Raw genomic sequence first — 286317 nt, forward strand, 5'->3', positions numbered from 1 at the left:
TAAATTTTTTGTTAAATGCAGTTATTATAAAAGTTTAGAGATGATTGCAGCAGTTATTAGCAAAGAAAGTGTCATATGCTAATAATTGCTGAAATCATCTTTATAGTTTTGCCTTCTGATACTGCATGTCTGCCAATTAACTTTTGATGTAATATAGTTTATATTCTTTTGTGGTTAGGATTGAAGAACAAATGGCAAAAGACAATCTTGATGCTATAAATAATATAAAAGATGTCCAGGTTGACCTAAAAAAAAAGCAGAAACAAATTGCAAAAGATTTATGTGCTCAAATATCTGAGTTGGATAGGAAAAACAAGGAAGCAGAGTCTCTGCGAGCTGAAGAAATTAAATTACAAGAACATAATCTCCTTCTGCTAAATATGGTAAAAAGTGCTTTAAATCATAATTTTTATATTAAAATTTTTACATTTAATTTTAATATTTTACCAAAGCAATATTTTTAAATTTTTTAAAAATTCCATCATTAATTTAAAAAAAGTTCATCTAATTTTTTTTTTATTTACCATAATTAAAATTTAAAAAATTCAATTAATTTAAAATCAAATTAAAATTAAAAAAATTTCTCTGGTAAACTTTTTAACTTTCTTGCATGATGATAATGTTATGTTAATGTTGATATCATGATAATAATGTTATATTAATGTTAATATCATGATAATGTAAAGATAAGTTTTAAAATGTTTTTAAAGGGTTTAAGTGAGATGATCAAAAATTTAAAATGTTTTTTAAGGGTTTATGTGAGATGATCAAGAATTTTGTGTTTCACTATTTGTTACAGTTAAAAACACCTTAAAAGCTCAAAATAAAAAAATAAAAACTTTCACTGAAATATTTTTCAAACTCATAAAAATAAGAAAATCTTTCACTGAGATAGGATTTCTAATCGTTTTTCTTTCGATTGTCCTAAGTTTGTGTTTTTGAAATGCTAAAGTAAGTTTTAATATAGACAAATGATATACTTAAAATAATGTGTGGTCAGAAGGTTTTGGGGCAAAAGTGAAAAGTCTATTTCTACATTACTTTTTTCATCAAACATACTGATACACAATAAACAAAACTGTATATTCCTATAATAGAAAATGGCTGTATATCTTCAATTTTTCTTAATTTTAGACAAACAATTTTCATCATGGTTTGGATGATATTCAAATTAACTTTTTTCAATTATCTTTATTCTGTTGGTGATTGTTCTTGATTTTCAGCTATCCAACCTCCACTATACACCAGCAGAGTCAATATTCCTCCAAATTTTTATCAATTTATTGAGCTTTTGGAAAATTTTGTAGATTAATAAACTTTAACACATATGGTACTTTTTGTTCATTCAACCAATCTCTTGACTTTTTGGCACAATGTGAGTGAGCTGAGTTTGATCAAAAGATGTAATTATCATATTGTGCTATTGATAAATTTAATCGTGGTAAACATTTTTAAGTATAAATGTATTTGTGATATAAATGTTTTCATCAACTGCTAGTCCTTTTGTTGTTCCAATATATGGTACTGAAATGCCTTAATAGCACCAAAAAAACATTTTAAGTCTAATTTTTTTTTTATTACTTTTGATTTTTTACTTTTCATGATGGAGTAATTTTTTTTTTTTGTCAAAAGAATAAAATCTAGCATTTCCAAGCATCTATCAGAACCTAGCAATGGACTTTTCATCATCAATAATGATGAAAGTTTCAGAAGACATGATTTTTAAATTTACTGACATTTACTTGTAGTATTTTAAGTTCAGTTCCTTCAAATTTTCCTAAATACATGCTTTTTTTTTATATCTTTAACTTTAAAGGCAACCTTATTTGGCTCATAACACAATTTTTTAGCAGCTATTTCTTTTCTAATTTTGCTGAAAATTTTTTCTTGACTTGAAATTACAAGGAAGACCATTTTTTAAATGTTACAATTTGCAATAAATTGTTGATCATAAAATGCCTTCAAATTGAAAATGTTTTACAACATCAGTTTACTTTCCACACAGGACCTTATCATTGAAATATGCAATGTATATCTAAAATTTGATTTAAACTGGTTATAAATCTAAATAAAAAGGTATCTTTAAATCAAAGTTTAGGAGGGGGTTTTTTGGACTACATAGTTTATCCCAAAATGTTCCAACCATATAAAAAATGCTATTTGTTTTACATAAGGTTTATAAATATTATAAAGAAAATTTTTTTTACATAAGGTAATCTTTTTAAAGAAAAGAAGTATTTTTGAATGTGCGAGTTTAAAAGCACTGTTTTTACAAAAGTACTTTGAAATATGCATATTTTTTATAAGTTTATTTAAGAGAGCTTAATGCATATTTAATATGATTTATTGCATAGTTAAATATGCATGTTTGATAAATAAGGTTTTAAGATCACTCTTAAACTATTTTAATATGTAATAATTGGTAGCTAATCTAAAGTTTTCTTTTTAACAGGAAAAAAAAAGAGATCTGTGTAAGAAACAGAAAGAAAAACAAGACTTAGGGTAAAAAATTAAGTTTTTACACTTAATAAAAGGTACACTTAGTAAAGGTTCATTTTTATTTCCTTATATTCATTTCTCAGCATTTTTCTTTTATAAAATTAAACTAGCCCAGTTTTCATAAAGAATAAAATATGTTTTAGACATCATCTCATACGGCAGAATAAGCAACAGCTTAAACTTAAGAGTAGACAAATACAAGAATCTTTGGTAGCTTTTTTCATTTTTCTAATTTTTGTGAGAAAAAACTTTATATGACACTTTTAATTGTTAATGTTTTTATATTTGTAGGAGATGGATCTTCAAATGTTAGAGGAGGTTGCTAGAAAGGTAGAAAACTTATTTTTTAACAAGTTAGAGATATTTTAAAATATCTCTTCAAATATACACCACTTAGTAACAAGAGGCATAAGCAGGGTTGTAAATGAATAATGAAAGCCCTAGTCGATAAGATGCTTGATTTTTTACTCCAGATAATTTGTCCATAAATTTTATTCTAATCATTTTATCAGCTCCAGTTTTCTGCATTTCAAATTGAATAAAACTTTCTTTTTTAACTCATAATGAATATTATTGAAACAGACTTATTTCAACCTTCATTGGATAATTTAGTTCCTGTTTTTTTTTTTTTTGTTTTTTGTTTTTTTTTTTGTTTTTTTTTTTGTTTTTCTCCTTTGCACCAACTAAAAGAAATGTAGTAATGTAAATAGTTCTTCTTAAATAGTTCTAGAAATGTAGTAATTTAAAAGAGATTTTTGTATATTTTGTTTTTGTTTAAAACATTAAGGAAGCTGAAGAAAGAGCTGTCTGTATAGCAAATAAAGAAAGGTTGAAAGCTGATGCTCAAACTATGCGCCAGGTATTTGTTTGCTTTCTTAATAGTCCTTCATATATAATGCCCAAAGCAAGAGTTTTCACAGTTATCAATGCTAGTTTTTGAAACCAGTATTGAAACAAATTTGTTTGTTAGATAATATAATGTTATTGTTTAAAACTGTATTAATTAAAAGCTAGTAGTAACTTGCTCTGCCTTATGCCTCCATATTTTTTAAAACCATATAATTCAGTTTATAAAGCAAAATGTTTCAAGTGCAATTCTGTCATCAGTTTCAAGTAGATTTAGACTCATCAAACACACAAGAACCATCCATAATATTGTTCAAAAATCAAAAACTGCATGAAGTCTCTTCAGCAGAATTTTCAAAATAGCAACTGGAGTTATTTTTTTCATAAAATGAAAATGTTTAGAAGAATTTCTGGCAAAATGTGTCATAAAGGATGGTGTAACTATAAGAATGATAATGTTATACAAACCAATACAGAAGTGTTCAAAAATATGGTTTCATGCTGAAATGTCAAACTAAATCAGATAGTTGATCAGCTATGGTCAAAACTACTTTGAGCTTTCCCAAAGATTTCAGTTCGTAGAATTGAAAGTATATGTATTACCTGATTACAAAAACTAAAAAATTGAAATCAATCAAATTTTGTCTTTAGAAAAAAAAAAAGACTTTCAATTTACTTAGGTGTGCTGGAATGAAATTTCAAAATGCATATTTTAAATATTTATTTTCACTTTTTCTTATAAAAAATACAATAAAACAATTTTAAAAAACAAGTGTTGAAGATTCTTTAACAGTCAGGTAACAAATATTATTTTGCTTGTTTTTGTTATTACCAAGATATGTTGCATCTTAAATAATTATTCTTATGATAACCTTTTTTTCTTTAAGATTTAAAAAATATTTGATTGTAATAGAAATAAAATTTAAAAGAAAGTTCTAGTTCTTTTCTCTGATATTATTACTTAAAAAAAATTTTCTGTTACACATTCTTGAAAAGGTCATCTTACAAATGCTTGCTGTTTTAATCAAGAAGACACATTTCCAGCTGCCTTCTGTATTCTGAATTTGAACTAAACCGTTTGAATCTTTGCCAGTGATTGCTAAATCTGTGATGAAGTGAATTTGTTGCCTGTTTACTGAACATTCTGAGTACTCGATTCTTGATTTGGACCAAAATCTTTGATATAGTAAAAAAAACAGCATGAGCCTTTGGTGTGACACTTACTCTTGTAAGTGTGATATATGTTGGATCAAGCGTGTTGCTGAAGCAAGCTGTCACTACACCATCAAACCTTTTTTTGTGTCAATAATGCCAATAATAGCAAATGCACAGCTTTTCTCTGCCAATCTTTGAAGGATGTCACAATTTTTGAGAAGTTTAGCAATCATTACCAGCAAACTAACAGCTATGAAATGGTTGACATTTGATGTGTAGATATTTAGGCCAATCTTCAGCTTTGGAACATGTTCTCTTCAGTGCTTTTTAGAGATAGTTCACAACCACAAGAAGAAGCTGTAGCTCTATTGGAGGATTTATTTCAGAGACAAATGTGGTGTCTTTGACTGAAAGTAAAGGTTCATGAAGGATTTTGCTTGTTTGAGGTCTTCGCTTGCAACCTTGAACTTTTTAAAGCATCCATGAATTAATCCAAAAATTCAAAGTTGCTCTTTTCTTGAAAGAGTCTGGAAGTCAATCTCACATTATGTACAAGGATGGGAGCTTGCATGAGACTGGAGGCTACAAATAATTTTTGTCACCTTGAGGTCACAAGATATGATAAGAATTTTTAAGTCAACATCTTCAGGTCAAATGAGACTTAAGAAAGTTTTGATGATTCTCAGGGAGGTCTTATGCATGGGCACAAGAGGCTGGCACTTGACTCCACTGTCTTTTGCTAACTGAGTAGGTAAGATCATACTGGCAGGAGGTGTTTTTAAAAAAGGTTTTTCTTCAGTCTTCCTGTACCACAAGACTAACTTTCAAAAACCCACCACTAATATCAATTCCCAGCTCAATGTACATTTGCCTTAAGCAAAATCTCATCTTGAAGATTAGACAAGTTTTTGCAGTGAACCACAGTAATTTGTTAATAGAGCAAAAAAAATTTTTTTTATTTTTAAGTAGGTTAAGTAAAACAAGCAGTTATAGTAGTGTCACACTCTCTTAACAGCATTAACAACTTAACTTTTCCAATTTTAACTTAAAAAATATCTTTTATGAATAAGACAGGATAACCACCTTTTTCTTGTGCAACTCTAATTGTCCATGTGAAGATGCTTCTTTGGTGGAAAAGATAAAAGATGCAAGTTATTGACCAACTTGTTGGTTTTTTAAAGCAAAACCAACAAATTGTATTAAATTGTCATGGGAGAATAATTGGCTGCATTGATGTGGAAAGCCTCTTCCAATGGTTGTTAGACATTCTGAAAATATTTTCTCAGGTTTTGTTTGTGTTACAGGCAAATGAAATGTCCAATGGATATCTTTCATTTTTTTTCAGCTTCGGGATCTGGAAGGTGAGGCAGTTGCAACATCTTAAACTTTGATGATATGATTAAAAACTAAAAGAATTGAAAATAAAAATTTGGAATTAATCTCCAAAATGTAATTTCTCACTTAGCTGCAAAAATCATAAAAATGAAAACACATTTTCTTTTTTTTTTAAAAAAAGTCTTTGTAATCAGGGATACATATCAATTTATTATTGTTTAAAAAAAAATACTTTTTGGAACATTATAATGTTTAGTACTCTTAAGATATTCTTTATAAAATTGTATTTATGAAATGAAATAAAATTGACTTTATTTCATAAAAAGTTTGAGACTAAAATAAAAAATTGATTTTAATTGTTAAAAATGTTTTAATATTTATGTTATACTTATCTTTACATTTCAGTTGAGTTTTAAAAGCTAATTAATTTTTTGTTACAGTTCTTTTTTTAAGGGAGAAAAACTAGTAATTACTAACTTTTTTGTTTTTAAGTTATGTTAAATACTCATAAGAATCTAAGTCTTACTTTTAAGTAACTTTATTTTTTTAGATTTTTACTGATCAACTGCAATTAGAAAAAATTCGTGAAGCAGAACTTGAAGACTTTTATCAGTAAGCTGAATGTGTTTAAAAGTATTTTTTAGTGAAAATGTACTAAAAATCAGTCAAAAATTAGTATTCATTTGTATCAGTATTCATTTTTATAAGTCATCATTATTACTATAAACTATCAAAAAGTATATATATATATATATATATATATATATATATATATATATATATATATATATATATATATATATATATATATATATATACAGACACACTCACACATATTGTTATTACAACTTATCAACAATTAATTCTTCTAGTAGTTAATTTGTAACTTAATAAGAAGTAGTACTTTTATGAATTGTAAAACTATCAATTCACAATCTATCACATTCTAAATTATTAATTTATAATTTTTAAAAGGAAAGCTAAAAAAGCATAAAGAAAATCAAATATATATAAGTTTTTAAATAATTTTTGTCATGTGATTGAATATTTTTCTATATTCTAAATTAACTTAAAATGGTTATAAACTTTTATATTAATAATTCTGTGCATTTCTGCAATTTAACTGCATGTGACACTTTTTAAACTTTTTTTTTGTACTTCTTTTATGTTTCAAATAGTGCTCTCTAACTATTACTCTATTGTTCTATTTATTACTTTTTTCCTCTTCAATGTTATATAAATCTATTAATGATCTTTAATTCAAGGATAAAAGACAAAAATATAGTAAAACTTATCCAAACGTGCCACTCATTTGTTGTTAACTCTTGGTAATAACCTTCTCTAAACACTTTTTTCGAATATAAAATCTAATTTTTTTGTTTGTCGGGGTTTTTATAGAGAAAATGCAAATCTTCAGTGGAGAAAAAGGGAAAATGAATGGGAAAGAGAAGCACAAGCCAGAGAAAGACTCGTTAAAATGGTACCATTACATAATAATTTGCATTTAATAATTATTTCTAATGCAAGTGAATTTTCAAATGAAACTACAATTTGACAAAATTTTTTAATTTATTACTGCTGTTTTCTTATTACAAGAACAGGTTCTAGAAGAACGTCAAAAACAAATTCATGACAAAATAGCACAAGTCCATGAGCAACAAACAGCCTCTATTGCTGAAAGGGAGAAATTATTAGCACAGATTGAAGAACATAAACTATTAATGGAAAAAGAACAATTTAATGAATATACCAAGAAAAAGCTTAGACAACAAGAAATTTTAGACCAGGTAGACCTATAATGCTAATGATACTCGTGGTTTAAATACTTTGCTGCTGTATTTTTTGCGCTGTATTATTTGCCAAGCACTAATAGAATTTAAATTTTATGACATTTTCCAAATTTTATATCAACCTGCTAGAAAATGTAATCATTATATAAATTGATATTTAATCTTGAAATAATAAATATTTAACCTGGGAAAATCTCATTAAATTTAAAGTGAATTCTTTTAGCACTTAACAAGTAGTGTTCTGAATACTTTAGCACTGCCAAATACTTGGCAAAGGCAAAGAATTCAATACACAGGTATCATACAGTAAAACTTAATTTTTTAGGTTTTAATTTCATATAATACCAATGCACTGTATAATATTACTTTATGAAGTAAGGTTTTGTTGTTATTAGACTTAAAAAAAGTAACGAAGGTCTGTTGTTAAAAGAGTCTAAAAACATTTTCAATACTACCATGGTATTTTATTTGATGAATTTAGTTATGTCCATAGTGCTAGTTAGACTCAGGTTCTAGTAAGACCTCAAAACAGTTTTTTAAATAAAACTTACAAATTACTTAAAGTTAGTAAAGTTTATATTATAAGCAATTTTATTATTTCTTTATCTAGATAATTCTTAAATATTTTATTTGGTTCAAAGTTACACAGTTCTTCCAATTTATCTTTGGTCGTTAAATGATACATTTTTCTACAATTTAAGATTTTTAAAACTTTGTTGTTTTGAATAATTGTCTATGGCTTTCAACAGCTAAATTATTTGCCTGCTTCTTACTTTTGTAAAAAGCAGGCAAAAAATTACTTTTGTAATAAAAGACCCTAGAAAATCCTGGTTAAATTTAGTTCTCTTTTTCACACAATTATTTACCTCATGGAGATAGCACAAATTCTTTGTAATTCAGAAATCAAGGAAAAAGCATCAAATTTGAAAGATTTATTTTCCATTTTAATCCACTCTATTCTAAAACTTTTTACTTTCTCTGTTTCTGCAAACTGCTCTGTTTCTGCAAACTATTATGTACGATAGTAACCAATATTGTTCCTACTACAATTAAAGAGATTCCAAACATTGCCGAAATTGCTCTTCCGTTTTTTCCAGATGTTCTTAAAATAAGAAGAGGTATGAACTCATAATGCCCAAATTTCTTTCCAGAAATAACAAAATCTTCATCTATTTCCTCATTCAGTATGTTTCAATATGTTTTCGTTATATTTGTCTTTACATATTTATGTGTCTTTATGTATTTCATTACTATGTTTTCAAAATGTAATAAATATATGTATATATGTGTATATAACATATATATATATATATATATATATATATATATATATATATATATATATATATATATATATATATATATATATATATATATATATATATATATATATATATATACATACAGTATTGGACAAAACATTTGCAACCAAATAATGCTAATTTAGTTTCTTTATATAAAAGTGCTGCATTTTTTCAATTTAGTGAAATAACTATGTAACTGTTTAGAGACAAAGTTCTTCAAGTTTTATTCATCATAAAGTTCATTATTTGTACACGAAAATTAATAAATTAATCAAAAGTATTAAAAAAAGTTGATTTCCTTCTGGACAAAACAAGTGCAACTCGACAAAATGTTGACCAAGCTGTATTTCGCTATCAATATTTTGTGGCGAATATGTTGTCGATCACAGCCTTGCATCTTTGAGGCATAGATTCGATCAGGTGATCAATGAAAACTTTGTGGAATCGCTGCCCAGGCCTTTTGGATTTGTTCATACAGTTGATCCTTATTACGAACACCTTCACGATTAATTCTGCGGTTGAAGATCTCCCACAGGTTCTCGATAGGGTTGAGATCCGGAGATTGAGGCGGCCAATCCATCACCGATAGGTGGTTGTCTTGAAACCACTGCTTGACTACTTTTGCAGTGTGTTTCGGATCGTTGTCTTGCTGAAAAACCCATTTTATTGGCATATTCCATTCAGCATGAGGTAACATAACATCTTTCAGGATATTTTTATACATGAAACGGTCCATTATTCCATCGTTTCGATGTATTGGACCTAGACCGTTAGCAGAAAAACACCCCCAGACCATTACATTTCCTCCACCATGCTTCACGGTCTTATGGCAGTAACGTAAATTGAGGCGTTTTCCGGCCGGTCGACGTACACGGCAAATGCCATCGCTCCCAATGATGTTGAACTTCGATTCATCACTGAACAGGACAGTTCGCCATTTTAGCACATTCCTGTCAATACGAGATGTACCAAACAGGAGTCTTTTCTTCTGGTTTTTTAGTGAAATCAGCGGTTTCTTTGCAGGGCGTCGAGAAAACAATCCGGCTTCAACAGCACGTCGTCTGATTGTTCGGTCCGATACAGGCAGCTCTAATTGCTTTTTTATCTCGACTGATGATATCCAGGGATCCTTCTTGACGGATCTGACGATCATAGAATCCTCTCTAGAAATGGTGGAACGCGGTCTTCCACCTTGTTATCTGCTGCCAACTTCCCCGAAGAACGATATTTGGAACATAGTCTTGATACGGTCCATTTTTTCACGCGATATTTATCACAAATACTTTTTTGTGACATTCCACTTACGTAATCGCCAATAATTTTCTTTCTTAGTTCCAATCCAAGACTGTCGGGAGCCATTTTTGCACTTGAAGTCATAAAAATAATAAAAATAAATAATCACGCTTCTCAAGGCTTACCGTGCTACATTTACTTTGTGATGATACAATAGTGCTCTGTGGAACACAACGTTTTGGTTGGATGTGGACTGTATTGATGTAATGAAACACTTGTTGTATTTCACTTCTTGTATTGATGTTCTTCTATAAAACACTTTGATAAAACTCACTTCGATAAACTGTCTCGATAATACTGACTGATTGACTTCCATATACTGACTGAATTACATGTCGATTTACATGTCTCTTATATTGTAAAATGAACCTGTGTGAACCTGTTCTGGAAGATTCTAGATGCTTCTTTTCGATGCTTCTGGAAGCTTCTGGATGCGTCTGGATGCTTTTGAATGTTTCTGGATATTTCTGGATGCTACTGGATGCTTCCAGATGCTTCTTCTGGAAACTTCTGGAAGCTTCCGCATGCTTCTGGAAACTTCTGGAAACTTCTGAATACTTCCTTTAATTATTAAAAAACTTCCGTGACGTTGACACGGACCAGACTTAAGAAAATGAAACAAACCAAAAAAGTTGCACTTGTTTTGTCCGCTGCAAAATGGCACTTGTCAACGAAATTCTGCCTGTGTGCTGTCACCTGTCAGCTGATTGCTCATGTCATGGCATGCTATGGCTCCAGACTCCTGAACTGTTTGCTGTGGTAGTATAGTTCGTTTCGTTTTTAAGACATGTAAAATTAGGAACACTTTTTAGCATTGTTCGATGTTGGTTGCAAATGTTTTGTCCAATACTGTATATATATATATATATATATATATATATATATATATATATATATATATATATATATATATATATATATATATATATATATATATATATATATATATATATATATATATATATATATATATATATATATATATATATATAATTGTTTATGTATAAACATCTACATACATATATACATCTATACATATATATAGACAAGGTAAATTTATAAAACATTTATGTTAGACCAGTTATATCCAAAGCTATATATGATGATGATGTTTACATAATGTTCATTAAAACATTATATGCATTGAATTTCATTGTAGCTTTTTATTTATTACCGTTCAGATCAGTGCTCGTGAGAATGAAGAAAAGAAAGCTCAAACGGATAATGAAAAGAATCATTATTTGCTGAGGTTTGTTTTAACAACTACATTTTTTTAAAAATTTTTTATTATAAACCCAAGATTTTAAAATTATTAATCTTTAAAAATATTAATGAAGTTCTATTTAACTCTTATAGAATTCCAAAAATCTATAAAAATTTCTAAAGAACTTTTTGACCAGAGAAAAGCTATTTCTTTTCCTTTTTTTAAATTGAAATTGTAAATTATTCCGCAGTGCTCGCGAGTTGTCCAACGAAGCATTAATAAAAAGAGAAGCTGAAAGAATTAATACCAGATCAGTTGAACCTGTGAGTGTTTATAAATTTTTAATAATTTGTATTTTGTATAAAATTTTGTTAATACCATCAACAAATATTTGTTTCTGGTTATAAAGTTTCTTTTTATTGTTGCTAATGTTTGTCAGACTTTTGTAAATAATTTGTTCAATAGGTGAAGAAATTTATATCATCAAAATTTCTTTTTAAGTCTTTTCGACGTAGAAAAGTAATTTTTACGTAGAGTTTTGAAGGAAAGATTCAAAAGGAAAAATTCAAAGAGCATGGTTAGAAGTTCTTCTATTAGATTTGGTTTTTTGTTTAGTTTATTGTTATGAAAAATGATTTGTAAAAAGTTTGTCTTTAAATTTGATGCATTAAAGATACCACTTTTAAAGTTTAAAAATGGTTTTCATTTTCTTATGGGTCACTTTTGAGACTATTGTCACGTTTATACGTTTCTAACAACAACATTGCATAACCTAAAATAACTTGCGTACATATACAAAATCATAGCGTGATATAAATACTATATTTTTATTATAATCAGTGGATAAGGCCAGATACCTCATCTGTTTGTGTCATCCCCTGAAGACCTGTTTCCCCCGTTCTAATTTTTCATTTATTTTTTTAAAAGTATTCATAAATATTGCTAAAGTTATTCTTAAAATGACAAATAAGTGAAAACAAAAGCTGTACAGAAAAAAAAAGTATATTAATCTTACGAAATGCAATATAATATTTATAAAGTCTTATTATAACCAGAAAGTTTTATTGTAACCAAATACTACATGTGAAAAAAAGAGATGTGCTTTACAGAAAAAAAAAAGAGATGTGCTTAATTATAGAGGCAAGACGCCCCAGTCTGTTCTTGTATGACTTCACCTCATTGAAAATATAAAGAAAACCTATTCACGTTTACAGTAGCAGCTTTTGGCATCAACAAAAACAAATTAATACCAAAACATTTTATGAAAAAATGAAAAAATATATTTAGATTTACCATAATTGCTATTTGTGCGTTCGGTCTATAGATTAATATAACATATAAAATAATATAATCTGTAATATAATTAATATATCTAATAATATAATTAACATATTTATAGATTAATATAACGTATAAATAATATAATCAAATAATATTCATATATTTCAATTCGTTTTTTTTGTTCTGAAATCGTTATTTAAATTGTACTAATTCAGTGTGGTGATTCTTTATTTACAATAAAGTGTAAATAAATGGGCAAAAAAGCAGATAACTGATTTTGTTAAAGGACAAATTGTGGTATTGATTGAAAAGGATACTGTCAAGTACAAATTGCTAAATGTCTTAAGATGTGAAGACACGCTGTTCAGAATATTCTCCTGTGCTCTTAGCCAAATGGTCTGGAATGGTTGTAGTGAGTGTGGCCGATTTCGGAAAAAAACTTGTTAACAATATCGTGTCTTTAAATCTATTATTGTTCATAGCACGCATGCAAACACCACTCATGAACGCTAGAAATCATCGCATTGACTTGAGCTCCAGCTGTAAGACGACGTCTATCGAGCAACTTTAATCTTTTTCTGCGACGCCCGGTTAAATAACCCCTCATGACAGAAAAACAGAGATTACCCAGTAAACATCGAACAGTTGGTAAGTAGTTGGCCCGATCCTAATAACCAACTATTAGCTACAGTTGGGCCAACAGTCGGCTATTTAGTTGGTACCGTGAAAAAAACGTAACGCTTTTACCAACACTTAGCCAACTGTTTTTAAACAATTGTTTGCCATTAACGGCCCAACAGTAATAAAACAGTTGGCTAACAGTTGGTACCATTACCGGCCCAACTATATGATTTTTTTTCGCGATTTTTTAAATTCACTTTTGCGCTTAAATTGAAAGTGCAAAAGTTATAAATCATGTTTTGAATATTGCTTTATAATAAAGTATAACTTTGCTTTTTAATATTTAATTTTCTATCTAATAGTGATTGTTTGTATATCAGATTTTACCAAACAGTAATACTGTCCACACAAAATATTGTATTATTTATAGATAACTTAGTTGAATACAAAAAAAAGAGCAAATTTTTTATCATTACACTTTTATTTCCAGATCATTAAAGAAAAATATTTACAAATAAAGAACTAAAAATATTCTATTATTGTAGTTAATATTATCAAAGGTTTGAAACCAATATTGGCAGCTTTAATTAAAAACAATATTTTAAAACACAAGTATTTAAAAACGTGGCGATTTATTAGATAATTATTAATTATAATTAAGAAAAATTAGAATTATAAATAAAATCAAGATAAATAAGCTTTTATAAATTTGCAAAAGAAAATAATAACTAAATATTCTTTTCATTGATTAACTGCAACTGATTTTTTATAACCTTGGTTTTCGTCTATCTATTTATTGGCCCATCTCCTTGATCAATTGCGCCCTGAAACCATCTTGAAACGATCGGGTAAATATCTTTATCCTTCGAATTAAGATACTGAATTCTTATTGTTGCTAAAAGAATAAAATGAAAATAAATTTAAAAACTCAATTCATTTTTTGTTTAAATATAAATTATTTTTAAGTTATTTTTAAGCTCTTATACGTATACTTTGCAAATTAAGAATTACATTAACTGGTTAGCAGTTTTAAAAATATGTGCATATGATATCCGAGAGCAATTAGCTTATCGGTTCAAGACAAACTTCTATATGCTCTTTAAGAATCATATAGTTGAATACTAATAAATCATGGTTTACATTGGCAATTAATGTCTCTAGTTAACAATAAAGTATGGCATTAATAAGTTCAAGTCACCAAGGGAGAACATAATATCTTACAAATTCACAACTAATGACAACACTGGTAATTGTCATAAGTACTAACATATTGTATTCTTTCTTAGTGTTGTAAACATATTTTTGTATATATAAAAATATGGTTGACTTTAATAGACTAAAAATTTACATAACTAGTAATACTTACATAGTAAGCACTTTAACACAAAATTATAACATCACAACTTAATCTTGCCCACTCCAGTAGCTATCATCTTACTTGAAGATCCGTTTAGATTACATAAAACGCTAAAATTTTTGGAAAACATGGCTCCCAATACACATCGTATGTATTTTGGACGCTCAACTTTACTGCCAATAGAACACAGATATTCGACCTAAAAACAAATAATGCTACATATTACAACTTTTTTTATTTAAATTATTTTTTCAAAGGTAAATGAAAATGTAATGCGGTATAATATAACTAAGGTATTATTAAATTACCTTTGATAAATTACAATTATAAGACTTATAAAAAAACTTATCTTTGATCTTATAAAATAATAGTTACTAGTTTAAACGCAACCTGTAGACTGCTAGAAACATTATAATATAAAAAATAATTTCAAATTACATAGAGAGCCATCTCAGATTTCATCTGTAGCATAAGGTTAAGCCTCTCCAAATCTTCCTTACTTTCCATTGGAAGGCCAGGGGGAACAACAATGTCTTCATTATCCAAAAAACTTTGAACTTCTAAAAAATTATTTTTTTGCTCCAGTTCTGTTAATCTTAACTCCAAAGCTGCCAACTTCTCTATAAACATACATAAATAATTAAATAATATTTGATTGCATTTGAATCTTATTGGAAAGCTGGTTTCAAAAACACAATCTAGTTATTAAATTGAAGACATACACGGATGAAGGTGTTATGGAACTCAAATATTTGGAGTTAAAGTTTTAAACATTCATGTTATTTATCCCTGTAGGTGAATTGATTGCTGTAAAAATGGTATTCTAGCACATTTTTGTGCTGTGTTATTAAGGTCACAGAAAAGAGCATTATTTAAAACCTTCATCTGCATAAAAAAATAGAAATGTGTAATTTTGTAACATGAAATATGTATTTTTTTAAAGCCTTCATCCATTTATGACTTTAATTAAAACACAATTTATTTTTTTTACAAAAGATAAAAATAGTTTTCTTTTGTCAATATATGTCAGTATCATAATCAATGTATGTATGCGTAACACATATACAATGTATAACAAGTAGTAAAACAAAAAAAACCAACAAACAAATAGTTTATCCAAAACCTTTCTTTCCTGATCCCCAAAATTTTGAACAGTTTTCTCATAGTTTTTAGAAGTTGATGTTCCTTTTAATAAAATGCTATACACATATGCATTATATGAATATATATACACACACACACACACACACACACACACACACACACACACACACACACACACACACACACACACACACACACACACACACATATATACACACACACACACACATATATATACACATACACACACACACACACACACACACATATATATATATATATATATATATATATATATATATATATATATATATATATATATATATATATATACATACACACATACACACACACACACATATAATATAAATGTCATATATGCTTAATATGAAATGTATATGTCATATTGTATATGCAATTGCATATATCATTTATTTATATACTGCATATATTATGTCAATATTGTATATATGGCATATATTATATGCAATATATACAAAATACATACATATAAATTATTATATACAACATTTATATTAGAATATAACAACTTTTATGCATGCATGTTATGTAAAGGATGTCTGCCAATATTTTAAGGTGGATTTCTCTGACTTTTCCCTGATATTTTCCTGATCTTCTACCTGTTTTCCTTGATTTAATTTAAAGTTACCCAAATTCAACTTCACAAAAATTGACCTAGATTCATTTAGAAAAATGATCTTCAACTGCAAAAATGTAAACAATAATACAACCCACACTGAATGTATCAAGTATTGATACATTTAATATGGGTTGTATTATTGTTTATATTTTTGCAAGTGAAGATTCAAGATTCGCTTGATGCAAGAGAAGTTCATAAAACCTGCCAAATAAACTTTTATATTACATGTACTATATACAACTTATTTAAGTTATGTAAGTTTGATGAAGAGCCATTTTCCCTGATTTCTCCCTGATTTTTCTAAAATTCAACCTAATTTCCTTGATAATCCTAGATTTTTTCCAGATATCATATTTCCCTGACTTTTCCCTGATTTCCCCTGATCTGGCAGACACCCTGTACGTATGTGTGTAAAATAGAGCTAAAATGTCTAATACAAATACAAAAATGGTGCCATCATAAAAATAAATTAAAAACTCAACCAATGTCAAAAATTATATCTGAATGTGTAACTAATGGATAAATGTAAAATATTTGTACTTACCAGCGTAACGGTTTTATTAAGAGGTGTAGGAGAGTTTGAGTTTAAAACTTTAGTTGAAGGGTAAAAAAAGCGTTTGAAAGAAAAAAAATAATAAAAAGCTTCAAACTAAACTAACTCTATTGAATAATTTTAAATATTGAATGAATCTATTTGAGTAATTTTAATAATTAGTCGCATGGTCTAAGTGAATATGTTGACTTATCTAAGTGAATATGGTCTAAGTAAATATGTTCACTTAGACCATGCGACTAATTATTAAAATACGTTTATAAAACTTACGGGGAACTTTAACGATTCAAAAACACGCGGTACAAAGTCGGTTAATGGTTGGCAAGATATGCCAACAGTTAGCCAACTATAGCCAATACTGGCCCGTCAGTTGGACCAACTAAAGCGTGTTTACTGGGTAATGGTCAATAAAAGAAGATTCTTTTCATCAACCTTTTACGTCATTATTGGTTTATCTGTACACGTTAGATTCCTGAAAAATTGTGTAATACAATTTTTCTGGGTTTTCCATATTCAGAAATAAGGTAGTGAAAAAAAGAAAGTTTTTTGCGCTCTTAGCAGTTCATTTACCCTGTTCATCCTTAACTGCACCTAGATTATTTGGGAAAAAGTCAAGGAGGGTATGCAAGTAGTGAAAATGTGGAAATTGAGTAAGCTCTGAACACTATCAGCTAATGTAGGAGAATTAGGTCACTCAGGAGGTTTTCATAGATCAATTTAAAAGCCTTCTAATAGAATTTAGAGTAAAAGCTTTGTAATAGAACATAGAAGTTCTATGTGTAGAAAAAACTGAGGTTTCAGACTATAGTAGTAAATTTCAAGACAAAATGGAAGCTTTAACAGATAGTAGGTATTAAAAAAAAATAGGTAAAAAAATAAAAAAGATTTTAGTTAAATCCTCTTTATTTTCTCAGCTTCAATTGCAAGACTAATAAATCACTAAGTTTAGATTAGTTAGTTGTTTTTTTTTTCAACTTTGAACTGATTTTTGGAAACAAGGAAAAGCAGTGATTGAAAACCTTTCGAATTGATTTTAGATATTTTTTTTCACGTTTTCAAGTTTTTAATCCAGCTGTACAATTTAAAGCTATTTAATTGCCATTGTGTAACAGAACTGCCTTTAAACTTCTAGTTGAAGAGTCATTTAACAAACGTCACTCAGACTTTACATAAACCTGTGAAATGCTATTGAAAAGACCTTCAATAATTAAGTTTACAATAATTAGAATTCTTATGAATATTTAGATTATTTGAATAAACATAAAGATGAAGAATACAAAAAAAAAGTTAATCCTAAAAACAAACTTCTAATTATTTTCTATGTAAAGCAAAAAACAAGAAAATAAATAAAGAAGATAAAGTTTTTATAACTTTAAAAATGTAACATACGCAATTAAACTACTTTTTCTAAACAACCAAACTTTTTATTTTTCCTGTACTTCTAACTTTTCATGAAGTCAAGTTTTACATAAGCACACCTATCAATGATTTAACTATGTAACTAGTAATAGAAGATAATTGATAAGATGAAATATAATTACAATAAAAAGATGAAAAACGATGAAAAAAACAGAGAAGCAATCAGAATAAAAAAAACCTTTAAAACTCAATGAAAGATAGAAGAGATCAAAATGTAGAATAAATTACTGATCTCAAAATAATATTTAACATGATATTTATTACATTAAAAATTATAAGTAATAATTCTTAATCAAAATATTTAGACAAATGGATAAAAACACTGATGGAAAATTATTCTTAGCAGAATTTATAGAGGGCTCTAAGAGCGACCCATCTATTGTTAGATTATTACAATGCGATCCTGCTGGTAGTTGTCGTTAGTTTCACATTCAACATTTTGTAAAAAAACCCCATCTTGCAATCAGACGCGGTTCTTATTGTGATATACTTTTTCGTCTTTATTTCAGTATGAGCATCTCATTAATTATAATGATAAGCTTTTGAAAGAAATTCCACTTAATGTATTCTTATTTTAGCTTTTTCATAGATTTTTTTCTCCTTAATATCTATTTTTAGTTTTTCAATCTGCCATATTTTATTGTTTCTCTAAAAAAAGCTCGTAAAAAAAAACTTTTTGAACTTTTATTAGGATGATAAAGATCTCAAAATTGAATATCTTGACCCCAAAAATCTCTAGATAGCTTCCCTAGAAAATTTCTATAATTTAGAAATAACTAACCTGCCCGGTGGGAAATCGGCTAGCGAATGGCTAGCGATATTCGTAACGATTAAGACAGCGATTTGGCCACGAGGATCGCTAGCGACAAGTCGTTACGATAAAGACAGCGATTTGGCCACGAGGATCGCTAGCTTTTTAAGCTAGCGGATCGCTAGCGACAAGACTTTACGATAAAGACAGCGATTTGGCCACGAAGATCGCTAGCTTGATAAGCTAGCGAATCGCTAGCTAAATGAGCTAGCGACCCGCTAGCTAATTAACGTAGAGAATAGCTAGTGAAAACTCCTAACAATAACTACAATTTTAGGCTAGAAAATATCGGTTAGGCTAGAAGATATTCCTGAAAAAATCGCATGCTATATTTTTCAGGGGAATGAATTATAACCATTGAAATAAGATTGCATTTATAACAAATTAAATACAAAATGTTAAAACTGGTTTCAATAAAAAATTATAAATGTTAAAATCATTATAAAATGTTAAAAAAAAATGCATGAATTATTTTTAAAAAATAAAAAAAGCCATTAACAACTAAATAATTTTGCTGAAATTAAATTAATAATATTAAAAGTTATTTAAAAATATATATGAAGAATAAAATAACTAAAAAAAAAAGGTGAATAAATAATAAAACAAATTTAAAAAATAATTTAACTGGAATCACTACACGAGTCAGTGTTTAATTTTCGAATTTTTCTAACAGGACTGTTTAAATCATTTGTTAACGAAGAATTTCTCTTTCTTGTTGCAAAATATCGATCTTTAGATTTTTTCAAGTGTTTTGCAATTAAGGTAGTCATACTGAATTCAGTAGCAGTTGGAAATAAACAGTGAGCTGCATCAAAAATCAAACTTTCGACTGGTGCTATAAACCTACGCTTTTAATCTGCACCAGTTTGATTGATGCTGCAACATAGCTTGTCTGTTATGCAAGTTTTTAAAGCATTTTTTAAAAAGTCACTTACATTTTCCCCACCAATTTGCTTCATCTTTCTGCAAATGATATCTTTATCATTAGAGTTTTTCTTTTTTTTTTTTTTCTAGTGAGTCAAACTCTTCAACTGAATTTGCTGGTAAATAATCTATATTTATATTTTTGTTATTACCATGGTTAGTGTCTAAAAGTGAACGTATAGTACGCATTTCTGTTTCCAACCTAAAAACTTTTCTGTACATGGCATTCACTATAAATTGAATGCCTTCAATTTATAGGGTTCAACATTTGCTTTCAGAATAAAGGTATTTATTTGGTCTACCCCATTTATTTGAGATGGTAAAAAAAAAAAAAAGAAGATGAGTGCAACAGTGGTTGAATTTGTGAAACATACTGCAACTCTGATGGAAACACTGTCTGTGTAACTGGCGAGTCATCTACTTGATCCATTGAGGCAGAGACAGACAGAAAGTTCTAAAACAAGATTAACAATGATTATAAACACTCTTAAATGATATAAAAACTCTATCACTATATTCTAATTATTTTATACTGATTCTTTCATTTAAAAATGGTAACTAAAAAAACAACAAACAAACCATTCAAATGAAACCAAATAAAAATTCTTATTTTCACAAATGGGATAAAAAATTATTAAAAATGTATACTGAATTGGAATCGGGGAGCTTTGGTGGCTCCCACAATGGCCATGATTGTAAAGACAATTCTTCAGAAAGGCTTTTTCTTTTCTCTTTCCGTTTGTAGATTTATAGGAGTTTTCTTGTTTTTTTTATGTATTAAATTCAATTTCTACTTCTGATTCTGCAGTGAGAATATGCTACAAAACAAATAACTTTTTTAGTATTTGTACAATCATAGTTTTATATGTACAATAAACGTATACAAAAATCTATATTATTAAGAAAGCACACCAGAAATCAAAATAAATACAGATCATAAAAATTAAAGTACCTAAATCAAATACTCAACACATTTTCTGCAATACTTAGTGTATTGATTACAATATAAATAATTTATTAAGTTGGTTTAAAAACACTCACATTCAAAGGTGGAACGCTCTGCCTTTTGCTTTGACCCACACGAACAACAAGTCTAAGGAGCCCATTTTTAGGAGTAAAATTTTTTTTACTACAAACTTTTGAATTTTTTGAATAAGCGATTTCATATCAATTCCAACTGAAACGTATAAAATAAACAAAAAATACAATTTTGTAACATTAATTTACTTTTAAAAAATGTTACTACTGAAACCTTTTTTACCTTTTAATTGCAACAGGGTATAAAATACTTATCTGCAATATGCATGCCACATTTACATCATCCTTATGCATTGCTTTTATTTGAAGGTCATCTTCTGTTAAATCATCCATAGACCAATTTTTTAGTTTCTCTGACATTTTTCTGTCACAGTTTTTTTAATTCCAGAACTTCACTGTTACAATACAAATATAAAATATAATTCATTTGAAATAAAGCATTTGTAAATTGCATTTGTTATGAGCAGCACCACGGTACTTTCCAGTCAAATGGCAGTGGTCTAAGACTTTATCATCTCTAAGATCTTTATTGCAAATGTGATAAATTGTTGCATCTTCATAACTTTTCTCATCCTTATCAGTCATCACTTTCTTTTTTTCTCAGAGATGTTGTAGTAAATCGTTATCGTTCCAAATCTTTTTAAGGTCTGCTTCAAGCATGTTTATGAACTTTTTAGCCACGTTGTCATCATCACTTTCTGCTGTGTACATAACAGGTTTTCCTTTATAAATGGTTCCATCGAATTTTTTTTATCGAAATAAAAAATGATGTGATGATACGTTTCTTCAATGTTCTCTAATTCGCATCGTCGCATATTTCGTCGCATATTAGGTCGCATATATCATTTCATGAAATGTTTCTTTGTACTGATATGGTATAATGTATCAATTTTGTTAAATAATTCATACAAACTTTTCAAGTCGGCTTGTGCTTGAAGTTCATTTTTTTCATCTTTTTCATCTGAGAATATTTCTAATCTTTTCATTCATCTTTTCAATCATATTTTTAACAATTTTTTTAATAGTCTTATAAACCCTATATCTAATCTTTTCAAGAATCCTTATATTCTTCTTACTAGGAAATGAAAATGTTAAGTTTATCATGTTTATTATTTTTTCATCCGTTTTATTAATCAATGAAAATGCTGACTCTATAATTTCTCCCTGATTTTTCTTCAAAAAATCACTGATCGAAAATATTGTTGGTTCTTCTCTATATTCAATGATTAACTTGTCGCCCAATTCATCAAATATAATGGTTGCGTCAATGGTGTTCATCTTTTTTATTTTCGTTGGAATTTATTTAACTCGAATTCATTTTTTTTATTTTCAGCAACTTTTTTTCAATTCTTCAGCAACTTTTTTTCAATTCTTCAAAAAAGATTTAAAAAATCCATGATAAAAAATGTTTTAGCAGCAGGAGCGCAAAATCTTCCCATCCAACCAGATGAAGCTAATTTTTGAAGCTCTTCCTACTCTTCTGCGATGATATCATTTTCCGACTTTTCTTGCTGCCTTCTCGCTTCTTGCATCGAACTAATTCTATCCATTTCATTTTTAACCCCTTTCAATTCATCTTCTAATTCTTTATTTTCACCTACAAATGCGCTGAGAATAACATCAATTTTGTCTCCTATCTCTCTCATTAATTCACATATCTGTTCATCTCTTTCTATAAGCGCATCACGCGACGAATTTTCTAATTCTTTATACTGAGGACCTTCAAGTATCCTCAATACACTTAAAAGTTCATTTCCTAATTTATCCATTTCAATATTTAATCTATTAAGCTCAACATGATCTCTTTCCCTCTGGCGATTCTCGTTTAATTTATTTTCTAACAGACACTTTCTTTCATTAAGAAAATTAAGCCTTTCTTGCAGTGTAGTCATCTTTTTTATTTTCGTTGGAACTTATTTTTCTTCGATTATTTTTTTTTATTTTCAGCAAATTTTTTTAATTCTTCAAAAAGAATTAAAAAATTAAGGAGCAGGAGCGCAAAATCTCTTATCATTTCTTCCGGCAAACTATTCGTCTGACGAATCATCTTCAAAATCTCTTTCTATCCCTCTTATCGTTTCTTCCATCCCTATAATCACTTTTTCCGAACTTATTATCATTTCTTCATAATCTTTTATCTCTTTTTCATGCTGCCTTCTCGCTTCTTCATTCTCTCTTATCGTTTCTTCATTTTTCTTATCGCTTCTTCACCTTTCTTTTCGCTTCTTCATGCTTTCATTTCAATTTTTTAAAATCTATTATCGCTTTTTCAACCTTTTCAAAACTCTCTTCCCATCTCTCTTCTCGTTTCTGCATCGAATTCATTCTATCCATCTTTTTTACTTGAGCTGGGATTTACTTAACTCGAATTCAACTTTTTTTATTTTCAACATATTTTTGGAGCAGCGCGTCCATTTTCAGTTTTCCAGACATTTTTTCAAGAACGCGTCTGTTCGCTCGCTCTCAGCTTCTCTCCGTCCGATCGCTCTCAGCTTCTCTCGCCTTTTCAAATTGCTCCACTCTCTGTTGTGCTCTTTGATTTCTTTTTCCATTCGCGAAAAGTCATCCTCTTTTTCTTCCCACAACATCGCGTAAAGCTCGTCTCTTTTTTCATCGCTGTACATTTCAGGAATTTTGAACGAGTCGCTTTCAGCCTTAAACGCAAGAGCCTCAAGCTGTCTTTTTTTAACCGCATCAGTCTCTCTTTTGCTGCACTCCAGAAAAAACGGGTGAAACGACATTTTTATTTCAGAATTTCTACTTTAAATCCGTTTTCATCCACTTTGCCGTTTCGCTTCTCCAAATAATTGTTGCCGTGTCCCGTCTCTTTCATCGCTTTGTAAAGAGAGCCGTATTCGATCACTTTTCCTGTTTCAGCGTGAGTTATTTTTACAGCCACGGGATTGTTTCGGATCGAACGGAGCCTTTCGTATTTGGAATCTATCGGCTTGACGTCCTCCATCATCGCATTTTTGTCGATCAAATGGTTCTCCAGCGCAATCATTGCCAACCCCATTTTGCTTTTCGACGTTTTGGAAACGCCATTTTCGATAAGTAAATTTTTCAAATCCTTTTTCGTATAATTCATCCTTTTATTAAAGACCAATTTATTTTTCTAATACACAACGTTCATTCGGTTTCCGTCAGATTTGATTCTGAGCAGTTTGTCAGAGATCACCACGGCAAAGGCTTGAGTGTCTGCAGGAACGTTTGCGTTAAAGGTGGCCTTAATTTGCACATCCAACACGGTCGATTTTAGCCTTTCAGCCTGCTTGCTCACGTCAAAAACGAAAAGAGGGCAACTGTGTCTGCAATTCAGCGTTGTTAAATTCGGCTGGGCAATAGTTTCGCTGATTCCAAAAATCTTGTTGTCAAACTTGCACGCGTCTCTGTAAGCTCTCGAAAATTTGTTGTTTGTAAAGGACAAGTCGTAATCCACAGCAGGGTACCTTTCGCTGTTTAAAGTGACGTACATGTTTTTCAAATCGCAGTGGTTGAATACGAAAGGGTTCAAATCTTGACTTCCGTCTTTATTGGTCTGAAATCCAACAATGATGTACCTCGGTCGTTCACTGGCAGATCTAGCGCTCAACCTCCAACTGAATGTATTGGACACTGGCACGGCAATGGTGTCGCACTGTCTGGATTTAAACGATAACGGCACATCCACTTTGGACTCGATGAGTTTGTAAAGACTGTTGTTTGCCATAACAGAGGGAGTGACATGAGGCATGAACAAAGCAATTTGCTCAAGGTTACTTTTCCCGCAGCTGTTGCTTCGCTCTTAAAAATCGCATCAACGTCGCTCTTTCTCACAAGAGTGATCGTGTGCTTGAATCCGTAAAGAACTTTTTCGTAATCTTCGCAAAAACCAAAAATGTGTTTCAACGGAATGCAAAATGAAAATGTACCTTTTTCAACAGGCTGCTTAATGATGAAATCTTGCCTTTGACTAAACCCGCTGTTATTTGCAAGATCGGCAAGGGCAGTGCTGTCTCTTTGCTACAGCTGATTCAATCAACTAAAAAGCAATTAATTCAAGTTTTCTGGGAGTATTACTTACATTCTAACTCAATTTACTTTTCACTTAGCCAACTGTTTTTACATTATAACTCAATTTACTTTTCACTTAGCCAACTGTTTTTAAGCTATTGGTTGCCATTAACGGCCCAACAGTAATAAAACAGTTGGCTAACAGTTACCATTACCGGCCCAACAATATGATTTTTTTTCGCGATTTTTTAAATTCGCTTTTGCGTTTAAATTGAAAGTGCAAAAGTTATAAATCATGTTTTGAATATTGCTTAATAACAAAGTATAACTTTGCTTTTTAATATTTAATTTTCTATTTAATAGTGATTGTTTGTATATCAGATTTTACCAAACAGTACTACTGTCCACACAAAATATTGTATTATTTATAGATAACTTAGTTGAATACACAAAATGAACAAATTTTTTATCATTAAAGAAAAATATTTACAAATAAAAAACTAAAAATATTCTATTATTGTAGTTAATATTATTAAAGGTTTGAAATTAATATTGGCAGCTTTAATTAAAAACAATATTTTAAAACGCTAGTAATTTAAAAACGTGGCGATTTATTAGATAATTATTAATAATAATTAAGAAAAATTAGAATTATAAATAAAATCAAGATAAATAAGCTTTTATAAATTTGCAAAAGAAAATAATAACTAAATATTCTTTTCATTGATTAACTGCAACTGATTTTTTATAACCTTGCTTTCGTTTGTCTATTTATTCGTCCATCTCCTTGATCAATTATGCCCTGAAACCATCTTGAAACAATCGGGTAAATATCTTTATCCTTGGAATTAAGATACTAAATTCTTACTGTTGCTAAAAGAATAAATGAAAATAAATTTAAAAACTCAATTTATTTTTTGTTTAAATATAAATTATTTTTAAGTTATTTTTAAGTTCTTATACGTATACTTTGCAAATCAAGAATTACATTAACTGGTTAGCAGTTTTAAAAATATGTGCATATGATAACCGAGAGCAATTAGCTTATAGGTTCAAGACAAACTTTTATATGCTCTTTAAGAATCATATAGTTGAATACTAATAAATCATGGTTTACATTGGCAATTAACGTCTCTAGTTAACAATAAAATACAGCATTAATAAGTTCAAGTCACCAAGGGAGAATATAATATCTTACAAATTCACAACTAATGACAACACTGGTAATTGTCAGAAGTACTAACATATTATATTCTTTCTTAGTGTTGTAAACATATTTTTGTAAATATAAAAATACAGTTGACTTTAATAGACTAAAAATTTACATAACTAATAATACTTACATAGTGAGAACTTTAACACAAAATGATAACATCGCAACTTAACCTTGCCCACTCCAGTAGCTATCATCTTACTTGAAGATCCGTTCAGATTACATAGAACGTTAAAATTTTTGGAAAACATGGCTCCCAACACACATCATATGTATTTTGGACGTTCAACTTTACCGCCAATAGAACGCAGATATTCAACCTAAAAACAAATAATGCTACATATTACAACTTTTTTTATTTAAACTATTTTTTCAAAGGTAAATGAAAATGTAATGCGGTATAATATAACTAAGGTATTATTAAATTACCTTTGATAAATTACAATTATAAGACTTATAAAAAAACTTATCTTTGATAATAAAAAAATAACAGCTACTAGTTTAAACGCAACCTGAAGACTGCTAGAAACATAATACAAAAAATAATTTCAAACTTTATAGAGAGCCATCTCAGATTTCATCTGTAGCATAAGATTAAGCCTCTCCAAATCTTCCTTACTTTCCATTGGAAGGCCAGGGGGAACAACAATATCTTCATTATCCAAAAAACTTTGAACTTCTAAAAACTTAATTTTTTTGCTCCAGTTCTGTTAATCTTAACTCCAAAGCTGCTAACTTCTCTATAAACATACATAAATAATTAAATAATATTTGATTGCATTTGAATCTTATTGGAAAACTGGTTTCAAAAACACAATCTAGTTATTAAATTGAAGACATACACTGCAGGCCAAAAGTTTCCGGACACTTGGATTTTGTTTAATTTTTTAACTAAAATTCCCATAATTATTTGAATAAAATTCAAATATCATATTTATTTTATAAAAGATACATATAGTTACTATTTAAAAAAAAAAAAAAGACAAAAAATGAAATAAAAAAAATACTAACAACACTGTTACTATTAAACTGTCTTTTCGTCAAAAAATAACCCACGAGTTTTTATCACTTCTTTTGCGATCCGTGGCATCCTACTTATTAATCTATTTATTATTTCGGGTGTAATTGATAATAAGGATTCTTCTAATATCTGCCACAGGTGCTCTTTGGATGTTGGGCATTTTTGTCTGACCTTTCTGTCCAATTCTTCCCACAGTAACTCTATTGGGTTCAAATCTGGTGATTGGGCCGGCCAGGTCATGTTTTTGAGGACACCATTATCCTCTTGTTCCTTTATATAGTTCTTACATAACTTTAAGGTGTGTTTAGGATTATTGTCCTGCATAAAAACAAAACCGCGACCAATAGTTTTTAATCCAGAAGGTATAGCATTGTTTTCTAGAATTGTTTTATATTGTTTTTTTTTCATAAAACCCTCAATTTTAACTAGGTCACTTACACCAGCTGAAGAAAAACATTACCATACCATAACTGACCCACCACCGTGCTTGATTATCGGCACTAAACACTCTGGGATCATTTTTTCTTTTGTTGTTCTTCTAATGTAAATTCTACGTCTTTGCCCAAACAGTTCAAATTAGGACTCATCGGTCCATAGTACTTTCCCCCAATTCTTCTGTCCAATTCTGGTGGTCTATAGCCTGTTGTGACCTTTTCTATTTATTTCCAATCCGTAGCAACGGTTTCCTGACGGCTATACGGCCAGAAAGTCCTGCTTGTCTAAGACATCGCTTCGTAGTGGTTAATGAAATAGATTTTGAATGACTGCTATTAAAGCCTAAAGTTATTTCCGGGGCTGTAAGTCTTCGATTTCTTTTACTCATCGATATTATACTATTATCTTCTGCTTTTGTTGTCTTCCGTGGTCTACCAGATCTTTTTTTGTCTTCAAAAATGCATGTTTCTTTCCATGGTGTGATGGTATCTTGTACAGTACTTCTGGCAACTTGTAATTTTTTGCAAATTTTACGAACTGAATAACTTTCTTTATGTAATGTAAATATATCAGAACGTTTTGCAACCGATAAAGAAGGTTTTTTACCCATATTTTTAAATAGTCGAATTATAAAATTCCAAAATTTTTTTTGAAGATTTTTTAATGCAACTGTCATTAATACCAAATGAAAACTAAACAAAACTAAATATTCTTAATCATTTTAGTTGGCTATCATTATATTATAAATATTTACTTTATGTTTCAACAAATAAATAACTTTAACAAGACCAAACTCTTAAGAGTAATGTAACGCTATATATCAAGTTAAAATAAACAATTAAAAAAACAAATTTATTTATGTAAGTTTAAGTATTATAAATTGGTATTATTGATTAATTTAATGATACAGGATAGATTTTAGCTTTTTATATAAAAATGTCAAGTGTCCGGAAACTTTTGGCCTGTAGTGTACATGGATACGTGTTATGGAACTTAAATATTTGGAGTTAAAATTTTAAACATTCATGTTATTTATCCCTGTAGGTGAATTGATTGCTGTAAAAATGGTATTCTAGCACATTTTTGTGCTGTGTTATTAAGGTCATGGAAAAGAGCATTATTTAAAACCTTTATCTGCATAAAAAAGTAGAAATGTGTATTTTTGTAACATGAAATATGTATTTTTTTAAAGCCTTCATCCATTTATGACTTTAATTAAAACACAATTTTTTTTTTTTACAAAAGATAAAAATAGTTTTCTTTTGTCAATATATGTCAGCATCATAATCAATGTATGTATGCGTAACACATATACAATGTATAACAAGTAGTAAAACAGAAAAAAAACCAACAAACAAATAGTTTATCCAAAACCTTTCTTTCCTGATCCCCAAAATTTTGAACAGTTTTCTCATAGTTTTCAGAAGTCGATGTCCCTTTTAATAAAATGCTATAATTATATGCATTATATGAATATATATATATATATATATATATATATATATATATATATATATATATATATATATATATATATATATAATATATATAAATGTTATATATGCTTAATATGAAATGTATATGTCATATTGTATATGCAATTGCATATACCATTTATTCATATACTGCATATATTATGTCAATATTGTATATGGCATATATTATATGCAATATATACAAAATACATAGGGATGTCTGCCAATATTTTTAGGTAGATTTCTCTGACTTTTCCCTGATATTTTCCTGATCTTCTACCTGTTTTCCTTGATTTAATTTAAAGTTACCCAAATTCAACTTCACAAAATTTGACCTAGATTCGTTTAGAAAAATGCTCTTCAACTGCAAAAATGTAAACAATAATACAACCCACACTAAATGTATCAAGTATTGATACATTTAATAAGGGTTGTATAATTGTTTACATTTTTGCAAGTGAAGATTCAAGATTCGCTTGATGCAAGTGAAGTTCATAAAACTATCTGCCAAATAAACTTTTATATTACGAGTAGGTACAAACGGCGGGGCGGGGCGGATCAGCGGAGCGGATCATTCAAGTGACACGGCACTTTTAATAGTTAAATTTCTGCAAACGAATTCAACCTGAACAAACATATTGCTAAATTTTTTTATGACGACTTTTTAGTAAATGGCTGTGCCTGTTTTGATAGGTTGCATAAAGCACCTTAAAATAGAGGTTATTGCAAATCTTATCGCCAAGAGCAATAATGAAGATAGAACAACTACACTCAACAATCCTAAGGCAGGCGAAGTTTGTCATACAAGTGAATCATGAAAAAGGTTAGGCAGCAATATTTCAGTGCACTTGTATAGCATTTGTATTTTTTAAATATATTTGTATATTAAAATAGTATAATGTAGTAAATAGCATAGTTTTTGGATTATACTAGTAAAAATCAATTACGATGCCTAAAGTAAAGTTAGACTTTAAACACATTTAAAGAAGTTATACTTGTAATCTACAATGTAGACTGTAGCCTACATGTAGTCTACAAGACTGTATATAGCTTTGTTTCTTTTAATATGTTTAAAGTAAAATCTAACATTACTTAGGCATAGTTTATCCTTTACTTAAGGCTATGCTATAGTAAAGCAAGATATCTTACTAATAAATATGAAAAGACTTCTAAATGTCATTAAATATTAAATTGAATATTTTCAAGATGTCATTTAATATGCAGCATTTTTTTGAAGCTAAAAATTGTCTTTCCTATTATAATTTATTTGAAGATTTATTTATTATTGTAAAATGGCTCCATAACAAACTTACATGCTTGTGTCTATTTTATATTATGTCAGTGTAAGACATGCTATAGAAAATAATCTGCAGATTTTTAAATGATCTTTTTTATACATGCTGTTTAAAAGTATCTGTGTTATGATTTTAAAATGTGAGGACCAATGTGCTTTCATTGTACTTGCCTAAAAACAATCATAAATTATAACAATATAGTAACTGCTATATTATTAAAAATATTATTATAATTTAGTAGTAGTATATAAAATGTGTATTATTATTATAATTATAATTTATTAGTAGAATATACAATTTAGTAGTAGTATATAAAATATAATTTAGTAGTAGTAGTTTGACAACTCACTTTTGATAATATAGGTATATATTAATAAAAAGAATAAAAAATTTAAACAAAAACTATTTAGAAGACTTAAGACCAAAAGTAATTTTTGTTTAAATTTTTTATACTTTTTATTAGTATTAAAATTTTTTATTACTATTAAAACTCATTAAGTTAATTTTTTTAATGCTAAATAATTTTCTAATTTGTTCTTGAAACTGTTTACATTTGTTGACTTGTGGCAATGTTGGGGTGTTAGCCAGGAATATATTTTATGATAAACAGGAATATATCTATAATCCTGGTTCGAAGCCCTCATGTAACCCAAACTTCTAGCCCTAAAATGGGTGAGACATATTTTCAAAGTTATAACTTTTCAAAACTTTTTTATAAAATTAAACTTATAATTTTGCTATGAAAATAAAATTATAATATTTTTTCTTTTTTTGATAGAGAATTATCTCTAACTCAGATAAGACTAAATTTTTTTTGGGGAATCCTTATCGCAAAAATCTAGATCTTCCTATATTTATGAACAGTAATGTACTGAATGAGTCATCTACCCTTTGACTTCTAGGATCAAATCTTACTTCTGATCTTAACCATCTGCTAAGGTTGTATCTCTTTACCATGCTTGCTACTTTATTACTCCTGATTCTATTCTTTATCTCTGTAAATCTCTATTAGTTATAGTACCAAAAAAACAAAACTTACATCAATGAGGACCTCAAAGGTATTATTAATTAGTATGATTAATCAACAAAAAGTTCAATAACATTGTTGGTTTAACAATAAACACAGATTAATTACTACCTAGGTAGCAATAAATTTGTGTTTATTGCTGATAATAAAGTTAGATTAAGGTATTAGTTAACTTTATTATCAATCTTAATTAATTAATATATTGTCAATATCATTATTCAATTTATTTTAGATATTATTACATATATGTTCAACATAAATATTATTTATTAATATGTTATTGTTCTAACTATATTATAAATCTAAATTTATTACTATATCAATCTTAATCATTCCACTAATACATCAAACTTTGCCATGTTTAAATTGAGCAATTTGCTTGCTTAATCGTTTATCTTAAAATAAATAAGTTTTATGACAAATGCCCTGATGTTACTATGTAGCTTAATATGAGTGCAGTTTTTGCCCTCATGCTATGCACATTTTGTGACATAAGGGCAGATTTGTAAGATTAGAACATTCTGTGTAACTTAATATTGTTACGCAGGCAAAATATTGTAATATGAGGGCAAAATTTGTAGCGCCAGAGCTAGGCAAATCGTAAAATGAGGCCAACTAAGATTACTACTACTACTATACTACTACTACTACTACCACTACCACTACCACTACCACTACCACTACTACTACTAAAAAAAAAAAGAGGTATTGAATTTTGGAAACTTTAAACCCATTGGGAATTCTACAGTATACTCGGTTCCATTTGGCTAATGATTAGGCTAGCTAACACCCTGAATATGTTCCATAAATTTTCTGTTTTGTTTATAAGGAATTCGTACCTTGGTATAAACTTGGTTTGTTCTCAGCTGTATTTTTTATTATTACCTCTGCATGTTTTGAACTTTGTTTGTTTGCTTATATTTTTGCTCTTTTTACTCAACAATTTTGGTTGTCCTGATTACTGTCACTTAATTTATATGATGTGAAGTTGTTCTCCATGTATAAAGCAATTCCAATAATTCCAGCAATTTCCACCTTTTTGCCTGCCATATCTATTTTTATTTTATACTGTGGAGCCTACTAACTATACAATTGATGAGTTGTTAAATCATGCTCTTTTTAGTTCACACAAAAGTTTAAATTCTCCTTATTTGTTGCCAAGTGATGTTGCATGTAAATAATGTGGTTGTTTATTGTATATGCAATGTATATGTGTGTGTATATATAAATATATATTATTATTTTTATTATTATTATTTTTTTTTAGACGATTGGCAGGCAGATGGGTATAGGTGGAAGCAAAATGGGTCCAGTAAAATTCCTCGGGCTTTGCCACTTTACACAAAGATCCATTTTGCCACAGTTACACCAACAGGAATTTCAAATGATTTCCAGAAGTTTGTGTACTGTGATCTGAGTCGGACAGATCTTGTTGTTATCCATTACATCTGTAACCACAACCTTGCAGTTTTAGTTCCTCATGGTAAATATATCTTGCATTTTGATAATGGTTTTTGTTTTTCTTTTAAAAGTTTTATGTAAGTTTACTACTAAATAAAACCTACTTTAAATAAAATCTTTTAATAATATATTTAATTAAAATTCATGTTGTGTAGCCCCCTCTCTTTTTCATTCCAAACTTTGCTTTGAGTTTTTTTTACACTGTCAAGTAACATTTTGTTTTTAAGCAATAAACATTCACTCTGGCCGATGACAACAGTAGGCGGATCACCTGATATAAATCGGCGGATCACGTTTTTTTTTTGTAGAACAATCATTAAACTTTACAGAGTTTTATTTAAACAATAAAAATATTAGGCGAATCACTTAATATAAATTGGCGGATCACTTTGTTTTTTGGTAGAACTATCATTAAAACTTATAGAGTTAGACTTAAGCAATCAAAATTTTAGGCGTATCACTTCATAAAGTTTGGCGGATCTCTTGATATAATTTGGTGGATCACGTTGTTTTTTTGTAAAACAATCGTTAAAATTAAAGGAGTTTGATTCAAATAATCAAAATATTAGGCGGATCACTTGATATAAGTTGGCGGATCACCTTGTTTTTTTGTAAAACAATCGTTAAAATTGAAGGAGTTCGATTCAAACAATCATAATATTAGGCGGATCACTTGATATAAATTGGCGGATCACTTGATACAAATTGGCGGATCACGTTCTTTTTTGAGTTCATAAAATTTATAAAATATTATAAACTTATATACTTTTTTTTTGTCGTTTAATAAAATTGTAATATGCAAATTCCTTCTAAATATTATATCGTTAGTGAATTTAAACTACATGTGAATCGTTTTTTTTTTAATGAAATATAACTCGCTCTAGTAACGTTTAAATGATCCGCCCCGCCGTTTGTACCGTTTAAATGATCCGCTCCGCCCCGCCGTTTGTACCTACTCTTATATTACATGTACTATATACAACTTATTTAAGTTATGTAAGTTTGATGAAGAGCCATTTTCCCTGATTTCTCCCTGATTTTTTTAAAATTCAACCTAATTTCTTTGATAATCCTAGATTTTTTGCAGATATCTGATTTCCCTGACTTTTCCCTGAATTCCCCTGATCTGGCAGACACCCTGTGTATATATATATATATATATATATATATATATATATATATATATATATATATATATATATATGTATGTATGTATAAATGTCAAAAATTATATCTGAATGTGTAACTAATGGATAAATGTAAAATATTTGTACTTACCAGGGTAACGGTTATATTAAGAAGTGTAGGAAAGTTTGAGTTTAAAAGTTTAATTAAAGGGTAAAAAAAGCGTTTGAAAGAAAAAAAAAGATAAATAGCTTCAAATTAAACTAACTCTATTGAATAATTTTTATCATTGAATGAATCTATTTCAATAATTTTAATAATTAGTCACATGGTCTAAGTGGTATGGTCTAAGTGAATATATTTTAATATACATTTACAAACTTACGGGAAACTTTTACGATTCAAAAACACGCGGTACACAGTCGGTTAATGGTTGGCAGGAAATGCCAACAGTTAGCCAACTGTAGCCAATACTGGCCCGTCAGTTGGACCAACTAAAGCGTGTTTACTTAGATGGAAGTGAAACTTCAATTTTAATGTTTTCATGCACATGTTCATAAACATTCAGACTTTACTCTCTCTGATGTGTTAGTGGTATGGACGTGGAAAGCTTGTCGTTGATGGGAGACAATCAGCAACAAGTTTTCCACGTCTCTGTTTACTGGATATATTTCTCGAGTCTCAAATGCATTAACAACGTTAACTCTGGAAAGCGCTTCAATAATCAGGAAATGCCCACTTATCTACGTTGCTGTAATGGCTCTTGTCATAGTAAGTGCGTAGGTACTTTCGCCAGGCACTTTTCACACCCTTAAACACACCCATATCAAGTGGCTGCAGAATACTGCTCGTATGAGCTGGTAAACACAACAATTCTATGTTGTTTTTTATGGCGAGCTCGACCAATCTTGGAGATATGTGCGAACTGTGACCATCAAAAATTCACAGTTTAGTCCCTTCAGGCGACAAGTTCCAGCAACTTATTACTTTATTAACTAAATACTTTTATTAACCTCTCAACGAATAACTCCCTCTCCATCCACCCAGAATAAGAACAGGTATGGAGCACATTTTCAGGACCACTAGAACACCATGTGTTTTATTGACATTGTGAAGAGGGAGAACTAAATTGAAAACAACGATCGGAAAAGACGTACACAAGACGACTCGTCAACTCTTCTTACAAATGATAAAGCGAAAAGAATTAACTGAGAAAAGACGTACACACGGAGACTTATTCAACCTGCCATAAAAATAAACGATAAAGCGAAAAGATTAAAAGCTAAAAGCAACTGCGAAAAGATTTAAACACGAAGACTCATCAATCTACCATGAAAATAAATGATAAATAGGCATCACAACTGGAAAACAAGCAAAAACTATAAAAGCTCAAAAAAAAGAATCTCACGGTTAGGAGTAGAGTTTTACGGAGTAGGAAGATGGAGTTTTAAAGAGAAGCAAAATGAGAAAGTTTTTAAGAAAGATTTTAAGAAGAATTTTAATGAGAGAATTTTTGTTATTGAAAAATACTTTGATGAACAAGCAGTTTTATAAATGAATAGAAAAGAAAAAAAAGAAGAAATTTTTGATAATCAGAAGTAGTAATGAATTAAATAAAAATCAGAAGAAATATTGATTAAAGAAGAATAGCCAGAAGTTTCAAATAAAGAAGAAATATTCTAGAAAAAGAAGAACAAAAAGATAATAATTGATCAAAACAAAAGTATCGAACACTACGAGTAGAATAAGAGAATATTATTTGTATTTTATAAACGTATTGAATAAAAGAGTGCTAACCATTACACACTAAAAAACGTTCAATGTATAACAAAATATACTGAGGACGGCAAACACAACCTTAACCGTTTAACTAATCTTTGCCCAATCCTACCCAAACTATCCCCAAACCTCGTTCTTTCCTAACCAAGTAATACGTAGACCATCAACCTTGATCCCAATCTTCCACATACCCTTTCACATAAATTTAGAGCCCAAACCCCCAATCCCTTTCCTCATCACACTACAAGCTTACTAACAAACTTAAGTAGCTTATCATACCTGAAAAAGAAGTTTTGCTAAAGTTGGTATTGAGCAAGTTAAAAACACGATCCATTTACTGAAAATATTTCACGAAATACCACAGTAATTCAGCAAAATGGTACTCTTAATAAAAACCGCAAACTCTACTCGTTACCTATTTATTTAAAAATAGATTTTAAATAAATAAGAAACGAGATTTATGTGTTTTGTGAGTTATTTAATCAAAAACGTCAAAGTTACCCCAGTTTTACCTTTTTCTTTTTTTCCCGGAAAAAGATTCTTTTTTTGTTTTTTCAAAAAGTAACAAAACCGCGCAAACTCCGCTTCAAAAACGAGTTTAAATAGGTCGATTTTTCGTAAAAAGTCATAAAACTCTGTAGTGATGTCACCTTATAGACTTAAAACTTTGTAGTCCGCATAAATTTTTTACTACTTTAAGACAACATGTAGATGCTAAATATATATATTTTTTAAATCTGCATTAGGATCTATGCGTTTATTTTTGTAATAATCTTTAGCAGGTAAAACTAAAATTTATTATTTCAGGTACTTTCAGAAATTCTCTTAATTCACTACAGTTTAAGAAGTTTTAAGTTATAACACTGCTTATTATTGGCGTTCAGGAGTTTGAATAAAGAAAGCAAAAGAAATGTCTTCTTTAGTTGCTGATTATAAATCTTCAGAAAGTAGCGGCACTTCTGAAAATGATGAAGCAGAATACTCTTCCTTCAAACTACCACTTCCTTCTCTTTCTGATCTTTTAAAAACTGGTGAAAAATTTTCTTCTTCCAATGACTTTCAAAAGCGAAAGTATAATAAAAACTCTGTGTATATGAACCCATATTTAAAGGCAGAAGAAGAAAGTTTGTCTACATTCCTAAAACATGGGCCTTTAGTTGATGTAAAGGTGGAAGAGAAAAGAGATGAGCATATTTCAAAGAGGATAAAAAAATCCAAGTTGTGTGCTTACTTTTTTAAACATGGATCATGTAAGTTTACAGATAAATGTAAGTTTTTACACTCATTGCAAAATCCAAATGGCATAGACAATAATGAAGCAACCATTCTCAATATAGCTCCTTCTCTTTCAAAAGAAGCCACAGTTTCTAAAAAATCTTTAAATAAAGGAGCTAAAGTTAAAAATATTGCATTTTTGGAAAGCGCTGAGTTAACTAGCATTTCAAATGTATTAGACACTGATGATACTCTGTGGGAAAATAAAAAGATTCAAAAAAAGAGAAGAGTAGGACTGACAGATAGTATTGTTCCATCAAAAAGAGCTTTTAAGGCATATAAAAACTCTCAAAAGTAATTATCTGAATCTGTTTTTTTATTACCATTGTTAAATGTTAAATATCTGATTAAGAATAAATACAAAAAAACTTCTTATAATCATCATGATTAAGCATTATACATGCTTAGTTAAGTGAGGAATATAAAAGCTAAAAAATTATGAGTTATATAATAAATAATAAAATATATGCATTGCCAATAATGCACTGCATATGTAATATGAACATACATAAGACTATCTTTTATATTTAAACAAATATGTTTTGAATAATTTTGAGTAAATGTAAGTTATTTAATTGTTTTTTTTCTTTTTTTGTTAATTTATATGAGTTGTATGTAACTTTTTCTCAGGAAAAAAAAAATTATTTTTATAAAGTTTTATCAACAAAATACATACAAATAATATAAATATTATTTAATTTTGTACAATTTTCAAATTCCTTCTATGTTTTTAGCTTTAAAATAACATATAAAAAGAATGTATCAAATAGTAAATACTAAATAACTGAAAATGTGTAAAATTTGTGTACACATTGTGTTTCCTGAGAAATATTTCCTGAACATGTCTTGATGGTGGTTCCTATTTTCTCAATTTTTAAGGTTTGATATCCTAGATCCTTTTTTAATTTTAACTTTCTTTTTTTTTTAAATTTGATTTTGATTCTTTTTTTCATATGTCATGGATTGAAATATACTTTAATTTGATTTTTTTTGTGTGTGTAAATTTAAGGAACTAAATCTATTCACCATTTTTTAGCTTAAACATTTCTCTACCAGTGTATTATATATATATATATATATATATATATATATATATATATATATATATATATATATATATATATATATATATATATATATATATATATATATATATATAATACACTGGTATATATATATATATATATAGATGCATGCATGCATGCATGTATGTATGTATGTATGTATGTATGTATGTATGTATGTATGTATGTATGTATGTATGTATGTATGTATGTATGTATGTATGTATGAATGTATGTATATATGTATGTATGTATATTTGTAAAAAAAATATTAAAAAATCTTCTAAAGCAAAAAAAAAAAAAAAAATGGAGTATCACAAATGTGGCTGCACTGGTATACGTCATTGTCTACTTTGCTCCAAAGAAGATAAAAACTTTTTTTTGCAAAGTTTGGAATGTAATATACATTGGTTCTGTCCTGGATGTAACTTAGTATTTAAAGGAAGTATTTTAAGTGCAGTAGCACTCAATAACAGTAAATTCAATTGGTGTTCTTTGCATGAGAACCATATATGCAGTTCTCAAATAGACAAAGTTATTGTAATAAATAACTTCATTACTGAAGGAGAGGAATCTTACTTACTTCAGGAAATATATAAAGATACTTGGAAAATGTCACAGTCTGGTCGAAGGAAACAAGTATGTTAAATTGTAAAAAATATTTTTGTGGCATTTACATCATGAAATTTAATTACATTAATTAAAAAAGATTCTCTTTGTAGTTGTGATAATTAAAAAATCCTATGCATTATATCCTATGAAAATATCATCATAAATTTAATAATTATTATAAAATTATAATCTATAAAAAAAAAAAAAAACACTACCTTGAAAATTTCTGTTGAATGCTACTGAAATTTTGGTTTATTAAGTTATTACTATTTGGTTTTAAAAATATATTAGTATTTTTTTGTATTGTTTTACAGGATTTTGGACCAAAGGTAAATTTCAAGCAGAAAAAAGTAAAATTGGGAATGTTTACAGGTTTTCCTGGTTATTCAAAGTTTATTGTTGAAAAATTGAAAAACGTTGAAGTTCTGAAAGATTTTTTACCTGTTGAATTGTGTAATCTTGAATACAGTCCAGATCGAGGTTCTTCTATTGATCCACATATTGATGACACATGGGTTTGGGGAGAGCAGTTGGTGACATTAAATCTTAATTCAGCTGCAATTTTAACTTTAAGTAATAATTTAACATCAAGCCTAATTTCTCAAGAAATTCAAATCCCAATGATATCCCGATCATTAGTTATTATTGAAAAAGAAGCTAGATATAAATGGATGCATGGAATCAGAGCTAAAGATATTGTTGATTTAAGAGTTGCTATGACTTTTCGTAATCTAAGCTCATCATTCTTGAGTTATGAGATTGGTCAGCAAATTATAGACATAGCTAAATCTTTCCAAGGAAAAGTTGTCAACTAAAATTAAGGATTTAAATAAACAACTTTAAATTTACTTCTGATCCTCAAATATTCCTTCAAATGAGGTAAATAGATATATGTTAACTTGCCTTATTGTTTAAATATATATCCCTTATTTTTGTTATGTATTTCCTGTTTTGTTATTGTTTTTTTACTTGTGTAATGCATTGTGATAAAACTACATATGTTCTGTTTATCAGGACATAAGAGAACAAATCAATATAAACATATATGTGTGTGTCATAATCTCTAAAAAAAGTTTTTTTTGGAAAAGTCAATGATTATCTGATTTTACTTAAAAAAATTTTTAGAAAGTTAAAGAATATTTAAGGGTCCTTAAGCTTCCTAAAGTTTTATGAAAATCTTCAAATTTAAACAACATAATATTCATATTTGCCTAGTTTTTGTAAAATCAATTAAGGGTTATCTTTACAGTAATTATACTGTGTCATATGTCATATGACCATGCAGTCACTGAAAACCATGACTTTTTAGAGACATTTAAATTTTCTTAATCTTTAGAATAATTAATAATAGATTTTGGGCGACTGTTTTATAGCAGGAATAAAACTTGGTATGTGTTTGTTATAATTTATTTTCTATGTTTAAGATTACACATAAATCTACTAGATTTTTATTGCATATTTAGTAACTGAATGATGATTAATAGTATAACATAAATGATTAGGCATTATGAATAACAATCAAAAACTTATAAAATAATTTAATCCGCAAAGAGTTTTCAAAAATAATATTTTCCATTAAAAAGTTTTCCAATGCTAATTATTTTGAAAAATAATTTCAGAATCTGAACTTACTCAGAGAAAAGACCTTATCCAGTTGATTGGACATCCTTGTAAAACTATGACAGGAGCCTGCCACAGTCCATCTGGTTGCATGAAAACCTTTGTGTTTGTCATGAAAACCTTTGTGTTTTATCACTCTCTGAAAAAACTAACACTTTGCAACAGTACTGACCAAGTGTACAACCCAATTATAATAAAAGTGTCTTGCCAATTTTGAATAAAATTGAGTGTACTCATTACACAGAAACATTGTGTCATAAATATGATTAAAAATCATTATGGCAAACAAGTTAGACTAATGAGTAGAAGTAATGAAAAGGATTTACATAATCAAAAACTGTATACTGAAAAACTTAACAATGTATTGAATCAGTCACAACATCAGCCTATCAGATATCTAATGAAAAGGACAAAAAAAATTTAATTTTTGAAGTCACAAACTGGCAGCATCAGCTGTGAAACAGAAATACAGATTTGCTCAATAAATGAGAAACCATTAGAAAATCATGATTCAGCTAAATTGGTGAACGATACATTAGTTAGTGAACAGCCATCTCTTGATAAAAGTGATTTTATATTGACATCAGTATTGAAAGGTGATACAGAAAAATAAAATAAAATCTTATCCTATTGCCAAAAGTATCAGCTATCCTTGACCAAACAAATGCAAGCATACAAAAGTCCACTATAATATTTGCTTCTGTATTTAATGAAGTGGCTCAATATTCAACATCTTACTATCAAAAAGCACAGTTTATAATCACAGGAAGAAATGTCACACACCACAACAAAAAGAACTAGCACACTAAGTATAAAAAAAAATTTTAGCAGCAAAATTTAGTATTCAATCAACAGTACATTAAAAACTTATTTAAGACACCGAATATTTTTGAGGTAGTTGCAGGAGTAGCATTTCAAGCAGTTTTTCATGCAGTTATATCTGGACTTGATATACTACTTTTTGTCTGCTTCCTAGCTTATCGGCCTGAAATTGATGAGTCAGCATTTATTACAGCAAACCCCTCAATGTTCAGATTATAGATAAAAAACAAAATGATAACATGAATTTTTTCAAGGTTTGCTCCAAAGCAAGCAACCATACATACATACATACATACATACATACATACATACATACATACATACATACATACATACATACATACATACATACATACATACATACATACATACATACATACATACATACATACATACATACATACATACATACATACAAACAGCATGATTCTGCACACTTGATCTTTTATTTTATCTAATCTTCATATGTGATTGCATCAGTTTCAATGAATTTTGTTTTTTCGTGTTTTTAATGTTTTAAATTATTTTAAAATTATTTTTAGTGAATTTGCATTTTAAATAACTAAATACAACTATCAGGAGTAGAAATATTTCAGATGGCAGGTTACAACTCACAGGATGTAAAAAAAATGGAACTTTCATATAAACCTGCCTTGCAGTCCCACCATCATCAACCATCATATTACTCTTCACCTGCTCAAGTGGCACCTCCATCATCACAGCCCCAGGCACAAGGTGGGTTTATAACATCTATTCAACTGATTTGGTAAAAAAAAGGTTTTTGAGAGAAAATGTAAAAGTTAAAAAAAGAGTAAATAAAGACTTACCTTTTAGCTTCTCGTAGTGTTGTCAACAACTCTCCACAGTTTTCACATCAGAGTAAATATGGTGAGCTGTTAAATGTCATTGAAGATCTTGGAAGAGAAATTAAACCTACATATGCTGGAAGTAAAATGGCACAAGAAAGATTAAAAAAAGGTTCTAATATTCTAAAGCTGTTCAGTATTCTTTACGAAAGTTAATTTTTGTATTTTTTTTTACTAATTTTTAAATATTTATTTGTAGGCATAATGCATGCTAGGACACTTGTGCGGGAATGCTTGGCAGAAGTGGACAAAAGTGCTAGACAATAGTTGAGCAAACCGTTTTAATATTTAGGGTTGGATTTTCATTAAAATGATTAAATTCCTTGAAGATCAAAGATAGTCAAGCCACCACATATTGATTTGACTATTGCCATGACTTTTGGGATGAATTATAAAAAACAAACAATACTGTTATTTATTACAAATAGCTTAAAAAGAAACAAGCAAATTTTTTTATGATTTAACTTTTTTGTAATTTATTTAGTAATGAAAATACCTCTAAACTGCAAAGAAACTTTAATACCTCATTTGGTTTTGTTATAGATAAAAATAGACAAATTTTAGGTCAAAGGAATTGTTTTTAAAAGCTCTTTTAAATGTTCATATAAAATTTTATTAAGATATTACAATTTTACATAATTTTTTTGCATGATTTAGTTTAGTAAAGTTAAACTTTAATATTTGCTTGCTTTATAATGATGATCATTATACTTGAGTGATAATTTTATGTTTTTTTATTTTAGACTAAAAAGAAATTGAATTGTGTATAGTGTGTTTGCTTTTAATATCAATGTCTTAATTAGCTCAAAAAAACATGCTGTTCCACCAATGTGGAATTTTTCCTTGTGTTTGCAAAAATATTGTTGAGTTCACAGTGGCAAAACCTCCCATAGTTATTATGATGATTTTTGTTGCAGCTCTGACTTTGAGTTTGTTTTCTCTTTCCTATTATGTTACATCAAGCGAGATGATTGATACCAGCACAACCAAGGTAAATTTTTTTGCAGAAAGTTTTTCTAAGTTTTATTACAGCTTTCTTGGAAGTTTTTTAAAAAAAAGAAAAAATTCGGATTTTTATAGCTATTTGATGATATGTTAAGAAGTTTTACTGGTTTAACATTTTGCCTTGTCAATTCAACAAAGATATCTAATCCTGTGCATGAACAAGACACTATTGATATTGCATTGAGACTAAAAGCTATTCTAAGTGGAGTCTTTTTAAGCAATTTTTCAGAAATGGAAAGTGCTGTTCAAGCTTACTGGTTGTTTCCTTTAGGTAAAAAATACTTTTTAATATATTGTTTAAAATACTTTATTTGTGTTTTTATGTCTTTTCACTCAATTGTTTAAATTTACATAAAGGTTGTTTGTTACTCATTTTTTCTTAACAATTTATTTATCTACTTCTGTTTTCATTATCTATAGTTAAGTTGTTTATTTGTATTTTATATTTATTTCTTTTAATAAAAGATCACAATTTTCATAACATTGGTGTGAGGGCATTTTTTGGGCAGCAGTTGTTTGGTAATTTTTTTTTTTTTGTTGATAAATTACTGGTAGTTATCCTTTATTAGATGCTGATGCTTTTTTATTTAATGAATTAAGTGTATCTATTAATTCACATTCATTTCTTCTGTTTTTTTAGTTAAGTTTTTCCTTTTATCCAAAACTTCTTTTTCTTTTCTTTGCAAATCAATTTTGCAACTCCTTTGAAATTGTTTTTTCTTTAAAATTATTTATTGATACAATTTATGTAGAAATTATTTTTAAGTTAACAGAATTTAATTTACAAGTTTAGAGCTTTTGCTTTAAATGTCTCATTAAAAAAATCAAAACATGCTTCATAAAATAATTCTAACATATTTTGTAATTCTAACATATTTTGTAATTCTAACATATTTTGTAATTCTAACATATTTTGTAATTCTAACATATTTTGTAATATAATCATGGTAACATTTTTGAACAAAAAAAAAAAACAGAAAAACATGGAAACATTTACTATAAATGTTAACGTTTTGAATTTTAACATTCTTTTAAACAAATGCTATTGTTATTGTCACTAAATTTAATATTTTGATATGATAGGAAAACAGACTATAACTCATTGTCTTTGTTTTCCAATCATATTAAACTTGGAAATGCTTTTTTAACAAAAAAAAATTTTTTTTCTTATTTTAGGCCCACTACACAATAAGACCATTAATACCTGTGCTGTTTTATCTGTCAGTAAAGAATTATTAAGAGAAGAAATGTTGATGTATAAGTTTTTCAAAATTATTAAATTGTAACTCTATATATATATATATATATATATATATATATATATATATATATATATATATATATATATATATATATATATATATATATATATATATATTATTGGCCTGTATTTTAAATTATAAATAAGTATTTGTTAATTTATATTTATTTATTTTAAATTATATTTAATTAATCATGAGCATCTCTATTATAATCTCTTACAAAATATTCCAACAGTTTAGCTTTTTATTTTTTAAAACATTGTTCTAGGCCTCTTCATATTTGCAAACCAGCAAGTGGATTGAGAATTGAAAACAGAGAAGTCATTAAAATGCAGCCACAGTTTCACAAAAACCAGAAGCGCTACCAGTGTGCCTCTGGGTTGCAGCTCAATTTTCAATTGAACAAAGACGAAAGATATAATACTTATTTGAACTTAGTATGTTGTGTCTTAATGTTAACTAAAATATTCTCATTCTAAATTTCATTGTTCATGAAAAAAAATGAACGACAGTTCTTTAACTTGTTATTTTTCATCAAGGTTTTTTTTTAGTGGGAAAAATCAAAAGTGAGTATGCGACTACGGATGGGAAGTTTTATTTTCTTGGTTATCTTGTTATTTGTATTTTTGTTCACAATCATTAAAGGAAGAAATACAAAGGTTTGTTTAATAAGTTTTTAAAAGTATAATCATTTTTAAGTAATAAAAAAAAAAAAAAGAAAAACAGTTTTAATGCAGTATTAATTTTATTGCCATATGTAGAATAACAATTATCTTTTTTTAAAAAGTTTCATTCCTTTAAAGGGTTTTTTTTTTTTTTTTTTTTTTTTCCTGTTGCTTTTACAAATCAAATTTATAAAATATTCCTTATACAATTATAACAAAGTAGTACAATTTTGCTACAAAAGAATTTTGTAAGACGCATCACTTAATAAAATGTCTTCTTTCTTATGCTGAGTTTAATCAAACATTTTCACACGACCAATGCGGTCACACATCCAATATTATTGTTAAAGTTTGGCTTTAATAAACTTTTTAATTTGTTTCTTTATTTTATTTTTGCAGGTTGTGCAGAATTAAGCGAGGAGCTGTTTTAGATTAATAATTGTCATGAATATTGGAAAAAAGTTAAATATTAAATTTATAAAATTCATAAATATATTCAAAATAAGTAAAATCTTATATTTATTTAATATTTGTAATGTTTTATAACTAAAAGAAATTTTTTCCCACAAATTGATATGCTAGTTCTTCTTCTTGTTTTGATTAAGTTTTAGTTTTTAAGTTTGAGAGAGAAAAATTTCATTTTCAAAAAATATATTTTTTTAAATTTGTTTCTGTTTCAATTGTTTACAACATGTTTTACTCATTTGAATAAAACAGGTTTTGATTGGACATGTTAAATTGAATTTGAAATTCAATTGATTCATATTTCTGATTCTTTTTTTATAAAAATTTTAGATATTAATTAAAACTTATTGTGTTCTCATGAGCCATGTTTCACTGAATGGGTAAAAATTATTTGATTATTCAAATTTTTAAGATCTTTGTTGTGCAGACAGCACATATATGATATTTTGGTGCATATGATATATTTATGAATTTAAATTATTTACTATTGACTGACTGATAAATTGTTTAGATATAATTGAATGATGCAAATTTATGATCACCCACATTCTTTTTAAACTGATTTCTTGAAATGGTTTGGATTGAACTTTAAAGTTGTAATAATCATGTTTAGATTTTAGGCTTGTTTTTGTAAATCTTGAAAATGAGTTGTTGGTTTTGCTTTAAAAGTTAATGTCATGATTTTCTAAACTTTAGATTGAAGCCTCTGTCACTTTGTTTGGTACATATTAAGTTTGATTAAAATGGCTGAGATTCTTGTGGCTAGAGTTTCATTAAAATTAGCTTGGAGTCTTTTTGCCCCAGCCAGTGCATCAAGATTAGAGCATGGAGATGTAACAGAGGAGAAAATACGACAGATGTTACTGAATGAGTTTCAAAAGATCAACGAACACCTTAATGCTCTAAGGAGAAAAGAGCTGGTTGCTGCCATCGGATTATTAGAAACAGGTATTGCATTAGCTATTTTTAAAAATTTTGTTTCCATTTTCTTATTGATTGGGTAAGAAGTCAAATTGTAGTTTTTTGAAAATATCTTATAAAGGTGTGGAGTTGTTTTACAAAGATAACATCACTTCCATGCAAGAGTTTAACAAATGTAGAGAGCATGCCCAAATGGCATTTGGTGTAGTAGCTGACATTAGTGACAAAATTCTTGCTACAAAAATTCTAGTTGTTTCCACACTTCACGAGTTTCAGGAGAATATGTCGACTGCTAAAAGTTTGTGCATAAAATACTTAGAGCGAATGAATTCACTACCCGAAGTTGTCAGATCCTGCGAGCTTGTTTTCTCTCCAGAAAGTAATTTTACATCCAAAATGTTATCTTTTAGTGGAAAATCAAAAAGAGATAGTTTGTTAAATGAGGTTGCAGAGATTAACATGACTGTGTATAATCACTTTAAAGAATCCAACCAATATGTAATTCCTCCTGCTATTCGTTTTGGGAAATATCATATCAATCCTATAACTGATATGATTTTACATCGACCTCCAAAGAAAGTTACAGAACTTCCTGTGGAGCTAACAGAGTTTGTCTCGGTGTGTTATTCTAAACCATTTATTTTTGCTTCACTTACTCAGAGTCGTTCACTTAATAATGATGTTCTTGCAATAAATTGCGAAAATGGAAACATTAAACACCTATTTGGACATGAAAAAACTGTTATGTCAGTTTGTGCAAACGAAATGTTTCTTTTTTCAGGATCTTTTGATAGGAATATAGTCGTTTGGGATATCGCTTCATTGGATCCATTTAAAGTATTAAACGGACACGAAGGCTCCGTCCAAAGCGTTTGTTTATCCGCAGAATACTTGTTTTCTGGCTCAACTGACGGCACCGTCAGAATATGGAACTTAGGTAATCTTACATGTGCTCAAGTTTTAAAAATTGCCAAACCTGTTATTAAGCTTGTTTGCTCTAGAAAAAAGTTTTTGTTTTGCTTGTGTGGCCTAAACGAAATTCAAATTTGGGATTCTGTGCAACTAAAGTTGTTGCATTCATTCATTGCTCCTGGCATGCCTTACAATATAATTGCAAACGACAATTATTTATACCTTTTGACATCCTCTCTTACAGAAACAACCGTCCAAATTTGGAACCTTGGATCTTTAACACTCACTCAAACTTTACCTATTGACAGCACCAACTTTGTGAAATACTATAATACACCGTATTTTTTTTGCGCAGATAAAACTATTAAAATGAGTAGCAGTGTAAGTGGCAAGCTTATAGTAGAACAAGAAGTCGCGTTGGCTGGGAATGTTGCTGAAAAAATTAAAACTATGTGGATTGATTCACACGATTTATTTGTTTTATGTCAAATGCAAAATGGGCAGCAATTTATCATTAAGTATTGAGCAAGTAAAAAAAAAAATGATACAAAAAATTTTTAGTTAATAAATGAAACTTTTAAATTTGTTTTTTCTAAAGCTTTAGTTTCTTTTTTTTTTCTTTTTTGATTAAAAAAAAAAAGTATGTAATAGAAATAATCGTTTCAAAATTTTAGAATTAAAAGTTATGAAAAACTTGTTTACAAAAACTAAACAAAATTTTTTTTAAGTTTTTATATTTTAAGGCTAATTTTTTATTTATTTTATGCAAATAATTCATCACCCAAAAAAAACCCCCTGTCGCAAAGACATGAGTTTTTTTACTTTTTTATCTGACATAATATAATTTTACTTTTTTATCTGACATAATATAATTGCAATATTCTGAAAATTCTTTAGTGTAAATACATTAAAAATTGTTTTTGAATTAATTTGACGAAATGTTAAAGTATTTTCTTAAAGTATCGGTGTGCTCACCTTTCGTGTTAACCTATTTTCCATCCTATTGGCCTATTGTCCATCTCGTTTATCTTTTGTTTAGAAACGTGCACGAAATGTGTATCAGGTTGAGAACTTGTTAAGCAGGAGAAAATACACTAAAGAAACTGATCGACTAAAAATTGTTTTTACATTGAAATTACCTATTATGATACATATTAGAAAAAAGTGCCAAACTTGGGATTTTACAAAACGCCTATTAAAACCAGATTTTTCGTTCGCCGTTATAATTATGAATGTCCATTGATAAAACATGCGTTATAAACTTAGTTTTCGGCAAAATATACAACGTCAAAAGAAATTTTGTTGATATACAACAGATTTTTTCTTGAAATATTCGCCGAAAGAAATCGTCAACCATTTTGAGTTACAAAATCGTAATTTTATTTTCCATTTTTCAGAGTTCAAGCGTAAAATTCCGCTACTTTCTGTTTTTTCTTTTTAGAAGGCAACGGTTATCGGATACAACTTATTAATTCTCGTCTTTGAATGTGGCTATTTTTGCCATACTGTAACCCTCTTTTCCTTTGTAAGAGTTCCAAATGTAAATTACGTGATAACCTACACACAAAAGTGATGAAATGCTTTGAGTTTCTAGAAGCAAAAAACAACAACAAAAAAAAATTGTGATTTTTAAATGTTCAAACAGAAGATTACCTCCAGGTATAATACAGATTAATCCGAACAAGAAAAACACGACGCTGTTTGATCCTAAAGAAAATCATCAATTTTCAATAAAATTTTCTATTTTTAAGCAATGAATTTGACACTTTCCATTGAAGAAAAAAAAAAAACTTACCGTTGTTGAATTGAGGCAACGTGACAATCAGAATGGCGACCATTAGAAAAACTAGTAAAAATAAAAATTTATAACTAATTTATTTTTTATAAATTAGTAATCAGAAATTTATCTAAGTTTAAATGGCGCAAATAGAAGAAACTTCGTAGAATAAATATACAATAAAGTATAAGAGCGTAAATGTAAGAAATTTTGTCCATGCAAAAGCATTAAACTCATGAAAGAAGTATATTAAAGTAGTCACTTGGAGGCTCTTTACATATTAGAAAGCGTTTTAAAGAACATTTTTGTATGGTCTCATCACGCAGTTTTACTGAGGGGCGACAACAAAGAAAATTTTTTGCTTTTAAGTTTTAGGTTTTTTTTTTTTTTGTTTTTTAAATAAAAGTGGATTGAATTTATCAATTTTAATCAACGGCAATGGATATCGTGTTTATAAGAATGTCACAAAAAAAGGTGATTGCAATTTAGTTTACTAATAAAATTCAATGACTTAAATTCGATGAAGAAGTACACAAGTAATGTTAAAAGTAAACTAAAAATAACATTAAAAAATAAATTAAAAGCAATTCATAGTGAAAGTAACTACAAGCCATTTGCGAATAATAAAATGTTTTGTCTATCTAATCTTGAAACGCTCATTGTAAATTTTAGCACTTGATATTTGAAAGAGCAAAACTCGATGCAAAACGTTTGCCGTGAGTAATCAACGTGTGATACTGTTGCATATTGTGTGGTAGTTTTATGATGATGTCATGTTATCGATGTTTATTTATGAAAAAATGAATGCTGTTCAATGAAGACCATCTTTTGATTTTTTTTTTAGTTTAGTATTTCATGGCGGAACACCCTGTTCGACTGTTAGAGAATCGAAGAGCAAAAACAAAATTTGATTTAAAGAGTAATATTTGATTTACAGAGCAACATGAAGTACATGGCAGCAAACTGTCTTCCAATAGACAAATGCTATATGTTTTCTTCAACCATCACAAATATATGAAAAAGACAATACATGACAGCTGCAGAAAACAGAGAAGTCATTAAACATTTTTAATTCAAATTATGGTGTTTTGTCAAGAACAAAACGCCATAATAAAATTTGAAAAACTCGATGATACTTAAAAAAGTTTCAAGTAGTCTAATTCAGAAAGAAGGAAAAAGTTAAAAAATAAGATTTTTTTTTGAGGGCTGGAACTCTTTTAATTAGCAAGGAGATTGCTGAAACTTCGATTATCTTAACGGACTCTTCACCACTGAAGTAGGTAAAGACGACTCACAACTTACAAAATGCTAAAAGACACTAAAAAAGAAAATTGTTACACATGACGTTGTTTTTGCATTACACAGAACATATTTGAGTATGTATGTATGTATGTATGTATGTATGTATGTATGTATGTATGTATGTATGTATGTATGTATGTATGTATGTATGTATGTATGTATGTATGTATGTATGTATGTATGTATGTATGTATGTATGTATGTATGTATGTATGTATGTATGTATGTATGTATGTATGTATGTATGTATGTATGTATGTATGTATGTATGTATGTATGTATGTATGTATGTATGTATGTATGTATGTATGTATGTATGTATGTATGTATTTATGTATGTACAAATATATAAATATAAAAATAAAAAATGAACTTTAACGATTTAGATAGAAATGATGGTCGCCATTTCTTATTGCAACCAAGCAATTACTAATGATTATTCATATACAGAACTTCGCTTATAAAATAATAAAATAAAAATAAAATTGAAACTTTAAGCGCAGGAATTATGGGAAATGTGCTTGCCAACCGTGTGTTTAAGATGTGATCTAAGGCAAAACTTGGAGGGTTACTCCTGCAAAACAAAGTTAGTTCCAAGATCAGATAACTCTTAAAGTTAATTAGTATTAGCAATTTTAACAAACTTGAATCAATGAAACCCTTTCCTTCTGTTCTTATAAACATTGAATCTCTAATATCAGTTGATAAGCTATTTTTGAGTATCGGAAATTATAAAGACAAAACTATATTGTGAAATTATGAAAAATTATGAATTTATGAAACGATAAAAATTTATCAATTTATGGAGACAAAAAAAAAAATAATAAGACAATATATTGTAAAAATGAAAAAAGGTAACTTGATCTTCAAACGGATCTTTTGAAAGATATCCTAAAACTGACTTAAACAGTTTACTTTAAAACAGTTTTTGACTTCTTTGAAGTTCAAATTATTTGGTAGTTTTGAATTCTTTCAAGTTCAAATTATTTGGTTTTGTAAAGACTAAAAGATTTCATTCTCTTCGTTGCGATAAAAACTTATTTTCCCTTTTCTCGGTTCACGTAGAATTTTTTTGGTAAAAAGTATTTAGATTCATCACTGAATGTATTATACACATTCTATTCTCAACTGTAAATCATTTTATTCTTTAGCTGTTTGATTCAATAGAATATTCGTTGAGTTAAATTCAATCATGTTTTCGATGCAAAGAAAAAGTTTTACACTATGAAAAAAAAATTGTAATTTACTCCGCGTCGAACAAAAAAACGAAACGAGTTTTAAGAATTTTTGTATACCTATTCCTGCTAGAAAAAGCATTGTCGCCAGTAAAACTGTCTTCCAATATCTTTTAATAGTCTGAGGTAGACGTGGTAGAAACCACCTGCGCTTTTCGCTGAGAAAACAGAAAAGTGCTCGTTACACAACTAAACTAGAAGATCACGTGATAAAAATTTGAAGTTGAAAAAAAAGGATCAGAAACTTATGCATCATACTTAATTATTAGAAAAAAAACACTTGTCGAGTTCTGTGTCCAATTTTCCTAGAAAATCATCGTCAATTCTACCTGATTCGACTGAAAAACGATTCTTGAAAACCATTATTCGGCTGAAGAAGATAATTTTCTTCTTCCGTACTTTGAATTGCTATGGTCCTTGCATCAACCATTTTGATCTTACTTTCATTTTCAAGTCTATCATTTAAGGATTTTAGCTTTTTTAAACCATCTGTCTTTTCTGATATTTCTTTGATGTTATCAAACTCAAATTGTTACGAAAAACAAAAAAGAAAAAGTCTTTCAAATTGACAGAATGGCGCAATTAACACATGTTTTAAAGCATAAATTTTTAACTAAATTCTTTTGAGGGGGTCCAAATGAATAAACGATGAGAGTATTTTCTTGGACGTTGTCGAGATATCAGGAAAGATCGGGTTCTCTATTAATTTCGATAGTTGTGATAAATTAAAATTTCTAAAATCTTTAAAAGTAAAGTACCAATAAGTTAATAAAAAAAAAGGGACAAAAAAAAAAAAAAAAAAAAACTTAAGTAAAAAAGGGGATTTTACAGTATGTAAAAATAAATACTACTTAAGTTAAACACTACATAAATAAAAGTATAGCTACATAAATAAGTAAAATAGCTAAAAACATTTTAGGTTGACCTATTTTTTTAACTCAAGTTTTTATTGAATTTTGTATAGAACCACATGGTATGACAAAATATCACCAATGGGCTAGCTGACGTCATTATATTAGGTAGCGATGCTACATTAACAAAATGAACTACAAAAATAAAAGTAAATAACCAATAGATAAATGAAAATTTCGAGAAAATACGTTGATCTTACATTTCTATATATTTTAATTATAACTAAATTTTATAATTCTGTAAAATCATAAATATTGTAAATATATTCAATGTTTTATATACTCTTTAATAAAATTCTTTCTTTCTGGTAATTTAAAAAAAAACATAAAATACCAAGAATAAAGCAAATAATATTTGCACATCATAAAAATCTTCATATAAAAAGATATTTTTAACTTATCTAGTTTTCTAACGCTTTTTATGAAAAAGAATCTCTCAAAACTCTTTAAAAGCTTCTTTCGAAGCTGATTGGACTAAATAAAAAAAGTTAAGCATCAAAAATTATTCATATTAAATATTCATAATAAAACCAATTAAATGAGCAGCAAAAAAACTCCCCATTGTTGGACGTTATATATTAACAAAAACGGCACGGTAAGCCAGAATATCATCCAACTGAACTCGATTTCTGATGCTTTATCTGAACAAAAAGAATTCAGCAAAAAATTTATACGCCCTTTTAGGAATTTATATGTCACCTCTTAATGGTTGGTGTCAAAAATAAAGGAACAATTACCTTTCTGAGGTGGTTGCATGACAGGAGCTGAAGTTGATGCTAAAGGAACAGGAGTAGTATAAACGAGAGGACGAAGTAGTTCGCCAACATAGTCGCTGTACCGCCTCCCAGCAAACAAATTTACGTCATCCCAACTTGCATCATCGAGGAGAATGCCTCCAATTTTATTGTATTTTTTAATATAATCCTAAACGATGAATTTTGTTTAACAAAATTCATTAACAATTTGTTAAACTATATTCAAAAATGTTAAAAAGAAACAAGAACAGTGGAGAAACGCTCACGCTAAAAAGTATTTCTAATCTCTTTGGGCTGACATAATGCAGTCTGCTGTATGACGCTTGTGGCGAAGACGGTAATCCAATATATATAATGGGTTTTAAGGAAATCCATTTGTGAAGAGAATCTTTGAAGCCTTCTTCATTATCGAAGAAGCAATCATTATCAGTAAACTTTACAAACAAAGCATCAAACTTCTCACCAACATCTGCAAATGTTTTACCTAGCCTCCAACTTGGAAAAATGCATTCTGGTGAAGAAGTGATCATGTAGCTGCGAGTTTTATCACTATCCATGAGACGGCGTAGTTCAATTATAAATTCGTTAAACCAAGAACCTTCACCAAAACGAAAATCAACATTGATACCATCTAAAACTGAACTGAAAACAAATAAAGGCTCTTAGAAATTTAAAAGTTGATGAATTTTTGGCTGTTTATGAATTACTAGTTTAAAGAAAGTTTTCTCTGATGCTTTTCTGTTTTTATTTTAGTTAAGATGCTGAATCCTAATTTTATTTCAATCAAAGTGAAGATTCTCAAAATACCAAAGAAAATCAAACTCTTAATAAAACTTTATACAACTTTGAAAAAATCAATTTGATTGTTCATATGAAAAATGCATAAAACTTATGTTTAACATAAAATATTTTATAAGATTTTTTTTGTCACCACCTTCCAAAACTTCTAACACTGTAAGAACCACCTAGAAATAGATTCCACAGTGTGGTAGCAAACTTTGTGGCTTGATTTACATTATGAAAAACATTCCAGCGAACACCACCACCCAGAGATAACAAAACCTTTTTATTTTTTTCTTGACAAAACTTTATATCATCAGCAATCTGATCACACTTTAGGTATGTAGGATATTTTCCTGGAAATTTTCCATTGCAATGGAATCCTAGGTTCAGACCTGGCAGATCATCTAAGAAATTAATTAGCAGATTTACTAAAAAAAATTTCAGGAAAGTTTTGATTTATGCAGCTCCTTTCAAAACTCTTTAAAAAAAGATAAAGAACAAAAGAATAGAAAAATTTTACCATAAACTTTTAATGTGTAACAATAAACATGAAGTGCATCATTTCAATAAATAAAAAATGATAAAATCACCCAACTATCTAAATTATTTACTGCCATACTAACAAATTGTAATACTACTACAAGCAATTTTTTGTTTATATGATCAGATGCTATTTAATTTATGTGGCTGCTTAAAGGTGGATAATTATGACAAACCATGGGAGGAAACAAGTTTTGCAACTAATACATTATATAGTTTACATGAATTGTCTGCTTTTCAGTTTTTGTCCATTAATTTTTTAGCTCTTTTAAAAATGATGAACAAAAAAAAACTTACACTTTATTATAGTTGATACATCTTAATGTTTAATAATTTTTCATGTTTATTGAGAAAAAAGAGTTACCTTGATTCTGATAATCAAAAAAAACATCCAGGGTGTTGATAATAAAAATGTCATAAGCTTTTCTTTGACAATATGATTTTAATGAACCTTCTTGATGACTTGTAGCACGATTAGCAAGGTTCTGTCCCCAGTTTACTATTACTTTGTGCACTAAAAAATTAAATGCAAATATTTTTAAACATAAATCACAACAACAACAAAAAAATAATAATAAAATCTGAAAGGACCCCCTTGTAATGTAAAAATCTGAAAACTTTTAAGAGTAATCAATCAATACCTTCAATTTTTTTAACGGATTTTGTTGTCATTACCCCCTGATACATGTATGGTCGCAAAAGCTCACCAACATAGTCACTGTATTGTTTTTCAGCAATTAAATTTACATCATCCCAACTAGCATCATCAAGAAAAATACCAGCAATCTTCATGTTTTTCTCTACGTATTCCTGAATAAATTTCGATATATCCATTTAAATAATTTACAATAAATTTAAAAAATAAGATATTATGTGATTGTCTATAAATTTATGTAACTGATTACCAAATCCACATCAAATTATTATCACATGAATTACCGAAAAAAGTTTTTCTACTTCTTTTGGAGGAACATAATGCAACTTGTCATAGGAACTTTGAGGGGATGAAGGCAAACCAATATACACTAAAGGCTTCAGTTGTGACCATTTCTCTAGAAGAATTTTAAAACCATCTGTACCATAAAAACATCGGTTATCCATAAACTTAACAAATAAAGCATCAAATATATCCCCAACTTCCTCATATACTTTTCCGAGTCGATAATTTGGAAATGCACAACCTGGTGAAGATGTTATCATGTACTTATGTGAATTATCGGAGTTCATTAAACTTCTCATTTCTGACACAAACTCTGTAAACCAAGCTCCATTCCCAGTCCGAAAATTTAGATTAATTCCATCCAACACAGCACTTAAAATAAAAAGCTTTATAGATTTTTGTGATCAATGCAGAAAAATAGGTGTAAAACTAATGTTTTAAAATTTAGGAAAAATATATACCTTCCAAAGCTTCTTATTTTATAATCACCTCCTAGAAACAGATTCCAAATGTTATGAGCAAAAAGTCTTGCTTGCTCAACATCAGCAAACCCATTCCAATGAATTCCACCACCTAAGGAGAGTAATACCTTTTTTCCTGCTAATTGACATGCCTCAATATCTAAAGCTATTTCATCACATTTTAGATAAGTGGGATATATCCCAGGAAACCTTCCATTGCAATGTTGGGAAAAATCTAATCCAGGCAAATCCCCTGAAAAATTAAAATAATTCAATTTTTAAAATAAAGCCAACCACATTTCTGACAAGGAATTTCTGTGGAAAAAAAAAATTCACCTTGGTTTTTTTCATCAAAAAAAATGTCTAATTGGTTTATTATTATAATATCATATGCTCTTCGTTCACAGTATGTCTTCAATGAGTATTCATTATGATCAGTTGAGCGACTGGCAAGATTTTGACCCCAGTTTACAACCACTGTATACTCTAAGAAATAAATTCGAAAACTTTATTACTCATAATTTCATTACCTACAAATTATTTTAGATTATTATTTGATATATATATATATATATATATATATATATATATATATATATATATATATATATATATATATATATATATATATATATATATATATATATATACTTGTACAAAAAGCACAAATGCATATTTTGATAACAAAATTATACTAATTGGTAGTTTACTTCTTTCAGGATCCACTGATAATTTCAAAGATTTTATAACTTTAAGACTAGACACTTTAGTTGTTGAAGTTACTGTTGATGTTGTGGCTGTTGTAGTTATTGTAGTTATTGATGATGGTGCCTCTGTTGTTGCTAATTCAGTAAATTCTTCAGGTGGATGCTGTGTGAAAAACGATTGATCAGTGTCAGCTTCTTCTTTCAATATATAATTATCAATCCCTTTATCACTTTTTTCATGAACATTTTGTGCAGTAGTTTCCACTGTTGTTGTTATTGCTGTTGTTGCTGCTAATGTTGTTGTTATAGCTGTTGGTTTAGGGTTTGCTGACACAGCTTGTGTTATTTTTGGAATAGGTGTAACCACAGCATCATTTATTTCTTGTACCACTTGCACCACTCTTGCTGGATTTGACACCAGTGGTACATAGTCTGGTTGAAGAATCTTTTTTAAATGCTCACTATATTTAACCCCACCAAATACATTTTGCCCATCTAAGCCAGCATCAAACAGCATAAAGCCCCCAAAATTTGGAAGAAACTTTAAATGCTGCATAAAAATTGAACAATAAAATTGAGCAATCAAAACATTTGTAAATTTAATAAATATATAACAGAATTTAATTTTTAAACAGTTACAAGGACTTCCCAGTACTATTATCAATCTTAAGGTATTACCTCATAAACTGTTGCAACTTCTGCAGGCTCTCGATAATGCTGTTGTTTTCTGCTGGCAATAAGACCAACATACAATGCTGGTGATTGCCCAGGGTATCGGTCTTCTATATCTACAGCTAGATTAAACCATTTATAGGTATTCTTTTCAAAAAACGGACTACCAACATAACAGTATGTGTTATAATACTGAATATATACTTCATTAATTTTGTGACCTTGCAATAAGAAGGTATTGTGAAGCAAAATGTCTGGATATATGCATTGAGGACTTGTAGAAATGATGTACTTTCGATGAGGGTCAGAGTTCATCAAAGAATGCATTTTTTCTACAAACTCAGGATAACCAATATCAAGCCCACCTTTAATATCCAGGTTTACACCATCCAAAATAGCACTAAAATAAAATTAAAACCTGTGTTTTGAAAGAAATAAAACTGGACTTTAAAAGAGACTGATTATTTTAAATAATCCTACTACTCATATATTTATTCAACACAAAGTAAATACTATATTGTTAAAATCACTTGACATGTATATGTGTACCATATGCAATAATACTCAGAACATCAGCCAACAAAAAAAACTCATGAAATACTCAGAAAATTAGCCTACAAAAAAAAAACTCATGGTTTTTTTTTAAAAAAGATTAAAATTACAAAAGTTGCACTAACTCTCCAAATGGACGAGGTCCCCCATTTCCACCAAGAAACATTTCCCAAATTCTCAGAGCTAAAACTTTACCCTGTCTAGGGTCCATCATTGTTCTTCCACTAGAACCGAGAACAGATATTTGTACTTGCTTTTTCTTCTTTTGACAAAACTTTATAGCTTTTTCAACCATTGGACACTTAAACAGCTTTGGATAGTTAGGAAATGATGGTCCGTTACAATGTACTGTAAAATTTACTTCAGGATCATCTAAAAAAGTATTATATAGCTATATTGATATAATATATTAAAGCTTTCTTTTATAATTGTGATAAATGTATATAAAAAATTCATATGAATTCCAATGGGAAAAAATGAAGTAAAATGAATTAGTGAAATTTTAACAAAAGAGACATACATATTAAAAAATTATATGTGCATATTTACCTTGATTTATTGAAGAAAACGAGTCTGAAACATATCCTAAAATTATTGAATCAAATGCATGTGATTCACAATATCTTTCTAACTCTTGCTCTGTACCTCCACTATTCTGTCCCCAGAATACAACCAGTTTATACCAAGCAGCAGCTTTAAAAAAACCAGAATTCAAAGTTATTACTAAGTATTAGAAATTATAAACTTATGAGTAAATTCTATTGGGGACTTTTTTTTATCTAAAAGTACAGTTTATAAGGTTATAAAACATAATAGTGTTGAAAGAGCTCAGATGCCAACTCCTGTGAACAAGAGAGTTGACCAGAAGTTCACAGGACAACATAAGAATCATGTTGAGATTAATCCTAATGTGTCCATTACAAAGACTCCCAAAGCGTTTGAAATTGACAAAAAGACTGTCAGAAAGACTGTCAAGACTCTTTAAATGGTCAGTGTGCTCAGGCTTACCAGTCAACTTTTAACAGACTGACTCAAAGCTCTCAGATTAGAGCCTTCAAACAAGCTTTTCAATAGCTTAAAAACTACAGCCAAAATCTTTTGAGAAGATTTTGGCTGTAGAGTTGAATGTGTCAATAACAGAAAAATGGACCAATTTATTGTTCAGAAAGGTTACAGTGCTCACCTGTATGCCATGCAAAGCATCCTCAGTCAATAATGATGTTAGGTGCTGTTGTTTCATATGGTGAAAAAACCTCTTCTAGCCCAGATTTGAATTTATTTGATTATTCAATATGAAGCGTTGTGAAAAGTAAGGCATGAAAAAAACCCACTCAAGTCTCAGATCTCTCAAGTCATCCATCACAAGAACTTGGAAATCTGTGTCATAGAAAAACTCATAAGTACTTGCCAGGGCTTCTATCCATGCCTAGAGGCTGTCATTAAAAAAGGAGATCTGGTTGAATCATAAGATAGGTAAAGCATTTATTTCGAACTTTTATTTATAAGTATTACTCAGAAATTTTTAGGACTAAAATTTTAAACAGCTAACTGTTAAAAACCAGACAGAGATATTGGTCAAGTATTGTCATCTTTATCATCTACTAAGCTTTCTTCTAAAAAGAAAGTTGCTGCTTATTGTTCTTCAGTGCACAAACTTTGGAAAATAACCAAAAAAAAAAAAGATAAAGAAAAATTTTCTGCCAAACTGGGGTCAAAAGAGGGTCAGTGAAGAATCAGTTTAGATGATTTCTCTAAAATTGCACATGCCAAAGCATTAGAAATATTGAGATTCCACAAGAACTTCCTTCAAGCTCAAAATGAACCTGGAATTTTGTTAAAGTAGAGAATATTGACAAAGAGTTTGTGAGAAGTAAGTCAGAATCAAAAAGGCAGGAAGATGCTATGTTACAAAGAAAAGATTGTGAACAGGTTAACCATAATAGACATAAGTAATGTATTGAGGTTCTTTCTTTGCCCACTGGCAAGTTTCTAAAACAGACAGGTAACAAAAGAATTAATCTACAGGATTAAATGCAACTGGAGGTTCTATCCTGTACTTTGCTAGATCAATTATGAAAATCTTATATTCATGAAAGGGTGGATGTTTTTCAGTCAAACCAAACTAAAAAATTTCAAGGAGAAAGTCTCTGAAATATATACTTGTTCACAGTTTAGATAAGGGGCTCCTAGGTTTGACCTGCAGCTGCCTAAGAATCTTAATATTTATAAGACAGCAAGAGCACCCATCTCTGCAGTGGCATTAAAAGATAAATACAAAAATGTCCCATTCTTGGGACAATTGTGTTATGTCTCAGAGGTATTGATTGCACTTATGTTTGCAACTGAGTGCTGATCAAAAAAGACCAATATAATCCAATGCACTAGTTTTGGGAATATAAATCTTCCTAAGCAGAAAAAATTAAAAATTAAAGAAACCTTGTATTATGAACAATATAATTAGCAGAGTAATTAGTTCAAGTTTTATAACCATTTGTATTTTCTAGTCATTTATGGCTCCAGCATCTTGCTAAGTCCACAAACATCATACTATAAAAAAAGATTTAAAATAGTTTAATAGCTGATTACAGTAAATGCATACATTACATTACATTACATTACATACCTACCCACTTACATACGTACATACGTGTGTGTGTGTGTGTGTGTGTGTGTGTTAGTGTGTGTGTGTGTGTGTGTGTGTGTGTGTGTGTGTGTGTGTGTGTGCGTGTTAGTGTGTATGTGTGTGTGTGTGTGTTAGTGTGTATGTGTGTGTGTGTGTGTGTTTGTGTGTATAACAATTACCTAGTGAAAATATAAAAATTTTTGAATTATAAACACACAAGTTTCTAGAAAAGGGGATAATAATCTACTGATCAAATTATTAGAAGACTATTGCAAAATTTCTCAAGCGCCATTTTGTTTGTTTTGATGCACAATTTTAGTCCGTAAATTTCATCGCGTTTATTTGAACGAGTTACATGGTTTCTATCATACCATCCTAACCAAAGTTCTTATTTTCTTTTATTTTTAATTTCAATATTAAAAATAAAGAATTAAAATTACTAGCTATTATTTTTTGCTTTTATTTTTTCATTATCATTACCACTACTATAATACAACTACTAATTTTTATTATCTAGAGACTTACAAAACTTATTAATTCAAATGAACATTTCATTTAGTTTGCTTTAGTTTTTGGTATTGATATAAAAATGTTTTTATCAGTTAAGTCTTTAATAGGGAAATTATGATAAATTTTTTAAACGCATGACTAAAGAAAATCATTGTAAAGCTTTCCATAAAAGATAGGTAATACTTTAAAGTCTCAAGTATTTATAAGCCTGGAATTCTTTTAATGTGTCGATTAGGTAATGTAAAAAATATTTTCTGGCTAAAAATAGTAAATTATTAAATGAAATTTCCAAACTTAGTTTTGGGAATATAAATCTGTATTAAGCTGACAAAATTAAAAATTAAAGAAACCTTGTATTATGAACAATATAATTGGCAGAGTTAATATCGATGAAAGTGAAAATTTAAGCAGAAACTTTAAAAAATACGAATATTAATAGGCATTGATTCAGGGAGAGGGGGAGGGGGAAAGGAATAGATAAAATGAAGCCACTCTCCCTGCTCTCCAAAATAAATGAAGTAAATGTTGTTAAAAATTAATCTACCGTATATACTCGCGTATAAGTCGATCCGCGTATAAGTCGAAGTGGCAATTTGAATGAAACATTTTTTAATCAAAAAATAAGAAGTACGAAAAAAATTTCTAGGAATAAATTTGTTTTTTTTCTGACCCGCATATAAGTCGAATTGCTGTTTTAGAGTAAATATTTCGTCCAAAATTTCTCGACTTATACGCGAGTATATATGGTAGTTACTAATTTTTTATATAGAAATATGAGCTTTGCAAGCATTTTATCTCTAAAAAGCATTTGTTTTTAAAGTGAGTTTTATTTTAGAACTTCTCTTCATTTACGATTTAAAGACATACGTCCTTAACTTCTGTTGTTTGATGGTTATTGTATTCGCGTTCACTTTTGTTGTTTGATACAAGAAATTCAGCAAAAAACTTTAAAATTACTTAAAAAAAGGAGAATTTTTTTTAGTATTTGCAAAAAAAAAACGAGATTATCAATATCTAGAAAGAGTTGGTCGTATTCTCAATCGTTTTTTTGTTTTCAAAATTTGTCAGCATTAAAAGATAAATGTCAACTACAGGAATATAAAATTTGTAAATATTTATAAAAAACAAACCTTAAAAACCTTACAAATGAAAAAATTAAAAAAATTTGAAAAACGATTCCATTTTGATCTAACTTCTTCTAAATATTGAGGTCTTTACTAATAGAAAAATTAAGGGAAAAGTTTAAGCTCTCAGATTAAGGATTTTTCTATGCTTTTAAACTGAAAGCCAATTTTTTAGTGACATAATAACCATTATTCACTGCTTTTTTGCTCTTTACTATTTTTATTGGATAACAAAAACATTTCATCTGGAATCCAATTTGTTATAGTCTGAAAATTAATTAGTTCCTTTAATTACAACTCTGAATTTATTGATAATTTTATTGAAAAGTACAACTCTGAATTTATTAATAAATTACTATTTTTTGGCAAATAATCATCTAAAGTACAGTGTTGCAGAAATATTTCTATTTAACAAATTTTTTCATGTTTAAAGTATTACGTCTTGACAGGGTTCTTTACAAGAAACAAAATTTATTCCAAACTGTATACGTATTAGACATAAATTCGAAACCCATTCTGATTAGTTAATTTAATGTAATGGAAATAGGCCAAATAAGATCATATTTTGTCCACAAAATTAAAAAATAAGTATTTCAATAAATTTAGATTGATTTAAATTTTTTTTTTCAAAATGTTATACTATATGAAATGTATAGTACACTATTTTGATTACTGTATATTGTATTATAGAATAATTATGGTTAATTCGATTATTAGACTACAAGCAGACAGCTCTTAGAAACCGTTACACTGTTATATAAATAAAAAATGAGTTTTTTTAAAGATAAATGTTTATTTTTATAAACAAACATTAAAATTTTTTCAATAAACTATACTTTGAATCCGCCTTTAACTGAAATAAGTAAGTAAATACTCAAAGATGTGATATACAAATAAAACAAGCGTTTTATAACTATACTCCCACACAATTTTAAAGTAAAAAATAAGCGTAGATAAAAAAGAACATTGTTACTTAATTAAATTGCAAATACTATTCAAAAACACAATGTCAACAAAAAAATTTCTTTAAGATAAAGTTCTCTTTCATCCTTTTTAGCTAGTTGGTAAAAGATCTCTGTTTTACCAAAAACAAACTTCTTTCAATAAAATGTCGCTGGCGCAGAAGTTTGCCAACAAGTAAAATATAAATAAACAGTTCATGAGAACGGACGTGTGATGCGCATCCTGAGACAGTTTAAAAAAGTTGTTTTAAGTGCTTAATAGTTCACTAAAAATTTTAAAAGACAAATTTGACATAATAATTTACTAACGTGGTGAGTGGCGGGGAAATTTATTATCGCCTTGGGAGCATCCTTATATTGGAATACTTGCAGTATAAATATATATTCAAAATGGAATTCTCAAGGGAAGTAACTCTTGATAAACGAAGTGGCAGTAAGTTGTCGCTTTGCTTGGAAAAGCCGATTAAACGGATCACTAGTTTTTCAAAAATGAACCCTTTTCGACTTAGTAGAAGAAGAGATAAAAACAGCAGTGATACAAAATTAACAACACAGGCAAAGAAAGGGAAAAAAAAAAGTAAACAAAGGCACAGTATATCAAACGATGGTAAGTAAATTATTAAGTTTTAAATGCTAATAGATTATAATACGATAATTCAAAAGTGTTAATCAGCCTTTTTTTGCTTAAGCTTTTCCCTAAAAGGTCTTTGTCAAAGCTTTCTTTTGTGTAGAAATCGTTCAACCGTATAGCATAACATCTATTCACCCCTTCCACGACACAAGTGCAAATAAGGAAGAAACTGCTTTTTCAGTAAAGGACGATACAGATAACTCAAGCTTTAATAAACTGTTCGTTAATGGCGACAATTTTTTGAAAAATTTCGAAATCTCCGAAAATACATTTTCTAAGAACAATCTTGAGTTCCAGTCTCTAACTGCAATGATAAACGCAATGAAAGATTGGTAACAAGATTTTTTTGAAGTCGCTAAAGGATACCATTAAACTTTCTTGCCCTACGATATTACAAATGGAATATTTCTTTATAATCTGTTAAAAATAGTGGCACCTGGATAAGAGTACAACAACTTTTATATTTTAACAGAAATGAGCTTGAACAAACTTTTAAAAATCAGAGCTGTGGCTTATGTAACGTACTTAACTATGGAAATTTTATTGAAAGATTGATTCTCTGAAATTTTTTGCTCATACAAATTTTGGCCCAGGAGCTTCATATTGCTGTAAATATTGAAGAGACTAAAGCTTTGATCTTCAACGCATCTTCCTAATAGCAATTGGTGATTCAAACTTAGCAATAACAACTTGCCATTACCAGCTTAGAACAACTTTCTATCATTTTAGGCTAATAAAATCATTTATTTCCTTTGCTACGATTTAATATATAACTATGACAGTTTTAATGTGATCTTTTCATCTTTAAAATATTCTTTTTTTAAATAACAAATTTTTGAAATTTGCTTTTGATATTTTGGAATTAATGTGAAGAGAAATATATTTAAAATATATTTGAAAGTGAACTTGATATTAAATAGTGAATGAATGCTTAGTAGATTTACTTTTGGTATTTAAAAATATGTTTCCGTTGACTTTTTTTTAAAAATGATAAATATGACGTTCCGCTACCGTATAAAATTTATTAAAAATTACCTTACATTGTATGCCCAAAAGCTAACGCTCTGCATGATCATTGATGACGATGGTTTTCATGTTTGACCTCATGTTGTTTATCATTATAAAAGCTTTCATTTATGTATCAATGTATTTGAAGGTACAAGCATGTTTTACTTTATATTTATGTATCGATATATTTAAAGGAACACGCATGTTGTTAATCAAAGAAAGGAGGTTGTTTAAAGCATGTTTTACTTCAAATACAAAAGTTATCAAATCTCAACAAAAATTCAAATTTCAAACTTTTTTATTTTATGTTTGAACAATTAAAGCTATTAGGATGAAATAAAAGTGTTTTAAAACAAGTTCTATTTACGCCTATAAAATGAAAAGATCTTCCGGTATTCCAAATATGTACATAATTTTAATGTTTATGCCAGCATGCAGACGTTTGCATGTTTATACCCATGGCCGCCGAGAGGGGGGGTTGGACGGGGAAGATTCCCGGGGCCCCGTGTGTCTACAAATAATTTTTTAAAGTAATTTTTAAAAGATTTAAATAGTTTTGACTTTTAAAAGGTTTGATTAACTTTGATTTTTAAATTTCAATTAAAAAATGCTATGTTTATACCCACATGTAGACCTTTGCATGTTGGTCTTAAGTCAGAACACTTTATCAGGTGAACTGTAAGTAAAAAAAAAAAAAAAAAAAAAAAAAAAAAATAAAATCAATTTTAATAAGAAACTTCATCAATATTTCATGGCATTTTTCGACCAATTAGAATCTCAATCTGAAGACAAAGATTTTCAAACTCTAACTTTTTGCTTTGTTTTTTGTATTTAAGGTTAAGGTGGTAGGCCTATGAAAAAATTTTTTCAAGTATTAAAGATATATTTACAATAAAACTAATCAGTTGTTAACAATAATTATGAAATTAAACATAAAATCAATAAAATATATAAAAAAGTGCCTCGCTTGCCTCGAAATTATATTAAAAAGTGTGAAAAAAACGAAAACTTCAAAACACAATTTCTCAAAAACGACAATAAATCAAAACTTCAAATTTGGTATGGTAGTTCTACATATGTATAAAATTCATTTGTCATAGGATTTTTAAATTTGCCTTCCTAGTTCAGATTATATTGACTTTTAAACTTGAATATATATTTTTATAAAAAAACTCTGGCAGATAAAACCACATTGTAGCGCCCCAAAAAAAGAAATTTTAAAAATCTTATGACAAATGAATTCTACATGTATGAAGAACATATCCTGAAAATTTCAGCTTAATTGCTTACTTTAAACTGGAGATATCATGTTTTAAAATTTAAAAAAAACTAAAAATCTCAAAATGAGAAAAATCGAGTCAAAAATTTAAAATCAAAAAATTACGTCTAAAAACACTCCTTAAAAGCTACCAGTGCTATATGAATCAGTTTTTTCAGTATCTAAGTATCCTTTATGAAGAGATCTAAGTTTTTTTCTTTGCCTTTTGCATATTGAAGTTGATTTACGACGCTTGTTTACAATTCGCTTTTGGTCCTTTAAAATCAGTTTTGGAATAGTCAATGATCCTAACAATCCGAAGTGACTTAAAACAGATTTTACCCCATCTCCACCGTCATTATAATGAACTATTGCAGAGTTTATACAAAGTTCAAATGTTCTTCTACTTACAAAAATGTTTTTAGGACATCGAGTCCATAAAATTGAATGAAATGCTTCATTTGAATTTTGGGTTTGACCATGTAAACATTTACTTAGCAAATCGTCATCAGATAAATCTTTAAAAATAGGTTTTATTATATTATGAATAAAGATAGGCAAGTTAATTTTGTTTGTGTGAGTACTTGTACCTTTAAGCTTATCTAGTTGCCACTTGCACCATGAATATTCATCCCTAGGACACATAGAATGACGAATGCTATTATCACTAAAATTTGTACTGTGCCACAAAACTGCTCCTATTGCTTTTTTCATTGCATAAATGCTGTTAGTGTTATTTCTAATTGCAATACCATAATAATTCTGCATTGAGTTAATTGCACTATTAGTCAAATTTCCTTTTCCATGTAGGGGTTTATTTGTTCCTTTATACTTATGTACAATTTTTCGCAAGCGTGTACCAAGTCGCTTCTGCACATGCCCAATGCATTCTAATTTTATTGGTTGAATATTATAACTTTTATATGGGTTAGATTCTTCAACTTCTTTAAAAGAGGAAGTATCACCATCCCCGAGGTATTCATGATTTGTCATTATGACCATCAAATTTGGGTAAAATAAAGGTTTTAATCTTTCGTTGCTATGGCGTTGCTAAGGTAAATAAATGTAATTTCGGAAAGTTCTAGAACATTTGATGACGTTAGGGATTTAATAGCTTTAATAGATTTACCAATAAGAATTGTAAATATGTGTTTGTGGTGATTTATGACGGTTTGTGGAAGGATATTTTGGGAAAAGCATGGGGTATATATAAAGGAGAAAATTTGTAAAAAGGGAGAGTTTGTTAGAAGAGAAAATTATTGCTATTTAGTGACTTGTCGATTGCGAGAAAAAACTACAAGCTAGCCGGGCCATGGAACCAAGTATGAGATTGTTTGATATGTTTGAAACGTATGATGGCACTTCGGATGCTGCTGTTTGGATTCAACGAACAAAAGTGATTGCTGAAATTCAGAACTTAAAGCTTGAACTACTTTTTCCGATTCTTCTCAGAGAAGCTGCTTATGCAGTGTACGATGCTTTAACCGCGGAAGTCAAAAAAGATGTAGTGGAAGTCGAGCGTGTGTTATTAGCGGCGTTTTCTATAGATGCCTACACTGCATATGAACTATTCACAAAACGAAAATTATGTGACGAAGAAAAAGTTGACGTGTTTTTAGCTGATTTAAGACGATTAGCCTATCTAGCTAAATTACCAGAGGAGTCTGTGCGTTTGGCGTTTGTTGTGGGTTTGCCAGAAGTCTTATCATCAAGATTTCGAGCCGTAATGGACCCGATTGATAAAATGTTACCCAGAGTGAGAGCTGCTATGAACTGTGCAAATGTGATTGACAGTGATGCTGTTGGCGCTGTGTCTAGACGCCATGCTACAAAAACTGCGTTAGTGTGTTACAACTGTAAAGGTTTGAATCACATTGCAAAGAACTGTTCGCTTGCGAAGAGCTTGTCTCCGAAGACTGTTAGATGTTTTAAATATGGTGAGAAAGGACACATTGCATCGAAATGCTGGAAGCTGCAGGGAAACGATTGCAGGAGCGAGGCATCTGCGCTACCTCGCTCCTGAACATCGGTGGAATGAGCGCATTATCTGTTATTCGTTTGAAAGTTAACGGTATGGTTGCGACAGCGTTAGTAGACACAGGGTGTTCGAAGACAATTTTGAATAAAAAATTCCTGCCCAGAAGTCAATGTAGGTACTCAAACTCTCAAAAGGTAGTAACGTTTGAAGGAAAGGTTCATCAGTGCACTGGGTCAGCGGTCGTGATTCTTGAGGTTGATGGCATTAAAGCACGTGATCAGGTTATTTTAGTGGATTTCCAACCGTTTGGAGTCGATATGATGCTTGGAATGAGTTCCATTAAGTTACTAGGAGGAGTATCCATCTCTCCTTTGGGAAAAGCGAAGTTCGGATTAAGTTACTGTGGAGCAACGGCTTTGAACAAGAACAAAGTCAAGAAAATCGAAATAAAAAAGAAAGATCATGAAGCAGTTTTTAATGGTGCTGAATGGAGAGTCAAATGGAAATGGAGAGATGGAGAAGGCCCCAACCGATTGTATAATAAAGTGGCACAGTACGGAATTCCACAATACGCTAGAGCAGACTATGAAAACGAACTACAGGAATGGATTGATCGGAAATGGCTGTTAGAGTACAACGAAAATGAATTGGGGCCGCCCAAAGGGCAGATTCCGTTAATGGCTGTCATTCAGAGAAACAAAGACAACAAAATCCGACCTGTTCTAGACTGGAGAGAAGCTAACGATTTCATTGAGGCATACACGAGAGATGCAGATGTGTGTGTCGAAAAGCTTAGAGAATGGAGAAGGATGGGTAACAAACCAGCAATCATCGATTTACGCAAGGCTTATCTTCAACTAAAAAATGATAAATCTCTTTGGCCGTTCCAAACAGTGGTGTTTCGAAATAAAAGGTATTGCTTGACACGACTTGGTTTCGGATTGAATGTTGCGCCAATGATCATGAAATCCGTTGTGAGTGCCGTCATTGATCAAGACGAATTAGTGAAGAGGGGAACGTCCGCTTATGTAGACGACATTTTCGTAGACGAAAGTGTGGTGAGTCTTGATTATGTCAAGAGGCATTTTTTGAAATATGGTTTAGAGAGTAAAGATGGTGAGCAGATTGATGATAATGGAGTTCGTGTGTTAGGATTGGTAACAAACTGATGTGGTCCAGAGGGAATCGAGTTGATGCTATCTCGCAAAAGTTAACCAGGAGAGTTGTGTTTTCAATCTGTGGACAGTTGGTAGGACATTTACCCGTGTGTGGTTGGTTGCGAGTGATTTGTAGTCTCTTGAAGAGGAAAGCTGTCAGTCTGACGACGGGTTGGGACGATGATGTTTGTGATGAGAACGTTAAGTGGGTGCTTCAGGAAGTATTTGCTGAGGTGGAACGCTGCGAGCCTGCTTGTGGTGATTGGGCTGTGCGTGGTGATGAGGGAAAAGTGTGGGTTGATGCCAGTTCTTTAGCGATTGGTGCTCTTATTCAAGTTGGGGAGACTACTGTGGAGGATGCAACATGGCTGCGAAAAGAAACGTCTGATGTTCATATAAACATGGCAGAACTAGACGCTGTGATACGGGGAATGAATATGGCTCTGATGTGGAAGCTGAAGAAAGTGACTGTTTTTACCGATTCCGTGACTGTGTACCACTGGGTTTCTGACGCCCTTACGGGAAAATCAAGGTTGAGATCAAAAGCGACGGGGGAAATGCTGATTCGAAGAAGACTGAGCGTGTTGCAACAACTAATTGAAGAATACGATGTTAGCGTCGAGGTGAAACTCATTCCTTCTAAAGATAATTTGGCCGACGCATTAACTAGAGTTCGCAGCAGATGGTTCAACAAACTGACTGTGCCAGAGTGTCGGAATAGTTGCATGGGAGTCGCAGCTACGAAGGCTGAAGCTATTTCCAATATACACAAAAGAACTGGACATTTTGGAGTGAATCGAACGTTAAACTTTGTTCGTAAAACAATTCCGACTGCTACTGAAAACGATGTTCGAAGTGTGATAAAAAATTGCGAACCATGTCAGTCAATAGATCCAGCGCCAATACGGTGGGAAAAAGGAAAATTGGATGTTAAAGGAAACTGGGAGAGATTGGCCATGGATATCACGCATTATGGCACTGACAAGTTTTTGAGTCTAATTGATTGTGGACCTTCAAAATACGCGTTGTGGCGACAATTATCGAGCTCATACGGAAGTGTTGCCATAGTCCGAATACTCCGTCTTGTTTTTTGTGAACGTGGAGCACCGTCTGAGATATTAACTGACAATGAGCCAACATTTAAGACTAAAGAGATAAGGAGTTTCCTTGATAGTTGGGGAGTGCAAATTAGATATAGAGCCGCTTATTATCCTGAAGGAAATGGAATTGTGGAAAGAAACCACCGTACGATCAAGAGAATAGCAGAACGATCAAAAATGTCGATACCGGAAGCACTATATTGGTACAATGTCTCAGCCGACAAAAATGGTGCAAGCCCGATGGGCAAAATATACAGCTACCCCATTGGTGTGAAAGGATTGAAAAAAGAGAATCTTCCTGCACGAAATGTCCTGAACGAGAGATTTCGAATTGGCGATAAAGTCTGGCTGAAACCACCAAATGCGAGGTGCCATACAAAGTGGCAACCAGCTACGGTAACTCGGAATGCGTTAAACCAAACCGTAGAAGTGAACGGCATTCCGCGTCATGTGAAACATGTTAGACCTCGAACTGATACTCAGCCCTACATTATCCCTGATGAGGAAGTAGAGATGAATGTTGAAACTGATCAAGTGGACGCTGAAAACCAAGGAGATCCAATTAAAGATGTATTAGAGACGAACGAGGAAAATATCGACGCTGAAGATAGACCCCAAGAAATCGACATGCTTTTGCGACGGAGTGGTCGGGAACGGCGCATGCCTTCGAAATACCTTGATTACTATTTGGATGATCCGTAAGGATCAAGGAGGAGTGTAATTTCGGAAAGTTCTAGAACATTTGATGACGTTAGGGATTTAATAGCTTTAATAGATTTACCAATAAGAATTGTAAATATGTGTTTGTGGTGATTTATGACGGTTTGTGGAAGGATATTTTGGGAAAAGCATGGGGTATATATAAAGGAGAAAATTTGTAAAAAGGGAGAGTTAGTTAGAAGAGAAAATTATTGCTATTTAGTGACTTGTCGATTGCGAGAAAAAACTACAATAAACAAACTAGCTGATAATATAAGTTATTTTAAACCCTTTTAGTTTGATCAAACCTAAACAAGTTATATATCAGAAGATAGAGGATAAATTTTTACATAAATACAATATATTACCTATTTTTTCAATTTTTGATCAAAAATCTCTCTTTTTCATAGGCCTACCACCTTAACTAATTTCTCTTCGTCTGCAATGTTTTTGGTAGCTGTTAAGCAATTATTTAAAAAGTTTTAATTAAATCTATAAGATTTAAATATACATCTTGTGAACCACAAAGTTGGTAGAGGAATGTAGTTTCCCCTGAAGATGGGCATTTCACACTTCCATGAAATTAGATTTTCATCAATATCATTTTTTCAAGAAAAATAGCGAAAAAAATATCTAAAAAGCTTTCAATTATATTAAATTATCTTTTTTTTTATAACCGTTCTTAGTTTCATTACAGTCGTTTACAAGGTGTGATTTTGATTTGCGGATTTTTTCTTACTACTGGTTACTTTTTCTTATTACTGGACTTATTACTTACAAAATTTTAGTCCTAAAAGTACTAATTTCTAAGTAATATTTATAAATAAAAGTTCGAAATAAACTGATTCAACCAGATCTCCTTTTTTTTAATGACGGCCTCTGGGCATGGACAGAAGCCCTGGCAAGTACTTATGAGTTTTTCTATGACACAGATTTCCAAGTTCTTGTGATGGATGACTTGAGAGATCTGAGACTTGAGTGGGTTTTTTTCATGCCTTACTTTTCACAACGCTTCATATTGAATAATCAAATAAATTCAAATCTGGGCTAGAAGAGGTTTTTTCACCATATGAAACAACAGCACCTAACATCATTATTGACTGAGGATGCTTTGCATGGCATACAGGTGAGCACTGTAACCTTTCTGAACAATAAATTGGTCCATTTTTCTGTTATTGACACATTCAACTCTACAGCCAAAATCTTCTCAAAAGATTTTGGCTGTAGTTTTTAAGCTATTGAAAAGCTTGTTTGAAGGCTCTAATCTGAGAGCTTTGAGTCAGTCTGTTAAAAGTTGACTGGTAAGCCTGAGCACACTGACCATTTAAAGAGTCTTGACAGTCTTTCTGACAGTCTTTTTGTCAATTTCAAACGCTTTGGGAGTCTTTGTAATGGACACATTAGGATTAATCTCAACATGATTCTTATGTTGTCCTGTGAACTTCTGGTCAACTCTCTTGTTCACAGGAGTTGGCATCTGAGCTCTTTCAGCACTATTTGTTATTTATTATGTTTTATAACCTTATAAATAATATTATTTATTATGTTTTATAACCTTATAAATAATATTATTTATTATGTTTTTTAACCTTATAAATTGTACTTTTTGATACTCCAGACATTCTGATTTTTTTTCTTGTAGGTAAACCTGCGTGGATCAATTTTGACACATCAGTTCTTTTAAACCTTTCAAATAAAACCATTTTTGTTCACTTTGTTTTTAAAACTACATTGTTAGGCATCAACAAAACACAAAAATGTAAAAGTTCCGGTCTTTTTAAAAGTTCCGGTCTTTTTAAAGCACGCAGCGTTTTATGGTCTTCCATGGACGTATAAGAGATGGACATCTTGTTTAACATCAAAGAGGCCGCTGATTTCAGCGAACCATGCGAGTTTCCGAATAAATCTAAATTTTCCGCCGTCAACAAAAAATCTATTAAAATAGCTGCCGCGACAGATTTAAAACCTAAATTTTTATCACATGGTATTAACTTAAACTTTTATGGCTTTTAATAAGACTGTTAAGGCTAAAGTAACTATTTCACATGTTGACAAATTACTGAGCAAATAACATCAGGGTAAAGGAAATAAGTTGTTGGCATGAACAGGTTTTATCATTTTTTCAAGATGAACGTTTGTAAATTTGGGAACTTTTTTCATGTAGACAAAGCCAGTCAATGATAAAAAAGACCTGTAAGACTAATCATAAAATGACTAAAAAAGGTATAGCGAAATATAACAAAGCGTAAATAAAATTTTTTGTCAAGATCTGGTTTTATCCAATTCCTTCGTCCTTCATTCACCAGCCTTAATTTTGTGTACTTTTTCCGATATGTCGCCATTTTTTGCCTCGACTATTCTAGAAATTAAGTATATGCATTATTTTTTTTGTTGATGTATCTTCTAATGAGCTTTTTTATAATTCATTAGATAAAGCAAAACTCTTTAAAAAGTTGTTCAAATTTATAATTATCTTTCAAAATGCAGCTATATATTTCATGCTTTCGTTTCTCATATTTTATATACTTCATTTGTCATAAAAGGCACATAATAACTTATTTGTTTTTGCCAAATAAAATTTAGTTTATATATAGCTGGTAAATCATATTATATTAATATTAAATAGTTAGTTATTCTTGTGGTTTATCATAAATTGGCTTTGCTAAATTCTTTAAAACTTCTAACGATGATATTAAATATATTATATAAAGTAATGATGTATATATGATATGGTGATATTGGAATCCGTTGGACTTAAAGTAAAGGCAATAATGTCTGATGAAGTAAGCCCTAATAGAAAATTCTATAATATTCAATAAACTGGAAGACTGCAGCAATATAGTAGATGGAGTAGTTCAAACTTGTTGATATTTTGTATTATTTATTATATCTCAAGTTATACATGTACTAAAGTAGTCAAGTAAATGATCTCAATTTCTTTTTCATTATCCGCGTTATCTCTTAAAATGTTAAGAATGTCTATCTATGTAAAACTAAGCTTAAAACTTGGTTCTATTGTTGTTATCTTTAACAAGTAAAAGGAAGTTGATGTGACTGGCAAAAATTTCCGTCAGACTTAAATTTCTGGTGCTGCCACAGCCTGTATACGTAACACTTTAACTATATATTTATTCAGAATATTAATTGAAAAAAGAACTTAAATTTGAAAGTTTATTACATTCTACAACTGTTGCGATGGCGACGCATTAAATAGTTTAATAAGAACTTTTTTCTCTTTCTCCCCCCCCCTCCTCCCTTTTTTTTTTTCTTTTCCTTTTATTTCTCTGTTAGAACAAACTCTGAGTCAAAATATAAACACCAAGGTCGAAATTCAAACACAATTTTTTTTCTCCTAGCTACTCATATCCTTCTTAAGCCTCCTAAAAGTTAATGTAACAAGACAATTAGCATATACTTGAATTATGATTGTCTTGTTAATGTAACAAGAAAGTCATAAGTCAAGTATATGCTAACTATGTCAACACCATTCATAAGTTACAGATTTGAGCTTAAAATCCGGTGGGGGAGCTGAGGGGGTTAAACAAGTTTTTATGTAGAAAAAGAAACTTGTTTTAAAGAAGATGAGCAATAATTTAGGTCTGATAATTGATGAATCAAAAAAGCAGGAGTTCTACGTAATGAAGAAACACTCAACTTTAATTGACGGCTCCCTCACTTGATATTGTGTCTAAGCTTTATCATAATCACCAATTCACTTTAAAATTCTTTGAAATCATTTATTTAATTATTTATAGAGACCGCCGATTCGTTACTGTTTATCGGATTTATACGGATTCAGAATAAAAAATGCTTTTGAAATAAGATTCATTTTTATTTATTTATAATATTCAAATATACAATGAAACGAACTGATTTCCTAGTTATGAAACAAAAAAAGTCAAAATCACACTGAAAGTTAATCATTTTCCAAATTCATTTCCTGGCCACACAATGTCTTGAATTTTACTGAGTTCCTTAGTGTTTTCTTTCATATATACCAACATCTTAACCTTTGAGATTAAAAGATTGGTTCTTCTAGAGCTGTATATACTGCTGCTGTTGAGAAAACTCTTTCAGATGTTGATGATGCAGCAGGTATATAGAGGTTTTTTCTGGCCAGCCTTGACATTATTGGGTAAATATACTGGTTTTGTTTCCAGAATTCCAGTACATTTGCATTTGCTGGAACTGGTTTTGAATTCATATACCCCTCAATTTCAGCAGAAATGGCATTCTTGGTGCTTGTTTCTCTTCCAGGATTAATGTAACCTGCACCAAACACTTTCTTCCTCAGTTGTTCAGTGAAATCAAAGTCGTCATCAACTTCATCATCCAGCATTGAAGGGGAAGGAGTGCTTTGGCTAGCCAAAATTTTTTTTTGGACAGTTCTTCCATAGCTTTCTTTACTGCAGTTTTGACTACTTCAAATTTTTCTCCCTCATCCACAAAGCACATGGCCTTGCTGTTAGGATCTAAAAAATGAGCTATAGAGAATTCAATATTCATCAACTCCCCTTCGAATCTTTTATTTAGATCTTCATTGAAATAGTGAGCAAGCTCTGATGACACCTCGGTTTTTGGCTTGATCATCTCCCTTGCTAATCTTCTTCAGATGTTGTATAGGCAATTAATAACGGAATAGATGCTAACATTCTTTTCGCTGCTGCATTTCTCAGAGAATTCTGAGAAGCCTCTCAGAAGCTGGATGACAGATTGAATAGATTCCACTTCATCATCTGTTGGTAAAAGATCTTTCAACTTAAAACCTCCAGAAACAGTTGGGTTTGGATTCTTTAAAGAATGCATCGCCGGAAGAAGATCCACCACAGACTCCATTTGATGGAGGTCAGAGTTCCATTTTGTGGGGCATCTCTGTACTAACTTCGTTCTGGAGTTATTTAAGGCTTTGGCAGCATTAACTAAAGTCATAACTTTTTGAGAGGACTGGTTGAAGTGACCTACTAACTTTGTTATTTTGTGGTTGAGAACTGACCATTTTGGACATCTTTTATCATCGACAGCACCACTGACAACTAGATTAAGACGGTGGTCGACACACCAAATTGCACTTTGAACCCCAATTGATTTCCTAACACCTGCTTGGACATTAGCTGCACCGTCGACTGTTATCCAGGTTTTGATTCCAAAATCAAGTTCAAGTTTGTTGATAGATTCATTGAGCTTCTTGGCAATGTTGTTGCCAGTATATTGTTCGGGGAAGTAGGACATTTCCACCAAAAAGCGCTTTAATTGGAACTTTGAATATATATAGTGGAGTGTAAGGCTCATGAAAGACAAATTGGTGTGATCAGTAGTCCACACGTCGGATGTAAAGGCCACTCCATCAAGATTTGACTTGTCTGTATTGAAAATGATTTTTACTTGTTCCTTGATGAATTTAAAAAGGAGAGGAATGTATTTTGTAGATATATTCTTTGCTGTAATGGCTCTGAATTGACCGTTGGTTGCAGTTTTCATCATCCGGGTGAATGCGTCAGTTTCTACAATAGAAAATGGTTGAGTGTCCTCAATCACCCATTTAGTAATGTCAACAACAGTTCTTATTTGAATGATATCAGTAACTTCCCATTCAGGTTTGGTAGCCTGTTTTCTGCCTTGCCGTGTCTGTGTGTTGGAAGTGCCACAAGTTCCACTTGGTCCAGGCAGTGGCGATGTAGGTGTATCTTTTTTTGTCTGTGGACATCTCCTCTTTTATCCTCTTTCTTATGTTTGTTCAAAATCTGAGTCTTCAGAGGCAAGCTCATCAAAAATGTCTGGTATTGATGATTTTTGCTTGTCTTTCCTTTCTAATTGTTTATATAAATTCAAGTGGACTCTTTTCAAATGGTTCCTTAAAGGATTTGTGGTGCTTTTATTGATTAAGTATATTTTGCCACAGGCCTTGCATTTTGTCTTGTTTTCCTCCACATTGTTGAAGAATGACCAAATATTAGATAGCCCAGCTAGCCTATACAGACGGGTCCCGTACGGTATTGAACCGGGGATCTGGTATGGTTTTTATCCAGGTTATGGCATCGGGAGTCAGACGGGAACCGTACGGTTTTCCCGGGCGTTAACGCCACATGTTGACTGTTTTAGAATTTACCTCAGGGATGAAGTTTGAAATTGCCATTTTGTTGTGTGAAAGTTTTTGCGATACTTTGTTAATATTATATTTCTTTTACGCTTTAATGTTGTTTCTTTTTCAAATAGTGGTATATATTTTTTTTGGATATATTTTTAAAATATTTCGTTATCCGTTTTTAAATTACGATTGTCGGATAAGAACAATTTTTTTACTGTTTGATTATAGTAAAATATATTTGAGAATAATTTTTTTACTAACAGAATTTTAGGTATTGCAGTTTCATTATGTTTTCGTTATGTTTGCAATAACTATTTATAGATAATTCTATGTTGATTTTTGCCAATTGATTGAAACATTAAGTTGAAAACACTGGTTTTTAGTTGTTGAGATACTGTAATTATTACTATTATTATTATTATTATTATTATTATTATTATTATTATTATTATTATTATTATTATTATTATTATTATTATTATTATTATTATTATTATTATTATTATTATTATTATTATTATTATTATTATTATTATTATTATATTTATTATCATTATTATACCTATAATACCTGGGATAATTATGGGATATCTGGGTTATCCCAGCTGAATACCAGCTGGGTTCCGAATGGGTTCTGTTTGCTATCCCTTCTGAATACCATCTGGGTCCCGGCTGGGTCCCGTTTACGTATTCTGGCGGGAATCCCGGACGGGTCCCGTCTGGATCCCGCGGACAAAAACCGGCGGGATCCGTCTGGATTACCCGTATGGGTCCCGTCCTGCGGCCCGGCTGGGACCCACCCGGGTACCTTACGGGCTGGCTAGCTGGGAGGTTAGGCATCTGAAAAGAAAAAAAAAAGTGAAATAAATAAAAAAGAAACGAATCGGATTAAGTTTGCCATCTCGGATCGGACAAATATTTCGGATTATTTTTTGAATTTAAAATCCACAAAAATGGATCAGATTATTAGTAAGGATTACTTTTCGGATTAAAAATTCGAAAACACGGATCAAATCACATTTTCGGTTTACGGACTTTTTATTGAAATATTTACCTCAATATTTCCTTAATATTTGCCTTAATAAAACGTGATTGTTTTTTATGCATACAAACAGTTTCCGAAAAAGAACTAATTATTTATTAAGTTATTTGAAAATTTTCCTTAATATTCGTCTTAACAATAAATGATCTTTTAGAGGCATGCGTAAAGTTTTCAATAAAAGAACTAATTATTTGTCTTAATTATTGAAATGAACGTAACAATTTTTCAAACAAGTTTTTATCTCTATTTCTATTTTTATTTCTGTTAATATTTAAGTAGAAGAAATATAACAATGTAAATTTTATTGGACCAATCCACTAATTGAAGGAATCCGCAATGCGAAACGATTCGCAAAGGAACTCGATCCACAAAAAAACAAAAAAAAAACCCGCAAAAATTCAGTTTGAAATATTCCTAACTTTTAAATCAAAATAACATAACAATGGCTTACCGTAATAAATGTAGGTGAAGAATAGTAGACTTGATCTGTTGAATGAATTGTTGTAGGTTAAGATTTCCAAATAGGACTGATTGAAAATGAAAAAGAAATCCACTTTTTATAGGACGCACATATAATAAAAATGTAATTTCTTTGAACCAAACCATTTAATGGTGAAGCGAACGGAACGCGATTCGTATAATTCGCTAAGCGAATTAAAGTTAAATTGATTCGTAAAAATTTTTCGGATTAATAATCCGAACAGCAAAGAGAATCCGCAAAAAAAAAATTCGCTAGTGGTTCGTAAATTAGTTTTCGGATTATTAATCCGAAAAATTTTTACGAACTGACTGTTTTAATCCGCAAAATAAGTCGGATTGGCTTTTTGCGGATTTTATGAACCGAATCGGCGGTGCCTAATTATTTAATCATTTTGATCAATTAACATTTAAAAATCGCAACCTCATTTTTCCAACTCATTTTATCTAAAAACCAAACTCATTTCATATATCCATTTATGTCCAGAAAATTCAACCGCTTTCACATTATTGTGATCGTAAACTTAATTTAATAAACTGTTCGTTGAAAATGTAATAAAAAAATTTGCAAGAGAAAAGGGTTGGTAATGTAAACGTCGATCTAATCAACATAACTTTTTATTCATTTGATATATCCTTAATTTCAACACGGTTTTAAAACTTAGTTGTACAAAGTCAAAGTTGCAATCTATGGTTCATAAGAGGCTGTATTTACAGCTTATTTCAAAATAATTAAAATTTGTGTAAAACTTAAAATACGAATGTTGCAATTAGAAAGAAAATTTCCGCAATTGAAAAAATGAACATTAAAAATATGGATTATTACAACCGAGAATAGAAAGATGTCAGACAGAAAATCTTAGAATTGTCATATGTTAGAATTTGAAATAAGTCTGAACGGAGAAACGTCAAAAAGAAAAAAAAAAGCAAATTTAACATGAAAGTTACAAATAAAAATAACATGAAAGTTATTTTTTTTTTCTTTTTAATTTTTTAAAAAATTTGCTTCAATAACCAGCTCTAATGCTCCTAGAACAATGTTGTCGAAATGTGTCGTTATTAAAAGTCGGCGTTTGGTCTTTCCGTTATTAAACAGTAATTACAATAAAATATAAATTTCCTTATCTGTTTTTTAAATTGATTTTTGTGAAGTTTGCTAAAATAGAATTTCTTATGCTTTTAAACCATTAATATTCAAAAAAGATTTGTTATAAAAAGTAAGTTTAATAGATTTAATCAAATAGTGATTCTGCGCAATGTCTTGAAGGGTTCCGGCCGCCATTTGCCGTTAAACACCGCAAAAAATGGCGACATAAAAAGTACACAAAATTAAGGCTGGTGAATGAAGGACGAAGGAATTGCATAAAACCAGATCTTGACAAAAAATTTCATTTACGCTTTTTTATATACTTTTTTTAATGATTTTAAAATTAGCCTTACAGGTCTATTTTATCATTAACTGGCTTTGTTTAAATGTAAAAAATTCCCAAATTTACAAATGTTCATCTTGAAAAAATGATGAAAATCTGTTCGTGCCGACAGCTAAATTCCTTCAACTTGGTGTAATTTATTCAGTAGTTTGTCAACGCGTTAAGTAGTTACTTTAGCTTGAACAGTCTTATTAAACAAATGCTGTAAATGTTTAAACTAATACCACGTGATCAGAGTTTCTGTGTTAAAACTGTGGGCAGCCATTTTAATATATTTTTTTGTTGACGGGTGAAAATTTTGAGTTTGTCGGAAACTCGCATGGCTCGCTAATTTCTGTGGCCTCTTTGATGTAAAACAATGAGTTGCACGTACATCTCTAATACGTCCATGGTCGGATTGACTTTTTAGCGGATTTTACGAGCCAAATCACCGGTGCCTATAGTTAACAGTAATTGAATTTATAATACTATTGTCAATAGTTTAGTTAAATATTGACAGTTTACACCATTTGCAGCAATTTTCTTATTTAAAAAAACTAAGGAAAAGACTGAACATAAACAGACAGATGATGAACGTGTTGATAAGGTCTACTCAATCGTTAAGGTCAACTCAATTGTTAAGTGGCACGCACCAATCAACAGTGGTTGTGGTGTGGAGTGGTTGATAATCTTATATTGTAACTAATAGTACCTGATAAAATCTTACATAGATTAATATAGCTGACAACCTTCTATAGTGTGTTTTATTTCTTATAATAAGTCATTGCAAATTATATTGAGATCGTAAGTTGTATTTCTTACCTTTTTAAATTTTTTTGTGATTAATTTTTAACCATATTAAAGAATCATTCATCTTTTAGTATTTAATAAAAAATTTTACATCGTCGATTGCCGCAAATTTCTGGCTCAATTAGCAAATTGCAAATGTTATAAAAAAAACTCTAAAAGTTGTAATATTTGTACTGTAAACTTTAAGTTCTATAAACATTAAACTGTTTATAATAAATAATTAAATTTAAATTGTATCACTTGATCTGCACATGTGCAGAAACAAATTTAAATTTTGAATTCTCTTTTACTTTACTACTCAATTTTTTGTTTACGCGATGAAAGACTGATTCGCTCACTAAATACAAAAATTATTCAAATATAAGTTAAAGGTGGTGTTTTATAAACGCTGAATGAAAGTAAACACCGTAACATTGAATAACTCCCAAGTTTTTCCGGAAAAAGCAACCACTTTCAAGTTTTTTAAAACCTTTAGACAAGGAAAATTTAATGGGTACCTTTCACTATTTCAAACCTTTAACAAATAACAAGCAAACAAACATTCTAAGGCTATCCCAGTAAACATCGAACAGTTGGTAAGTAGTTGGCCCGATCCTAATAACCAACTATTAGCTACAGTTGGGCCAACAGTCGGCTATTTAGTTGGTACCGTGAAAAAAACGTAACGCTTTTACCAACACTTAGCCAACTGTTTTTAAACAATTGGTTGCCATTAACGGCCCAACAATAATAAAACAGTTGGCTAACAATTGGTACCATTACCGGCCCAACTATATGATTTTTTTTCGCGATTTTTTAAATTCGCTTTTGCGCTTAAATTGAAAGTGCAAAAGTTATAAATCATGTTTTGAAGATTGCTTAATAACCAAGTATAACTTAGCTTTTTAATATTTAATTTTCTATTTAATAGTGATTGTTTGTATATCAGATTTTACCAGTCAAACAGTACAACTGTCCACACAAAATATTGTATTATATTTATAGATAACTTAGTTGAATACACAAAATGAACAAATTTTTTATCATTACACTTTTATTTCCAGATCATTAAAAAAATATATTTACAAATAAAAAACTAAAAATATTCTATTATTGTAGTTAATATTATTAAAGGTTTGAAATTAATATTGGCAGCTTTAATTAAAAACAATATTTTAAAACGCTAGTATTTAAAAACGTGGCGATTTATTAGATAATTATCAATAATAATTAAGAAAAATTAGAATTATAAATAAAATTAAGATAAATAAACTTTTATAAATTTGCAAAAGAAAATAATAACTAAATATTCTTTTCATTGATTAACTGCAACTGATTTTTTATAACCTTGGTTTTCGTCTATCTATTTATTGGCCCATCTCCTTGATCAATTGCGCCCTGAAACAATCTTGAAACAATTGGGTAAATATCTTTATCCTTGGAATTAAGATACTGAATTCTTACTGCTGCTAAAAGAATAAAATGAAAATAAATTTAAAAACTCAATTTCCTTTTTGTTTAAATACAAATTATTTTTAAGTTATTTTTAAGTTCTTATACATATACTTTGCAAATCGAGAATAACATTAACTGGTTGGCAGTTTTAAAAATATGTGCATATGATAACCGAGAGCAATTAGCTTATAGGTTCAAGAAAAACTTCTATATGCTCTTTAAGAATCATATAGTTGAATACTAATAAATCATAGTTTACATTGGCAATTAACATCTCTAGTTAACAATAAAATACGACATTGATAAGTTCAAGTCACCAAGGGAGAATATAATATCTTACAAATTCACAACTAATGACAACACTGGTAATTGTCATAAGTACTAACATATTATATTCTTTCTTAGTGTTGTAAACATATTTTTTAAATATAATAATACAGTTGACTTTAATAGACTAAAAATTTACATAACTAGTAATACTTACATAGTAAGCACTTTAACACAAAATGATAACATCGCAACTTAACCTTGCCCATTCCAGTAGCTATCATCTTACTTGAAGATCCGTTTAGATTACATAAAATGCTAAAATTTTTAGAAAACATGGCACCCAACACACGTCATATGTATTCTGGACGTTCAACTTTACCGCCAATAGAACGCAGATATTCGACCTAAAAGCAAATAATGCTACATATTACAACTTTTTTTATTTAAATTATTTTTTCAAAGGTAAATGAAAATGTAATGCGGTATAATATAACTAAGGTATTATTAAATTATCTTATCTTTGGTCTTATAAAATAATAATTACTAGTTTAAACTCAACCTGTAGACTGCTACAAACATTATAATATAGAAAATAATTTCAAATTACATAGAGAGCCAGCTCAGATTTCATCTGTAGCATAAGGTTAATCCTCTCCAAATCTTCCTTACTTTCAATTGGAAGGCCAGGGGGAACAACAATGTCTTCATTATCCAAAAAACTTTCAACTTCTAAAAACTTATTTTTTTGCTCCAGTTCTGTTAATCTTAACTCCAAAGCTGCTTACTTCTCTATAAACATACTTAAATTATTAAATAATATTTAATTGCATTTGAATCTTATTGGAAAACTGGTTTCAAAAACACAATCTAGTTATTTAATTAAAGACATACATGGATGAAGGTGTTATGGAACTCAAATATTTGGAGTTAAAGTTTTAAATATTCATGTTATTTATCCCTTTAGGTAAATTGATTGCTGTAAAAATGGTATTCTAGCACATTTTTGTGTTGTGTTATTAAGGTCACGGGAAAGAGCTTTATTTAAAACCTTTATCTGCATAAAAAAGTAGAAATGTGTATTTTTGTAACATGAAATATGTATTTTTTTAAAGCCTTCATCCATTTATGACATTAATTAAAACACAATTTTTTTTTTACAAAAAATATAGTTTTCTTTTGTCAATACATGTCAGCATCATAATCAATGTATGATGCTTAACACATATACAATGTATAACAAGTAGTAAAACAAAAAAACAAAAAAAAAACAAACAGTTTATCCAAAACCTTTCTTTCCTGATCCCCAAAATTTTGAACAGTTTTCTCATAGTTTTTAGAAGTTGATGTCCCTTTTAATAAAATGCTATAATTATATGAATTATATGAATATGTATATATATACACACACATATACACACACACACACACATATAATATAAATGTCATATATGCTTAACATGAAATGTATATGCCATATTGTGTATGCAATTGCATATACCATTTATTCATATACTGCATATATTATGTCAATATTGTATATATGGCATATATTTATGCAATATATACAAAATACATACATATAAATTATTTTACTATAACATATATATTAGAATATAACAATTTTTAAGCATGCATGTTATATACAGGATGTCTGCCAATATTTTAGGGTGGATTTCCCTGACTTTTTCCTCATATTTTCCTGATCTTCTACCTGTTTTCCTTGATTTAATTTAAAGTTACCCAAATTCAACTTCACAAAGATTGATCAGAGTCGTTTAGAAAAATGCTCTTCAACTGCAAAAATGTAAACAATAATACAACCCACAATAAATGTATCAAGTATTGATACATTTAATGTAAACAATAATACAACCGATATTAAATGTATCAAGTATTGATACATTCAAAATGGGTTGTATTATTGTTTACATTTTTGCATGTGAAGATTCAAGATTCCCTTGATGCAAAAAAAGTTCATAAAACTATTTGCCAAATAAACTTTTATATTACATGTACTATATACAACTTATTTAAGTTATGTAAGTTTGATGAAGAGCCATTTTCCCTGATTTCTCCCTGATTTTTCTAAAGTTCAACCTAATTTCCTAGATTTTTTGCAGATATCTGATTTCCCTGATTTTTCCCTGATTTCCCCTGATCTGGCAGACACCCTGTATATATATATATATATATATATATATATATATATATATATATATATATATATATATATATATACATATATATATATATATATACATACATACATACATACATACATACATACATACATACATACATACATACATACATACATACATACATACATACATACATACATACATACATACATACATACATACATACATACAGAAATACATACATACAGAAATACATACAGAAATACATACATACAGAAATACACACATAAACACTACTATATACACGCACATATACATTTTAGCTGTATTTTAACTTTTAATAGTAGTTAAAATAGAGCTAAAATGTCTAGTACAAGTACAACAATGGTGTCATCATAAAAATAAATTCACTTAGACCATGCGACTAATTTTTAAAATACGTTTATAAAACTTACGGGAAACTTTTACGATTCAAAAACCCGCGGTACACAGTCGGTAAATGGTTGGCAAGAAATGCCAACAGTCAGCCAACTATAGCCAATACTGGCCCGTCAGTTGGACCAACTAAAGCATGTTTACTGGGATCTTATTTCTTTATTTTCATAGAAAAGCACAAATCAAATCTAATTGATGTTGGTTAGTAATAACAAATTATACTAACAAAAAGCCTAAACATTTAAGCATGATTTGAGGCTTCTTAGATGCAAAGTGTGCTTCTGTTTTTGTTTTTTTTTTTTCTATATTTCGAGCAAAGCATGGTAGGAAGGTCAGGGTTATGCGCTGAATAATCTTTCCAGATTACAGTTTTTATAAGACTTGAGTAGTCATTTTTCTTTTTATTTAGATTTAAGTAATTTGTTTTAGCATTATTTATTGGTCTTAAATCCTTGACTTTCCCCTGAAGCAGCAAATGCTAAACTTTTTAACAAAATTACCATGTTCTTTTTGCATGTTTAGGCTTTTTAAATGAATTCTTCAAATAAAAACTTCTGATATGGGTTGATAATATTGGCATGATATATTGGACATATCAATCAAATGTTAATATAATGGCTGTAAACATGCTTTCAGTTCGTATACCAACGCGTGTGAGGAATTAAAACTATTAACAATTAGCAACAGTTCAGTGTTAAACAAACTTTTTTAAATACTTTAAAAAAAAAATTGATAAACCTATCACAAACATTTCTGAAAATCTAAATACAGGGGCATGGGGATGATTTTGTGGGGTTCGAAATGATCCCCTAATCCCCCCTAGGGTATGGTTCCTAAAAGCCCTTTTCAATTTTTTTTATTATTGCATATTAAACTAGATCAAAATTCATTGACAGATTTCAAATTACATCAAAAAAAAATTTTTCGTTTAAAAATTAAGATCATTTAAAGTTATTTCAGGGGGTAATTGGAGGTAACCTTAAGCTTTGCATGGTTATAAATCTTAAACGAAAAAAGATTTTTTGATGAAACTTGAAATCTGTTGATGAATTTTGATCCAGTTTGTAATAGAGCCAAAAAAAAAATTTAATGATTAAAGTAGACGTAGTTCTAGGAAGGGAGCAGTAAGATGTCGTGGCGGGGTTGAGCTCCAACTACCCTATTTTTTTCCTAGTCATCCTCATTTGACACCAGTATTAACATACTAGAATTTTGAGTTGGCCCCATGCCTCTTAGTTACCTATCTTGAACAATAAAATTCCTGGTCACTCCCTTAAAAAATGTGATTTCTCCCCAGGCCCCTACTAAAAAAATTTGTCTTTTACGTTTTTTTTAATTAATTATCAAAAAAAAAAGTTAATAAAAAAAAAAGATTTCTGGGGATATGTTGCAAGGTCTTAGAGCATGTTCCTATACACCGTGAGCAGACGCAAGCTACGCAGATTTACGAAACTTACAACAGCTAAAGGTGACGAGGATGGGGAACCTAATCCTAAATAAAGTTGTTCTGAATTTATTTTTTATAATGACAATGTTTCTTCTTATCTTATTACAATTACTCAGCATACATCTTTATTATACCGCAAATTAACAATTTGATTGGTTGATTAAAAAAAGCACAACAGTGTGGAATATTAAGAATAATTACTGTCTTCAAAATGAAGCTGAAGATAAAGCTGAAGATGAAGATGAAGCTGAAGATGAACCTCGTATAAAAGCGATAGACTGAGGAAGGTGAGTCAGATGGGGCAAAGATAAGTAAATAGATAGCAAAAACATACGCACGTTATTGCAGTACAATATTTTTGGCTCGACTACAACCATCATTCTAGATAATTACCTGGCTCCCTAACTGCCTAATGAGGAGTGCATATTTGAATAATGTCATATAACAATATTTAAGCTTAAATACATGTAAAAAAACGATTGTGATGTGTGATATAAAACTAAAGCGCAAATTATTTTGATGCAAGCTCGTTCTAATCCATTCTGATCAGGTATTTTAATTTCTCGTTCAGACATTTTCTATAGAAAAAATTTTCTACAGAAAAAGTAAAAGGTTCTTCACAAGATCTAACACAAAAGTACTGCCGAGATTCAAAAGAGCGTGAATATTAACTTTGGGTTCGGGAGCCCGGATGGAAGCGTCTAAACTGAAGCGAAGTTTAGGGGAAGTAAGCGAATTCGGTGATTAGGCTATATCGCGAGATTAGAATTATTTTGTTCTATCTCCAATTTTGAAAGTTGGGAGAAAATGAGTTATTAATTTTAGTTAGTAATAATAACTTTTGAAATACGCATTATTTTATAAATTTTTTTCTAAATAGTTTCTTTAAATATAAATTTATTTAAATAATAAGTTATTATTTCTTTAAAAATAAAAGCTAAAGCTCTAAACAATTTTTACTTTTAGAAAAAATCAAAAACTTTCTCCCAACGTTTAAACTTGGAGATAGAACAAAATAATTCTAACCTCACGATATGGCAGAGAATAAATGTAATTAATTACATTTATACTAATATACTAAATCGTTTCTATCCGGGCGGCCCCTGTCTAAGGAAATACCGAACCCGCCGCCCACTGATCTCAAAATATAACTGGATAGCGTATTCAATTGTCTTTTTCAAAAAAATTTGAAGCCAAAATTGGCCTCCCAAGATGGCGGCGATCAGAGCTCTTAAGGCGGATTTCCACGGAGCGAATTATTTCGTGCGACGCGATTTTTTTCGCTGAATCAGAATTTTAATTTTCACCATCAAGTTGGCACGCTTTTTTTTTTTGCTAAAAAACATGTCATTAATAAGAAAAAGGTTGTTATCGATTAGTAGAAAAATAATTATTTTAAAGAAAAGTTAAAGAAACGATTTTGGGTAAGGAAAATTTATGAGTTTCATTTATTAGTAATTTTTTTAAGTAATTTCGTATGTCTCCAACAACTTACGAAGAGTTGCTTGCGTTTGTAGCGCCTATCATTGTGAAACAAAGAACTATAATGAGAGATCCTGTCAGTCCAAGTGAGAGGTTGGCCGTAACACATAGATTCCTTGTAACAGGAGATGCTCAGTGTACTTTTGCTGCAAGTTAAAGAATCAGTGCTTCCACTATCAGTAGAATTATTAGTGAAATGGGTGCAGCCATTTGGAATTCATTGAAAGAGAGAAATTTTCTACACGTTTCATCAGAAAAACATGAATGGAAGTCAATTGCAAAAGAAATTGAAAATATTTGGAATTTTCCTCATGCTGTAGGTGCAATAGATAGCAAGCACATTATTATGCAAGCTCCCCATAATGGAGGGTCAGAATATTCTAACTATAAAAAAACACATAGCGTTGTCCTTCTAGCAGTTTGTAATGCTAAATATGGTAGACATTGGTGACTCGGGAAGACAGAGTGATGGTGGTGTTTTTAATAACTGCAGTCTTGGTTATGCAATTGAAAATGATAAATCAAATTTTCCTGATCCCAAAAATATTGGTAATTCTGAAAAAATATTTCCATGTGTTTTAGCTGCTGATGATGCTTTTGGTTTAAAAAAATGTCTAACAACTTTAAAGCAAAATATTATGACACTTTAAAGCTAATATTATTTAAAGATAAATTTTATACAGTTGATTAATAAGTAACAATTGAAATGGTGGAATTTATTTGCAAGATTAACTTTTAACAGTTGGCACATGTACTTTTAATCATTTATTAACTACTGTATCACACTTCAACAATAGCTTTAAATTTTGAATTTAAAAATAATAATTTTCATGTCAATCTAAAAAGATCAGTTCATATAAAGAAGTATTTCATGGAGCATATAAACATAATAGTTTTAATATATATTCATATATACATTGGCGAGAAACTAAATAGCACAGGTTGATGTTCAATATGTTATGACATATTTTCCAGAGATCTCAGTTTTTGAGATCTAAACTTTTTCAGTCTAATTAAATATTAATTTTAGAAGATAATATTACGGAGTAAGAAAAGAAAGTAACTTAGTTAAAAAAAAAGTACAATCACATAAATGATTTAGAAGTACAGAATTAGGGGGCAATTTAAATAGCACACCCTGTACAAAATTATCATTTCGTCCTTTTGCTACCAAAATCATGGAGGTTCTTTGTAGAAATAGTTGAGAAAACGTTATTAAAGGTAAGTTAATATTTAGTAGGTATCCTTTTCTGTCAATAACTGCTTGACAACGACAGCCCATTAACGAGATCAATTTTTGGCATCGTTCAGGCGTAATGGCGTCCCAAAAAGCCTTTATTTCGATCCAAAGTCGGTCTAAATTTGTTGCAGTTAACCGGTTTATGTTTCTGTCAAGTTCCTCCCACAAATTTTCTATCGGATTTAGGTCTGGTGACTGTGCGGGCCACTCCAATACTCTGGTGACTGTGCGGGCCACTCAAATCTTCTTAGCATTATACCACATTTTAACACTTTTGGCGGTGTGCTTAGGGTCGTTGTCTTGTTGGAATTTCCAAACCAAAAGGAGATTCTCCTCGGCATATGGTAACATGACGTTTTTTAATGTTTCTTTGTACATGTGTTGATCAACTATCCCTTGAATTCTGTGCAACAGGCCCACACCACACCATGAAAAACTGCCCCAAACTATCACATTGCCACCACCATGCTTTACGGTCTTAAGAGTATACTGGGTTCTTGGTTTTGGGGACGACGAACATATTGTTTTCCGTCGGATCCAAAGCGATTAAACTTAGACTCGTCAGTCCAAGGCACATTTTGACAAAAACTTAAATCCTTGTGTACGTGCTGTTTTTCAAACTTCAAACGGCTGACGAGATTACGTTTTGAGACCAATGGTTTTTTTCGGGCAATCCTTCCGAATAGCTTGTTTTCACGTAAGCGACTTTTAACAGTACTGACAGACACATCAAGTTTTAAATTTTGAGCAATATGTTCTTTAATTTTTGGTGCGCCAACAAAAGGATTCAGCTTAGCGACACGGGCAATGGCTGCGTCTTCTCTGGGGGTTGTCTTTTATTCGCGAGACTTGCGTTTTTTGTTGCTTAATGAACCAGTATTGTTAAGTAACTTAATAGCATTGATAACCTTCTTACGAGAACAACCTAGCCTTTGAGCTATTTCAGAATTGTTCAATCCTAGATCTCGAAATGCCAGTACTTGTCCTCGAAAGACATCTGTTCCATGTTTACCTCGTCCCATAGTTGATAGATAATGAACTTTTAATTTTTTTTCCTAAATGAATCACAAGAATATCCTTTAAATGCTGAATAGAATGATTATCTTCTGATATAATAAAAGAATTTATCTTTTTTTAAATAAAAAGTAAACGTGTGCTATTTGAAATGACCGTCAAAAGGTAAACACGACCGCTTAAATGCTCAAAACAAGCAACTTTGACAGCTATAAATGTCAAATAAGTATTTCCGTTCAAAAAGATAAATATTGCTGATGCTATAAAAAATAACAGCAATTGCTATAAATACAAAAAAGTTGGCATCAAAAAGTAAAACCAACTGGTCCCGAAAGTGTGCTATTTATGTTGTCGCTAATGTATATTTGAATATGTTAACCTAAATTTCTTCTTGTTCACCGTATTTCATATTGAAAAGAAGTGTTTTTATCTTTATCATAGCCCGTCTGTTTTTTTTCAATGGGAGTTATTTTATAATCGGAATAAGGTTTCGACAAAATAGAGTAGTTTCATTCTTCACCATCTTCCATCGTCTTTTTTAACATCTTGTCACACCACAGTCACAATAACAGATAGTCTGGCCAGTTAAGCCGTTTTCGCAAGATTCTATTGTTTTCAAACAATAGAAGTTAAAATTTTGAATTTATGTTGAAAATAGTTCATTTATCGTGCCCATTCTACTAACTAGTGCACAAAAATCTAAAAAATGGCAAACTCTGGAGAGGAACAGTCGATTGATTCTCTTATATTAGATCTAGAATCAGACGTTTTTTTTGAAAAAAGTAAGTTCCTTAATGATGTCGATGCTTTTCTTACAGAAATTGAGAATGGAAGCGTTTCAAACAACTTTCACAGACTGCCAGCAGTCTGTGAAAAAATGCAAATCAGAGAAAGGACTCAAACACCACATACCAACACATCACTTTAAGATTGACTCTTTAACACTGCAAAGAAAAGCAGCAACTGATACTAAGCGTGCGTGTACTGCAAAAGAGTTCACAACTTTCATTAAAAAAAGCATTAAATTTGTGGAAAACGATCTTTGCTACCCTCTATATCAGAGATGAGCTTTCAAGGTACAGTTTCTCAGAAGATGATGCAAATCATTCATTCGATCTGATAAAGGAATTTATTGAAAATTTTAATGGTGATGCAGAAGTTTTTTATCCAAAATTTTACAAAGTTGCTGGTCAGAAAGGTTTTATGAAAAATCTCACAGATAAAACCTCAACTCTTATAGGATATGACCTTGCAAATCACATTTTGGCTCACTTGACTAAGTCTAAAAATACCACCTCAGTTTTAGTTATTGATGATGAAATTAAGTTTACATATAAAGAAAAAAATTTCATTGAATATTTGGGTGGGTATGTATTTAGTACTTTTTATTGAAGGATTTGTTATTCAAAAAGTTGACAAACCAGATTTGACAGGAAACACTCTCAATTTTGTTGGCTGGAAAAAATGTAGAAAATGATTCAAATTATTTTGACAAGTATATTCATGATACTAATAAAAAATTTACTATTTTAAAAAATTGAGGTGGTCTTTGGTTTATATCATCTGATGCTTTGTCACTATTTAAAATAGCAGGAATAGCAAATCAACAAAAATTTTAAGTAAAAATGTTGACTGCAGAGTTGCCTCAAGATGTTGGAGTTTTATCTCACTCACAAAAATTTGCAATGTTTGTTCTACCAAAGTATCTGAAGAATTGTCTCTCAATCTTCTAGACCATCTTTTAACTCTTTATATTTGTGTTTACTCATTTTCCTATTCAAAGGACCTTGTAAATTTGCATAAAACCAAATCTAAGAACAAAGGAACAAATTCGTTAAGAAAAGAAATCAAGAAAGGAACTTTGAACTCCACTGAACTCCACTGAATAATTTAAATAAAAAATAGACATTAGAAAAGGTTATTTTCATAGCCACAAATGTCATTAAAAACATATTCTTGCATAGGAACTATATTGCAGCATGATGGAGAGATGCAATGATTAATAAAGTTAAAACCAAATGAAGTTAAGTAAGTCCTTATTTTAAGTATCAAATGCTATATAATTAAAAGTAGTTTAATAGTTATTTATTTTTATTATTTTATTAAAATAAATTTATTAAAATAACTTTGAAATAAATAATTTTAAGAATTTTATTTTAGCCTCTCCTTTCTTTGTAACACAACTTCAACTTAAGAGATCACTTTTCAGTCTCCTAGAGAATTTTAAAGGTTAACAATGTACCTTTTGGTGCCCCTATTACCACTTACCTTTAGTTTCCACAAGCAAATTACTCTAATCGCCACATTATGCACAGTGTAAGACATGGTGGCAATAAAAAATTAAGTCAAAAAATCATTTCATCTCACTATTATATTTCTTAAGAAAAAATAGTATTCAAGACTTGGGAACCCTTTTTGCAAATACTAAGGACAAATGTGTGTGTATATATATGTATATACATATATATATATATATATATATATATATATATATATATATATATATATATATATATATATATATATATATATATATATATATATATGTATATATATATATATATACACACATATATATATACACACACACATACATATATATATTATATATACACATTTGTCCTCTCTCTCTCTCTCTCTCTCTCTCTCTCTCTCTCTCTATATATATATATATATATATATATATATATATATATATATATATATATATATATATATATATATATATATATATAAAACATATGTTTGAGAGACACACACACACACCCACACACACACAATTATTTTATTCAAACAATGCCTTTATAAGGTTTGCGGCTATGAATATGGCCGTTTTTGATTTCCTTCTTTTGATGAGTTCATTTTTTGTTACAATTTCGACGTGGCAATTTGGCTTTGGTAAAGGTCTTTGGTTCTGGATTATTATTAAGACTATTAGTTCCTATAATTGGTAACTTAATGTTTTCTAAGGAGAGATTTCGGCAAGTGTGATGGCCATAGTTTAGATCTTCATAAAATAGTTCAGATATGTGATTCCACAAAATGTGATAATCAGTATTCCACATATATCGCGTCTTTGTTTATAAACAGTGTGCACCAGTTAGTAAACTGGGTTTTAAAAAAACTCTAACAATAAGATAAACAAAAGCGCTCTTCAACTGGCCAGACTATGTATTTTATGACTATGGTCACACTCTACTAATGATTGAGACAATTGTGAGAATGACTCCTCGTTCTGATTTGTGACCCGTGCTTTCTTTTTTATGGTTTGTTTGGAATGGTTTAATCTTTTATGAGTTTCAGTTAGATTTAAGTCACTGCTTCAACAACTTGTACTTGTAATTAATGGTAAAAAACTACACTGTGAGTGAAATGATAATGGAGAAGTATAATCTGGAACAATATCTACATTAGATTCAGTTGGTTTGTTTGCACTTTTTTCATGCAAAAATGTCATCCGATCAAAAAACTTACATTTTGGTAAATTCGAGGCTGCTGCTCCTGATCTTGTCATACGATTACGTTTGTCTAAACATTTCTTTAATGTATCTTTCAAATTTAATTGTTTTTTAAGAAAGTCCTCTTCTTTATTAAATAACAATGCAAGTTTTTTCCAAGCATTTGTTTTCACCGTCCTGTCTTTGTATGTAACATGATTCACATCCCACAAGCTTGGTAACTTACGAGCAGCTTCAAGAAAAGTATCTTTACCAATTTCAGCTGGTTGACATACTTGTCAACCAGCGAATTATCGTTATCGAAAGTCTCTTCATTTTCGACTACTTCGTTAATAATTTCATCCGTGATTGCAACATGATTCTGAGTATAGTGCGAAGTATTTAATAAAACCATTAAATCTACATGATTTAGTGGTTGAGAAACAGAGATGTCTCTCCACCATTCCATTGACGGGTTGTTGCCGGCATTTTTAAATTTATTTTATTTTCAACAATTTCGATGTGTTTGTTTTTCAACACGATTGCTGAGTTTGCATGTTTTAAAGGATCTGATTGGTTCTTTATTTACACGAATAAATTCGTCACTTATAAAGTTGAAATATATCCAACGTTTTTGCGAAACGAAAAAAATCGCCAGGCGATAAAAAATATTTTTTGTGCGCATGCTCAAACATTCGCGGCGAAAAAAATTGCGTCGGAATTCACTCCGTGGAAATCCGCCTTTAGCGGTGATCGATGTACATTTTATAAGGCTTTTTTCAGAAATATGAAAGAAAATAGAGTTTTGAAAGAAAGACTAGACTATGAAATAAAGTTTTAAAAATTTTAAAGAAATGAAATGATTCCTAAAAAAACAGACAATTAAAGTAATTATTTAGATATTAAGGTACAAAATATTCGATATCCTTTTTAAGTACAATTTACGATTAAATAATATTTATGCATAATCGATATACCTTTTAGTTCTTAGTTACCCAATGGAGTGTGCTAGAAGGTTGATAACTGTATAGTAAGCGGCAGTGGTGTCTACTTACAGTTTTGACAAATTTTATATTTTCAATTTTTGCAGCAAGGTACCAGATATGTACATGCTGCATGAACTATTAGCTGAGTGCTGTGAGTACACACAACTCAGGGGTTCCTTCTAGGATTATTTAATACATATGTAATTAATGGATATAGTATTTAATAAAAATATTAAATACAAAATATTATTTTTTAATGTAGTTTCTTTTACTTATATATTATTCTTTGTAATATTCCAGCTCTCAGTGATGAAGTCAATTGTTTTTGACTTGTGTCAATATCAAGACGACTAAATTCTGTACCCGTTACATTTCATACTGTCGTATTCCGCTTTTACAATTTATATATCGTTTCTAAATTCCTTGTGCACAATGAATTACACAATGACGCAGCTACATGACTTGTTATTCAAAAGGAAATTTTTTGATAACATATGTTTTGTATGTTATCAAACAATATCAACATTATGTATCTTATCAAAAAATGTATGATACGTAAATTTACAATAAACCATCTCTATTAAATGTTGGAATGCATTAGTACTTTCTTATCATTTCGAACAAAACAGTTTTTTAAAACTCAAAGACAGGAGGTTTAATTAAACCAATCAAAAGTGTTGCTATCATATCCGAAGAAACTGAAAGATGTTTCTAAAGGTTGCTTGCCTCAATAAATGGCCACCTTCCAAATGAAATAGGAACTCAAATGTCATTTCTAGTGCTGTTTTAAGATCAGTTGATTTCTCGAAAATGTTTAATGAACAAACTTCTCATATGTTTGACTCAGCTATAACTGATAACCATTTATTTGCACTGATTAAACTTATTTCAGAAAAATATGCAAAAAAGCGTTTTTATCACCTGGGCAAAGATCAAACTGCCAAAATAACTGGAAAAAAGCTTAGGAAGCAATTAACAAAACTTATCATATTAAAAAACCAATCAAAAATATCTTTATGATACGATATGATATGATGTAATATATATATATACATATATATATATATATATATATATATATATATATATATATATATATATATATATATATATATGTAATAACTCTAGAAGGAACCTCTGAGTTGTGTGTAATCACAGCGCTCAGCTAATAGTTCATGTAGCATTTTTAATTTTGTACTGCCTATCTGACAAACTAATGCCTAAAAAGTATTTTATCTATTTATACTTGAAATTTATGTAAATTGTAATATTCAGTTATTTTTATTAAAGTTAAAGAACGCGTGTTGTTAAAGATGGCGGTCGTATTTTTATTTCAAAAATTTTTATTTTAAAAATTTAAAAAGTTTAATACTTATAACTTTATAAACTTAATATATTGATATGGCACTAAAAGTTGATTATGTTTTTAAAAAACAGCTTGATGAGTTAATTACAAGAGTGTCAGAATTGGAACGTAAAAAAATTAAAAACTTGTCGAAAATTGATAAACTAGTGAGTGAAAATGTTTTATTAACAGAACGAGTTAAATCATTAGAAGGAAAAAAAACAGACAGCATTTTAGATTGGAGTAAATTATTTAATACGAAGAAGTACGATAATTCTTCAGAAGAAATAAAGGTGACTCAGGGTATTATTGATTTAAGTAAAGATGTAAGTAAAAGAGATAAAAATATTATTGTTTTTGGTATAAAAAATTCAACTGATTCGGATGCTGGATATAGAAAAAGATTTGATAAAAATACTCTTAATCTTTTTTCTGAAATAAAAGTTAATCCTGACAAAATAAAAAGAATCCATCGCTTCAAAAGTAAAAATGAAAGTAACACAAAAATGGAAACAAGCACACCTTTGCTGGTCGAATTACCTGATAGTTCAGATAAATTCGTAATATTAAAAGCTGCCAAGCAACTAAAAGATTCTGAAAGTTTCAAAAAAGTATCTATTCATCCAGATCAAAATGAATTAGAAAGAAAATTTACAACAGGGTTCATGGCAGTTTTAGAAATCCATTTTCCCTGAGTTTTCCCTGAGTATTCCCTGATTTTTACCCGATTTCAAGTACTTTTTCCCTGAGTTCAGGTGGCGAAAAGTATATAATTTTCCTTGCTAATGTTGAAGGATATAATACTTTCGCAACTGAATCCATGTTCCCCTAATATTTTTATCAAAATTTTTTAAGGATATAAATACTTCTTAATTAATTGATAGCAATCTGTTAAAGGAAGGTTTTTAAGTAATAAAAAGTGGTTTAATAAGGAAACAAAACCATAAAAGTTCAATAAATATTTATCATATTATCTTTCCATAAAATTTATTGATAATTAAACCTTATTCCTTTTATTATTCTTTTATTTAAAAAATAAAATGAAGAAGTTTTTTTAAAAGATATTTCGAACAAAGTAATGTGTTTTAACAAAATATGAACTTTATATGAGAACCATTCTATATAAAGTTATTTTAGCAACTTTCTCTTTTGCTCTAAGATATCAAGTGCTAGCTCTAATTTCTTAATTTCTTCGTTTCTTAGCATTATCTTTAGAAATTAACCCTAGATCTTGCTTCTCTTCAGCTTCCTCAACAAATTTTACAAAATCAAACTGCAACATTTCACTGGTCTTCTTCAGTTAATCTCGTCTTGTTTCAACATCTTTTATTTCATCACTAACAACTTTCTTTGCCAATTGACTTGCTTTTTTTTTATTAGTGTCTGTTATTGAACTTAGGTAGCTTCTATATCTTTCATGGGATGATCTTACATTGATTATCATTTTGTTTATAATTTCAATATCATGTGGCTGAAAATTATTTGATAGAATATGATCTTTAACTAAACGCCTTGCAGTTATTGATTTTGCATTCAAATTTTGTTCGAGTGTTGCGGCATTTATACTAAAACCTCTCTCAACTGAAGCTTGTCCATGACTTATTGTCAAAAGTATTTTGACAGTTGATGCCAACTCGTTAAATTTACTTAGATTGCACTTTTTAAAATAGAAGTCATCTAAACTATCTCTATCTCTATTAAATTCATGAAAATTGTTTTGATAAACCCTTGATTCTCTAAAGAAATTTGTAAATTGATTTATAACTTTATCAGAAAAGACTGGTGAAGGATACTTTAAGCTAATCAAGTGTTTCAATAAAGATTTGTACTTCTTTTCAGCATTTTCTGGAGTCATTGTTATCAATGCATTAGGGTTAAAAACCTGAGAATTGCGTACAATGATAGACCCTAATGGAGTTCGCTCCATGAACTTTTCAAATAATCGTACATACATGTTAGTGCAATCTTTTTGGAAACTTTGAATATCAGTAATTGTTATCATATCTTTCTTTTGTTAAAAAGCTAATCTTGTTAAGCTGCAAATCCTAGTTTGATTTGATTTCCCTTAAGTAGATTATCTTTTTTATGAAAGTCAACTCTGGTATAGACCAATTTTTAATAACTTCGCATTTCACAAACAAGCTCAGTATGGATAGCAACAGCTTTTCTAAGTCACTATACATGAATGGAATCATTGGCTTGTCAGTTTGGTATGCCAATAAATATGGCTCTAATATGCTGGCAACAAACCTGAAAACTTCAAATTTTAAAAGAATAAATTTGTCTTTAACAGCTTTTTTGACAATTAAAAAGCTTTTTGATTCGGGTTGCTTTGAAGATGGTAACTTTTCCCAAAACTCAATTAACTTGCATATATTAGGCCAGATATCAATGCCACAATCTGCAACATATTTGCTTTCAACCCACCTTGTTTCACAAAAGAAAAGAGGGTATTTTTTTGCATCTGTGACTGTTTCATAATCTTGACGCCTAGCCGGGCTGTCATGAAGAATTTGCCAATACCCTTTCAGAATTTCTTTAATACTCCATGTGGTTGATTCAATAGCTGCTTTAAAGGTACCATGAATCACATGCAAGGAGCAACTTCCAATATTTATAAGCTGTGGCATCTCATTGTTCTTTCTGTGTTTATTTAGATCATTGAGAAATTTCTAATTTGTAGAGGGTCCATCCATGGAAACTTGAAACATTTTGCTTGAATCAAATTTCGATAAGTTTTCTTTGAAATGAGTAAGAAGGTCAGAAGCTGTAGAATGACCAAGAAAAACTGATGTCCAATATCGTATTTTGACTTTGTCATTGACATCCCAATATCGGACGAGTAGGTCCATCTGACATGTTTGGATTATGCCATTCAAACTCTCATCAAAAGATACAATGTAACAATCTGATTTTGTGATTTCTTCTTCTCAGAATCTTTTTTTTCACAGTCAGTTTAACTTGCAAAACTTGAAATAGTTATGTAAAAACAATAACAGCAACCACAAGGTTGATTACAATCTATTAATAACTGAGATTATAATAAAAAATCAAGAACTAATCAAACATTATTTCTTTTTAATTTTCACTCTGAGGTTAAAAAAGTTTATATAAATATCTGCAGCATGACTTTTAACAGCCTGAATACCCATATTAAACAATTCAAACAATTTTTTACATCTTTTGCAATGAGCTTTAGTTTTTGCATGATCATCAGGAATTAACCAATCTTTATAAATATGGTGTTGTAACCAATCTTCTTGAAAATAGGCCTTTTCTGAAGTCATATCTTATATTATTATATTTAATTAAATAGTTATCTTAAGATATGGTTACTATATATTATAAAAGTTATAAAACCACTGTAGTGAGCAACTTTCAATAAAAATAAAAACTCAAAATTTGTATATTGCAAAATAACTTCAAGTTATATACAAAACTAAAAAACATTCCCTGAGTTTTCCTCTGATTTTAAAGATTTTCAAAAAAAATTCTCTGAATTTTCCAGGTATTCCCTGATTTTTCATAATATAAAAACTTTTCCCTGGTTTTCCAGGTTTTCCCTGAGTGCCATGAACCCTGTACAAAGAGCTTGATTTTAAAAAGAAATAAACTAAATGAAGAGCTTAATTCAAAAGGTCAGTTAAACAATCCCTTGCGGTTTGGAATCAGAAATAATGAAGTTAAAAAGATCAGATCAAATTAGTCAAAAAATAAAACAAAAGAATAAGAAAAACATATATCAATGTATGAATTCCAATGACAATGTTTCTGTTTACAAATCATATGATTCACTGAACAGTAAAACAATGCTTGTTGATTCAAATATTAATAGTAAAGAAAAGCATCTGAGTAGTAATTTTCTAAACTGTTTTTATACAAACGCCACATCACTGAATAACAAATTTGAGGAGTTAATTTACGAAATAGCTTGTAATCAGATGCAAATTATTATGCTTTGTGAAACCTGGTGGGCTGATAAATCAGCAACAAATATTAAAGGTTTTAACTTGTATAGAAAAGATTGTGGACATATCAGAGGTGGAGGAGTTTGTATATACATAAAAAATACAATAAAATCTTATCCTGTGACTGAAAACTGTTTAGTTAATAATGCCATTGAACAAGTATGGTGTTTAGTTGAGATTGGTCTGGAAAATATCTTATGTGGATGTATATATAGAACAGGTGCTGGTGATATATCAAGTTGCCAGAAAATAACTAAATCTATTCGACATGCTTATAAAGCTTGGAAAAATGGTACATACACGGGAATTCTAATCTGTGGAGATTTCAATTTTTCAATTATAAATGGTTCAATGATGGTTCATGTAAACTTGAAAATGATTCAGATTTGATTGCCTTAGAATTTATAGAATTTTTAAGTGATTGCTTCATACATCAAAATGTCTCGTTGCCAACATTTCAAATTAACTTTGGGTTTGACACAAATTTATTAGACTTGGTCCTCACAGAAAATAGAAGTTGGGTTTTTTCTTTGAATCATTTACCTCCCCTAGGTGGAATTGAACATGGACACCATATATTAAACTTCAAATATTTTTATAAAAACAACAATATTGATCAAAAACCAAAAATTAAAACAAAATTATTATATATTAAAGGAAATTACGAAGAACTTTCAAAATATTTTACAAGTTTTGATTGAAAAAAAGAGTTTAAAGATTTAAATGCTCGTCAAGCTTATAAAAAATGGCTAAATATATATCATACTTGATGTGGTAAATTTATTCCAATGATTAGTTATGATACAAATAAAAAGTATGCGCCATGGATGATTAAAGAATTTCGAGAAATGATTAAGTTAAAGAAAAGGTTATGGTAAAAATGCAGGCATTCAAGATTTAAACAAACTGACATGGTAAATATCTATAAAACATTAAACAAAAATGTAAAAAAAAGAGTCAATAAAGATATAAGAGCTTTTGAATTAAATCTGGCTAAAAACTCAAAGAACAACCCTAAAAGTGTTTATGCATATTTAAATAGTAAGATAGTTACAAAAGATTCAATTAAAGCACTCAAAACTTTTTATGGTTCAATTATAACAAAGTAGATATTGCAAATTGTTTAAATGAGTATTTTGTTTCAGTATTTTTAAAAGATGAGGTGTTAGACCATGTAACTTTTCCTTCAAAATGTAATTTTTATTGTAGCGATCCAAGTTTTAATGACACTGATGTTGAACCTTAATGTTAATAAAACAATCGGTGTAGACAAAGTTCATCCTCGTGTTCTCAAAGAATGTTCAAAATCACTATCGCATCCTTTATCACTGATTTTTAAAATGTCATTTTATAGTGGTGTTATATCAAACGAATGGTTAAATCCAAACATAGCTCCACTATTCAAGAAAGGAGATAAGTTAGATCCTTCAAATTATCGACCAATATCAATAACATCAATAGTATGCAAGGTTATGGAGAAAATGCTATGGTGAACCATTTAACTTTAAATAAGTTAATAGCAAGTGAACAGCATGGATTTGTTAATGGTAAAAATTGTTGTTCCAATTTATTAGAGAGTTTTAATTTTATAACAAGCAAAATTGAAACTGGTAACAATATTGATATAATATTTTTGGACTTTGCAAAAGCCTTTGATTCAGTTTCTTTATCGAAATTATGCTGCAAGCTATATGGTTATGGTTTTCAATCCTATATCCTACAATAGTGTAAATCATTTCTTAGTAATAGAAAACAACGAGTAGTTCTGGGTGAGTTTGTTTCAAATTGGCAGGAAGTCACAAGTGGAGTTCCCCAAGGTTCTGTCCTCGGTCCACTTTTGTTTATCATATTCATAAATGACTTAAAAGTAAACATACTGAATAAATTAGAATTATTTGCCGATGATACAAAAATAATGTCAGTAGTTAATAATGATAGTAACGCCAACGCTCTTCAAGAAGACTTAAATAAGTTATTAGATTGGTCGAATAAGTGATCTATTAAATTCAACAGAGAAAAGTGTAAAACAATGCACATTGGCAATTTGAATCCTCGATTTAGTTACAAATTAGGAGATCACATTTTGCAAAAAACAGAAGTTAAAAGAGATTTAGGTGTGACAATATCAAATGACCTTAAATGGGAAAATCATGTTATCAGTGTAGCAAATAAGGCAAATAGAACATTGGGTTTTTTAAAACACGGATTCAAATAACTTGATGTTTCCATATTAAAATTGTTATACAAGTCAACTATTAGGCCGCAGCTTGAATATGCAGCATCTGTATGGAGCCCATGAAGAAAGGAGAAAAATATTGGGTTTACCAACCTTACAAGAAAGGAGAAGAAGAGGCGACTTAATAGAGATTTTTAAAATATTAAATTCAGCTGATTATATTAGATTTGAAGAGTCTTTGAGTTTTTATAACAGCATGTCCAGATATCGTCATAATAAAAGACTTCATCGATAATATACTAAGAAATTATGCAGGTATTATATAACAAACAGAGTGGTCAACGATTGGAATTTACTGTCACAGGATGCAATCGATTCTGCAAACAAAAACACGTTCAAAAAATAAAATAGAAAAAATTTTGAACTTTTGATACCAAACTCTATTTACGAACTTTTACTTTAATTACGAAATTTTACATTTAACGGCTGTTACAGTCAAAACTCTACGTAGTTTTGGCTCACCAAACTTAAATAGTTTGTACAGCAAATTTTATATTTATATTAGGGTATATGAAATTAAGTAGTCAACTGTTTTTTTTTGTCATCCAACTGCATTAAGGCCAGAGTAAGCTCTTGTTGGTTTGTTATTGGAGATTTCTTATTTTAGGTTTTTATGGCTAAGCATATTTCACTAAAAAAAGCAGAAGATATGATTTGTTCAGTGTATTTATGTTAAAGCATAATTCATCTAAATTCAAAATAAATACCTAGAACTTAAAATACCTTATTTTTAGTTGTCAAATTTTTTAATTAACTGTATGTCAGATTAGTTGCGTAAATTGTACCTCAAGGCATGTCCTAAATTGTACCGACGCAACCATTCTGACCGCTAAAAAACGCTTGTAAAGTTTAACAAATTCCTTTTGAGATTCCAATTAGAAAAATATCCATACTTACAATACGAACTTCACCACTTAAACAAAAAATAAAAATATTAGTATAACTCTTGTATTGACAAGCAGTCCTTAAAAAGATGCACTCTCTAGTTCAGTTTTACCAATATGTCAAGGCTGGTGTCATGTTGGCTGTGCAAGTGTTTATCAAAAACAGATACAATATATCTGAAACTTTTGCCAAAAATAATGTTTTTATGTACTTTATTTTACAATATTTAGTGTGGTTGCTTTTAAAACAGATATAGTATATATTTTTTATATTATTTAGTATAATTATCTTTAATACCTACCTTCCTCCTCTATTCTAATCTTAGCTAACCCATTGGTAAACATACAATTTAAATAAAAATTGTGCCATATGTGGTGATACCTGTTTTTGGCAATTTCCAGAAGAAAAAAAAGTTCAAGTTGCATAGAGTTAATTAAATAAAAAACTTCATTTCATTACATTACGGGCAGTTAGGTGTTATGTTATGTTATATCAGAATATTTCTAATTGCTGATTTTATAAAAACCATTCCTTTTAATCAGTTCTTTAAATCCCTTAAATCTAAAATCATAAAATATTTGCAAAGCTGTAAACTAATTGAAATCAAGAAAGTGGTACAATATCGGATTACAACGGTACAATTAAGGATCTAGTTTCCTTAATTGTACTCTTAGCGCTATTTTTTTAATTTGATTCTTCGAGACTTAACGCTTTTTAAATTTTGAGTTTTTTTAACGTCTTTACAACAAACAATCCCTAAATTATGAAATCCAATTGAAAATCCATGTTTCCACTCAGTAGATTGACTACATTTTTTAGTTTTGTCTTAGGGGGTACAATATTGGCAACCTTACCCTATATTATTATGAGAAAAATATTATGTTAAAAAAAACTTGATTTTTATTAGAAACTTGCATAATTATTAGTAATTGAGCTTAAGAAATAAAACTTGATTATCATCAATTTCTTAATGTTCATATAACCATTAGTTTAATTCCGCCGCCATCTTGGGAGGCCAAAACTGGTTTCAAAAAATTTCCTGCATACGCTATACAGCTATATTTTGAGATCAGTGCCCGCCGCCGCACAGTGGGACGAAATCCCGATTTCGTGACCAAAAGTCAAATTTTTGAGTTTTATATTTTCGTCCTTTTACGTTCAGATCTTGTTTACAGATAGTCCTAGAACAAAATTCAGAACAGGGCACGTAAATACCTGCTCTAGGCTGGCCTGGACATCAGTTGACATTTAGCCTCCGTTCGGTACGCACTAAACAAGTGGACTCGTCGAAAAGTTCTTGCCTGTTTTAAAGTGCTGTTAAACTGAAGAAACTATTTCAATTGGAATTCGGCAAAATGGAATCACTTTCTGGAGGCATGTAGAATATATCGTTATGCACTGTTATTGCTAATTGTAATTTTTTTAATGTTTAAATCGCGCGACAAGTAAACAAAAAAAACTGTAAATTTTTTTATCTGAAATCGATTTTCTAATGTCGTTTTAAAAATTTAACCGCGGTTATCCACCTTCTTTCGACAAGGAATTGATAGTGTGTAGTGTTAAATATAACATATAAAAAAACTGGCTGCCATTGAGTGCCATTTTAATAGTGAGACTAGTTTTTATGGAGGAATGCGTGGTGCGACATTAATCTATGTTAATAGATTAATGTCTGAAAATGGTCATGGAAATTAGTGAATTAACATTATTTAATGGCACTAATTGCATTTTAATACAATAATTTATTATTTTAAATATATGCTTTACAAGTTACTTCTCGTTCCGTTTTATGATAATCTCAAAATTTTATAAAATAGTCCTCAAAGAACTCTCAGCCGTTATAACTGTCTTCCAAATCTTCAAATATGGAATTGTCATGAAAAGATATATTCTTTAAGGTGAAAGACAGTTTAAAAAATGAATATTAATTCATCATTGATGTTTTGGCAGATGCAATTTTCAAAAAAACGGAACATGTGATACAAGTAGGCGAGGATGAAATGTCATTATCACGGTTATTTGCAAATTTTCGATCGAGATGGAGAGCAGCAGGAAGATGGGAAGATTTTTTTTTGTGAAAAAAAATGAAGAATGATTGAAGGGCACCGTACAATTTTCAAAATTATCCAATACTGAATGCACAACAAATTAGAAGATTGTGAAGAATGATAATAAAAAAGGAATATGTGGGCGACCTTCGCAATCCTTTGCTTCATCTAGTGATAGATCAAAGAGGCGAAAGACTCAAGAACTACGTTCTACTTTTTCTACAGAAGAATTGACATATGCTGCTCAAATGAGTTTAAGGACTTCTGGTCAAGTACATTTTGCTCAAGTTGTTAAAGATGTCACGTTAACAACCCCTCTCGAGCATCAGGAAATTGCCCCAGAGACCGGCAAAATCTCTACATCAAGAAACTTTACAATTGTAAAAACAACCTGAAGTCACTAGACAAGAGACAAGGAACGATTCCGATTTAGATACAAGTGGTTCAACATCAGATTCCGAATCGAATGATTCAAACATTGATGAATATGACGTGTTTTTGTTACTACACGTGTTTTTGTTACTAGGATAAAATAAACAATTTTTTTACATATATGTGACTTCATCTTTTACCAATTTAAAAAAAATAATAAAACTAAAATTACAAATTTCTGTTTTTTTTATCAATAGCGTAATTTTGGAAATAATTTTACAATGTTTTTGCTCTAATTTAACTCGTGAATCATAAGCAATGACCTCGAAAACCAAACTACATTAGATTTCATATTTTCAACGTATGAACAGTTTTGGCCGCCATATTGGAGCCTCCGTTTTGAATTTCTTAAATCTGACCTCAGATTCGTAATCAGCGACCTCGAAGACCCTCGTGTATGTAATTTGGGAATTTTGGCCACGAAATCGGGATTTTGTCCCACTGTGCGCCGGCCAAATGAGTCCAAAACATGCCCCGTGTAGACTGGAAAGAAATGGGTCCCGTAAATTGGGGTGTAATTGATATTCATACAGAAAATCTCCAACACATCATAAATATTCTCCTTAAAAATTTAAAATAAGAAAGAAAATAACGATTCTGTAATATAGTAAGAAATGAAATATATCGTAATATCTCCATTAAATGTATTCAAAAAATGAAAACAATTTTTATTGGACAATCAACATGATCTTAGATATAATAACGAAACGAAAATAATTAGTGCATTCCTCCCAAATAAACTGATGCCTACCCAATCATTAACATTTTTGTACCTTAGCAAATATTTTTAGTATCTTAGCAAATATTTTTAGTACCTTAGCAAATATTTTTAGTTAAGTAGGTAGCTGCTAGTTTAGTAGGTAGCTGCTAGTTCACTTACTTGTAAAAGTTTACTTATTAATAAAAGAGTGAGAAGTAATGATAAAGATATTATTTTTTTAATTTTAAATACTTTAAAAAATTTTGTTCAGACTCAATCACCAGTCAAATTCAGTAAACAAAAAGACTAAGAAGATTAGGAAAAATAAGTGTAGGTACTACATAATGATACTTGTACTTATATATCTTATAAAAAGTTATAGTTATTTTATAAAAAAGTGATATACAGTCAAATGTTTCATGAATTATTGTAATGTGAAGTTGTTTCAAGGCTCATGAGGAGAGTAAAGCTGAACAAATGATTCTAATGCCAAAAATTTTATTCTTAGGCATTTGTTTTTATGATCTAAAAAGTCTTTTCTGTGGAATCTAAGAAGATCATGCTATCTGTACTACTAATTAAAAAAGTTATTTTATAGAGGCATGGGTTGGGCAATTTATGAGAAATTTATTCTATATTATCTAATTTTATGAAACTATAATTAGTCTATAAGAACTATAATGGCTTATTCTGTGTAATCTAACGAGCCATGCTATATTTTTTCATAACACCTAAGAAGACATTTAAATAGTATCTACTAAACAGTTCTGCATATGCTTTAGAACCAAAATGAAGTCTACTTAAATGGCAACACTTATTCAAAGAATTGCTAGACAAGCAGCATTTACATTTCAAAATGGTCATTCTGGCTCTTATCATTGGGCTCAACATATTGAAAATTTAGAGAATCTTATTGCATTAGTATTATTTATTTATTTATTTATTTTTTTTTTGTTTTTTCTTATTGTTTAATATTATAAAATAAAGAACCAGCACAGCATTTAACTGGTATATTTGTTTGAAATTATGACACACTGACTGATAATGATAGTCAACATCATTGTGATAATGGTTATCATTGTGATGATGGTGTATAATCTTTTCAGGTTGAAAATCTTACAGCACCTGATCTTGGATTAAAAGCAGATGCCAAGGATGCACTTGCAATTTATCCACAAGCTCCTGTTACTCATGTTAATATTTATGAAGGCAAAAACTTCACAATGGGTGTTTTTATTTTGCATCCAGGTATGGCTATTCCATTGCATGATCATCCTGGGATGAATGGGATATGGTAAATTAAGTACATTTTTGTCTTTCAAATCAAATGCTTTTGAGAAGATTGTTCTTCTCTTTTTCTCAGATCTTTATCTTTAAATCTTTATTTTCAAATCATCTTTAAGTCTGTGTTATTAAATCTCCATTATAAAGAAAGTCTAATTTCTTTTTAGCAAAGTTCTCTATGGATCATTAAAACTAACTTCTTTTGAAGGTTTGCAGTCCAGGTTTCAAAATTATATTTCCATCACCTAAGTATTGTATTTATTTATTTTTCTAAAGTACTGTTTCATTTTATCTTTTAAATAAAAGTGTTTCTTAAGTTTATTTTAATTTTTCTGAAACTATTTGGCTTTTCTTTAAATAAAAAATATGTAAATTAACATTAAAAAAAAAAATTAGCTTAAGTAAAAACAAAATGAAAATCTCATAAAAAGAACTATAAATTACATTTTTTTTTATTTTATTTTTATTTTATAGAAAATCAGTTATGTCCACTCATAACTAAATGTTGGTCATGAAGTCCCAAACATCTTCAATTTTATTATCTTTTTTTTTCATGGCTTTATTTCTTAATGGGGTTTTATGAACATGTGAGGTTTATGCTTAACTTCTGTTTGGTTTTTCATATTATTTATGACGTGTTTTTTTTAAACATGTTTTAGTATCACCCTTCACTTTCAAGATAACTCCTTTTGCTAATCATTACACAAACATGAAAAAAAAAACTTTTTTTTTTTTTCAAAGAAAAAGACAGCAAATACTTTATAATACTAAGAGTAAGCTTAATTATAAATTTAAATGATTAGAAGCCTGAGACTAGTTTTGGGTAATGGCCAGTATTGACTGCTGGACAAGAAGAGTAGTTGTATAGAATACTATAAGTCATGGAAATTAGTATTTTTTGGACACAGAAGTTTACAATTTTGATGAAAGTTAGTTCACAATTTGCATTAAGTAAACAAAAAAATTGTAGTAGAGAAATGTTGGGGAAAAAAAGAAAAAAATTGAGAATGATGGAATATCAGCTAGTATGAAAAAAAAGGCAAGATCTGCAAGCTTTATATTGGCTGTGCCTGCATTTGTACCAATCACAAAAACAACTACTCCTAAGCATAAGTATGGTGTAACCATAGGTTGCATAACTAATGTTTGGATCAATTACTGTAGAACTTAAAGAACTGTTTAGAGAGCTTATACCAACAGTTGTCTCTTTTTGAATTTAATACAACAAATCAAAAAAAGACTATATTGGTCTACTGTTACTATGCAAGAATAAGTTGCTGGCATTTAAAAAGACGATATTAGACAAAATTTAGTAGAGTAACTTTAGCAATTACTAATTTTTGTGAGTTTTTTCTCTTTCACAGGTTAACTCAGTTTTCACTTAATTAGACTAAAATGTATTAATTCATCAAATTATTTTGTTATTATAATGATATTGAGTTACATATTAAATTACATATTATTGAAATACATATTAAAAAAGTTGTTGTCTGGTATTCCCAATTAAAAGGTATTGATAACACAAACCTTTTTTAAAGAGGTATTTTAAACAAGAAACACTTAATGCACCTTACACAAGGGACTTTTAATGTGTATATTGTGTGCAGTCTATATAGAGTGTCTTAAACCAAACATTTAAAAAAATATTTTTCCTAAAAAAAGTGCTGTATTTTCATAAATTTAGACTTTTTTGGTAAACCGAAGATGAATAAAAATAAAAGAACATGTTTTTAAATAGATTTTGTTTATTTTAATGTAAAATATAAATCACAAAGTTTTCAGTCTTAAAATAAAGGAACTTAGGTCCTTTTTTTATTGTCAAAAAAATATTCGACCAAATAAATTATTTGTTTTATAATTAATTATTATATAACAAAACAATTATTTTAATACTTTGTTGGGCCTCCCTTTGCTTTGATTACAGCTTCTAGATGTCTAGGTATTGATTCGACTAAAGATTTTGTTTCTTCTGGTTAAATCTTTTCCCAGGCTTCTTCAATTGCCACTTTGAGGTTATTTTTTTTGGAAAATGAACGATCTCCAATTTTTTGGTTTAAAATTTCCCACAAATGTTCAATAGGATTAAGGTCCGGTGATTATGCGGGTTATTCCAAGACCTCAACATTATTTTCAGCAAACCACTCCTTGGTTTTAATGGCACTATGCTTGGGATCGTTATCTTGCTAAAATGTAAAATCAGATCCTAGCCAAAGTTTTCAAGCAGATGACTTCAAATTTTGCTTTAATATGTTTCTCTATTGCACCTGATCCATTATAGTATCAATAAATTGGAGTTTTCTGACACCCTTCTAAGCCATTGAACCCCATACCATCATGTTACTGCCACCATACTTGACAGTTCCTCTCACGCAGCTTAATTTGTAGTCTTCTCCGGCTTTTCTCCGACTGTTTGGGCTCCATCAGATGACTTTAAGTTGAATTTCCATTCGTCGCTCCATGGGATCTTTTTCCAGAAACTTAATGGCATGTTTTTGAACTTCTTAGCAAACTCCAATCTTCTTTTCCTGTGTTTCTTACACAAATATGGTTTATTACGCACAAGTCGTCCTTGAAATCCCTGGTCTTGGATACGATTTCTGATTTTCTGATGGGATAATTTGATTCCATAATTTTCTTCAGCTTGCTCAGCCAGTTTTTGAGCAGAAATGAAGCGATTTTTCTTGACTTGTATAATTAAGTTTCTTTCAAAACAATTATAAGTCTTTTTTTTTGCAACCCTGCCCTTCTTTTGTGGCTGTTATTCCGATTAAATTATACTTCTTCATTATGTCGGATTCTGTATTATGAGGAATTCCAGTCTCTTGTTGCACCTGACGATAGGTTTTACCCTGATTGACAAGATCGACAGCTAAATTTCTCTGAGAAACAGTCCAGTGACATTTACCTCCAACCATTTTACTTAAAAAAACATGAAACCTTTTTTTTATACAAAAACTTTTTTTTTACTACAAAAAAACAGTTTTTTGTTATACAATTTTATTAATTGTATAAAAGTTTGCTAAAATATTTCAACAAATTTCACATAAAATTAATTAAACTTACCTAAATATCGCTTGGTCGGATAATTTTTTTACAAGCCTATTCAATACTAAGTCTCTTTTAGAACAAATAATAAACCAACTGAAGCATGAATCAAAAAATATGAACACTAAATAACATAATTGGGAATAGCCCAATAGAATTCAATTTGACAAACAAAGTAATTGATTGTTTTTAGTATAATTTAGAGTGTAAAAATTTTTTTTGGGAAAAACTTGTTTGGTCAGATTTTTTGAGACACTGTAGTTACATTTATTTACACAATAGGTAAATTAGTTGGTAAGTTACCAAAAGAAAATGAGAGCAATAAGTTTGATAATTTATATACTTTTTATATTTTGGTATCAAAAAGAGTTCTTTTGTTTTTAAATTTTTAAAAAAGTTATGTTTTTTAAATTAATGGTAGCAATTATAAAAAAATTTTAAAGTACAAGAATAAATATTGCTAATCATGTTATTCCCTAATTAACAATCTGTATAATGTGCTTGTAAGTTTTGTTTTGGGGGTGGTTGTCACCTGCAGCCATGTCCTTCAACATGTGGTGACAGCTTACCTTAGAATAAGAAAGAATAATGTTTAAAAATCATATAAATTATATTACATAAATCAGTACAAAAAGAGCAAAAAAAAAAAAAGGAAAAAAAAAGTTTTTTTTTTCTGCTAACCTTTAAATCATTAGTAATTTTTTTCCAGGTGTTAATTTAAATGTTAATTTGTTATCTTCCAGATGTTTTTTGGTTGTTTTTTTTAACAATTTTAATGATGTAGATTAAAAAATTTATAATTTATTTTTTAGAAATTTGATTTTTTTGAGATTTAATTTAGAAATTTCATGACAAGAGGGACTGCAAAGTGTGAGCGAAGATTACTATTTCTCTACTTTATGTTATTATAAATATTTAACTATTGTTATAATCAATGTTTATTATTTTTAATTATTAATTCTCTTTAACTTTAGTTTTAGTTAATTTTTTTACTCAAGTTTATGTTTATATTTCTTTCAGATGTTCAAGTTAAGCGAGTTCCAGAAAAAATACTGACTGCAGATACAAGTTGCCAATTTTTTTTACCAATGATAGAAACCTATCATTCTATGAAAGCTACAGAGTGAGCACCCAAAATAAACCATAAATTCCTAACCTTTTACGTATCATAATTCTAAAATTGATTATTGTTACTAATTATCATATAAATAATCATAATTTTTATTCTAAAAACAAATCAGAAATTAAATGATGATAAAAAAATGTTAAGAATCTATAGATGCGTTAGAATCTGTATATTATGTTTTATATTTCATAAAAATTCTCAAAAGTGTCTGCGAGAGCAAATGAATAAAACAATCAGCCTATAAGCTGTATTTTCATTTAAGCATTAATTGTTATATTTTAGCGGACCTGCTGCATTCTTTGATATTCTAGCACCGCCATACAGGACAAGGGTAGAAATTTTTGCATATATATTTGTATTTTTTAAAAAAAATTTTCCATTATTTGTTAATGTTGTTAAACATCAACTAAATCCATTTTTTGTGCTTGGTTCAAGGATTCATGTTTTTAAACATTTCCATATTTTAAATCTTTTTGTGTAAAAAAGAATATTTTTTTTAGCAAACTTTATAGCTGTTCTACAAATTTTACTCTTGTTTTCAAAGGAAGTAAACTAAGTTGGCAGTGTGTATAGTTTTCTCTTTTAACAAATTTTGATAACTAGTTAACTTTGTTTAGGAATACAAAACTGATTGCCATTATTTCAGAGAACTAACAACTTCAGAACATCCTGAGGTACCACTTTAAATTTTTGTTTTAATTATTTGAATCACTATGGTGTACTTCTAAACAAAACATGCTTTTACAATACCTTTTCACAATGACAAAACTATAATGTAACAATTATGAAAAGTAAATTAGTTTATCATTTGATTATCTAACTATAGTTGTGAAATTCTTAAAATTCAATTTTTTCTTAAGATCTAAAAATTAAAATTTCTTTTAATTAAGTGGTAACTATAGCATTTAAATATTCTTTATAAACTACGCTAAACCTAATTTTTTCTGAATCAATGCTGTATTTTAGAAATATTGAGGAACATGATTGTGTAAACAACTTTTCAATGTAAAGCTAACCATGGCAAAATCAACACATTCAAGTTACTGAAATCTTTCTCTCAGTGCAACCTCAGAAAATTCACTCTAGAGTATTATATATTTAAGGCAGCATATCAAGATATTTTTTAATATAATAATTTGTTAAACCTAGAGATCCAAATAAAGCAGTAAAATCATGCTTGCAATATGAATTATGTGCTGTTTTGTGATGAAAAGACAAGTCAATACATCTATGATGTTCTTCTGTAACCATGGATCTTGAGAGGAATTCTTTATATTGGCTGCAAAACTTCATCAGTTAACCAACTCTGAAACTGTTCTCTTGCAATTATTTCAGAAATTTTATAATTTTCCTAACTTAGAGTTACATTTATCAATTTTAGCAAATGTATGAAGCAGAATTTTAGAGCATATGTATGAATGTATGTGTATAAAATGTATAAATACAGAATGTATGAAAGCAGAATGTGAGAAAATTTAAAAAAAGTTAAACAACACAATATAATTGAAACACACAAAAAAAAAAGAATGAAAAAAGAATTTGTATCATCTAATAAAGAGATATTTAATAGGTCATCCAGATAATTAAGACATTTAATAAAAAGTGGTGCTAAAAAGTGATGTTTTATTCTATTTAAGTTCAAAAAAACAAATTAAAAATGTTCATTGAAATAAAAGACTAAAGCTGAAATATTTTCAACAGAAAGTTGTGCAGAAAAACTTGAGAAAAAAAGAACTTCAGTTCAAGGTATTTGTTAATAAAACATGAAATGAAATCTTTACCAATGATGCATAAGTGTCAATTTCTTTGGAATATGTTCAAAACGAGAATTGAAATGATGATTAAAATAATCATTTGAATGAAATCAAAAAATAAAAAAACTCAGAAAAAACTCAGAAAAAACATCAAAAGCAAAAAAAAATTTCTGTAAAAACAGTTAAAAATAAAAAAAAAACAGTTAAAAAAAAAACAGTTAAATAAAAAAGGCTCTTTAACATTTTGTAAACTGTTTTGAGTTTCTGTAAAAACAGTTAAATAAAAAAGGCTCTTTAACATTTTGTAAACTGTTTTGAGTTTCTGTAAAAACAGTTAAATAAAAAACAGTTAAATAAAAAAGGCTCTTTAACATTTTGTAAACTGTTTTGAGTTTCTGTAAAAACAGTTAAATAAAAAACAGTTAAATAAAAAAGCTCTTTAACATTTTGTAAACTGTTTTGAGTTTCTGTAAAAACAGTTAAATAAAAAAGGCTCTTTAACATTTTGTAAACTGTTTTGAGTTTCTGTAAAAACAGTTAAATAAAAAAGGCTCTTTAACATTTTGTAAACTGTTTTGAGTTTCTGTAAAAACAGTTAAATAAAAAAGGCTCTTTAACATTTTGTAAACTGTTTTGAGTTTCTGTAAAAACAGTTAAATAAAAAAGGCTCTTTAACCTTTTGTAAACTGTTTTGAGTTTCTGTAAAAAATACAAACAGGATTGTTAGCAGAGTTTTGAAAAATAGCTTTGGAAATATCAATCAAAAAAAAAATGAAACAAAAATTAGGTAAGTAGAAAAGTTAGGTAAAGTAGAAAAGATTTAGAAAAGATTGAAAGTAAAAGTAAAAGTTTACATATTTACACATTTACATATTTTGTATATATTTTTATTATTTTTCTAAACCAAGATGTTTTCTTGTCTTTAAGGAATGCAAATTTTTTTTAATGAAAATAACTGGTCAATATATCTATTAAATTAATAAGACTTTAAAGCAGAATATGATCTTCGAAAAATAAAACTGATTGTCAATGTCAATAAATGTGATAACTAAGATAACGTTATTGTATTGTTTTATTATATTATTTTATTTTGTTCTTATTCTTTAAATTTATGCATACTTCATATTATATTTCATATATTTGTGTGTGTGTGTGTGTGTGTGTGTGTGTGTATGTTTGGTATATATAATTTATAGTACATCTTTTTAGGTAGAAAACGAAAAGTTAAAAGAATTAAATGAAAAGCTAAACTTAGAAGAAAATTTCAAGTTTGTTTTTTTTATTTTCAGTTGTTCTTATCATTATATTAATTATTGTTCCCCTTCATCATTACTGCCATAACAATTTTAATATTCAGTTACTACTTGTAATTATTACCAGAATAATTTTAATAAAGCTTTTGATTTTTCAGTTTAACATGGCTAACAGAAGTTCCAACCCCATTGGACTACTACTGCAATACATTGGTGAGCAAAAAGATTCTTTTATGAGATATTGCTTTTTCCATTTAGATAAAATCTTTAAAAAAGTGTGTGTTGTAATATGTTTAGTAACATAGTGTGTGTTGTAATATGTTTAGTAACATTCAAACAACTTGCTCACTCAATGAGTTTATTAAAATATTTTCTAACAATAGTCATGACAAAACTAGTTAAGCAAATGTATCATGATCTCCATTGTATTTATGAAGCTTTTACCATGCATAAAATAATGTAACTTTAGTTAAAACATTTACAGCTTGATAGCCAGAAATATAAACAGACAAATTTTTGGGGTGTAGTTTGTTAAAGCCTAAAATTTACCTATTTTACAATAAAATTATTAAACTTTACTTAAAAAATCTTTTTTTATTTATGAGATGTTTTATCTTTATGGTTATGCTTTGATAGAAAATAAAACCATTGTTTAATCTTTATGCGTATGCTTAAGTAGAAAAAAAAAACAATCAGAGAAACACTGCATCCATTACTTTTTTTCCCCTGACTTTCGTCAGTTATATTTCATCCGTCCTATGCTTTAGCCCATTCACACCAAACATCTCTTAAGCATTCTATATTTACTTATTCTTACATTTTTAAAGTTTTTAATTGGATCCGTAAACTTTTGGTATTTTCATCCAAGTGAAGCTGGAATTCAAGTGTTTCACGTTGCTAACTTAAGCTGTGTTAATGTTAGTGTTTCATACAAATAATATAATAATTGACCCTTTATGATATTTTTAATTTTTACTTTTGGTAAACCTTTTAACATACGGCATCTTAATTTTTTATAAGGAATACACTGGACCGACGTTTAATGTGAAGTTTTAGATTACGGTCACTTCTGGCTCCGAATCAAACTTTCCAACCCTTTTATATGAAAAATATTACTTGTTATTTTTTATCTAAAAATTATTTTTAATTTGCTGCTACGAACACTGCAGAATAAATAAATTATTGTTAAGGAAATTAGCCCATTTTTTTCTGTTCTTTTTTTGTTTAGCAGAGTTTTCCAATCCTGCTACTATTTATATTTAGAAAATTTGAGTCCTGAAAATAAAAGTAACAGCTCCTGGCTCTCAGCTCAGCAGTAACAGCTCAGCTGGTAGAAGAAAACTTTTTTTGTTGACCCATTGTTTCTAAATACAAGCTTATTTTTTAAATTGCCTTCACAATAAGATTAAAAGTGGCCAGATGCTGCAATCCAGAGAACAACATTTTTCTCTTTTGATTACCATACGTTTTACAATGTTTTAGACAATCAAGTTTTCAGAAAATACTGAAAAATAATGGAACTATATTTAAAAAAAAAAAATTAGAAATTTTGTTAAATTGAAATAGGAGGTTGGTTGACAAAGTAAAGTCTGAAATGGTACAGAATATGGATTGGAATCGGGCAAAATTATCTTCCAAGTAATTTTATATTGCAAGCAATACTGTGTGATACAATAATGTACGTTCAAAACTTCAGTCAAAAAGAGTAATTACTTTCGTGTGGGTGTTCGCGTTACTGATCTTTAATAAAACTTCTGTTTTCACGAAACTTTACCCTTTTTTTTTTTTTTTTTTTTTTTTTTTTTTTTTTTTTTTTTTTTTTTTGTGAAGCTTAAACGAGAATTAATTTCACATGTGTTTACTTGTAAAGAGCAAAATAATCAAAATATTTTTCAGTTTTTATACGCGATTTTGATATAAAGCGATAGACACCAGTCCCAGTCAATGTTTTACACAAAAATGAATTTTGAATAATGGAATTTAAATTAAACATGTTAAATAAACGTGGAATATCAGAATATATACTTCTTGGTCGTCCTCTATTTAAAATGGGGAGGAACTTGGGGACTTTGCAAAAGGGCTAAAGTTGAAGACTTTTAACTATTAAATGTAATTTACAGCAGTATACTGGCCATAGTTGCCCAAGAATACATATACGATTTGGTCCTTGATTACTTTTTAGGGTGCGATAAGGAAGCGGGTTTAATGGTGTTAATATACATTTTAAGAAGCAAAATAAACACTTTCCACAGAGTGAACTGGGGTAAAAGTAAATGGCTAAAAATTGAGAAAAAAACATATTTTAGAAATTTTTCAAAAAATAAAGCCGATTTTTCAAAAAACAGAGCCGAAGAGGATACCTTTTCAAGGTATGCTCTTCGGCTCTGTTTTTTGAAAATTCGACTGGTTTCCAAATTCTCGTCCGATTCGATTCCGCTTTCTGCCCCACAATCCATTTCCAAGTCACACACCAACTGAATTGGTCGTTCAATTACATAACCATTTCCAAGTCGTATTTTAATACCACTAATAACTCCATCTTTCCCATTAATGTTGTTTTCAATTCGACCGATGTTGAGAAGTCCCTTGTCTTTCACATCGTCTTTAATGAGCACCATACTTCCGACACCTGGGAGTTTCACGTTGCCTCTCTTTTCCCTTGCTTGTTGTCGTTCTTCCATTGCGTGCACGTACTCGTTCATCCATCTTTTCCTTAAGTGATCCTTACAATTTTTCACAAACTTGACTCTCCGTAGTGCGCAATCGTCCCTTGTTATTAAATCGAAATCTGCAAGCAAAACTGCAAGTCTCCCCCTCATTAATACATTTGGCGTCAGTACTTGATTATCGAATTGGTAACTTTGGTAACAAAGTGGCCTAATGTTCATAGCGCATTCCACATCCAACAATACTTCTTCCAATTCAAAGAAACTTAGGATGCCCTTACCGATTGTTTTTGACAAATTTTTCTTTATTATTCCAATTAATCTTTCAAACCTCCCCACCTCGGCGCTCTTGAAAATTGAACCTCCATTTTATAGCTGTCGTAGCAAGATAGTTTGCGAGATTTTCATCCTTCTTAAGTGTTAGTAACCACTTCCCTGTTGCCACAAATGTCTTTGCGTTATCACTAATCATCATTTATGGTGGTCCTTTTCTTGCAACAAACTCCTTTAAAATTCTCTGAAATTCTCCTGCCGATAGATCATGACAAAGTCTAAGGTAGACAGCTCTTGTACATGTGCATGTAAACAGTGCAACATAACATTTTTCAACCAACTTTTCTGCCGCTTTATACTTTAGCGGACAGGCAAAATCAACCCCTATAACCGTAAACGGTTCGATATCTTCAGTTCTAAAGCGTGGTAACATTGCTCTCGTTGGCGGTAACAGCGATTTCACTATATATCTTTTACATAGATTGCATTGACGAATGACCTTTTTTACGGCAACTCTCAAACTTGATATCAAAAATCTTTCTCTTATGCTACTCATTGTATCTCCTACTCCCCCGTGTAACGTTTTCGCGTGATGATGCTCCATAATCCTTAGAGTTAGTTGAAAACCTTTTGGTATAAATATTGGATTATACCCAGAGACTTTTCCGTGACATCTCCAAAGCTGTTTTTCATCCTGTTTAAGTTCCACATCGGACTTTATTGCAACAGCTTCTTGTAGTAACTTAAGTTTCATCAACTCCGCTTCTATTATCTCTTCGGCTTTCAGTGGTCCTGTTATTTTTTCTTTATTCCGACAGTTGTAAATAAACCTTTTTATAAAAGATATGATCTTCCAATACTTGTGTTTACTCTACATTTCTTTAAATATATGATTATCCCTTTATTTCTTCTGTTGCCATACTAACGTTCTCTTTCACACCAACATTTTCACATGATGCGGGCGGCGCACAGTGGGACGAAATCCCGATTTCGTGACCAAAAGTCAAATTTTTGAGTTTTATATTTTCGTCCTTTTACGTTCAGATCTTGTTTACAGATAGTCCTAGAACAAAATTCAGAACAGGGCACGTAAATACCTGCTCTAGGCTGGCCTGGACATCAGTTGACATTTAGCCTCCGTTCGGTACGCACTAAACAAGTGGACTCGTCGAAAAGTTCTTGCCTGTTTTAAAGTGCTGTTAAACTGAAGAAACTATTTCAATTGGAATTCGGCAAAATGGAATCACTTTCTGGAGGCATGTAGAATATATCGTTATGCACTGTTATTGCTAATTGTAATTTTTTTAATGTTTAAATCGCGCGACAAGTAAACAAAAAAAACTGTAAATTTTTTTATCTGAAATCGATTTTCTAATGTCGTTTTAAAAATTTAACCGCGGTTATCCACCTTCTTTCGACAAGGAATTGATAGTGTGTAGTGTTAAATATAACATATAAAAAAACTGGCTGCCATTGAGTGCCATTTTAATAGTGAGACTAGTTTTTATGGAGGAATGCGTGGTGCGACATTAATCTATGTTAATAGATTAATGTCTGAAAATGGTCATGGAAATTAGTGAATTAACATTATTTAATGGCACTAATTGCATTTTAATACAATAATTTATTATTTTAAATATATGCTTTACAAGTTACTTCTCGTTCCGTTTTATGATAATCTCAAAATTTTATAAAATAGTCCTCAAAGAACTCTCAGCCGTTATAACTGTCTTCCAAATCTTCAAATATGGAATTGTCATGAAAAGATATATTCTTTAAGGTGAAAGACAGTTTAAAAAATGAATATTAATTCATCATTGATGTTTTGGCAGATGCAATTTTCAAAAAAACGGAACATGTGATACAAGTAGGCGAGGATGAAATGTCATTATCACGGTTATTTGCAAATTTTCGATCGAGATGGAGAGCAGCAGGAAGATGGGAAGATTTTTTTTTGTGAAAAAAAATGAAGAATGATTGAAGGGCACCGTACAATTTTCAAAATTATCCAATACTGAATGCACAACAAATTAGAAGATTGTGAAGAATGATAATAAAAAAGGAATATGTGGGCGACCTTCGCAATCCTTTGCTTCATCTAGTGATAGATCAAAGAGGCGAAAGACTCAAGAACTACGTTCTACTTTTTCTACAGAAGAATTGACATATGCTGCTCAAATGAGTTTAAGGACTTCTGGTCAAGTACATTTTGCTCAAGTTGTTAAAGATGTCACGTTAACAACCCCTCTCGAGCATCAGGAAATTGCCCCAGAGACCGGCAAAATCTCTACATCAAGAAACTTTACAATTGTAAAAACAACCTGAAGTCACTAGACAAGAGACAAGGAACGATTCCGATTTAGATACAAGTGGTTCAACATCAGATTCCGAATCGAATGATTCAAACATTGATGAATATGACGTGTTTTTGTTACTACACGTGTTTTTGTTACTAGGATAAAATAAACAATTTTTTTACATATATGTGACTTCATCTTTTACCAATTTAAAAAAAATAATAAAACTAAAATTACAAATTTCTGTTTTTTTTATCAATAGCGTAATTTTGGAAATAATTTTACAATGTTTTTGCTCTAATTTAACTCGTGAATCATAAGCAATGACCTCGAAAACCAAACTACATTAGATTTCATATTTTCAACGTATGAACAGTTTTGGCCGCCATATTGGAGCCTCCGTTTTGAATTTCTTAAATCTGACCTCAGATTCGTAATCAGCGACCTCGAAGACCCTCGTGTATGTAATTTGGGAATTTTGGCCACGAAATCGGGATTTTGTCCCACTGTGCGGCGCTTCGATTATATCTGGTTGGATTGGCCAATTTTCTTTGTGTTTCAACCATATAGGTCCATTGAGCATCAAGCTCGATAATTTATCAGGACTCACTCATCTTATTCCAAGATCACTTAGGTATTCTTTTGTTGGGACATAAAACCATTTTACTTCTCCATTCAATAGTATATGCTGAACTCGGTTCCTAAAAAAACTGTGACCAACTGCCCCTTTCTTTTAACCATTAAAGTACCACAGTACTGTCAACCTAATGATATACTTCAATAACATTATACTTGTTTAATGTCTTCCTAACATGATTCATTCAACTTGCTCAAGGTATGCGCCGCTACCAGCTCCAGTCTAGGAATACTTAGATCCCTTGGTGCAATCCGTGCTTTTGCTACAAGTAAGTTGCTTGTTTTTGAATATTGATGACTCACTGCAACGTAGACGCATGCACATACTGCTGATTTACTTGCGTCTGAAAATCCATGAAGCTCCATTTCAACGATTCTTTCAGACGAAACGCTCCGCGGAATTGAAATAGTTCTTTTAATTCTAATTGCCTTGATCCAGGTTTTCCATTATTCTGAAAGTTCATTTGAAATTTGTTGATCCCATCCGAGTTTTAATAAGCATAGTCGACTGTATAGTATTTTTCCATTGATTAAAACAGGTGCAATAAATCCCAATACGTCAAAGACACTGTTGATAGCGGATAGCATTGTCTTTTTTGTTATCACTTCTTTATTTCCGATAGTGATGCATGCAGTAAAGTCAATAGATATTTGATCCGTTTCTTTGTTTCAAGGAATCCCAAGTATTTTTGTTGATTTAACCTCAGCGTCGCTTTCCAATTTGCTTAAGTCGCAATGCCATTTGTGCAGCTGGAAACCAGCTTCCATTAAGATTTGGGTTGATTCCTTTTTAAACCTGATAAGTTCTTCTTCCGTTTCTCCACCTGCTTGTATATCATCGACATAAGTATCTTCTTCCAGAGCAATTTTTAATCGTGGCGCCGAGAATTGTAATAATGTAAGGATTTTAACTTGAACCAAAAATCACCCTTGTTAATCGTAACTCCGTTAATTCCATTTTCTTTAAATCCTTATACCAAGTTAAGCGTTGTGCGTCTCTATCCATTTCGTGTATTCTAATTTGTAGAAACGCCTTCTTTACATCAGCTAAAACGCAGAGTTTATTCATCCGATTTCGTATGAGTATGTCAAATATTAAAGGTTGCAGCGATGGTCCCACTTCCAGACAGTCGTTTAATGAAGTTGATTGAGCGTCTTTCCTTGCTGAACAATCATAAACAATTCTCATTTTCGTTGACTCGGCATTTTCTTTGATTACCGCTTGATGAGGAACGTAGTGAATAATTTCTCCCGTAGGTTTTTCTGGTGCCATTTCCAATATTCCCTCATTGATTTGTTCCATCATTATATCACTATACTGTTCTAGTTTTTTAAGTTTTTTCAATCGAGTTGTTACACTTTCCAATCTTTTAAGGGCCAGATTTCTGTTGTTTGGCAGTTGAACAACACCCTTTTTCCACGGCATTCTGGTTTCATAGTAACCTTCGTCGGTTTGATGCAGTTTTTCGCTAAAGTCTTGGTGGAACATTGACTCACTGTTTGTGTCTGATGATCCAAGTACTTCTAAACTACACATTTGCTCGATATCATCACGACCAGTGTTCAATAAGAAACTTTTCTCAATACCAAAACTCAATTGTGTTCGTCTCCCAGAAAGAGTCCATCCCAGCATAGTTAATTCGGCTCCTGGATCTTTATCCGGATTTTTTCCGAGAACTACCGGTTCCGTGGTTTTTATACGTTGATAATCAGCAGCACCAAGTATGATGTGAACAGGTTGAAGTTCGTCACTCCCTTCATCATCGCTAAATTTTAGTCTCCTCAGTTTTGCAAAATGCTTCTAAACATCCTTAATAATCGGATTGGGTAAAAAGGTGAGTGTTTCCTTTTCTGCGTTGGTGCATTCGACTTTAATTCGAAATTCCGGTATCGTTGTTGATTCTAACGTAACGTTATATATTTCGACACGCTTGTCCACTGTTCCATAGAGCTGTTCAATGCTTTTATATTCCTTTCGTGTAGGTTTCAGCTTTAGTTTTGTTATCAAGTTCGTACATATATAGGAACTTCCAGCACCCGTATCCAAAATCATCCTTGCTTTTTCACCATTTACTTTTGCGATCACTGTTGGGTGAGTAGTTGTACTTTTATTAAGCACCGCTCCCATGGTTTCTTTTTTATTTTCCATTTTACCATCAATTGTTGCGTTCCCATCTTGACAAATGGACGTGTGATGTTTTTTGTTGCACTTTCTGCATCCTCTTGATTTACAATTTACCGCCGAATGTCCTTGACCAATGCAGTTATAACATAATCTTTTGCTTGTTAAAACCTCCCTGCGTCTTGCAACAGTTAGCACTTTTGTACAATCTTCGCTTTTGTGATTTTGTAACCCACAGTAGATACATCCATGCTTACCACTACTTGCCATGATTTCTTTGTCATAAAAACCGCCATTGTATTGTTTGAATGTAGTGCTTCGATATTCATAGGATTTTGACTGCACGTTTGCGTTCTTTTTATCGCCCTTTGTTTGTTCGTCGCTTGAGTTAAAAGTTGAGTTCAACGGATTCATTTCAATGTACTTTTGCAACTTTTCGACAAGCTGCCCCAGTCCCTATTCTTCCCATCCATCATCGTTTTGTGTGAGTATTTCACGAACTGGTCCAAGTTTATCCATCAATGAATACACGAATGATCGAGCCATTAGTAGTTTCTGCATAGTTTTCAATGTTCGTACAGTTCCCACAAGCTTGTTGTAAAAGTCGTGAACTTCTTTGATTTTGTGCGTGCTGTGTATAGCCGCCAATCCTTCTAAATCTTTGATCAATGCTTTGTGAACCCAAATATCTTTTCCGTAAGTTTCTTGTAGTATGCGTTTAGCTTCATCGTATCCCTCCAACGAATATTGTAAACCAAGTATGTCCTCTCTGGGCTTTCCTTCGACGAGTTCCAGTAAGTAGTTGAATTTGCTGATGTTTGATATGTTTGAGTTGTCGACTTCTACAGTGAATTGATTCCAAAATCGTAACCAGTCTTTATAATCACCATTAAATTTTGTGATTGTGTACTTTTGAAGCTTGACAGATTGAGTAGCTTCGTTTTCGTTTCCAAGTGATATACGCAATGTTTCTTTCATTTTTAGTTTCTTTAGATACCATTCTTCTTCGCTTTGAAGTTTTCTCAATGAGGCTTGTTCTGCTTCTTTTTGAATTGTTAACTTCTGTTCCATGATTTGTTTTTCATACTCAAATTTTCTGATGCATTCGTTTTTTAGTTATCGAATCCAACTTGTCCACCATTTTGTTTTTGATTTCAATCGCTGCTTCTACTTCCGTTACTGGTTTCGAAAGCCATTCTTCTACCGAATCGATGTTTTCGCCGTCATAAAGCATTTTTCTGGTCTGCTCATCCTTTGCAATTTCAAATCTTCCCAGTAAATTTGTTATTTTGTCTAACGCCAAGGTTATGCTTGATTTGTAGCCATTAATCGTGTTGCGTTCTATGCTTTTAATGTTTATTCTTATCAAGTAGTAAGTTCGTTCTTGGTCCATTCTTCGCTAACTCGTAGGTTTCGTTCGTCCTGGCAGTAGTCGCCACCAAATAGTGTGGGGAATTATTTAGACTTTCCCTGAGACACTAAAGAGTCACTTTTTACTTTTGAACTTGACAATATTTTTTACATCTGACTGCGAATCAAAACATTTTACAAAATGCACACTCTTTTTACACATTTTTACAATCGCGTCATTTTCACACATTTAATGCAATAACAATTACATACATTAATACCTACATAAATTAGCACCTATAAACATTAACACCTTCGCTCATTAGCACCTACAAAACATTAACACCTGCAAACACGCTAATTACACCTTGAAGACTTTATTCACGACAGAATAAAATGAAAACTTATCTCATTAGAAATAACACCTGATGACTAAAAATGAGACAACTTTAAAATTGTTATTATAGCCATAGTTACATAGCTATCAAATTTAATTTAAAATAAATTTATAAACAATTATATGATATTTAAAAAAATATATTTATTGGTTTTCAATAACATCATTAAAAGCAATTCGACCTAGACAAACTGAAGTCATTGAGGCATAACGTTTTGCCACTTCCGGATCCATTTTGTTAAGACAATTCACGATACGCCGTTTGAGTTGAGGAATGGTTCTTGCTTGCCAATTAGCCTCGTAGACTAAGCGTTTCAACTGACCCCAAAAGTCCTCAATCGGTCGAGCTTCTGGTACATTGGGTGGATTTTTTACCTTTGGCAGGTATTTGATGTTATTGGCATCGAGAAAAGAAACCACTTCATTTGCATAGTGCGAGCTAGCTAAATCTGGCCAGAACAAGTATTCTTCCTTTTTATAATATTCATCAATGAAGGGTATTAACCGCTTGCGGAGACATCCGATGTATGCTTGTTTGTTGATTGCCTGGCTACTTTCAAAAAACATTGGTTTTGAAGTCCCTTAGGGCGATATAATCAAAGAGACTAGCACCTTTTCCTCGTACTTTTTCTTTCTTTTGAATTTGACGTCGCTAGTTGTAGATGACACGTTGCTAGAATAGAAGCCATCGTTGCCAGCCAATGTTGTATTCGCATATTTGAAATATGATTCGTCATCCAAGACAAAATCAAAATTCCTAAAATTGCGATATATATGCCGACACAAAGGTTTGATTCGAGCTAGTTGGCTTTCGCTTCGATGTGGATTCTTTTTCTTCTTGTAATATCTAATATTTGTCTTGTTTTTAAGAATTTTAGGTATATACGATTGGTCACAATCGAATCTTCGAGCTACTTGACGTTGTGAAACACCGTGATGATGATCAAATGCTTTTTTCAATTGGTCTATGTGCTTTTTGTCCATTTTTTTCGCCTTTGGACCGCTACCTTTTTTTCGTTGATAGCCTAAATTTTTATCTACACGTTCTAGAGCACGATACATGGTCGCTTTCGATGCTCCTTTATCTAGAAAGTGTTTTACTGTGAAGATTTTCGGCTTTTCCAGATGCGAATTTCTAAATTGGCAAATGCGTTTTCTTAGGTCTTCTTGCAAACTTGTTTTATACGGAGCCATTTTATTTAATATTTTAAAACTATAATATAATTTTAATAGAGTATTAAATTCCCTATAAGTATACTAATTTATTTCAATTGCATGATTATGAATAGCATACATATATTGATTTAAATTTTGTCTCATTTTTTAGTCATCAGGTGTTATACAAAAAAAAACAAAAAAAAAACTGTTTTTAAATTAAATATGAGTTGTTTCGTCGTATTAAGCAGGTCCGTGTCATTTTTTTATGAAAAATTCTTCACTATTATGTTTCTTTGCATAAACACGATTGACTTGATTAGAAGCTTTACACAGGTACCACGTGTTGTTCTGAGTTGCCAATCCTTCTTGCCAAACTCTGCGATACTTTTTTCATCTCATGATGTCTTGATGCCTTGACTCTGTTTTTTTTTAATGTTCCACTTGCCGAGTTTATCACGAAGCTTTATTGAAGCTAATCTTGCGTTTCCTTAACTGCTTTGACCTTTTGGCCTCAGCATCTCGTTTTAGTTTCTTAAGCTGCTCAGATGTACATAGACGCTGGCCATCAACTGTCGCAATGTTTACTCTTTCGGTTTTTTTTTGCGTAACAGGGTTGCCAAGTAAAACATTTTTCAAATTCCCTTCGAGTCTTTTTATGAAATCTTTCTGTGAAGGGTTTTGAAACCCAGCAACTGACCGGAGCTAAAAAGATTTTCATATAATTGAATGAAGCTTTCTTTTGTTAAATTGTTGCAATTTGAAGCTGCATGAAGTTCTGTAAGTAATTTGCGTCAAACTCGTTTAACGTGCTAATATACACCCACGTCTAACGGTTAAAGTATGTGCGACGACTGAGTTGGTAAGTATTTCAGTCTGCTGATCTTTTTAATGCAAATAAGAGAAAAAATAAGAGAAAAAGAAACGTGCAACATCGTAAGTAACATGCTCATCAAAAACTGAAATGTGAAATTGAAAAAGTTGATTTAATCATTAAACTACTTAATTTATGAATTTGACCAATTCGACCAGGACTCAGATCACCTGCAATCAATTTAATTGCTAGTATGAATACTTTAGTAACTCATTAAATAAATTGCTTTTCTGCCCCTATACTGGATTTAGATAAAGAGAAACTCTGGGCTATTTCACTTGTGAAGCTTAAGTCAATATGTTAAATTTAATGTGTCATGATAAGAATTATTTATTAAAATTGTAGTCTATGACAAATTTTTTAACTAAAGTTGTGTGATCTATGATGAATTTATGCATTAATTAACTTTACAAAAACTTCTTGATTAATGAAACATGTCATTTACGGAAAACACAAAAAGAAAACACAAAAAGAAAACACGCTGTTAAAAAAACTTACTTTTTATATCAAAGTTTGAACTTAGTCGCTGTTAAAACAAATTTAATTCAGATGAATTAAATACATTATCATCCATACTTAAACAGACAGAACGAACGTAATTCAAACTAATAAAAAGATATTGATTTTTGTAAATTCTCATTAAGACAAATCTTACAAATCTTAGGAATTCATTCCGTTTAAAGGTTAAATAAAAAAAACTTAAAACAAAAAAAGTAATAAGAGAATATCTTTTTTACTTATTTATTTATTTATCTTTTTAATATTTTTTACACAGAAATCAATATAAGTTCATCAAAGCTTACTTTTCTGAATACCACGTTTTCAATGGTGCATTTCAATTCATTTTTTATATTTTTAAATCTTGAAAATAATTTTTTTCCAGTTCAGTTAAACTGAGAAACAGTTGTTTTGCAAACTGTTTTCAGTTAACTGAACTGGAAAAAAAAAGTGAGATCAGCATAATTTTTCGCTCATAAAATGGATTTTTAATGCCATCAATAAAAATCTAATTAAATGTTATTTTGTGAAGCTTTTACTACTCGTGCATTTTTATTTCGAATACAAATGTTTAAACCTCAAATACAAAAACTAAGTAGATTTCACATTGTCAGTCATTAAAATGTTTTCTATTTATTGTAAAAAAAAAAAAAATTGTGACGGGACAACCGGGGCCCCTTCAAGCTTGGCACAAGGTTTTCAGCTGATTTTCGATTTATTTTCGTTGTTCATTTTATGAATAGCTAGTGTGATCACTTTTTGTTGAAAAAAAACAAAAAGGTGTCATAAAAGAAAAATAACAAGTAGATTTTAAATTTCCGAGATCTGCGTCAGAAATACTCTAAAAATATTCAAAACGACGAGTGGCACCCAACGTCATCCTGGGTTTGAGCTAAAAAAAGTAACAGACCGTGAGAACAGTCTTACATCTCATTATTTCCTTTTTTTTAAAACTACTTTAATGATCTGATACTCATAACACCAGTCAATAAAAGTGTCTTTATTTTAATGACTATTTTTTCTGATTCCTTATATTGGAAAGTAGCTAAAACCTTGGTTTATATTTGGTTTCGTATTTTTTTTAACAATCATTACATGGAGAGTTTCCCGTTAAACATGACGAACAGTAAAAATTGTGTAAAATGACTTGACAAATAATATAAAACATATACAGCCTCAAATATAGCCTATAACTCAGCCTCGATTTGCATTTTTTAGTTAACCAAAGATCCTTAAAGCCAACTGCTTTCAGTCTGGAAAATAAAAACACTTTGTTAAACGGTATCTTTATTTAATTAGTTATCTACTTTTTCATCAAGATACTATAATCAATACTAATTACATGGATGAAAAAAGATGTCGCAGATCTTGAAGAAGATCGTTTTGCTAAGTATATATTTGCGTATATAAACATAAGTTGAGAAAAATCAAAATTTTTTCAAAAGTAACACACAAATTAATCAGAGTAAGAGGTAGTGAAAATTTTTATTTGTCGTTAGTTGGTACAAACAAATCCCTTTAACTTCAACTTTTGAATTTTTATTTTACTACCCTGCAAAAACTTTATGCAAACCAGTTCGACATTCAAGATTTTGCACAAAATTTCTAATTTGTGTTGTAAAGTTCTGTATTTATCCTGTTACTTGAGTCAGTGATAACTATATAATAAATTTTTTAGGCCAGATTATTTGAGTATGCGATGCCTCGGGCGTGCACGCTAAATGGAAGAACAATATTGAAGTTTTCAAATATTTCCCCAAACTATGAGATTCAACATATGCAATGCTGGAGCTGATTTTGGTACAAAAGCAAATAACTTTTTTTGCCTCCCCCCTATTGTGTTAATCTTTTTTCTCCACCAATTTCTTCAATTCTGAAGAGTTAGATTCAGGATTACTTGAAGATGATGCTGGTGAAACTTTTTTGTTAAACAAATTTATTTTATTATCTCCATTACACCTTGACGTATTTTTTTACATCGTGCAAACAGGAATTTTTCTCATCTTCAACCTTGATTACAACGCATTCTATTTAGCAATATTTTCATGAATTACTTGGTCTTATTATTTCTCAGTCGTGAACATCTAACAACTGAAATGTTTGCTCTGAACATCATTTTATTTCATGGAATTGCGTGCTCAGGGATGAAAAGGTTAAGAAGGCACTTTTTGAGTAAACAACTGAAGTCATTGTACATCAAATTATTTTAATCAAATTATTTAAGCTATTTAACATAAACTCAAGTCGACTAATCCATTATTCATCATTACTTGAAGCATGTGAAAGAAAATTTCATGCAACAATAAAACTGATTATAAGAAGTTTCATGAGTTTGTTATGTTCTACTTAAAATTCATCAATGATCAGCTTTTTTGTAAATTGAAATGCATATCAATAAAATGTTGTAAGTATGAAAAAATTACTATCAATTTCAAAGTGAGTTTCTTAAGATATCTTAAGATATCTATGGTGTTGTAGTAGTACTACTGATACCACTCAATAGAGTCATTAGGTACCCCTCAGTTATTCCTTCTCTAAAACATCTGGATTAAACGGCAAAACTCCTGTTGTTTAAATTCTTCAAGTGACTTTTTCCATATTAATAGGTCAGAGGTTAAAACCAAATAATATGTACATAATATGAAGATAAATTCTAACAAGTGATGTCGCAATTTCCTCGTCACAGTGAAACAAAATATATTTTGCTAAAACAAAATGTATAAATAAAAATAAGTTTGCTAGATGGAGACCACATAAATGATTAAAAAATTAGTAAAAGAAATGGTATAGTTTAAAATGTTGTACCTTCTGATCATAAATTTATCTTCTGTTGAATTTTCAATCATATTAAAAATTTTTCATTTCTTAAGCTTAAGCAATTATTTTGTTTCACAATTTTTGTGCGAAAAATTAAAAACATTTAAAGACACTTTTGATGTGGACCAATGAAATTGAACCCATCTCTTATTCGATTTTGTCTCTTTAGAGTAACGACAAGGCCTGAACTAGAAAATGTTTATCCTGGTGAAGGTAAAATAGGATTGGTACAAAATGTTAGGCTTCGACGTTTATTGTTTGAATCCAGGTTTATTATTTGAAACCTTGAGTTTCTCTTTTGAGTTTGAAGGAAATTTCACAAGTTACACATAATTTTTCTATGAAGATATTACATTTTATTTTTTAAATATCATAAACTGTTTTTACACATTCCATAGAAGAAAAAAGGATAATTTGTATCGTTAAGAATATATAACATGCTTTGAAAAAGAGCAGTTTTTTTACTTTTTTACAGTTTTTTTACTTGAGTTTATATGCTAAAAAGCTCTGCTTTTTAACGTTTCCTAAAAGTTTTTTAACATTTTGTATACTTTAAATGTTTATGCAAATAATTAAATTTTTTGATCTAAATTATAAGAGATTTACAAAAGAGTGTAAAATGCTCACGTAGCTCTTACGTAAGCATGAGATGTTTTGCTCAAATTTATCCGAGCCTCACGGTTCAGCTTTAAATTACTTGTCTCTAAAGGTGAGTTTCCACTTATCCTTTTTTGCTACGGGAAAAGGAAAGGGATGGGAAAAAAAACGAATTTTGACAGATCGGATGGAATATATTCATTTCCAATTGCACTGGTCAAACTTGCTTTACTTTAACTTTCACTTTTAAGTAATGATAGCTAAATAATAAAAATGGCGGAGTTATCGATTTTTAGCAGAAGAACTTTACATTTGTTATTACTGAATTATTTAAAAATCAAAAGAAGGCAATTTATTTAAAAATCAAAAGAAGCATTCAATTTATTTATAAAAGATATGCAACTTTTCGATCACGAATTCTTTTTTAAGTTTTTTTGAATGACACCTACAAAGTATGAACATTTGTTAAGTCTAATTGCACTGGCGCACAGTGGGACGAAATCCCGATTTCGTGGCAAAATTCCCAAATTACATACACGAGGGTCTTCGAGGTCGCTGATTACGAATCTGAGGTCAGATTTAAGAAATTCAAAACGGAGGCTCCAATATGGCGGCCAAAACTGTTCATACGTTGAAAATATGAAATCTAATGTAGTTTGGTTTTCGAGGTCATTGCTTATGATTCACGAGTTAAATTAGAGCAAAAACATTGTAAAATTATTTCCAAAATTACGCTATTGATAAAAAAAACAGAAATTTGTAATTTTAGTTTTATTATTTTTTTTAAATTGGTAAAAGATGAAGTCACATATATGTAAAAAAATTGTTTATTTTATCCTAGTAACAAAAACACGTGTAGTAACAAAAACACGTCATATTCATCAATGTTTGAATCATTCGATTCGGAATCTGATGTTGAACCACTTGTATCTAAATCGGAATCGTTCCTTGTCTCTTGTCTAGTGACTTCAGGTTGTTTTTACAATTGTAAAGTTTCTTGATGTAGAGATTTTGCCGGTCTCTGGGGCAATTTCCTGATGCTCGAGAGGGGTTGTTAACGTGACATCTTTAACAACTTGAGCAAAATGTACTTGACCAGAAGTCCTTAAACTCATTTGAGCAGCATATGTCAATTCTTCTGTAGAAAAAGTAGAACGTAGTTCTTGAGTCTTTCGCCTCTTTGATCTATCACTAGATGAAGCAAAGGATTGCGAAGGTCGCCCACATATTCCTTTTTTATTATCATTCTTCACAATCTTCTAATTTGTTGTGCATTCAGTATTGGATAATTTTGAAAATTGTACGGTGCCCTTCAATCATTCTTCATTTTTTTTCACAAAAAAAAATCTTCCCATCTTCCTGCTGCTCTCCATCTCGATCGAAAATTTGCAAATAACCGTGATAATGACATTTCATCCTCGCCTACTTGTATCACATGTTCCGTTTTTTTGAAAATTGCATCTGCCAAAACATCAATGATGAATTAATATTCATTTTTTAAACTGTCTTTCACCTTAAAGAATATATCTTTTCATGACAATTCCATATTTGAAGATTTGGAAGACAGTTATAACGGCTGAGAGTTCTTTGAGGACTATTTTATAAAATTTTGAGATTATCATAAAACGGAACGAGAAGTAACTTGTAAAGCATATATTTAAAATAATAAATTATTGTATTAAAATGCAATTAGTGCCATTAAATAATGTTAATTCACTAATTTCCATGACCATTTTCAGACATTAATCTATTAACATAGATTAATGTCGCACCACGCATTCCTCCATAAAAACTAGTCTCACTATTAAAATGGCACTCAATGGCAGCCAGTTTTTTTATATGTTATATTTAACACTACACACTATCAATTCCTTGTCGAAAGAAGGTGGATAACCGCGGTTAAATTTTTAAAACGACATTAGAAAATCGATTTCAGATAAAAAAATTTACAGTTTTTTTTGTTTACTTGTCGCGCGATTTAAACATTAAAAAAATTACAATTAGCAATAACAGTGCATAACGATATATTCTACATGCCTCCAGAAAGTGATTCCATTTTGCCGAATTCCAATTGAAATAGTTTCTTCAGTTTAACAGCACTTTAAAACAGGCAAGAACTTTTCGACGAGTCCACTTGTTTAGTGCGTACCGAACGGAGGCTAAATGTCAACTGATGTCCAGGCCAGCCTAGAGCAGGTATTTACGTGCCCTGTTCTGAATTTTGTTCTAGGACTATCTGTAAACAAGATCTGAACGTAAAAGGACGAAAATATAAAACTCAAAAATTTGACTTTTGGCCACGAAATCGGGATTTCGTCCCACTGTGCGGTGATTACAAAATCTTCCCTCAGACGCGAGACAATTGGAGCGAGTGAATGTTTAATGGTCACTTTTAGATATATTTTTGGAGGCACTTTACAAATAGACCTATCTGGTATGTTTCGAATAAGTCCGATTTCCATAGGAAGAATAATAAACGAAACCTCTTATTATAAAAACCACATAATAACCCATTAGTTTTTGTCAAATAAAATTAAGGTTATATATAGCTGGTAAAAAAAATATGATTTACCAGCTATATATAACCTTAATTTTATTTGACAAAAGCTAATGGGTTATTATGTGCTTTTTATGATAAATGAAAAAATATATGAAATATGAAAAACGAAAACATGAAATATCTACCGCATTTTGTAAGATAATTATAAACTTAAATCATTTTTGAAAAGGTTTTGCATTATCAAATGAATTATAAAATAGCTTGGTGAATGAAGGACTAAGCTGGCGAATAAAGGATGAAAGAATTGAATGAAATCAGATCTTGATATAAAATTATATTTAAGCTTCTTTATATTTAGCTATACTTTTTTTAGTCATTTTAAATTTATCCTTGCAGGTCTATTTTATCATTCACAGACTTTTTTTACACGAAAAAAGTTCCTAAGTTTACAAATGTTTATCTTGAAAAAATGATAAAACCTGTTTGTGCAGACAACTTATTTTCTTTATCTTGGTGTAATTTGTTTAGTAATTTGTCAACACGTGAAGTAGTTACTTTATCATGAACAGTCTTATTAAACAAATACTATAAAAGTTTAAACTAATACAAAAAGTTAAACTGTAATAAGTTGCATGTCCACTCTTTTACGTGCATGCTTTAATTCCTTCCTTAATTGCGCTTTTAATTACGTCTTTATATCCATTTAAATCAGTTGAACACACTGTTAAAGTTTGAACTTTTCTCTGTAATGCTCCAGCGAGATCATTTTTAAAATGGACTGTTGTTAATACTGGATATTATTCTTGTGAAAGGGTGCATTATCAAAGGTTCTTGAGAAGGAAGAGTAGTAATGATGTTTAAATAAGTTTAATGAAGAACAAGAATTTTGCAAGCGAACAGATTACGATTTTAGTTGCCAGTCGTATAAGTAATATCAAAAGTATAGTCTCCTCTTATAGCTACTGGTATTATATATGTTTCCGGATTTCTGCGTTGACTATATGCAAAAGACCAACTAATGATTCAAAAGAATTTTGAACTATTTTTGTAAAGGGCCTATGGCTATGTTATTACAAGCACATACTTTACAGATTTCTGAGAAACTAATAGAATTTAGAAATTATATTTTTCGCTGATGATAAATTTCAACATGGATAGACAGAGAGGCGGATAGAGAAATTTTAAAGAAACCCACCTTTATAAATGTATAATTGGTAAGTGTCTTCTAACGCTGCTTTCCAAAAAAACAATGACTTCCTTGACCTATTATTGCTTCATTAGTTTTCTCTTTTTAGCGGCTGTCCGAAAGACATATCCAAAGGAATCGGAGAAGACAGTCCATAAGTTTATTCAGGGTGTGTTAAAAAACGCACCAGCATCACGAAAATATTAATAAAATTTTATAATCATGTAATCTTTTTTTGTGGATGCTGTGAAGTATTTTTCTATAGTAAATCATGTCTCTTTTTTCAGTTATTGCATTTGGATAGTTCATATATTCACACCTTTCTATTTTCTGTCACCACCTTCCAGTCTCCTTTTGATATATATATATATATATATATATATATATATATATATCACACACACACACACACACACACACACACACACACACACACACACACACACACACACACACACACACACACACGTCTTTTTAAGCCGTCATTAATACGTGTTAAGATAGTATTAAGACGTTTTAGTTAAGACGACTTACTGTGTTTCATTTGAGACCAGTTTAAGACAACTTTAAGACGACTTTAGTAAGGCAACTTTAAAACGTTTTAAATAAGACGGCTTACTGTGTTTCATTTGAGACCAGTTTAAGCCGTCATTAATACGTGTTAAATAAGACAACTTTAAGACGTTTTAAATAAGACGACTCACTATGTTTCATTTGAGACCAGTTTAAGACAACTTTAAGATGTCTTAAATTAGGCAACTTTAAGACGTCTTAGATAAGACGACTTATTGTGTTTCATTTGAGACCAGTTTAAGACATCTATAAGACCAATTTCAAGACGTCTTCAATTTGTCTTTAAGACGACTTGTTGTTGGGTGGGATTGTAATTAACGTGGCTAAAGCTGCCGCTGCTCTGCATAACTATCTTATGCATGGTCGTCAGTTTGAACCATTAAATCAATATTACCCTTCAAAATTTGTTGATTATGAAACACTTTCTGGTTTACAAGCTGGTGGCGAAGTGATGTTTCTGATTACCAAGGAATAACACTTTTACAAAAACAATTAGGCTCAAATAACTATACTCGTGATGCAAAAGCAGTGAGGGAATCATTTCGAGACTTCTTTAATTCTCCCCAAGAACAGGTTCCATGGCAATATGATATGGTTACTCATACTCAAAATACATTTGATCAAAGATGAAATTCCTCTTCCTTTATATATATATATATATATATATATATATATATATATATATATATATATATATATATATATATATATATATATATATATATATATATATATACAGGGTGTATACTTAATTTCTGACCCCCTATATCTCGGTTTAAGAATACGGTATTTCAACACATACCATTTTATTACTGTCATATCAATTTAATTAGACAAAAAATATATGTTAATAGTCAGTAATCAGTATTTTGTCCATTTCTTTCTATGCATTGGGTAATTCTCCTTGGCAGGCTTTCTACTAGGCGAAAACACTCTTCTTGCGTAATGGCAGCCCACTCCTGTTCAACACGTCTGATCAACTGTTCACAATTACGAGGTCGAGGATTGTGTAAAACACTGTCCTGGAGTCTTGACCAAATATGTTCGATGACATTTAAGTCGGGCGAGTTGCCATGCCAGTCGGTCCACACTGCTGGAAAGTCTCTGTTGATCACATTCATTGTTGCTCTTGCCGTGTGGCAAGTTGCTCCATCTTGCATCAGAATAACTTTATTTCTCACAGGAAAGATGGTCTTATCATCAGCTGCACGTTTGTACACAGGTAGAATAATATCACGGTAATATTTTCCATCAACAGTTTTATTTTGCTCAACAACAACCAGATCAGTTTTGCCATATCGAGAAATGCCGCCGGCTATCATAATCTTGAGACCGAATTTCGGACGTCGAACATAAGGTATTGACTCTGGTGTTGCTGTACGTACTCTTTGATTTTGACGGTTTGGAGCCGGATATATATCAATTGGACTCTCATCAGTCCGCAATACGTGAGCTCGTTTCACTTTACCATCCGGTGAGTCATCTGCGAATCCCACTTCTTGCAAACGAGTACAAAAATTTACGCGATCAGTGATGTTTTTCTGCGACAACATGGGTTTCACTTTCTGTGTATAGGCATGCTTACCCCATGTGGTCTTGCGCAAGTATTTACTGATAGCACTGTGTGAAATTGTTTTTCCTCTTTCTTTGTAACTGTCTGAAAAATTCAGTTTCTTAGCTACAGTTCTCGTTCCAACTCCGACTTTGTCTTTGACCCACTTTCTGACTTTGTCCTTGGTTCTTGGTGAAAACTTTGTTGGCTTTCCAGGTCGCTGAGCATCTGTGACGTCACCCTCTTGTTTTCTTGCCCACTTCCTTACAGTATTTCGAGAAACTTTACACTGTCTAGTGATTTCTTTAATGCTTAATCCTTGACTACATAAAACTTGAATTCGGTGACGAAGTAACTGTTTATCAGAACTCATTTTCAGAGTAAAATGCTAAAAAACACATGTTATATAATACATGTTAGTAACATATACATATAATCTTAATATAATTAGTACAGAAACGTTTAATGTTTGTTTAACGTCGTTTCGTCATTAGTTACTAGGCTTTAAAAGAGCGCGTTCTCAAAATGCACGCAGCCATTGGAGAAAGATCCATGAGGCGAGTTAAAACTTTTTTTCTTTTGGAATTTAATTATTAGTTTAGATATATTACATAAAGAATCATATTAAGATAAATAATCATCGTTAAGATCATCTTATAATTGAAGTAAGTATATGAAATAGTTATATATACATTTTTATTAGATAAAGTAGAAAGGATTTTAATTTTTTAAATTGTTTATATTTTTTTTGTATTAGTTTTGCAGTTATGTTTTTATTATCTTATTTTTTAGATAGAAAATAGGGGTATGGATGTTATTTAAAGTTATACCAATTAAGATGCTATTTCTGTAAAATGGTTATTACTTCATTGAAATTTCTGTGATGCTATTAACTATTTTTGTTCTTTTTTAGAAAATTTAGAAAAATAAATTAAACCTTTGTGCCAACACTGACATGGCATGTCACATGTTATTGTATGTAAAGGTTAAATTTTATTATGAGGATTACAGTTCTTATAAAAAAAAAAAGAAGGTAAAGAGCATTGTTTGTAAATATATATTATGTATCTTTTTAAATTTTCTGGCGTCATTTTTAAAATTTTTGTTTGCACATGTTTATTGTTTACATATATGCTTTTTTGATATGTATGTGTATGTGGTAATAAGTGCTTTATAGTTGTTTTATCAATGTGTTTTTATAATAATGTTTTTATAATAATGTAAAATGTTTTTTTACTGTTTGTGTATGTGTTAATATGTGTTATATAATTGTTTTAAAAACGTGTTTAAAAATGTATATAAGGTATATATTTAACCTTAAATACATATTTAAACACATTTATTGTGTTTATAGTTGGTGTATGTTTATACTATGTTGTTTCTGTGTTTTCAAAGTGCTGTGACTTGGTAAGTATCTACCTGAAAATCAATTATTGTATTTTAGAGAAGGAGCAGAACAAATGGCTTTAGATTGTGCAGCTCAACGTGATACGCACCTAATGGCATGGTTTAAGTTAAATACTGAAAATGAAAGAGCACATTGCTATTCTTATGTAGACATTCTTTATCACTTTATATTTGATGATAAACATTGTAAATGGAAGGTTAGACAAAGGGGTGGTAATAAGGTGATAATAAGAATGGATAAAGTTAATCCAACTGGAGAATTGTTTTTTTCTTAGACTGTTACTTTTGCAAGCAAAAGGAGCAACATCTTGGGAGGATGTGCGTACTGTTAATGATATTGTCCTTGAAACGTTTCGTGAAGCATGTGTTTTGAAAAGTTTGTTGCAAGATGACACGGAATGGCAGAATACTCTTTCTGAGGCGGTTTTAACACGTATGCCAAAGCAAATTAGACAGTTGTTTTCAATTATTTTCACCTTTTGTGAATATGACAATCCTTTACATCTCTGGAATACATGCAAAGCTTTTATGATGGAAGATTTCATTCACCGCTCAATCCCACTTCTAATAGCTGAGCGAGCTACTCTTCATCAAATTGAAAAGATTATTAATCAAAGTGGTAAAATGCTGGCTGATTACAATCTGCCTGTTATTGATGAGTTTATAGGCTTAAATCTAGAAAATTTTGTTCAACAACTGAAATAGTAGAATTGTGTATAAACACAACCAGCTGAAATAGTAGAATTAAGTGTAAAATGTTCTTTGCATTAGCAATGGGTGCAGAAGTTTGCATTTGCTGAAAATATGAGAGTACAAGATGGGGAAGATGAATTTTCCCAATGGCTACTAAAACTTGGGAATGGAACAATACCTGTCAAAGAGGAGTATCCTTTTAAAGGATGTATTGAAATACCAAATCAGTGCATTATTAGAGAAAATGAATCAATTGTTGAAAAGAGTTTTGGAGATGCTGATCAAAATGATTATTCTAAATGCGTGATTTTAACATCAACTAATGTTGATTCATTATCAATGAAGAAGTGCTTGAATGTCTGCCAGGTGAAGTCAAAATTTATTTAAGTGCTGATCAAATTGATATTGATTACATTAATGAAAGAAATAATTTTCCTGTTGAGTTTTTGAACAGCTTAACTCCTCCAGGTATGCTACCTCATTGTTTAAAATTGAAAATTGGTTGTGTAATTTTGCTACTTAGAAATTTAGATCTCAAAGCTGGGTTATGTAATGGTACTCGAATGAAAGTTTGTGCTCTTCAAAATAATTATATTGATGCAGAGGTTTTGACGGGTGTTTCTGGTGGTAAATGGGTTTTTGTTCCTCGAATTCAGTTGGCTCCATCAGATTCTAATTTACCTTTTGTTCTGAAATGTTGTCAGTTTCCTGTCAGATTGGCTTATTCAATGACAATTAATAAAAGTCAAGGTCAAACATTTGATAGAGTTGGGGTATATCTCAAAAAACCGTGTTTCTCTCATGGTCAACTATATATTGCATGTTAAAGAACTAGAGCATTTAATAGTTTTATTTTCAAAGTTGATAAACATCTCATTCAAGGTATGGTAGGTAAAAAGTGTTACACAAATGTTATATTTTTTTTATTATTTTAATATTTTTTTTCATAGTTTTTGATAAATATACCTGTCATTTAATATGTTTATATGTGTTATAATGTTTAAATATGTTATATGAAACCATATTTGTTTATAGCTGTATATATGTTTAAATTATGTTGTTTCCATGTTTTCAAAGTGATGTGAATTGGCATTATGTTGAGCAAGATTGATTCTAGCCTTTCTGATTGTCTAGCCTTTTTTAATTATTGTGGAAACACAATAATGTCTGTTAATGTTTAGCGTAATGTGTATGGGAGAGTATGTAACCTTGATCTTTAAATCTAGGGTGTTTTAATGTCCTAAATTTGAAGTAATTGAATAACTAATATTGAACATAAAAGCAAATCTACTTTTATGTATTTATATGTTTAGTAAAAAGATAAATATAGTTAACTTTAAATTGGTTTTCTTATTTTGCCTTTGATATTTTAATTTGGTTTATTATTTTCGCTTGATTTTAGGATCAAGGGTGTAAATATTCTATTGTTATGTGTTATTGTTGTGATGTTTTGTGTTGATAGACTGCTTGGCTTACCTTCACTTTGGTGTCTATTGTTTAAAATGAATAATAGGTAGTTTCATTACTGGAACTTACTGATTTTATTTGTTTACTAAAAGCCAAGACAACATGCTAAAAATGCAGTTCATATCTTAATTTGATTTTTTTTTTCTTTTTCTTTTTTTTTTTTTTTTTGTATATATTAGTATTGTTAATCCTTTTGCACTTCAAAACAGATTTTATAGATACATTTTCAATAAATGTTTATATTAACTGCCATAAATAGGTTACTTTAAATAGGTAAATCGATTTTCAGTTTTTATGTGGTGTTTTTTTTTTTTTAAAGATTTACGATTGACGCATTTATACGATTTATAAAAAGAAAACCTAATTACCTTTTATTGTAAGTTTCTGTCAGTTAAAATGATATAAATATATGCAATTAGTTCAATTGTTTTTTAATTTTCTCTATTTTATGCCTAATAATTTGTTGTACGTAACTTAGGGGATCTTTTTAAATGGGGAGTGAATATTGTTGTTTTGCGCATTTGTCAAATATCGAGTTACTTAAATTTTGTAAGGTGTTCAGCTAATTAATTAGCTTAGTTTGCATTTGCAACACTTTTGAGGAAAGAAAAAATTCTTATATATATTAAAAAGGAAAAATTCTTATAAATGTAAATCATTGTTTTACATTTTATTATTCTGGTAAAAGGTCTCCATCAAAAACTTGATTACTCTTAATAAAAATAACTCTATTCTCCTGACCACCATTAAGGCAAAAACGGGGAAGAGAGGTCCTTTACTAAAAACTTTTGAAACAAAGAGGGCATATATAAAAATGGTCAGATTAGTGCCATATATAGTTATGGTCAAATGATCAGTTGTTTTAAACAAATTTATTTAGTTGTGTGTATTTTACGTTATAAAGTCAATTTCCTTTTTTTTAAAGAAACGTGTATAAAGGGGATTCCAAAAAATTAATAATTCATGTATAATTTACCTTCGCTTTAAATTACTCTTATTAATTAGAGTTCATGTTATAAAAAATATTACAAGAATTTAGCTTTACTCTTTCGTCAATTTAAAGCATGACGAAGTGCTATTATTTTGTGTCAGTAACTAAAAACGTATTGTTTTGAACTTAGCAATGTCGAGGAAAATGTTTCTGCCTTACACTGATATGACCTACATCGGTTGTAATTCACTCAATGTTAAGTAATTGGTAAATTATTTTACCTCCGCATACTTTTTTTTTTAATTTTACAGATGGTTTAATTTTTTCAATTTGAAGGCGTTTTTCTAATTGGGTATTAGTTAAGGTTTCGCAACTTTAAATTGTGGAAAACAGCCACTATAAATTAAGTAACAGACCGACCATAACCCGTATTACGGGTTGCTTTTTGCTAGTACATATAAATACACACAGAGTAATTAATGTAAATCATAAACAGACACCAAGTATCACTGATATAAATAAGGCAAATAAAAATAATGCTGATTATTTCTTGTAGCCAAAATGCTAAACATTAAAAAAGTGTAAACTTAATTTCTGACCCCGGTTTCGAAGAGTAGCAATACGTCATAAACAGTGAAGAAAAAATGTGTTATTAATTGGCAAACTAAGATCACATATTAAGGAGTAATAAGGACAATTTACTTAAAAATCGTGCTAAAACTATAGTCATAATGCCAAAGGCCGTGGAAGACAAGGAGAATGAAAATATCATTTTTATGTATGTTGACAAAATGGCTCCCATAAACATTTTCTGAGGTCATATCCTATCTGAAGTGAGTGTTTTACGTGCAGAAAGTATAGTTACACCAAAATACATACTAAAGTATTTTTCGGGCTAAAGTAGCATTTAAGAGAGCAACTCAAAATCTTGTGTTTGTAACATGTGGGGGGTCAGAAATTAAGTATACACCCTGTATATATATCTGTGTGTGTGTGTGTTATATATATAAATATATGTAGTTTTTTTAGTTACTTTATTTGTTTTTATTTTTGAAGTATTTTATTGCTTACCTTAAATGTATATATTGAATGTAAAAATAACTAACATCTTTGTATATGAAATATATTTTATTTGAAAATTAAGTTTTACACTTTCATTCCTTGTCACTTTCCATTTCAAGGAGGATTTCCATAACTTTTATTTTGCTAGTTTATTTTTCTTTTTTGAAAGATTATGAAAAGAGCTTACTAAGCTTTTACAGAATAACTCATCCGGATCATTTTCATATATTTTCATCAGTTTATTTTGCTCCACATCATTCATTATCGCTTTTTCAAGAGCAACTTGTAATGGGTCAATTTTCATTTTTCTTTTCATATGATTTGGCGATGAGATAATCATCTGAGGTGATGTAATTGAATTTATAACTGTTTCATTTTCTACTAAAGTCAAATTATCTCTTGATCTTGATGCTCTAATGGAATTGTCTATATTTTCAAGTCCTCTGTGTTCAACTGGATGTTGTGTTGCAAAAATATCGCATTTTATGTTTGAACTAGTCGATTTTACCCCAATGACATCTTTCAAAAACATTAATTCTGTGAAGAATTGGCATGATGGTAACTGTTCCCCATCAACTCCAGACATGGTAGCCTTTTTTTGACGATTCAAGCATCTACGAAAATTTTCTCTTAATTTCGTCCAATCTGAAGTCAAAGTTTTTTATACACACACAAAAAAAAAAATAATAAAGTAGGTTACGTTATGTAAAATAGGTTACGTTATTTTATTATTTAGAAATTTTTGTTGAAATTTACTTGGAAAAATAAATAGCTACCTTCTACTTTTAATAAAGTAGATATCTGCCTCCATGCTTCAACTTTTAAAGGTGTTTCCTTATATGCGCGAGTTGTTGTGTCCCATAAACATGGAAATTTTCTCACTTCTTCTATTAAATGAGCCTCCAAGTTTGTTGGAACATTTTGTATTCTTGAAAAATCCACATTTAATTCATTCATTATTAAATTAAATTTATAATAATCAATATCGTAAATCGGACAGTTTACTTCAAAGTTTAATACTTTAACATTTTATTCGGGTATTTATACAATTTAAAATTAGCAGTAAAACTAACAAAGTTGTAATTGTGAGTAACTAAATATCTTAATGATTTCTGTTAAAAGTGATAGTAAAAATTAATTATTGTAAAGAAGCATGTTGAAAGTGATATTTATTATTTTATTACTGTATGTGGGTGTTGTTAAATGTGGTATTTGTAACTTAATTATTGTTATTATTGTTAATGGGCAATTTATTGGTGCGTGCTCTCCACAGACCTCTTTTTTGTTATATATTCTGTTGGTGGAGAAGCATAGACACTCTTGCTTTTGTACTAGTTTAAAAATATATTGTCTCTCCAAACGTTCAGTTATTATTAATCCTCGAGATTTTACAATTTCCATTTTGCTTCATAGTAGGAAAATAAAAATATACGTATAAATAGCTTTAAGTAATTACATACATAATTATAGGAAAATAAATGTTTTTGACAAAATTACGAAATTAAAGCTTTATGACAAAATTACGAAAATGGAAAAGTTCTTGGAAACTTTTACACTTTTTTTGTTTTTATTTTTCGAAAATTCTAGCAAGGTGATTGGCTGCTCCTTTCGCTATTTGCTTATTTACGGGAAAAAGTTGATTTGAGATAAACCTTTTCCCGAGACAGATATGATGGGAAAAACTCAATGATATATTATATATGCTAGATGTCTAACTTGCGGGATTTTATTGGATGAAAAGTGAAGCCGCTTTTTTTGTTTACAAATGGAATCCGCCATTTGTAATAAGGGCAAAAGCTATATCCGACGTGCGAAATATAAGTTAAAAATGCATGTTTTTTCCCGAATTAGAAATGGCTTCCACGGCTTCACTTTTCGGATTGAAGTTAGACATCTAGTATATATAATATATCATTGGAAAAACTAAGCTGCGGGAAAATCAAATTACACACTGCGTATGCTCACGTGATTGACTTTCCCATCCCTTTCCCGTTCCCGTAGCTAAACGGATGAGTGGAAACTCACCTTAATACACAAGTGTAATGAAATAACTGTGTTTTAGTATAAACGACGAGGAGAGAGCAAATAAGATAAAACCACAAATAAGGTGATTTTTTTCTTACAAACTATTTAAAGCTTTTGTTTTATGATTACTTATCTCAAGGGATTACAATAAAATTGTTTTGTTTTTTTGTTTGTTTTAATTTCAATCAGATTTCTAATCAAATCAATAAAACATACTTTCGAACCTTTTAATGATTAATGTTGTTTGGTTATTATAGATTCTTTGGCATAAATGAATTATTCTTTATATATTTTTATTAAACAGATGTTATGACATAAAACATTAAGACAAGCATTATTGTTATTATAATTACAACTCAGAAAGAAGAATGCACCGAGCCACGAGCTCATACTGTGATTATTTCATCTTATTTAGTCAAACAGAACTAATAAATGCAAATGACGCCAAAGATTTTACAAGACTTAAGAAAACTAAAAAATCACTAGATGCTTTAGGCTTTAAATTTTAAATAAATTTAACAAAACGTTTTACACCAAGATCTTTTTTATGCCAAATTCCAAATAATGTTTCTTTGAATAGCTTGCGAAAGAAAGACTATGTTCGCGGCAACTCTAAACTATTTGACCAATTTAATACTTGAGGATTTTTTGAGATCAAATCAAAACTTTTCAACTCGCAAAGCAAGTGACGTGATATGCGAATGAAAGAAAAGTAATAAGAGAACGTTCAACTACGTTCTATTTTCTCTTCTGAAACGTCAAACTAAAAGGAAATCGGAATAAAGTTGTATGAAAGCGTTCTTGTGTTAGTTTGTTTTACCGGAAACTGTAAAACAAACTAACGCAAGAAAAGAACATTTATTGAATAAAAATTTTAAGTCTCAACCCTAACATCCTTTGATTGGATTTATATGTATATATATATATATATATATATATATATATATATATATATATATATATATATATATATATATATATATATATATATATATATATATATATATATATATATATATATTATGTATTTTGGCTGATGATTGCCGGTACGCCGGTATGAAACTTTAAGTACCAACAAAGTTGTCATCTTTCGCTCTCTCTCTCTCTCTCTCTCTCTCTCTCTCTCTCTCTATATATATATATATATATATATATATATATATATATATATATATATATATATATATATATATATATATATATATATATATATAATAAAAAGTAATTATCATTTCTTTACTTTGATAATTATGTTATACATTTTCAGACATAGGATGACATCACAATATGGAATTTTGATAAAATCAAAGAAAATAAACAAAACACTAAATTCTGAAAGCCATCAACTGAAGTAGCAGTACTTCAAAGCCAAATAAACTTTGTTTTTGAAATGTGTAATTTCAAGAAATGGCTTTCAATTTAGCTAAGCTTTTCTATTGGTTTATTTCAAATAAAACTTTTTTTACTAAATTTCATTGGTTGAAAAAATCTCAATTTTCACGGATGAAGAGTGCAGGTAATAAACATCAAAGAATATTTAGTTCAGAAGTATAACCGCGAGACTTAAAGTGTTGGAATATAGAGTAATAAACCAAGTCTGTTTAATCTAAAACTTAGGTGCATAAAATGGTAAAAACCTTCCGTGCTTATTTGCCAACTTCTGCTTTCAGAAAATACAGCTGTGTTCACTGCAGAGCTCATCTTGCCAACCATGATGATCTTATTTCAAAGGTAGTTTTATTTAATTTATCTGTGATGGTAATTTTGTACATTTTTTATTTTTACATATTTATAATAATAATAATAATAATAATAATAATAATAATAATAATAATAATAATAATAATAATAATAATAATAATAATAATAATAATAATAATAATAATAAAAATAATAATAATAATAATAATGATAATGATAGTTATAACAATGAAATGATAATGATGATAAAAATAATAATAATAGTAATAATAATAATAATAATAATAATAATAATATATATATATATATATATATATATATATATATATATATATATATATATATATATATATATATATATATATATGTATGTTTGTATGTATGTATGTATGTATGTATGTATGTATGTATGTATGTATGTATGTATGTATGTATGTATGTATGTATGTATGTATGTATGTATGTATGTATGTATATGTATGTATGTATATATATAATTTATTTTCTTATTCAAATTTTAGTCTTTTCAAGGAAGCAGAGGCCGAGCATATTTATTCAATTCAGTGTGAGAAGTTTTTCAAAAAATTTAGTTTACTTATTTCTCTCTTTTTACTCCAAATTAATAGTTTTTATTTATTGACAAAACAATAAATAGTTTTTACTTATTGATACAGCTTAAACATTGTTTGTGGTCCAGCTGAACAGCGAAATTTACTGACAGGATTACATGCAGTAGCAGATATATATTGTGAAAATTGTAAGACTGCACTTGGATGGAAATATGTGAGCATTTTTATGTTACATAGCTTTATTTCTATTACAACTGATATCAAAATGAAACGTAGTACTCAGCTTTTATTTTTTTACCTAATCTTTTACAAAAATTTTAACTTAATTTACATAAATTGTTCTTTATAAAAAAGACTTTCTAAAATAGATATGAGAATTTTAATCCAAGTTTGGTTTAGGAGCATGCCTTTGAAAGAAGCCAAAAATATAAAGAAGGAAAATATATAATTGAAATGGCACATATGCTCAAAGAAAATGGTTGGGAATAAGTCTTTTCAGTTTTATAATTATAATTCATGTTTTATAATATTAATTCGTGAATTTGGTTTGTATATAGTTCATTAGATCCTAATGTTATCGAAGAGTATTTTTAAAGAATATTTCTAATTCTGAAAATACTTCTTTAAAGTGACATCTTAGTGTTTCATTGAAAATATTCTTTTAATGGTTGTATTTCAGAACAGCTCTCATTCTTACATATATTAACATATAATTATGTGTATAAAAATATTTATTATATATATATATATATATATATATATATATATATATATATATATATATATATATATATATATATATATATAATTCATGGAGAATTATACACATAACATTTGCATGTATATAAATATGTTTTTTTTAAAACTTCATTGGAACTTAACAAACTTTTATAATTGATCATAATTTTATAACTCGTGAATGAGTTTTCTATAACGTGTGATTGAGTATTTGGCTTATATGCTACGAATAGTGTAAATATGTAAATAATCAAGATGTAAATTTTGTAGTATAAAAAGTTATTGGTTGAAATATCAAGTAAAGATTATAAAGGGTAATATCTTATATATGATTTGTGTTTTACATTAGAGTTCAGTTTTTTTTCTTCTGTATTTCTTGGTTTCTTAATTCTTGAATTAATGAAAGGTTAGTGTTAGAGGGACAATTCCAGTGCTGCTGGGCAGTTGCTGATTTTTTAAATCTGTAAGTGGGATATAATAAAAAATAATTATATCCCACTTATTATATCCTACTTACAGATTTTTTAAATCTGTAAGTAGGATATAATAAGTGGGATATAATTATTTTTTAAATTTTACTTTTTTTTTTTTTTCAAGCAATTTTCTCTTTAGTTTTTTAACATGAGTTTAAAGTACCATTGTAATTAGTTACATCAATAACTTTGTGCATGTTTCTTGGATTTATGTAAGAAATTCTTACAGTTTTCTTAATAAAAGTTTTGTGTAAGGAAGCCTTTATCTTTATGACTTGTAAAAAAATAAAGAATTAGTCTTAAAATATTTTTCATTATATTGTGTTGGGTGGCGATACGCTAGGAGCCACTAACGGCAGCGGCAATAATTAACAACGAAAAAGTAAAAAAATTCCTCTAACAATTTGTTTCATACAAAATATATATGATTTAGAATGACACACAAAACCATAACTGATTTTCTAGCATGCCACAGCTTGTGTAAGAGTTTCTTGAAAACGGATATGGTTTCTGAGCGAAATTTTGAAAAAATTTCAATTGACAAAGGAGTCTAATACCTTCAGCCTAAAGAAGTTTTATAATGGCTGCGACATGTTCCCACAATTTTACTTTCAGTTTTCTAGCACAATTAAAATTTGTTTTTGCATACATACTGCTAAGTAAAGAATGATCTGATTGGTTTATGCTTCACCATGGCGAGAAAGTTAAGTTTGTTATTGATAAATGACGTAATCCAGAATGAAGCTTCCAAGTTGCTATCTATTCCAAAATTATTTTGCTTCCTTAAGTGAAAAATTCGTGATTAAAAATTGAAAAGACGTAAAAAAAATTCATCAGAAGAGAAAGTCATTTATTTAAACAAAACTTAAATTGATGACGTTTATTTTTTTTGGACAAAGAAAAGAATTTAAAGAACAAATTTAAAGGTCTATTTTATTACATAGCCGTTTATTAGAAATGTTTTACAAAAGTTAATTTCAACCAAGGAGTTCGCTAGTGAAGTCATTGTTAACAGACTATAAATAAGCGCTACTGCAGTCTCTCCCCTTCCTCCCTTTTTATTTATATATGGTTGATTATGATAGAGAATTTTATGCTGATTCAGAAAATTTAATACAACATGAACCTGAAAATTAACGGAACGTGCTCTAATTCGAAGTTAAAATTTTAAAAAATCCCACTAAAGACCCTTTTTTTCGCCATTTTGAGAATAACAAGTTAATGATGCTTTAGCTAGCAAAAGCAACACACACAAAACGTGGTTTTTACGCTGAAAAGTTGTTAAAGTACCTTTATCTTGTACAATTAAACCTGTCTATCTTGCACAAAGGAGAAAAGTCTTTCGTGCTAAATTATAGCATTTCAAAATCGAAATTAAAAAAGGAACTTTTGTAAAACATTTTACAATCCAAAATTAATTAGAATAGCTTATGACATACTGTACATATAAACAAAGATGGATTTGTAGGCTAAATGCCTAACTTAGAAATTGATTTGAATTTTTTTGTGGGTATGAAAATAGCCGTTTTTATTGCAAAAAATGTACTTTTGTAATAACTTTTATAAAAGAATTCAACAGTTTTGTTACCTAAAAGAAGAATTTAACTCATACACGTTTTATTGCAATCAAAATTTAAAAAATACAACCCGCAAAGCGTTGTCTTTAATAAAAAGCGTACGGTACGATAATAATTATTCATTGCTTTGTTTCCATTCTCAAATTCTATTGGGTTGAGGAATAATTCATGAGCGTTTTTTTCAAATTTATTTTAAACAAAAAAACTACAACGATTTAATCAATAATATACTCTCCGTTGTTGTTTACGACTTCCTCCCATCGTTCAATAAGTTTTTCGATGCCTCGGCGATAGAAATCTCCCGGTCTTGACTCAAAGAATTCGTCCAACCAAGCCCTCAATTCCACGTCATTATTGAACGATACACCGCGCAAAGCGTTCGAAAGCGATCGAAACAGATGAAAATCTGACGGCGCCATGTCTGGAGAGTATGAAGGATGAGGCAGCACTTCCCATTCGAGTTCTTGAATCGCGGCTTTGGTCATATTGGCGATTTGAGGACGGGCGTTGTCGTGTTGCAGAAGAACGCCATTTCGCCTATTTGGTCTTTTTTGCTGAATTGCTTCGTTGAGTCGGTGCAGTTGTTGAACGTAGAGCTCCGCATTGACTGTTTGGTTGCGCTCAAGCAGTTCGTAATGAATTATGTCGTCCCAATCCCACCATACACACAACATGATCTTTCGAGGATGAAGGTCTTTTTTTGCTCGCGGAGTCGCTTGTTTTTTGGGGCTGAGCCATTCTTTTCGCTGCTTCATATTGACGTAAAGGCACCATTTTTCATCGCCAGTGACAATGCGGTAAAGAAAACGCTGTTTGTGATCATGTGTTGAGCGATGACGAGCGAGCAAACCGGCGGCGATTGTGGAACGTTGATTTTTGTTGTTTTCGCTCAAAGTGTATGGCACCCAAGCGCCGAGTTTCTGAACCTTGCCCATTGAGTGAAGGTGGTTCACCACAGTTTTTTGATCACAATCCATCTGCTCCGCCAATTCTCTGGTCGTTTGACGTGGATTTTCGTGAAGAAGTTGATTCAATCGCTCTTCGTCGAACTCAATTGGTCAACCGGTGTGTGATCCGTCCTTGAGGTCAAATTTCCCATTTTTGAAGGGCGAAACCAACGGCGGGCGGTACTTTCAGGCATTGCTCCTTCTCCATACACAGTACAAATCTCACGAGCAGCTTCGGCGGCCTTAACACCTCGACTAAATGCAAAAAGCAAATGGTGTCGAAAATGCTCAGTTTTGTCCACTTGACATTCCATTTTAATGATCTGAAAATATACAAAAATAAAAAAAACTAACAAATCAAAACACACTATCTTGTAGAGCAAAACATTCTCTTTCAAACAACATAAAACATTTTGCCAATGCATTTTATTTCTGCGTGCATTTTTAAATTTGAAAAAAACGCTCATGAATTATTCCTCAACCCAATACATTCGACCTTTATTTAAAAACTTCGATTAATTTCATTTCATTATGACACTAAAATAATAATGCTAAACTGATGGAAACCAGCTCTGTTTATTACGCAAAGTAACAGTAGTAACAGCAAAAGTAACAGCAAAGTAACATTTTAAAAATGGCGAATATTAGGGGTTTTAGTGGGATTTTTTAAAACTTTGACTTCGAATTAGAGCATTTTTCATTAACTTTCAGTTCTATATTTTTATATTTATCTGAATCAGCATAAAATTCTCAATGATAATCAGCCAAAAAAAAAAAAAAAGGGTGGAGTGGGAGAAACTGTTGTAGCGCCACGTATTATAAACAAATATCAATTTTTAAACATTAGTACTTGATTCCTTTCCAGATATCTGGTAATAAAAAGGTCACAATTTATCACTGAACCTTTTACAAAAACAAATCAAATTTTTTATTTTCTATTTATTAAATTTTTTAAAAAGAACCGTTTCTTATTATAAAACTATTAATCACCAGTGGCGTTGCGTGAGAAAATTCCAGGGGGGGGAGAACCTTATTTTTCCCAACTGCTTAACATAGTTTTCACAACTGTTTTTTATAATTTAAGAATTCAAAAAATCAATTTTTGTCCTATTTACAAAATCTACTGATTGTTATACTACATTGCACTCACTTTCATGAATTGTCAATTATCAGTATTTATTGACTTCTTTTAACAAAACATAGCTTCCTTTACATTTATACAAAATATTCAATTCAAAAAACGTCTAAAGGTTTTACCCATTCATAGTGAAACTGTATCAGTCCAAAAAAATGTTACAATTTACAAATCCAATAAACTTTACAAACCATTTTGGCAGCATATATAGCAGTTTAAAATTTTACGGAAATGAATTAGTACAAAGGAATATGGAAAATATTATTTTATTTCAAAACTTATACGCACAATATTTTATCATCACTATCATTTTTTGTCTACTGTTTGACTTTAATATGACGTTTCTTCAATTGAACCCATCGTTTAACAAGATGTTCGGGGTTAACTCCTTTACAAAGTTCTTTTTCGCACTTTAGTAGCATGAGGCTATCCAATCTCTCGTCACTCATTGTTGTTCTCAGATGTGATTTTACAATCTTGAGTTGACTGAATGAACGCTCATTTGATGCTACACCATAAGCAGCTGTGATTACAAAAATGCATAATTTATGGGCTTGTTTCAGTATATCCTTTAACTTCACAACATGGTACAAAATGTCTTGCAGCGTCTTAGCTGGTGTTCTTGATGACTTAAAATCTTCATGACCTTCTTCTAAACAGATATCTATCAAAATTTCCATCTGGCTTTTCAGCACATGAACGTCTGGAATATGATCCTTGTATCCAGGAGGAAAAAGTTTGTTTGCTTTTGTTAAGTTTTCAATACTCAAATTATCCTTATTTAAAGGAAAACTAAAAATTTTGGTGATAGGGGCAAATATTTCCTTTAATGCTGCCGAGTTTTCTGTTAAACCCATGGCTAGAGAGTCTATGACCTCTTTGAATTCTTTCCGGTAAAAAGCTTTCATCTCCATTGCTATTAATCTATGGTGTCGTTCGTAATCATTTTCTGCATCAATGTGTAATTTCCTAGAAAATATTACTGCACTTTCAATCAAATTATTCATAGCATCTGTATCGTTACTGATATTTTGTATGTTCTTGGCAGTACTTTCAATTACATTTATACTGTCGATAACATTGAAGTTTGGACTTTCTAAGATTTCTGTTAATATTTTTATCTTCTCAATGATATTCTTCATGAAGAAAAGAGTAATAATGAAATCAAAAGTTGTTACTTTTTTCAGAAGTCCCATTGCCTTAGTTCTTGTGTTAGTATCAAAAATCTTATTATTTGAGATGCTCTGAAGAAGATCAACAACCTTCTCTAAACACTGATTTAAAGCCTTAACAGATTTTGCTCGTGCGGTCCATCTTGTTCTAGACAGGTTTACAAGCTGTAGTGCACTGTCAATGTCTTCCAGTTTTTCTTTTAAATGACTAAATCTTTTTGTGCTTGATGTGAAGAAAACATGCAACTGTTCGAGGACATTAAACAATTCTCGTATTAAAGTATTAACATTGCATGCATGTTCAAGAGCAGTGTTTGTTCTGTGGTCTTGACAAGGTATGTAGGGTACATTATGGCCAACTTCTTCTGTTATATACTTTTGTACTCCTTTAAATTGTCCAGACATTGAACTCGCGTAATCATACGACTGAAAAGCCATCTTTGATGTGTCAATGCCTTCTTTATGTAAAGAAGATAAAATTAGCTCAGCCATCCCTTTTCCAGTCTTATCAGTGCATTCAACGGATTTTAAAAGCCTTTCCCGAATCTCACCGTTTTCACTGGCTGTTCTCACAACTATACTCATTATGTCCTTATGTGACATATCGGGAGTAGTGTCGGCCATCACGGAAAAAAAATTGGAGCTATTAATTTCTTCTATGATCTTTCCCTTTAATTCAGTTGCAATTAAACTAATCATTTCATTTTGAGACGATGGACTTGTGTATGTAACTCTATATGGACGAAGGGCTCTATCTTCAATCCAGGCTATTAGTGTGGGATTGTGGCAAGAGATAAGATTCACTACTGCAACAAAGTTACCTTGATTAGCACTGTCCGATTCCCTAAACGCTAGCCCTTGGCTTCCTAAAGTCTTGCATGTATCAATAAGAATTTCAACAGTTTTTCTATTCTGTACCTCTATTTTTTGCTCTTCTATAAGAGCAAGTCTATTGGATTTATCAATAAGGTGATCTATATGACCTTTTTTCATAAGAAAGTGACAATATTCACTTAATGCAACTTTATGTGCTTGAGAGGTAAAGTGTGCCTGAAGCTTTCCAAGTTTTTCTTTCCCATAGCTTTTCATCTTGGACCAAGATCTTACCCCAACATTTATCCAAGCATCTTCAGTTTTTCCCTTCTTTCCAAATACCTTAGGGAAAAGCCGGCAGACAAAACAAAATGTGGCATCCTTCTGGGTACTGTATTCTAAATGTTCAAACTCTTTGTACCACTGGGGATTAAATCTATTTTTACCGTCACTTGGGAAACTAGCAAGTTTTGGTTGGTGTGGTCCTAACTGGATTAAATACGATTTTTGATTATCTGTAATTGTATGTGGACGTAATCCTGGGTCATGGCTTATCAATGCTGATGAATCTGATTTGTCAATTATAATACTTTGAGCTTTGATATCGAGTTTTCTTAAAAAAGCATTTCCCATTTTCAAAACATTTTTTGACATTTCCACCACAGAACTTGTTGCATTTACAATTTCAATCGCAGCGAATTTTTCATTTACTAATTCTTCTTTACAGTATTTTTTATAAATGTCATTACAATCTTTAAGATTATCTATTAAAACACCCAAATTCCCCATGAGCAAAGTCCAACTTGTTGTTTCACTGCTTACTTCAGAAGTATCCAAGTTAATAATATTCATGTCATCCTTTTCATCTCGGTCAGGAAACTGGTTTAAATGATCTGATTTAGAATTTAGTTCTGTAAGTTTCTCTGCTTGTTCCTGGACTACAACATAACCCAAGTTTTCCCCTCTTGCATCATTATCTTGAATTTTTGAACTTGCATCCTCTTCAAATTTTTTATCAGAAGATGTTAATTCTTCTTCTATGGATATACTACATGTTGAAGTCGATGTTTCAATTATTATCAAGTCTAACTTTGTATGTTCACTACTTTGTATTTCATCATCCACTTCGACATCATCACCAGCATTCTGAGGTACCATTTTTCGTTTTTTTGAAGCTAAGGAGGCTAGAAAAGGATTCTCTGGGGCTCCCACTGTTTGTATATGAACCTTTCTACCACCATGAACGGATCTTTCATGACTGGTTTTATAGTCGTTGTTAAATACTGCTTTGCATACGCAACATTGTAATTTATATCTTTTGCTTTTCATAGTTAGTGCTGGAAAACAAATGCAGATACTATAATTTACCGTAATTTTTAACTGATTTAATGTTTATAAAAGTTATCACTCTTAATAAGTGTGATAACTTTTATAAACATTAAATAAGACAAATGTTGAAATCAATTCATGGAAATAAATATTCACGTTTCAAAGTAGAAAGTATGAAAAAAAAAAGAATAACTGCTTTTAGTCAAACATACAGCATAAACTTTCAGCTGCCATTTTTATTGTTGATAACAAAAAAAAAGTAGCGCGAAAAAAAAAACAACGCGGAAATCAAAAGGGCTCTTCTTTATGACTCCACAATTTATTTCGTCTTGTGGAAAACAGCCATAAGTCGTTTAATAAACGTAAAGTTTATTTGTCCAAGTCAAAAAAGAATTAGATGGATGATGGATTTTTGCAAACATTTTAATTTTATTTAACTAGAAAGTATTTTTTGATTTTATCACCTATTTCCCAACTGTCCCAACTCTCGGCAAGGAAATTCCCAACTTTTCTCTTTTTTAGATTCTGGGAGGGGGAGACTCCCCCCCCTACCCCCTCCAAGGCGACGCCCCTGTTTACGTTTTATGCTTTATAGCAATGGGCGAAAAAAATACAAACAGCGATAAATTCTTCGAGATTACGAACTTTTTTTCGTACGTGAAAAATTGCGTTTTTACGAAAGATTTTTTTTCTCGAAAAAAACTTCGAATTGTTTATAGAATTGGCCCCTGGTTGGCAAAAAATTTGCTTCACTGTGGAAGCGCAAGTTAGACTGTTGTCAAAATGGCGGCTGTAAGAGGTATGCTCTAGTTTTGTTTAGTTTTGCGAACGATCTCATCTATATCCATTTATATCTTTGTAATCTTTATAACAAACCTACTTTTAAATAATGGCAAACAAATTCTCCTTAAGTCAAGTAAAGGATTTATTAGAAATTCATGAAAATACGATATTTAAAATCTTTAACGATCGTATACAAAAGTTAGAAAGCGAACTTATTATTATAAAAGATGAAAACAAAGAATTAAAACGTGAACTTAATGAGACAAAAAAAACTATCGAATTTGTTAGTGAACAATACGAAACAATAAAGGAAACGTTAATCAATACTAAAAAAAGTGCACTAAGTCAACTAGATCAAAAACATCTAAACGAAGAAAATGAAGCACTAAAGAATAAAATTGCTGAGTTAGAAGACAGAAGTAGAAGAAACAACTTGCGATTTGAAGGTATTGAGGAAACCGAAGACGAAACATGGGAGAAAAGCGAAGAATTGATTAAGAATCTACTGAAAGAAAAACTGGATATTAAAGAAGGTATACAAATTGAAAGAGCGCATCGTGCTGGAAGAAAAGAACACAAAGAAGGTAAGCGTAGAAAGCGAGCTATAATTGTCAAGTTTCTAAATTTTAAAGATCGTGAAAACATTCTCGAAAAATACAAGAAAAAGAAGCTGTGGAAGGAAAACTTGTATATAAACGAAGATTTCAGCGAGCGGACAACTAGTATTCGTAAACAACTTTTCCAACAGGCAAAAGATCTACGAGCATCAGGTAAATTCGCTAAAGTTGTGTACAATAAAATAAACACTAAGTTATCTTAAAACAAAGTATATTCATGATTATCTATAACAGAATAAAAAAGTAAATAATAACAAAAATGAATTCGAAAAATAATAATAATTTTGAAAATGTCTTTAAATTTTTTCAAATTAATGATTTTAGATCGGATGAAGAATCCGATCCAGACATAAGTTACTTTAACGAAATTAATATGCCTGAATTTGTGTGCTCTTACTTTCAACCAAATGAAGTTAATAACTTTATAGGAGTGGATAATAAAAGTGATTATTTTAATGTCGTTCATGTAAATATTAGAAGTTTAAAAAAGAACTTTGAAAATTTTCTAAATTTAATTTACGAAACCAACAATTGTTTTAACGTGATTTGTTTAACCGAAACTTGGTGTTCTAAATTAGATTTTGAAACAAATTCTGATCTCCTTCTCCCAGGTTTTAAAGAAATTTTTTTAGAACGAAAAAATAATAGGCGCGGAGGAGGAGTACTCTTTTATTTGAAAGAAAATATTTTCTATAAAGTCAGAAGCGAGTGTTTCTGATACGGATCAAGAGATCTTAACAATTGAACTAATAAACAAAAACTCTAAAAACATTTTAATCAGCTGTTGCTATAGGCCTCCGACTGGAAGAACAGAAAATCTTGGTAAATTTTTGAAATACAATCTAATAGAAAAAGCTAGTCAAGAGAAAAAAAAAAGTTATATTTTGGGTGACTTCAACTTGGATTGTTTTGAGTATAGCGAAAACCAAACTATAAAAACATTTTATAACAATTTATTTGAAATGGGTACCATACCAATAATAGATAGACCGACTAGAATTACAAACCATTCCTCGACTTTAATTGATAATACATTAACCACAGACTATTTTAATAAATCTTTAAAAAAAGGAATTATAAAAACTGATGTTTCTGATCATTTTCCCATATTTTTTTCTATTAAATCAGATTATCAAATAAAAAGCGCGGGGAAAATGACAATAAAAAAGCGAATTGTTAACAACTGTAACTTAAAATTATTCAAAGATCAAATTCTACAGCAAGACTGGAATCACATAAACTTTAATGATAACATAAACATGATTTATAACACGTTTTATAAAACTTTCATTAAAATCTATGACGCTAATTTTCCAATATGTGAAATAAATATCAAAGCCAAAGACATAATGTCTCCTTGGATAACTAAGGGACTAAAAAAGTCTTCGAAACTAAAGCAAAAGTTGTATAATAAATATTTAAAAACTAAATCCGAAAAACATAAACAAAATTACAAAAACTACAAAAACCTGTTTGAAAAACTCCGAAAATATGCTAAAAAAAATTATTATTCTAATTTAATTTCTCAGTACAAACATAACTTAAAACGCATCTGGGAATTAATGAAGGAAATTACAGGAAAACAAAAAGTAAGTTCAACCTCACTTCCACATGCAATTAAAGTTGGAAATAAAATAACTAATGATATTAATGAAATTGCGACTGAATTTAACAAATTTTTTTCCACTGTAGGAGCGAATTTATCAAACGAAATCCCTTTAACAAATTATAAATTAACAGACGAAATTCAAACGTCAAACTCCTTACATTTTTCAAACCTAACGCTTGAGGAATTCGATATAGCTTTTAGATCATTAAAAAGAAATAAATCAGTAGGACCTGACGGTATACATGGAAATATTGTGATAGACTCTTATGACGTCATGAAAGATATTCTTTACAAAATCTTTAAATCATCCATTAAACAAGGTACTTTCCCAGACTCTCTGAAAATAGCAAAAGTAATTCCTATTTTTAAGTCAGGAGACTCGACCGATGTAACAAATTACAGGCCTATTTCTGTTCTTCCAGTTTTTTCAAAAATATTAGAAAGAATAATGTATAACAGAGTGTACACATACCTAATTACCAATAAACTCCTTTATGAAAATCAGTTCGGTTTTAAAAAAAACAACTCAACCGAACATGCTATTCTTCAATTAACACGTTGCATTAACGAATCTTTTAAAAATCAAAAATTTACACTTGGTGTTTTCATTGACTTGTCAAAAGCTTTTGACACGGTCGATCATAATATTTTGCTTAAAAAACTTGAATGTTATGGCATAGTTGGTAAAACTCTAAGTTGGTTCAAAAGTTATCTCTCCAACCGAAAGCAATTTGTTTTTAGCAAAGATTCCCAAACTCAAACATTAATGAACATAACATATGGTGTCCCACAAGGATCCATACTTGGACCACTTCTTTTCATTATATATATAAATGATCTTAACAAAGCATCCAATTTGAAAACTATAATTTTTGCAGACGACACAAACTTGTTTCAGTCACATGAAAATATAAACATACTTTTTAATAATATGAACAGAGAACTTAAAAAAATTTCATTTTGGTTCAAAAAAAATAGACTATCTTTAAATATTGAAAAAAACAAAATGGATACTTTTCCATCCAAACTTTAAAAAACAAATACTGCCTGTAATTATGCCCGACCTTTTTACAGACAATGTCATCCTAAAAAGAGAAAAAGTGACAAAATTTTTAGGAGTTCTTATTGAAGAAAATCTGTCTTGGAAATCACACATCAATAATATTTCTAATAAAGTTGCAAAAAACATGGAATTCTATACAAATCTAGAGGTATTTTAAACAAAAAGCAATTAACACAATTATATTACTCTTTTATTCATTGTCATATCAATTATGCAAATATTATATGGGGAAGTACACAAAACTAAACTTAAATCTCTTTATCGGCATCAGAAACACGCAGCTCGCATAATAAATTTTAAAAATCGTTTTTCGAACTCTGAACCGCTTTTTAAAGAAATGGCCACCTTAAATGTTTATCAACTGAATGTATTTAATGTTTTGTGTTTTATGTACAAATGTAAAGAACTTATATCCCCCGATGTTTTTATAAACCTTTACAAAATTAAACCACAAAATAAATATAACCTACGTAATAATAGCATTTTAGAAAAACCTTTTTGCAAAAATAAACAAGCTCAATTTTGTATATCTTATCGTGGACCTTTTCTATGGAACGAAATAGTAAGGCCTAATTTTGTTTTTTCATCTGAACTGACCTATTCCTTTTTCAAGCAATCTATTAAAAAAATAATTTTTTCAACGAAAAATATTCTTGATTTTTTTTTATTTGTTTTAAAAAAATACTTTCAGTTGCTATATACTACACCTTGATTTGTCATGTTTTTATTTTGAGTTTCACTTCTGAAATATGTAGAGTGTTAAATTTATGATATATTTATGATATTAGTGATTATATATTCTCGGTATATATTTATTTTATATAGTATATTGATGTTTTTATTGAAGAAGAAAATAGATTTTTGTCAAGGGCTTCGTGATAAGATCATTGCGATCTTCTTGAAGTCCTGGCCTTATAATATTATAAATCTTAATGTAAATAATATTATACGGCAAATAAATATACTAATACTAATAGACATCTAGTTAATAGATATCATTGATCCTTCCAGACCAATTAAGTAGGATGTCAGGTAAAAAACTTTGTTGATCAACTAAAGTCAAAAATGTCGGGAATATCGTCTTCAAGATGCAATTAACGTGTTAATGTATTTAAGGTAATAAAGTGTGTCGGTGCTAACGCATGTAATGTCTTAATGTATTTAATGTGTCGAAATGGCGCGGTTGAAAGACTATAAAAACGGATTGTAGTTTGTAAACTGTATGATTCGCAGTCAGATGGGAAAAATAATATCAAATTCAAAAAGAAAACAGTGACTCTTTAGTGTCTCAGGGAAGTCACAAAAAACATTGAAATTTAATCAATTTTGAAGGTAAGATATGATAAATTTTGTTTTATTTTATTTGTTACAATATAGCAGTATGTATGAAATGTCTATTTTTACTTTGTTATTAAACTTTTTAAGTGAAATATGGTTAAACTTAGATAACAAAAATTATCATCGCTACAGGTTGTTCAAAGTAGTAAAAGAAAAGATAAATTTTTGAAATATTATTTTAAAAACTTGATATTGTTGTAAAATTTGAAATAACAGTTATTTAAAATGTCCGATAGAAATTTTATTGTTAAAAGCTTTCTCATTTTTTGGGAAAAGGCTAGTTTTCGAGAGGGAGTCAAAGTGACTAGTTGGACAGCATTATTGTCCACATAAAATTGTTTTTTTTTGTGAAGTAAAAGATTCTTTTTCTTATTTAGTTTAGAAGTTTGAACTTATAAGTCAGTTGCCAGCATCATGCCGCGTCCAAGAACGGAAATCTGGAACTTCTTTGAAGAAGAGGTGACTCAAAGTTCTCAAAGACTCAAAGGAACCAAGTTGCAACCAGAACAAGTAGAGAAACTCCTGTATATCCAGCAAAACTATGTCAAAGTTAAGATCAAGAAATCGTTGCTCACTTCTGCTGAAGAACAAGCCGATGAAGGACCTGCCTCGATGTCTCCTGCTGCCTCTCGTGCCAGTACTCCAAATGTGGTTGATCTGACAGTTATTAGTTTGGAACTTTAAACAGAAGCAAAAATTCAGAAATTTATTATGAATTTATATTTCCTTAAGTTAAATAAATTATGAAATAGAACAATGTATTGTTTCATATCGTTTCATATTTAATCAATCGTTTCATAGACAAACTCATATCCTTTGATATCGTTATCATTTCTTATCGTTATCGGTTCAAAATATCGGTTCATACCGATATACCGATAACGATACGCAGACCCTTAGTAAAAACATCTGACTTCTTCACAAATGATTTTATATTACATACTTCAAAAAATATTTACATCTCCATATTAAATTTTTTTTAAATATAATGAAAAGAGGATAGTAATATAATAATTTAAACGCGTTAGAAAAGATCCATATTTTACTAAGAAGCGAATAGTTCATAGTTTTTATTTAACATTACATCAATAACGTCACCATCTTCAATATCAAGAGCCGCTGCTGTTTGTGTTGCGTCTATTTCTTCCCCGTCAAAACTAAAACGAGCTTTTTCGAAACACGCGTTGTTCATTTCACAGTAGCGATTAAGTATTACTAAGAGCTTTTCGACCTACAAACCGTTAAAAAGAAAGAAAAAAAAAGAAAGTTAAATAATTCAAAAAGTTTGCAAAGAGAAGGAAATTTTTTAACTGTGAGTTCTACTTACTGGAGAGATTTTAAAGTCAACCCTGCTGCTCTTTAACTCCGATTGAACTCTGACAGTTATTTTATTTCCTTCTTCATCGTCGTCAAAGATCAAACATTCTAAATAGAACTTTATACACAAGTACTTTTATAAAACATATACCTCTATAAATCAATACTACAACTAAGTGAAATTTGACACTGACCGATAATATCACATATAGTTATGTTCAGCTTTTGCACTGTATCGTTTGTATCAATGGTGACGAGCTTCTTATTTAATACAACGCGCGCGATAGAAACGTTTTCCTCTTCAGCTATTCGTTGATATAAACTCAAAAACGGTTCATTCTGGTGAAAAAATAGAAACAAAAAGTAATAATACAAAAGTAGTTTTCGCAATTAAAAAACAAAAATAAATTTTTTGAAGAGACTTAACAAAATAACCTTTTTAATAGTAAACTTTTTCACTTGACCATGAACTCTTACTTTAACTTTACAAACATCACTTTCTGACTTTTTTGTTAAGACTAAGTCTTGTGAGTCTGGTGAGTGAGACAAGGTTACACACCCGTTTTTCAATCGTTGCAAAACTTCCGAGCTGAAAAAAAAAGAACTTCATACTTAAAATGATCATTTTTTGATCGACAAATAATAAAAAAATCCACCTAAAATCTCTCCATAAAGCCTACCTTTTCTGTAGAGGAAATTTGGTAGAGTTCGGCGGTGGAGGCGGCGGCGAAGGTGAAAGCAAAGAATCATTCAGTCTAAAATGTGATAACAAAAAACTTGATGTGTTTTTCACAACTCGAAAAGATTGATTGCTGTTATCAACAATCTAATAAAATGTCTTGATCATAGTTTATATATTTTAGTTGTTTGTTTTTTGTATTTAATCATGAAACTTTGTAAATTGACCAATTAGTAAAAATATTTAACTAAAAGATTTTATAGTCATTTTATGGTTAAAGATTTTATGATCTTACCATCTTTGAATTTGTATTTAGAAAAATCAATTAAAAAAAAACTTACCTAGCAGGAATTCTTATATTATTTTCTTCAGAATCTGAAATATTATCAGGCTCAGGTTCAGACTCAGTTTCAACTTCACCTTCATCTTCTGATGAGGAAAAATTCAACACAACTTGGTCATGAGAAAAAGTAAGTAATCTCTTGTTGCCATAATTAAAGATTTCATCTTCCTCATCGCTATCAGCACATCGTTTCATTTGTCAAAACATAACTAAATATCTACGAAATTTACTCAAAATCTGATTAGTAAAAAATGTTTCAAGTTGATAAGATTGATATTAAGTCTTAGATTACATAACAGAGCATCACTTAAGTTAATTTGCCCAACACCATTTCAAAATGTTTAAAAAAAATAGTTTAATGAATTTGCAAATAACTTAAATTTCAGAGCTCCAACTCATAAGATAAATATTACATTTATAAATACCTAAGATTCATTTATTTAATTTTTAAAAGGATTTATCACATAAAAATGCACAATAAAAAAGCATGAAAATATGAAAATGATTCATTTTTGAGTTTTTTTTAAGAATAAAACACCAGAAGGGAAAAAGCAGCCATATAAGATTTGTTGTGAATTGTAATTTTTTAAGCTTATGATATTACAAATGAAAAAATAATTTCAAGTCTTTTAACAATAAGTAATATCTTATTTTACATAAACATCTCTTCCAAAGAGAAATGCTAATGATATTGAAATGCTACTTTTGCCATGTTGCAATTATTAAAAACAAGATTTTAAAAGTTGGTCTTTGCAAACTGGATGCCTTTAGCAATATCTTTGTTTAGTTCTGGAAGAAGCTAAAAACAAAAACAAATAAACAGAAAATGTTAACACTACTATTGCAATAAATTTAGCAAATAAAACTTGACATTCATTTAAAATAACTTACCTCAGTTAATTTTTTTTTCTCAAACTCTGAAATTTCACCAATGCCTAAATTTTTTTCAGCTCCCTCAGGCTATAAAAATTACATAAATTACAATACATAACATTTCATAACATAAATTTTTAAAAACAAAATACAATTTCAAGAAATCATCAAACTGAAGGACTTACACCAAGCAAAATCGGAGTAGCAAAGTAAGGTGCATCAGCCACACTGGAAGCAACAAAAGCACACTCTACAACACCTTTTGCACCGTTCATTGCTTCAAGAATAGAGAAAGCAAACCGAGCACCTGCATAAGCCATGGATAAAGTTGCTGAGCCCTGAAATCATAAATATTGAATTTTTTTTCCTTGTTTTCCTTCATTTAAGTCTAAACAAAAATATTATTTAATATTACACTTTTTCAAATTAAAAAACAACTTGGCAAAAATATCAATTATTGCCTCGCAAAAATATCAGTTGTTGCGAAGCCTTTTTTAAATTTCAAAATAAACCAAACTAATAAACTCTAATTCTTATCTGTAAATTTATAAAAATAAAGATTTTAGTAAAAAACTTTATTCTTAAAAATTTACAAATCACTACTTTTGATAAAACTGACAAAATGGTTATAGGGTCAGATCATTATATTTCAACCAATGGCCTGTGGGAAACCATCTCTGGTTTTCCTGATTTTTACATATCATTATCAACATAATGTATATAGGTTAAATTTGCAATTTCATAGTTCCAAGTGTATTTAGAAATTATAGCCTAATAAACACTATTGAGTGGCCCCCCCTCAGTTTCTCGAATGATATAAATCATCAATTGACAAATAAAACTCATTAAGTGACACTGCAGCTAATTTGAGATAATCAAGTTTTAGTTAGTTTACTTCATTAAAATTCTATTTATCGAGATATCAATGTGATATCTCTAGATAAAATCAACTATTTCGGATTGATTTACGCACTTAGTGACTTTTTCTTGCAATATGTTGTTAATATTTGGCATTATAGTGTATAAAAGTCAATTTCCCATTAAACTGTACTTAATGAGTTTTACTTGTCAACCAATAAAAATAGACAACTTTAAAGCTTTATAACTTTCTTCTAACTTTCAACAGGTGATTTTTTCTAGAGCTAATTTCTGGATTTTTCTGTCTTAAAAATAGTGATTTTTATTAACTTGTATCATATTAGAAAAAATGGGCAAAATATAGGCAGCTTGTTACATTTTGGAAATCAAATATCTAAAATTATTTAGCCCACTCGACTAAAAAGTCCAAAATTCAGCCATTTTGGGATAACTTATAAATTTTTCAAATAAGACCATCAGATCTAACTATATATAAAGGTAAACATAAACTTGTGATGATTACAACAAAAACGACAGCAATTTTTAATAACTCTATTTTTCACTTAACAGGGTTGATTACCGTTATTGGAAGCCAGTGTCCCTCCAACCTGCCTCCTGGCCCATGTAAGGGATGTAACCTATTAATTGTAGTTTGTAATGTAATGTGGCAATAATGTCACTAACTGGATACCAATGCATATCTGTTGCTATTGGATACATAAAATAATTGCCAGCATTTTGTAAACAGCTAACACAAACCATGTCACCTTTAAGATCAATAACCTTATCAGGAAAGAATTCATCAAAATAATTCACTAATAACCAATCATTAACATTGATATCAGTATTCATTGATGTTACATAAGTTTCTTAAGGTCAGCAGGTATTTATCTTCATTTAATATTTCCTAAATTTCAGACTGATTGCAGTATGTATTTTTATGACATCTAACTTTAGTTCAATTGGCATCTAACTTGTTCTATTGGCATCTAACTTCAGTTCAATATCAATAGAAGTATTCATGTTTATCTAAAAAATTAACTGAGATTAATTACAACATATGAACAAATACTTAGAGGCAGCTCAATGATGGTGAAGTTTTTAGCACTCTGGTTGTGTGACTCAGATGGGTTCCTAATTGTATTTTTTCGATCCAAAATTTATTTTATGAACCATGTTGTAACCATGTTGTAACTGGTTAGGGGATTTTAATCATTTTTTAGTTTTTCAATTATAACAATCAATAATGGCTGGAATAAGTCATGCAAATAAAAATAAACTAAACTTACAATATTACATGATTGTCATTAATATTATATTTTTTCATCAGCTGTGTTTTTTCTTTTCTAATAACATTAACTAACATTTGTAGGTTTGCTTACTCACAGATTAGAGGCAGTGCAACAGACTCCCAAAGCTGACACCCATTTGCTTTTAAATAGAAGAACTACAACTTTTATTTTTATTGATCAATTACTTAGAAAAGAAGGTTAATCATCTGCCAGTGTTGGTTTCAGAAAAGAGGTTTCTCAGCTATTCTCAGTAGCTAAGGTTCCATCTAGAATAAATGAGGCTGAAACTGCTGCTGCTGCTTTTTTTAGTCATTGAAGTTTGGGGCATAGCCAACAGTATCTGAGTTGTGTGTTTTGACATGACCAGCTTAAACACTGGTCAGATACCTGGTGATATCCTCTAATTGGGTTAGCTTGTCAACCAAGAGATTGATGATGAGCCCAATATAGAATGAAGAGAAGCAAGATAAGGACCATTCCTACAATTACAGTTGGTTTCGATTCCATAAAGGACAAGAACTTGAAATATTTTTTCACAGCTAAGTTGATGATTCTACTCCAAATAATTGAATTTTTTGATCTGGATTTATGGGAGGACAAAGATGATTTCAAGCAAGCTAAGGAAACTATCAAGTTACTAAAAGTAGTAATTGATCACACTGAATGTGGAGTTGTATTAACTTAGGAATACAATTTGCAATCAATTTCATATACAACTCCTGCAAGTTATCAAGGATCATCATTATATGCACTCTGATAGTTTGAAACAAAAGTATCACATAAACAAAAAATTTGGAAATTTTCGAACTGACATCATAAACTCTGTCCAAAATAAACTGAGACTGCAATGGTGTTGAGAATGAAAATGTGTTAAAAATACCAAATTGTTAAGATTAAATTGAGAATCTATGCAACTTTCATAAATTTTTAACTTTGAAGTATTTGTACCACCCATAAACAATAGAATTTATTGTTTGAACTTTTTATTTAGTGTTTCTATATTTTATAAGAAATAAATAAGGAGATGTAAGATTAAATTTGTTAATTTGTCAAAACAAGTTTGAAAGTTTAAGTTAAAAGCTTTAATAACTGATATATAAATGTATTAACAAATTTGATTGTATAATTTTTTTTATAGCAAAAACTTACAGCACCAGCCTTTGCCTCAACTACCTCAGTACCAGCATTTTGAATTCTATTTGTTAATGCAACAACCTCCTCATCAGTAAATGATACTTTAGGAGTTACTTGAGAAAGAAGTGGTAAAATGGTTACACCAGAGTGGCCACCTATTACTGGAACACTTGTCTTAGCAACATCAAGATTCTTTTTAGCAGCAACAAATGTGTTAGCACGCACAACATCTAATGTAGAAATCCCAAACAACCTGAAAAAAGATATTAATTTAACAAACTCCTGAAAAGTCTGGTCACAAGTTTGTTTAAATATTAGTAATTGTACTTGTTTTTTTTTTGAGAGAGAAATGATATTTCTAGGATGCAGCAAAACTGCCCTGCTTTTTTAGTTAACAAGTAAACTATAATATTTATTTATAAAATTTCGGGAATGATGAAGTGGAAAAAGTTTAACAGCAAAACTTTGTCTTTATTTTGTTAAAAAATAAATTTAATTAATATGTAATTTAAAAGTAACTAAAATTTAATATAACACAAAAAAACAACATTCTTTAAAGTTATTTTATAAAATGAAACAGGCAATAAGTATTATTTTAATTAAAATATTTTAAAAAGTGATTTAAATTTTTATTGACATTATAAATAACAGTAACTTTTTAAAGATATTCTATAAATGAATAAGTTGTTGAGATATTTTACACAAGTATCTATCTTTATATAGTACTTATTTTCTGTATCTAATAGTCCAACAAACTGGAATTTCCCATGATAGATTATTCATTTTTTACAGCTCATCAGCTGTTATATACAGTAGCGTGCAAAAGTTTATAAACATCTAAACTTTTTAAATTTTTTTGCATAACTTTTGGACTTTTTACTGAAAATAAATGAAATTTCAACAATCGATCCTATAATGTCATTACATACTATAAATTACTCAAAAACAAGATAACCTGTAGCAGAAGGTAGAAAGTCAAACTTTATTGAAAACATAACCTTGCAGAAGTTTATAAACAAATGAAAAAATTCAAAAAAGAGATACTATTTCTAATTCCTCCACAACTTTTCATCACAGCACATTAGTATTTTGTTGGATAGCCTCTAGATTTTAGCATTGTTTAACAAGAACAAGGTATAGTCAACTAAGTTGATCAGAGCATCTATGGGGATATTTGCCCAACAATCCCAAAGTACCTGGAATAAATCATTTTTATTGGTCGGTTTTTCACCTTTCAATTGACAATCGAAATATTCCCAAAGACATTCTGTTGGATTTAAATCTGGGTTTTGAAAAGGCCAATCTAAAGTAGGAATGTTTTTCAAATTTGAAAATTTTTTGATAGAACTTGTACGGTGCTTTAGATTGTTGTCTTGCTGGAAAATCCAAACACGAGGCATTTTTTCTTCTCCATGTGGTAGCATAACATTCTTGATTATATCTAAATATACATTCTGATCTATTATGCCTTCAATGCGATGAAGTGGACCAATAGAATCACGACTGAAAGATCCCAAACCATTATTTTCCCACCAGGTTTAACTGTTGGTATTTGATACTTAGGAGCAAGTCTTTCATTTTTCAGACGCCTTATGTACTTGAAACCATTGCTACCAAACATACAAAACTCTGATTCGTCACTGAATAAGACTTTTGACCATTCTTTTGAAGTCCAATGCATATGGTCTTTTACAAATTTCATTTGGGCTGAGCCATTATTTAATAATATTAATGATTTCTTTGCAGGACGATGACCAAACAAATTAGACTGAAGCAGGTGACATTTTGTAATATCTACACTGCACTTAACAACATATTTATTGCTCAAAATGCTATTTTATTCCACAGCACTTTTGCGGGATCTTGTCTTGATTTTCTTACCAAAGATCTATCTTGATGTTCTGTAGTTATCTTTGGCCTGCCTGAACGATACTTGTTTTCAAGTGTCTTTTGGTCTTTATATCTCTTAACTAGTATGCTTACTTATGATTTAGCCACATCAAAAGCTCAGAAACTTGCTAATAAGGAATGTTCTCTACAGCACGTATTATTAAATTTTTCTTTTCTTTTTTATTTTTACAAATACTTTAATTTTCCCATTGTTTTTAAACTCAATTTAAGTTAAATATTATCTACAGTAAGTTAATTTTAATATAAATATATTTCTTAATGGAATTTTTATTTTCTTAATGGGGCATGGAATTGTTTATAAACTTTTGCACGGTTATGTTTTCAATAAAATTTAAATTTCTTCCTTCCATTACAAGTTACCATTTTTATACTATATAATCACATTATAAGAACAATTGTTAAAAACTTCATTAAATTTTAGTCGAAAGCCAAAAAGTTATGATAAAAAAATATGAAAAGTTTAGCTGTTTGTAAACTTTTGCACACTACTGTGTTTATATAATAGGCTATTTTTTATTCTGTGTAATTTAGTGATTTGTATATTTAGACAATGATAAATTTTAGGCATGAAACTTTAAAAACCACAAAGAATTCTATTTTATTTTGTATTTCTTACAGAATCCCTTCACTTGTATACATTCCTGTTGACTTATGTAACTTTGGTATAAGAAAATTTTTATGAAAATGAAAAGAACTATTTTAATTGTTCATGTCTGTTTTAAAAAACTACACAGGCAACCAAGCTGTTTTATGTTTTTTAACTTACATTAATCATTCAATATTAATGCAATTTTAAAGAAATTCATAAAAGTTCTTCATAAAAGTGATCTCAAAGTACCTAATTGTTAAATATTTTTTATGCATTCTTAATTCTATGTAAATCATCATTTACTTTTTAAGGCCTTTAGATTAACAAACATGCAAAATAAAATCAAAAATTGAAATCAAAAATTTAATTTGCAAAACATACTTATTTGGATTGTATACTCCATGCTTCTTATAAACTTCTGCTGCAATAGGGACTGTAGAATTGACCTACAAGGAATGATGTGAAAATGTACTAGAGATATTTATGTTTTTATTGATTGAAAGGAAAAAAATGTTTTAACAAAAATTCATACAGGATTTGTAATGATACCAATAACAGCATTAGGACAATTCCTAAATAAGAAAATTTTGAAAATACTTTCAAATTAACTTTTTAGAAAAAACATGATTTTTGCTTCCTCTACATGATAAACAATAATAAATGTACCTAGCACAAGCATCAACAAGTTTCATTGCAATAGATGCATTAGTACTAAATAAATCATCACGAGTCATTCCTAAAAAATGTGTAAACAAATTTTATAGAGACAACACATGTATACAATAGAGTGGTCCTTAATAATAACCAAAAAAACTTTATTTGCTATTCAGTTGGACAATCTTTTAAGTAGTTGGCTTCAGTGTAGAAATATATTTAAAAAATTGATCAGAATTAGGTAGGGTCCCTACCAAGGATTTTAGATTTACCTCCCAATTAAACCATTAAACACAAAATTTAAACTATCATTTTATATTAATAAAGTGAAGATCAATTAATTATCAACAAATATTTAAGCTGAGTGTTAAACAACAAAACATTCAGTTCTGTTACTCCTGCCAATGTTTAGGCAATAATAAAGTCAATAAGCCTATTACTTAGTTCATAGAGAGGGTTGTCTTATTTTGGCATGTTTTTGGTATGCTCTTCTCTTTTTTCTCTTCTCATCAAGTTGAATCGACCTTTTTTTTTAATTAGTTAATTTATGCTTGCAATCCAAATGGCTTGGTGCAGTCTAGCTGGAGCTTTAAATGAGAAAACTTGCTTTGTGACCTCTTTGTAATATAAAGTGCCATAACTTCCTAATTTGATGGTAATTTAGTTGAGATGAGAGCTTATGGTTGGTTGATTTTTCTTATTATGGTTGATTTTGAGGAATAAAATGGTTTCTCTTATTGTAGCTGAATTTGAGATCTCAGCACTAGCCAAATTAAAAAACTATTGTTACTATTAAACAACGGTTTGTAGGCCTCATTAAAATTAATATCAAATGCTATGCCTACATTTTCTATCATTTGATTAATTAGTATGAAGGATTAATTTTTATGCCACATTTGTGCTTAACTTCAATTTAATCATCAATTTAATAAGTTATATATGAGCAGAAAAGATTGAGACACCTCAGTATTAGCAATAAATCAGCCAGTTGTCTTCCTCAGCCCTCATACATTTTCATGTAAATGCAAATCAATTTTAATATCAATATTCAAAATTATTTTTAAAAATACTATTTTTGTTAGTTTTTCACAGACATCTGAACAATTAAAATGGCTTCCAGTGCAATACTACATAAATGCGTTATGGGTAACCTGACAATAAGTAATAAACCAACAAGAAAAACTAAATATTTCATGGTAATATAAACATAATTACAAGGTGCCCCATTCAGTAATCAAACTTAAAAAAATAAGGACCACCTATTATAAGGTAGATAGGACCACATATTATAAGGTAGAACTAAAAAAAAATTCTAATGGCTGTGTAGGAAATACATCTGATATAGAAAGCCATTCTAAAACTTAAACTAAAAGTTTCAATTTCATTAATTTTTAAAATTAAGTTTAATAATATACTTAACTATTCTACAGCACAAATATTTCTAACCTCAAGATAATACATGAATCATTTTAAATAATTCAAGTATTATCTTGAGGCTAAATATATTTGTGTTGAAAAAAAATATGTCTTAAACTAAAATTAGAATATGTGGAGAAAAAACAAGTGGGCTTATTGATATAACATTATATTTAAATTATGCTATGGATTTAAAAATAAATGATTCAGTTAAATCAAGTACTGAAAATTGTAAACATAAATCTAGACGAAAAATATTTTTGAATCCTTGCATATTTGAGAAAAAGCCTCTCAAATATTAGCATATTCAATCCTATCTGTAAAATTTAAGACAAATACATGAATACAGAATCTACTTTTAAAGTTTGTATACCATAAAAAACATTAAAATAGTTAAGGTCAAATATAAGTAAATTAAGTAATATTTAGAATATTTAATATTTAAGTAATATCTACAAAGAGAATCAATCTACATTTTTAAATAGAGAGTAGCAGTTAAAAAAATCTGAATTGGATTAAGATTCTGGTCCCAGCACAGTTACTGCTATCTTTTTTCACTATGAAAAGGAGGACACCAGGTCTTTAATGATTAGAGCATTAATTTTGCAGCCATGTTTGATTGAAATCTTTTGAGCAAGAAGGCTGCAATGGTTATATGTTCATCTTCTGAGGCTCTCAGCCAAGTTCTAAAAATACTTCTAAACCTATTAACCATTTGATGTCTCTACCAAAAACACAGAAGAGGAGCAGCTGGTAGCATTATCATCCACTGAATGGCAAAAAGTAATTAAACAGGGAAATAAAATGATATTTCCTATTGTTAATTCAAATATAAGAGAAAAAAAAAATCTAAAAATTCCGATGATACCTGCTGGGACTAAGCCTTAAGCAGTGTCAAATATTGACTTTCAGGAGCCTGCGTCATTCTATGACTGAGATGAAGTTATTGATTTTTAAAAAAAGCAGTTGTAGAATCACTATGCTAAGCTCCTAAAATTTCTACTTTTTTTTTTTGAGAAGTAAACCCTAGCTGGAAAACTTACAGTCCCTGGTCTGAGGCCTTTAGTTTGTTGTATGGCAAAAGCTGTCAAATCTTTATGCATTATTATGCATAAAGATTTGACATTGATATGCATTATTATGCATAAAGATTTGACTGTTCCAGTCACAATTAACATTGACAGCAACAAAATTACAGAGAACATTATAGATAAATATCTTGCCAGGAATTACTACTACTAGCACAATAATTAAGTACATAAATTTAAAAATACCTGGTTTCCTAGGCATGCCTGCAGGTATCAAGACAAGATTACTTCCTTTCAAACATTCATCAAGTTTTTCAGGACCAAGATATGCTGTAACTTCACTCAAAGTTTCAACATGACTTAAATCACATGCAACCCCTGAAATAATATTGAAATAATCAGTTAAAAAAAAAACTAGAAAAATAAGATATAGAATGAACACATTTTATATATTGAATGGTCAAGCAGGGTAATAGTAAGAAGTTAAAATTCTGGGGTAATAATGAGACACGCAAAGAAATTTTTTTTCATGTTTCAGCAATATCATTGCACTTAACAAATGTCAAAATTAGTAAACTTCTTATAATAGAACAGCATTTTCTTCACTTATAGTATGAAATATTTAATGACCAGGCTTTGATTTCAAGTTGGTGATCAAAGATAACTGTTATTTCTGTATTCCTGAAATCAGTTCAGGCTAATTAAATTGCATTTCCTGTAAAAAAAAAAGCATCTAATTATTGACTTGTGTAGAAAAGTTAAATTTATGGTAATTACAGGACATTAATATTTTTAACAAAATATGTATTAGAACTACTTCATATCTAATTAAATTGTATTTTTTGTATTACCTGACTGGTGTCTATACTATTTTTGAATGTTTGATATTTTTAGCCATTTGAATATAATCATAACTAGCTAGCTTTGTTGTAACTATTAAGCAACTTTTTTTCATTCAAAATTTTGTTTCATTTATTTTTTCTCTTTAAAAACCAATTTTCAGGCTATTTGCTTAAGTATCAAAAAAAAATTTATTGAACTTAAGGTATTGTAATACTTGTGCGATAGCAGCAACTGATGCTATAAAAACATGTAAGTTTTAAATATTGTAGCTTTGTGGCTTACAGCATCTTAATGATTTTGTATCTTTATCCTTACAAAAGTCTTTTTGTCATGAGGAGTCACCAACTAGTGTTTTTAATTGTTGCTAGATTATTTTTCTACCAGGTTATCATCATAAATACAGGGTGCACAAAGGGTTTTTATGCTGTTAATAAGTTTTCTTATTCTAATAGGTTTAATACTACAACAATTGGATATTCTAAATCAAGAATTGAGTATGTCCTGTAATTACCCCTTAGGTGTGCCATTTTCCCCCCTAAGTCTAAAGTAATTATGGGACATGTAACATCTAACTTACAAAAAACAAAAAAACATTAAACAAGGATTACTCTGGTACTTTATAGAAATGATGTAGAGGAAAAGGTCACATAAACTGTAAGTAGGAAAATTTTATGGCTAGGATGTCTAGCTTTTGGTGCTAAAATAATAATTTAAGAAGAAACAATCTTCATAAAGCAAATTAAATTTTTGTAAAATACTACCTGGAGTGTAGGGAGCAAGATCATAAAGTGAAAGATGGGTGACCATTGGTGAATGCTTAAGCAAAAGCGAAAGTGGCTGACCAATTCCACCAGCTGCTCCAAGAACTGCAACTTTCTTGTTGAGCTATTTAATACAAACAAAATTGAAAACTACCAAAAGTGAAACTTTTGAGTTAAAACTGAATATCTTTCTTCTTCAAAAATACACTAATAGGCTTTTTGTTGCCAAATTACAGCTGTTAATTTTACAGTAACAGCAACAAGTGTGATTGCAGTAATCACTACCAGAATATAGCTGTGTTTGCAAGAATAAAAATTATTAAAAATTGATCACTTTTGTTTATTTTGGAGTTTTTTATTAATCAGCTTTATATAATATGATGAATATAATACAATCCTGGCACTACTTTTTTTTTAAATCATGGATTGTGGAATATGGTACTAGGATTGGCACATAAGAGGCATTTAACAACTTGTTGCTAATGCATAATATAATATACAATATTAAAAGTAAATGTAAAATTACAAACTTTTTGTTTTTACTAGTATTAACAGCTAGTATAACAAAAAAGATTGTGGGTTATTTACCATATTATAGCACAGTATACAATTTTTATGATTTTTTAGACAAAATAAATCTAAGTTGACACTTCTTTTTCTTTTTAGAGATGCCATAAAAATCTTGATGGCACCTATTGCTTATTCTGCACATTTATTCTGGGAACTTCCAGTCTTGATGGTTCTTGATTCTAAAACTTTTTCACGTTTATGGTATTTTTTCCTGAGCTTACAAGCTCCCACATAGCATCTTGTGTAAAGAAGATGAACATATTTTTGTGCATATTTTGCATTTGACATTGTAATTTTTTCTTGAAAGATATCTATAAATGATTAACCTATTTTTTATATTTATTTACGTAAGTCTTTGCTTGCTAATTGAAATAAAGTAGAGGCTAAATTTAAATTTTCATTTACTATTTGTATTGCATTGGAGTTTAGTTTAGCCAGCATTTTTATTTTTAACAAAAATAGCGAATGGTTTTTTTTTTAACACCACATAATACTAAATTTAACCTTTAAAACTGTGTCATTTAATATGGAAAAAAATGCAGTGGAGAAGTTCGTAAATAAGTAACTACATCAGACAACTGTACACCAGACTGATCTGTGGAGAGCGTCAAAAAAAGTTTATATAAATATTATCAAATTTACCTGTCCACTAGAAGCAAAGTTTCTCACATTGCAGGTAACCAGTCGAGATGAACTTCTCATTGCATTTCTAAACATTTTTGAGTACTTTCAAGCACACAACGCCTATTGCAAGCTGCAGGGAACGTCTAGAACTTGTGAACTGGAAATCCTCGATTATACCGGAACACGACAAATAAAAGAAGCGTGTTAAACATGAAATTCGGTTTTTTACATCCAATATTTAACGAATAAAAATTGTAACCAATTAAACCATGATTTTCTTTGCCAACTCGATAAATCTGAATTTCTCTACATTCTATGTGATAGTATTATTCCGTTTTGGAACCATTAAAATATTCCATAAGCATTAGGCCATACGGTCACATTTTTAGTTGCTTATAAAAGCTGTCAAAAGTTTATATATAAATATATATATACATGTGTATATATATATATATATATATATGCATGTGTATATATATATATGTATATATATATATATATACATGTATATATATATGTATATATATATGTATATATACATGTATATATATATATATATGTATATATATATACATGTATATATATATATATATATATATGTATATATATATATAATAATAATAATAACAATAAAAATAATAATAATAGCAATAATAATGATAATGATAATAATAATAATAATAATAATAATAATAATAATAATAATAATAATAATAATAATAATATAAATAATAATAATAATAATAACATTGATAATAATAATAATAATAACATTAATAATAATAATAATAATAATAATATAAATAATAATAATAATAATAACATTGATAATAATAATAATAATAACATTAATAATAATAATAATAATAATAATAATAATAATAATAATAATAATAATAATATAAATAATAATAATAATAATAACATTAATAATAATAATAATAATAATAATAATAATAATAATAATAATAATAATAATAATAATAATAACATTGATAATAATAATAATAATAATAATAATAATAATAATAATAATAATAATAATAATAATAATAATAATAATAATAATAATGATAATAATAAAAATAATAATAATAATAATAATAATAATAATAATAATAATAATAATAATAATAATAAAAGTAATAAGTTATATATTATAAGCTAGTCAAAATATGTATATTTATTGCATATCATTGATAAGAGTTAAATAATAACTTTGATTGTATTTCATATTGTTACGATATTGTTCATGGTGTATTTTTTTAAAAATTTGACCATCTGAGAAGTTTTAAGTTTATAATAACCACTACTATTCGAAACAAAAGGCTCGTAGTTAAAAGCAAAAATAGAGGCTTTATTTTAAACTGCAACATTTTTTCTTTTAGAAGTTATCACAATATTTAACCATAAAAAAATATTTAACACAATGTCTATCCTATGTATTTTAGCCAAATACTGAAAAAAGAACTCCTGTCTGAAACGTAAGCAGAATGCTGACTTCTACAACAAATTTCAAGCCTAAGAAGTACTATAACTGCGTTTACTAAGTGTGGATAAATTATAGTGAAAATTGCAGCCTTTGTAATGAAAAATTACTAAAACGCGAGGAACATCGAGTGACTTTACGAAGCATTTGGAACAAAAAATTGTAACTATACATGAGCAGTATAAGAAAAGTAATTTTCTCCAAAAAAAAAGTGGTAAAGAGCTTATCGTATGTGATACATTGACTGTTTATGTCAGAATAAGTTAGAAAGTGCAAAGTTTGTATTAATGACCTAACTCAAGTAAATAGAAAAGTTAATAGAAAATAATAAAGTTGATGTGGAGATTTTTGATGATAATACGATTTAAATGATATTTTTATTCACGTTTATCTAAGCGCAGATAAATGAAACAGTTGGTATTATGGCTGCTTGCATATACTCATGGCCGCCGAGAGGGGGGGGGGTGGACGGGGAAGATTTCCGGGGCCCCGTGTAGGTACAAACAATTTTTTAAAGTAATTTTCAAAAGATTTAAATAGTTTTGACTTTTAAAAGAGTTAATTAACTTTTATTTTTAATTTTCAATGACCAGAGCACATGTCTTTTGGTCCTGGGTATATAATTGATCATAATGAGGGCCCCTTAAGAAAACTTCCCCGGGGCCCGAAATTTCTCTCGGCTGCTATGCACATACTCTGAAACTGACTTTATAGTATGGTTTTGAGATTTCTACGAACAACAACTGAAAGAAAAGTCCAATATAAAAAGACATATCGCTTTCAGAAAAAGGTGCAAAGTTATTACTCTTTTTTTCATAAAAGTGACTTTGCATCAATTCTCAAAGTACTACTTCACCTGCTGTATCTAGACAGGTGTCACGTTAAATAAGTAGCCCGTGAAAAAAAGTAGACAGATAGCTCTGCGCATGCGACAAGCATGCGCAGATATGATGTTAAGTTTCCATTAGGTAGGTGAAATCTATCGTTAAATAAGTAGCCTTGTTCCGTTAGGTAAGCGAAAGATACTATGACCCACGATGAGGAAATTAAAATATGTTTTAAGGTATAAGACCCCTCAAAAATTTTTAAATTAAAATAACTCTTTTAACAAAAAACCAACTATATTCTGAGAAAGAACTAGGTAACAACATTTAAAAAAATAAAAAATAATTTTATTAGTTGTCATGGTTACCAATTAAAATAGTCAACATTCAAAAATGTTTGTGCCACCCCGGCCATAATATCTCAGTAACTGAAAGCATTTAGGGTATGAAATTTTGGCAAAAGGTTAACAACATGTTGATCTACAAACTGAACTAAAACTATTTAAAAAAAATAAATATTTGAGTTACACTGAAATTTTTAAAATGGTGCATTAAAAAAAACAAAATTTTTTAAGATCAAGCTAGTATAAATAAAGAAATTTTTAAAATATTGCAAAACTTTTAGTTCCAATTGTAAAACTAGATGCAATAAACATTTGCTGAAAGTTTCATGCAAATTGAACATACCGTTAATGAAATAGGATGGCCGGGAGGTCAAAAATTTACATATTGAGAAAAACGCATTTAAATATAACATTCATAATTGTACCAAAAATTTTCAATGAAAATGCCAGTTTAAAAACAGTTACTTATAAGAACATGAACCAGGATCATATAGTCTACTTTCTTGGTCATTATCTGCATCTTCTTTTTTTTTTTTGCATCCACGAATTACTTTTCGTTGCTTTTTTGATGCTGTCCGATTTTGATACTCTGCAAAAATTAGACGCTTTTTGTTCATGATTGAACAACCTTGAAGAGTATATATTCCTGGAATCATATTCAACTTTTCAAATAAAAGAACACTTGCTTTTCTTCCAATATTAAAATTTGAAACAGCGTCGTAAACTCCAAACTCCAACTGTGTTAAAGAAACATACTTTGTTTTGGGTATGCGCTGCCATATCATCCCATTAAAACTTTCATTTTGGTTTTGGGTCTTACCATGAAGGCATTTTTTTAAAAGTTCTTCTTGAGATAGATCGATATAAATAGGTTTTAAATGGCTGACAACTGAGAGTGGAAGGCCTGTGCCTGGTTTGTAGGTAGAGGTTTTATTAGCTTTGTCCTGTTTATAACAACACTAGCTATTAATACCATCAGGGCAATGATCATGCCAATTATTTTCAGCTGATGAAGATACATGAAACAATGTTGCAAGTATGGCCTTTTTCATACCTTCTAAATCATTTACATTTTGCCTAACAGCAATTCCATAGTAATTTTGTAGACGGTTAATTGTAGCATTTGTTAATTTTCCTTCCCCTCCAAGTCCTTTAATAGTTTTTTTCAACTTTCTCAATCTACTACCAACACGTTTTTGTACGTGTCCAACACACTCCAACTTACACACTGTAATACCAGGATAAGTATCCTTAACATAAGAAAAGCTTTTACAATCACCATCCCCATAATACTCTACATATCTTAGTCTATTTTGTGAGATCGAACGACTAAATATTCTTTGTGCACCAATCACTTCCATACCAGGAGCAGAGCCACGATAATTTAATTTACATACATGTGATGATTTCCATGTTTCAAATGCAGTAGGATTACTTTCTTTTAGTTTAAATTTTAGGCTACATGCTTTGCATGATCGACTCATTGGTTCGCAATCAAGAATTTTACCTGTTTTCATTGATATTGCTGTAACAACTCCATTTAATGAAGAGAATCCACGTCGTTGCCAGCTGCCATCAACTGATACTGCAGTATCAACAATATTTAAAGAAGACTGAGAGATATCTTTGGCAGCATCAATCATTGTTTCTTTTGCAACAACTTTAGCACATTCAGAGACAGTTTTAATTGTTTTGTTGTAATTGTTTTTAGTCATTGGTTTAGGGATGTTCATTAAAGATGTAAATTTTTCTAATCCTGAAAAACCTTGACTACATGCACGCATTGAATAAATTATTCTATTATTTGCATCAAAAGTTTTTCTTCCAGAGCATTTCTTTGAAGTATAGAATTCAATTTTTTCATCGCAGTTAGAGCACCAAATATATAACATTGAGCTCAGTCCCTTTTTCTTAGAAAAACATTCTGAAAGATTTAAACCAGATTGTAGACATTTTTTACAACATAATTGATAAATCACACTAGATAAAATTTCCATGTCAACAATACGATAACCAACAGAACTGTTTTCATTTAGCTGTGGTGTCTCAATTTTTTCAATTTTTTTTGAAGACACAGATAAATTCAACAAAGTGCTAGAAGAAAGATTGTCTTTTTCAGTACTAATAAAGGAAGCTACTGGCAAATTTGAATCATTTAGCAAATTTCTGGTATATCTATTTCCATGAAATCTTCTTGATTTTTTACTTTTAGTACTTTGTTTTACTCTACATGACTTTCCCATTGTTTAGAAAGTTTATTAGATAAAAAGAAATATAATGAAAAAGCTCGCAATTCTCTTTAAAAACTCGTTGCTATGCGTGTTGCTATGCAGACCAAATTTACCCAGTCAAAGGAAACATTGGATATCTCAAGAACTAAATAAAATCTTTAAAAATGGTTTTTAAATTTGTGTTCAGCGATAAATTTCGTGCCAAAATTACATTAAAAAAAAACACTTTTTTTTTAAGATTTTTGAGGGGTCTTATACCTTAATTATGCGAACTTTGTTGTTACGTCATGCTAATATTAATTAACGTTGCGTGAATTTTTGGACAATCAAGGCGCAAACAAGAAACTAATAACAACATATTTACCTAAAATATGGGTCATGGTTAAATGAACGTTAAATTGCGTTTATATAAATGAAACAACAAAACGCGTAAACAACTATATTAAAAAATTATTTTTTAAAGTAAAAATAAATTTTGATAAAATAAAAATATTATTAATAAAAATTATAGATAAATTAGTAGAAAATCATTTAACAATTTTTTTTCACTTTACACTGTGTTTCATCTATTAAGACTCATCATATATACTTTTTTTAAAAATTTACACATTTAGAACAGTTTTGCTAAGTTACATTGTCACTTCTTTACTAATTCTTCCTTCCTTTTTTACATAGTAAACCCATTTTTTTTGGTATTTTTCAGCTATTTTCATCGGTTACCATAGCAACAAGCTACCATCTTACATTATTATTTTTTATAATCAGTATAATATTAAGTGTTTGAATTAAGAAAAAAAGAAGTTAACATGTGTTGTTTTAAAATTTGTTGGTTATTTGCCCAGTTGAAATATGACATTAGAAAAGTATCCTTTAAAATAAGGAACGAATTTTTAAGCAAAATTCTTGCCTTAAAACAAGGAAATTAATAGGTAATAATTTTCTAAATATAATCAAGCTGGATTACCCGGCGCTTCGCGCGGTTTTCTCAGGGTTAGGGTTAGGAGGGGCCGCTGGTGGCCCAAACCTGGTCAAAACCACCGCTCAGGCCTACTTAGTGCCTGTGCCAAGTTTGGTATTGATTGGTCCAGAGGTGTTGACACCTATAGCTAACATCAAACATACAATTATTAATTTTTTATACTTTTACTAGAGAAAATAAGAATGTCTGACTCTTACCTCTAATAAAGAAATAAAATATCAAATGCCTGTAAGAATAATAGAGAGTATTTCTTTATTTTCCTTACTGTATTATAAAACTACTATTGTACGTTTACTTAATGTACTAATATATATTTTAATTCTCGTATAAAGTACAAGTGCAAACGCAATCAAAATATAGATATATAGCATCAAGAAAATGCATGTATTAACTATCAATAAAATATAAACCACCACAACAAAAGATGCATAACATAAAGAGTGATCAGTTAAAACTTGAAAAATGGAACTTTATATTTTTTTAGTTGATATCCTAAAAGAAAGAAACAAACTAAAATAAAAAAAAACACAAGTTTTATAAAATGAATGATTATACTTTTTACTAAAAACATTTAACTTTTTTATTTTTTATTACATAACCCAGATAATTTATCAAAATAAAAATAAGTCAAAATCAAATAAAACTCCCTAGAAAACAAAAAATGCTATCAAAAAAAAAACTATATTGCATCTTGATTATTTATAAATTTAACTAAATGTTCAGTTGTCTAAAAAAATCATTTGCGATTGAACTATTGTTTCTGGAATGCCACAAACTTTTTCAAGTAACGAAAACACTACTCGCAATTCGTCTGGATACTGCAGATCAAAAAAGTAAAACGTTGTCAAAAACAGTAATACCACCTCTGAAACCAGCATCTTCAACCAATAAAGCATTTAAATCCACTTTTATATATATTGCTAATCCAAGTATAAAAAGTAGCATCAACTGTCATACTCTAGTAAAAAAAAATATTGTCATTAAAAATTAATACATCCACTCTTTTGTTGCGTCTAATCTATTTTAATTTCTATATTATGTTTGGGAAACTCCGGGGTAACTTTATGAAGTTCCTGCATTTGAACCTTTGGTTTTATAGAGACTCATTTTTTTTTTAATTCAAAATTTAGTTAAAACAGATTAGACGAGACATAAGAGCGACTGTACAAAGACATAATAAAAATATTTGGTTTAGAAGGATTTCATAAAGCAGCAATATAAACCCTAGATTGGATAAATTAGTATTATTAAATTCAGTAATGTCTTTATTCATCCAAATAAAAGCAGAAAATAAATATAAAATTAACTAATTTAAATTTGAACAACTTGCTCTTTCATTCATATCAAAAAATCTTGGATATTGTTTCAAGAAAAGGGTAGATGACTCATCAAGTACATTACCGTTCATAAATATAGGAAGATCTAAATTATTCTGATAATTATTGGCTAAAAAAACTGAGTTTTATCTGAATTAAAGTTCACCAGCCACTGTGAGCCCCATGCCGTAGCAGAAGTGAGATCCTTTTCAAGCTCAAATGCCCCCTCCAAGCAATCAGAGAGTGTTGGCTTCTTATCATGACAAGAATAAATAGTAGTATCATCAGTAAACAATGCTACCTTAGATATGAGAATGTCTGGAAGATCGTTAATGTAAATTAAAAAGAGTATAGGGCCAAGGATTGAACCTTGAGGAACCCCTGAAGTTACAGAATAAGAAGAAGAGTGCTGTCCATCGAGGACAACTTAAATACTACGATTGGAAAGGAAGGATTCAATAATCTTAAAGATGATACCAGACACACCGTAAGAAGAAAGCTTATGGAGAAGCAGCAGGATTAATATTTTAAGAACAGATTAGCAATGTCAATAACAAAAAAGTTAATTAATTTTTATTTACTTTCTTCCCTCAGTCAATGTCAATGACGTCTTGCTTTAACATTTTTTAATATTACTTTCCAATCTTATAATTATTTTAACAAAAAAACTTACAAACTTACTTTTACTTTCATGCATTTTTTTAAACTTTTGAAGCACGTGCGAAATAAACGAAAACAACAACATAAGATTAGTTTACACGCAACGTTAATTGATATTAGCATGACGTAACAACAAAGTTCGCATAATTAAAACATATTTCCTCATCGTGGGTCATAGTATCTTTCGCTTACCGTTCCGTTAGGTAAATCTTCAGTTACTTAAATTTCTTATTTACAAGTCAAAAATTTAATCTGAAAAATGCCTGTTCATAACTATTCTGTTGAAGATGTTAAACAATATCTCTCTGATGTAAGGATGAAATATTACAAATCAGAGCGTAAATCTTTTTTAAAGTATGCAAAAAAATTCAAACTATGTGGTATGTAAACATTACATTATACTTTGTTGAATAAATAATTATTGTCATTGAATTAAATCTAAATTTTTACATACTTTAGATGGTAAATTGTATTATGTATAAAGCCTTATTTATTAAAAAAAACATTGATTTTAAAAGAGCATGATTATTGTCTTAAAATGACTAAGCAATTAATTGAAAAAGATGATTTAAAAATATTTTTAAAAAAATCCAGCAAGAGAAAGCATCCAACTTCTCTAACTGACGCAAGTATATCCAAATCCATAACATTAGTTTTTCCTGCAGTTTCTGTCAATAATTATTTTTATTCAACATTATCAGCGCAGTCAGTCAAGCTGTGCATAGATGTTTTTAAACATCCATCTTGTTGGCTTGGTGATACTTTAATTAATATTGCACAAAGCTTTCTTTCAAACCAGTTTCCTGAAGTAGGTGGATTTCAAAGTTCTTGGATTTTTAGTTCAAAAAACTTTGATGGTTAAACTATTTCTTTAAAGTTTGTTCAGATACTTAATGTTAGAAATTTGCATTGGGTTCTAATAAGTAATTGAGCATCTGAAAATGGTTCTAATTCTGTTCAGTATTATGATTCACTGTTTACTAGATTTAATTAAGGCACTGTTCCATTACTGGTACACAGAGTGCACGATCGTTGTTAATAAATAAATGTATTTCCTCTTTGAATGTGGAGATCATAAGATGTCAAAAGCAAGACAATGGAAATGATTGTGGGCTTTATACTATTGCAAATGCTACTGCTTTATGCAATGGTTTTGATTCAAGTTTAATTATCTGGGATAAAATTAGTATGAGGTCTCATTTCCTGCAGTGTATTAAGGGGAAAAAAATGAAGATATTTCCTTACATTTCTTTATCATATGGTAAAAAAGTAGGCTCATTATCATTTCAATGTGATAATTTCTGTCACTGCAATAATAATTTTTTTAAAAACCTTAATAAAAGTTAGATATTTGATTTATTAATTTTTGTTTTGTGAGCATAATGGCTTGAAATCTTTTTGTTAAATACATAAAAATATTTTCTTAACAAAAACTTATTTTAAACAAAAACTAATTTTAAGTGTCTTTGATTGATTCAGTTTTAGATTAGAGTTATTAGTAGAGATACAACAAGTAGAGTTACTAGTAGTAGTTATAAGTTAGAGTTAGAACTAGAGTTATAAGTAGTAAAGATGGAACTAGACTAGAGTTTACTCAATTTTATATTAGAGTTTATTGTAGAGTTTTTTAAATTAGATTTATTATGATAATTTAATTATTTTAAAAAATGTTGTTACTATATTTTAAATTCTAGTTGTATCATCACTCTAACTATTAGGTAAAAGTTATAATTAATAAATATAAATTATAAATATAAAAAAGTTAAAAATAGTTTTCTAATATTATTTTTCTTATATTTCACTTTAGATTGCCTGGTTACATTTCAGGTTACAAGTACTTTTTTAAATTTAAACATAATTGTCTTTTTTGTTTGTTTCATCTGTCAACTTATTATAATTATCTGGTAAATAATTCTGATTATAATTATAATGAAAACTTTTTTTTTTTTTTTTTTTTGAGTTTTAGGTACAACAACTTAAGCTCTTATGGCTAGGAGTAATTAAAGAAAAAAATTCCATCGCTTATGTTAAAAGTATATTTGATAGGTAAACCTCGATCCCTGTTGTTTATTTAAGAAGGCAAACAGCCGACAATCTAGGAGAGGTATATTTAAATGGACACAAGTTTAATAACAATACAAAGTTGAATGTAAATTTAATTTGGAAAATAAATTTTTAACAGTTTAATGTTATCATTTCTTTTTTTTTACATTTCTCATTTTGTTTCCACGTAATTGTAATCTTCTACATGATTTAATCGCTTACACATTATCCCATGTAAGTGTGTTTGGACGGTTTAAGTTGGATAATGCTGGTTTTTAATTGTAACATTATGGAAGGTTTGAGATCATATTTAGATCAAAACCTAGAACTTGTTAAATTTCAAACCCTTAACTCGTTTTTCAGATCAGAAATAGATTCCTAGGTTTATTATGTGTAATAGACTTTAAACTTTTTACACTTATATGAAAATTTTCATCAGCAGAAAATTTATAGATTAAGCTGCTTTTTTAAAAAATTTTTTAGTTAAAATAACTCTTAGAAATACTATTACATTAACAGATAACCTTACTTACCCAGGAGGCACCGTGTGGGGTGCACGCCAGATATCAAAATGCAAACTTATTGTAACATTTATATCACAATCTATAAACATAAGACACAATGCAATATAAGATCGTTAATCAAGGGAAGTGTGGCGCTCCTAATTTAGGAATTTTCATTTATCGTATTGTTACGTTAAATATGTTCTTATAAGATTATTTTTAAAGTCATATATATTTCAATAAGGACTTTATAAAACTTTAACTTAATCTTAACTTAACATAAAAATTTAAAATCAAGTTTAAAATTACGTTTGGTGTTAAAAATATTGTCTTGATTGCTCATTTTGTCTACTTTTTTAACGGGATACTTATTTAACGGATTTTTTACGGATACAGAACAGATTTTTTACGGAACAGGTTTTTTACGGATACTTATTTAACGCCTATAATGGCGTTAAATAAGTATCCGTAAACTAACGCATGCGCAGATACAACATTTTGTCTACTTTTTTCAATGATATATTAAAAATAACTAGATGTCTAACTTCCGCGTATTTTTTTAAGCAAAAATCGGCCATTATGGGGGCAAATTTAACAAATCCGTAAGCTTCGTATTTGTTTTGTTTTGATAAATAGCGTAAAGATTTTGCCCCCCATAATGGCCGATTTTTGCTTCACTTTTTCTTATGCCGATTTACGGCAGTTAGACATCTAGTTATTCTTAACATATCATTGACTTTTTTAACGGGCTACTTATTTAACGTGACACCGCACAGTGAGTTAAAAAGGTTAAAAAGCGGCAAAAATTACCTAACTATTAAATACATGTACATTTAACATAAACTATACATCAAAATAGGGGTTTTTGGGGTCAAGGAATTCAAATTAGGAGCCTAAAATTATTTTCACATGCACCAATTACCCGTATCACGCACATGTACGCGTTAAAACGCACGTTAGTGGACTTTAAAATTTGTAAATTCTAATTTTAGTAAAAAATTTAGCTTCCTTGACCCAAAATATAGCAATATTATATTAATACACAAACGCTCGTGTACGTATTAAACGCACGCAAATTTGCTAAACGCGCGCAGACGCGTTACAAAGCGCGTTATAAATCTTTAACACAAAAAAAACAAAAAACAATTTATAATCCAAAAATAAAAAAATCAGAATATGAAAATCTTTTCACAATTTGAATTACTAACCAGTTCAATAATTCAGTACTAATTTCCAGTGTTGCGTTAAAAAAGTTAGTCGTTAAAAAAGTTAACAAATAGTTCTGCACATGCGTTACGCATGCGCAGTATGGTCAAAGGAGTGTTCGTTAGGGAATGAAATTAGACGTTAAAAAAGTTGCATTGTTTCATTAGGGTATGTAAAATAATAAAAATTAGTGTATACTTTATATTAAAAATGGCTGTCCATGTTTACTCAATTGCTGAAATTATTTTATACTTTATCTTAAAAATGGCTGTCCGTGTTTACTCAGTTGCTGAATTCATAAGCTTTACTACTGATATATGGACCAGTAGTTCAAATGAAAGCTTCATTAGCCTGACAGGTCACTGTTTAGACAATACATTTAATCAGAAAACTGTTGTACTTAGAGTAGCTCCTTTTCCTGAGAGGCATACAGCAGCAAATATTGCTGAATTGATTGAAGATATTATGGCTGAATTTAAAATATCACCTTCAAAAATTCATTTAATAGCTAGAGATAATGGTACAAATATTGTTAAGGCTATTAAAGATAGCCCATATGATAGTATGGCTTGTTTTTACACACACTGCAACTAGTAATTAATGAGTGTATTTTTGAACAAACAGTTGTCAAGAATGTCATTGCAAACTGGCATTCAATTGTTGGGCATTTTAGCCATTCTCCCCAAGCCTGCTCTAAACTTAAAGCTCTTCAAGAAGCAAACAATGTTCCTAAGCACAAACTTATTCAAAATGTTCCAACAAGGTGGAATAGTACCTGTCATATGTTAGAACTAATTTATGATCAAAGGAAACCTCTAAACATATATGCACTTGAAAATGGTAAGCTTCCTTTATTAAATGCAAACAAATGGATGATTATTGGACAGTTTTGTGTTTTGCTAAAAGATTTCCACAAAACAAGAGTTCGCTTGAGTGAAAGAAATTCTATTGTCTCAGATATTATACCACAGATACAGTTTTTGAAACATTTCATTAATAAAGCTTTAATTGAGGACAACTAATTCAACGGAGAATAGTTTCAAACAATATACTGATAACTATAACATCATCTTGTCAATATTTCTTGATCCCAGTTTCAAATTAAAAATGTTCAAAAATGAAAACACCTTTTCAGCTGCTAAAAAAAGTACTGAGAATATAACCATTCAGCTTATTAAAACCCATGAAAATATAAAAAACATCAAAGTTACTGAAAATGATCGGTCTGCAGCTTGTGACATTGAAAATATTGACTCAGAATATGAAAATAATGGTACAGTACTAAATGAATAGAAAGATATAGTAGAAATGGGTTTTGACAATTGCTTTGAAGAACATGTAGGATTTAATTCTAAACAAATCAGTCAACCACAAACTTTAATTTCAAATGAAACTTTATTAAACAAAGTTCAACACTACTCAAATGAAGACCTTATTGACAAAGAAAGCAATCTTTTGTTGTGGTGGAAATCACAGAAAACCAAAATGCCACTATTAGCAAAGCTTGCTTTAAAGTATTTAAGCTGCCCACCGTCTTCTGTGAAGAGTGAAAGACTTTTTAGTATAGGTGGAAATGTATATACTGCAAAGAGATATAGCTTAACAGGAGCTCATGGTGAAATGTTAATATTTCTGAACTATAATATGAGAATTTAAAAATATTTGATTTTGTATATATTACTATAGTTAGTATAGTATAATTCTTTTAGAAGTGAGTATCTATGTTCTATTTTTTCATGAAATATAATTTATTTAGGAGTTTAAAAGCTTTGATACTATGAGGAGGTCAAATGAAAAAAAAAAATGTCATGAAAATTGTATAACTTTGTAGAATTAGAAAGTTACAGGGAAAAAAATTTGGAAAAAATAATTGCAACTCTCTTTGAGAGCTTTTGCTCAAAAATAAAAAAAGAATGCCTCCCAATGCCTTAACCAAAATTTCAAAGCATATTCTGTTGTGGATTTGAGGGTTGCGCAAATTAAAGAGTATCGTTAGCCAGGGTAACTTTGATCAGTTTTGGCAGTTTTTCTTAAACATCTCTGAATCTTATTAATTTTTTACAGTTTTCTCTTGTGGTAATAACATTATAGGTCTTGGCTATAGGCCTCTATATTTATTTTTTTAATTTTTTTATTACAAATATTTATTTTTAAACGCCGAAAAGTGGCCAATGTTACCCCAGGTTTCTATCATGTTTGATCAATAATACCCCTGCTATGGGGTAACATTGGTCACTTTTTGGAGTTTTAAAAAATCATCAGTCCTTAAACACTTAGAGAAACATGAAAAGAACATTTAAATGGACAAAACATTTTGCAACTAGCTCCCTGTTATTGTGCAAAAGTCATTAAAAGTCATTTTCTAGTAGGTCATTATCGTTATCTGAGGATGATGACACTTGTTCAACTCTTGCCCTTTTCTTGTTATTCTTGGTGTTACTGTTATTCTTGGTGTTATTGTTATTCTTTGATGTGGTAGGAGTTGTGTTATTCACCAGATCTTGCGGTGTTATCGCTTTGCCAGATGTGATCTTTCTCCCTCTGGTGCGATTTGTTTTCCCATCCTGTCCACAATGTTTCACTAATAGACCTATATCTTCATTGAATACTTCCTTAACAGTACTACCGGTACCTCCACCAATGTCTTTGTTAACCTGTGGCAAACGCTTCTTGACCATTCCTTTATCGAAGGGAAATATTCCACTAGCCTTGAAGTCAGATCTCAAATTATCGCTTTTCAATTGACGTTGCAGTAGAGCAAGAAGACCGAGGAACTGATTTTTTGGTATTGATTCTTTGATGCGCGTTTCTATCTTTAGCGGACGGAAAACAGCAACGTCCAGCGGTTGAAGCAAATGGGAAGCGTATATTCCGAACTGTCGACTAGCCTTTCTCACGCTTATTCTTTTAGTTAAACATTCTTTTATAGCATTGGACAACGTTTCTTGACTGTATGAAGTTGCATATGCTCTTGAACCACGCTTTCACTTATATTTCCTCGGCATTTTCACCGGCTAAGAATTCAAATGGTTCAATAAATGTATCAGAAGTGTCAAAAGATGCAAAAATAAACTCAATGTAGTCTACGAAGTAACTGTGCTATATTCACAAAAACTGTTGATATACCAAAATTGCTGATATAATAGTCGATATATATTGTTGGTATCTCTAACAAAATTAAAACATGTTATCTTTGTTAAATTTTAGGAATTTAAAAAAAAATCAACAATTGACCCCGGTCAACAAAGTCACCCCGGCAACCAAAGTTACCTCGGTTGACGGTACCATTTTGAATACTGTTTTAACGGGCAAACTTTTTTAACGCCGTTAGGCGTTAAAAAAGTTTTAATGATTTTGCGCATGCGCAGATTTCACATTTAATAAACTTTTAACGACTAACTTTTTTAACGCAACACCAGTACTAATTTCCAATTATTACACATACGTCCGAAAACTGTTTTTAAAAAGAAAACGGAGGGGCGGGTGTTGCATTTGTCAAAACTATGCATGAATCTAATTGAAATATCTCCTAAAGGAGCAGGAGGTCGCAGTAAATACTTCAGGGTTTATTTGGCTATAGTTTAATGGTTTTGTTTCACCAAAATTGAACGTGGAACAATGTGGAACTTTTTTTTGGCTGGCACTTATGTTTAAAATTGTGCATTAAAATTTTAACTTTGAAATGAAAAATTTTAAAAAACTTGTTTTTTAAATCTAAAAAAAAAAAAAGAAAAAAAACTTTTAATATCTAAGCACTCAGTACTTTAACAAAAAAGATAATAAAGTTTTGTAATGAGGTGGAAAATAAGGTTTCTTACAAGATAAACATACCTTAAATTTTCATAATTTTATGGTGATAAATTTAACTTTTTACACATATATCCCTTTAAAATTACACATTACTAATACCTATGGAATTATTTAAAGTTTATTTTAGATCAAAAAGTAGTTTGCTTTTACATTTTAAGTCTAAAAACGATTAAGCTTTCACTTTTTTTTTTGGACTTTTTGCCGTTTTTAGATTAATCTGACTCACTGTGCACCGTATACAAAAAAATTTTTTGAAGCCAGTTTTGGCCTCACAAGATGGCGGCGGAATTAAAGAATGGTGATATGAAAATTAAGAAACTGATGATAATCGAGTTTTATATCTTAAGCTCAAATATTGATAAATATATAATTTTCTAATAAAAATCTAGTTTTTTTGTTTAACATAAGATTTTTTTCATAAAAATAACGGAATATTACATATTTACATAAATTTCAAATATAAATATTTTTTTATTTAACAAAACATATTCTTACAATAAGTTGCTCTATATTAACTTTCTGTTTTTCGCTTTTTAGAATAAATATAATGAATTAAAAATTCTCAGTAAAACTAAATACAAATTTTAATTTTAATTTACTTAAATTTAGTTAGTTTAATAAAAGTAAAGAAAAAGTATTGTTTGCTTGTGCAGAAATCTCAAGTTTCAAATAGTTAGCATTTGTTATATAATTTATGTACCTTTTAGTTCATAACTACCCAATGCTGTATGCTAGAAGGTTAATAACACAACAGCATGGTAGGCAGCTGATTTTATTTTTAAGATAAAACGTTTTTTAGGCATTAGTTCATCAGATAGGCACTAAAAAATTATAAATGCTGCATGAACTATCCCAGCAGGCAAAAGACATCTATAGATCATCTAAAACTACTCTAATTTGCATCTTTCGTAGATGCATATATTTTAGACGTATATTATTCATCGAAAAAAGGTCTAATTTCAGTGATTCTATTTTTTTCCAATTGTAGACGCATATTAGATGTATAAACGAGATTAAAACATAGATATCTCTTTTCGGTTACATATAGATGCATTTAAAATGTCTTCTATAGATCAGTTGAAGAGAAAGAAGAAATTTTAACTAAAGACAGTCGATTTTACAGAACGATTATTATAAATGACCGCCATTAAAGAAACATGCATGGCAGAAACTTGTTTCTAGAAAGGAATAAAAATTTATACGTCCCTAGTTGACTAATCTTACAGATCCTAAAGAATCCTATGGGTTGAGTTGCACAAGTCCCTGCAAGACCTATAAGCATCCTTTTGAAGGATCTTGTAGGATTTAAAGGAATTCTTACAGGATAAGGTAAGATCTAAAAGAATATTTTAAAAGATCTTGAAGGATCAAAATAGGATTCTTATAGGATGCTGTAGGCTATTTAATTTTAGATTCGTAATAGGTAAGTTTAAGTTGGAATTAATATTTTCTTATTGAAATAAAATTTCATTCTGTGTAAAATAAATTTTGCACATATTAAAAACTAAATAAATAGTATAGCAGATATTGCTTTTTTTTAGTACATGTACTAAACAAAATGTAAACGTTTTTATAGATTAAACAGGATATACCTTGTTATAACAAATGAAAATGAAATTTTTATAACGAAATTGTTAAAAAAGCGCGTTTCTTAATTTCTCCTTTAATTATCTGAGTGAAGTTAAGAAACGCGTTTTTTTTTCATTTGTGAAAATAAGTATATTTTACAGAATTAACATTAACAAAACAACTTTTCTGTTTTTACTTACGATCTCACGAATCCTTTAGGATATCCTAAAGGATAATATAAGAATATTGCCATCCTACAAGACTTATAAGTTTTCTGTAAGATAGTCAACTAGGGGTAGCTAAGTTTATACTAACCTATGAAGAATATAAATCATAATGATAATAATTTTAAATGAGTTTTAAATAAATAAAATTATATGCTATTACAAATTACTTGCTAATATAACGACGAAGTATTTTCATGGTTTCAGTGCATAACATTTTACTAAAATCACTTCATGATCTGAAAAAAGAACGTTATTCTTAAGTTGATATTTTTATTTGTAGATTAAAATGTAATTTTAATATAAATGTGTGTTTTTATAAAAATATATGGTGTTTTTAATAACGCCAAAAACTGCTTTAGTGGTTGGCTGTGCACATAACGCTTCCATTGAGAAAAATAGTTAAAAACAACAGTGAGAGGAAGGAGTTTTTAGAAGTTTGACTAGAGTGATTTATTTTCCTTTTTTTTTTGTCTTGAAATAAAAACATTTTTATCTAGATACAATTATGCCCTTTACAAAAAGTTCATACCAACAGTGACATCGCAGATTCAAAAGGAATACAAGAAATTACTAGAATCCTCATTTGTATCTTTAGACAGTATACTTAATGTTGGAATCTTAGGAGGAGATAGTATGAGAATGAAAGGACATTTGAGGAATATTCTAACTATGTTGAGTATTTGTTTTCTGACAATGAATACTCTGATAACTATGAGTTTAATGAGTACGAACATAGCTCAACTTTGAAGAAAAGTTTGTCTGGATGTTTTAGCAATTGACCAGGTTTAAGTATAGTAGAAATAGTTAAACAAATCTCTTTGATAGCCAAACTTTTTACAGGAGGAAAGATCAAGAATTGCTCTTAAGCCACACCCTAAGAAAAGTAAGAGGAAGTTATCAATAATTGTATGTAATAAAGTAGAGTAGTATGTGACTTTTCAGTTTTTTATCAGTCAAAGTAAGGTTCTCTTTTGCACCTGAATTTTTATTTTCATTTTAGCCTTTTTAACTGATAATTTGCATGTATTAAGTTTTTTTGTAAATATAATATTGCAAAGTTGTTTATTTACAGTCCAGATTGTTTTTATTAGGATTCCAGTCTGCATCTTTTGCCGCTGTCTGATTCTTTGCAAGAAGTTACCACTGATATAAAAAGTAAGTTTTTTAAAAATGTTATGCCAACTACTGGGAGTGAATAAAATAACAAATGATGTTTTTTTGGTGTTTATTTTTATTCATTCCTTTCTTTTGCATTTGTATAATGTTGGTGGTCAGTGATGTATCTAGAAGTTATTTAGGGACACAGGTAAAAAGAATTTCAGCTTATATTTTGAGGACCTTTTTTTTTTTAAAAAAAAAAAAAAAAACAGTCAGCACACAGCTGTATGGATATTAGTAAAAAAAATCATTTTTCCAAAAAACAATATTTGCAGAAAAAAAAGGTCCTTGATTTCTGAATTTGAGAATCAGTGCCCAAATACTTTGAATGCTGTCAGAACAGTCTACATTACCCTCTAAATAGAACTTATATATGAATTATATTTATTTTAACTAATTTGATCTGGAGTTATGGCAGAATATTTTGGGTGCCCAAACCGGTATACCAGTGTCAAAATCAGCCTGGATATATCACTAGGGGGTATGTATCCAAACATTGTTATGATCAATTAATAAACAACTAATAGGATATTTTTGCTATTTGGTTTCATGAGCTAAATAATAACTTTGAGGTAACTAATGACCTTTATTCACAAATACACAATTATTTATAGAGGTGGAACATCTTATTCTCAAAGAGCTGGCTGAAATAAAACTTATTTTAAAGGAGCTTGTTGAAGTAAAGTTTCATGCAACTGGGGTGAAGTTGTTAGAATCAGTTGACTAATTGGTAGCACCTAATAATAATCAAAAGGACAAATCAGAATATAATAACTTGGTATGATCTAATTATCTTGTTTTTATTTGGGTTATTTGAAGGTTCAGGATTAACTCTATATGTTGTATATTTTAGCTTGATAGTTTGAAAATAGTTGGTGGCAGAAAGCCAAGAGAGCATGTTTTCATGATCATGAGAAGGTAAATGACAATTCCAATCTTATTTCAGTTAATCAGAAATTTAATTAAATAGCAGCAAAAAACAAATAATTTTGACCATTTGACTAACAATTACTTGTAACTTGAAAATAATAAAATTTTTGAGTAATTTACTGTAGGTATTTAAACTAGTATCTACATGCAAAAGTAATTTTGTTCGGAGTTTAAATTTAATGATTACAAAATTTTACAATTTATAGTTCATTCAAATAGTTTATTTCATGTATTCAAATATGTCATTTCATTTACATATTCAAATATATATATATATCAGTTTATTGTAAAAATATCTATCAGGTCAATTTCCAATCAGCTACAATCTAAATTAAATCGAAAAGGTGATGGGGAAAAAATAAGTCTTGAAAACCTTGTAAATATCTGGAGTGTTTTACGAGGTATAGTTTTAATGTGTATATAACTGCTCTTTGATTTAAAAATGTACTCTTTAGCTCATTTTTGTGCCATACTAGTATTTTTGTCTCCATCACCTTTCTTTATCTATACCAAAGTAAATTATGTTGAATATTTTAAAATTTTTTCATTTTGACAGATTCCTGTGAATACAATGTTGAATCCATAAAAGTTCTAGAAAAATGTTTTTGCAAAATGCTCCTGCTCGCAATCAGAAAAAAAAGACTTTACAGGTAAATTGGTGATACATAATTGTTAAAATCAATAAAATTATATTTTCAAATTAACTATTATTATTATTATATATTACATCTTCTTTAGATAATTGAAGATGAAGAGGTTAATAAATAGAAAAAACAGCTTAATAAGGTTACTTTGAACCAGAAAGACGTGTTATATCTCATATCTTTGATGTTTTTATGAAATTTGGCAACAAGTCGAGTGAAAGTTTATATATGTTTCATGTAAACAGATTTTTTTAATCATTCTAAAGGGTGGTTAAATTTTAAGGGCCGATGTTGAATGTGAACCAAACCTAAACGTAAATTATTTTTCTGTATTTAATGTGTCATTTCTCAATTTCAGACTGACTCAATTTGAACCATGGAAAGTTACACAATCGAGCAACGCGTTAAAGTTATTCAGGCCTATTATAAAAATGGGCGTTCAAATCAAAATGCATATCGTGCACTTCGTGAGTTTTTCGGTCAATTTAATCGTCCAAATGTGCGTACAATCGGAAAAATCGTGCATAAATTTGAGCAAACCGGGTCTGTAGGAGATGTGAAAAGACCAGCGCATGCTCGTACAGCTCGTACTGCCGAAAATATCGCTACTGTTCGCGACAGTGTGGCTGAAGAGCCGTCTACATCAACTCGTCGTCGTAGCCAACAATTGCACCTCTCACGCTCGTCGATGATGAACATTATGCATAAAGACTTGCATTTACACGCTTACAAGTTGCAGTTGACCCAAGAACTAAAGCCCACTGACCATCTCAAACGTCGTCAATGGTCAGAATGGTGGCTAGAAAAGGCAACCATCGATGATCAATTTCCGACGAAAATCATCTTCAGTGATGAGGCCCATTTTCACCTTAGTGGCTTCGTCAACAAGCAGAGTTGCCGCATTTGGGCGAATGTTAATCCGAGAGTGATTGTCGAAAAACCAATGCACCCACAAAGAGTGACTGTTTGGTGTGGTTTATGGGCTGGCGGCATCATCGGACCATATTTTTTCCAAAATGATGCCGGTCTGGCAGTTACTGTGAATGGTGTTCGCTATCGTGAGATGATAACGAACTTTTTATGGCCCGAATTGGACCATATGGATGTGGAGGATATGTGGTTTCAACAGGACGGTGCCACTTGCCACACAGCTAACGAAACAAAGGCTCTTTTGCGCGAAAAATTCAATGGCCGTGTTATCTCACATGGTGGCGATGTCAATTGGCCGCCAAGATCATGTGATTTGACACCGTTGGACTTCTTTCTTTGGGGGTATTTAAAAGAAAAGGTGTACGTTGATAAGCCAGCAACAATTCAAGAGCTAAAGGATGAGATAATTCGGCACATTAACGGCATAGAACCTCAATTATGCCTCAGCGTCATCGAAAATTTGCACCATCGGATGGAGGTGTGCCGCCGAGGTCGCGGCGCCCATTTGGCCGATATTTTATTCCATACATAATTGAATCATACCATATTATCATAATAAAAAGATGTTACAATAAATTCCTTAATAATTTGTGTTTTATTCAAATTTAACATCGGCCCTTAAAATTTAACCACCCTTTACATGTCTTTTAAAGCATTAGTGCATTTATTTACATGCTATTATATTACATTTTAGATACCGATGCCGAGGAACAGCGAGTTGGCGGACTCAGTAAAGAATTATAGTTTTCTTATTGTAAACATTTGTTTTATAATCTTGGTAAATAAATTTCAACAACTTGAACCTAATTGTTTCTTTACTTGTGTAATTTTTTAAAGACTTTTTAATCTTAACTCAGTCGGCAAAAGATATCTAAACTGCATCTAATATGCATCTGAAAACCAGTCTAAAAGATGTCTGAAATCACGTCGTGAATGAACGCTAAATAGATGTCTAGCTTATAGATGTCTTTTAGATGCATTTTATTTGATAAAATGTAATTATTGGAATGGACGTGTAAACATGTCATTCCTCAATGACCATCAATTTTAAAGGAAACAAAGAGCCTCTAAAATTCTGTTTAGCAACAAAAAGTATGAAATGTTCAACATACGCCTTAATACCAGGAATCGATATTAACAAAATAAAACCAATAGCTACAACCTCATGACGTATTCCCAAAAATATCTCCGCCATAACAGATGAAATAAACCGCTTACTAAAAAAAGATATAATTTAAATAAGCCGCAGCCCTTGGCGAGCTCAATGTTTTGTAGTATCAACAGGAAATAAAAATCGCCTCGTGATCGATTATTCTAATACAATTAATTTACACACTCCACTCGATTCATATCCTACACCACGAATCGATGACTTAATACTTAAAATAGCAGTCCATAAAATTTTTAGCACAATTGATCTCAAATCGGCGTATTATCAAGTGAGAATACGACCCGAAGATTACAAACTAACCGCATTTGAAGCTAACGGCAGATTATATGAGTTCAAACGCTTACCCTTTGGATGTACAAACGCGGTACCAATCTTTCAAAGAGTAATGGATGAATTCATTCAGGATAATAAACTTGAAAACACATACGCTTATCTCGACGATATAATTATCGGTGGAGAAGATGCAAGAATCAAGAACACGATAAAAATCTTAGTCGCTTTCTACACGCAGCTAAAATCGCCAACATTGAGATAAACGAAGAAAAGATTAACTTTAAAAAAAATCATATCGAATTCTTAGGCCATATTATTGAAAATGGAACTATAAAGCCAGACCCAAAAATATACGAAGCACTGATAAATATGCCTGAGCCAAGATCGTTAAAAGAGCTAAACCGAATGATAGGTTTATTTGCTTATTACGCTAAGTGGATACACAATTGCACAGCATTAACTCTCCCACTTACCCAAGTAAGAGACAATTTTCCAACAAAGGGTTTAACTCCACATGCTAAAGAAGCAATAAAAATACTCAAAAATAAACTTGTAGAAGCTTGTCTAGCCTCCCCTAATTTAAAAGTTTCATTAACAATAGAAACTGATGCCTCCGACTCAGCACTCGGAGGAACACTATTACAGCTTGGCAGGCCTGTTGCCTTCTTTTCACGGACATTAACTAATGCCGAAAGGAAGCATGCGATAGTGGAAAAAGAAGCGGCTGCCATAGTGGAATGCTGTAGAAGATGGAGGCATTTGATTAACTCAGTACCCTATATTAATATAATAACCAAAGATCCATTTCCGTTATTTTTAATAAACAGAGTGCAACAAAAATCAAAAATGAAAAATTAACACGATGGCGTTTAGAACTAGCTGATATTAATTATACAATCTCTTACAGGCCGGGGAACCAAAGCATTATAGCAGATGCCCTTTCAAGATGTTGCTCGACTGTAAATAACACTAAAGCGTTTTACAGTATCCATTCCCAGCTATGCCATCCTGGAGTTACAAGAATGATACATTACTGCAAAACCAGAAATCTACCATACTCCACCACAGAAATCAAACAATTAACAAACCAATGTGCAACTTGCAATGAGCTCAAACCACGTTTTTACAAACCACCCACAGGTCGTCTCTTTCAGGCAAAAAGGCCTTGGGAACGCTTATCGATGGACTTTATTGGACCCTTACAATCCACTACAGCAAACAAATACATCCTCGTGGTGGTGGACGAGTACTCACGCTACCCATTCGCATTCCCCTGTCAAGACATATCAGCTGACTCTGTTATACGACACCTTCTCAGCCTCTTTTCATTATTTGGTGCACCATCATCTATTCATACAGATCGTGGAACTCAGTTCGAAAGCTTAAAAATCAAAGTTTTTCTTGAAAAGAACGGAGTAATTAAAACTAGAACCACTCCTTACCATCCCCAAGGCAATGGTCAGTGTGAACGAATAAACGGAACAATACTAAAAGCCGTTAGTCTAGCTCTGAAAACCTTAAGTCTAGGAAAAGAGAAATGGGAAATAGTATTGCAAATGGCTTTGTCCTCCATAAGAGGACTTTTGTATACCGTCACTAACGAAACACCCCATCAGAGGATGATGAACTTTCAACGCTCGTCAATAATAGGCACTGTTTTACCTAACTTCTTAACAGAACAGGATGCCACAATCCTTTACAGACGTCAGGTACAAATGAAAAGAGATCCACTCGTTGACAGAGTTCAACTGCTAGAAACAATATCGCCCCACTACGCTCGAATAAAATTTCAAAATGGAAAAATTGATACTGTTTCAACAAACGACCTCGCCCCACTAGAAGATCTAAATCCCCCAACAGAATCAGTCCAACAACAATCCGGTGATTTGAACATTGAACAGATGATCATTAGCAACAATACCAACAATTCCATAAACAGAAACCAAGAAGAATTAAACGAAACCAACGAGGTAACTTCAAACCCATTAGTTGAGAATTCAATTATAGATAGTATCCCTTGTAATCAGTCACCTACAACAGCGGTACCTAGTCAGCCTATACAGAAAGTTACTACTCCCGAGAATCTTGATAACATACCCTCAAGAACAGGACGCATTACGAAGAGGCCAAAGTATCTCGACGACTACTTTCTTTCCTAGTATAATATCAGAGGTTAAGTCTATACTCACCGCCCTAAAACTTTCCTAACGTGGAGAAGACTGTTATAATTTAAGTAATAATGTAATATAACACTCATGACGTCACTTCTGAATATTTCTGACGTCTTCTGAATATTACAGTTATCAGTAACGCTATTTATAAAACCTATTATACATACGATTATTAGTTACGCTATCTTATATACGATAAATGTTTGTGGTTCTTGTATAGCCTTTTTCTTATATTTGATAAAAGCCAAAATATACATTAAAGACTTTTTTATTATGGTTTACAACACACACACACACACACACACACACACACACACACACACACACACACACACACACACACACACACACACACACACACACACACACACACACACACACACACACACACACACACACACACACACACACACACACACACACACACACACATATATATATATATATATATTACAAAAGTATTTTTGATTGGTTTTTGAATAGGATAAGTTTTGTTAATTGCTCCCTAAGCTTTTTTCCAGTTATTTTGGCAGTTTGTTTTTTACCCAGGTGATAAAGATATATTTTTGCATAGTTTTCTGAAATAAGTTTAATCAGTGCAAATAAATGGTTATCAGTTATAGCTGAGTCAAACATATGAGAAGTTTGTTCATTAAATATTTTTGAGTAATCAACTGATCTCAAAACAGCACAAGAAATGGCATTTTGAATTCCTATTTCATTTGGAAGGTTGCCATTTATTGAGGCAAGCAACCTTTGGAAACATCTTTCAGTTTCTTTGCATATGATAGCAACACTTTTGATTGGTTTAACTAAACCTCCTCTGTCTTTGAATTTTAAAAAACTGGTTTGTTCGAAATGATAAGAAAGTACTAATGCATTCCAACATTTAATGCAGATGGTTTATTGTAAATTTACGTATCATAAATTTTTTGATAAGATACATAATGTTGATAATGTTTTGATAACATACAAAACATATGTTATCAAAACATTCCCTTAATGATTTGTTTTGAATAACAAGTTAAAAACAATTGACTCAATTAATGAGATCTGAAATATTACAAAGAATAATATATAAGTAAAATAACATATATTAAAAAATAATATTTTGTACTTAATATTTTTATTAAATACTACATCCATTAATTACATGTATGTATTAAATAATCCTAGAAGGAACCCCTGAGTTGTGTGTACTCACAGCACTCAGCTAATAGTTCATGCAGCATGTACATATCTGGTACCTTGCTGCAAAAATTGAAAATATAAAATTTGTCAAAACTGTAAGTAGACACCACTGCCGCTTACCATACAGTCATGTTATCAACCTTCTAGCACACTGCATTGGGTAACTAAGAACTAAAAGGTACATAGATTGTGCATAAATATTATTTAATCGTAAATTGCACTTAAAAAGTATATCGAATATTTTGTACCTTAGTATCTAAATAATTACTTTAATTGTCTGATTTTTTTAGAAATCATTTCATTTCTTTAAAGTCATTAAAACTTTATTTCATAGTCTAGTTTTTCTTTCAAAACTCTATTTATTTTCTTTAATATTTCTGTAAAAAGCCTTATAAAATGTACATCGATCACCGCTAAGAGCTCCGATCGCCGCCATCTTGGGAGGCCAATTTTGGCTTCAATTTTTTTTGAAAAAGGCAATTGAATACGCTATCCAGTTTAATTTTGAGATCAGTGAGTAGTGACCCCTGGACTCTCTTATCCGTCTGCCTAGGGAGCGAATACCCGACCCGAATACCCGCGGGTACCCGTAGACGGGTAATTTTAATAACTTCAGTTACCCGATATCCAAGCCTTCGGGTCGGGTATTACCCAATTTAAACTACCCGAATATTACCCGTAGAAGTACCCGATCATCGGGTAATTTTATTACCCAATTTCTTTACCCGAAAGTCGGGTAATAAAAATTACCCGATAATCTGGTATACCGAGTAATAAAACTACCCGATAATTCGGGTAATAAAATTACCCGAAATCAAGTAAAAAAATTACCCGATCCTTGAACCGAAATTTTCGCGCGATCGGGTATTTTCGTTAATTTTTTGTTGTTGTTGTTGTTGTTTTTTTTACTGTGTTTTTTTAAATTTAATTTTATTTCAATTCTTTTAATATCATATTTATTTCTATTTATTAGTTCCACCCAGTCCGTGTAAGTATTAATTTTAACTAATTAAAAGTTAATACTTACATGAAGTGGGTGGAACTAATACTCCATGTAAGTATTAATTCCACCTACTCATGTAAGTAATAATTTTTAATTAGCTAAAAATTGATTCTTATATGGAATAGGTAGAATTAATACTCAATTCTTCACAGCTTTTTTTTAAACATTTTGCTACCACTTCTTAAATATAAAAGTAAAAATTTCTTTTTTTTAATTTGTTTACTTTTTTTATTTAATACGCTACCCACTTTTGTTACGCGGTCATCGGAACTACCCGTATTTCGGAACTACGCACAAGTCGGGTAATAAAATCGGATATCTCGTACTTTTTTTCAAAACAAAATATATAAAATAGTTTTATTTATTTTTTTAAATTTTTTTATGACTACTTTAAGGTCTTCTTTTTATTAATTTAGTTATGACTATTTTAAATCCTTTCTATAAAGTTATATATATATATATATATATATATATATATAATTTTATAGGAAAGATTTAAAATAGTCATAATTTAATAAATTTTTTGCTGTTTGAATGCACGTCCAGTTGTTTGTTGCAATTATGTATGTTTGTATGTATGTATGTATGTATGTATGTATGTATGTATGTATGTATGTATGTATGTATGTATGTATGTATGTATGTATGTATGTATGTATGTATGTATGTATGTATGTATGTATGTATGTATGTATGTATGTATGTATGTATGTATGTATGTATGTATGTATGTATGTATGTATGTATGTATGTATGTATGTATGTATGTATGTATGTATGTATGTATGTATGTATGTATGTATGTATGTATGTATGTATGTATGTATGTATGTATGTATGTATGTATGTATGTATGTATGTATGTATGTATGTATGTATGTATGTATGTAAATTTTATTTTCATATTTCATATTTTATGCCCATTTTCAGCCATAATGTATAAATATGATTTTATATTTTTAAAAACACACACACACACACACACACACACACACACACACACACACACACACACACACACACACACACACACACACACACACACACACACACACACACACACACACACACACATATATATATATATATATATATATATATATATATATATATATATATATATATATATATATATATATACCCTATGCTTGCAAACCTTGCTAGGCAGATTCTGGCTATCCCAGCCTCATCTCTCTTCTGAAAGAGTGTTTTCAAGTGCAGGGAACATTTGCACTGTAAGGAGAACAAATTTAAGTGTTAGCAAAATGGAGCAGCTAGTGTTCATGAAAGAGAACAGTAAATTACTGGATGAGATTTCAGATTTAAAATGGCCAGGCTACTTTTAATTTTTTGCTTATCCTGAAACTTGAACTCTTTCAGTACTAATATTCATATTTCAATTTTTTTTTGTTATTTTTAATTCAATGTCATAAGTGAATTGAGGTTGAACTGTTTTGGGTATTTTTACTTCTTCGGGTATTTCTACGGGTATTCTACGGGTATTTTCTACGGGTATTCTACGGGTATCAAGTATCGGGTATTAAAAACAATTGGGTATTACCCGATTGAAAAAGAAACGGGTATTTTATAACTTTCGGGTAATTACCCGAATATTTAAATTCGGGTAATACCCGAAACAACTACCCGGATCCGAGTTCGGGTCTCGGGTCCCTACGTCTGCCGGCGCAGTTCACTGGTCTTTGATAACATAATATAATAACCTGTTCACTGGATACATGACATGTTGTATACCCTAAAAATCCAAAATCATCAATAATTAATAGAAGATTATATCTTATTAATAAGGAACTTTAGTAATAGAAAACTGAATAATTTTTTTTTTCCATCAATTTAGTCTATAGAATAGTTTTGTAATTTAATTTTTTAGTCCTTAACACATTTCTTCTCTTTTGAGTATCATCAGCTGGTGCACGAATTTTGCTTTAACAATTTAAAAATGGGATTAAATAGGTAAGGCAACTTTTTATATTTAGCTTTTTTTATTATGTAGAGAAGGTACATCATTTTTTTTTCTTCAGCTTACACTTAAACGAATAAGAAGTTATTTAAAACTTAATTGTGATTTCTTTTGTTAGGCTGCAATATGTCTTTTCTTTTACCTCTTGAGTCCTAATTTATTTAAACTTTTAAGTGTTTATAATTCTGAAATTTTATACCAAATTAAAGTAGTTAAATAGCTGGGCCATAATCGTTACAATGAATTATAGAATATTGAATTACTATATCAGCAACATTACAGTATTGATTAAAAATTATACATATTTTAAAAGCTCACAGGACTTTATCAACAATACAAGTATATAGAATATCAATCAAAAGGTCCATAAATCTTTTAATGTTGTAAACTTACATCTAAAATTGTTTATTATTTATAAGTTTAAAAATCCAACCATACTAACTAATCCTGAAAGGAAGCAAATTATAGAACTCTTCTTTTTTGAATTTTTTGTAGATTTAAAACTGGAATATTCAAGTTTGATATAACTTTTTTTTTGATAGTTGTACTGGCAGAATTCGTTTTACAGTTGTTAATGTAATTGATTCTATTTTTTTTTTTTTTGTACTCATAGCTTATTTGATGAAGAGTTGGAGGTATTAAAATCTATTTACATGGATGATCTGATAATAGTTGATTTTACAAGCAGGTGACATATATTTATATATTAAACAAGATTAGACAAAAGTTTAATCAAAATATATGTATATAATATATAGTATATAGTACAAACTAAAAAGGGAATTAGGTTTATTCAACATAGCTTAAAGTTTCATGCAGTTTAGTGATCTTCAGATGTTTAAATCTAGCAACAAAAAATACAAAAAAATGCTATGGATTGTTTGCTATGATGACAAAGTTTTTTATTAGAAATTTGTTGTCATGGTTGCACTTTGCCTCTAGCTCGCTTTGTTTATTGAGTTATTTTAGATGCAACCTGATAGTATGGTATTTTTCCGTCAAGCACAAATACACGATTTACCACCAGGTTTAAACTGTTCTGCTTGATCAAGAATATGTAAGGATGTAAGGATAGGTCTAAACCTACAATCCCATACAAATTTTGAAAGTTCAGTGGAGTTTACATTACTTTCATAAAGAAAAGAACTTTTTTCTCAGTTTGATGTAATAAGAGAAAATCTTCTTAAACATAAAAATTCTTTTCGTTAGTTTTAGATAAATTTTAATAATGCGGCTGTAAGAATATTTACTCTCTGTGTGTGTGTGTGTGTGTATACACACACTTGATCCTTATAAGAAGATCACCAACAAGTTTATACTTGGCAATGAAGTATGGGTAAAGTCCCCGGATAACTGATGCGACTCTCAATACAAGATTGGAAAAATTACAGGAATCATTTCGAAACAAATGGTAGAAGAGGACAAAGTGTGTCGACACATACGCAACCTAAGGCACGTCAGAGTTGATAACAAATCGAATGCGGATCTAAAAGATGATTAAGAACTGTGCATTGTGTTGTCTGAAAATGACACAAACCAGATGTCAATGTTGCGAAGAAGCACCCGAAAAAAGGATGGCACCTGAGCGAAATAGTCCATGAGGTGAAGTGGTCATTATGACTAAGAGGGAGTGTAATTATAGCACTACTTGTGAATAATTGTGTGCGTAAAAGATATGTCATTATAGTGTTACTTGTGAATATATGTATGTGTGAAAAGATATGTGTGAATGCCAAAGATTTTAATTTGTATATAAATTGTGTTAAATTTTACAAAGATATATTGGCATTTACGCATAACTATAAATGATCTTTTTAATGCGAAACTACAGGAAGTTAAAATAAAAACATTACATATGTAAAATACATAATTGAAGACTGCAGGGGAAAAACCAGACATGCCACAAATTTTAATATTATTTGTTATCCCTCTTTCTTTCCAATATTGTCAGTTGACAGGTAAAACTCATTAAATGCAATTAGCTGCAGTGTCCCTTAATGAGATTTACTTGTCAATAGACGATATTAAATATTGATCTCACTAAGCAAACAAGTTGAAAAATCATCTATATGATTAGTAAAGAGCAGCTAAAAATACTAAATCTTAAGAAAAAGACATTTTAAACTATAAAATCCATGTTTCTCAAAATTTGCAGAATGTGACATGTCTGTTTTTTCTCTTATATACTTTGAATAGATAAAAGAGTAAAAAATAAAAAAAGTTGTATTTGTTTAAAGTTTCATTTAAACTTAATCAATTTAAAAAAGTTTTGTTGAGGTTTATTATATCAAATCAAACAATTCAAGACCCCATGCAAGGCTGGATTTGAATTATTTATTGTATACACAATGTGGCATGTCTGGTTTTTCCCCTGCAGTCTTCAATTATGTATTTTACATATGTAATGTTTTTATTTTAACTTCCTGTAGTTTCGCATTAAAAAGATCATTTATAGTTATGCGTAAATGCCAATATATCTTTGTAAAATTTAACACAATTTATATACAAATTAAAATCTTTGGCATTCACACATATCTTTTCACACATACATATATTCACAAGTAACACTATAATGACATATCTTTTACGCACACAATTATTCACAAGTAGTGCTATAATTACACTCCCTCTTAGTCATAATGACCACTTCACCTCATGGACTATTTCGCTCAGGTGCCATCCTTTTTTCGGGTGCTTCTTCGCAACATTGACATCTGGTTTGTGTCATTTTCAGACAACACAATGCACAGTTCTTAATCATCTTTTAGATCCGCATTCGATTTGTTATCAACTCTGACGTGCCTTAGGTTGCGTATGTGTCGACACACTTTGTCCTCTTCTACCATTTGTTTCGAAATGATTCCTGTAATTTTTCCAATCTTGTATTGAGAGTCGCATCAGTTATCCGGGGACTTTACCCATACTTCATTGCCAAGTATAAACTCGTTAGTGATCTTATAAGGATCAAGTGCATTTTTATTGTCGTCAATTCCTTTAACTCTAATTTCTTATTGGTATAATTTATTTGTGGGTGCTGTAGAAGACTTACAATAATCTTTTGGACTGACATTATACAAATAAACTGCCTTAATTATGTTGCATGGAACTCTCTTTGCCATTCTTTTTACTGTTCGATGGCATTGTTCTGCAATTCCGTTTCCTGAAGGTATGTAAGCGCACCTGAAGCGTTTTTCATTTGTTCCATTTGTTGATAAATTGTGAAAACAATGTGCTTCAAAATGCTGTATCATTATCCATTAGAATTTCATTTTGAACGCCTCGTTCAAGAAAGAGTGTGTTTAATTCCTGAATAACACATGCACTAGTTTGGTCTTTAAGATGGCGCCATATTGCATATTGCAAAGGCAACAGTCAATCAGGGTAAGAAAGTGTTGCCCCCTCATAATGAGTTATATCCATACCAAGCTGTTGCCATGTCCCTTTTACTTCGATCTTCCCTCTCGGCCACTTTATCAGACTTGGATCAATTGATTGGCTGGCTACACATTTTTCAACCACTTGTCTGACTTCTTCCCTGTTTACGATGGTTCGATCCTACGAACAAAATTTTCAGAAAGAAATAAACCATGTTCTTAAGTCCATAATGTCCTGTGGACTTATGAACATGGTTTATTTCTTTGGGAGATAGAGAAGCACTAATTGTTCCACCTGCAGCAAGTTCAGTGGGCTTTTTCATTTTCAACCAACTTCCAGGCACTTGAGTAAGTACATTGGCTAAGTTAGACTCCAAGGGTACTAGTTTAATATCCACTCTAAGTTTGTATTCCTCCACAATATTCGCAATGTTCTGAAGCCATCTTCTAATCAGCATTTGGTTTGAAGCTTTTGTCTTCAATATGGATTTTCCAGTCAGTGCATCGGTAACCCAATGTAATACTGCTTTCGAATCAGTCCAAATATGCAAAACATTCATCTTCCAATTGAGACCCATGTTTGGTCCCTTGATTACTGCCTTGAGTTCCAACATGTTTATATGTGTTGCATGATCTTTTCTTAACCAACAAGCGTCTTCAATTATATTGCCATCAACTTCAACACTCACACCTAGCGCTAGTGAACTAGCATCCACCCACACTGTTGCCTCATTGCCATAAACATTCCAAACTCCTTTGGCAGGATCATCATTACGTGTTCTTTCAATCACATTGTATCTTCTCATCCCATGTTATTGTTAGGGCATTTGCCGTTTATTTAACAAATGACGAAGCTACACGCAACCAACCACAAACTGGAAGATTCCCTGTCATTTTTCCACATAAAGAGAAGAAATTTTGCCTCGTTAGTGAACTTGGAACTTCACCAAAATCGTTGTCTCTCTTCCAAAGTAACTTCTTATTTTCGATTCCAACTTGTAACCCTAGAACTCTTACTCCTTCTGACACACCACCCGCCAGCTTACAATGTAGTCCATACTTTTCCAAATGGTCAAGTACACTGCAGAGTGATACCATGTCTTCATTTACAAGAAAATCATCATCCATGTTTGCCGTAAATGGTTCAATAATCGTGTTCAGCTCCCTAAAGTCTAGCACTGGTCGCACTTTCCCTTTATTTTACTGTACCACTGCCATAAATGGAACCAAATCTTTAACTGGACCGTGTTTTTTCACTTCCTACTTTAGCAGCCATTTTTTCTCTATCAACCCTTCAATTTCTTTTTCGTAATCGAGTTTTATGCCAATAGGGATAGTATATTCAGCAATTCTATTCACTACATTTTCAGGTTTGGCATTCCATTTCCACGCAAATATCCATTCTCTATTTTTCTTTTCAAATGAAACAGTGAAATCCTGAGCCATTATATTCATATCACGAACATCTTTTGACATCGTTTTTTAGACCAAGTAAACATGCTTCTTTTTTTTCATAAAACAAATATCCCATGTTGCAGAAATCTATACTCCACCAAGTGCCACTATTCCATTTATACCCATTATAAAACAAAAACCCAGTGGTTTGAAGTTGACTACAAGTGCTTCCACACACACTGTATTTCCATTTGGCGTGGTGATTTGAGTTTGGCTAACACCTTCGCACTGCTATTGTTTTCCATTTACAGTTACTATGCTGACTTTTTTCTTCGTTATTTTTGTTGCACATTTTTTGTAAATGATGCAGCAGGTACATCCTGATTCAATTAGCACATCCTGAAATACACCGTTAATATCTAAGAGTATGGTAGGTAATGCCATTACTGATTGTTTAGGGAGAAAACTGGCACAGACAACTTCTCCCTCATTCCGTTTTTTGGACACATTCTCAATATGTGTCCATACTCTTGACACGAGTAATACACCACATCGCTTGTCTCCCGTCTTCAATCTGACTTATTATTTCTTCTCAGATGATAATCTCTCGCAAAATGATTGGGAAGTTTGCACTCATAGCACACTGACTTTGTTTTATCTTCTAGCAAACTTGGGTCACTACTTTTAATTGCAGCTACAACAAACTTTTCCACTATCCCATTGTTTCATTCCTCAATCATTAAAGTCCTTGCTCGCACAAGTATTTGTACAGTTGTAAGATCATCCATACAAGAACTAGATCTCAACATCCATCAAACTTCCTCGGGGAGCCCAACAACAAAGGCACACATGATCGCTTTGTCTGGTAGCCCATCAGTTAGGGTAGACAATCTTCCCAGTTCCGCCAAATAAACATCAACTGCTTCTCCATGTTTCAGCTTTCTCGTGACAAATTGCTCGTAGGCTGTAAATGCATCAATAGCAAAAGTTTCAAGCAAAGCCTCCTTTTTTCTTATAAAATTTTCTTTATCAGTCTCTGCTAACTGTTGATATACTACGAATGCACCATCAGTGAGACAGAGAGGAACCACATGTGCCAGATTGGTTACACCAATTATTTTACATATTAATTCAACCTTTTCCAGCCACTCCACAACTGACTGTTGATTGGTTCCACTAAACTCTAGAAGTAACTTTAAATCAAGTTTAGTCGCCATTTTGCCAAAATAGCTTGTAGTTTCGCATAAAAAAGATCGTTTACAGGTATGCGTAAATGCCAATATATCTTTGTAAAATTCAATACAATTTATATAAAAATTAATTCCCTTAGCATTCACACTTATCTTTTCACACATACAATTATTCACAAGTAACACTATAATAATTTTTTTTTTCTGCACACAATTATTCACAAGTAGCACTATAATTACATTTCCTTTGAAATTTTAACTTAGATAAGATAGATATATAGAGTAGTTAAGTTCATAATATCTGCTGGAAATAAACTGAGCTTATCTAAGGTTCAATTATTGATTCTTTTTTATTAAGTTTACATAATTTTTAATTATTATTTACTCTAATAATATATTATTAAACATTAACTTAAAGACTTATAAGTATTAGTTTTTAAATTTGTCATATAATTGGTTTACAGATAAGTACTTCATCAATATTTTCAACAAATGTTTGGTTAGTTGGATAACAGATTCATTCTTGAAAAGGGTAATTATAACCAGTTCTGACTAATGAACAGGTTCTGAATTGCCTGTTTTATAATTTGAAAATAAAGTTCAAATGAACTAAATTTGTCATTATGTGTTTGATGTTCATCAAAAGGTTTTCCAACTTTGGCATACAGCTAAAATTCCAACAACTCAGTAACCTAATGTTGTAATGAAACTAAAATGAGTGTATGAAAAGTATGTCTCAGTTTAAAAAACTGAAACAAATCAGATAGATAATAAAAAACTGAACATGAAAATATATCTCTGGGTATTTTGAAAAAACTTTTTGATGTCACATGTCAGTTCATATAGTTTAATTAAACTTTTAGAAGACTATCAATTTCTTCAAGATCAACAAAATGTTACAAAAATGATGATGGTTTGAGAAGACATAGCTCAAACTAAAAGATGATAAACAATAAAAATGGAAACACATAGAAGTTTAAAGACAGAGCTAAAGAAAGATTATTGATATCTATGACTTCTTCTTTGCTAAAAACTTGTGATGAAGGTGATAATGAATCAACAGAAAACACAAAGAACAAATCAGATGAAGATATTTACATCAGCAATTATTTTTGGCAACACCTTACAAAGTCTAAAACTACTAATGAAGTTAAAAGACTGTCTGTTGGTTTTATTGAAACTCCAACAAAATCTAAAAACAGTAAGTTTGAGAAATAGTCTTTAATCGATAATCCTTTATTTCAGCAAGTTTAGATCATACAAAAGCAATAGATAGAGTTGCCCCAGTTCTTAGGGCAGTTAGGATTAACATGGATAAACTCATTTTTTTAACCAGTTACTTATATGGAGCTAGAAAAGCAGTAAGGCATTCAACTGGCAACAACATCAAAGGTATGTTTTTACCTAAAATTCCTGTTGTTGCCTGGTTTATTGTGTCTTGGTTGCTTGACACACTTTTACCTGATTTTGATAATTTCCTGCCAGTAGTTTTATCTGAAAAAATTTGGAGAAACGTTTAAGTATCCCCAAGATCCATGGAACTGGCATATAGGAGCTAAAATTGTGAGTGGTTATCTTTCACTTCATCTGGACCTCATTTTCAGTAGATTTAAAGATCAATGGCCATTTATTGATCAAAAAACAGCAATTGATAAAAACACAATTGATTATACATTGACAAATGCTGAAAATAATTGGTTTCAGCAAAATTGCCAACTCATAATAGATCTTCTTCACAATTAACTAAGAGTTACTGAACCTATCAATGATTATTTGCAGTTGATAAAACTTTCCCTTGTCACTCTTGGGGAACAGAACTAAATCTTGTTCATTTCACTTCTCCAGCTGCAAATCACAGGGCACATTTGATGGCTAAAGGCATCTATTATTCTTTTGTAAACAGTTCAAATTTTATTCTTTCTTCTTTTGTAAACAGTTCAAATTTTATTCTTTCTTCTTTTGTAAACAGTTCAAATTGACTTATCATGAACTACAAGCATAAGTGGGTTTATCTAATCAATGTAACTGTGTATGTATAATGGTGGTTCAATGTACCAAATATGTTCCTTATATTGCTACTTGTTTATGTAGTTATATTGTACTATAGAAAAAGAAATGGAAAAGAAATACTTTTTTTCAATTCTGTTCTTGTTGTTTTTTTTATTTTGTTGTCTTTATGCAAAAATAAAGAAGTTTTAAGACAAAGAAATTCAAAAAACACTGATTTTTTCCAATGAAAGAGTTTATTAGATTTTGTTACAAAATGTTTGATAAATCTTTTTTATGAACTAAAACTAAGTTAGGATTTTCTTGGTAGTGATCCAGAAACATGGCCACAACTACAAGGCTACAACAGTGCAAAAAAGATAGTTTCATCAGTGCTTCTTATTAGTGATTGTGCTAAATGTGCAGTGAAGTTGTCATCTTTTTTTAATATGTCTTTTACTCAAGTTAAAAAGAAGCAGCAATTTACATTCCAAGTCATAAAGCAGCATAGAAAAATGGTGAAAACTCCTTTTGAAAAAGAACTGTGAAAGAAGATTAGGTTTTAGAAAAAAATGCACATTTTACTTTCTTAGATTGAAAATCCTTTTTGCTATTTTTTACCAGGATTTTTAAACCTTTAATATCATCGGTAGGTCTCCACATTATTTGATTTGCTTGATTTTTTCTGTATATTTTCATATTAGTAAATGACAAAAAAGTCATTTCATGCTTAAATCAAAATTCTTTTTTCTTAAAATAAAAAACACACACACAGAAGAACAACCCTAATATATGTATGTATGTATATATGTATGTATGTATGTATTAAGCATCGGCGTTACCGCACCGGCGGTAAAAAAATTTCGGTAAAATGCGGTAAAATGCGGTAAAATGCGGTAAAACGCGTAATACGCATTTTTACCGCAGTGCGGTAAAAATGCGTATTACGCACTTTTACCGTATGCGGTAAAAATGCGTATTACGCATTTTTACGCTTTCTTGTAACAGAAGACGGTAAAATTGCGTAAAAATGCGTAAAAATGCGTAAAATCGGTAAAAATGCGTAAAAATGCGTAAAATGCGTAAAAATGCGTAAAAACGGTTAAAATACGTAAATACGGTAAAACTGCGTAAAAGCGGTAAAAATCGGTAATTTCGGTAAATTGTGATAAAAGTTTGTATAAGCGGTAATTATTATGGTAAAAAATTACTTTGTTTTTATCAAGTCAGATAGTTGTTAAATAATTAATTACCCTCTAAAATTAAATTAGTCTCCTATATAAGCTTGACAAAAGTCAAGAAAGACTACCAACCTCAAAGTTCTTCAGTGATCTGATTAGTATACCAAAATCACTACCGAATCAAACCATCTTCAAGAAACAATGTCTCTTTGGAATTATTTTACCAAGCTAGACAGAGAAGAGGATAACATCTCTGGCTCTGGCAGAAAATCAGGATTTGCTGAGTGCAATAAGTGCAAAAAAATGATTAAGCTGTCTCAAGGTAGCACCAGTGGAGTTAAAGCTCATTTAAAGTAAGTGTTTTACTCTTACTATAATTTAGTATATTTTAAACCACTGATCTCAAAATATAACTAGATAGCGTATTCTATTGTTGTTTTCGAAAAAATATTGAAGCAAAAATTGGCCTTCAATATTTTTTAAAGTTTACAAACAAATTTTTAAAAAGTTTATAGAAATGAAATGATTTTAAAAAAATTAGACAATTAAAGAAATTGTTTATTTAAATGTTAAAGTTCAAAATATTCGATATAATTTTTTTATGTGCAATTTACGATTAAATTAATATTTATGTATAACTTATGTACCTTTTAGTTCTTAGTTACCCAATACAGTGTGCTAGAAGGTTGATAACACAACTGAATGGTAAGCGGCAGTGGTGTCTACCTACAATTTTGACAAATTTTATATTTTCAATAACGCAACATGCAGTTGTGCTACTAACCTTCTCAGGGCGTGCCTAGGGGATGTCTGCTACGTCGCTGGACATACCCAAAATATGTATCTTTATATATTTTTTCACAACTTCAATATTTTGAATAAATATGATGCGTCGGTAGATTTTTTATGAACTATCTACTACTGAAACATTGTAATTCGCATCCTTTTAAACATATATAATTCCACTATTTTATTTCAGATCCTGCAATCCGCTATCTTTTTACCAGATGCAAAAAGTCGATAACGAAAATAAAGAGAAGAAATTTCAAGAAAAGAGGAATGCTCAGGCAGAGGCTGATAAGTCCAGTACCATAAGAAGATATTTTGGTCCTATTAATAAAAACAAAAGGCTTGATAACCTCCCACATGATGCATCATCAAGTCACCAAACAAAAATGGACGACTTTACTGAAACAATAAAGTGGCCTTCACAAAGTGCTCAACAGTTGGAATTTGATACCATCCTAACCCTTTCACTAGTTCTCTCTAACCTCCCGTTTCACCATATTGAAACTGATGGCTTCAAAATGCTGCTGAATTATCTTTGTCCACAAGCCAACCTAAAAAGTCCAACCACCTTATCCAAATTCAAGCTACCAATGATTTATCGCAATCTAAGACGTGATGTAAAAATGCAAATTGAGAGAGACATCCCGCATTGCGAAATGGCAGCTTTCACTACAGATGGATGGACTGCAAGAAATGGTGATCCCTTCGTCTCCCTTACATTGCATTATGTTACCAAAGACTTTGAACTCAAAAACTTATCTTTGGATTGCCAAAACTTTATTGGGAGACATACAGGGGTTTTGCTTGCACAAGGAATAGACCACATGATTTCTCAATTTCCTAGTCTTCAGAGGGAAGACCTTTACAAAGTGGGTGTTACTGATGCTGCAGCCAACATGAAGAAAGCAATCACGGAAAGCAAAGAGATCAGTGATCATCTAACCTGTGCCGATCATCTGCTCAACACTTGTTTAACAAAGGCTGTAGAAAAATCAGAAGGAATCAATGGTATAATTAAGAAATGTAAAGGGCTTGCTCAAAGGACCCACCAAAGTTCATTAGACTGGCAGGACATCAAGAAAGCGTGCGTGGAAGCAAATATAGAACCAGTCAAGATCATTCAGCCAATTGTAACAAGATGGAATTCTAACTTTATGATGCTTAAGTCAATCCTCAGATTGAAGGCTGGTTTACTGGTTGCTCTAGAAACTCTAAACAAACCAGATCTTCAAAGTTTGATTCCGGATGAGTTAGAGTTTATTAGTATTTACAACATTTTACCATTTCTGGCAGAATGTAAGCGATGCTCTGATTCCTGGTCTTCTGAAAATCTAGTGACTATGCATAAAGTTCAAAAAGACATATTAAATCTCCACTTGCTTTGCAAAAGAACCATAAATGACATTGAAGAGCGTGACCTTCAAGTTGCAGAGTGCCTACACAACTTCATGAAAGAATTTGAGAAGGGTTTACCTAATTATGGCGTTGGAGTCAAATACTATAATGTGGGTTCACTTCTGCACCCATATTATAGAGGATATACACTCAAAAATATTGCAAACAGTGAGGAAGGGAGGGAAGCCGCCATCAAGGAATTGGTTGACAATCACCCAACCACAATCCAGTTCTGCGAGTCATTGGTTAATGATCATACTTTGCTAGAAACATCAGATCTTGACGAAACTATGGATCCAGTGGACCTTGAGTTTTTGAAAGACAGGAGGCAGGTTTCAGCGCATCGCCCTGGGACTTCACAGCCTAGGCAATCAAAGCTCAAGCCACCCTTGATGCTTGAATTTGAAAAGTATCAGACTATGGCCTTACCTGAAAGGGATGTGGATGCTTTAGAATGGTGGAAGCAAAATAAAAATGAGTTACCTTTGCTAGCTGGTCTGGCTAGAAGTTACTTGGCTATACCTGTGACTTCTGCTTCATCAGAAAGAATGTTTTCAGTAGGAGGTAGGACAGTTACTGATTTTAGACATAATGTAAAACCAGAAAACACTAGCATGTTAGTTTTTGTGAGTCAAAATTACGCAAGGGTTCCTTCTAACCTCAACGATTGGGAAAAAACTTGCGAAGAAGAGCCGTATGAATTACCACATGTCACACCACCAACTAAGAAGACTCACCAACAGGGAAAATCACATAGTCAAACTGAAACTAAAAAAAGAGGTGCACTTGAAAAGGCTTCTCCAACTTTATCAGATACTCAAACTGGTCCTGAACCTAATAAGCAACAACAGCTACAGTTAGATACTCAAGAGAGTCAAAGGACTCTAGCTCAACAAGAAGGGTATGAAGTGACTCAAGGTAAAGACCAAACTCAAAGTGTCTCTTTGTTTATTCCAATGACACTCCAGCACAATCAAAGTAGAATCAAAAAAGCAAAATTAGGTAATATAATGAAGTCAAATTGGAAAGGGAATGAGAAAAAAAAGTACAGAGCATCTGAGCTTGCAAACATTTTATTAGAGACAGATGATGATATATCTGATGATTAATTTTTTATCAATAACTTGTTTGTTTAAAACTGTAAATGTAATATTTACTAATAGAAATACAAAAAGCAATTTAAAGTATCTTTTTTTAGTTTTTCGGTAATCAGCAAAAAAAGAGGTAATTTGTGATAAAATGCGGTAAATCGTGATAAAAAGCGGTAAAAAGTGATAAAAACGGTAAAAAGTGATAAATGCGGTAAAAAGTGATAAATGCGGTAAAATTGCGTATTACGCATTTTTACGCAAAATTACCGCGGTAATTACGCATTTTTACGCTTTTTACGCAGATTTACGCATTTTTACGCAAATTTACGCATTTTTACGCATTTTACGCAAATTTACGCATTTTTACGCATTTTACGCAAATTTACGCATTTTTACGCATTTTTACCGACGGTGCGGTAACGCCGATGCTTAGTATGTATGTATGTATGTATGTATGTATGTATGTATGTATGTATGTATGTATGTATGTATGTATGTATGTATGTATGTATGTATGTATGTATGTATGTATGCAGTGGCGTTGCGTGAGAAAATTCCAGGGGGGGGGAGAACCTTATTTTTCCCAACTGCTTAACATAGTTTTCACAACTGTTTTTTATAATTTAAGAATTCAAAAAATCAATTTTTGTCCTATTTACAAAATCTACTGATTGTTATACTACATTGCACTCACTTTCATGAATTGTCAATTATCAGTATTTATTGACTTCTTTTAACAAAACATAGCTTCCTTTACATTTATACAAAATATTCAATTCAAAAAACGTCTAAAGGTTTTACCCATTCATAGTGAAACTGTATCAGTCCAAAAAAATGTTACAATTTACAAATCCAATAAACTTTACAAACCATTTTGGCAGCATATATAGCAGTTTAAAATTTTACGGAAATGAATTAGTACAAAGGAATATGGAAAATATTATTTTATTTCAAAACTTATACGCACAATATTTTATCATCACTATCATTTTTTGTCTACTGTTTGACTTTAATATGACGTTTCTTCAATTGAACCCATCGTTTAACAAGATGTTCGGGGTTAACTCCTTTACAAAGTTCTTTTTCGCACTTTAGTAGCATGAGGCTATCCAATCTCTCGTCACTCATTGTTGTTCTCAGATGTGATTTTACAATCTTGAGTTGACTGAATGAACGCTCATTTGATGCTACACCATAAGCAGCTGTGATTACAAAAATGCATAATTTATGGGCTTGTTTCAGTATATCCTTTAACTTCACAACATGGTACAAAATGTCTTGCAGCGTCTTAGCTGGTGTTCTTGATGACTTAAAATCTTCATGACCTTCTTCTAAACAGATATCTATCAAAATTTCCATCTGGCTTTTCAGCACATGAACGTCTGGAATATGATCCTTGTATCCAGGAGGAAAAAGTTTGTTTGCTTTTGTTAAGTTTTCAATACTCAAATTATCCTTATTTAAAGGAAAACTAAAAATTTTGGTGATAGGGGCAAATATTTCCTTTAATGCTGCCGAGTTTTCTGTTAAACCCATGGCTAGAGAGTCTATGACCTCTTTGAATTCTTTCCGGTAAAAAGCTTTCATCTCCATTGCTATTAATCTATGGTGTCGTTCGTAATCATTTTCTGCATCAATGTGTAATTTCCTAGAAAATATTACTGCACTTTCAATCAAATTATTCATAGCATCTGTATCGTTACTGATATTTTGTATGTTCTTGGCAGTACTTTCAATTACATTTATACTGTCGATAACATTGAAGTTTGGACTTTCTAAGATTTCTGTTAATATTTTTATCTTCTCAATGATATTCTTCATGAAGAAAAGAGTAATAATGAAATCAAAAGTTGTTACTTTTTTCAGAAGTCCCATTGCCTTAGTTCTTGTGTTAGTATCAAAAATCTTATTATTTGAGATGCTCTGAAGAAGATCAACAACCTTCTCTAAACACTGATTTAAAGCCTTAACAGATTTTGCTCGTGCGGTCCATCTTGTTCTAGACAGGTTTACAAGCTGTAGTGCACTGTCAATGTCTTCCAGTTTTTCTTTTAAATGACTAAATCTTTTTGTGCTTGATGTGAAGAAAACATGCAACTGTTCGAGGACATTAAACAATTCTCGTATTAAAGTATTAACATTGCATGCATGTTCAAGAGCAGTGTTTGTTCTGTGGTCTTGACAAGGTATGTAGGGTACATTATGGCCAACTTCTTCTGTTATATACTTTTGTACTCCTTTAAATTGTCCAGACATTGAACTCGCGTAATCATACGACTGAAAAGCCATCTTTGATGTGTCAATGCCTTCTTTATGTAAAGAAGATAAAATTAGCTCAGCCATCCCTTTTCCAGTCTTATCAGTGCATTCAACGGATTTTAAAAGCCTTTCCCGAATCTCACCGTTTTCACTGGCTGTTCTCACAACTATGCTCATTATGTCCTTATGTGACATATCGGGAGTAGTGTCGGCCATCACGGAAAAAAAATTGGAGCTATTAATTTCTTCTATGATCTTTCCCTTTAATTCAGTTGCAATTAAACTAATCATTTCATTTTGAGACGATGGACTTGTGTATGTAACTCTATATGGACGAAGGGCTCTATCTTCAATCCAGGCTATTAGTGTGGGATTGTGGCAAGAGATAAGATTCACTACTGCAACAAAGTTACCTTGATTAGCACTGTCCGATTCCCTAAACGCTAGCCCTTGGCTTCCTAAAGTCTTGCATGTATCAATAAGAATTTCAACAGTTTTTCTATTCTGTACCTCTATTTTTTGCTCTTCTATAAGAGCAAGTCTATTGGATTTATCAATAAGGTGATCTATATGACCTTTTTTCATAAGAAAGTGACAATATTCACTTAATGCAACTTTATGTGCTTGAGAGGTAAAGTGTGCCTGAAGCTTTCCAAGTTTTTCTTTCCCATAGCTTTTCATCTTGGACCAAGATCTTACCCCAACATTTATCCAAGCATCTTCAGTTTTTCCCTTCTTTCCAAATACCTTAGGGAAAAGCCGGCAGACAAAACAAAATGTGGCATCCTTCTGGGTACTGTATTCTAAATGTTCAAACTCTTTGTACCACTGGGGATTAAATCTATTTTTACCGTCACTTGGGAAACTAGCAAGTTTTGGTTGGTGTGGTCCTAACTGGATTAAATACGATTTTTGATTATCTGTAATTGTATGTGGACGTAATCCTGGGTCATGGCTTATCAATGCTGATGAATCTGATTTGTCAATTATAATACTTTGAGCTTTGATATCGAGTTTTCTTAAAAAAGCATTTCCCATTTTCAAAACATTTTTTGACATTTCCACCACAGAACTTGTTGCATTTACAATTTCAATCGCAGCGAATTTTTCATTTACTAATTCTTCTTTACAGTATTTTTTATAAATGTCATTACAATCTTTAAGATTATCTATTAAAACACCCAAATTCCCCATGAGCAAAGTCCAACTTGTTGTTTCACTGCTTACTTCAGAAGTATCCAAGTTAATAATATTCATGTCATCCTTTTCATCTCGGTCAGGAAACTGGTTTAAATGATCTGATTTAGAATTTAGTTCTGTAAGTTTCTCTGCTTGTTCCTGGACTACAACATAACCCAAGTTTTCCCCTCTTGCATCATTATCTTGAATTTTTGAACTTGCATCCTCTTCAAATTTTTTATCAGAAGATGTTAATTCTTCTTCTATGGATATACTACATGTTGAAGTCGATGTTTCAATTATTATCAAGTCTAACTTTGTATGTTCACTACTTTGTATTTCATCATCCACTTCGACATCATCACCAGCATTCTGAGGTACCATTTTTCGTTTTTTTGAAGCTAAGGAGGCTAGAAAAGGATTCTCTGGGGCTCCCACTGTTTGTATATGAACCTTTCTACCACCATGAACGGATCTTTCATGACTGGTTTTATAGTCGTTGTTAAATACTGCTTTGCATACGCAACATTGTAATTTATATCTTTTGCTTTTCATAGTTAGTGCTGGAAAACAAATGCAGATACTATAATTTACCGTAATTTTTAACTGATTTAATGTTTATAAAAGTTATCACTCTTAATAAGTGTGATAACTTTTATAAACATTAAATAAGACAAATGTTGAAATCAATTCATGGAAATAAATATTCACGTTTCAAAGTAGAAAGTATGAAAAAAAAAAGAATAACTGCTTTTAGTCAAACATACAGCATAAACTTTCAGCTGCCATTTTTATTGTTGATAACAAAAAAAAAGTAGCGCGAAAAAAAAAACAACGCGGAAATCAAAAGGGCTCTTCTTTATGACTCCACAATTTATTTCGTCTTGTGGAAAACAGCCATAAGTCGTTTAATAAACGTAAAGTTTATTTGTCCAAGTCAAAAAAGAATTAGATGGATGATGGATTTTTGCAAACATTTTAATTTTATTTAACTAGAAAGTATTTTTTGATTTTATCACCTATTTCCCAACTGTCCCAACTCTCGGCAAGGAAATTCCCAACTTTTCTCTTTTTTAGATTCTGGGAGGGGGAGACTCCCCCCCCTACCCCCTCCAAGGCGACGCCCCTGTATGTATGTATGTATGTATGTATGCATGCATGTATGTATGTATGAATGTACGTATATACGTATGTATGTTAGGGTGGTTAAAAAAAAAAGTGGTGGTTTAAAACCATTAAAGTGGTGAAAAACGCTAAAATAAAGTTGTGCACAAATATTTGAGCAATTTTAGAGCAACATTTAGAAGTTCCTCATGGCTTTTGAAGTTTGCAGAATTGTTTTTTATTTTGATTTTAAATGCATCATTAATTTGCAACTTTTTTTTTCATAAGTCTTATGTGTTTTAACTATAACAAACTAATAATATTAAATTATAACCTTGGTTCTTAAATCTATATTCATTTGAGTAACCTATCTTTTCTTTGCTGATTTGAGTTTCTGTGATGTTGAACACTATTGTGCAATTATAAACTCTGTTCTTTTTTTTTTTTTTTTTTCTCAATATTTCATTATATTGGCTCAATGCAGCACAATGTTCAGCACAATCATTTATAACTTACAATTCTTTAATTCTGATTAGGTCTTTTTTGTATGTTTCAAGAGCGTTTTAAATACTTGGATCAGTGGTATGATTGAAAATCAATTTCAAAACCTTCATATAAATAACCAATGACTTTGATGTTATAAAATCTTCAATTGACTTCAAATGGATATCAGCAACATTTACAAATCATTTCATGATTTTCTTGTTTGGTTTAGTGTTCACTTTAGAAATCAATTTTTGTTTTGTTTCCTATGAAACACAATTTGAAAAAAACAACAGTACAATAAGTTATTTCCTTAAATACCACAAATGTCTTTTTATTGCAGCTTCTGTAATCTGACTTATTTTTTCATCAGTAGATTTTTATATGTCAAATTTCATTAATAATGATAAGTTGTTATTTGCAGCATCCTCAGGAAATGTGCATGAAAACCATGAAGATGCAGGAGAGGTGCGAACAACTTAAAGGACAACAATACTTTTTTTTCTTTTGATGTCATTTTAAACTGTTTTCTAAACATATTTATTTTTATACTGTAGCTTTTGACAACCAATGAGCATGGTGAAAGGCACCAGACATGTTGAATCATTTTCTTCTAGGATGAATTTCAACAAGAAACAGTAATGTCAGTTCTATAAACTCTCAGTAGTCATCCCTTGGTTGTTTCCCACTTTTTTCAAACTTTGCTACAAATATTACTGTTTCATCTTTCAAATGTTTCAAAAAATCATCTTTCAAGTCTTAATCACTGATATGTTGATATTCTGCTTGGTTGAAGGAATTCCATTGTTCTTTGATACAGCCTCTAACAACGTTGGAATTTCCTTTGTTCCCCATTCCATGAGACTTGCTACAGTAGCCTCAGCCATGGCTGCTCCAGTTCCTTTTGATATTTTTGGAACAACAAGTAACTTTTTAGTGTCTTCATCTGTCAATAATATGGCCTAGCAATCCACCCTTTCATGAACAACATTGGTGACATCTGCCAGCAATATCCCATCCCAGTGTACCAGATTAAGTTCTTGCTTATCCTTTTCTGCTAATTTTTCTCAAAGGGTGCTAAATGTTAGTGTTAAATTATTAATGTCATGTCCCAAACTTGTAGTTGTAGCTGCAATGGTAAAAGCAGCTTCTCTATCAGACTTCTTGGTTCTAACACTGCTGAAAATTCAGGTGAGTGTCACTGTTTTCATTTGATTTCTTTGAAGTTAGAGTAGCTTTTGTTGAAATTTCTTTTCTTTCTTTCTTTTTTCTTTTTCCTTTTCTTTGCTTTGGCTCTTCACTCAGCAATTTTTTTTTTTTTTTCCAATTTTTGTCAACTTTTGATTTACTGATAACATACAACCTTGTCTTCCAGTTCTCTGTGCTAATAAAAACTGTTTATCTTCCTCTATTGTCATCATTTGCATGAAATTTTGTGATATCAACCAAGTCTAATTCTTTCAAAAATTAAGATTCTTTTTTTTTTTTGAGTTTTACTTGTCTATAACTACCCAATTTCAGGGTATTATAATTAATAAATAACACCTGTTAAGATTTTCAGAAGAAATGGAAGTTGGATAAATGAAATAAATCAAAAATAGCACAATTTGTTTAAACTTAATGGCCGTTTATTCACAGGTAAAAGTTCAATAATTCATTGATTAGTTATCAATAGAAGAAAGGGAAGTGCTGTACTTGCACAAAAAAGGTCCCAATAAATAGAGGAATTCTTACTCTAGTTAATAAAAAAAAGATTTTTAATAAAACTTTTGCTTTGAAAATTTTATCATCAAAAAACCGACATCATAAAAAATTTGCAGATAAAAATAAGGACTGTCAATGAGTTAAGATCCCCTGAAGTCCTTTATAAAACAGTTTTGCTAATTTTAACATAGACTATCTTTGATGATGCTACATTTTCCTAGAGTATTTGTTTATAGATCATTTTAGGTATTGTCTCAAAAACAATTCATTTGCATGTGCATAGTTATTGCTTGCTAAAATTGTCATCTAGATGTAGCAGAAGAAGCCATTCTAGTGTCTAGTGTGTCAGAAAATGGTACTCTGTAAAAAAACATGCAAAAACAATGGTGTCATGCTTATCTTAGAAACTCTTTGTATGCAAATAACAACTCTTTGAGAAAATAGCATCAGGATTATACAATTTCATCAGGAGAATACAATTTTTACAAAGTATTAATACAATTTCTGAAAAGTGAAGTTACTTCAGAGAAGTTTCTTTCACTTGGCAGCTAAATACTTGTCTGTATTTCCAATTTTTACTTTGTGTACTAATGATAAAGAGGTTTCAAAAATATAAGTTCATGGTTGCCACCTCATGCTACACACAACATGCTCTTAAAATATTTCTTTACTGCTTTCAATAAGTTAATGTACCTATCTTTAACTTTTTAAAGTAAAAAAAAAAAATCTTTTTTTTTTAATTTTTGCTTTGCTTTTGGTTACAATAAAAACAAGATTTTTTGGTATTTTAGGAAAGTTAAGCTGAAGATTACTATTCATCCAAATACTGCAGAAAATGTAGCTGAAAAATTTGTATGCCTTACACTGGAATTTACAATTTTAAGTGAGGTCAGTAACAAAAAAAATATCCTATGTCAAGTTTTATTTTCTTGTTATTCTAATATTTTTTCTTTCATTCTTAGTATCCACATAAGGAGCCATTTATATCTATTCGTAATCCACGCGGTTTATCTGATGCATACCTTGAAAGGTATATATACTATATTCTAATGTTATAATTTTTCATCTGTCTTGAAAAAAATAATTTTACTAAAAAGTCCAAAACAGTTACGTAAACTAAATACAATTAACTATGCAAGTTGATGACTTTTTACAAAACTTGGTTACTTTTGCTAAAGATTATGTGTTTTAATGAATTTCATCCATATTATTTGAAGTTGTTTTTTACTTTGATTGGATTATTTCATAACTAAATAATTTTCAAAAATAAAAATAAAAAAGTTAATAAATGAATTTAATGTAATCTGTTACTCAGGTCTTAGTAAAGTTTCAATATTTGATTTGCTTTGCTTTGATTTAAATTTATTTTACTAGGTGCATTATTGATGCCTTAGGTCACATGATTTTGAATACACTTACTTCAGGGCTTTATTTTTTTACTTAAGGTGGTATCAATCTTTTCTGTGCTAGATAATTTTACCGCTTTTAATTTCAGATATTTGATGATTTTGGTATTTATATAATAGTTTGTTACAAATATATAAGATGATATTTTTCCATGACTTTTGGTATTTTTTCTATCATAAAAGTGTAATTATTGCCAATTTTTTGCACACCAAATTTAAATTTCAGTTAACAAAAAAAAAAAAAAAAAGGACCAAAACTCCCATTTAAAAATATTTGATAGAAAAGTTAATCCTTTTCCTGTTTAGTTGATCAGAAAAATTTAGAAATTTTCAGAAAATTTAGGAAAAAACCTTGTAAGATTTTTTTATTAAAAAAGTTTGTTGTTATTTTTGAGGCTTGGTAACTGATTGGTAACTGATAATTTCAAAAATAGAAGTAAAATCATTTGTGCCTGCCTTTGTTAACCCTACTACAATACACTGTGAATGTCATTTTAAAACATTCTGATTTTAATTTTTTTAATAAAATTTATCAGATTCTTGTGTCAATTTTTTTTTAGATTTTTGCTACTTCAGTTTGAATTTGTGTTTTGAGAACACTGTATGATTTTTATTCAATAATTAAATCATCGTTACCACTTTTCTGAAAATTTCTAATAAAAGATGTTGAAAACAAAAACCTAATGAAATTTATTTGCTTTATATTTTCTGTAAGTTTGTCAGAATCATTAAGTAAATATTTTAATTGTTTTTACCTTTGTTGTTATTTTCAATGTTCCCATTTTGCCTTTAATATGTTTGATTTTAGTATAGGAGAAAATTTAAAGCAGTTGTCATATAAACGCAGAGGAGAGGCTATGTTGTATGAAATTATTGAAGTAAGAGTTGAATATTATTTTTTGTCTTGTCAAATATTAACTCAAAGTAAGCCAAATAATGCATGGTTGCAAAGCTATGTTAAATCATAGCTTGCAATATGTTATACACTGAAAAAAGTTTACAAAAACTAGATTTTTAAAATTATCAGAATGTAAATTTAAATTTTAATTATCTTTCTAATTTTATTAAATGCGTTTTTTTTTTTAATTCTGTGGCTTGATTTTATGTATATACAGCTATATTCTACATTATATATATATATATATATATATATATATATATATATATATATATATATATATATATATATATATATATATATTGTTTGATGTAGTGTTGTATTAAAATAATACAAAGCTCTTGTTCGTTGAAAAGTGCTCGATGTTTAGGAAATTTATTTTGATTATATATTTAAATTTCAAAACAGAGCGATTTATAATTATAATTAAAAACGATAAAGAAAAAAACTTTTATTATGGAACTTTAAGTTTCATGCCTAACGGCAATCATCAGCCATATATTACAAAATTAAACGTTAAAATTACATATATAATTAGGGTGGCGTGAGTTCTAATGACTCCATGGAAACAAAATCTTAAAAGTATAATGTGACGTAAACGTAAAGTGAACCAGGATCAATCTTCGGTATCAAATGAGGAAATAAGGAACTTATTCTTGTGCCTGCACTTCGAGACCATTTCACTCCTTGTATTAAGTAGGTTATCTCCTTTGTACATCAAAATTTGAAACTTCTCGTTCAAACAAAGGTTACAAACTCTTAATGCTGGGTTGTATGGTTTGCATTTTTTAATAATTTTCCATCTGATAAAAGGTGTGAAGTTTTTTTCTTTTAATTTCCATACCTCCTTTGATAGCTCTGTATCGTTCTTGTACCTAACTGATTTAAAGGATTTTAAGTGGTTAGCATACCGAGCTTTGAAAGATGTTTAAGTCCTATATACACTTTTTCTTTATATTCCGGATTGTTCGAATATACGGTGGCCTGATAAACGATGTTGTTGGAAAGGCAACGATTGTTCATTGGACATTTCGATTTGTCAGTGCAGTTGCATTTCATTTCATTAGTTTTTGCCTCATTTTGCAAAATGTTTTTGTTGTGAGAGTTAATAATGGATTTTATATTTGGCATGCAAGAATAACTAATTTTGATTGTGTTTCTATTAAATATTTTACAAAGCCTGTGGTTAACTGGGAAGTGGAGGTTGATGAGGTTCAAAAAACATTTACCTATTTTTGTAACAACATTTGCACTGAAAGGAGGATTATACCAAATTATCTTACATTTATGGTTGCCGTTTGTTGATTTTATACTTGGATGGTACGCAAGTTCGCAATTGTAACCCGATTTTTTCAAGGCTTCTTGATAAGGAGGAATACTTTCTTTAAAAATCGCTTCACTTGACATCACTACTTTTGAACCAATGGCAAAACACTCAAAATGTTATACATTGGTTTCAAACCATAAATGAAAAGCAATTCTGTAAGTTCTTAAACTTTGATATTAATGATTTTTATCCATCAATTAACGAAAACCTACTAAAAAGCGCAATAACTTTTGCAGAGCAACATCTAACAATAAATAGCGAACAAAAGAGATTTATACACCATGCAAGGAAATCATTATTATTTAGCAATGGAACTGCTTGGATTAAGAAAAAGGGGGGAATTTTTGACGTCACCATGGGGGCCTATGATGGTGCGGAGATTTGCGAATTAGTGGGAATTTTTATTTTGCATCAAATCTCGCAGTTTTATGAAAAAAGCACTTTCGGTATATATCGAGATTAGCTATGTTTAGGAACAAAAGTGGTCAGGAAATGGAGAGAATAAAGAAACATTTTGTACAAATTTTTAAAAATAGTAACTATCTTGATCTAACACTAAATCTTAACGATGGTTCTTTTCAACCATATCGCAAACCAGATGATATACTGAATTATATAAATACTAGTTCTAATTATCCACCGAGTGTAATAAAAAGTATTCCTAAAACTATTGAATTAAGATTATCAGCAGCATCATCAAGTGAAGCAATTTTTAAAGAAAGTATTCCTCCTTATCAAGAAGCCTTGAAAAAATTGGGTTACAATTGCGAACTTGCGTACCATCCAAGTATAAAATCAACAAACGGCAACCATAAATGTAAGATAATTTGGTATAATCCTCCTTTCAGTGCAAATGTTGTTACAAAAATAGGTAAATGTTTTTTGAACCTCATCAACCTCCACTTCCCAGTTAACCACAGGCTTTGTAAAATATTTAATAGAAACACAATCAAAATTAGTTATTCTTGCATGCCAAATATAAAATCCATTATTAACTCTCACAACAAAAACATTTTGCAAAATGAGGCAAAAACTAATGAAATGAAATGCAACTGCACTGACAAATCGAAATGTCCAATGAACAATCGTTGCCTTTCCAACAACATCGTTTATCAGGCCACCGTATATTCGAACAATCCGGAATATAAAGAAAAAGTGTATATAGGACTTAGCGAAACATCTTTCAAAGCTCGGTATGCTAACCACTTAAAATCCTTTAAATCAGTTAGGTACAAGAACGATACAGAGCTATCAAAGGAGGTATGGAAATTAAAAGAAAAAAACTTCACACCTTTTATCAGATGGAAAATTATTAAAAAATGCAAACCATACAACCCAGCATTAAGAGTTTGTAACCTTTGTTTGAACGAGAAGTTTCAAATTTTGATGTACAAAGGAGATAACCTACTTAATACAAGGAGTGAAATGGTCTCGAAGTGCAGGCACAAGAATAAGTTCCTTATTTCCTCATTTGATACCGAAGATTGATCCTGGTTCACTTTACGTTTACGTCACATTATACTTTTAAGATTTTGTTTCCATGGAGTCATTAGAACTCACGCCACCCTAATTATATATGTAATTTTAACGTTTAATTTTGTAATATATGGCTGATGATTGCCGTTAGGCATGAAACTTAAAGTTCCATAATAAAAGTTTTTTCTTTATCGTTTTTAATTATAATTTTATATATATATATATATATATATATATATATATATATATATATATATAATGTGTTCTCGTTTATTCTTACCTTTTTAGTATGTCAAAGAAAGTTTGAGTGACAATAATCATCCATGTTGTATTTGTCCTATATGTTTGGATCAATTTAAGGTTGTGTACCCATGCATATTTATTTTTTTATGTTAATGTATATTTGTACTTTTATATATATTTGTATGTATTTATGTATGTATGTGTTTATGTATGAATGTATGTATGTATGTATGTATGTATGTATGTATGTATGTATGTATGTATGTATGTATGTATGTATGTATGTATGTATGTATGTATGTATGTATGTATGTATGTATGAATGTTTGTGTGTGTGTGTGTATGGCAAAAGCATTTTTATGCAGTTTTTACAGAAAATGACCAAGTTAGCATTAATAAAATAGCTATAAATGCTATAAACAGTATGATTGAGAAGAAAAAAGAAATTATTTTAAAAATTTATGGATTCGTTCATTTTTTACATTATTTTCTTTTGTATCTTTTTTATGCATTGACAAAACTGAATTAATGAAGATGTAATGCACTAGTGACCTTGTTAATGGCTTGTAAATGAGAAATATTTTTCCTTTCATTCAAAAAAACAAAAACATTTTCATCAAATAAGGTTACCTTTTTTACTACATTGTAAAAAAAAGTTAACAAGTAATTCTAGTGTACCTTTTTTTTATTTTGAAAGCACTGTATGTTATGCTGTACTTTATTCACAGTACTGCCTTTTTAGTTTGTCTCAATTCATCTGGTTGTCATGGTATTTGTCTCAATATATTTAATTACAGCAATCAAATCTTGCTCATTTTAAGTTTAATTTTTTCTGAGTCAACTTAAAAATATGATTTATTTTCTCTTTTTCTATTTAGCATGATTTTGTTCGCCTTGATTGCTATCACTATCTTCATAAAACATGTTTTAATTTGTACATTTCTTCCAATGAACAAAAGGTTGTATTTTTAAAATTCATCTTTTTGTTAATGTTACCGTGTTTGGCATGATTATTACATGTAGATGTTTATTTTTTTTTGTATTAAATGTCATTCTCATCATTATCAGTTTTATTTAAGTAAAAAAATAATTGATTATCTTCAATTCATTATTTGTATTAAAGAAGTTTTTTAAAATAATTTTCTCTCTAATTGCTGATAGATAATAGTCACTTTATGTCAAGGTCATTTTTTTTCTTATGAACTACACAAAGAACATTCACTTGTGTCGTTTTAAAAAAAGTAGATGTTCTTCTTTTTTTTTCAACTCAACAAATATTTTTACATGTTGAACTTAATTTTTTGTCTTGTTTTGTGAAACTATTTGTTTAGGGGGTAAAGGGGCTAATTAAATTTTTATGTAATGCAGCAATTTTAATTGTTTTTTTTTTTTTTTTTTTTTTTTTTTTTTTTTTTTTAGGTTTTGTAGAAAAAAAAACATTTGTTGATGAGGAGTTTGATAACCTAATAAGTTTATTTGAGATGTTATGGTTGTGACAGGTGTTTAAGTTTTTTAAAGTGTTAAATCAAGTTGACATTCACTTTGATTTACCTTTGATTTTGAGAGTTGAATAAATAATGTGAAGTTTGGTTTTTATTAGTAGTTATAACTTTTTTTGATGTTTGTTTGACATGAAGGAGTTAAAAAGCCAATGTTGTGGTTTAATATAGGAAAACATTCTTGTATTGTTTAAAGTAAAGGTATCAACTACAAACTCCTTTTTGAAGAATAGATGCATTTGGGACATAATGATATAGTAGTGTTGAAGGCAGTTTTTAAAAATAATAGCGAGTTTAGATGCAAATGTTTTGAGAGAAGTATTTGAAAATAACTTTCCGTTCAAAATTGGAATACATTTTTTATAATCCTTCAAACTCAAGTTTTAAATTTAATAAAAACTAAAAATATTTAATGAAAGAGTGAAAAGCTTGATTAAAGTTCTCAATATTTGTTTATTTTTAGATATGTCCGGTATGTCGTATACCATTTGACTTGGATTATTTTCAAGATGTACCAAATGGTTTGGAAGAAGATATTTCTGTAGTAAATTGTTTTATATAACTACTGTGGTGTGAGCTAACAAAGTCCTATGCTTTAAGAAAGTCCTAATTTTAAGAAATGACAAATTTCATATACATAAAATAAACATTTAGAGAAAAAAATTTAGTTATTTTATCAAACTAGATATCTAGTTAAAACAACAAAGTTATTTTCCGCAAATTTTTCTTTTATATATATGAAATTTATTTACAATCTTGATTTGTTTTCTACTCAGACAGATGTGACACTTTCACTTTGCAAAGAGTATATTGATCGACAAAAAGAGAATCTTGAGCTTTATCATAAACAAAAGTTAAAAGGTGGCATCATCGATGTTGAGTGGGAGAAAAATAAACACCTGATATCTTTGGTATTTTTTAAATCATTCTTTAAAACTTTTTGGTGATGTTTTTCTATTTATCAGTTTATTGAGTTTTTTTGCCTTCGTAGAATGCACCGCCTGAGCCTTTGTATTCGATAAAAGAATCTATTGGAGTTTCTAGTACTGAATCCCTCAAACCTTTAAATGCCCCAACTGAAAGTTTTCAACGTTTGGAACCTTGTAGTTATAAGAATCAAACTAGAAGCTCTAAAAGTAGCTTCAATAACAAGCAAACTGACGAAATGTCTAGAAATCCTACTTCTTCAAGAAAAGAATACCGTCTAAAGCATAAAATGGATTCAAAGGTAACTCACTCAAAACATACTGAGTCATTAACGAAAATTAAAGCCCGGGATTTACAATTCTTCCCATCAAAATCTAATGAAGCTAAATTAAGTTTCATTGAGGTAAAACCAGATAAAAACACGGAAGTTGTTTCAAATAAAACTGATTACGAAAAAAAGAAAGCTTTTTGTAACGAAGAATGCAAATTGAACAATTCTTCAGAACCTCAACGTCACTTAGAGTCAACAGTTGCTAAAGATTCTGTTCAAATCAACTCAAAAGTTAAAATTACGAAATTCCCTGTTAGAACCTTGCATCCTCCACCTGGCTTTGAAAAAATATCTCCGAAGAACTTGACAGATATTAAGTAGAATTAGCGGTTATTAAATCTGATTTTATTTTTTTGTATAATAAATTTTTTTTTTCTGCGTGAATAAAACATGTTTTTGCTATTTTGCTGTAAATGTCTTTTTTTTTTAACGAAGTTTAAAGTGATTTGTTTGCTATCGTTTTGGATAAGGTATATTTTATCTTATGAAGGAATTCTGTTTTGTTACTTGAAAAATAGTCTTTTTGTTTTAAATTACTTACAGTTTTACGTTTCTTTAAAGGAACTTTTCTTGTTTTTTTTTTTTTTTTTAATTACAATTGTTAGTTGTAGAATGAATAAATGAGCTTCCGATATTATTCTATTGCACAAGATATCAAACGGACATTCTTCGGTGCGTTTTATAAAGCCGTTAACGCAAAAAACTCTCTGCAGAAGAAAACAACAGCTTTTTATAAAACGAAGAAGAGCAAGCACTCGACTCTAAGTGCATGCAACATTGGAATGGAACTAAAGGAAGTTGTTACAAAATTGGAAATTTTTGCGTCCCCGAGATTAGCTGAGAGCTGGGATAATGTCGGTCTTCTTATGCAACCATCATCCCCACTTTTTGTTAAAACTCTTTTTCTCACTAACGATCTTACAGAGAAAGTTCTTACTGAAGCCATTTCTAAAGAAGCAAACATGATTCTTTGTTACCATCCACCTATATTTCGACCGTTAAAGAAAGTCACACAAAATAGTTGGAAAGAAAGACTGGTGGTGAAAGCACTTGAACATAGGGTTGCAGTATATTCTCCGCATACTGCTTACGATTCGATCAAAGGTAAGTTGTTGTTGTTGTTGTTGTTGTTATTGTTATTATTATTATTATTGTTGTTGTTATTATTATTATTGTTGTTATTGTTATTGTTATTATTGTTGTTATTATTATTGTTGTTATTATTATCATTATCATCATTATTATTATTATTATTATTATTATTATTATTATTATTATTATTATTATTATTATTATTATTATTATTATTATTATTATTATTATTATTATTATTATTATTATTATTGTTATTATTATTATTAACATGTTCCATAAAGTCCATTGCCCAATTTTTTTCTTATTTTTTATTTTTTTAGGTGGTGTAAATGATTGGCTCATAAGTTGCTTTGAAGGAGTCATTTCACCTATAAATCCCTCGGAAGATGTTAAGTTTTTTTCTTAAAAGTTTTTTTTTTCTGAAACTTAGAATCAGAATTTAATAACATCAATCTTTCGTTTTGTTTTAGGACAACACGTGCGGAACTGGTCGAATATGTCGACTTAATACGCCTTTATCAATTGCTGATGTTATTTTTAAAACCAAGAAACACCTCGGTTTAAATTTTATTCGAATCGCATATAAACAGAATGATGAATCAGAAATGGTATTTTTTCATATTCTTTCATGGTTCGGCACTTTAAAAAGCCGCTAAAATTTTGCTTATAGAATTTCACAATTTTGTATTACTAGGTCACTAGTATTGCATCGTGCGCTGGTTCTGGTTCAAAGATCTTAGAAGGAGTTCGTGCCGATGTCTACCTAACCGGAGAGATGTCTCATCATGAGATTCTTGATGCTGTATCGGATGGTGTAACCGTTTTGCTGTGTGAACATTCTAATACGGAGAGAGGTTTTCTTAAAATGCACGCAAAAACGTTAGCTGGAATGTTTGATTACCGAGTTCAAGTTATCGTCTCAGAAGAGGATCGAGACCCAATCAAAATTGTGTAACTGTTACTTATGTATACTTTTATCTAAAATATTTGTCGTTGTTAAATTCATCAGAGTTTTCTTTTTTTTTTAAACTCCTCCACTCTTTTTTTCTTTGCATGACCTTTATCAATATTTTATCGTCAAAAGTTTAACTAAATTAGTTTTTAAAACTACAAAAAAAAAAAAAAAAAAAAGAAGTCAGAGTTTTGCAAAAAAATATTTGTCTTTTTTTTATAGTCTTCAGGACAACAACAACAAAAAAAAATCTTAAATGGACTTGTAATAATTGGGAAGGAACATAAAAAAAGGAAAGAACATGGTTCCCTCAATCAGTGGCGCCCACTTGCCCTGTTTAGAGGTGAGAGTGGTCTTAAGTCTGAATCTGGCACCTAGCAAAATTATTCAGTGGTTGTCTTAGTAGTTCCAGTTAGGGGAGATCATATGGGTGAAGTTTTTAACCAGCAATTTGTTAATTATTTCAGCAGAAATATATAACTATTTAATAACTAATAGTGTTAAAAAAAGTGTTAATGGAAAAATCTAGTAAAAGTCGAGTATTCGTGAATTACTTGACGTGTATTTTTTAAACGTGTTATATTTAACGTTTAATATTTCCACTGAAAATGTTTTAACTATCATTCCGAAAGTTCTACATTAACTTTATAGTAAAAGTCTCAACCTCCGTATACCTTTCCACACAACTCTACAACCCATACATTCCCTTGCCCTTACCTTCAAACACAATGTAAACAAACGAAAAACATTAAATAAAATTAAAAAAAAAAAAATCCACCCTCACATCATATAACTATGAGAACGAGTGGTTGTGTAGTGCTTGCTTGCCTTTAGGTGAAGGTCAGCAGGAGCAGTTCTGTATTGCAGTATCAATAAACAGTATTTAAAATATATTTCTTAAGTTTTATTCCTCGTTGTCACTTTCTTTACAGGCAAATGCATCAGTTAAATAGTTTGTATTTCATAAAAATGAAAAAATAAAAAAGTGTAAAAACAATCCTATAGATATAATAGATTCCGCTAAGTGTATGGGAAGGTAAATTTTAGTGACCAGCAATGCACGTAACTCCAGTAGTAAAATCCTTTTACCATGCATATTTCTTAATAACGTTGGACGATTAAGACAAAACCCTTGCTCCACATATGTGCTGCAAAGCCTCTATCGTAGCCCTATGGCGCTGAAGTGAAGGCAAAGCAAACTTTCTGTCATTTGGTGTACATTTGGTTTGGAGAGAAGGCTAGGACCTTGTTACAGAATGCTGTTTTTGTATAACCAATCTTCAAGGTAAGAATGTATTTACTTAAAAAAATAAAGTTCTTGATAAATCCATAAAAAATCCATAAAACATATTTATAGAAGTTTTTTGGTAGCCTAATAAAATTCAAGTTGTGTATAAAAATCGTAGACTTTGTATAAAAATTGTGTTAGAATTGTGGAAACTGAGGTCCAGTGTATTAAAATATGTAAATCAAGTCTGTTAAATTTTTCCAGGTTTTAATAAGGAGGACAAGCATATTGTTGTCTACCCTGATATTTCTTCTGCCATTAAACCACTACCACATGGTCCATGAGTTTCAGTTCCTTCTCCACCTAATAAACCGAGCCAAAAGAGGATACGGAAGGTATAAAAAAGGAGGACACTGGCACATCTGTAACGAGCATTCATCTAGTATAACTTTGCCAAGACTACTCACTCAAAATCAATTAAATAACTTGACTAGAGATTTTGGTCTTTCTAAAGAGAACGCACAACCTCTTGCTTCTTGTCTTAGTTAGAACAACATCCTTTCTAAAGAAAATGGGAGCTCGCATTTCAATAAAAATGCATATTTCCCAATCAATAGCGAGGAATAAGAGGAATGATAGAGACCAGGTATCAAGTACGTTGAGATGTCAATATGTTAGCTAATTGTTGTTGATGTCTTAAATGCAACCAACTAATATCGCATCACAAGCAGAAGTTATCAAGGACTTCGTTCCTTGGGAAATAGATTTTTTACAGTTTTCCCAACCATATTGGACGTCTAATCAAATTGGACGTCCAATCATAATTATGAACCCAGACCAGTAAACCTTGGACGTCCAAGAATGTCCAAGGTTTACTGGGTTGGGTTCATAGTTTGTCAATAAGTTTTAATTTAAAAAAGGAGTTAAATTGAGTCAATTTGATTTTTTCCCAGTATACAAATAATTGTAATGCATTTAACAACTTTGATGAAAATGTTATATTTTTTGAAAAATGATGTTTTTCTAAAAATAACGGGTGTGCTCTATCTAAAAATGCTGACCTGATTGAGCAAAATGAATGGCATATTCGGATTTAGGAGGTCAATTAAGTTTGGGATTAACAATGAACCCCCCCCCCCCCCCAGGAACAGAATTTTTCTCAAACGCGGGCCAGTGTTTTTTAAAGTGTGCACGTGACTTGCATAGTTACAGTTTGTTTACTATAAACTAGTTAACGTATTTCGGATCTTTTAAAATATTGTCTGGAAAAAACTGTTACACTCACTTTCTCTACTATTTAAGAAGTTATTTCTTTACAATATTGATTTATCAAGCTATATTCTTAAGAATATCCAAATAATAATATTCTTATAAAATGTTGTTTTGCTTACATGCGTTCTGCATATTTGTATATTTAGTGAGCTGGGCAGATACTGATGTAAGTAAAATAGTAATTTAAATCTAGACATTTTTCATGTAGCTTAGTTAATATGGGTATAAATTGCTTCTTTAAATATCTCATCTAAAAATGTGTATAAAATTTAGACAGCTATCTATGTAGCTATTCCTAACATATGCACATGCTAAGTTGATAGCATCCATGTGTTTTAGGACTTTGCCCATAAAAACCTACTTTAATAAGTGCTAACTAATAATTAAACTATAATGAAAAACAGATTCAGAAGAGTATTAATAGCTGCAGATATATGTTGATCTGAACCTTAGATTAAAGCAACTTTTTATGCTGAGTATGTCCTTGAAAGGACATACTCAACAGAAAGAGTTTTATTTTAATATTTTTGGTGATGTATATTAATCTATCACTCTTAAAATGTTTCAAAATACTGTAAGTAAGAGTAACAGTTACAGTAAATATGTCATGATAAAGTTAAGTTTTTTGTGTCTTTATTATGAATTTTTTACAGCTGTATTTACACTTAAATAAGTAAAGTGTATCAAGAGTCAATGTAAAGACTAATGTTCAAAATTTATTGAAATTATGGAAATCAGAAAATATTTATACTCAAGCTATCTCTTGGTGATATAGTTAAGTCCCAAAACTTCACAAATATTTTTTTTAAAACATATGAAAGTAAAAATAAAAGTTTATTTTCTTTCTAAAGTTGTTAGGATCATTCTATTGTATTTATAAATAACAATTTTCAGAGCTCTTCTGGTTTGGAATCTATATTTACAGATACAAATATAAGAGTCCGTAGATCAACAGTTACTTATGCAGATAATTCAACATATTACTGTGATACAAGTAGTAAGTTGTTGTTTATAATTTCAACCGTAACATTTTTTTTAAAGTTGATTTAGGTTAGATAACAAATTGTTATCATTTGATTAAATAAATTATATTTCTTTTTTTATTCTTTAGATTTACCTCAGCCAACTGTAAATCACCCTGCTGTTTTGTTTGCTGACTTTAATTATAATAACTGTTCCTCTAATGGAAATTTCCTGAGGTTAAGACCGAATGATTTCATAAAATGGGGAGAAAACACTGGGGGAGAGGTGAGAACACGTTTATTTACATGGTCTTCTATGTTAGTTTTACCAGATGTTAAAGTAACCTTTCGAGCATGTTGTCCTAGTGGGAATGAATTTGTAAAAACTGTTGATGATTGGCACGATGCTCCAAATATGAACCTATCAGTCTTTGAACATCCACAACTGAATGGAAATAATGGGATTTGGTACACAAGTAAGTTAATAAAAATTTACTACTATACAACAAATATTTTACATTTGAAAAGTAGATTTTTTCTTTACAAAGAAATTTCTAAATATAAATTTGTTATACTCTCTTGCATTTTTAGAATGGTTACATTGGGTGATGTCATTTGATATTAAAGTAAGTCTATCTAATAAATCTTTTGAGTGTGGCTCATGTTACTATGGAGATTGTGGACTTACAAACAAATGTGAATGTGCTGATGGGTACAGTGGAAATACCTGTCTTATAAGTATGTACATTAAAATAATATCTGTATTACTAGGGAGTTTTTTTAGGTTCAAATAAATGATGTACATAGTACCATACAGTTTTAGTTGAACTAAACATGATTACCACTAATAAAATGTTTTAGTTTTGCTAATGATATCCAGAGTTTATTTTTCTTAGGAAAAATATTTGGTATGTTTTACACAGCAGGCCAAAAGTTTCCAGACACTTGGATTTTGTTTAATTTTTTAAAAAAAAAACTCCCATAATTATACCAATAAAATTCAAATATCGTATTTATTTTTTAAAAGATACATATAGTTACTATTTAAGAAAAAAAAAAGACAAAAAATGAAATAAAAAAAATACTAACAACACTATTATTATTAAACTGTCTTTTTGTCAAAAAATAATCCTTGAGTTTTTATCACTTTTTGTGATCCGTGGCATCCTATTTATTAATTTATTTACTGTTTCGGGTGTAATTGATAACCAGGATTCTTCTAATATTTGCCACAGGTGCTCTTTGGATATTGGGGATATTTGTCTGACTTTTCTGTCCAATTCTTCCCACAGTAACTCTATTGGGTTCAAATCTGGTGATTGGGCTGGCCAGGTCATGTTTTTGAGGACACCATTATCCTCTTGTTCCTTTATATAGTTCTTACATAACTTTAAGGTGTGTTTAGGTTCATTGTCCTGCATAAAAACAAAACCACGACCAATAGTTCTTAAGCCAGAAGGTATAGCATTGTTTTCTAGAATTATTTTTTATTGTTTTTTTTTTCATAATACTCTCAATTTTAACTAGGTCACCTACATCAGCTGAAGAAAAACATCCCCATACCATAACTGACCCACCACCATGCTTTATTGTTGGCACTAAATACTCTGGGATCATTTTTTCTTTTGTTGTTCTTCTGATGTAAATTCTACGTCTTTACCCAAACAGTTCAAATTTGGACTTGTCGGTCCATAGTACTTTTCTCCAGTCTTTTTCTGTCCAATTTTGGTGGTCTATAGCCTGTTGTAACCTTTTCTATTTATTTCCAATCCGTAGCAACGGTTTCCTGACGGCTATACGGCCAGAAAGTCCTGCTTGTCTAAGACATCGCTTCGTAGTGGTTAATGAAATAGATTTTGAATGACTGCTATTAAAGCCTAAAGTTATTTTCGGGGCCGTAAGTCTTCGATTTCTTTTACTCATCAATACTATACTATTATCTTCAGCTTTTGTTGTCTTCCGTGGTCTACCAGATCTTTTTTTGTCTTCAAAAATGCCTGTTTCTTTCCATCGTTTGATGGTATCTTGTACAGTACTTCTGGCAACTTGTAATTTTTTGCAAATTTTACAAACTGAATAACTTTCTTTATGTAATGTAATTATTTCAGAATGTTTTGCAACCGTTAAAGAAGGTTTTTTACCCATATTTTTTAATGCAACCATCATTAATACCAAATGAAAACTGAACAAAACTAAATATTGTCAATCATTTTAGTCGGATATCATTATATTATAAATATTTCCTTCATGTTTCAACAAATAAATAACTTTAACAAGACCAAACTCTTAAGAGTAATGTAACGCCATATATCAAGTTAAAATAAGCAATTAAAAAAACAAACTTATTTATGTAAGTTTGAGGCCAGTAATACCTAATTACTGATCTCAAAATTACATAAACACTTAAAATTAGTAAGTTTAAGTATTATAAATTAATATTAATGATTAATTTAATGATACAGGATAGATTTTAGCTTTTTATATAAAAAATATCAAGTGTCCAGAAACTTTTGGCCTGCAGTGTATCAGTTATGCCTCTACAGCACAAATATATACATCTAGTTTGACCTCATTTGATGTAGTTTTTTTTAAGAGTATTTTTGTCTTACTGTTGAGTGATTTCGATATAGTTGATGCAGCATTTAATTATATCAGTCAAGTGTTATACTTGTTAGGTCAGCTAGTTGCATGGTAGCTTAACATTTATGCTAGTTTAGTCCTTGCAGTATTGTAAATCTAAAAAATCTAACAAAAATTTTAAAATTTCTTGTGTATGTTTTCTTTGTTATGGAATAGTATATTATTTTATTTATTTGAACCAGATGCAATTTAAGTTAAGGTTTATTAATGAGCCTATAATTGCTTAGCAAGTTACTAAGAATTGTTTTATTTGTTTGTTTTAATATTGCATGTCGTTAGTGTAATTATAAGCAATAAGGATTTTAAATTTTATGATCTGAGTCAGATCATAAAACTTCAATTTAATGATATATAGCACTCTTTTGCTTTGCCTTGACAAAAAGCACCCCAAGGACACAGAAAGAAACATTTCAATAGAAGCGCTTTTAAAGAAACCTATAAATTTTAATTGTATACTAAAAGTATGATTTTTCAGACTAGATTATCTACTTTTATTGTTAATATAGTTTAACAAACTGGTTACAACCTCATATGGCCATGGTTTTACAAGATGAGTTTTAGTATAAAAACACTGAAATAGACATTGATTGATGATATTTTGTCAAAAGACTACTCCAGGAAATATAAATTATGTATTATGAATTTTTTAATTTTGTATAAGCGGATAAGTAAATTTTGTATAAGTAGATAAGATTATAGGGGAGACGGGGGCTAGTTGGCTACAGTTTTAGTTTTTGAACTTTGTGTATTACTGGATGAACTTTTTTGAAGATATCAAACTTCAGTTCAAATAAGTATGAATTTGGCAAGCATGTTCAAGTGTCAAACATAAAAAAAAAGAATTGGTGGCCCAAAAAGGGCTTCCAAAGAAGAATAAAATATGTGCCAACTTACCCTGGTCCAGGGGTAAGTTGGCCCATATGCATATTTATTAGTTAATGCTTTGATCTTCCTCATTATTGACTTTTCTTTTATGAATGGAAAATTTAAATTTTCCCACACCGTTTCTCATAAGGCAAAATATATATATATATATATATATATATATATATATATATATATATATATATGTATGTATATATATATATATATATACACATAAACACACACATATATATATACATATATATACATACATACATACAAACATACATACATACATACATACATACATACATACATACATACATACATACATACATACATACATACATACATACATACATACATACATACATACATACATACATACATACATACATTCATACATAAACACATACATACATAAATACATACATACATTCATACATACATACATACACATAACTGCAAAATTAACGCAACATCTATACATTTTGTTTTATTTTAATTGTTGTCAATATTATCATATATTTTAACATATTAACATATTAACATGTTAAGAATAGAACACATGAACACAGTTTTTGATGATAATAAAATTGACTTTCAGGATGGTGAGAAAAAAAAACTAAAACCAAAAATATGGTTCATTTAACAAAATAAAGTAAAATGATTATTATTGTTATGCACATTAATACAATTAAATTGAAACATTTTTGACTTTCTGTGCGCGCATAAATTTTATATTGGAACTGTAAAGAGGTGTATTAATATCAAAGACAGTTAATTGCTTGTCTCATTATAAACTAGTCAAATTTTGTCAAAATTTGTAATTATTTGTTGCTTTACTACATGACCAATAAACGCATCTTTATTTTTAGACGCAATAAAAAAATTAAAAGATTTAAAAAGCAAAAAGTTAAAAATGTAAAATTCTATCTCAAATAATTATTTATTTCAACTATTCGTCTGCAACTAATTTTTTTTTGTTACTTATTACAAATTTAGTTCAGGTGCAAAACTTTACATTATGTAAACTGAATAAAATTTATATAAGAAAAGTTCCATTAACTGGATATACTTGGCATTTGATTGACAGGTTTTATTATTTAGTTTAAAATATTAAAATTATTATTTAAGTAATTAAAGAGAGAATAATTTAAGGAAAATAACTGAAAATAGTACCATTAAATTTCTCTTTAAAGTTCAGAAAAGCTTGAAAAATATAACCTTTAGTTTTTTTTGTGTTAGCTTTATTAACCTATTCAAGTAATATAAAGTCGGTATTTCTAATACAAAGAATGCTATCTTGTTTTTAGGACTGAATGCAAGTACTATCTATCCTACACAACAGAAACCGTTGGTACTTTTTGAGTATGCTAATTATCGTGGGAATTACACTCAAGTTAATCCTGACGAGTTCAGCCAGTTTTCTTCTAACTTACGCGGCTTGCGTGTAAACAAGTATCAATCTATGCGTGTTTTATACAACCGCTCTGTGATATTTGCTCGAAATATGATCTACACCAGTAAATGGAGTGTAGGGAATAATATACCGAATATTCAAGAGTTCTTGAGCGCGAATGTTGCTCTTGCTGATCCTATCTGGTTTAACTATGACACAAGTATTGCATTAGATTTTTATGTTAAAGTTGAGGGAAATTCCAAATGTGATAATTGCAGCCCATTATATGGCGTGTGTTACACGGGAACCTGTGTTTGTCTACCGGGATATTCAGGAGTGAATTGTGATACGAAGAGTTGAAGTCCTTACGATAATCGAAATAGAGACACACTCACAGATGGTGCCTCTCTTTCTAAACGCTCGCAAATTCTCATGCTATTTGACGTAGTTTGGGTGCTTCTCAACCAACTTAGCTCTATGAATTTAAAGCAAGTTATCCGAATCCTCTCAGTCAAATAAGACAATAATCATTTAAAAATTAAAATTGAAAAAATAGTTAAATTATAATGTAATTTTAGAAATACATATTAGAGCGTATTTCTAGAGTCGCACAACAATTGACGCATCCTTTAAAATACATTCTCTAAATTTTGAGAAAAAAGTGAATATTTGCGATAATATAAAATGAAAAAAAGTGGATGTTTGTGAGAATGTATATGTATTATACTGTATTTGTATTTGTGTGTCATATATGTTACTTTGGTCCCGGGTAGAAAGGGCTTAAGTCAATTTTTCACAAAAAAAACTTTTTCCGTATATTTAAAGCTTAATGATTAAAATTTTTTATATAAATTTTTAATTATTATCTTAATCATAATTTTAATCGTATTAGTGAACAAGGCTATAGACTAATTTAAAAAAAAAATCTCAGCTGAAAATAAATGAAACATCGAGTTTGCAAAGAAGTACGAAAAAAAGGCAACATCATTTTGGAAAAAAAATTTTGTAATCAAATGAACGAAAATAAAACCTTGTATCATCGGATGGAGTCTAGATAGTGGGACGAAAAGAAGGAGAAGCTTTTAAACAAATTATATGCAAGAAACTGTAAAGCATGCAGGAGATGTGATGGTTTGAGGTAGAATGAGTTGGAGTGGAAAATTGACATTTATTAACGACAAAATGGGTGTTTTCATGTATTGTAAAATTCTCAAAACCAACTAAAAAATTTTTATTCATTTGATAAAATAAGCAGCAAATGACTGCCAAATTTTGCACTTTTACAAAATAAATTTTTAAAACAAATATCACATTGTTTGAAATATTATAGACAACTTATATCTGTTACAACGTTAAGTGTAGCACAAAAAGACACAATAAGAATGATATGACTTAAAAAAATACATAAACTGACATATGCACTCTGTTCTGATAAATTTTCTGAATATAATTTTCCATATATTTATTATAAAGTTAATTTCTATCAAGATTTTCTAAAATTGAATTGCATTAAGTTTTAAATTCTGAGAAATATGGCTGTCATAGCTACATTAGCTTTTATTGTAGTCTACAAGGCAATTTTTCGATTTTTCACCATAAAGTTAAGCTGGCTTTGATGAAGATCCAATTTGAACAGGAAATTGGTGATCCCCACTTTGTTCACTGAGAAGAATTGTTCCTTTAGGTAATAATTGTGAAGTTTTTAATAGATTTTTGGTAATGGCGCCAGCTGCAAGATGAAGAGATGTCTTGTTGCAAGAGTGAGGAACGTGATAGAGAAATGTCTATGTGACAGAGAAACATTTTGAACAACCTTTTTAAGCATATTGGTCTTGGACATTCTTTTTCTTATACTCAAAAATTGATAATGGACAATAACTATTATAAAGGAGGATTTTGGCAATTCACTAAAAGCAGCATAACAAGGACATTATCCAATGATAGTTTTTAAAGGGGAAATTCTCTGGGGATAATTCTCTTAGAACCGCTGTGGACACGTTCATGATAAGCGTAAATTTGTTCTTGCTGGGAGTTTTTATCATGATGGTTAAATTGAACCATTACTTTTTTAAGATTGAGAGTGGTACAATTAACCAAGTTGGCCTGTTGAATAAATGATTTCTTTTGACAGTTGACAAGAGAAGGTTTTTGAGAAAAAAAACGATATTGAAAGAATCTTTCACAATTAGTTCCTTTATTAGAAAGATTTGGATGAGAGCTGCTTGAAAAACTCGGTTAATGTTTATTCTCTCAATATTTACTTTATATTTATCATGTTGCTAAAAAATCATCAACCTATTTTTTTTTACAAGCTATGTTTTCATCGTAGAACCTCTGTAGCTCTATTGACCAGATCTTTTATTGCTTAGTATGAATAATTTGTAGCCAATCAATGCTATTGCGTTACAGACATGAATTGACGTTAATATAGCTTGTGACGCAACTTTTAAAAGAAATTTTTTTGAATTAATTTAAACTTCTGAATTAAAATGTTGTGAAGCTTTTCTGATTGGTTGAAGTGGTAGCCTCACTTTGATTGCTTTGTTTTTCACAGCAACAATAATCGATGTCAATCAATGCAAAAAAACTTGGGTGTAAAAGTAAATTATCACTTAGAGTCTTAAAAAAACTCTACTATAAATCTTTGATCCTAATTAGGTATATACAAAATGGCCTATTTAACTAGTGAACAAAAAGCTGAGCTGAAAAGTATTGCCGAATCTATTGTAGCACCTGGTAAAGGCATACTAGCTGCTGATGAAAGTACTGATACGATTGGTAAAAGATTAACAAGCATAAATGTTGAAAACACAGAAGCAAACCGAAAAGCATATCGAAATCTTTTATTTACCGCAGATGAAAGCATTTCTAAATATCTAGGTGGTGTAATTCTTTACCACGAAACATTATATCAACATAATGACGATGGTACTCTAGTGATTGCTCCTTTAAAAGAGCGCGGTATAAACATTGGAATAAAGGTTGACAAAGGCCTTATTCAACTCCCTGGTATGTTTTTTTGAGAATTAATCTGAAATTATTGTAAACTTTTTATAATTAATTAAAACGAATGTGAGTTAGATTTTTAAAAAAAATAGGTTTTTCAAATAATACCTATAATACTAATGTTTACAACGGCAATGGTTTTTGTTAGATTTCAGAGGAAAAGCTTATTTTACAATAAAAGGAGTTTTTTTTCTGTTATCTTTTTATTGGATATTATGCTCTCATTAAATCAGTATTTTCGTTCTATAAAAAATAATGTAAAGCTAAATTATTTAGATTAATAACAATGTATGATAACAACTTAGGATGTAAAAGCTAATTCTCAGCAAATAAATCAATATATAGATAATTCCTCTACTTATGTTTTTACAAATTTTAAAATCATCTATTTCTTCAAGAATATTCATCAAAAAACATTTTCAAAAACCAAGCAGGTATTAAGAAAGCTATATGATTATCAGAATTAGTTGAAAAAAAGAAAAGGATTATCAGTGTTAGTTGTTGAATTTCTGCACTATGTATATTGATTTTTTGCAATATTTATATTAAGATTTTCATATTTAATTCGTATCATAGGAACTCATAATGAAACTACAACTCAAGGGATTGATGGTCTAGCTGAACGTGTTCAACAGTACAAAAAAGATGGTTGTTCTTTTGCTAAATTTCGTTGTGTTATTAAGATTAATACTGACTTGGGTGTACCTACTGATATTGCAATCCAAGAAAATGCTCAAGTTTTAGCACGTTATGCTGTAATATGCCAATCAAATGGGCTTGTACCAATTGTGGAACCAGAGATTTTAATTGATGGAAATCATAGTCTTGAAGTTGCTTCCCGAGTTACTGAGCGTGTTCTGGCTTGTGTATATAAAACATTAGTAGATCATCATTGTTATTTGGAGGGAAGCTTACTGAAACCAAACATGGTTACACCAGGTATTTTTTTTTGTACAAAGGGAATAAAAGTAAGACTACTCATTATTATGCAGAAATATTCATGGATATTTATTATATTCTTAAAGTCAATGATATAATTCTTAAAAATGTAGTTTTAGAAGCAAAAATGTCATTGTTAAATTTTAATATTTTAGTCAAATTCAAGCAAAAATAAAATATTAAAATTTTTCTCTTTAAAAATGGAGTATTTGTTAAGTTATAGTTTTTAATGCTTATAAGTAGTTATGAAACTTTAATGAGGCTGGCATGAAAGCACAGATGTTTCTTATAGTAATAATGATTATTTTAGCATAGGTTTTTACTTGTTTTTAATGTTAGGCATATCCTGTACACATAAGGCTACAGCTGAAGAGGTTGGATTAGCTACAGTAACAGCTCTCAGACGGACTGTTCCAGCTGCTGTGCCTGGAATTACATTTTTGTCTGGTGGTCAATCAGAATCTGAAGCTACACTTCATCTCAATGCTATTAATTCTGTACCATGTAAGTAGAGGTCATTTTAAAAAAAAATGTTACACAGTTATTTCGTTTTTGATCTTTTTAATTTTTTTTTTAGTATTGAAACCCTGGGCTTTGACATTTTCCTTTGGTCGTGCTCTACAAGCTAGCGTGATAAAGACATGGGCTGGAAAATCAGAAAATGTAGCATCTGCACAAAAAGTATTGTTAGAAAGAGCTTATCTGAATTCTGCTGCAGCACTTGGAAAATATGAAGGGGAAGATACGAAAGGTTCTGCTGGGGAAAGTCTTTTTGTCAAAAATCATGTTTATTAAATTAAAAAGTGTTCAAGTTGTTCATTTTTTAAATTTTGTGTTATTGTTTTAATTATTTAATTGTCTTGTATAAAAAATTTAATTACAAAGAGTTAATGCTTTACCTTAAGAAACTGAAAATATGTAAGCATTTCTTTGCATCATTCATCTTTATCCCAAAGATTAATATTTGAAGACAAAGTCTCACTCGTTTTTTGAATTTTATTATAATCCAAAAATACAGTCTAGTAAAGTTCATTCTTAATCAAGTTTTAAGTGAGAAAAAAAGAAAATAGAGAATGGGGAGGGATCAGAAAAGTTTGAAAATAAGTAACCAAAAGCAGTTGAAAAGCAAACGTACTTCAATTTTAGAAAATGAATTATTAGGGACAATAAGAGTATTTTTCCTCGTATCCTCATTTGCTTTATCTTCTCTAATTTAAAACAATGTCCTTGTTTTTTAATCTAATTTCTAATTAGAGAATTTCGGAAGGCTTTTCACTTGCTTGGGACCTTTTGATACACCTTTTAAAACAAGGATTAGTCGAATTTAAAGCACAGACGAATTATCAAGGATAAGAATTTGAGTTTTGGCACAAAATTGAAGAAATGAGACAAGAATATTAAAATATTTCGTGCAGTCAAACCAGTTTTCATTAATTCCAACAATGTTTTTTTATTACATCAAATAATGGTATTTTAGAAATGTCATATTTTTCATCTTTAAAACCACATCTTAAATGATAGGAAAGGTAGTCATACTTAATATTTTAGTTGGTTTGGATATTTAAAAATAGTTTTTTTAAAAAAAACTTTAAGATTTTGAAGACCTTAAATTGAATGAAGTTACATACAAATTGAATTTATATGTTAAACTCTAACTACAGAATATTTAAATTCTCGGCCAAAAGAATATGGTCAACTTTTTATTGTAATTTAAAGCATCAGAAAAAATCCGGCCACATTTGATAGCAAAAATAAATATGAAAACTAAAGCTTTTTTACAGTATTATTTTATTATAGTACATTATTTCAAGATACACATAGACATTTAAATGTTAATTTTTTCTTTCTCGAAGAAATACTCGAAGTTTTCGTTTAATACCCGCCATTAATTTTTGCGCAACTTCTTTTTTTGAGTTGTCCTCCTACTATATTCCGATTATCACGCCTTTCGGTGAGATTATGAACAATTTTACCCTTCTTCTTTAAATATCTTTTCATTATGGCCCAGTATTTGTGGACAATTAATGAGTTCATGTGTTTGGGAACGAATACAACACCATTTTTATTATACCCCTCCACTATTAATTGCCGAGTAAAATTTTCGATCGGGCAATTGATTCGAATCATATTTCACTAAGGTTTTGTCATCCATAACTATGCAACCGCCATGTTTTGTAAGAATATTGTCATACAATAATCTTTAACGTTTTTTCACTTAAACACTTTGTTTTTCTGACCGCTTAGAATACTTAATGGCACGATATGCTTTAAAACCACATTTTATTCTTGCACGTCTTGCAGTGCTTCTACTGATCTTGAACTTTTTTCTCGATCAATCTGACAGTTCTGGATTTTTTTCAATTAAGGTCTTAATTTTTTCATTTTTTTTATCAACAAAACCACTCTTCCGTCCAGTACCAGGCTTTTTTTAAATTTGATAGAGTTTCTTTATATCGTCTTAAAACATCACCAACTGTAATTCGCGGAACTTTCAATTGTTTTCCAATAAGTCTTACAGAAGCCTACGGATTTTCAAGATGTTTGTGAAAAAGTTTTTTTTCTCGAAATTTCTTCTTTTGTTATCATATTGTCACTAACTGTGCGCAACTGAAATGCGTCGATCTATTTAAAATATATGCATGCTTTGGTCGTTATTTAAATATTAAAAAGCAGTTAAATATATTTTTTTTTAATATTTTTTTTTGCTGTCAAAAGTGATCGATTTTTTCTGGACAGTGCTTTACTACAGTAACTTTTCGCTTTTATTTTGACAAACCCTAACCTTCTAATTATTCTTAACTTCAACTTTATATAACATAACTTAAGAGTTATCTTTCTGCTTCCAATAACTTTTGAGTTGTCTTCCTACTATATTTCAATTATCACGCCTTTCTGTATGATTATGAACATTTAATATTAATGAATAATAAACTGAAATAAAATAAAATAAAAAATGGAAAATCCTAAATTGGTTTCATAAAAAATATTTTTTCTTGCCAAAAATTAGAAAAGCTATAGTATTAAGCCTGTCTGGATTTCATATTTAACAAAGCTCCGGTACCCCCTGAGCTTTGTGTGGTTCAAAGTATTTGTAAAGTGTATATATAACACTAAAGTGTATAAATAACACTAAAGTGCTCATTGATTATTAATTTGAATATTCTAAAAGCCAAAACTACATTATTTTAAAAAAGGGGTTGGAAAAAAAAACAAACAAAAAAAAAACACAAAATTTTATTTTTGCTGACAACCTATATACAACACTGGTAAACATTAAGTTAGGTTACACTATTTATTGCAAAATATTTTTTGAAATTAATATTTTACACTATTACATATGCTTTGGAAACAAAACCTCATTTTATTTCTGAGCGGCACAAAGCAGTAAAATTTACTGCAATCCAGTTATTTTACAGTTTCCTCGCCCTCGGTTATTTCTTTTAACGATAGAAGCTCAACACTACCTTTCCCTTTTGATTCACTGGTAACCATTTCGTTGATTACTCTATATACACCTGGGTCAATTAAACATTCCTAACAGAAACGAAAGAAAATTATTTCAAATGACAAAAATCACTTATTCTTTTTTCTCAATTACAAAAATGACTACACTTAACTATTAAAATCCTCTGTTTATATATTGTAGATAAGACATTTCAAAATAAATTGTCTTATGAGAAAAAAAAAACAAACTATAGTAACAAATTTACCATGTCTAATTGTCCCATTATCCAGTCTTCTCCTTCAATATTTGAGACAAGTAGGACAATTTTTTCTCGAGTTTTCTTTGCACATTCTTTAGGCAAAACAATACGCACTCTCATCTCAGCTCTTTCAATTGCAATGGACACTTTTAATAGTTTGATAACTTCAAGAGCCTAAAAATGTTTTTGGTAGTAAATCAATGTTCCTTGTTTTCAAAATCTATTTTTTATTTTCATAAGTGAAAATAAAAAATAGATTTTTTTTTAAAGCATGGATAAAACATCAGAATTCAAAGAAAAACAAAATCATTTGCTTTTGAGTTTCTGTGCAGCAACCAATATTTCAAAAAAATAGCTACATTTTTTTTTTTTTTTGAAGCATCATTTTAAAATAATCCATGATGAAATGAACCTGATTTATGGAGGAACTTCTTTCTAAAAAAGCATTTCTTTACTGATGTGACTCTGAAGTTTATAAACTTAACAATTGGATACAAAATTTTATTAGATGTAAAAAAAAAAAAAAAAAGTAGACATTTTTAAACCTCCATCCTCTTTTCAAACCAATTGTTGATAAGTCATCAACCAAAAATAATTTTTTTACTTTCTAATTAAAAAATGCTTATTTTTAGTTAAAAATTAGCTTTATCACATTTAAAGATTTTTATGACATTTTGAGTTTTGAAAGTCAAGGTGTAAATAAAAATAATATTTACATAATCTACTTAAAATAATACAAACAATTTATAAACATATTAAAACCAAATAAGTTTTAAAAAAATTAATAAAATACTTAAAAAAATTTTAAAATTAACTTTACTGTTTTTTATATGCATAACTTTTAAGCAAAATGTATAATAACAAAACACAAGATTAAGTGGAAAGACCTGCATTTTTGTACTTTTGTTTGGCTTGACAGCAAAATGAATTTCTTTCATAGCACTTTCAATAACTCCTACAGGATAAGGACGTTTTGTTTCAGGATTTACACACTTATTAGAAACTATTGTTGCAATATCTCTGTACATTGATTCAAATTGAAGTGATCTTTCTTTTTCTGACACTTGAAGTTCTCCCTTTGCTAAAATCTAAACACAAAACTGCAGCTACAATTAAACTATTTAGCATAAATAAAAATAAGAATCTTTTCCTAAAACCTTAAATAATCAACAAAATTTTACTTTTAATTAATAACCAAGATACAGAAGCATTTAAGTTTAAGAAGGGAGATCTAAATTTTTACATTATTATCCTATAAATTGTTTAACTAAAATAGTTGATGTATAAATTTAGCCTTCTTTTCTTAAAAATAAAAAAATTGTATTTATTATACAGACCTTTAGACAACATTCCTTTTGATCTTCTGTCCCAAAAGCTTGAATTAAATCTTCTCGCTTAGCAACTTGCCCTTTGGATACATTTGTAAACACTTGCTGTGTTTGTAAAACTTCATTAATATCTTTTTCACTAAATAAAAAAAGTTGTTTATCAAAAACATTTAAAGAATAATTGCTATAAAGTTACAAAATTAAAAGGAAAAATGAGAAAGAAAAAAAAAAAAGTTAAATAAAAATAAAGAAAAAGTTTATATAGTTGCTTAAGGTTAAACATTCTTGTCTTTGGCTAAAAATACATTTGAACTTGACTTTGATTACTAATCTGTTGTTAACATTTAAAACAAGACTCTGTATGCATATATGGAAGTGTGTATGTATGCATACATGGAAGTGTATGTATGCATACATGGAAGTGTATGTATGTATGTATGTATGTATGTATGTATGTATGTATGTATGTATGTATGTATGTATGTATGTATGTATGTATGTATGTATGTATGTATGTATGTATGTATGTATGTATGTATGTATGTATGTATGTATGTATGTATGTATGTATGTATGTATGTATGTATTATTATATTAAATTAATTAAATATACTTGCTTACGCTCCTTGTCTCCAAGATAAAACTTTGTTTTTATAGCAAGCAATCTCAAATCGTTTTCCACATTTCTTCTGACGAACAATAGCAACATTTGTTAAACGAATCTGGTTGGTAGGTGTGAATATGGAAGCCATTCCAGCTATTCAGCCATAATAATTTATAAGTAAATACAAGTTTATTACATGTCATTTATATTTGTCACTACACATATAACACTTACTCTAAAGAATAGTTAAAGTTTAGCTGTATGGATTAATTTTTACAGTTTTTTTTTTTCATTTTGCGTTTTTGGCAAGTTGTTTAATATTAATAAGAAAGATTTTTACTATGTCCAGGTTAATTTGAAATAAGAGGGCCTCATTCAGAAGTTAAAAACATATGAAATATTCTATTTTAAATCATTTTGAAATAAATCTAAGGAAAAAACAAAGGTCGAGAAAAACAATTTGTTCTAACATCTTGAATATATGAGATCAATCATTGTTCAGAACGATGATTGATTTTAGGCACGTGGTTTCTAAATTATTGCAATTTATTTCTACAATATCACCGCGGTTTGACTTAAAAATAATAAATTTTGCATATTGTAAAATAAATATTTGGGGAAAATAGTTTTGTTTCTTTATCTATATTTTAACTCTAGTTAAAATTACAAAATTATTTACCCCAAATATTTTTTTACAATATGCAAAGATTATCATTTGTTACGTTACAACTTTCTTACAGCATAAGACTTCGTAATATCACACCACGGGTATGGTGAGCGCGGAGGGGTGGGGGGGGGGGCGGTTCTAATAATTTTTAAAACTGTGGTCTCTAATGATAAGAGCGAAACGGTTATTTTTTTTTTAAATCAAAATAATTTTTATTTGTTCAAAGAAACTTCAGAAACGATAGTTAACACGATGAGCTTTTTTATAATATAACAACCAAAATCACAGAATATTATGTGCATATTTTTAAATAAACCTTTTCTCGGATTGCCTTGATTTTTATGATGTGCATATTTGTTTGATAAAAATCTTTTTGTTTACTAAAAGTCTTTTATTTGATTACAATGAACAACTTTACTCCATGACCAGTCCAAAACAGGCTACAAATGCCAGGATGTTTTAAGGGCTATAAAAATTACAGAGCCTTACCATAAATTACTGTTTTGGTCACAGTAGTTGATATTCTTGTATCGGTAGACATAATGCGATTCCACGGCAGAAATGTTAAAAAACAAGAAAATTTTAATCGAGCAGAGTAACACCATTTTTGTTCAGATGAACCATGGATACCTATATTTCATAAAAATATTATTTTGAAATTTAAAGCTTGGTTTACAGTAGAATATTACAAATTAATCAAAATACTTGTTTAACAATATTTTTTTCGGAAAAATAGCTTTTTATATTATGCTTATTATGCTTAATATATTATGCTTTTATATACGCATTATGCTTTTAAATACGCATTATTTTTTAATTTTTTTTTTTTTAATAATTTGCTTAAACATAAATTATTAAAAGTATAAGTTATTATTTCTTTAAAAATAAAAGTTAAAACTTTAAACAAAATCTTATTAAACAAAATTAAACAAAATTAAACAAAACTAAACAAAAACAAAATTAAACAAAAACTTTTAGAAAAAATCAAAAACTTTCTCCCAACATTTAAACTTGGAGATAAAACAAAATAATTCTAACCTCGCGATCTGCCATTTACGGTGATACGATTCTTATAAAATGTTACGTCACGGAAAGACAAAGCCAGGAGTGTTCAGATAGAAATCACTTCTAGTGAATCCAAAAGCCAAACTTGAACGTTGCTAAAAAATTTTGCTGAAATTTTGTTAAAATGGCTAAGAAACTGCTGCTGTAAACTTTTTCAAACAAAAAAAATAATAAATTGACTTGACTTAGAACTTGTTAAAATCCATTAAAAATCTATTAAGAATAGTAACATTATTTCAAGTTTCTAGGAGCATAAGTTTTCAAATCGTCGACTTAGTTGTGAAATCGTCTATTTCTAGTTTAAAAAAACAAAAAAAATCATTAGAAAAGTAAAACACACTAAAACTTCTAATTTAATAATTTTTAAAATAGTAATTTTACTCCAAAAGTATTCATGACCCCAGTGATGTAATCTGTTTGGTCAATTCTTAGAAGTTGCACTTCGTAATGTGTAAAGTTAAATTCTTGATAAAACTGTATTCAGAATCAATTGATTTTAAATGCATGTCACATCAGTTGATCAAACGCCATGAACTTGTAAAAATATTTTTCAGCAAAATTGCAAAGAGTAAATTATAGAAAATCTAAAATCAATTATTCGATGTATATATATAATTAAAAAGATTATTCTCATGAAAACTACTTTGAGTGTGACCATTTTGAGTTTGTGTTGGCTGCTTTTCATTATCTGTGACATTTGTGTTGGCTGCTTTTTATTATCTGTGATATTGCTAAGAAGCGACTGAATCCATAAATGGCATGGAATACTTTGGTGGATATACCCCAAACTGTCCAGTGTGGGTGTACATCCATCAAAGTATTTTTTGTGAAGTACTTTTCACATTTAACAACTTTCAAGCCGATTTTTGACATAACTGTGTTGATACTGTGTTGTTCCTCATACTTGTGTTGACACTGAATATTCAAAATGTCTGAACAAAAAACTTATGTCAAAGAGATTGTTGGAAATTAGTATTTTATGAAAATTATAAGTATGAGGAAGTTATGTTTAATTTTTTAAGAGTCAGGTGTGAAGATGATATTTATTTGATGATAATATGTGAGAAGTATGATTTAACAACTTGGTAAGAATTGGCAAGGGTTTGGAGTTATGGATTAGAGAGTTAAATCGAAAGAGTGCGGAAGTCGGGATTGAGGTTAAGGATATGGGGACTGTTTTGGTTAGGGAAAAACAAAGCAAGAGTATTGCAGTTTAACAAGAGCATTGCAGTTCCTCAGAGTGCTCTTGTTACAATGATTCTTTTGTAAGATACCATGCTACTTTTGTGAATAATTAACTAGTAACCTCAAAACCTTACTTAACACAAAACGTGATAAATGGTCTGATCCTGTCGTCTTTTCACACCTGAGATGCATTAGTTGTTTTAGCACTTTTCTAATGTATTTTTGAAAGATTTTTTGAGTTTTTTCTTGGAAAATTTTTGCCTTCGTTGAAATGTTTTTTTTTTTTGTTTCAAAAAATTTTTTTTTTGGTGGCACAAAAAAACTAAAGTTTATAATTTTTTTTCTTAGCTTTTCTCAGGTTTATGCTTTTATTTATTTTTAACGTAAAGATTTAAAGTCATTGCGCAAACAAAAAAATTTTTTTTCGTTTGCGGAATAAAAAGCAAGAAAAGTATTTGTTAAATGTGTTCGAATGCTTTTTTGTAAAATATGTCCGAAAATATTTTTTGTTAAAGGTGTCCGAAGTTTTCTTTGTTATATGTGTCCGAATGTTTTTTTTTTGTTGAATGTGTCCGAAAATATTTTTTTGTTAAATGTGTCCGAATGTCTTTAAGAGCAAAAAGCAAGAAAAACATTCGAAATTATATTTTTTTATTTTAAACATTTTGATATAAATTTTTAAAACAAGTTTTTAAAATATAGATTAAGAACTTAAATGCTAAAGACTTCCAATTTCTAATTGGTTGGGGAATTTTCTGAGTTCTGAAAGAATATGGATGTAAACATCACAATAAATGTTCACTCATTTCAAAAATCCTCTAGATTTTTGCATTTAATATGTTGTTAATGAGCAAAGAAACTACGCTAGCCAGATTCATCAGCTCTGGTTGAATGTTATTTTTCGAAATGATGATAAACTAATAATGAACGTCAGAAGTTCAAAATTCTATTCGTTTGAAATTGTACAAGCCGTTTTCCTCAACCCCTCAACCACGTAAAACAAATGTGAATTCGAAAAGCACTTGTATCTCATGGGGTGCACAGTGGTCAGAATGCACAAAAAATGCGCCGAAACTCCGAGAAACTGATTTTTTTTTTAATACTAAACTGATATAAATTTTTCATTATGATTTGAAAAGCCAAAAAAAACTTTTTTTAAAAAAAAGACCAAAAAATGTTATATTCGCGAATATGATATGTAATGCTAATTTCAGAAAATTTACAATAATCTGGAAAATTTATACAGTAATTTAAGAATAATTTATCAAAAAAAAAATTATACAGTAACTTAAGAATAATTTGCCAAAAAAAAAATTTATACAGTAACTTAAGAATAATTTGTCAAAAAATTTTATACATTAACTTAAGGATAATTTGTCCAAAAAAATTATATATTAACTTAAGAATAATTTGTCAAAAAAATTTAAACAGTAACTTAAGAATAATTTGTAAAAAAAATTTATACAGTAACTTAAGAATAATTTGTCAAAAAAATCCATTTAAAAATCCATTTCGCCGTTTTTTTTGCCGTTAATGAAACCTTTTAAAATTCATAAATCACATGCATTTTAATCAAAATCAATTTCAAACTATGACGACAAATCTTGGCATTTTGAAAATACTCGTTTTTTGGGAAGGCGATCCACAGTGGGTCAGTAGGTGGACAAAATGGGAAAAATTTTAGTTGTCTAATCTTGAAAAACCTATTTAATTTTAGTATCTACATATATTAGGAGAAATTTATTGATAATTTATTTATATTAAATCCCTTTGTTACCAGGACTCTAAGCATTTGAATATTGAGATAAAAAAAATTATAAATAAGTAATTAACAGTGACATCAACGTTGTGTTATATTTCAATTACATCTACGTTTTTGAAACAAAAAATTAGTACATGTTATTCTAGAGTATTTAGAGATAAGAAAAACCAATGTGTGAAATAAATTTGTCATAGCATGTTATCTCAGTTATACTTTGAAAATCACAGATTAAAAAAAACAATTTCTTAAGAAACTTACTTTTTGCCGCACAATAACTAATAATTACCACAATTGCCATGTGTTGTCTTATATTTATTTGAGCTATATGATGCTTCAATCGAGTTTTAATTGATTGCTCGTCCCCTTAAATCCCCGTTCAGATTTTATGTATGTTTTAACTTGGTTGCTATGGTACTAAATTTTGCATAGCAACAACTCACTTTTGCATTAACGTTGTTTTAACAGTATTTTAATTGCGCTAAGTACACAATATTGGAGGTATGTATTAAAATGAGATTCATAATTCTTATGAGGTTAATTTAACAGAGATTAAATTAACCTCTTAAGAGGTTAATTTAACAGAGAGTTCAAGTATGGTCTTTCCAGTCTTCATGCATGAATTCGATTTTTTGAGATGGTATTGCACATTGCATATAAAAAAGAAACAAGAAAGTGGCAAGCAAGATCTAAAGAACACAAAGATGGTATTGCACATTGCATATAAAAAAGAAACAAGAAAGTGGCAAGCAAGATCTAAAGAACACAAAGAAAAGGCATCTGTGGCTTTCAGCCGAAAAACATCCAGAAAAGCAACAAATACTGATCTTATCAATAGACTCCTAGCTTCCAGTGATCCTGTTATTTCATCACTGCGTAAATCAACATCACACCAAACAAATCATAAAGCATTTCTTTCAGATGTTTTACAATTACTTAAACCATTTTCAAACGATATTATTGTTTTATAATTTTTTGATGTAATTTAAAATTGATAATGTTTTCTTGTACTATTTTTTGCTTTTATTATTCCTAAAACATTATTTACCTAAATACTCAATTGTTATTCAATATAGGTGGGTCAAAAATCCGATAAAATATTCAAATATCAATTTACCACTTTGTAACTAAGGAAAGTATCCGGTAACTAAGCAATATAAGTATCCATAACAACTAAATTTAAAAAGATTATCACTTTTGTAAGAAGTGTGATCTCATATTGGTACTCATGCCAAATTTAGTGAATATAGTACTAATAAAATATCTGCAAATAGCAAAAGTAGGTTGTTGCTAAGCAAAATAAAGGTATCCATAGCAACGAAATAAAAAAATATTACCTTCATAAAAAGCTCAGACATCATATTAGTACTCATACTAATTTTAGTGAAAATAGTTCTAATATTAAATTAGTTACGAATTTTGTCCAGTAAAACTGCATTCTGGCCCACTGTGCGATCCTTTGATTAGCATGTGTTTGGCAGCATTGAAAATTGGATGTTTTTAATTCCTTTGGTGTCCTAAGGAATTTTAACAGTGAAATATCCTTTAATTTTACATGGTAAGTCACTTTTTATTGGCAATATTTTCGTTTTTTAAATTATTTTACTGTTTACATTTTGCGAGTTTTTGTCATTTTATAAGCACTGATATCAGTGCTTAAGCTAGGCATTTTCGTACAATTGTTTAATGAAATTTTTTGGTCATTTTTTTAAAAAAAGGGTTTTTATTGGCGTTTCATATCATAACAAACAAATTAACATCAGTTTACTTACAATTAAAAAATCTCAGTTCCGGCGCATTTTTCATAATTTCTGACCACTTTGGGGTCGGGTGAATAAAAAACGAAAATTTGCGAACCTAATAAAGAAAAGGGTAAAAAAATTGACATTTTGGCCGAAATTAAGATTTAATATCCCCCTAGACAGAATTAGAATCTAGATTCTAGATAAAGTGGTGTCCGAAGAATAATGTAAGGAAATCAGCTCAGAATATCAATCTATATTTAAAATAATTTAAGGACTTCTTACTGGCTAACTTCCAAGCAGGGCTGTGGAGTCGGTAAGCTGCTGTTCCGACTCCGACTCCGACTCCGACTCCTTGATTTTATCATGGACCGACTCCGACTCCGACTCCGACTCCTTGATTTTATCATGGACCGACTCCGACTCCGACTCCGACTCCCGACTCCGACTCCGACTCCTTCATAAGTAACCAATTTTTAACAACAAATAGTTGTTTGTTTTACTACAGTTATTTGTTCGTAACAACAAATAACTGTAGTAAAATGTTAACATCGGCTATTTCATCACTATGATACAAATAATCCAACCACTTAGTGCTTTAAACAATATTTATAAGAAAACAATTTCTGAATAAACAACTGTTCTGAACTCTGGTTATGCAATAAACTCTTATGCAGTCGCTAATAACATTATGAATTTGTCAAAATCATGTTTGAAATATTGTCAGTTGGACAATATTTCAAACATGAAAGAACTTGTTCTTCTTTAAGTTCATATTCTTTAAGAATCTTTTCTACTGAGACCTGGAGAAATTCGCTGGTGTGATTAGTTTTGGCGTCTTTTACTGCCAATCTCTTGGTAACTGCTTCATTTTTTTCAAAAAAGAATTAAACATTGATTGCAAAATAGTTCACTCTGTTAAGAAACACAAAGCGTCCCTTGAGACATTCATTAAGTTCTTCTTTTTGTTTAACAACTTTTTCAATCACTAATTTTCTAATATTCTCTCTCTCCAGAGAAACAAAGCTAATTGAATACTTACAGTCTTTCTGTTTGTGGAGCAACTCTTTGGTGCTTGGTGGTGGCACGCCTAGCTTTTTACTAAGAATATGTAGCACAGTGCCAGACAATTTAAGTCGGGAGTTAGGGGATCACGAAGTTATATAGTTTAACGGAAGCTAGAGGAGAGCGCAAGGGAGGTGATATATGATTCTCAGTGATAAGCAGCAAAATACCCTATTGCTTATCACTGTTTTAAAGGCCTAAAAATAACATGTCAAACTCCTTGTCCTCCAGTTGTTGCAAACTACAATTTCCATTGTGTCTGGATATCCTACAGCTTTCAGAGCGTTCTGGGACTTGTAGTTTTGTAACAGCTATAAAATCCTTATGAAAATTATAAAACTTTGAAAGATTTTTTTTAAACCGGAGTCGGAGTCGGTACAATTTTTCCGACTCCGACTCCAGCCAAAATGAACTCCGACTCCGACTCCAAGACTCCGACTCCGACTCCACAGCCCTGCTTCCAAGGCAAAAAAACTAAGCATCGAGATTTTGGTATCAGTCCTAAGATAAATCAATCTCTCTGATTTTTTTTTTTTTTTTAATATAACTTATTATTCATTTAAAACAGCAAAAGTTTATGGTGTAACAAATTTATATATTCATTAGAGGCATGGCTAAAATGAAATTATTATAAATTTTTTGTTTCCCAAAACAACATGTGTGAAGAAATTTTTTTTCTGAACAAAAAATACCACTTGGAAGTGCTATATCTTAGAAAAACCTACAGGATCACAAAGGTTGTTGACAGTCTGGATCAAATGAACAAAGCAGAACAGCATGTCAAAGCAATGTGAAAAACGGAAGAAAGTTGTGGTCAAAAAAATAAAATTATTATGGAAAAGGTTAATCTACAGTGGAAAAAAAAAAAAAAGAAAAGAAAATGTACTAAGTTTGAAAGATAGTAGAAGACCAGGAATGAAAAATTTTGAACCAATTTCTCTTCTTAGATGTATATTTCAAAACTTAGAAGCTTCTAACAGTTTCAAAACTTTTGCCTGCATATTCAATATTAGAAATATTAGCTGAGCATTCTATGCTTAGCTAGCTTTTATTTTACTTTTAGAACAGTCAACAAAAGGTAAGTCATCATGTAACTTTGTTAGTAATGTATGGTTTTCCAGTCACACCTGATTTTCTGGCAAGTTATAGAATCAGGATAACTGCAATCTGGGAAAAAGTTGCAAAAATCACTGAAAAACAATAAATACTTAAGGAATCTCTGATCTTTTTAGTCAACAACTCCAACTCAGTGTTAGTCAACCAACTCCAACTCAGTGTTCAATTTTTTGTGCTGAATGTGGATTTAAAGTTATACAGGATTCATTTAAAGTAAATGTACAAAAGTATTGAAAAGATTAACACTATATTTCTTTTTAACAAAGGAGCACTAAAAGTCTGTAGTTTGTATTTTCCATTTAAAAAATTACCTATTTTGCACCTAAGAATTTGTTAAGGAGTAGCATATTTTTAAGTCTTGACATTCGCAATTTGTATTTTCTAAATTTTTGCACAAAAGATCCACAAATCTCTAATATTCATATGCAATTATTTTTTAAAAATAAGTTTAAAGGAATAAATTAAATAGCAATTCTCTCCTATGCCTTGAAGGATTGAAACAAAATAATTTAAGGTATGTGAGGTATTGTTAATTTTTTACTGGATTCCTATAAGTTTGTATGTCTAAATATGTTAGCTTAAATTTGATTTATTTCAATTGACTGGTTTAAAAGGCACTATGTTCATTATTTATGGAAGAAAAAAAACACTGAAGGTTAACTAAAACTTTTTACTTAGACCTTTTTGTTGCCCTTTTTGTTGCCCTTTTTGTTGCTTTTTTGATTACATTTTTAATTAATCTAACTTTTAAGACATAGATAGACGTATTTTAATTATTCATTTTTCTCTTTAAGTAGCTGCTTTAAAATGAGTAGTAGTGTTGATAATACTGTAATGTGCTCTGAGGACACAAGTTTAGCTAAGAATTTGATAGCTCCCAAAGAAGAAAAGGATATCAATGATGAAGTTCGGATAAATTATAAAGATAAATACAGAAACTTAAAAAGAAAATTAAGCAGTCTTTTGTATGTAAGTTTGTGTGTATGTATGTATGTGCGTGTGTGAGTGTACGTTTGTGTATGTTTGCATTTATGCATGCATACATGGATATATGCATGTATACTAAATTTATTTTCTATAATATTAAAAAGCTTTACTTACAAAGAAACAGCAATTTGTTTTTTATTTTTAATAAATGCTTCAAATTAAATTGTTTTATTTAAACAATCTGAAGAAAAAAAAGTGTCAACTTTAAAATTTTTTTACAGGAGCAAGAGTGTTTCCATGAAGAACTTCGAAAAGTACAAAAGAAATGCCTTAGAGCATCCAGGGATAAGAGGTTTTTTATGTCTAGTTTTAAAACATCTGTATTACAACATGAAGTATTATGAGAACATGTACCTTAAAAGATAACATTTTGTTATCATAGTAATTTTTTTATAATAACAGTTATTGCAATATTGGTATCTACCAATATTGCAATAACTGTTACAAGTGTCTAGTTTTAAGTACTCTTATGATTTCACAGATTACTCTTTCACATGAAGAATATAATGTAAATCTTTACATTATATTCTTCATGTGAAAGAGTAATCTGTGAAATCATAAGAGTACTTAAAACTAGACACTTGTCTCATTTGATAGATTTGATTTTAGACTGATTAGTAAAAATTATTCTACTTTTTTTATATTGCAAACAGTATATTTAATGATAGATAAGTTATAAAGTTTAAAATAATAATTCTATTTATTTATATAACACCAATGTAATTTCCTCAAATAAAGCTTTCTCTACCCTAATAAACTATTTTAGGTTGAGTTTTTATGTATTTAATTTCAAACATTTAATTGCAGCTTCCTTTTGGACCGGCTTCTCCAATATGAAAAACCATCAATTTCATCATCAGGTAAAACTTTTTTTCTAAAAGGTTATTAAAGTTTGAAATCTTCAATATTATTTTAAAAATGATATTTTTATAATTGCTGTTATACATCATTAAGAAAATATGCCAAAGAAGAAAAAATTATTCTTCTGAATATTTTAATTTGTTTTTCAGATGATGAACTCACTGATTCATCTGTGGAGGAAAACGAAGAAGTCCAGCAAAAGGTATTTTTTTCTTCAAAATAAATATAAATGCTTTATGCTAGTGTTTTTTTTTTGTTTGTTTATTTCTCTCTCTTTTTACAGAAAGAAATCAAGACAAAAAGTAAAAAGAAAAAGTAAGTATTTTTTATTAAAACATTTGCTTATCACAATAAATTTGGTTGAGTAGTGCAAAAAATAGTTATATGAACACAATCCAGTTCTCTATTTTCTAAAATAATTATTAAATACAGTACAATCTCTCTAATTTGAACTTCATGTGGAAAAATAAAAGTTCAAATTAGAGAGATTTTTGAATTATAGAAAGTTAAACAAAAGAGTTTCTTAAGCGCATTTCACGGCGACTTTACATTTAGTCGAATTACGGAGGTTTTCGAATTAAGGAGATTCGAATTAGAAAGATTGTACTGTAGTTGTTCATTTCAAAGAAATAAAATCCTACATTATTTTATATGACTTTAAAATTGTTTTTGTTATATTAGTTCTTCTCAAAGATCATCAGAAAAACCAATTGTTAACTCTTCAGAAAAATCAATCAACAAATCTTCAGAAAAAATTAAAAAAAAAGTGAGTTTTTGGAGTTTGTTGTCTTTTAGAAGTTGCTACAAACATATTTTAGAAGTTGCTACAAACATATTTTGCAGGTTGAAAAAGAAAAGTTTGTAGAAACGTTTCTTGTAGCACAAACCATTATTCAGATACCAAGTAGTTAGTTATTTAACTTTTTAAAGTTTTTTAGTTTTATATTATGGTACTTAAACCAAAACTTTTCTTTTAAATATAAGTTTTTATATTAACATATAGTTTCAGAAAAAAGTCTTTCTGAAATCAAAATGCAAAGCAATTCTTTATTTAAGATCTAAATGATTTCTAAAATTGTAATAAAACTTCTTAATTTTCTGCTGGTCCTTGAACTTCTAATGTATTATTTTTAGCACTAAAAACAACAGTTTTTTTTCCTTTATATAGATATTTAAAAATTATAAATACAGTTACTTTAATGTTAAAATAGGTAGGATAACCCTTTATACCACCTTAACTACTTAATTTTTGAGATAATATTTAACTTTTCCATAGTTTAATAATTTTCAAATCGCAGATAGATATCTTGTAACTTTACTTTAGATATTTTGTAACTTTACTTTAGATATCTTGTAACTTTACTTTTCTTAACTAACTATAAATTCCATGTGTTGTTGCTGAGAAAATGATGGATAAAAACCCAAGTCGTTAAAAAGTTGTTTGCCCTGGGTACAGAAGAAATCTGTATAGACTTAGATAGGGACAATCCTTATGATGAATAGGAGCTAAAGTATTCAATATTTAATGAATTTTGCATTACCATTTTCATTATTTTTACTCTATTTCTTTAACTTTTGAATGTACTTTTAATTTGGTTGAAAAAAAATTATTGCACTAATGCTATTTTTAAAAAAATTTATTTTGAGAAATAACATTAGTGCCAGTCTCCCTCTTCAAGATGTACCTAAATCTGAATCCAACTTACATTCTTCTTGCTTTACATATCTTGCTTGTGGCCCCTCTCATAACTGTAGCCACCACCAATGCTGTAACCACCACCAATGCTGTAACCACCACCAATTGCTGTATATTACATTAGTATTTGGTTATCTTCATCCTTGGTTATCTTAAGCTGAGCAGGTAAAATATTATTTACTTAGCACTTGACATTTTTAATTATTGTGTGTGTGTGTGTGTGTGTGTGTGTGTGTGTGTGTGTGTGTGTGTGTGTGTGTGTGTGTGTGTGTGTGTGTGTGTGTGTGTGTGTGTGTGTGTGTGTGTGTGTGTGTGTGTGTGTGTGTGTGTGTGTGTGTGTGTGTGTGTGTGTGTGTGTGTGTGTGTGTGTGTGAGCACTTGACATTTTTAATTATTGTGTGTGTGTGTGTGTGTGTGTGTGTGTGTGTGTGTGTGTGTGTGTGTGTGTGTGTGTGTGTGTGTGTGTGTGTGTGTGTGTGTGTGTGTGTGTGTGTGTGTGTGTGTGTGTGTGTGTGTGTGTGTGTGTGTGTGTGTGTGTGTGTGTGTGTGTGTGTGTGTGTGTGTGTGTGTGTGTGTGTGTGTGTGTGTGTGTGTGTGTGTGTGTGTGTGTGTGTGTGTGTGTGTGTGTGTGTGTGTGTGTGTGTGTGTGTGTGTGTGTGTGTGTGTGTGTGTGTGTGTGTGTGTGTGTGTGTGTGTGTGTGTGTGTGTGTGTGTGTGTGTGTGTGTGTGTGTGTGTGTGTGTGTGTGTGTGTGTGTGTGTGTGTGTGTGTGTGTGTGTGTGTGTGTGTGTGTGTGTGTGTGTGTGTGTGTGTGTGTGTGTGTGTGTGTGTGTGTGTGTGTGTGTGTGTGTGTGTGTGTGTGTGTGTGTGTGTGTGTGTGTGTGTGTGTGTGTGTGTGTGTGTGTGTGTGTGTGTGTGTGTGTGTGTGTGTGTGTGTGTGTGTGTGTGTGTGTGTGTGTGTGTGTGTGTGTGTGTGTGTGTGTGTGTGTGTGTGTGTGTGTGTGTGTGTGTGTGTGTGTGTGTGTGTGTGTGTGTGTGTGTGTGTGTGTGTGTGTGTGTGTGTGTGTGTGTGTGTGTGTGTGTGTGTGTGTGTGTGTGTGTGTGTGTGTGTGTGTGTGTGTGTGTGTGTGTGTGTGTGTGTGTGTGTGTGTGTGTGTGTGTGTGTGTGTGTGTGTGTGTGTGTGTGTGTGTGTGTGTGTGTGTGTGTGTGTGTGTGTGTGTGTGTGTGTGTGTGTGTGTGTGTGTGTGTGTGTGTGTGTGTGTGTGTGTGTGTGTGTGTGTGTGTGTGTGTGTGTGTGTGTGTGTGTGTGTGTGTGTGTGTGTGTGTGTGTGTGTGTGTGTGTGTGTGTGTGTGTGTGTGTGTGTGTGTGTGTGTGTGTGTGTGTGTGTGTGTGTGTGTGTGTGTGTGTGTGTGTGTGTGTGTGTGTGTGTGTGTGTGTGTGTGTGTGTGTGTGTGTGTGTGTGTGTGTGTGTGTGTGTGTGTGTGTGTGTGTGTGTGTGTGTGTGTGTGTGTGTGTGTGTGTGTGTGTGTGTGTGTGTGTGTGTGTGTGTGTGTGTGTGTGTGTGTGTGTGTGTGTGTGTGTGTGTGTGTGTGTGTGTGTGTGTGTGTGTGTGTGTGTGTGTGTGTGTGTGTGTGTGTGTGTGTGTGTGTGTGTGTGTGTGTAAAGAAGTATTTGAATTTTTATGCAATGATATTGAAGTAAAAATTTTATATAGGTTGTTTCTGGAATCATAAAAAATAAAATGTGTACAGAAAATTTAATTGATGGATCTACTTTTTCTTTATTTACAGGTAAAAGTTCAGAAAATAAGTCAAAGAGAATTTCATTTCAGCAGCTACTGTTAGAAATAATCAAGCAGTTAAAAATTGTGTTAAATCACAAAACAAAAGAGCTGCCACTCTATGTAAAGGATTAGGAATTAAACTTAGAGCCTTTTGGTTACCTTTCTGAACAAGAAGATTATATTTCCAGTTATTACAATATGCAAAAGTGTGAATTTGTTGACTTTAATAACCAAATAATTTTACAACACCTTGTATATGTTCATCAGATTTTGTAAAATCTTGTAGTTTAGATCCAACTTCAGCCTTGATCAGGACTTCATTGATGGTGGAAGTTCATTTTTTAAAATTATCATCAATGTTTTTAATTATGATGAAGAAAATAGATTAGATTTATTCCTGAACAAGTATTGGTTATTAGTACTAATATTTAGAGAACAATCAGTAAAATCATCCATGAAAGTTTTTATGAGCTGTATCAGCTCTCAAATTGTGTATCTTGATCTGGATTTGTATACTCCACCCCAACTTCATTTGTTATTTGGCTTTGTTTAATAACTTTTTGTTAGGTAACTTTCTGTTAGATAAATTGTGAGGGTTGATGATTGGCTATAAATGTTATTTAATGAGGTTACCAGTGTAGAGAATGGAATGGAAGCAACTCTAAAAAATAAAATAAAACTTGGATCCTCTTGATGAAAACATGTTAAAATCATCTACATTTTAAATTACACTTGTTCAGTGTTTAAAAGATTTTTGCACTTTACAACCTGGTTTCAAAAAAGTAATAAAAAGTTTAAAGATTTTTTTTCTTTCAACACAAGAGAAAATGCTGTAAAATTAGATAAAGAAATACAACATAGAAAGTCCACATTCTATAGTGTCATGGATTGGGTAACTGAACAAACCCATGAAAGTATTCGTGTAAAGTTAACCAACATGGTCAAGATTTAAGAGAAAAAGGAGCATACAGATGATGGGGAAAGACTACTTCCAGCATTTGTTTGCTTTGGAGAAAAAAGAATTTGATTTTATTTTATAAGTTTGATTTTTTATTTGTATTAAAACACGTAATTTTAATAAAGAGCTTTTCAAACATTTGTATCCTTTCAGAACAAGGTTAAAAAGAAAGATCAAAATTATTATGTAACAAATTTAAAAATGTGAGTTATTATAAATTAAAAAAGTAACTATAAAAAAACAAATTATATTTGACCTCCAAACTCCTTATTTAGGATTTCATTAAGTAGTAATGAGTTTCATGCATTTTTTTATAGTTTGAGGTTTATAATAAAAAATGAAGCAGGAAGGCATTTTACTACTTTTAAGGATTCAACTCCCAAGTAGTTTAAAAATAGAATGCATCAATTTATTGAAAATACTTTTTTGGATGGTCCATTTCAAAGATTTGTATTTTTTAGCAGTTTAAAAACTGTTTTTATTTTTAGAGCTGTTGTATTAATGATGTGGAAAAGGAGCGTTGCCGCCACACAGAGAATGTAAGCGCTACAATTTTGAATGTAAAGTGCGAATTATATTGAAAAAAAGGCTTTATTTAAAATAATGTTCATGCATTTTGTCTAATTTTTAAATGTCTTTATTATATCATTGAATTCCAAAACTAAAGTATATATTCCATAGCTCTTTTCTTTATGAATTACTCAGTCTCTGTAATTTTCTTGCAACAAACACAAATGTTAATTAGGTTGCCTTCTCTTCGTAATAATTCTATTTTTTGCATTTATTAATATTAAATTGTTAATATTGGATTAATTTCAACAAATAGCCAAAAATCATTATTAAAACCATTAAAAACATATTTACAAGTATTTAGTTAAGATCTATTCAAACTATCAATTGTGTAGATCAATGTTCCAGTGGTTTCTGTAAAAAAATACAGTCTCTTATCAGACTCCCAAATAACACTCCTCATATAGCAATATGAATATATTTTTGAAATCTAACATTTTACCTATTTAAAAATACACAGTGATACTTCAATGATTGTCAATTACAGTCAGTAATTGACAATCATTGAAGTGATTTTTTTATTTTTCTTCATGTTTTCAGTGTTTTATCATATTGTATCATATTTTTAAAAAGGTTCTTCAGTTCTCATCTAAGTAATAGTTTGTTAAAAATTTGTGAAAATTTATTGGAAATGATAATAAATACAGAAACTGTTAACTTAGTTTTATACAGGAAAAAATTTTTTAAAAAATTCATTCTTTGTATACAAAAGAATTAAAGTATTGATAATGTGAAAAAAATTAATATTTTGTTACTTTTTTTTTTTTAATTTTTACTACACTTAGCTTTTTAGGCATGCTATTAGCAGATGTTTTATATGCTGATAACAGAATAGCATACCATGCTGTTTTTGCAACCTCCCAAAGATCTTTTTTGTTCTGAGCCTTTTGTTTTACTAACCCATCTTTCACAATTTTCCATATGATTTCTATTGGATTTAAATTTGGGGATTGTGCTAATCCAATTTTCTTATGAAATTATATTGAAACCATCTCTTAGCTTTAGATGTCACATGCTTAAGATTGTTATCCTGCTGATATGCCTAAAGTAACAGCATGTTGTTCTAAGTTGGTAAAAATGGTAAACATCTGATCTAAAAGTATTAAATTTATATTCATCTGTCCACAAAATAATGCCCCATTTCTTATTTGACCATGTTGAATTATGGTGAAACTCTTTTTCTTTTACACTTTTTCAAAAAAGTTGCACTTCTTGGTGTTCTTCTCAACTTCTACTAAATGTCCTCTAATTGTGATGTTACATTTTGTTTTACATTGTATTCAATGGTGTTGCTGTATAAAATAGATCCAATTTAATCAAGATGTTATGTGTCTTTCTGCCCATAACCATCATGAATTTTTTGTTTTTGTATAAATATCACCACAATATTTACTTTAAATTAGTGTATTCTTTACTACATATTAATTAAAGAATTTGGATTTTAATTGAATTTTTGCTCAACTGTTTTTTTTTTTTTGCTAACTTCAAAGCATGTTTTTACTTTAATTGTAAATAATTCAACAAATGTAGACTGTTTATCAAAAGGTAGTGAATAATATTATTTAAAACTTAAGTGTAAAATATATTTAAAAAGCAACAACAATTTCAAAAATATTACATCATGTTGGCTTTAATTTTGACTTCTAGTTTCCATATTTCAATATGTATTGTTAATTTTGTCAAAAAATTTTAACATAAAGCTATAGATAAAAAGTTTTTTGCAATATTTAATCAATAACAGGGAGCGCCATCTGGAACAAAAAGCACTTTCTGTGGATCACAGAAAGTGGCAGCAATCCAAGGAATATGAGCCTTCAAAACCTGGTTCAGATTAGCACCCTTTCTCAAGCCTGACTTAAGAAAGACAGATGGTTTCTTTTCTCCTTAAGAGCTAGAGTCCAAAAACCATAACCTGTGTAAGAGGCTTAGATATTTGACTGATTTGATGAGAGACTTCTTTGGCATTCTTCTTGGTGATTAAATGGTCAGTTTGGCTGTTACTCACTGAATCTTTAACATATAGAGAAACTTTTTGAAACAAAAAAAAATGTATAACAATTGTTTTTTTACAAAACCAAAAATTTTAAAACAATTGTTTTTTTTTGACACAATCTGTGTATGCTATTAGTGCATAGATTGTTTGTAAATTTCACCTCCCATTTTATTAGTGCTTGGCAAAAATTTTAAATTTATCAATGTAAATTCCACCTGGCATTATTATTATTTGGCAAAGATTTTAAGTTTATCAATGGAAATATCTTAACATGTTATTCAGTTCAAATAGGAGCTTAATTGTGCCACTACATTTTTTATATTTTTATCAGTTTGTTGAATTCCTGTATCAAATCTTCATAGATTTTCTTTCATAATTTTTTTGAACAAAAGTATATGAGATATTTGAAGGCATTTCTCCAACAAGAATGTATAACATGTTTTTAAAATAATATTATTTTTGTTGATATTCATCATGCAATTCCTTTATTCCTCTAAATTAAGTAAATGGTTTCTCACTATTGAAGGTACGAGTATCATAGTGTTGGTTTTTTTGGCAAACGAATTTTTAAAAAGCCTTACCCTGTTTTACCCCTCTAGCTTCTTGGGGAAAGTTATTAACAATCAAACTGATTGTTAAATGTAGTATTTCTATACAAAAGCTCACCTTGTAAAGCCATTTGAAAATTTGAAACGTTATAACCCTAATTACTCAGCCCTATTAAGTCTGTTCTATTGTGTTTTTCCATTTTATTTATTTTTATTTTTTCATTCTTTCTGCCAAAATTGTTATCAAATTTTTTAGGGTAAACAATGCACAAAGTTAGTGAGCACAAAAGTAAGATCAGGAATCTGCTTCATCCACAGGCAGCAAATGGTTGATAACAATAGTGAGAATTTCTGTTAAAATTTTTGAAAGTTAAAATAATTGAAGAAAGATTTTTAGTCATTACAAATATGTTCCTTTTTACTCTTGGTGATTTTACTTTCGGCTATTTTTGGAAAAATTTTTATTTTAAATATTTGTTATTTAGTTTCGCAAAAAAAGTCATCGGTGGTAAGAACACTTTTGTGACGTACGATACTTTTACCGGTAGTGAAATAGGAACTTTGAAATAGAAGTTTATAACTTTTAAATCTTTATAACTTTAGATCTTTTTTTTTTAATGTTGTTCTTTGCTTATACTTCGTCCATTTTTCATTCAGAAACGAGCATACCCACCGACTGGAGGCAAAGATATTGGACAGATAAGAGAGGCTATGGAAGCTAGGTTTTCAGTTTTTAACTCATTTCTTTTTCAAATCTTCGTTCAAAATATTTTTTTCAACTTGCATTTAAGTAAAAAGTTTTTACGTCGTGATTAACGTTGTTTTTAATTTAATCTTTTCCAGTTCTCGTCTTGGTACTTCGACCGAAGAAGAAGATGACGAATTAGTTATAGATTTGCCGTGACTTTTCATAAAAAGAAAGAATTTTGTTAAAACCTTCCAATCGAACGAAGTAAAAAAACGGTTTCAAGTTTTTGTTTTAATAAAAAAAAGATGAAAAATACAATATAAAAAGAGGTTTTAATGTATTACAAAAATCCAGCGAAAAGTTATATTTTCAATTATGATTATGTCCGGTAAAAAAACGGAGATCTCATGTTTTGATCTCTTCTGGCGATCAGGGTCTTAGAATAATATTGAGGAGAAACTTGTGAATTGTATCGCTGATACAAATTGGCTCTTCTTGCTTGTTGCTGTAGGCGCTGTTTTTGTAAAGCGATTGCATACTGCTTCCATTTATTTTGATTTTGTTGAGCATGCAACTTTCTTTGATTCTGTAAAGCGTGTTGCATGTGTAATTGAAGCAAGTATGGATTTTCAGCTTGTTGTTGTAAAAATTGTTGCTGAAAAGGTTTAAGATAAGTATTATCTCTTATAAAGGGGTTAACTTTAAAAGGATAATATTTCACATTTTTAAGCTGCGATGTTACGCTGGAAATAGGGTGAGGCCAGTTTCTTTGAAGCTTGTTTTTATTGGTTATGTCAAAGTTGTGTTTTGATCCAGTAAATAGAGGAACAACATATGCTCTATTCGATAAAAATTTTCTTTTGTTTTTCTCGTTACTTTTTTTAGGGGACGTTTGGTCTAGATTCGGTCTCAACACGAAAGATTTTCTGTTACCAATTTTTTCCCGTTTGAATGTCGAATACGGATCTACTGTTGTCGTAATATTGAAATCCGGATTTGAAGTTGTTACGTTGATTAAAGAATATTCTTGGATTTTAGCATCACTGCTGTAGTCAGAAGTAGTCAAGTTATCTTTTATAGTTTTCGTTTGAATTGAGTTTTGATACGCTTCGCTCGAAACCGTTGCGGCATCTTTAGCAGATGACGTTTGCTCAGAGACGTTGTTTGGGAAAGCAGGAATTTTTCTTTCGGTCAAATTAGTGATCGTATTTTTTTCTTCGTTTAAATATTTTTGCTCGACAAAATTTTCGTTATTTTCTTGTTTTGGTTTTTCATTTTCAAATGAAAGATTCTGTTTTAATTTTCCCTCTTCTAATTTAGAGCGTGTTGTTGTCTCGAAGGTAGTGGGTGTTGGCATATCACGCGCATCGCCTGCTTGTGCGTATCCTTCTTCTGCTTCATCGACAGTTTCGTTTTTTATCTTTTTCGTTTCACTTTCATTTGAATCGGTTAAGTTATTAGCGTAGTATAATTTATTTTGTTTTAAAATTTCATCGTTGACGTACTTTTGTTTCATAATGTCAGCTTTTATTTCGTTAATGATATCGCTTGCAGGTTCTTCTGCAAGCAACGTTGGTATGTTGCGTTGTCTAACGTTTTCTTTCAAATACTTTCGAATAGCATTAGTGGTCTCAACCTCCTCGTTTGAAAAAACCGTTTTGTTGAAGAAAAAGAAACCTGGTACAAAATCTCTGTTGCCATCCGCACCAGTAGATGCACTATTCATTGCTGTTATATTGTCAACGTTTTTAGAATTCTCTGAGGACTGCTCACTAAATAGCTTAACGCTCTCATTTAAAATTGGAGCCATTCCGTCATTTGTGCTATAATTTACTTGAATCACCTTAACTTTTTTGTCAGAATTTGTTACCGTCGACGATTGGGTTGTTTTTTGCCCACCATTTAAATTGTTCGGATTGCTTTCTAAAAGATTATTTTCTTTATCAAAATCTATATCATCGGTATCTTGATTACTTTTTGCGTAAATGTCATCCGAAGTGTCTGAATCCCACTTCTTTGTTAAGTTATTTTTAAAGTTTTTACTTTTATCAGTTTCAAAATCTTTATTTTCACTTTGTAAACGCTTTAATTTTCTTGTTAACAAATCGCTTGCCTTAACAAACTTTTTAAGTTCATCGTTCGCTAATTTACTTTTAAGATTTTCAATAAATTTTCTTATTTTGTCTTTGAGAAGCTGTTTGCTTTCGTTTTGAGTTTTCGTAAAACTTTCCTCTTGAGAATAATCCTCTTCAGTTTTATTCCGTTTACTTAAAAGTGTCGAGAAATCATTTTTTTGCGATTTTTTTTGCGCCAATATCAAACTAGAATCGGTTGGTTTGTCTGATTTAATTGCGTTCAATTCATCACTCTCTACAATGTCTTCGTCCTGTTATAAAGCGAAACACTTTTTTTGATGCTTATATTTGATGAGTGTTATAGAGTGAGGCGAATGGGTTGTGATAAGTGGGGCGAATGGATTGTTTGCGTTTTAGAGTATTTACTAAAACAAACAAAAATTCGAACTATTTAAAGTATAAAAAAAAGGAAAACAATTTTAATAAAAATAGAAAAAAGACCAAAAAGTACACTATATATATATATATATATATATATATTTAGAGATAGCCCTCTTAAGTTAAAATTTTCAGAGATGGTGCCCTTAAGTTTAAGATTATAATTAGAGGTGGCCCCTCTAAGTTTAAGATTTAAAATAGTGTAACATGTTGTAATCGACTTCAGTGTTAAAGCTTACATATTGATTATTAATTGATTGTAGTCAATCAATTCATAATTCACCTTTTTTACACAGAACAATAATTACTTTTAAGCTATATCATGCAAATACGCAAAAGCAGAACGTTTATTTGCTTTGTTTGTACAAACAGGAAATGCATCCATCTTCACAAGGTTGAGAAAAAGACAGTTAAAGATGCCAATCTACGATGTGTTCAGACTTTCGCAACATAATGTAATAAGGTCGAATATCCGGTTCGCGCTGAGCAGCATTTTATCCAGAAGTTGGAGAAATTGTTCATAAACAATTTAGAAGGCTCTAGTTGGTCTCTTGTTTGTTATTGCTCATGCGGATACTCTTATGCTAATCACAATTCGAGAAGAAAAGGATTTCCTTGTAGCTTAGAGGGAAAAAGGACAACCAGGCTTGATGGGAGCACTTGACATGATTCAAACTTCCTTACAGCGTTTAAATGTTGAATTTGAACGTTTCCAACGATTACAAATAGATATCGATGCATCGACCAGCAAGGCTGTGCTAGAATCTGATTCCTCTCCATCAATTTGTGTTGAAGAAGATTATGATCCTCTAGCCATCGTAAGTGCTTCTACTGGTGCTCCAACCATAAATAGAGTGCAATTAAAAAATATGTTGCCTAGACTGTCGACTGTTCTCAACTAAACAAACCTTTCATTAAGAAATGCCACCATTTTGAATAAAGTTGCGTAATATCTTGGGTATGCAGTTATTGATTTGAATATCAATAGAAGTACCGTTCACTGTTTCGGGGCCGCCCATTGTGCTATTATAGCACGCCAATTAAAATCCGAGTTCAATCTTACTTTATCTTTAACAGTATATTGGGATGGCAAGTAAATGATGGACTTCCACAATTCATGTAAACCGTTTTCCAGTTTTAATATCTGGTGTTTTGAGTGGAGCAGCTACTTGGCGTTCCAAAGCTTGCATGAAGAACTGGCCAAAACTAAATCGAATAAGTGGGGTGTTAGCGCTGTGCTTTTACACTACAGCATCCAACACTGACCTTTAATCAGGAACTTACAGTATCCTGGAGCAAAAGCTTGGCTAAGATTTACAATTCTTGAAATGCTGTCATCATATAAATGGAGTTAGTAGCTGGTGAAGCAATCGAGGCAAAAAATAGTGAATCAACTGGTCCCAAAGTTTTTTTGTATAAACAATTTCGGGACCACTGGCGGTACATTGATTGCAAGAATTTTTAACCAGCTTCAACAGATGAACTAATGTGTCTCTTAATCTTATGTAATTAAGATCTGGCTTTTCCGTAACCAGTCAGTTTACTATGATGACATGATAAAAGAGAGGATTTTGTGAATGGACGACTTTTGCTTTTCTCATCCATCATAAGGCCCGGATAGTGCCCGAATTTGTTTTGTACCACCAACAAAAACAATGTTTTCAGTAGCTTGAGCTTCCTCACACACTCCTTGACAGGGACCCATCTGAAAGAGGGGAAATTCAATCATTTCAGAAAGTCTTGAGCATCATCAAAGGATTGTGATCAATAACAGGGCTGAATAAGTTATGGCCCTCATTCAAGAATTTAACAAAAAGTTAACTACCAGGGAGGCACTATTGTAATTCCTTCTTCAAGTTGTCTCCGTGCACCTACGACAATATCCAGATTGTAATAAAAAGACTCTGTACTCGAAATCTTCTAACTATATAAATCTTCTAACTATATAAATCTTCTAACTATATAAATCTTCTAACTATATAAATCTTCTAACTATATAAATCTTCTAACTATATAAATCTTCGAACATTCTATATATTCTGTTAAATAAAAATTAAACAACATAATAAAATGACCAATTGAATCTTGCATTTTTTTCTATCGTATGGTATACCAAAATATTTTGAAACCTTAGAGTTCGAGGACCATCCCTAAATTTCATTCATTTTTATATAATATTTTTTCACGCACACACACACGCATACACATATATGTAAGTGGTTGTCAGAAATTATATAAACTTATATAAACTTATATAAAGTTATATAAACTTAAATAAATTCTTTAAAATATACCTGGGAAGAATGTCCAACCTTTAAAGAAATATGTTCTTTCTGTCGTACAACTTTATTAACCTGAGCAGTGAAAAAGAAAAACTAAAAATTTAATTTTAAAAATGGTTCAAATTGTTTTGTTTTGGATAAAAAAAGTCAAAAATGGTATTACAGCTTCGGTTTTTTCTTTCATCAATGTTTCTAATTCTTCCATGGCGCTACTAACATCTTTCGTGAGTTCTTTTACAGAATTTTGCTCGTCAGCATCAGGCTTGTGTTGTTTCCAGGCAATATCATTGTTTGTTTTTTGTTCGGACAACAAGTTTGTAACGTTTGCTATGGCTGCTGAGAGCAACATGGCACCGCGGTGAGACGGCGTAGCTTCTCTTGTCTTTGACTTAATAACGTAATCCGGTAGCGCCACATTTGATGGTGGGTTTGCTAAGTCTACATTTTTAGTTTTCTCGAGGACAAAAATTTCTTCTCCTGTTTTTTTCTGACTGCCGTTGAAACTTGATCTTAGAGCATTTTCAAGAATTGTAGGAACCATATTTAGAGTTTCATTTTTTGCTTGAAATAATTTTCTGGATTCAATTATTGGGCTTGGATAACTATTCGATTGTATTGCAGCTTCGTTTACTGAAGATGCTGTTTGATAGCGATCATCTATCTCCGCTGCTACGCCTTCTACTCCTTCTGCTGCTGCACCTTGTGTAAAAGGAAACACTTTTTTATTCGAAATCGGAATCTTCTGCGAATCGGAATCTTCTGCGATATTTTTTCTAGGAGGAGGAATTGCATTTGTTATAGGAGCTAACTCCAAAAGTTCTTTTTCCAACATGGAGTTTGAAAAAATATTCTTTTGAGTCACATTTGTAAATTGGGATGCAACTGATTGTAAATTGTTGTCATTATTTGATACATTTTCCATAACAACCGACGTATTGTAAGACAAAGAGCTTTGAGGTGAGATCATAGCGCTTTGATAATCTGGAAAAATTTTACTTTCGATTGGAACGGACAAGTTTAATGAAGTACTATTATCTTTATTTTGAACAAAACTAAATTCCTCCAAGTTCATTAAACGAATCAACTTTGAAAGACTTTCCGTTTCAGAAGGCTGCTGGACCGAATACGATGCAATATCGCCATCTTGTAAATTAGAAGAATTATTGAATTCTCCTTTGCTCACAGAGTCAATAAGTGATTTAGAGGGTTTTTCTTTTTCGTCTTTCAGCGTAGAGTTCCACACTTTATTATCAATATTTCTTGATGGGAAAGGTAAATTAAAGATTGACACGATTGGTACGTGAGCTATCGAAGGTGTATTTTCATGTAGTTTGTCAACGTTCGAAAAATCCATTTTGCTTGAGGTCGTTAAAGGAAGTAGATTTTTAAGTTTTTGTATTATTTCTGGTTTTAGAAGTGACGAAATACTAATTGTTGTACTGTTTCTTTTAATACTCGTGTTTAAGTAAGAAGTTTCTAAAATAGGAGTATCGACATGTTTTCGTTGACTTTTGGCTTCGTTTAAATTTACCCGATCATTTTGTTCTTGTAGTTTTTCTATCTGTAATTCAGCGACCCGTATATTTTGCTCTGCCAGTGCATCATTCTGAAGAGCAGCTGATTTTTCTTGCTCCCCTGTTTCTCGGTTCTGGTCTGCGTATGCTTCTTTACTCTCGTTGATCCTGGTTAAATTTTTATTAATATTATTTTGCTTTGCTTTTTCAATTATTGCTTTTTGTTCTTCGGCAATGATTTTCTGTTTTTCTGCAAATAGAATTTGGTCTTCGGCCTTTTTTTTCTCGTATTCTGCCTTAGCTTTTTTATTCTCTGCATCAGCAATTTGCTTTTCTATTTCATATGTTTTCTCCATAAGGTTTACCTCTTTCTCTGTTGGCTCAAAATTTTCTGTTTTTTTCACCTTTATTGATTCTCTATCTGCAGATTCTATTTTATTTGTTTGATTCATTCCTATATCTACAGATTCGTATCTTGTACCAGCTGTTTCTCTTTCTATTTTATTGAGAAACTGCAGCTCTTTGTCTAAAGGTTTGTTTCCTGTAATATTAATTACGTGTGTCCCTGCATCCGCAGATTCTTTTCCTATCATATTTACATGTGTTTCCCCTTCTTCGTTATTTGGTAACTTAATTTTAGCCTCTAAGGTTGCTGTATTATTTTTAGAAGTGATCTGATATTTTGAGGGATCTTTTGAATTTGTTAACGGTCTTGCTTTTTTTAAATGCTTGCTTTCAGCAACCTTTTTATTGTGATGTTTTTGCTTTATACTTGCTGAAACAAGAGATTTACTTGGCTTTATCCCTCCTTGTATGAGACTGGCGATATCAATGTGCTTAAGCGCATTTGCAGCTACTATAAGTTTTTCTATTTCTTCTTCAGTTAACTTACTGGCTAAAGAGAGTTTTTTTCTGCGATTTGTATTTATCTTGTTGTTCATCTTGATGATTCCTGCCTTTTCTTTTAAGTTTCCAAGATGCTTCTTTAAATTTTTTGCAGGACGCTTCTCTATAAACACGTGGACAATATTTTCTACTTTAGGTTTATCATTAATGGTTTCATTACGATCATCTTGTGAAATCCTTTGAGTTTTCCTATTTTCTTTTAATTCGTTGAACTTGTGTTGAACTGCATCAGTATGTTTTGAAAGTTTTATTCGATCAATATTATTCGAAATTTTATCGTCAGTCGCGCTGTTTGTTGCTATCTGGTCTTCTTTTTTACTAGTTGTTTGGTCTTTGTGTCTTGTCTCAAAATAAGTCTTATTTGATGTCGGGTTTGTTGTCACAACTTTTTTGTTGTTAATACCAGCCAATTCAGATGCGACATTTTCGTTATGAGTTGCTAAGACATCATTTTCACTGGTTTTAAAGTTTGTATTTCTCTGTTCTTCGTTTTTTCTAATACTTTCATTTTGAATAAAGTTTTGTGATTTATTTATTTGTGAGTTTTCATAAAAGTTACTTACGGTGGGAAATTTCATTGATTCATTATACCGCCCTTTCTCTGTTTCATACATTTTGCTATCAACAGTTTCATTCAGCTCTCGAGCAACATCATTTGCAAGCTCTTTAGCGCGCACAAGTGCTATATCTGTCTCTTGATCAATACGTTCCTCATTTTTTAATTCTGCTTCATCTATGACTTTCCTTTGCTTGACGATTTCTTCACGTTTTAACGACGCATCTGTTGAATGACACAGGTAGTCATCTAAAGAACATTTTTCGTTTTCGTAAACATCAGATTCAAGAGCTTTTGAGTTATTTGCTTTAACTGTTCTTGTTTGATTAAAATTATGTACAGCTCTGAATGGTTTACCAGCATTAACAGCAATAACCTTTGATTGTTTTCCACGATTAACAAAATTAACATTTGATTGTCTAATGACATAACCAGAACCAACTGATGCATGCTCCCTATTGGTAATGTTATTAACATCCTCTTTCCATTTTCTCTTGTCCGTAACAAAAACATTTTGTTGATTGGTCGATTGTTTAGAACTATTTTCAGACAAAGTATTTAACTGCGTGACGTTGTTTTTACTAAAAAATACTGTTTTATTTTTTAATGTTGTTTTGTTATGTTTTGGCGAAACATTTCCGTGCTGCTTTCTGGTATTGTATCCTTCAAGAATAAGGACTTCCGCCATTTTCCTTTCGATAGGAGTTAGTTTGAGCTGGTTTTGCTTTCTAAAAAGGCGTTCCTTTTTCGAAACGGATCCGTCTCTTGTAATTCTTGCTGGAACCCAAGCAATTATTTTCTTCTTATGCTTACGTTTCAAGTTAATTTCGTCAGCTTCCTTATAAACATGTTTTCGCCACTCTTCAGTTTCTTCTGAAAGCATTTTACTTTTTGCCTGCTCAAGTTCTTCGCTTGTTTTGTTTCGAGTTAGACCGTTATCGATACTAGCGTAGATCTAAATTATTTTGAATTGAAATTGATTTTAAATAAATAAATAAAAATAAATAAATAAAATTATGTACGAAAAAGGAATTTTACAAATCGCAAAAAAAAAAAAAAAAAAACCCAGCAATAACAAAATAGTTTAAAAACATCATACTTCATCTTCTTTAACATTTCTTGAATTATTTTCTTTATTTGAGAATGAATCCGAAGTTGGACCATCCAAAGAAGCGTACGCTCTTTCCGCAGTATTTTCAAACGCATCGTTACTTTCTTTTGTTACAGGTTTTATTGGCCAAACATAATCTCCCTTACTAGTTAAATTCCTGTTATCAACATATGTATTTTCTTTCGGCACACGTTGCTCCGCTAACTGATCATATTTTTCGCTTTCTTCTTCTTCACTCAATATTTTTTTTGTGTCTTCATCACTAAGAGAAGGCTTTTTTTCTAAAGCAACAACCTTACTAAAAGTTAGTGCTGATCCTCTTTTTACAGTTACATTGCTCGATATCTGTTTATCTGTCGCAACGATTTTCTCTGTAGTTTTATTTTCTCCTGACAAATTCACTTTTTGAAATTCTAAGTTGTCGTTTTTGTTTTTTGTTAAAAGCTTTTTATCCGAAGGTGTCTGATAAAGATCTTCATCCTTTCCATCCTTATAGTCTTTTAATAGATCAGAATTTTGATTTTCGTTTAATTCCAGTTTCTCTTTATACTCTTTATTTTCTTTTTCTGCTGAGTGTTCGACATTAAATTTTTCTCCGACAGCAGAACTTAAATTATTTTCCGGTTTCATCTCAACGTTGGTTTCTTCTTTTATGGCGCTCTCCCCCTTATTTATCGCATCCCCTACATCGGAAGATAGAGGATTTTTTAATTGCTCTAGATTTGTTGCATTTTCTGTGTTTTTTTTTACTTGCGTGGAACTTTGATAAACCGATTCCTGATGCCCTACGTTTCCTATCAATACGCTACCATTTACCTGATCATTTAGTTTATTAGCCAGCTCTAACTCGCTATAAGAATCTGATTTTGACTTCTCAATGTTGTTGTTTTCATTTTTTATTTGGTTACTTTGAATATTATTTTCCGATTTATTTTCTTGTGTTAAGGAACTGTTACCATTACGTGTCTCGTTGTTGTCTTGCTTACCTAAGTTAAGACTGTCATCTTTACCTGTTTTATCTGTATTTTCTACTTCTCTTGTATCATTTGCAATGATCATAGTTTTTGCTTCTTTTTGCATATGGCTATTGTCACTCATCCCAGCCTCTGTCTTTTCTATCTCGATGTTCCTATTTTCTTCCACAACTTTTTTCGGCGATTTTTCAAAAACTTCGTCACTGCTACTTATTGTAGATGTTTTTTCCTCTTTCATAGAAGCATTTTTTTCTGCTGCTGCTTCTTCTTCTTCTTCAGAAATTTCAATATCTTTATATTGATTTAGAATAGCTTGAGCTTTAGACACATAATCTGAATCTTCCAAGTGGTCATCTTCATCATCTGTAAACTTTGAAATTGGTTGTCCTTTATGTTTCTCAATCTTTTGTGTAACAATATCGTTGCGGAAGACATCTTTTTTAATGAAAGGAACCCCAAATCTGGTTTTTATTTGGTTTTGTGGTGCAAAATTTGTTGCTTCATTTCTATATCCATGGTGAACTTCGTAAGGTTTTCCGTTAACTGGTTCTTTCGAAACATTTTGATTTGTTACAACTTTGTTGGGCGTTACAACTTTGTTGGGCGTTACAACTTTGTTGGGTGTTACAGAAATGTATTTTCCTGACAAAACTTTGTTAAATCCTCCTTCGTTAGTATCAAATTTATTAGAAAGTTCAATCTTTTTTTTATCTGTAGTTTCTTTTTTTGGGGAAATATTATTTACAATATTGTGTGTTAACAAATTGTCAATATCATTTTCTATGTTTTCATTGATAACATGCAAATTAGACTTTTGTCGAAATCGATTTGAAAGAAATATTGAACTTGAATTAACTTTGTGTCTTCCTATCCAAGATGCAGGGTACCTGGCACTTCTTAATATTCCAACTTGATGGACCTAAAGAGGAAACTTTAGCATAACGTTTCTTATGGCACTTTTTAAAAGGCATTTAATATTTGAAAAAAGTGAATCTATCCATGCTATTTGAAAAAAGTGGAACCTATATTACTTGCACCTTTTTGAATCCAAAGTTTTAGATTTTTTCACGTAAAAAGAGTTTGAAATTTATGCTACGTGAATTTTCAGCTTAAGCGTTATTATTGAAGCACCGTCAACATATTTTTCCCCAGCAAATTTATTCTAATTTTATTTTTTTCTTGTTGTAGTTGAAATATTTTAAGAATTTAAGCAAAAATTTCTTTATTATTCACCCGTGCTACTTTTATATCTCTTTTACAATTTTAAAAATTTCACCTACGAAAACTGTGTATGTTACAAAAAATCAAATTCATAAGTCTACACTTTGTAACATGGATTTCAGGTTTGGATTCAACACTCTCAAATTAACAAAACTCACAACTTATCAAAGTAAAGAGGAAGATTATGGTGCCGGTAATTTGTCATTCAGTATTTATAAAGTTCAGTTTTTCCTTAAAATATCGAATTTATTTTTTTAAAACTAAAACACATTAATGCAAATTAATTCATTTTATGCCTGGCAAATAATTTTGGAACAAGTTGACAGCAGAAACCAGGCTTCATAAATTAGTCACTAAGCATGTTTGACAAATTTTTATGTAATTAAATTATCTTTTAAGTTTCTAAAGATAAATAAAAATTATTATAAAGATTGAATTTTTTTTTTACCTGTTGCGTCTGATGAAACCATAACACCAGTACAATATAAAATAAAGTCTGCATTGTCAACCTATATCCAAAAGAAATTCTTCCATTTGTCTTGATGACTTAATCAAGGATTGTGCTAAAAGAATAATAAAGCTTTTGCTATGACTATAGTTCACAATAATATTAAAGAAAATTTATTAATTCAAAAATTTAAACAGTTAAAATGTATTTTTGAGATGATCAAAATACTTTTAATTGATTTTTACACTAAAACAATTTAACTCATTATTACAGCTTTTAAACCTCCTCTTCCTCTTTTTTTTTTTTCTTTTGCTAAAGAATTTTTATATAAAATTGATTATTTTAGATTAGGTATCAAAATTTAAAAATGCCTAAAGAAAAAACGGAATAAATCAGCGAAGGGGACTGAAGGTTCAATGTATTGTTAGAAATGTCAGTAAAGAAAGTTTTATTAAAAAGGATATCGAGAGGGAACTTAAATCAAAAGTTTTCAAAAGCGTTTATACAAAGCTTAGTTACAAAAATGTTTTAAATGATAAGCAAGAGTTGGAGCAGGCATTGTACAAGAAGCTAGGTCGCTGAACTACTGAAGAGTAAATTGCCTTTCTGCACAACAAAAAACGTTCAAAATATTTTCACTAAAGTAAAACCGAAAGTTCATAGATGAATAATTTTATTAAAAACATCTTGATTTTTCGATATGCAAGCCTGAAGTTTTAGACCAGCGAGAAGCTGGGATTTGTAAGTCTGTTAATGTGCTAGTGGCTGAAACGTTTAAGAATACAGTTAGAGAATAAATTTATAAACACCTTCATAGTAGGTGAGTTAGTCTACATTATTGTTAAATAGGCAAGAAAGATGCCAAAGATGTAAATCAGCGCAAATCAACTGCAGAGTCTTGTAGTTTATAAAGTAGCGTGTACATGCTGGTAATGCTAATATATCCTGAGAAAGAGTGTGTTTAAAGTTTTAATGGATCGAGTAACCTGTTGGTTACAAAAGCAACTGCTCACCAACTGGGTGGATAAATGAGGCTCTTCGTCCTGGTTTTAAGCACTTTTGGGTAACCAAAGAGATGATTGAAGCCAACTTTACCAATAATTGATAGCTATAGTAATCTCAAAAAGAATCTGGGCATGAATAAGCATGAATTGATTGCCATACTAATCTCAAAAAGAATCTGGGCATAAATATTTTTGAATTCTTGCACCTGCTTATAATGGCGTTGAACTGTTTGCAAAACATCAGCTATTCATAATGCTGTTAACAGGTGGCACACATTCATTTGACCAAAACAATTTTACGGCTTTTTTCTACAAAAGCAATCTGGAGCATCCTGCTATCAGTCTTAAAAGTCTGAAGCAGCATTTATTGATATACTTTCGGTGCAAATAAAAATTAACCATAAGCTGAAACATGATGTCAATCATAATCAATTGTTTGAAACAAAAAACAGCACGGAAAATGTATTATAAAAGATATATAAAAAGTGTAGCTAAAAGGTTGAAAATGTACTTCCTATATGTAATCACACAAGGTGGACAAGGATGAAAAAAAGATAAAATGAGCGAGGCATAGCTGTAGTGAATTTTAAATATTATTATCAGGAAAGAGAAAGATTGGTAACTACCCTTATGTAATAGTATTCGCCAGAAATTACAAAAAAGAGTCTAAAAATTGAGAAGAAAAAAATTTAGAAAAGTTAGATTCAAAATAGTCAAGCTATTGGGTAGAGTATCGAGCGAACCAAAGAAAATGAAAAAAACCAAAGAAAGCCCGTATCAAGTCTTTAACTCAAAAAGAGAAAAAAAAAAGGCACACAAAAATTTTTTGAAAAAGATTTTTGGGATTAATTATGGAACAGAAAATATTCCGTTTTTGTTATGCTGTTTTGCAGTAAGTTGTTAACCTGTTTGTAGCGTTACTACAAGCTCATCCCTCTCTGCGGTCAACCGTTACATAAAAAATCTTTACAGAAATTTCCATACATTTTGATTTTTGCTTTTAATATTGTAAAACCATCGGTGTCCATTTTACAATTTACATACTTTTTTCAATACATATATATAAACATAAAAACTAGTTTGGTTTGACCTAATATCTGTATATTCAATAATTTTTAAATTTACGTTAATCAAATTTTGAATAGAGCATTCTTAACTTAAAACTTATGACGTCTTAAAGATTTATAAAATTAAGTGTACTTTTTTATGACCTCAACCTATAAATAAATATCTTTATTTTTTCATCAAATTTTATACGGTTACTTATTGCTCAGGGAGTGTCTTTATCGTGCATGTTTTACACCAAAAAAGCAACCTCAATCCTGTTTTAGAAAAGCAACAACGATCCTGTTTTAAAGATGAGAAAAACTACTGCTAAAACTACTTTGTTTTCAAGAAAAACTTCTCTATGAAAAAATAAAAAGCTGAAAAATTGGAAAAACATTTAGCAACTTAATTTGAAAACAACAATTTTGAATGCAACCTGATTACCATAAATTAGCTTTGACTTCGTTGTAAATTCTTTTTTCAGATCTCATAACGTGGTATAAGTTTATGGCTACTCGAATGGCTTGAGTATGCTTTAACTCGTCTGTACCGAATAAACAAAACAGAAATTGTAGGGCGCTGTGAGAGCCAATAATCAAAACGCAAATTTTTTGATCTTTTATGCATGGACGATTCTGTTTGAGTTGAATTATTGTTAAGTTTTTTTTTGAACGTGCTTGAACATCATCATGTCGTCGTGCATCGCGTTGTCATGCTGAGACTGTACGATGTCACCGGTCGTCCAGGATAAGTCAAGAATTTTGTTGGTCAGGGATACGAGACAACAGGGTTTCCAGAAAACTTCAGAGACTTTCTGAAGATTGTACCATAAATAGACATGATTGTTTTTTCTAGTATGCAATCCAGACAGTAGAGGACCACTGTTTGGCTTGCTTACTAGAAAAAAGTGTCGGGGGGAAAACACTTCTTAGTGACTTTGCATAAAATTATGTTTTGTTGTCCAAAACGAGCTATGTTTTGATAGGAACATAGAAAATCTGAATTGTTAAAAAACACGAATTACGGTGAATTTAAATTTAATAAAGTTCCATAATATTTTGCTTATAAAAGTAAGAAACAGCTTTTGAATTATTTTAAAAAACGGAAGCTTGTAAGAAAAAAACTTGAGTTGCGAGCAAACAATTTTTTAAATCTTCGAGATGTTTTGCTTATTTTTAATCGTAAGCTAAATATTTTTTGCTCGCCACTGTTTATTAATTTATTTTATATTTTATATATTATAGACTCTAAAAGAAAGTTCTTTGATCTTGTTAATTTATTAATTCTCTTTTTATTGATAAATTTTTAAAAATAAACATATACAAAACCGATAGAGGCAATTGTGCAAAGAGTTATTTGACAAATATTTCAAAGCTAACACTCATGTAAAGTCGAAACACAGATGTAATAATTTCTATATGGAATAAAATAATAAATGACAAAAGGCTTCTTCAAAAACTTTTTAAATATTCTTTCAATGCAATGAAAGTCAACTGTTATTTATTTAACTATTTATTTTGGTCTTCAGCTTCAAAAACAGCTACCTTTCTCCAAATAGACCAAATCAAAGTTAAATGCTATGAATCAAATCCTCTATCCATTTTAGGGCCTGTTTATATGGACAAGGGCTAGCCCGTTTGCCGAGCTAGCCCGGAAAACGAGCCAGTTTTAAAATAGTGTTTATATGAATTTTTTGCCAAAAAAATAAAAAATGATATCGAGGTCAGCCTGGCTTTTTCTAGCAGGGCTGGCCTCTTTATCGGTAAAATAATAACAATATGTATATGCATTTTAACAATATGTTTAACTGGTATTATAACACAAATAATGCTTCTTAAAAGCCTAATTGTGTTATATAAGCTTTACAAATTTAAATTTGATAACTTTTTAAATATTATTCTTTTACGAAAACGATCACAATCACTTCAAAAGATGAAACAAGCAAGAGAGAGGTGCCTTAAAAGAAAAAATCGTTGTTGCTGGTTTAAAACTGGCAGAACTGATTTATGGTGGCATAATATAATAACTGGTGTAGCTCCCATTGATGCATGGAAAACAAATTTTAGCCTTTCACGGTTTCTTTTCATGAATTTGGTTTCAGAATTAAGCCCTTATTTATCTCCTGACCCTTTTTCGCCTAACTCTAGAGCTCTATCAGCAGATAAAAAAGTAGCTATTACTTTATATTACCTAAAAGATACTGGACCTTTGGTAAATATAAAAGAAAAACAACTAAAATTTTAAGTACACGGAAGTTGTCAATTTTGTTATTAAATTTGTTATTTTACGCGGAAGCTTTCAAATTTAAAAAATGTAAGAGTTTATACGCATGCGTACAAATTTATATAAGAAATTAACCAGTCCGTTTGCCGAGATCTCGGCAAAAAACAGTGAGATCTCGCTATCCGGGCTAGCTCGTTTATTCATATAAACGCAAAATAAAATTAAGTTAAAACATTGATGACGTCGATATCTCGGCTAACGGGCTGGCTCGGCAAACGAGCCAGCCCGCTTTCCATATAAACAGGCCCTTAGAGTCAAAGTTGATTTAATAGCTGAAGAATCTCAAATAACCACAACAAGGGCTGAATATTCAAATTTACAGACTTGTTAAAAGTAGAAACTAACTTGATAAATTGAGGCTGGTTTGATAAAGAGAGTGAGGACATTTAACATCAACCCAATTAATAGAGATTGCAGAAAGTTGGTGAAAAACCGGAAATTATGAAGTAGAGGGGGAGAGGAGGGAAGTTTTAAATGAGCTATGTAAGTCAACCCCCCAGCAGTTACAAAGGCTCTTCGTCTTCAAGTATGTAATGGTTGTTCATGAATTGAAGAAAATCAGTCTGATTTACTGAAAAATATTTGTGATATTTCTCTCTATTGATCGACAGCTCATTAAAAAAAAATAAGAGATGAACTTTTTATTGGTTTCCAATTTCTTTTTTCAAACCTCGTTTATGCTCCTAAAGTCTCATTTATGCTTCTAAAGTCTCGTTTATGCTCCCAAAGTCTCATTTATGCTCCTAAAACACGTCATTTACACTTGAAGAATATAAGGGCGAGAACCCTCGTTATTAAAAGGTTCTTCCAATTCTTTGTTCTAATTAAGTATATGTCATGGTTTTGGAACAAAACTCCGATTCAGCTTTGTTTTCAAAAGATGCTGAGTAATTCAGCTTAGGTAAAGAGTTCAAAGATCTGCCAATAACAAAATAAGCTCCTTCAACACATTTTGGCTTAATTACAAATTTTGTTTTGCACCAAAACATTTTGATAATACTAGTACATGTAAAAATTTTTTGAAAAAATATTTTTTTCGCCAAATCTGACTTTTCCGACTGCACCGTTTTCTTACCTTT

The 286317-nt window shown here is 30.1% G+C and overlaps 28 protein-coding genes, 4 long non-coding RNA genes and 5 pseudogenes across 85 annotated transcripts in view; 20 read left to right on the forward strand and 17 right to left on the reverse strand.

Annotated features, from left to right (window-relative positions):
* LOC145193784 (trichoplein keratin filament-binding protein-like) overlaps positions 1–12122 on the forward strand; it is a 39103-nt gene extending 26981 nt beyond the window's left edge. For 7 of the 11 annotated variants that reach the window (XM_090068175.1, XM_090068176.1, XM_090068179.1 and 4 more), the window contains 11 exons: positions 179–383; positions 2453–2502; positions 2643–2709; positions 2791–2829; positions 3287–3358; positions 6386–6447; positions 7234–7315; positions 7437–7622; positions 11404–11471; positions 11677–11749; positions 11928–12122. In XM_090068175.1, coding sequence (XP_089924301.1) covers positions 179–383; positions 2453–2502; positions 2643–2709; positions 2791–2829; positions 3287–3358; positions 6386–6447; positions 7234–7315; positions 7437–7622; positions 11404–11471; positions 11677–11749; positions 11928–11960 — 937 coding nt within the window. In that variant the 3' untranslated portion in view covers positions 11961–12122. Of the gene's footprint in view, positions 1–178; positions 384–1134; positions 1442–2452; positions 2503–2642; positions 2710–2790; positions 2830–3286; positions 3359–6385; positions 6448–7233; positions 7316–7431; positions 7623–11403; positions 11472–11676; positions 11750–11927 lie in introns of those variants that run through there. The other 4 variants (XR_016445437.1, XR_016445438.1, XR_016445439.1 and 1 more) reach the window with 2 other exon arrangements.
* A 1810-nt stretch (positions 12123–13932) lies between these two features.
* On the reverse strand, positions 13933–16024 carry LOC149881140 (uncharacterized). 2 transcript variants are annotated; one of them, XR_016445924.1, is made up of 4 exons: positions 15809–16024; positions 15124–15305; positions 14695–14884; positions 13933–14223 (listed from the first exon to the last, which is right to left on the reverse strand). XR_016445924.1 is itself a non-coding variant. In XM_090069653.1 (3 exons), the coding sequence occupies exons 1-2, from the start codon at positions 15313–15315 to the stop codon at positions 14726–14728; spliced, it is 351 nt and encodes a 116-aa protein (XP_089925779.1). In that variant the 5' UTR covers positions 15316–16021; the 3' UTR covers positions 13934–14223; positions 14695–14725. The 2 variants fall into 2 exon arrangements, 1 of the variants encoding a protein (XP_089925779.1); XM_090069653.1 differs by having other exon boundaries at positions 13934–14223; positions 15124–16021.
* A 3501-nt stretch (positions 16025–19525) lies between these two features.
* LOC149881141 (uncharacterized) lies at positions 19526–21555 on the reverse strand (annotated as a pseudogene). Its single transcript, XR_016445373.1, has 4 exons — positions 21447–21555; positions 21199–21334; positions 20806–20975; positions 19526–20611 (listed from the first exon to the last, which is right to left on the reverse strand). The product of XR_016445373.1 is annotated as an uncharacterized LOC149881141 (transcript).
* A 4215-nt stretch (positions 21556–25770) lies between these two features.
* Positions 25771–29332, reverse strand: LOC149881142 (uncharacterized). 2 transcript variants are annotated; one of them, XR_016445802.1, is made up of 4 exons: positions 29232–29332; positions 26956–27141; positions 26532–26721; positions 25771–26061 (listed from the first exon to the last, which is right to left on the reverse strand). It is a non-coding gene; the product is annotated as an uncharacterized LOC149881142 (long non-coding RNA). The 2 variants fall into 2 exon arrangements; XR_016445801.1 differs by lacking the exon at positions 29232–29332 and having other exon boundaries at positions 26956–29203.
* Positions 29333–29855: 523 nt separating this feature from the next.
* LOC149881143 (uncharacterized) lies at positions 29856–34002 on the forward strand. 2 transcript variants are annotated; one of them, XM_090068536.1, is made up of 3 exons: positions 29867–30155; positions 32922–33137; positions 33343–34002. In XM_090068536.1, the coding sequence occupies exons 1-3, from the start codon at positions 30083–30085 to the stop codon at positions 33366–33368; spliced, it is 315 nt and encodes a 104-aa protein (XP_089924662.1). In that variant the 5' UTR covers positions 29867–30082; the 3' UTR covers positions 33369–34002. The 2 variants fall into 2 exon arrangements, with proteins under 2 accessions (XP_089924661.1, XP_089924662.1); XM_090068535.1 differs by having other exon boundaries at positions 29856–30155; positions 32922–34002.
* A 2642-nt stretch (positions 34003–36644) lies between these two features.
* Positions 36645–37738, forward strand: LOC145194160 (uncharacterized). The gene is made up of 2 exons (XM_090067768.1): positions 36645–36801; positions 36904–37738. Exon 2 carries the CDS (start codon positions 36930–36932, stop codon positions 37590–37592), a length of 663 nt encoding a protein of 220 aa, XP_089923894.1. The 5' UTR covers positions 36645–36801; positions 36904–36929; the 3' UTR covers positions 37593–37738.
* An 882-nt stretch (positions 37739–38620) lies between these two features.
* On the forward strand, positions 38621–42800 carry LOC145193979 (alpha-ketoglutarate-dependent dioxygenase alkB homolog 4-like). 3 transcript variants are annotated; one of them, XM_090068546.1, is made up of 5 exons: positions 39788–39849; positions 40307–40358; positions 40590–42147; positions 42247–42390; positions 42478–42800. In XM_090068546.1, the coding sequence occupies exons 3-5, from the start codon at positions 42009–42011 to the stop codon at positions 42543–42545; spliced, it is 351 nt and encodes a 116-aa protein (XP_089924672.1). In that variant the 5' UTR covers positions 39788–39849; positions 40307–40358; positions 40590–42008; the 3' UTR covers positions 42546–42800. The 3 variants fall into 3 exon arrangements, with proteins under 3 accessions (XP_089924671.1, XP_089924670.1, XP_089924672.1); XM_090068545.1 differs by lacking the exons at positions 42247–42390; positions 42478–42800 and adding an exon at positions 38621–38997 and having other exon boundaries at positions 39285–39849; positions 40590–41384; XM_090068544.1 differs by lacking the exons at positions 42247–42390; positions 42478–42800 and adding an exon at positions 38621–38997 and having other exon boundaries at positions 39285–40358; positions 40590–41384.
* Positions 42801–42914: 114 nt separating this feature from the next.
* LOC145193916 (uncharacterized) lies at positions 42915–48106 on the forward strand. Of its 7 annotated transcripts, none has more exons than XR_016445544.1 (8): positions 42915–43269; positions 43359–43554; positions 43749–43802; positions 44460–44538; positions 44814–44982; positions 45097–45204; positions 46372–46623; positions 46718–47020. XR_016445544.1 is itself a non-coding variant. In XM_090068540.1 (7 exons), the coding sequence occupies exons 1-7, from the start codon at positions 43093–43095 to the stop codon at positions 45622–45624; spliced, it is 798 nt and encodes a 265-aa protein (XP_089924666.1). In that variant the 5' UTR covers positions 42915–43092; the 3' UTR covers positions 45625–45793. The 7 variants fall into 7 exon arrangements, 5 of the variants coding, with proteins under 5 accessions (XP_089924666.1, XP_089924664.1, XP_089924669.1 ...); XR_016445545.1 differs by having other exon boundaries at positions 42981–43269; positions 43422–43554; XM_090068540.1 differs by lacking the exons at positions 46372–46623; positions 46718–47020 and adding an exon at positions 45610–45793.
* Positions 48107–48596: 490 nt separating this feature from the next.
* Positions 48597–52408, reverse strand: LOC149881144 (transmembrane protein 134-like). Of its 3 annotated transcripts, none has more exons than XM_090068547.1 (5): positions 52152–52401; positions 51883–51980; positions 49304–49354; positions 49162–49215; positions 48598–49065 (listed from the first exon to the last, which is right to left on the reverse strand). In XM_090068547.1, the coding sequence occupies exons 1-5, from the start codon at positions 52250–52252 to the stop codon at positions 48977–48979; spliced, it is 393 nt and encodes a 130-aa protein (XP_089924673.1). In that variant the 5' UTR covers positions 52253–52401; the 3' UTR covers positions 48598–48976. The 3 variants fall into 3 exon arrangements, with proteins under 3 accessions (XP_089924674.1, XP_089924673.1, XP_089924675.1); XM_090068549.1 differs by having other exon boundaries at positions 52081–52208; XM_090068548.1 differs by lacking the exon at positions 51883–51980 and having other exon boundaries at positions 48597–49065; positions 52152–52408.
* Positions 52409–53228: 820 nt separating this feature from the next.
* LOC145194229 (uncharacterized) lies at positions 53229–65131 on the reverse strand. 7 transcript variants are annotated; one of them, XM_090068561.1, is made up of 15 exons: positions 65034–65131; positions 60580–60690; positions 58693–58836; positions 58269–58515; positions 57598–57991; positions 56923–57469; positions 56549–56698; positions 56213–56465; positions 55751–56123; positions 55453–55621; positions 55176–55325; positions 54423–54675; positions 53755–54130; positions 53471–53657; positions 53229–53374 (listed from the first exon to the last, which is right to left on the reverse strand). In XM_090068561.1, the coding sequence occupies exons 2-15, from the start codon at positions 60632–60634 to the stop codon at positions 53268–53270; spliced, it is 3405 nt and encodes a 1134-aa protein (XP_089924687.1). In that variant the 5' UTR covers positions 60635–60690; positions 65034–65131; the 3' UTR covers positions 53229–53267. The 7 variants fall into 7 exon arrangements, with proteins under 7 accessions (XP_089924687.1, XP_089924685.1, XP_089924689.1 ...); XM_090068559.1 differs by lacking the exon at positions 65034–65131 and adding an exon at positions 60984–61083; XM_090068563.1 differs by lacking the exon at positions 65034–65131 and adding an exon at positions 60946–61080 and having other exon boundaries at positions 53755–54125; positions 54454–54675.
* On the forward strand, positions 63460–65235 carry LOC145194473 (uncharacterized). The gene is made up of 2 exons (XM_080072127.2): positions 63460–63969; positions 64094–65235. The coding sequence occupies exons 1-2, from the start codon at positions 63753–63755 to the stop codon at positions 64327–64329; spliced, it is 453 nt and encodes a 150-aa protein (XP_079928253.2). The 5' UTR covers positions 63460–63752; the 3' UTR covers positions 64330–65235.
* Positions 65236–69108: 3873 nt separating this feature from the next.
* Positions 69109–71378, forward strand: LOC145185329 (uncharacterized). Its single transcript, XM_090069860.1, has one exon. The coding sequence runs from the start codon at positions 69406–69408 to the stop codon at positions 71194–71196; it is 1791 nt and encodes a 596-aa protein (XP_089925986.1). The 5' UTR covers positions 69109–69405; the 3' UTR covers positions 71197–71378.
* Positions 71379–82267: 10889 nt separating this feature from the next.
* LOC149881145 (uncharacterized) lies at positions 82268–84947 on the reverse strand. Its single transcript, XR_016445925.1, has 4 exons — positions 84008–84947; positions 83328–83509; positions 82935–83124; positions 82268–82464 (listed from the first exon to the last, which is right to left on the reverse strand). It is a non-coding gene; the product is annotated as an uncharacterized LOC149881145 (long non-coding RNA).
* An 8303-nt stretch (positions 84948–93250) lies between these two features.
* LOC149881146 (uncharacterized) lies at positions 93251–94396 on the reverse strand (annotated as a pseudogene).
* Positions 94397–97375: 2979 nt separating this feature from the next.
* LOC149881147 (uncharacterized) lies at positions 97376–99534 on the reverse strand (annotated as a pseudogene).
* Positions 99535–106125: 6591 nt separating this feature from the next.
* Positions 106126–116746, forward strand: LOC145194438 (2-aminoethanethiol dioxygenase-like). Of its 4 annotated transcripts, none has more exons than XM_090068852.1 (11): positions 106126–106850; positions 107299–107437; positions 107623–107810; positions 107968–108021; positions 111687–111715; positions 111866–111968; positions 112254–112302; positions 112589–112645; positions 114935–114993; positions 115137–115191; positions 115999–116172. In XM_090068852.1, the coding sequence occupies exons 2-11, from the start codon at positions 107321–107323 to the stop codon at positions 116032–116034; spliced, it is 747 nt and encodes a 248-aa protein (XP_089924978.1). In that variant the 5' UTR covers positions 106126–106850; positions 107299–107320; the 3' UTR covers positions 116035–116172. The 4 variants fall into 4 exon arrangements, with proteins under 4 accessions (XP_089924978.1, XP_089924980.1, XP_089924981.1 ...); XM_090068854.1 differs by having other exon boundaries at positions 106260–106846; XM_090068855.1 differs by lacking the exon at positions 115999–116172 and adding an exon at positions 116242–116746 and having other exon boundaries at positions 106275–106850.
* A 3647-nt stretch (positions 116747–120393) lies between these two features.
* LOC145184927 (uncharacterized) lies at positions 120394–127653 on the reverse strand. 4 transcript variants are annotated; one of them, XM_090069714.1, is made up of 3 exons: positions 127552–127653; positions 127247–127353; positions 122337–126579 (listed from the first exon to the last, which is right to left on the reverse strand). In XM_090069714.1, exon 3 carries the CDS (start codon positions 123384–123386, stop codon positions 122652–122654), a length of 735 nt encoding a protein of 244 aa, XP_089925840.1. In that variant the 5' UTR covers positions 123387–126579; positions 127247–127353; positions 127552–127653; the 3' UTR covers positions 122337–122651. The 4 variants fall into 4 exon arrangements, with proteins under 4 accessions (XP_089925842.1, XP_089925840.1, XP_089925839.1 ...); XM_090069713.1 differs by having other exon boundaries at positions 122337–126758; XM_090069716.1 differs by having other exon boundaries at positions 120394–127353.
* Positions 127654–136971: 9318 nt separating this feature from the next.
* On the forward strand, positions 136972–140462 carry LOC149881148 (ATP-dependent DNA helicase PIF1-like). Of its 5 annotated transcripts, none has more exons than XM_090069723.1 (3): positions 136972–137028; positions 137385–137504; positions 137916–140462. In XM_090069723.1, exon 3 carries the CDS (start codon positions 139042–139044, stop codon positions 139396–139398), a length of 357 nt encoding a protein of 118 aa, XP_089925849.1. In that variant the 5' UTR covers positions 136972–137028; positions 137385–137504; positions 137916–139041; the 3' UTR covers positions 139399–140462. The 5 variants fall into 3 exon arrangements, with proteins under 5 accessions (XP_089925849.1, XP_089925852.1, XP_089925848.1 ...); XM_090069722.1 differs by having other exon boundaries at positions 136977–137136; XM_090069727.1 differs by lacking the exon at positions 136972–137028 and adding an exon at positions 137262–137276.
* A 1705-nt stretch (positions 140463–142167) lies between these two features.
* LOC149881149 (uncharacterized) lies at positions 142168–143098 on the reverse strand. Its single transcript, XM_090067941.1, has 2 exons — positions 142808–143098; positions 142168–142676 (listed from the first exon to the last, which is right to left on the reverse strand). The coding sequence occupies exons 1-2, from the start codon at positions 142986–142988 to the stop codon at positions 142168–142170; spliced, it is 690 nt and encodes a 229-aa protein (XP_089924067.1). The 5' UTR covers positions 142989–143098.
* A 2459-nt stretch (positions 143099–145557) lies between these two features.
* Positions 145558–147020, forward strand: LOC149881150 (protein yippee-like 2). Its single transcript, XM_090068856.1, has 4 exons — positions 145558–145787; positions 146279–146322; positions 146432–146540; positions 146726–147020. Exons 1-4 carry the CDS (start codon positions 145683–145685, stop codon positions 146813–146815), a joined length of 348 nt encoding a protein of 115 aa, XP_089924982.1. The 5' UTR covers positions 145558–145682; the 3' UTR covers positions 146816–147020.
* Positions 147021–151312: 4292 nt separating this feature from the next.
* On the reverse strand, positions 151313–155493 carry LOC145184847 (zinc finger MYM-type protein 1-like). Its single transcript, XM_080060626.2, has one exon. The coding sequence runs from the start codon at positions 154508–154510 to the stop codon at positions 151514–151516; it is 2997 nt and encodes a 998-aa protein (XP_079916752.2). The 5' UTR covers positions 154511–155493; the 3' UTR covers positions 151313–151513.
* Positions 155274–156363, forward strand: LOC149881151 (uncharacterized). The gene is made up of 2 exons (XM_090068083.1): positions 155274–156063; positions 156235–156363. Exons 1-2 carry the CDS (start codon positions 155400–155402, stop codon positions 156261–156263), a joined length of 693 nt encoding a protein of 230 aa, XP_089924209.1. The 5' UTR covers positions 155274–155399; the 3' UTR covers positions 156264–156363.
* Positions 156364–159710: 3347 nt separating this feature from the next.
* LOC149881152 (uncharacterized) lies at positions 159711–160707 on the forward strand. Its single transcript, XR_016445411.1, has 2 exons — positions 159711–159914; positions 160298–160707. It is a non-coding gene; the product is annotated as an uncharacterized LOC149881152 (long non-coding RNA).
* A 127-nt stretch (positions 160708–160834) lies between these two features.
* Positions 160835–162663, reverse strand: LOC145193949 (NFATC2-interacting protein-like). Of its 2 annotated transcripts, none has more exons than XR_016445409.1 (6): positions 162258–162663; positions 161918–161992; positions 161673–161826; positions 161432–161576; positions 161248–161355; positions 160835–161151 (listed from the first exon to the last, which is right to left on the reverse strand). XR_016445409.1 is itself a non-coding variant. In XM_080071514.2 (6 exons), exons 1-6 carry the CDS (start codon positions 162452–162454, stop codon positions 160966–160968), a joined length of 855 nt encoding a protein of 284 aa, XP_079927640.2. In that variant the 5' UTR covers positions 162455–162660; the 3' UTR covers positions 160835–160965. The 2 variants fall into 2 exon arrangements, 1 of the variants encoding a protein (XP_079927640.2); XM_080071514.2 differs by having other exon boundaries at positions 161248–161345; positions 162258–162660.
* Positions 162664–162819: 156 nt separating this feature from the next.
* Positions 162820–175001, reverse strand: LOC145193944 (malate dehydrogenase, mitochondrial-like). Its single transcript, XM_090068079.1, has 10 exons — positions 174831–175001; positions 173619–173742; positions 172261–172392; positions 169583–169652; positions 169449–169488; positions 169298–169362; positions 166432–166669; positions 163318–163470; positions 163151–163219; positions 162820–163058 (listed from the first exon to the last, which is right to left on the reverse strand). The coding sequence occupies exons 1-10, from the start codon at positions 174903–174905 to the stop codon at positions 162996–162998; spliced, it is 1029 nt and encodes a 342-aa protein (XP_089924205.1). The 5' UTR covers positions 174906–175001; the 3' UTR covers positions 162820–162995.
* A 2405-nt stretch (positions 175002–177406) lies between these two features.
* LOC145186461 (uncharacterized) lies at positions 177407–179903 on the reverse strand. The gene has a single exon (XM_080062572.2). It carries the CDS (start codon positions 179710–179712, stop codon positions 178429–178431), a length of 1284 nt encoding a protein of 427 aa, XP_079918698.2. The 5' UTR covers positions 179713–179903; the 3' UTR covers positions 177407–178428.
* Positions 177718–188173, forward strand: LOC149881153 (uncharacterized). The gene is made up of 2 exons (XM_090069667.1): positions 177718–177758; positions 186546–188173. Exon 2 carries the CDS (start codon positions 186618–186620, stop codon positions 186999–187001), a length of 384 nt encoding a protein of 127 aa, XP_089925793.1. The 5' UTR covers positions 177718–177758; positions 186546–186617; the 3' UTR covers positions 187002–188173.
* LOC149881154 (uncharacterized) lies at positions 182785–184823 on the forward strand. Its single transcript, XR_016445998.1, has 3 exons — positions 182785–183035; positions 184463–184482; positions 184622–184823. It is a non-coding gene; the product is annotated as an uncharacterized LOC149881154 (long non-coding RNA).
* LOC149881155 (uncharacterized) lies at positions 183122–184456 on the forward strand (annotated as a pseudogene).
* Positions 188174–193060: 4887 nt separating the features above from the next.
* On the forward strand, positions 193061–196477 carry LOC149881156 (uncharacterized; annotated as a pseudogene). Its single transcript, XR_016445410.1, has 8 exons — positions 193061–193168; positions 193581–193652; positions 193786–193949; positions 194025–194089; positions 194405–194502; positions 194658–194751; positions 194840–194982; positions 196370–196477. The product of XR_016445410.1 is annotated as an uncharacterized LOC149881156 (transcript).
* Positions 196478–216851: 20374 nt separating this feature from the next.
* On the reverse strand, positions 216852–221178 carry LOC149881157 (zinc finger MYM-type protein 1-like). The gene is made up of 2 exons (XM_090068076.1): positions 219955–221178; positions 216852–219907 (listed from the first exon to the last, which is right to left on the reverse strand). Exons 1-2 carry the CDS (start codon positions 219964–219966, stop codon positions 216860–216862), a joined length of 3060 nt encoding a protein of 1019 aa, XP_089924202.1. The 5' UTR covers positions 219967–221178; the 3' UTR covers positions 216852–216859.
* A 10076-nt stretch (positions 221179–231254) lies between these two features.
* LOC145193946 (NIF3-like protein 1) lies at positions 231255–233237 on the forward strand. The gene is made up of 5 exons (XM_090068081.1): positions 231255–231803; positions 232115–232182; positions 232265–232402; positions 232489–232745; positions 232969–233237. The coding sequence occupies exons 1-5, from the start codon at positions 231320–231322 to the stop codon at positions 233000–233002; spliced, it is 981 nt and encodes a 326-aa protein (XP_089924207.1). The 5' UTR covers positions 231255–231319; the 3' UTR covers positions 233003–233237.
* Positions 233238–235176: 1939 nt separating this feature from the next.
* On the forward strand, positions 235177–241941 carry LOC145194449 (uncharacterized). 2 transcript variants are annotated; one of them, XM_090068077.1, is made up of 5 exons: positions 235177–235412; positions 236141–236243; positions 236358–236684; positions 236800–236946; positions 241029–241941. In XM_090068077.1, exons 1-5 carry the CDS (start codon positions 235350–235352, stop codon positions 241472–241474), a joined length of 1086 nt encoding a protein of 361 aa, XP_089924203.1. In that variant the 5' UTR covers positions 235177–235349; the 3' UTR covers positions 241475–241941. The 2 variants fall into 2 exon arrangements, with proteins under 2 accessions (XP_089924203.1, XP_089924204.1); XM_090068078.1 differs by lacking the exons at positions 235177–235412; positions 236141–236243 and having other exon boundaries at positions 236366–236494; positions 236575–236684.
* A 58-nt stretch (positions 241942–241999) lies between these two features.
* LOC145193766 (fructose-bisphosphate aldolase A-like) lies at positions 242000–245887 on the forward strand. Its single transcript, XM_080071282.2, has 4 exons — positions 242000–244123; positions 244697–245059; positions 245399–245563; positions 245637–245887. The coding sequence occupies exons 1-4, from the start codon at positions 243784–243786 to the stop codon at positions 245852–245854; spliced, it is 1086 nt and encodes a 361-aa protein (XP_079927408.2). The 5' UTR covers positions 242000–243783; the 3' UTR covers positions 245855–245887.
* Positions 245888–248278: 2391 nt separating this feature from the next.
* On the reverse strand, positions 248279–250961 carry LOC145194363 (ribosome maturation protein SBDS-like). Its single transcript, XM_090068082.1, has 5 exons — positions 250713–250961; positions 250101–250230; positions 249651–249851; positions 248770–248937; positions 248279–248593 (listed from the first exon to the last, which is right to left on the reverse strand). Exons 1-5 carry the CDS (start codon positions 250841–250843, stop codon positions 248465–248467), a joined length of 759 nt encoding a protein of 252 aa, XP_089924208.1. The 5' UTR covers positions 250844–250961; the 3' UTR covers positions 248279–248464.
* Positions 250962–259647: 8686 nt separating this feature from the next.
* On the forward strand, positions 259648–270623 carry LOC145193951 (uncharacterized). Of its 7 annotated transcripts, XR_016445414.1 has the most exons (13): positions 259979–260263; positions 260503–260573; positions 261089–261141; positions 261292–261344; positions 261426–261457; positions 261824–261908; positions 262489–262653; positions 262790–263003; positions 264630–266119; positions 268948–269032; positions 269177–269235; positions 269349–269413; positions 269535–269705. XR_016445414.1 is itself a non-coding variant. In XM_090068093.1 (12 exons), the coding sequence occupies exons 2-12, from the start codon at positions 260102–260104 to the stop codon at positions 269593–269595; spliced, it is 741 nt and encodes a 246-aa protein (XP_089924219.1). In that variant the 5' UTR covers positions 259648–259949; positions 260092–260101; the 3' UTR covers positions 269596–269705. The 7 variants fall into 7 exon arrangements, 4 of the variants coding, with proteins under 4 accessions (XP_089924219.1, XP_089924218.1, XP_089924217.1 ...); XM_090068093.1 differs by lacking the exons at positions 262489–262653; positions 262790–263003 and adding an exon at positions 259648–259949 and having other exon boundaries at positions 260092–260263; positions 266069–266119; positions 269177–269199; XM_090068092.1 differs by lacking the exons at positions 262489–262653; positions 262790–263003 and adding an exon at positions 259735–259808 and having other exon boundaries at positions 260092–260263; positions 266069–266119; positions 269177–269199.
* On the reverse strand, positions 269656–283526 carry LOC145193937 (uncharacterized). Of its 5 annotated transcripts, XM_090068087.1 has the most exons (7): positions 283400–283526; positions 280905–281019; positions 278250–280154; positions 274338–278105; positions 274187–274246; positions 273718–273763; positions 272100–273597 (listed from the first exon to the last, which is right to left on the reverse strand). In XM_090068087.1, the coding sequence occupies exons 2-6, from the start codon at positions 280956–280958 to the stop codon at positions 273728–273730; spliced, it is 5823 nt and encodes a 1940-aa protein (XP_089924213.1). In that variant the 5' UTR covers positions 280959–281019; positions 283400–283526; the 3' UTR covers positions 272100–273597; positions 273718–273727. The 5 variants fall into 5 exon arrangements, with proteins under 5 accessions (XP_089924210.1, XP_089924214.1, XP_089924211.1 ...); XM_090068084.1 differs by lacking the exons at positions 272100–273597; positions 273718–273763 and adding an exon at positions 269656–271765; XM_090068088.1 differs by lacking the exons at positions 272100–273597; positions 273718–273763 and adding an exon at positions 269656–271879.
* Positions 283527–286317: the final 2791 nt, after the last annotated feature.

Source organism: Hydra viridissima, unplaced genomic scaffold (assembly GCF_058129835.1).
Source record: "Hydra viridissima isolate aposymbiotic clone 2 unplaced genomic scaffold, HvirCarnegie_v1 scaffold_12, whole genome shotgun sequence".
Taxonomy (NCBI): Eukaryota; Metazoa; Cnidaria; class Hydrozoa; order Anthoathecata; family Hydridae; genus Hydra; species Hydra viridissima.

What these genes read in the sequence shown, in the direction of transcription:
- LOC149881151 (XM_090068083.1), top strand. Translation starts at nt 155,400, where the DNA reads ATGGCAAACAAATTCTCCTTAAGTCAAGTAAAGGATTTATTAGAAATT. An exon ending in AAAAGATCTACGAGCATCAG is followed by an intron (nt 156,064 to 156,234) that starts GTAAATTCGCTA and finishes TAATGATTTTAG; the next exon opens with ATCGGATGAAGAATCCGATC.
- LOC145194473 (XM_080072127.2), top strand. Translation starts at nt 63,753, where the DNA reads ATGGAATTCTCAAGGGAAGTAACTCTTGATAAACGAAGTGGCAGTAAG. An exon ending in GCACAGTATATCAAACGATG is followed by an intron (nt 63,970 to 64,093) that starts GTAAGTAAATTA and finishes TCTTTTGTGTAG; the next exon opens with AAATCGTTCAACCGTATAGC.
- LOC145194438 (XM_090068852.1), top strand. Translation starts at nt 107,321, where the DNA reads ATGGCAACACTTATTCAAAGAATTGCTAGACAAGCAGCATTTACATTT. An exon ending in TAGAGAATCTTATTGCATTA is followed by an intron (nt 107,438 to 107,622) that starts GTATTATTTATT and finishes TAATCTTTTCAG; the next exon opens with GTTGAAAATCTTACAGCACC. An exon ending in CCTGGGATGAATGGGATATG is followed by an intron (nt 107,811 to 107,967) that starts GTAAATTAAGTA and finishes ATTTCTTTTTAG; the next exon opens with CAAAGTTCTCTATGGATCAT.
- LOC145194229 (XM_090068561.1), bottom strand. Translation starts at nt 60,634, where the DNA reads ATGGTTATAAAACTTGAACTAATTACTCTGCTAATTATATTGTTCATA. An exon ending in TATATTGTTCATAATACAAG is followed by an intron (nt 58,837 to 60,579) that starts GTTTCTTTAATT and finishes GTTTTTTTAAAG; the next exon opens with CTGCTGCTTGGTATAAACTG. An exon ending in CATGCAACCACCTCAGAAAG is followed by an intron (nt 53,375 to 53,470) that starts GTAATTGTTCCT and finishes CTTTTTGTTCAG; the next exon opens with ATAAAGCATCAGAAATCGAG.
- LOC145193766 (XM_080071282.2), top strand. Translation starts at nt 243,784, where the DNA reads ATGGCCTATTTAACTAGTGAACAAAAAGCTGAGCTGAAAAGTATTGCC. An exon ending in ACCAAACATGGTTACACCAG is followed by an intron (nt 245,060 to 245,398) that starts GTATTTTTTTTT and finishes TTTTAATGTTAG; the next exon opens with GCATATCCTGTACACATAAG. An exon ending in TGCTATTAATTCTGTACCAT is followed by an intron (nt 245,564 to 245,636) that starts GTAAGTAGAGGT and finishes TTTTTTTTTTAG; the next exon opens with TATTGAAACCCTGGGCTTTG.
- LOC145185329 (XM_090069860.1), top strand. Translation starts at nt 69,406, where the DNA reads ATGTGGTCCAGAGGGAATCGAGTTGATGCTATCTCGCAAAAGTTAACC.
- LOC145193944 (XM_090068079.1), bottom strand. Translation starts at nt 174,905, where the DNA reads ATGTTTAGAAATGCAATGAGAAGTTCATCTCGACTGGTTACCTGCAAT. An exon ending in TTGGTATCATTACAAATCCT is followed by an intron (nt 169,363 to 169,448) that starts GTATGAATTTTT and finishes CATTCCTTGTAG; the next exon opens with GTCAATTCTACAGTCCCTAT. An exon ending in GGAGTATACAATCCAAATAA is followed by an intron (nt 166,670 to 169,297) that starts GTATGTTTTGCA and finishes ATCTTTTTTCAG; the next exon opens with GTTGTTTGGGATTTCTACAT.
- LOC149881153 (XM_090069667.1), top strand. Translation starts at nt 186,618, where the DNA reads ATGGCTGTCCATGTTTACTCAATTGCTGAAATTATTTTATACTTTATC.
- LOC145193979 (XM_090068544.1), top strand. Translation starts at nt 38,665, where the DNA reads ATGGAGTATCACAAATGTGGCTGCACTGGTATACGTCATTGTCTACTT. An exon ending in AGTCTGGTCGAAGGAAACAA is followed by an intron (nt 38,998 to 39,284) that starts GTATGTTAAATT and finishes ATTGTTTTACAG; the next exon opens with GATTTTGGACCAAAGGTAAA.
- LOC149881144 (XM_090068547.1), bottom strand. Translation starts at nt 52,252, where the DNA reads ATGGTTGATGCAAGGACCATAGCAATTCAAAGTACGGAAGAAGAAAAT. An exon ending in TCGTTTTTCAGTCGAATCAG is followed by an intron (nt 51,981 to 52,151) that starts GTAGAATTGACG and finishes CTGTTTTCTCAG; the next exon opens with CGAAAAGCGCAGGTGGTTTC. An exon ending in AATCTGTATTATACCTGGAG is followed by an intron (nt 49,066 to 49,161) that starts GTAATCTTCTGT and finishes TTTTGTGTGTAG; the next exon opens with GTTATCACGTAATTTACATT.
- LOC145193951 (XM_090068093.1), top strand. Translation starts at nt 260,102, where the DNA reads ATGAGTAGTAGTGTTGATAATACTGTAATGTGCTCTGAGGACACAAGT. An exon ending in ACAAAAAGTAAAAAGAAAAA is followed by an intron (nt 261,458 to 261,823) that starts GTAAGTATTTTT and finishes TTGTTATATTAG; the next exon opens with TTCTTCTCAAAGATCATCAG. An exon ending in CGCAAAAAAAGTCATCGGTG is followed by an intron (nt 269,200 to 269,348) that starts GTAAGAACACTT and finishes TTTTTCATTCAG; the next exon opens with AAACGAGCATACCCACCGAC.
- LOC145184927 (XM_090069714.1), bottom strand. Translation starts at nt 123,386, where the DNA reads ATGAATCCGTTGAACTCAACTTTTAACTCAAGCGACGAACAAACAAAG.
- LOC145184847 (XM_080060626.2), bottom strand. Translation starts at nt 154,510, where the DNA reads ATGAAAAGCAAAAGATATAAATTACAATGTTGCGTATGCAAAGCAGTA.
- LOC145194363 (XM_090068082.1), bottom strand. Translation starts at nt 250,843, where the DNA reads ATGGCTTCCATATTCACACCTACCAACCAGATTCGTTTAACAAATGTT. An exon ending in ACAAAAGTACAAAAATGCAG is followed by an intron (nt 248,938 to 249,650) that starts GTCTTTCCACTT and finishes AAACATTTTTAG; the next exon opens with GCTCTTGAAGTTATCAAACT. An exon ending in TAATGGGACAATTAGACATG is followed by an intron (nt 248,594 to 248,769) that starts GTAAATTTGTTA and finishes CGTTTCTGTTAG; the next exon opens with GAATGTTTAATTGACCCAGG.
- LOC145193946 (XM_090068081.1), top strand. Translation starts at nt 231,320, where the DNA reads ATGAGCTTCCGATATTATTCTATTGCACAAGATATCAAACGGACATTC. An exon ending in AGAATGATGAATCAGAAATG is followed by an intron (nt 232,403 to 232,488) that starts GTATTTTTTCAT and finishes TTGTATTACTAG; the next exon opens with GTCACTAGTATTGCATCGTG. An exon ending in CGAGACCCAATCAAAATTGT is followed by an intron (nt 232,746 to 232,968) that starts GTAACTGTTACT and finishes TTTTTTTTATAG; the next exon opens with TCTTCAGGACAACAACAACA.
- LOC149881143 (XM_090068535.1), top strand. Translation starts at nt 30,083, where the DNA reads ATGAAGATAGAACAACTACACTCAACAATCCTAAGGCAGGCGAAGTTT. An exon ending in ACAAGTGAATCATGAAAAAG is followed by an intron (nt 30,156 to 32,921) that starts GTTAGGCAGCAA and finishes ATTTTTTTTTAG; the next exon opens with ACGATTGGCAGGCAGATGGG.
- LOC145193937 (XM_090068084.1), bottom strand. Translation starts at nt 280,958, where the DNA reads ATGCAGACTTTATTTTATATTGTACTGGTGTTATGGTTTCATCAGACG. An exon ending in GGTTTCATCAGACGCAACAG is followed by an intron (nt 280,155 to 280,904) that starts GTAAAAAAAAAA and finishes TTTCCTCTTTAG; the next exon opens with GTCCATCAAGTTGGAATATT. An exon ending in GAAATGTTAAAGAAGATGAA is followed by an intron (nt 278,106 to 278,249) that starts GTATGATGTTTT and finishes AAAATAATTTAG; the next exon opens with ATCTACGCTAGTATCGATAA.
- LOC145194160 (XM_090067768.1), top strand. Translation starts at nt 36,930, where the DNA reads ATGTCTTCTTTAGTTGCTGATTATAAATCTTCAGAAAGTAGCGGCACT.
- LOC149881148 (XM_090069723.1), top strand. Translation starts at nt 139,042, where the DNA reads ATGCTACCTCATTGTTTAAAATTGAAAATTGGTTGTGTAATTTTGCTA.
- LOC145194449 (XM_090068077.1), top strand. Translation starts at nt 235,350, where the DNA reads ATGTTGTTTTGCTTACATGCGTTCTGCATATTTGTATATTTAGTGAGC. An exon ending in ATATTACTGTGATACAAGTA is followed by an intron (nt 236,244 to 236,357) that starts GTAAGTTGTTGT and finishes TTTATTCTTTAG; the next exon opens with ATTTACCTCAGCCAACTGTA. An exon ending in TAATGGGATTTGGTACACAA is followed by an intron (nt 236,685 to 236,799) that starts GTAAGTTAATAA and finishes TTGCATTTTTAG; the next exon opens with AATGGTTACATTGGGTGATG.
- LOC149881149 (XM_090067941.1), bottom strand. Translation starts at nt 142,988, where the DNA reads ATGAATGAATTAAATGTGGATTTTTCAAGAATACAAAATGTTCCAACA. An exon ending in TACTTTATTAAAAGTAGAAG is followed by an intron (nt 142,677 to 142,807) that starts GTAGCTATTTAT and finishes CTTTGACTTCAG; the next exon opens with ATTGGACGAAATTAAGAGAA.
- LOC145193916 (XM_090068538.1), top strand. Translation starts at nt 46,419, where the DNA reads ATGGCTGAGATTCTTGTGGCTAGAGTTTCATTAAAATTAGCTTGGAGT. An exon ending in CATCGGATTATTAGAAACAG is followed by an intron (nt 46,624 to 46,717) that starts GTATTGCATTAG and finishes TATCTTATAAAG; the next exon opens with GTGTGGAGTTGTTTTACAAA.
- LOC149881140 (XM_090069653.1), bottom strand. Translation starts at nt 15,315, where the DNA reads ATGTTTATAGAGAAGTTGGCAGCTTTGGAGTTAAGATTAACAGAACTG. An exon ending in AATCTGAGATGGCTCTCTAT is followed by an intron (nt 14,885 to 15,123) that starts GTAATTTGAAAT and finishes ATTTGTTTTTAG; the next exon opens with GTCGAATATCTGTGTTCTAT.
- LOC145186461 (XM_080062572.2), bottom strand. Translation starts at nt 179,712, where the DNA reads ATGGGAAAGTCATGTAGAGTAAAACAAAGTACTAAAAGTAAAAAATCA.
- LOC145193949 (XM_080071514.2), bottom strand. Translation starts at nt 162,454, where the DNA reads ATGAAACGATGTGCTGATAGCGATGAGGAAGATGAAATCTTTAATTAT. An exon ending in AACTATATGTGATATTATCG is followed by an intron (nt 161,346 to 161,431) that starts GTCAGTGTCAAA and finishes AGTTCTATTTAG; the next exon opens with AATGTTTGATCTTTGACGAC. An exon ending in TTGACTTTAAAATCTCTCCA is followed by an intron (nt 161,152 to 161,247) that starts GTAAGTAGAACT and finishes AACGGTTTGTAG; the next exon opens with GTCGAAAAGCTCTTAGTAAT.
- LOC149881150 (XM_090068856.1), top strand. Translation starts at nt 145,683, where the DNA reads ATGGTAAAAACCTTCCGTGCTTATTTGCCAACTTCTGCTTTCAGAAAA. An exon ending in ATGATGATCTTATTTCAAAG is followed by an intron (nt 145,788 to 146,278) that starts GTAGTTTTATTT and finishes TTCAAATTTTAG; the next exon opens with TCTTTTCAAGGAAGCAGAGG. An exon ending in GCATATTTATTCAATTCAGT is followed by an intron (nt 146,323 to 146,431) that starts GTGAGAAGTTTT and finishes TTATTGATACAG; the next exon opens with CTTAAACATTGTTTGTGGTC.